The 288,358-nt window shown below is 37.3% G+C and overlaps 2 protein-coding genes across 10 annotated transcripts; both read left to right on the top strand.

The window, feature by feature from the left end:
- The first annotated feature begins 97,868 nt into the window (after positions 1-97,868).
- Positions 97,869-111,812, top strand: LOC117993200 (transmembrane protease serine 9-like). The gene is made up of 10 exons (XM_034980952.2): positions 97,869-97,971; positions 98,874-99,237; positions 99,760-100,015; positions 101,559-101,708; positions 102,547-102,696; positions 107,020-107,045; positions 107,938-108,054; positions 108,594-108,831; positions 109,258-109,401; positions 111,660-111,812. The coding sequence occupies exons 1-10, from the start codon at positions 97,881-97,883 to the stop codon at positions 111,810-111,812; spliced, it is 1,689 nt and encodes a 562-aa protein (XP_034836843.2). The 5' UTR covers positions 97,869-97,880.
- A 7,090-nt stretch (positions 111,813-118,902) lies between these two features.
- On the top strand, positions 118,903-287,775 carry dati (datilografo). Of its 9 annotated transcripts, none has more exons than XM_069506543.1 (10): positions 118,903-120,300; positions 184,435-185,010; positions 187,357-187,422; positions 189,753-189,851; positions 192,886-192,954; positions 233,730-233,961; positions 275,809-275,993; positions 277,352-277,517; positions 278,589-278,810; positions 279,588-287,775. In XM_069506543.1, exons 2-10 carry the CDS (start codon positions 184,498-184,500, stop codon positions 280,553-280,555), a joined length of 2,520 nt encoding a protein of 839 aa, XP_069362644.1. In that variant the 5' UTR covers positions 118,903-120,300; positions 184,435-184,497; the 3' UTR covers positions 280,556-287,775. The 9 variants fall into 9 exon arrangements, with proteins under 9 accessions (XP_069362644.1, XP_069362642.1, XP_034836718.1 ...); XM_069506541.1 differs by lacking the exon at positions 118,903-120,300 and adding an exon at positions 136,497-137,068; XM_034980827.2 differs by lacking the exon at positions 118,903-120,300 and adding an exon at positions 136,498-137,153.
- Positions 287,776-288,358: the final 583 nt, after the last annotated feature.

Genomic DNA, 288,358 nt, shown 5'->3' with positions numbered 1-288,358 from the left:
ATGCTTGTAGTGCAAAATTAAAAAAAAAAAAGTAAATGCTGAATCCTGTCTGTCTGCTAGCTTATCACGGCCCATTTCTTAATCCCGCGACACAAATTTCAACCCCTATTGAGGGGGTAACGCTTAGGGGTTGTATTTTCAAAATCCTTTCTTAGCGGATGTCTACGACATAAGCGATATCTGCAACTGCATGCCAAATTTCAGATTGGTTCGATGGGTTGATCATGATGATGATAGGAAAAATATATACGAAAAAACAGTGAAATATGTGACTGGACGGGTATGAACGAAGGATGGGGTATGAAATAAAACTAGGTATAGTACATACCTACACAGCTTTTTTCAAGATAATTTATTAATTTAATCTTAAACAGCTACAGTAATTACGTATTTTTAGCTTCTTTCTTGGTTTAACGACATATTTATTTAAATCTAAATATATAAAAGGAAAAGGTGACTGACTGACTGACTGACTGATCTATCAACGCATAGCTCAAACTACTGGACGGATCGGGCTGAAATTTGGCATGCAGATAGCTATTATGATTTAGGCATCCGCTAAGAAAGGGTTTTTGATAATTCAACCCCTAAGTGGGTTAAATGGGGGGTTGAAATTCATGTAGTCCACGCGGACGAAGTCGCGAGCATAAGCTAGTGTATAATATAACGGGTACATACCACGATTAATAACAAGAAAGAGGGTATAGTTCGCTACTGCCCTTGACAGCTCGAACTTCATCTCTCGCAGCACCGCAGTCCCGTCGTGACCACGACCCGTACAATTGGGCTGAAATATCGACAAATAAAAACAAAAATTATTCGTGATATGCACCTACCCGTTATTATACATTAAAATAAAGTAATTAGGTAGGTAGGTACTGTATTTATTTAGTCTTAAACAAGTTGCTCAAGAATTCATTACTCTCGCTAAGTTCAGGTGGCTAGGCGCGGCGAGGTGCGGCCATAAATCGTTCTGCTCCAAACGAGAAAACGTAATGAAACGGCTTGCATTTTCTCCTCCGCATCCGTCAGCTGGCGCGGCGGGGAAACGGGTGCAACTGAGTTTCCATTTGAACTTCACTTATAGGCATCAGGTATATATTTGCGGTCTTTTTTCAGGTCTAAGCTTAGGCAGCTGAAGCTTACCTAGACCTAAGTACCTTGAGTGGTTAAATACACTGCTTTATTTTTTCGATGACATGTTAGCCCTTGTCTGCGATATCACCTAGTGATGCAGTCTGAGATGGAAGAGAGCTATTCTTTAAGAAATAAGTAATAGATATGCAAGTAGCAATTTTACAACATTTTGATGAACAAGTAGATACATTTTAAAAGAAAAATTAATTTTACTTTCCATTTTCTATGAAAAAACCGGCTAAGTGCGAGTCAGACTCGCGCACCGAGGGTTCCGTAGTCATATTTTTTCGACATTTTGCACGATAAATCAAAAAGCATTTTGCATAAAATGATTCTAAAATCTATTTTAGAATTTTAATTTTTTTTTGTGATGTACCTAACCATAAATTCCCTATTTTCGTATATTTTTCTTTACTTGTGCTATAAGACCTTACTATATTTTATGATTCTAGGTCAATGGGAAGTACCCTATAGGTTTTCTTTACAGACACGACGGATGGACAGACGGACAGAACGGACAGACAGATAGATAACAAAGTTATCCTATAGGTACGGAAACCTAAAAATATACAAGTAGGTACTTAGGTACTTACATGATCTCGTCATCGGGTGATACGGTCTACATCTTTGAGTAGGTAGGGTAATATCACTTGCCATCAGGTGATATCTTATTCAAACGCGACCATCGAAAAGGGTGAATATTTATTATACCTATTTATTATACCTACCTATAAACATTCTTAAAATTGTTTTTTTATTCATTAATTCTATTTCTCACGTTGACCGGTGTCCGGTTTGGTCGCATCAACCCCATCCACAAAGAAACCAGTTTGTTATTCCTTCAAAGAGTTCATTTTATATCTCAAAAAACCTGTTTCGATTCCCACACTGGACATCGGTCTCTAATGCCGTCTTCATTTTTCAGTTGCCTTTTGAAGGGTTAGGAAAGAAATTTCTGACCACAGTAGTTTTAGAAATAAGGACCTACTGAGTGTGACGTGTTTTTATTGTGAAGTAATTTTCTGTATTAGGTATTTTGAGGTACCTAAAAGAGCTTTAGATACCTAGTGCTTAAAAGTAGGTGAACTAAAAGTGTACCTGTTTCGATAAAAATGCAGTTTTTGAATCTGTGGGCTTTAGAAGATTTTAGCGATTTTTTGGAGATTCCGCTTTGCAAAACAGTTTTTGCTGTTTGTAATCCACGTCATAATGGTAAGCTTCTTACTAAGTTCTTCTATTTCCTTGCTTAGTTTTTGCTCTCCCTTTTCATATTATTTATAATTATTCAGTCATATTATACCTAGTTTTAATTACAATTAAGTCATCTACAGTTAAATTGCTGGTGGATAAGATCGAAGCATGTCCACAGAGAATAAAATCACTGTAAATAAATTTATGGTTTCGGTAGGTAGGTACACAAATTAAAATAAGTATCTTATATCTACCTGTCTGCAAATTTCTAGAAATTTCTCGATAATTTCAGGTGAAACCTTTTGCTGTAAGCTTGTAGCTAGAAAACAAATTACAAATCATCTCCCCGCGAAGACGCTCCAAGCCAAATGACTCCGTTACAGCTAAATTGCTCGTAGATTGCCGTCTAGCAAAATTTCCGTTGGATTTAAATTCGCACAAGCTGTTGTTTCCCCCCGCTTAATGAAATTGTATCGATTTAATTGTGGCCGGGAATCGATTTCTACTCGATTGGAATCGATATTGATGTATTTGATTAAGAAGGGTTGGAAATAGCCTCAGAGCTAACAATTTCTTCGTGTCTAGGACTCTACTTAGTTAAGAGATTGGTACAAATTGCAAAAATTTGTATGAAACATAAGAATTTTTCTACTAACTAGGTAGGTACCTATTATTAGCTACTAGATGATGCCCGCGACTTCGATACCTCCTTTTTTAAATCCCGCAGGAATTTGACTTTAACAATTAAGTAAATAGGGCGATTTAATATTTTCATTTAATTAATAATTACCTATTTTAGTGATTTTATTTTAGGCAGTAAATTCGTGAGGAAAACTGCATGCCTGACTGAGTTCTCAATAATGTTCTTAAAAGGTGTGTGAAGTCTGCCAATCCGCACTTGGTCAGCATACTACGTAGAGTGAAACTGCGTGTAAACTTATAGTCAGTCCGCTTCCCCTGTGGAGGAGACCCGTGCTCAGTAGTGTACCTTGGAATGGGATAAGATGACGACATGTACATACCTACCTATTCTTGTACAATACTTATTTTCTTTTAGTGACCAGTAAAATGTAGATACTTATTTGAGAAAGGTTGATCGTTTCCTAGTACAGTATACCTACGCGGCGAAAAATAATGTACATCGACCATTAGATGGAGATAGCGGATTTGTAGAGCATTGTCTCTGTCGTTGAGACATTCCTCTGTCGATAGCTTAACAAAGTATGGTATGGTATACCGAAAGGTAATCACATCTTTATAACCAAACAGAAACGAAATTAATAACAAATTCTCACCTGACATTTCAATTAAATGTAAAACCCCCACCATTAGGGCGTGTACACAATAACGGAACATTAGGGCGGGTATACATCAACGTCAGAACAGTCTTACGTATTTCTTCGGGGTCATTAGCAGAACGACTTCCATTCCGAGGCCCATTTAGATAAAATGTCGGAGATTTCGACGAAGATTCCCTAACTCCCCTTTCACCCCCTTTTCTTACTCCGTTCACCCCCCCTCGTAAGCCCGCGAGTAATGAGTCGCGAAGATTTTAGGGTGCAAATGTTTATATAGGGTGCGAATTTAAACCATTGGTTCTTTGAACTTAGGTTGTGTTATAAGTTTCGCTAATTGATTGATCTCGTTGTATAAATATGTGAAAAGTCATACTTCTACTCATTCTACTAGGAGGTTGACGACTTTAAGAGCTCGCGCACCACGGTCTGGTGAGTTGCGGTGCGTTTTAAAATGCGCAAAGAATTTTAACCTATCAAAATCCGGTGCGGAATTAATTCTGCAGTGCGCGCACTTCTATGTATGTACTTAGTTCTATAGTTCACAATTTTGCGAGAAAAAAACGTACGGAATTTTTCCGTGGCGCGCGCTACCTCTTACTGCACTTTCGTCGTCATTACTGAGATCTGTGAGACATCGACTGCTGGACCTAGGTCTCTATTAGGAACTTTCACACGTTGCAGTCTTGCACTGTCGCCTTCCAGCGGCTCCCTACGACACGCTTGATGTTTTCTGTCCACCTATACTTACTGGTGGGGATCTGCTAACGCTGCATTTTCCGATTGAAAAGGTTTAAGGTACTTAATCAGATTTTTTAGAAAGAGCAACCGCTGAGGTACCTATCTACCTACTTGATGGTTTTTCTTAGTAGAAAGGCTATAATTCAGGGCTATTCCGGACTCCGGAGAATTATTTATGTGCCACTACACGCATGCGTTTTGCACATACATATAAGCGTAGGTACTTTCTCTTCACTTTTTAAAATACGAACGTATCCTAGGTGGAGTATCTGGAGTCTTTGATTATTCTATCTGAGTATTTTTTTAATTTAATTTGAAACACTCTGTATATACAGTGTTCATTGTTGCACCCCCGCTAGAATTCGTTTGCTTATCTTTACTCTTTGCCTCGCGAGAGGACGTCTTTGACTTTTATAATGCATAACTTGGATGGGGAGGTCTGGCAGAATCAGCAGGCAGGTATACCTAGATACTTAGAGTCTTAGATCTGTTTTCATCTATTTTCTTCATCTACTTATTGTTTTATGTTATTTACTTAGTACCTACCCCTTTAGTAAGTTATGTACCTGCTGGGACTTACCACTGCACCATCAGGGAGGTATATTAAAATTGTTCACTCAATCTGATGAAAAAAGCCTAATATAAAATAAATGACTACCTACTTTGTCTCCCTACTAAAATTGCTGTACCCCAACGGGTTTCCAATATTGTTATTATAAGTATAGGTAACAATAATTGTTTAATGACTTAAGTATTATTAGTATTTGAATGCATTGAATAAATAAATGATAAATGATAAAAGAATTAATAAATACGACCAAGAAATACCTAATTAAACTGCTAGTGTAGATACTTAAGTACACACACATAAATCACCAAATAACGTATTTTATCATTTAAACGTACAAAACTAAATAAGGATACGAAACGAGCGTATCCAAAAACTGTACTCTTTTCAATACTTAATACACCCCCCACCCTTGCCTTGGGGCAATTCTTCAAAGGGTGAAAAAACCCCAAAGGGGGCGCGCCTAACCCCACCGCCCGCCTTAAAGTAATTCTTAGGGTGAAAAAAGGGGTGGGTACTTAGCAACGAATAGAATGGTGGTACGTTTTTGCATTTGGAGATTCAGTGTTTTATTTTATATCATTTTGTTGGCAACACCACTAATGCTAGGTTTAAATCTATGAGGGATTATTATTTTGTATTTCCATTATAACTAGCGTTGATTTATTAAGTTTGTATTGGTGTTTTTTATATTAATTCGGGTAGGAAGTAGATAATTTCGGTGTTATGTACCTACGTGCGTATGGGTTTTATTTTATGTGTGTAGTTTTTCAACGTAGATAGGTACCTACTCCATAATTAAAAATTTCTGTGACATGGGCGTAATGTTTTGTTTAGAAATAGTTTAATTTTTAATAGTTACCTAGGCAGGTAGGTATGTTATTTTTTTATATTAATATTGCCTGTAACATAATAAATTCCTACTTTAAGTAAAAGCATCTTTAAAGTTACGCCTAGAAGTGCCTTTTTTGAATTCAAAATATTTATTAAGTATCTACTTAACTACCCATTTTTTAGACCTTTTTTTATAAGTAGCTTAGTCATGTTTGAATTTTATTAGGTAATTTTTGCTAATTACAATACCTACTTAGGTACTTAATTATTTTTATTCAAAAGATCTCTTAAGATCTTTAAGATAATAAAAGGTCAGTACACACGCTAGCTGCATTATAAGCTGGGCTAGTTTATAATGCAGCTAGCTAGCATGCAGAAATATAAATATTTCTTTGAATCTAGGCATAACTATCTAATGTTTTCCGTAAACGTTCCAAGAATTTCCACCATACAGTAACTTGGAAAATACTATGCTAAGAAAACCCAACAATATTACAGAAACTTGAACCATAAGCAATATAGAGGCGAATCTAAAACTCCCCCACTAAAAAACTTTCTCATCCCCACACTAAAACGCACACAGATAAAAATCTCGCCACCCCACAACGTACACAGACAAAAAACGTTAACTAGTTAACCCATAGACGTGTAGAACGGTTCGTGCGATATGTATTCAAAGATTCATATTTAGACAGAGCGAGACAACGTTAGGTAAGTGCCTTTTATAGTCACAAAAATAAGAAAGTTTAGGAATCCGTATCGGTAGCTATTTTTAACCGACTTCCAAAAAGGAGTTGGTTCTCGACTCGGCCCGTTTTTTGATTTACTTAGTGCTTATGATGCGGGAGTAAAATATGCAGTCTTTAGACAAGCGCGTTTTGAAATACTTAGAAAATGTTTTAAACACAACATCACGTCTTGTTTAAAGTAAAATTATTCTTTGATAAAAAGTCGCTATTGGTCCTGTATAGTGATAGGATAGCTATAATATAAAAATATAATAAAAACATAGTAATTAGATAAGGCTAGCTTTAAGTTTTATTGTATTAAAAAAAAAAAAAAAAAAAACGAAAAAAAAAAAAAAAAAAAAAAATAAAAATGAATCACTACATGTGTTGGTCATCGCAAATCTCGAGAACAGCTGAACCGATTTCGCTTATTCTTTTTATAATATTCCTTGAAGTACGATGGTGGTTCTTACGGAGAGAAAAATTTTTAAAATTTGAATTGACTGTTAGGCGGAACTAAGTTCGCCTGCGCAGCTAGTAATAAATAATAATAACTATGTATAAGATATTGTTGTTTACTATTTTAGGAAAAAAGATTTATCAAAGTTCTAGTCAATGTTTGGTATATCTATCTACGTGTGTGTTATCTCAAAATATGCATATACACAATCTGTTCAATTTGGGTGAGGATCTTTTAAGCACCAAGGACTCATTTGCACAAGGCCACTTAAATTGATTTAGTTAATTTTTTAATGCTGTAATTTTGCAGCCGCGTTATGGCCTTGCCAAAAAATGAGAGGGCCTATCTTTAAAGCAATCTCTGAAAATCTTTGGAACATTGATGTAGAGACGAATAATGTTTTTTGTATTCTGCTACTTAGGTTCTATTACCTACGTGACGTGTAGTCAGGGGTAGACATCGCGTAGACCACGCTACGCGTCTATGAGGTAGCCTCCCCTCAGGCGGGGGGCCCTCATATCCTTGCAGAAATTTTGTTTACTTCTCTCTCGCAAGGAACCGGCAGTCCGGGAGCGGGAATAGGAACTGCGCGGGGATTGGTTTTGCGTTCCAAGTTTAAATCCGCTCGCTTCGTTTTTTGTCTGTGGTTCTGTTAAATGAGTTTTTATTTTGCGGCCAGTATTTTAGTCACTATAAAGGATTTGAAATTGGAAACTATATTTGTTGAATAATTTGGAGTTGGAAAATGGATTTAGATTATAATACAAGGAATAATGAATCTTTTGCTATGTTATTTTTTCATCTTATTAATTAAATATTTTATTTTGAAATGATAATATTTTACAAGCATTTTCCTTACGATGGTGGTTCCTTGCGTTCCACTTCACTTGTTTTTTTTAGCTGTAAACTTTGAGAGATTTTAATTATTAGTTTATAGTAATTCGATGGCTGTAAATGGGGTTTTATATTGCTGGTCGAATATTTTTTCAATATTATAGTTTACTTTCCCTGTTTCTTTTTAAATCTAGCCATTTTATGGGAAGGTATGTATGTACAGACTACATAGGTACGTATTTTAAAAATTTCACGCAATTTTTGTTAAATTTCTAGTTCTAGTAACAACCCAAGCAACCATGGTGAAGGAAAACATCGTGTGAGTAAACCTGCTTGCCTGAGATACGGAGTAATAAGAGCTCTCCATAATATTCTCAACTCAAAGGCATGGTCTATAGATACCTACCTTACCAGCGTGGTGGACCTAGCCTAAGCCCTTTTCATTCTGAGAGGATTTTGATACCCACCCGTAACTACCTATCTATTATGATTTTGATATGGTTCTGAACCCGTGCTCAGTAGTGGGGCGGCAACAGTTGCAGATGAGGATGAATTTTTTTTGCTATATCTATCTAGAGCAAGTCTCTAAATAGGTAGGTATATCTACCTACCAAGAGCAATATGAAAACTCGTGCCTCGAATGCTAGAACGCGTTCAATCCAAAACTTAAATTTAAACGTGGAGTTGTTCCAAGTTCGAAATTTGAAAATTGGAGCGACTTGGCGGGAATTAAACACAATATGGCGGCGCGTTCAAGTTTTGCATTAGCCAACGAATGCAGCACATTTTAAACGCGAAACGTATGCATTTTGCTAGTAAAAGATGAGTGGATACCTACCTAATTCTTTATGTCTAACTAGGTAGGTACCTACCTACTTAGCTTTTGCCCGCGACTTCATCGGAATCATCTAGTCATATTATCATCGTCATCACCATGATCAACCATCGCTGACTCACTACTGAGCACGGGTTTTGGTCATAGTCCACCACGCTGGTGAAATACGGATTGGCAGACTTCACACGCCTTTGAGAGCTGAGACAATATGGAGACATCTTGCAATGCTCAAGCATACAGGTTGTCTCATGATGTTTCCCTTCATACCTTTATCATCATCATCATGATCAACCCATCGCCGGCTCGCTACATAGCACGGTTCTCCTCTCAGATTGAGAAGATTTTTGGCCATATAGTCTACCACGCTGGCCATGTGCGGATTGGTAGATTTCACACACCTTTAAATAAATAAATAAATAAATAAATAAATAATAAATTTATTCATAAGAATGCAGGTGACATAACATGGTTATAAAATTAGTTGGCGAGCCTTATGCATTCTACCTTAGAATATTGGTGTATGAATACTTTAAGAACATTATGGAGAACTCTCAGGCATGCAGGTTTCCTCGCGATGTTTTCCTTCACCGTTAAAGCAAGTGATATTTAATTACTTAAAACGCACATAACTCCGAAAAGTTAGAGGTGCGTGCCCGGGACTGAACCCCCGAACTCCGATTAGAAGGCGGACGTCCTAACCACTATGCTATCATCTTAACTCTCACTGTTATAGTAAGTTATAGGTACCCATTTAATTGCTTAAAGTCAAAGTCAAAGTTAAATGATTTATTCAAAATAGGTAATAAATTACTCTTTTTGATAGTCAGATGTTGGATTTGTAAGATATTATAGTGGTGATAATTATTACGCAAACTTAAAACTAAAGCTACGAAGGTTCTAAACGCGCCCAGGTCTGAGAAGAGCCCACAACAAACTCAGCCGGGTATTCTTTTTAGTATCACCACTTTACAAAATTATTGAAACTTATTAGAACTAGCACATAGCTAAGCAACTCATTCCCAAGCTTGCTTATCATTTAAACGCTTAAACGCACATACCTTAACTCCAAAACGTTAGAGGTGCGTGCCCAGAGTCGTATACCGGTCCGCCCGAATAAGAGGCCAGCCTCTTAACCACTAGGCTATCACCGCGTCTCATCTAGTCTCTTATAATGCATTAAACAAGCATCTAACAGCCTATCACACCCCTTTTCCTCTCATGTCTCAAGACTCTCAACTTAATTTAAATAACAATATTTCAAAGAGTCAAATTAAGCACACAGCAGCTGCGCCTACAAAATTTTCATGTCTCAACTTTACCTGTAATTACAAAATATATTCCGAACTTGTAACTGGATTTAAATAGTAACGTTACTGACTAGGGATGGACGGGTGTCGATGTTTAAAGAAAACGTATCGATATGTCACACAGATACAGGGTGTAACCAGAACGCTGACAAAAACGAAGACAGGTGATAGTACTGATGATTACTGATATGATACCATAAGAAACCCGCGAAAAAATATATTAAAAAATCCTATTATTTTGCAAAAGTTTACGATATTTCAAATAAAGCATCTGACTGACGCCAGATGTCAACGAATATCACTCGTAATCAATGCCGCGTCGTAAGTGGACAATTGACCCGAGTTTTGCACGCTATACAGTGCGGGTTTGAAAAATACTAAATCACTAAAACTACAAAATGAGGCAAATCACAAATGGTTATTGGTAGTGGATTGTGTTTAGGTAGTATAACAATAACGCTAAGTTTTTCTAGCGTTCTGGTTACAGCCTGTATAGTACTTTAAAAATTTCCGACTATAAGGCGGACGTCCTAACCACTAGGCCATCACAGCTTAATAGCTAGGTACGTCTTTATAAATTTAATTCTTAGAATCCGTAGCCTGAGTTGGTTCTCTCTCTGGTAACAAACGTCAGAATCAGAATGAAATGTCAGAATTCCATGGAATTTAAAAACAGACTAGTATAAACGAAAATACTTAATTTCGCCCTAAGTATTCAAGCAGGCGGCACCAAATGGGCAGGCGCGCTAAATTATTCCACCTCCGGACTGCGATATCAGCTGACTTCCTGCAATCTCTTGAGGTTTCCTGCCGCGCGCCAAGACGGGGATTTATGTAACGTTTTCTTACAGAACGTCTTCTAATGCAAGTTGTATTTTAAAAGATACATTTTACAAAGTCCAGAGAAACTATATTTTGTAAACGTCATATAGTATAAATATTTTGGGGACAAATAAATTTCTAATCTATCTACCTATCTAAAATGCTAAACTGACTTACTGAAAGTGGATCCAAAATCTTGAGGTTTGGCAGATAGGCTTTCTCTAAAGACAAAATTGAATACGCATCTTCGAGGCAAGCGCGCTACAACCTAAACTCATCACTTCGATATCAGCTGACTTCCTGCAATCTCTTGAGGTTTCCTGCCGCGCCAATACGGGGATTTATGTTACGTTTTCTTACAGAACGTCTTCTAAGGCGAGTTATATTTTAAAAGATACATTTTACAAAGCCACCATAGTCAACCACGCTGGCCATATTGTGAGGATTGGTAGACTTCACACACCTTTGAGAACATTATGGAGAACTCTCAGGCATGAAGGTTTCCTCACGATGTTTTCGTTCACCGTTAAATCAAGTGATATTTAATTATTCAAAACGCACTCCGAAAAGTAAGAGGAGCCCGGGATCGAACCCCCGACCTCCGATTAGAAGGCGGACGTCGTAACCGCTAGGCTATCACAGCTTCTAAAAAGGACATACCTATAGTAATAATAAAATAGTGGAGGTACATCACTACTCTCGTACAAAGAGACAGTAAGAAATTATGTATTCCCCTTCAGCGTAGTTTGAGCAAGTTTATTGAATTTGTTCGGAGGTGTTCGCACTGCAGCACTTTTGTACGTACACGTGAGACGAATGTCACTTGACTCATTACGCCTTACTTTGTTTATGGGGGTAAGATACCGCCATCTTGGATTTAGTGAAGGTGATAGGTAAACAAAAAGCCGGTCAAGTGCGATTTAGACTCGCGCACTGAGGGTTTCTTACTTAGAAACTTGTAAATATGTAGTTCATTCATGACGGTAATCGCAAAAACCCTGATTTTGTGATGTAACCACAAATTTACAGTTTTAGAATTTTTCCCTTTAATTATGCTATAAGACAATGCTACGTGCCAAATTTCATGATTTTAGGTCAACGAAAAGTACGTTATTACAGACAGACAACGTATTAGTGATCCTATAAGGGCAAGGCTTCCTTTTTTCTCTGCATATACGGAATCCTAAAAGCGTGAGAAGTCGTTCAGCACCTTTGGACTTCGACTATTGGGTTTTCGTACCAAGTAAATGCACTGTCTATTGCCACTTCAGCTTAGCAACTCGTTGAGCTAATGTCGATTACTCTGGTTGTTCTACGGAGCTCCTTATTTCTGATTTAAGCACGAAGAGAAACTCCAAGAATGTAGCCCTCTCCATCGTCCGCTGAGTGACTCTTTAACTTTTTTACGAGGCCTATAGTTAGCGACCATGTCACGGATCTATATGTCATCAATGGCAAAAAGCATTGTTCGAAGACTTTGGTCTTCCACTGAAACTTTCCAAACGCTGCCCAGTCAAGCTGGTCTTTAGTGGCATTCACAAAACTACGTAATTTATTCAAACAAATCCGTCCCACTAACCTAGCCAGATAAGAAACCCTTTTGTTACTCCCGAATCTTAAACAATGTTATGTAAGCGTATATAATAAATGCTCGGAGAAAATTCAACGACAAAGCAAATTGCTTTCCGTCCTGTATCGCCGGATTTATGGCCTCCCCCCGAGGAAACAGAGATATAAGGGAAACTATAGAAATTAGCGAATTAATATCGCGCAATTATGTTGTCTTTGTTACAGTTTGTTGCTTGCTGGTGCGTAGTGGGGGCAATATGGGGCACATTACGAAACTTTGTTGCGATCTGCGATGCGAGTTCGCAACGCGTTAAACCGTGCTGCAAGATTTTACGCCACAACGCGTCTTGCACCTCGAATGAATCGTGTCCTCAACCCTAACGATGTGAATTTCGTCGCCAGTTTTTGTCGACTGTGTGATACTGAGATTCAGGATTTTCATATTACTTCAGGGTTCCCGGTACAATATTTTTGAAACGACTTACTATTTTTTACAATAAATTTTCACTTTATTTAATTTCGAACTTAATTTACAGATCTAAATCCTTTTCCGCAGGGATCATTATGAAAGGCATAGCAATAGATTTAGATCTGCCAATTTAGTTTAGTTAAGAGATTAGGTACCTAGATTAGCCACATTTTAATTTAGTTTAAATCTATTTGTTAAAAGAGAAAGTTACTGACTAACATACTAATATACAGGCATAGCCACAAACTTGATGAACGAGATTTTAACTGTAGGTTGACTCTAAAGCGTAGAGGCGTACAGCGAACGCGTACAGCGAACGCGTACAGCGAACGCGTACAGCGAACGCGTACAGCGAACGCGTACAGCGAAAGCGTGGAGCGGAAGCTTAAATCGTAAGCGTAGAGCATAAGGTAGGTATCCCGATTTGCAGCAATTCCCGTGTGAAGCTTCAGCTTATGCTAACGAAAACTCCGCTTTTTCTTCTCATTTTAATTATTTGGTTTATTAATTCAATTTCAATTATTTCCATTGATAATAAAATTAAATTAATAAAATTTTTCCTGACATAAAATATCTCTGACCCGGTAGGTTATCCCGTTAACGCAATTTATGACCTTTCGAAAGAAACCGTTAACGATAACAGAGACTTATCGTGCGGTTAGCAGGGCCGGATTCTGTAAATTATAGTTATGGAATTTTCTAAATAATGTTGTACCTATGTTCATTCGATATCTTCGCTTTACTTTTATAGTATACTGATTTTTCAAAAAGCTGTCGCTTCCGCAACAAGTAGGTAGTAGGTACAAATTACTAAATTGACGTACGTATACCTATACCTAACCCCTCGGCCACACACTGCCCGTGTGGCATTGGAAGTAGCGAGGAGGAGGCAGAGACGTAGTGTGGCAGCGTTACTTGCGTTCATGCCCGAACGAGGAACATGGCGTGCAGTATGCGAGTAACGCAGCCACACTACGTCTATGCCTTCTTTCCTTGCTACTTCCCATGCCAAACGGGCAGGCCGGGGGGTAACAACTAACCAACGTGACGGGTGTTTTCTTTCAGACACGGAATTTATGTTCAGGCATCTGCTGTCATATTATTTTAATTACCAGACTGCGGCGAAGCCCAAAGGAGGGTTATATTTTACAGTTTTTATACAATGTACGGCAAAGCGTTAAGTTATAATGTAATGAGTATATTTTAGTTTCTTACTACTTTATTTATGATTGTAAATTATTATTATTATCAATCTAAGCAGAGTAGGTACTTTATCTTCTTTCTTTTTCCAGTTGCATTTATATGATTTTTGCTCCGTAGAACCTGAAAACAACAAAGTAAATTAATAGCATAATATAGAGTCCGTCCCTGTCGGGCACTGTTCGAAAATATAAATTGAGATTCATATATTTAGTATGGGTCTAAAAGTGCTTTGAAAAGTAGTTGGAAGGGTCTAATTCCTTTAGTTTTACTGCCTTTTTGGGGGGGTTTTTAGTTCAGTTGCGACCCCGCTGTTTTATAAAGGGTCGATGTTTGGATAGGCCGACCTTTTTTAGCCGTTCGGGACGGAATAGTTTTAGTTTTGGATGTAAAATTTTGGCGAATTACATTTCGAAAGTTCTTTCGGTGCCTTTGTTTTTCGGATTCGGGATTTGGCGTTTCATGAAATTATATAATATACTTATCACTGCTCTTTTAATAGCTTTATTTTGTGTATTTACGTAGTAATTATTTTGCATGGAATTGCGTATACCTACCTAGTTCTTGGACCGATGACCTGAAGAAGGTGATGAGGAGCGGATGTATGAGGAAGGCGGAGGACCGTGTGTGGTGGCGCGCATTTGGAAAGGCCTATGTCCAGCAGTGGACGCAAACACGGATGGAGGGATTGGATACCTAGTTCTCCTTGTACAAATAATTTTAATTATGATTATTTTTGTGGATACGACGTCTAATTTGCTATTTTAAACAATTCCAATTTTTAATTTGATAGAGTATACTTTTCCTTAGCTCTAGATCTTCCAATATGGCTTGATTTTCTAAAAAACCTTTCTTAATACAACCGTTTGACTTAAAGTGAACATTTTCAAATCCTTTCTTAGTTCAGCTAAAAGGAAATAGTTCCTTCAAACTCTATCTTCAACGAGTTAAACTTTGTGTTGTCTGGCAGTCCAACATAAAATTAGGTAAGTTTAAATACTTGGTACATTATTGTACATTACTTCCTACTTTTTATATACGACTAGCTGACCCGCCCCGGTTTCCCTCGGCTACAATTTTTGTATATCCTTTCTTTCTTAAAGTTTTCTCTTTTGAATTAGATATTTGATTTGAGTTAGATACAAAATTTCAAGTTTTAACGGTACCTACTTGAAGTACTAGTCTTTCTGTTTATTATTTATGTATATATCTTTATGTACATATATATATGTAGGTATTTAGACTAGCTGAACCACCCCGGCTTCGCCCGAAAAGGGTTTCTTAGTGGGGGATCTTATAGAGAAAACCTACTATGCAAAGGTAGGCTCCTACATACGGGCTCACCTAGTTTAGGGGTCAGGATTCCATAAAAGTTATTTGTAACAAATTTTGATCAATAAATATTCATTTCATTTCCTTTTCAAGTTGCTAGACCCAGCAGTTCGAGCCATAGTACTTTGATGGTATGTTTGTCAATTAGTTACCCACGCAACCGACCCTTTCTATAGAAGCATCATCATCATTATCAACCGATCGACGTCCACTGCTGGACAAAGCAAAGAACTAAGTAAGAATATGTATAGGTATGCAGACTAAAAATCCTTCTTATTCGTAAAATACTAACGAGGATAATATACCTCTAAGAATGCAAAATTAATTCCCTTTCCCCAAAAATGAAGTTGAAAAATTGATTAAAGCTCGCGCCGACCGCATGCCGTGCTAGAGAGTTAGTTCTACACGGAAACGTCAAAGTTTCGCGAGGGGTGGGCGTAGGGGTAGCTTAGGGGTAGGGGTCGGGGGTAAGGGGTAAAAAGGGGGCAAAAATGAGCGCTCCGAAGACGGATCGGGGAAGTTTAAAATTAGACTCACTCGCCCGCCTGTTCTTTTACACTAAATAGACAATGTTTTGTAAGGGGTGTTGGAGGAAAATTGCTTGAGGGTAGTTTAATATCTTTAGGTATTACATTATGTGTGTTAGCTTCTTCGTTATTAGTTAATTTACAAGCGTTAAACTTATGTGTAATGTGTGTGTGTTAGTTATTTTTGACAGGCTCTAATTATTGTTTCAGGAAATAATACTTCTAGGAAATAATATCCACTTACCACTGAAAATTTTGTTAGATATCACTATCATATTTAAAAAAAACCGGCCAAGTGCGAGTCAGGCTCGCGCAATGAGGGCTCCGTACTACAGTCGTATTTTTTTGACATTTTGCACGATAATTCAAAAACTATGATGCATAAAAATAAATAAAAATCTGTTTTAGAATGTACAGGTGAAGACCTTTCATATGATACCCCACTTGATATATTCACTCACTTCGAAAGTTGAAAATACTAATCATTAGTTCATGATCACAATTTAATTTTTTTTTTTGTGATCTAACCCTAAATTCACGGTTTTCAGATTTTTCCCCAAATGTCAGCTATAATATCTAACTACCTGCCAAATTTCATGATACTCGGTCAACGGGAAGTACCCTCTAGGTTTCTTGACAGACAGATGGACAGACAGACAGACAACAAAGTGATCCTATAAGGGTTCCGTTTTTCCTTTTGAGGTACGGAACCCTAAAAATAGGAAAAATACACACAACACAAAGTAAACATATAAAAAAAACATACAAGGATCTTAATCTAATTATTATTATTATTATTATTTATTTATTATTTAATTACACATACACATACACTAATTAAACTACGAGTACAAACTAACATAAACATACTTACAAAAATTGTTAAAATTATAAATTTTAAAAAGCAAAATTATAAATTTTCACAAAAGTGCAAGATCTGACCCATGAGGTCAGCCCATTTGTCAGCAAATAGCTGTAGCATACAAAGGCGGCCTTATCGCTAAAGTAATCTCTTCCAGGCAACCTTGGACCATTTAAATATTATGTATTTGACGAAAGGAATCACGAAAGCACGGCTTAAATCTTTTATAACGAGCAAAATCTTTAGCATAACTACATTGAAATAAAATATGTAAGTCGGTAACTATTTTTGTAGAAAGTCAGTGTGCACAGTCCTTGCTAGTCTCGGGAGCGCAAGTTCTCGAAACAAAGGAAGGTAATTGAAAATTCTATCAAAACTTGAACGAGTCTCGAAGCTTCTTTGACAATAACTTGGGCAACTCGTTTGGCGGCAGATGGCGAATTACGTGTACTTACCTACACTGTGAATATATTTATGCTTAACTAGCTGATACCCGCGGCTTCACCCGCGTGGATTTAGGTTTTTAAAAACCCCGTGGGAACTCTTTGATTTTCCGGGACAAAAAGTAGCCTATCCGTAGTAGCCTCTCCCCGAGATGCAAGATATCTCAGTACCAAATTTCGTACAAACATTTATATGCATGATTCTTAAAAAATCCCGTGGGATCACCACGATTTATGATTCAATTACTCAAACTTCAGTCTAGTGCTAACGTTAATAAAATGGCGGCCATGCGCATTAGCATTTTGCGGGACTTATAACGTCTCTATACCAGAGGTAGAACTTTTCAGTTTGTATTCAGGAAAATAGTTAATGCAACTGTTATTCTTTAATTTATATGAAATGACATCGGGCTTACCGATAAGCCCCTTGGCGGAACCGGAAGTTTTAAATTGAAACGGATTAGTATTTTTACTTTAGCCGAATTTCGGTTGTAGGTATTCTGTTTGGCTAAGAATTGATGAATAAATGAATGAAATTGTACACCAAAATGAGCTTTATTGTACACCAAAAGAGAAATGTGCAAAATAAAATAAATTTAAAATAAAATAGGGAGGTATAGTTCCCGGCAGTCAAATAGTTGCGTCTGACTTACGATGCGAGTGCGAGTTCGTGCAGGTATTGTTCCACGCACTGTGTACTGTGTACTGTGTACAGCTGTAGCACTCACACTAATGCAGATGGCAAATGCGGAGCACAGTGCGCCGCGTGGCCTGGTGTGCTCCGCTCCCCCGTACGTAACGCTACACTGTCACCTAAAAAATGATATTGTTACGCGTCTCGGATAACTTCAAGAACGACTATTTTATTGGCGCGGATAATACAATTGAATTATCGAATTGAAGCGCGATCTCTACCAGAGAGGTTTATTCGTAATGCGCTCCAAACAAACGTATTTTGGACTCTCATTTGAATAACCAATCAAACTCAATGATAATTTGTAGATTATATCTATTTACCTAGGTATAAGGTTTCCAGATTTGGAAATTTCTGTAGTCCAATCGAGGACGTAGTCGCGGGCATAAGCTAGTCCTTATTACCTATACTTTATTATAAATGCGAAAGTGTGTTTGTTTGTTGGTTTGTCCTTCAATCACGTCGCAACGGTGCAACGGATTGACGTGATTTTTTATATGGTTATAGATAAAGACATCGAGAGTGACATAGGCTACTTTTATCTCGGAAAATCAAAGAGTTCCCACGGGGTTTTTAAAAACCAAAACCCTTATTATAAATGCGAAAGTGTGTTTGTTTGTTGGTTAGTTGGTTTGTTGGTTTGTCCTTTAATCACGTCCCAACGGTGCAGCGGATTGACGCGATTTTTGCATAGATAGGTATAGACCTGGAAAGTGACATAGGCTGCTTTTTATCCCGGAAAATCAAATAGTTCCATCGGGATTTTTAAAAACCAAATTCCACGCGTCGAAGTCGCCGGCATCAGCTTTAGTCCTTACTATCCTTACTTCCTTACTAATATTATAAATGCGAAAGTGTGTCTATCTGTCTGTCTGTCTATCTGTCTGTCTGTCTGCTAGCTTTTTACGGCTCAACCGTTCAACCGATTTTAACGAAATTTGGTACAGAGCCTTACAGAGGTAGCTTGCAACCCGGCGAAGGACATAGGCTAGTTTTTATCCCGGAAAATTTAAGAGTTCCCACAGGATTTTTAAAAACTAAAATCCACGCGTACGAAGTCACGGGCATCAGCTAGTGTTATATAAAGTTACAAAGCTTCAACAGATTTCAATTTGGTCTCTAATTGAATTTCGCAAACTTGTATTACGCGTCGACAAGACGACTTCGGGTAATTCACTTTCTATTACTTTTCTTGTAACACAAACTCTATTTTGCAATTAAATATTCTTTAGCAAGTCATGTTTTACCTATTAATTAGTTTATATAATAAAAAGTTATTTTAATTAGTTTTAATTTTTATAGTCTGCCAATCCGCATTGGGCCAGCGTGGCAGACTATGGTCTTCTAACCCTTCTCACTCTGAGAGGAGACCCGTGGTGAGCCGGAGTGAAAGGGCTAGAACCCAGAGCCAGTTGAAAAAATACGTATACAGTGCGATAAGCCTTTCTTGGCACTTGAATGACATTGACAGGGGGGGTGCTGTTGGAGAACAAGACCTTAGAATATTCAAACAAGAATAAAGCGGACACTTGACGGCAACGTTAATTCCGATTTTCGCCACGCGTCAAGATAGCCTTGTCGCACTGTAATAGTACCTACCTAGGTACATTTAAGCAATCCCTACCTCTCCTCAACGCAAAGATACAAAATCACAAATCACCGTCGCAACGCTAAACACCCCAAATAATAATCCTCACGACACAGCAGTAAAACTCCGACTTTGCATCCGTACCTCCGCATAACTTTTCACCCCACGAAGACGGAAAATTTACATAAATTTACAAATTTCCCAGCGAAATAAGGCACGGCATAGTTCGCGGGTCGCCCCCCCTAGTTGGGGAGGGGGGCCGTTTTTCATGTTTAATTTTAACTTTGTATTAATATTTCTAGTCTTTTGGGGGAGAGTTTTATGCTGGCAACCTTTGGTTTTCGTACAGCTATGACGCTGGGGAAACGTTTTAGTTTTGTATAATTAGTTTTCGAGTTGACGCCCGCTTGTAAAAATTAATGAGCGCTCTACGTTTCGGCCGGTTCGTTTTTGCTGTTGGGACTGTTCCATTTTTGAATTCGTACGTTTCGTGAATGTTTTAATAATGTTTAAATCAGTCATTTTCTTTTGCAGCGGCTCTGGACTCTAGCCTTTTTTAATCCCGTCTGTGGCTCTTCCATTCTAAGTAAGTAGGTTGTAAGTGACACTATGGCGAAGTGCAATGTGCTGGTTTATCTACTAAAAGCCATAAAGCAAAATAATTGATTTAACATTACTGTTTTATCAACCCTAAATTAGTAATAATTCATAACTAATAAAGTATTCGTATTTACTAATAAACTAATAAAGTACCTAATTTGAAGTCGCTTAAAATAACATTTTAACCGACTTTAAAAAAGGAGGAGGTTTTAAATATTATAATGTAGCTTTTTCAGTTCCAAGCTTGGTATAATCCCGTGGGAACAAACCTTTTTCAGTAAGCAATTACAGATAAAAACTGAATTAGTATGCAAATGTCGTTTCTTGCGGTTGCGATTCGTAATATTAAAACAAATACCTCAATATCAGGCTCTGAGGCTAAGCCGTGCCGTAAAACAAGGAGTGGAATATTAAAACGGTAGAACGCCATTAAAATGCGTAATTGCTGGATTAGACCGCCCAAGATTCCTACTGAAACTAGCACAGATTAAATAGGTACGTTTCGTGTTGCAGAGTTGGCACCGTTTGATGTTATTTTTTAAAATTGTAGTATGGATAGTATAAAAGGTTGTAAAATTTATTATTTTATTGTAAGAATTAGCTGTTGTTTTTAAAGGATTTTGCTATATGGAAAAATTCGTAGGGATGGATCGAGAAAAAGTTACTACAGATTCAAACGTACGTAGGTACCTAGGCGAAACCTAGGCATTATTAATATTATGTACTAGTTTCAGTTTCACTAAGGCGTTTCAAGCTTTTTTCACTTTTAATTGTAAGTAGACACAATAATTAGCCATACAAAAAATCTGATCTACGACTCGATTACTCGTTTACAAATATTAGATAAATATTAATCCAGTAGATAACCGTTGCCTAATTACCTAGAAAAAAAACTTAAAAAATAGCAATGGCAAAAAAGAAAACAACTTAACTCTATGGCTCGTCCAAGATGGCGTATTGCTAATTTGAACCCCGCTACGCTGCTACGTGTTTTCCCACAGATGTTTTCCATACATCACGAGCAAGTCTCAAGATTATGCGATTTATAGAGATAGGCTTTTTCATTCACATATAGCACGGTCTGCGAAATAATTATTTCGGATTTAAAATAATGCTGATGGATTATATTAATATACACTATGATTTTACATAGCTTTTCGTAAGCTTTTTCGTATTTAGAATTATACGTTTTATACCTTCGAATTAGGTTCTGCGTGCTTTTCTGAATTTAAATGGTTTGTTCTATTTAATTCGGTTGGCCTAATTTTAATTTGGAACGCTAGATTTTCTTTTGAATCAACAACCTTACATAAACTTTTTAATAGAAAGTATATTTTAACAACCATCTTCCTTTTATATTTTGACCATTATTCTAATAAGTAAGTAGTTAAAATTATAAGGAGTTCGTGGTAGTTTGTAACAAAATTTAATATGTAGGTATTCGTATAAGTCCCGCAAATTGCTATTGCGCTTGAACCATATCTCCTTAACATCGAAATGAGCCGAAATAAAAATATACCATCAGCTCGACACTTCAGTCTAGTGCTGACGTCACTAAAATGGTGGCCACGCGCATTAGCAATTTGTGCGACTAAAACTTTTTTTTCATCGTGAACTCATCGCCTGCCCATTACTGAGCACAAGTTTCCGTACTCTACTGTAGTTCACAAACCTCTGAGAACATTATGGAGAACTCTATGGTATGCAGGTTTCCTCACGAAATTTTCGTTTGCCGTAAAAGCAAGCGATACTTAAGCTTGAGTGATACTTAAAAAAGCTGTGATAGCCTTGTGGTTAAGACGCTTGCTTTCTAGTCAGGGTGTCCGGGATTCGATCCCAGGCAAGCACCCCTAATTTTTCCGAGTTACGGGAGATTCTGATATAAGTAGTCATAAATAATAATATGCTTATATCTACATACAATTTTTAAACATTGTGAGGAAACCTGCATGCCACAATGTTCTCAGGGGTGTACGAAGTCTGTCAATCTGCACTTGACTAGCGTGGTGGAAACCATTCTGGGAGGAGACCCGTGCTCAGTAGTGAGCCGGCGATATAATGACATACAATCTAAATATATAAAAGGAAGAGATGACTGACTGACTGACTGACTGATCTATCAACGCACAGCTCAAACTACTGGATGGATCGGGCATAAATTTGGCATGCAGACAGCTAAGTATTATGATATAGGCATCCGCTAAGAAACGATTTTTGAAAATTCAACCCCTGAGAGGGTGAAATAGGGGTTTGAAATTTGTGTAGTCCACGCGGACGAAGTCCAGTCCGAGCATAAGCTAGTTTTAATAATAAATCAAAAATTCATAATCATCAGCATATTTCTCCCGACCGAAATGAAGGTTCATTATTCCCAAACGAAATTTTATAAAAGCAATAAAAAAGTTAGACAGACACAGCTACACGATGTTGAAACAAGATAATAAAGCTCCATAATGAATAAAACCCTCGTATCTCTCTAATTTGAAAAAGAAAAAACGTATTAAAACATTCATAAAACGGGGCAGAGAAAGTTTTTGCCTCCACCGAGCGCACCCCCGCTGTACATCTATAAATCTATATGACGTCATTAAGAAAGCTGAATAGCACCGTCTTATCTATATCCGTCCCTTTCTCGCGCACACTTTTTTCTGTTGGGGAGAAAAGAGAGTCGACGTCTTAAGAAGGAAAAGAGTGATAGTACATCTCGCTCGCCGCCTTACAATGGTGAAAAGATGGTAGAAAATTAAATAATACTTACTTTGTCGTTTATTGAAATTGCGTGGGTGGAAAGGTGGGCTGTGAAAATTTTCGGGGGGGGTAAAAAGGTATTGATTTTAGTGAGATTAGACGATGTTTTGCTCTTATTTTGTGGTAATGTTTTTGGTGTTGAGCGTCTGAAGAAATTGTATTGTACTTACCTTCTCTTGTCGACTGTTAGATTATGGTTGGTAAAGTTTGTTGTTAATCAGATTTAACTAAAGGCAGCTTCGTATATTATATTAGGTAGGTACAGGACAAAAAAGTACAAAAGTATTTAAATTTGTTGTGTCTAGTCTAACTGGTAATGTGTGGCACAGCTTTAAAACATAAATGTTTCCTTTTCTTTCTTTCTATCTTAGTCTAAAATATACGCCGCAATTCGTCATCATTCCTTATACGCATGGCTAGGGTCTGGAATACTCTTCCTAGATCAATGTTTCCTGTCAATTATAATCCGGGTATCTTTAAAACAAGAGTGAATAGGCACCTTCTAGGCAAACGCATCCCATCTTAGGCCACATCATCACTTCCCATCAGGTGTGACCGTGGTCAAGCATGCGCCTATAATGAATTTAAAAAAATTTAGGTAAACGAAAATAACTATCTGTTAATAAGTAATGACGGTCTCAAGTGGAAACACGCCAGTTAATATTGAATCCACTATACCTACACTTATACACCTTCCTTCTTAATTTTAATTGTAGCCCATAAACTTACAAAAGCAAGACAAAATAAACTATTCCCAAAACATAATAAGGACAAAACTTATCTATGCCCCTAAGTTGCCAAAAACTACCAAATCTTACCCAATAGAGACTCGCGACACAAACCTCACACCACGTGGGTGCCTTATCTATGCCGTTATCATTCTTCGGCGGAATAAAATTGGCAATACAAAAGCGGGGGGCCAAGTTACCCCCTGACAAAGGCCGGGCAAATAAGCCATTAAAAGCGTTGCGACGGTACTGAGCTATAAAATCTCTGCTTCTTGCCCCCTATACCCCCTAGGGGGTGCAACCCGCCCCCTGCCTTCGGTTCGCGATAAACTGCTTTTATATGCCGTTCGTACTATAATTAAAATGGCTTGACGTTTTCTAGTGTGCACTATAAAAGACCTAAGACGGGCGTTCGAAATTTAATTTTGCAATTTTAATTAGCCCGCGCATGTAAGGCCTCATTTACACTTTGTGAAGTGTAAATGAGGTGCAATACGGAATTTGCCCATATCAAAAATAAATTAGGGTCTTCCAAAATACGTAAAATCCACGTCCTTTTTTAGTTTTAAGTGTTTATAATTTTTTTTTAAGTATCCACTTTACTAGATTCCAAAGTATTTTTGTATAAAAAGAATACTAGCAGGCAATGTATCTACTTTCAAATTTATTTTTTTATTAGAATAAGATAAAGGTACCTACTTACAAACAAGATCATATTTTTTTATAATTAATGAAAAAAAGAGAGAATTTTCTTGTAAAAGAGTTTAGAGATTGTTTTCATTTAAAAAACTACTTAGATTAAAAAAAGAATAATCGATAATTCGAAATTCAAAATGGAACCGGTTTTCGAAATTTTGAATCCGACTACTTAGTTTAAAACTTGGCAGTTAACAACCACGTGTCCGAAAAGGGTTGAAACTAGATTCCTTTGATTACATATTATTTCAAAACTGGATTTCATTCGAACTGGATTTCCAAAATGTATCTTACTTGATTAACAGGATTTTATATTGAATACGTGAATATTACTTTATTGTACGAAATTACAAACTGGAAATCCTACTATTTTGAGCTTTGACTAGCTGCCCTGACGAACTTCGTTCCTCCTAACAGTCGATTTAAATTTTTTAAATTTTTCTCTCCGTAAGAACCATCCTAGGTACTTCAAGGAATATTATAAAAAAAGAATTAGCGAAATCGGTTCAGCTGTTCTCGAGATTCGCGATGAGCAACACATTTAGTGATTTATTTTTATATTATAGAGATATCTACCTATCTACTGTATTTAGATAAGTAATTCAAAAATTAATTATTATTTAATAGCTGATGGCCACGACTTTGTCCGCGTGGATTTTTGTTTTCAAAATTCCCTGGGAACTTTTTGATTTTCCGGGATAAAAAGTAGCTTATGTGTTAATCCAGGGTATAATCTATCTACATTCTGAATTTCAGCCAAATCCGTCGTGTACTTAGTTTTTGCGTGAAAGATTAACAAACCTACAAACTTTCCCCTTTATAATATTAGTGTGTTTTATAGGTAATAGGTAATATGGTAGGTAGGTTTGTAGTATGTTTTGTTTTAGATGGCCTAGGGGTTAAGAATCCAGTTTCCTAGTCGAGGGGGTCCAGGGTTCATGCACCCCTCTAACTTTTCGGAGTTTGCTTTATAAACAAATAGGTATGACGACCATGACGTTTGAACTTTGAAACGCGTAGTTTTTTTTTTTAAAGAATATTAGCCATGTTAAATGACTAATATTCCCCTCTCCTCTCCAACTAAGCGTAAGGCTTGTGCTAGGAGTAGGTACGACAATAGTGCAACGGGCGGGGTTTGAACCGTCGACCTTTTCGGTTTGTCAGTCCACTCCTTTACCGGTTGAGCTATTGAGGCTCTCATAAATCTCTCATAATCTCTCTCGTAGTAAAAAAGGTAGGTATATTTTCCGGGCATACACCTCCAACATAGTATAAACGATGTATTTTATTGTTAAAGTGGTGCGCGTTAATTAAAGTGATGATCAAAGAAGAACGCCGAGCGAGCTATTGTACCGACTTCCTGTTACCACTCGCGAGAAGAACGGCCAAGCTGCTATTTCTATGTTATAAACGTGAAAATATGTCTGTCTGTCTGTGATTGTTACATCGATATAAATGACAAGATATGGTCAAGCGAACAAAATTTTTTACGGTTTAGAAACCAAAATAAATCAGCGCCACCTCTTAGATACTAATGAACGATCCAGACGTCACTGAGGTTGTATTGGTGCTTATGCCATTTCCAGTCGGTGCCATTTTGTTTGTTCAATAACCTTGTCCATACGAAGTAATATATAAGTCAATGGTTTGTTATCTTTTTCATCCTACGGCCCATCTGTTTACCCGATTTTGATGAAATTCGGTACAGAGATAGCTTGCATTTCGAAGAGGAACTTATAGGCAATTTTATCCCGGAAAATCAAAGAGTTACTGCATAGATTTCGGTTTTTAAAAATCAAGGGCATCATCTAGTTAATACTTAATTAGTCGCGTCCCATCCTTCGCCTCGTCTACTGTGCCCTCTGCAAGTCAGAGGGACACGCGGACTTATTCTCCCCTGTCTTCTTCGGCGGAGCGGGTGGGCGTCAGGGTCCAGCTCTGGTTCCCGCTCCGTACCATAGGTAGATTACAAAAATAGTGGGCGAATAAAATACCACGTACGCCCCTATCCAACCGCCCTGTGCAAGCGAGCGCCATCTTGAAGGAAAACACAAAGATGCTGAATGGAGAAATTTTCTTGTGTAATTTTCACGCTCACCCCCTCTCTTCCGTGCCTTTGGGTAATTTGTAAGATCCAGACTATGTAGAACTATATAATATACGCATTTACAAGTAGCAATGTGTCAACTTATACTGGTATTAAAAGTGAGTTAAAATTACGTTGTTTTGTTATATTGTAGATGTAGATAGACACCTACATCAAAATTCTTGGGTTGCTTAAATTACTATTACCTATGGGGTAGTTAGGTAAGTATTAATGATGAAGAACATAATATTATCTATCTACTTCAAAGGTGGTTGAAATACTCCTTAAAAATTGCCCGCTACAATACTAAAAAAATCTTGTTAAAACATTCAACTAAGTTATGTTTAAAAATAAATTAAGAAATTGGTTAATTAGTAAGGCCTTTTATAATATTAATGAGTATTTTTATGAAAATTATTGATGTAAGTGTAGTATGTAAGTACCTAGGTAGTGTTTTTTAGTTTAGTAAACAAAATAGTTAAAAATTGTAATATTTAAAAAATTTTGTATGTAACCAGTATTGCACGCCACAAAGTGGCAAACTGTTAGAACTTTATAACAAGTATAACACCTAATGTACCTACACAGTTAATGCAATAAAATTTATTCTATTCTATTCTATTCTAAGTATATTTTTCTTGTGAGATATATTATTACTCGCCAATAATTGTGGGCTAATTTGTGGAAACTAGACAGTTGAAGTTGCATTTGTTGATGTATTATAATACGCGACAGGTCGAGATGGCAATCGGGGTATGAGGCGGGGGGAGAGCTGTACACCCGCACGGCACCCGCGCTGTCCTGCACCGGGTTAGCGCGGGGGCTGTACGGGTGTGCGGGCTCTTTATAATATAGCCTTGGAAGATTAGGTATATTAATGAATTCAATGAACTTACTAGAGTCTGTAACTTATGTTTCTTCAACGCGCTGCTGAAGGAGTCCCCTCGCTGTGACATATTTGCTGACAAATGGGCTGACCTCATGGGTCAGATCTTGCACTTTTGTGAAAATTTATAATTTTGCTTTTTAAAATTTATAATTTTAACAATTTTTGTAAGTATGTTTATGTTAGTTTGTACTCGTATTTTAATTAGTGTAATTGGCTTTATGGCCGTTCTAATTAAAATTAATAAATAAATAATAATAATAATATAATAATAGGTATAGAATTAGTACCTACGTTCTTAGAGAGAAATACACTTGCTATAATAACGTATCTACTTTATTGTTAACTAGATGATACCCGCGACTTCTTCCGCGTGGAATTATTAAAAAATAAATAAAGGGAACTCTTTGACTTTTCGGGATAAAAAGTAGCCTACGTCCTTCCCCGGAATGCAAGCTATCGCTGTACCAAATTGGTTGAACGAATGGGCCGTGAAAGGCTAGCAGACAGACAGACAGACAGATGGACAGACGGACAGACAGACACACTTTCGCATTTATAATATTAAGTATGGAATAGTATGGATATAGGCGATTAATTTATCTAACATTATACTGACAGGTCACATTGGGAAGTGGACGGAAGATTGTGTGTAGAGGAAGCCTCCATGAAAAACTATGTCCATTATAATAATTATGTCCAGCGGTGGACGCAAATATGTCAATGTTCGATAACTTCGACCTTTTTTTATTTTTTACTAGCTTATGCTCGCGACTTCGTCCGCGTGGACTACAAAATTTCAAAACCCTATTTCACCCCCTTAGGAGTTGAATTTTCAAAAATCCTTTCTTAGCGGATGCCTACGTCATAATAGGTATCTGCATGCCAAATTTCAGCCCGATCCGTCCAGTAGTTTGAGCTGTGCGTTGATAGATCAGTCAGTCAGTCAGTCAGTCATTCAGTCAGTCAGTCAGTCAGTCACCTTTTCCTTTTATATATATAGATTTATTTATTTATTCAGATACAGGTTAGCCCTTGACTGCAATCTCACCTGGTGGTAAGTGACGATGCAGTCTAAGATGGTAGCGGGCTAACCTGGAACGGGTATGGCAGTTTTTAATAAGCCCATGCCCCTTTGGTTTCTACACGGCATCGTACCGGAACGCTAAATCGCTTCTCAAACCCAAGACCTCTTCGCAAACTGCCTATATTTAAATACGTGTACATAGATTCCTGAATTCTTAAAGCTCTCATTGCATAGTTCAGAGGAGTTAACAAGAAAATTAAGTTATTAAAATTTAATATTTATAATTCACTCTGTATGTAATGTAACATAGCTCCCTATACCTACTGTATAACCGCCGCGGGCGCGAGTCCTACAAGAAAATTAGTTATTAAAATTTCACTGACGCTCCGAAATTTATCTCAGACGCGGTGTACTTCGACTGAATCGTCTTGAGACTTGTTATGTAATTTATTGCCGTCAATTAGTTTCATTGTCTTAATGTTTGACATATTATTTTTGGCGAGTGAACAGCATAAACAGTTTGAGCCTCAATAGCTCAACCGGTATAGGAGTGGACTGAAAACCGAAAGGTCGACAGTTCAAACCCCGCCCGTTGCACTATTGTCGTACCTGCTCCTAGTACAAGCCTGACGCTTAATTGGAAAGGAAAGGGGAATATTAGTCATTTAACATGGCTAATATTCTTTAAAAAAAAATAAAAAAAAATAAACAGTATAAAGAGCGTGGATTTTCAAAAATCCCGTGGGAACTCTTTGATTTTCCGGGATAAAAAGTAGCATATGTCGCTCTCCAGGTCTTTGATTTGACAAGGTTTGATTTGACAGTTGACTATACTCATGCAAAAAATCACATCAATCCGGTGCTCCGTTAATTGCGACGTGATTGAAGGACAAACCAAGCAACAAACCAACAAACGAACAAACAAACACACTTTCGAATTTATAATAAGGGTACTGATTACTTATACTTTTTCGTTCCTACAGTTAACTTATATTATAATGAAACATGCGGCTAAAATATTCATGTGAACCAAAACTTGTTTTTCCAGAATTGTCCGTCGTGCATCGGACGTCTTGTGAGGGAACGAGTTTGACCGTGACAATTGCAATGGGGGTGAAGACGTTACCGGACAGCGGTCAGCGTGGGAAAGGGGTGGCCTGGACAAGGGACATGTTTCATTCTTCATTGTTGATGAACTGTTAATTCCGATATTAGATACTAGACGATGCCCGCGAATTCGTCTGAGTGGATTTACGTTTATTAAAAATCCCGTTGGAACTCTTTAATTTCTTAGGATAGAAAGTTACCTATGTCTGAGCCTGGGATGTCAGCTAACTCTGTACCAAATTTCATCAAAATCGGTTAAACTGTTGGGCCGTGAAAAGCTAGCAGACAGACAGACAGCCAGATACACTTTTGCATTTTTAATATTAGTATGGACTAGCTTATTCCCGCGACTTCGTCCGCGTGGACTACACAAATTTCAAACCCTATTTTACCTCCTTAGGGGTTGAAATTTCAAAAATACTTTCTTAGCAGATGCCTACGTTATAATAGCTATCTACATGCCAAATTTCAGCCCGATCCGTCTAGTAGTTTGAGCTATGCGTTGACAGATTATTAAGTCAGTAAGTCACCTTTTACTTTTATATATTTAGATACCTACATAAAAGATACATATTTTGCCAAGTATCAATTCCGATGGCCGTGGTAGTGAGTGAAGACGCGGTTAAAGTTTTCCGTGCTACTTTCGCGGCTCTGCAGAAAGTTGGGCTGGGCTCATTACGGCGTGCCGGCGAGACGCGCACTGAGCCGAATAAACGCTACTTGTGTGTTTAGCGGTGAGCTTATCCTCAGAGAGTTCCTTAATTATATACCTATCACAAGACGAAACGAAGGTACGAAAATTTAAGAAACAAGGTCAGGCTTGAAGCTCATGCGATGCCCGATGATAAAAACATAATTGGGATAATATGACATGAAGGAAGGTTCAATTGAAAGCATAGCATGCTCAAACTGCTATTGATCCTCCCCTTGAACAGACATTGGCGTCAATTCTCATGTCTTTCTCTAAACTAAATCTAGAGTATCTGCATCTTTTTCTTTCCAATATTGATAAAAATGAGCGAAAGGTGATCTAAATTTTAGTGCTACTCTACGAAAAACACTATGCTCAAGACTGGCACCTAAAGTCACGAGGTTTGTCAATTGTAAATTAAATTAAGTTTGTATATTCTTTTGTTATTACATTGGTAAGAAAAAGATGCAAATAGTCTAAAATTTAGTTGCGATCAGAATCAATTTCAATTTATTTTCTTACTAGGTATCGAGTTTACAAAGTAAAAGCGTTTTAGAAGAGTGTTTTCGCTTCAGTGTGAGCCTACTTTATGATCTCCCGCCTTCAAACCCTGGGGCGTTTATATAATATCTAGCAGATAAGTTCCCGAGTTATGTACGTGTGTATTGACAGCACTAATATTTATTACAGGCTTTTGTTATCTCCGATATGGATACTCGCAGTATCAAGTTACGTAGGTACCTACATGTTGGCTAACAACAAATTTTGAATAGGTTTATGGTAGGTATTTTCATGGATAATTTCATGAAATTTCTATTTTTAGACTAAATAAATCTGGGTAGAAACTAGAATAGTTTAGTTAGTTAGTAATTAACGGGACATATCGAAGATACGTTGTAACAATATCTTTAGGATTTAGCAGGGAGCCGCTAGATTCAGACGGTGCAAGAACGTGTCGTGTGCAAGTCTATCGGTTGATGATGGTGATGATGAATACATTTAGAGAATACAAGTTCAGGTATACTTATTTAAATTTAAAAAAACTTTTCTTAATTCCAAAGAACCGTTAATCAATTGTCCTGTAAACTCAGTGCTTCAAATTTTAAATTATTATATTATTAAATTTTCAGAGTTTGCCTTCTTAGGTCATAAAAACCGCACAGAAACTCCTACTTATTATTAATTTTATTCTCATTTTCAATAGCAATAGACATTATTCGCGTTTAAGGTGACGCAGTACGCTGGACCGAAATTGGCAGCGCACGGATAACCTGTTTGCTTTTAATTTGATACTGTATGAGAAAGGTGAGAGGCACGATGATTTTTACCGAAATCAAGCGCGCGAAAAGGGTTTAGGAAAAGTATTTTTCAGAAAAAACTACTGAATTTATGTTTGCAAAGTATAGTTATTTCAACTAATGAATAAATAAACTACGTCTAGTGTTAAATTCTTTTAAAATTTTTATACCCATAATCTTATTTATTTACGCCCCAAGTTGTCATAAATTTAGTGTTAAAATAGGAATCTTTTGAGGCTCGTAACTTTAAAATAAATTCTTTTTTTCAATGTTTTATATATCAATAAACCTAGATAATGACGAGATAAATCGATATAATACTTAGTTTTGAGCGTACAGTATCAAATAATTTAGTAATTACCCTCCTACGTTTGTATGGAAAAAGCACCGTCCTGAGCCCTCTTCGAATTTAAAAAAAACATCCACCCGAGACAGAGCGAATCAAGATTAAACCGAAAAATAAAAAAGTCTAATTACTTTTCACTCAATACCCACCTTCTGAAATTATCCCTTTCTTTAACCCCAGTCGATCCTTCAACCTTAGCGGTGTGAGTGTAAGAGACGTGACACTAAGAACGTGGGGGTTTTTTGCTTAGCAGGCCTCCTTCGTCGTCGTTAATTACGCGCGTTACGTTCTTCACATACAGGAAGTTCTAATTTAGTATTTTATATATTAATTCTCCCCCTTTCTCTACCTACTCCAGTTGATTCTTCAGTCAATATCTCAGTGGTGTGCGTGTTAGCGACGTGACACTAAGAACGTGGGGGTTTTTTGCTTAGCAGGCCTCCTTCGTCGTCGTTAATTACGCGCGTTACGTTCTTCACATACAGGATGTTCTAATTTAGTATTTTATATATTGATTCTCCCCCTTTCTCTACCTACTCCAGTTGATTCTTCAGTCAATATCTCAGTGGTGTGCGTGTTAGCGACGTGACACTAAGAACGTGGGGGTTTTTTGCTTAGCAGGCCTCCTTCGTCGTCGTTAATTACGCGCGTTACGTTCTTCACATACAGGATGTTCTAATTTAGTATTTTATATATTAATTCTCCCCCTTTCTCTACCTACTCCAGTTGATTCTTCAACCCATATCTGGTGTGCGTATTAGCGACGTGACACTAAGAACGTATGGGTTTTTGCTTAGTTATAGGCCTCCTTCGTCGTCGTTAATTTTATTACGCGCGTTACGTTTAGAAACGTTACGTTTAGCTTTCGCATTGAATTTTTAATTATCTCCCTTTCTTCACATTTCAGCGTATCGGAGGTATGATATGTGATAGGTATATACAGAATGTTCTAATTTAGTATTTTTAACTCTCCCCCTTTCTACGGTCTTTCATAAAAGCATTACACCTAAACTTTACTCATACATTTATTTCTTTAAATAACGTAAGACGCGTCGCGCGTTGAGGCGGCGTCGGCGAAACTTCGAGATAAAGTTATGATTGCAGACAGAACTGCATGTATATTTAGTTAGATCGTAATTAAAGTTTGTATGTCTGTTGGAAGCGTGTTTGCTCAGCTATGATTATTTTTTAGGGATGACAAAGTTTCTTCTACTAGACACTGGAAAAATAGCAAGTCATCATCATCTAAATATATAAAAGGAAAAGGTGACTGACTGACTGATCTATCAACGCACAACTCTAACTACTGGACGGATTGGGCTGAAATTTTGCATGCAGATAGCTATAATGACGTAGGCAACTGCTAAGAAAGGATTTTTAAAAATTCAACCCCTAAGGAGGTGAAATACGGGTTTGAAATTTGTGTAGTCCACGCGGACGAAGTCGCGAGCATAAGCTAGTCAACCGATAAACGTCTACTGCTGGACATAGGTCTCTTGCAGAGACTTCCACACGCTACGATCTTGCACCGTCTGAATCCAGCGGCTCCCTGCGTCTGATGTCGTCCGTCCACCTAGTTGGAGATCTTCCAACGCTGCGGCTTCCGGTACAAGGCCGCCATTCCAGCACCTTAGGACTCCAACATCTATCAGTTTCCAAACTATGTGCTCTGCCCATTGCCACTTCAGCTTCGCAATCCGTTGAGCTATGTCTCCTACGGATCTCCTAGCGGAAATAGCAAGTAAGATTCCCAAATTAGTTAGGTACGTCTAAATGACTAGATAAATTAACAAGAATGCTGCATCTTGGCACTGATGTTGACGAAAGGTAGGTCACATCTAAGCTTACATTCTAGGGAAGGACATAATATGCTACTTTTTGTCCCGGAAAATTAATGAGCTCCCAAGATGTTTTAAAGGCTCATCCGTTTAAACGATTTTGACGAAATTTTGTAAAGAGATTCGTTTATTCGATTCGTTTTTTTTTTAAGTTATTAAATTAATGCATAATAAATTTTGTATTATTCTGTTAAGAAATTCTCAGTAAGTACTAGCTCGGAGTTAGGGAGTTGGCGGTGTGTCAACTGACGGGCTATGAGACTGAGGGAAAAGAGAGTGTACCTGTGTTTGCGCACACACATCCTGGGCATTATGATGTCTTATCTACCGGGCAGTTGACTAATCTCTATGGAGATTGGCCGCCCTGGCCGAAATTCGGTACAGAGGACATCATAATTATAAGTTTGGAAAGAACGGATATGAAGTTTTGGGAACACCCTGTATAGGGGAAGTTCGTCAAAGAAAACGTAGGCCGGGTCGGCGTGCAATTTATCACGGCCAACGTATATTAATGCGGGAAACGGGGCGTTGGGGGTGCAACCACGCCTTCCTCTAACTACATTGATTTTTTCCCCTATTTTCTTTAAAAAGTTTCTTCTGATTTCTTTAAGAAGTTCCCTCTTGCGTCGTTTCTTCATTAGATACTGGGAATTGTAGCTTCTATGCATATTATCTATCATCATCATATAATCAACCCATAAGTATTTAACATTAGTGTTATTCTGATATGATTTTATTAAATTAACTAACTTATGCTCGCGACTTCGTCCGCGTAGATTACACACATTTCAAACCCCTATTTCACCGCCTTAGGGGTTGAATTTTCAAAAACCCTTTCTTATCGGACGTCATAATAGCTATATGCATGCCAAATTTCAGCCCGATCCATCCAGTTGTTTGAGCTGTGCATTGATAGATCAGTCAGTCTCACCTTTTCCTTTTCTATACCTACTTAGATTATTTGGTTGACAACAAGTTTGTAAAACTGCCTAAACTCACATTACATGAGATAGATATTTAGATAAAAGCTATGATAATACATGGTCTTTATCATCTCCTTTAGCAAAACTCTTATAAGTGCGAATAATTGGAGCCAAAAGGGGGTAAAGAAAGGGGGGGTTCGTAGAGCCTTAATGCCGGCAGACATTAATCATCCTTTCATAAAGAGTGGGGTTCCGTAGATAAATAAGTGTAGTATGTGTTTTCTTAGGGTACCCTTCTTGAGATGTTGAGGGATTTGGGTGGATAAGACTATTTTTTTTACCTTGTCCTTTTTACGATAAAATAGAAATATTTTTTACTAGCTGATGGCCGCGACTTCGTACGCGTCGATTTAGGTTTTTAAAATCCAGTGGGAACACTTTGATTTTCCGGGATAAAAAGTAAGTAGCCTAGTATGTTTAGGTCTTTATCTATACCCATGCAAAAAATCACGTCAATCCGTTGCACCGTTGCGACGTGATTGAAGGACAAACAAACAAACCAACAAACCAATAAACCAACAAACAAACAACACTTTCGCATTTATAATAAGGGTACTGATAAACATACCTACATGCATACATATTATCTACGTACATAAATAGTAATAACATTTTATTTTTTTATAATTCAGATACAAGTTAGCCCTTGACTGCAATCTCACCTGATGGTAAGTGATGATGCAGTCTAAGATGATAGCGGGCTAACCTGGAAGAGGTATGGCAGTTTTTATTAAACCCATACCCCTTTGGTTTCTACACGGCATCGTACCGGAACACTAAATCGCTTGGCGGCACGGCTTTGCCGGTAGGGTGGTAACTAGCCACGGCCGAAGCCTCCCACCAGACAACATATTATTATTATTTTTATTTTATAAATGCGAAGGTGTATTTTTTTGTTGGTTTGTCCTTCAATTACTCTGAAACAGAGCAACGGATCGGTGTGATATTTTGCATGGGTAGGTATAGTTATGGGTAAGTAGCCTGGAGTGTGACATAGACTACTTTTATTCCGGAAAATTGAAGAGTTTCCACAGGATTAAAAAAACCTATATCCACGCGGGTGAAGTCTTGGGCATCAGCTAGTTCACAATATTAAGTAGTGACTATAGTGAGGCTCAAAAGTAGGGTCATATCCACAGTTTCCAACCCCCATTTCTTGAGCGTTCCGAGCGCTGCCACATAATTATTCATCTTAAATTGCACGCATGTGTACGTGTGCACATACACACACAGTTGTCTGTGTGTGCGTCTCAAATTACGCCCGCTTTGTAAGAAATTTCCTCGTACGGAAAATTTATAAATTTATTAAGATTTCCCTCGCTGAGTTATGGAATTTAATTACCGCGGGTTGATGTGTATGTACATAGTGGCCATTATACATACTACACACTATATAGGTATATACTTGTAACAAGTTTAAGGGTATACAAATTATGTACAACAGTTTCAGATTTCTGATGTTCGTTTAGGCGTGATTTCATGTTGAGATGGGAAACATTAGGCAAGTAGGTAAATAGATATAGGTAGGATTCAAAAAGATTTTTTTTTTTAATTATTCAGACACAAGTTAGCCCTTGACTGCAATCTCACCTGGTGGTAAGTGATGATGCAGTCTAAGATGATAGCGGGCTAACCTGGAAGGGGTAATGTTTTTATTAAATCGCTTGGCGGCACGGCTTTGCCGGTAGGGGGGTAACTAGCCACGGCCGAAGCCTCCCACCAGACCAGACCAGAAATTTAGAAATTATTAAATTCCAAACCCCTGCCAGGAATCGAACCCGGGACCTCCCACTATTAAGACCACAGCGCTCACCACTGCGCCAGGGAGGTCGTCAAGATAAAGCAAAGTTGGTGTTCATAGATCAATTCTTAAGCTAAATGAAGCAAAAAACATCATCATGAGCAACCCATCGCTTGCTAACTACAGAGAACGGGTCTCCTCTCAGAGTGAGAAGGGTTTTGGCCATAGTCTACCACGCTGGTCACGTGCGGTTTGAGAACATTATGGAGAACTCTCAGGGCATGCAGGTTTCCTCGCGATGTTTTCCTTCACCGTTAAAGAAAGTGATCTTTAATTACTTAAAACGCACATAACTTCGGAAAGTTTGAGATGCGTGCCCGGAATCAAACTCTGACCTCCGATCAGCAAAGCTGAAGGGCAATGGGCAGGGCACATAGTGGGGAAACACGATAGCCATTGAGGTCCGAAGGTGCTAGACCTCGTACCGGTAAGCGCAGCGTTGGAAGATCCCCAAGTAGGTGGACAGACGACATTAACCGAGACGCAGGGAGCCGCTGGATTCTGGCTGCGCAAGACCGTGGCGTGTGGAAGTCCCTACAAGTGACCTATATACCTTTACAGAGCCTCAATAGCTCAACCGGTAAAGGAGTGGACTGAAAACCGAAAGGTCGACGGTTCAAACCCCGCCCGTTGCACTATTGTCGTACCTACTCCTAGCACAAGCTTGACGCTTAGTTGGAGAGGAAAGGGGAATATTAGTCATTTAACATGGCTAATATTCTTTAAAAAAAAAATATATCCAGCTGTGGACGTCTATTGGTTGATAATGATAAAGGGTGATAGGTACTTAGTTAGGTAGTAGGTATACGTATATACTTATTTTGAGTTGTAATAGCTAAATTACGGCTATTCTTTATTTTATTTATCAACTATTACAATGAACCAAGACAACGGGATGTCTTATTTAAATATTATGTTAATACAACGTTTGCTCGCCCCCAGCCTCCCCCCCACTCCCGGGCCGAGCGGGAGCATTTTAATTAAATCTCCACCGAAAAGGCGTCTTGGAATTTTCTTTGTTTTGCAGGTAAATTTGGTAAATTCGGTGAATTTTAGGGGTAGATAGAGCCCCCTTTGAAATGGTGTACGTTGTTTTGTAAAGAGATATCTCGCTTTAATGTATGGTTAAGGCGAAATTCAGACTGATGTGTTTTCTTGTAGGAACATTATATTTACACTAGCTGACCCGCTCCGGCTTCGCTCGGATCGAATTTAGAAAATCGATGTCGGGGTTGCATTTTCAAAATTCGTGAAAAACGTATTTCTTCATTTGTGACCGAATTCCAAATAACAATTTTCATGCAAATAACTTGAAAAATGCCGGACTTTCATACAAATTTCATTCTCCTATTTAACCCACTTAGGGATGGAATTTCTAAAAACCCTCAAAATTTCATGTCTCTAGGACCAGCGGTTTAGGCTGTGCGTTGATACCTATATAAGTCAGTGAGTAAGTGAGTCAGTGAGTCAGTCAGTCAGTCAGTCAGGACTTTGAATTTTATATGTAAAGATTTTACACATAAAAAGCGGCATTTTCTATCGGGAGTTCAGAGGATACGATCCCGGGCATGCACCTCTAATTTTTCCGGGTTATCTTATCATCATCAACATTATCAACCCATCGCCGGCTCACTACAGAGCCCGGGTCTCCTCGGAGAGTGAGAAGGGCTTTTGGCCATAGTTAACACACGGGCGACGTGTGGATTGGCTGGGAACCTGCATGCTTGAAAATTCTCCATAATGTTCTTAAGGGTGTGATGAAACCTAACCAAAAGAGACCCCGGTAGTTAGCCGGCGATGGGTTGTTTATGAAAGCGATGTAAAATTAAAACGTTACATTCATTTGTAAAAAAGATAATAAAGCTTGTAAGTATAAAAAATACTGATTTTACTTACTTAAACCTCCTCGAATAAAAATACAAGCGCAACAAGTACAAGGCAGGATAAAAAATGGGAACTCAGCAAAAAAAAACGTTGTTTTCGGTGTAAAAATAAAAACAATCAGCTGATCTCCCTGGTCTGCGGTCGCCCCGGACGAGCGTTAAATTAACCGCTGGTTAACAGTAATCACTGCTCCCGGGACACTGAAAAAAATATACGAACGCTACGTCTACGTAGAGATGGACTATTTTTAGTGTTCCGTACCTCAAAAGGAAAATCGGAACCCATAGAGGACCACTTTGTTGTCTGTCTGTCTGTCAAGAAACCTATAGGGTACTTCCCGTTGACCTAGAATCATGAAATTAGGCAGGAAGGTAGGTCTTATAACAGACATGAGGGGAAAAATCTAGAAAGCGTGAATTTGTGGTTACATCACAAGAAAAAAAATTAAAATGCGTTCATAAACAAATATTGCTATTTTTAACTGCTGTGATGATGCAGTGTAAGATGGAAGCGGGCTAACCATGGAAGGGGTATGGCAGTTTTTAATAGGTAAACCCATCCCCCTTTGATTTCTGCCCGTAGGTAAATAAAACAAAATAAATACTCCATACAAAATGAGAACTTACTCGCCTTTTTAACTCTATGTGTCAACTGTGATGTCAAAAGTACGGTTCACCTTTATAATAAGGACTGAAATCTGGAGTCAATGCCGTGTCGTAGGCAGGTCATTGACCCAAGTTTTGCACGCTATACCTACATTGCGGGGTTGAAAAATACTAAATCACTTAAACTACAAATTGACGCAAATGGCTATTGGTATTGGATTGTGTTTAGGTAGTATAACAATAACGCTTAGTTTTTGCTAGCGTTCTGGTTACACCCTGTATACAGTACGCGGCAGAAAATAATGTACATCGGCCTTTAGAATGACATTTCAGCTTTGTAGAGCGTTCGTTGTCTCTGTCACTCATACATAGGTATGACGTTTCGTCGGTCTCAACAATAGAGACAATGCTCTACAGATCCCCTATCTTCTTCTAAAGGTCGATGTACATTATTTTCTGCCGCATACTGTACTTATTATCACCGAGGAGTAGTTAAATAGTCTCTGCTTATAATGGAAATCACTCACGATAGTTTAAAAAAAATTAGTCCATTTCCACGACAATGTATCTAACTGGCGATTCTTACAATAAATCACCGCTAGCTTTAAAAAACGGATTTTCCAGCGCCCCCTAGGTAATGAAGACTCCTGCACTGGACTGGAGGGGAGTTTTTACACGATACCTTCATTCTCTACCCTCAGGAATTGTTTATGTTAATCAGTTTAATCCTGAAATCATACCTCATAAAAGTATGATAAAAATGTTTTATACTGTTGTAAAAATATGATAAATACTATAAGCTAGAAATATAGACATATTTTAAATTTTCAAGTAAATTACCATAGTAGGTAATTTACTTGATACCATATGAACTGCTTACCTACATATTATTTTGTTTATTAGTTTAGAGTTTATTTATGTACTTTTATTTTTTTAATTTATTAACTTATTTAAGTAGTAAAATTACCTGACACTTTATTCGCATGCGGTGATTACCTTTAATTAGCTCGTCATTTTATCTAAGAACTTTTGTATTTTTAATTTTGTGTTTGATGTAGATGATTAGCTGTTTGTTGGTGATCCTAATAAATGAAAAAAAAAAAAAAATCGTATTATTAAATAAATAAATAAAATCCTACGTCAATTTTCGGGACGCAACCTACCTTTACCAAATTTCATCAAAGTCGGTTAATTTCATCAAATCGATTGAACTGTTGGGCCGTGAAAAGCTAGCAGACAGACGTCTGTCTGTCTAGACACAATTTCGCATTTATAATATAAGTATGGGAAGGCCTACGTCCAGCAGTGGACACAAACAGCACACGATCCTCCGCCGCCTTCCTCATCCACCCACTTCCCGCTACCTTCTTAAGGTCGTCAGTCCAGCGGGTTGGAGGTCGTAACCCACTGCGCTTGCTGATACGCAGTCTCCAACACATAGTATTAAGATCAATTGAATTCATAGGTAATTAAAATTCTAACGACGACGCCTTGGGTTTTCTCGATCGACGGAATTGCACCGTGCAAGCCTCAAGGCAAGACCAGGACCTTTTTTTCCAGACGTTTCTTTACAGGTAAGCCTGACTACCTGGACTCTTTTATTTTTGGCCTGTATGTAATTTTGAAAATGTAATGTAATTTTCCAACTTGAATTAACAAATTTAATTGCCCTACTCGACAATAGATGGCGCTGCTTTTGCATTATTAAAGTTAAGTAAGTAATTTTGTTTTATAATAATTTAGAACGTTATTTTTTATTTTTTTTACTTGATTTCAACCAAATAAAAATTGTACATTTTTCCGCTTCACATCCTGAAACTCTCTTGAGTTTATGTAGATGTTGCACATTCTTCTTATAGATAGATACTGAACTAATCTAGATAATAAAAGGTATATAAATCAAAACTGAAAAAGAAATCTTTCACTTAATCTTTTTATCGAACTAAAGTAATTTTAACGCCTTTAACTTCAAAACTAAAAAAAACATTACACTATTCTTAGATAGATGTCACAACTACACTAAATAGTTCATAATAAAACCGACAGAGGCGCTGTACTCGGGAATCGACTTAAATGAGAAAATGCCGTCTATTCAAGTTTCTGACCCAAATTCAATATTCATTCTCCATTTAGACACAAAAACAAAATGGAAAAAACCCACCCTCCAACCCATCTCACTTACAAGCCAATGAAGCGAGCAAATAAGCGAAAAATCCGCTTGACTGTGGAAAAAGAGATAAATTGAAAAAGCGGGAAAAGGAAAAAAGCGGCAAAAAATGCGTCACTCAGTGATGTTCAGCCGCGCGGCGCGTAATTGCAAAAGGTCGGGAAAAAATTACGACAGGAACGAATACATGTAAACAAAAATGGTTCTGTGTGCCTAGCTATCTTTTATTTAGTTGATAATATCGTGTAGCTTAATGGATTTGATACATTGAATTTCTAACTAGAATTAGATAAAAGGAAAGTCTTATAGAGGTAGATTTTTGATATTTATTGTACTTAATTAAAATGCGCGTCGCTTCAACACACTTTTTGTTGATTGTAGTATTAAAAAAATATATATTAGTTGTTTCGATTTGATAAAGTTTACAATCGCTTAAATTAGGAACTTGTTGGACTAATTATTCTTATTGGAACTTATGCTTAATACTAGTTGCCGCGTTTCGGATTTGCTTAGGTAGAATTTTTTTAAATCCTTTCTAAACGGAGGTCTACGTAAGAAAATCTACATGGAGTGTTTCCTATTTTTTAATGGTAAATAGCTAGGTACAGTGCGCGGCAGAAAATAATGTAAATCGGCCATTAGAATGACATTTCGGCTTTGTAGAGCATGGTCTCTGTGAGTCATACCTATAGGTATGACGTTTTGTCGGTTTCAACGACGGAGACAATGCTCTACAAATCCGCTATCTCCTTCTAAAGATCGATGTACATTATTTTCTGCCGCGTACTGTGCAGTGATTAGGTATGTCAATCAGTCATCCCTTTTAATAATAATATTGTTGTGTGGCAGCTGCGAAGTTTTCCTAATAGGTGCCAGCCAAGTAACGGTAGAGGTTGCACCTCTACAATACTATGCGATTATATTTTACCTTCTAGATATATATAATAAGATTTGATCATTTTTACATACGATTTGAGTTAATTTTTTTGTAAACTATGTACATACCTACCTACTTACATAAAAACTATTAAAAGTAGTATATCTAATTGCTCTTTAGAGTTTCAATTGACTCCATGATAGCAACCTGATACTTATTTATAGGCAAAAAAAATATTTTCATAACAATATTTAACCGAACCCTAAAAATAAAAACGTTTCACAAGGGGGAAATGAAAACGGCATTGATATTGAAAGCCTTTTTAAAAAACCTGGTAGAGCGACAGCCGCGATCGGTCCCACATTCGATTCTGTTTGCATGTCAAACAGAAGCGTGTATTGTCTTTTTTCCAGCTTTAAAAATACGGAGAGCGTAAAAAATACGATACTTTTTCAAGGTTCCGTACCCATATGGTGTCAACGGGACACTTTTTTAATATTAGGTATATATCGGCAACCGCCGAGTTTCTTGCTGGTTCTTCTCGGTAGGAAAGGCATTCCGAACCAGTGGTAGATGCATCCGACTATTCGTAAGTACTTGTAAAAGTTTATTCGAACAAAAAAGATTTTTATTTATTTATTTATTTATTTATTCAGACTGGCTTATGCTCGCGACTTCGTTCGCGTTGTCGTTTATTTGATTGCGATTTCATTTTTACGAGTTTTCAAACACTGTGGCTAGCAGTACAAAATCTTTAAAAATAAATAAATCGATTACTTACTGCCTTTTCCGCGGGGAGCATTATAAAAAGGACAGCAACTCATTTAGATTTTAGTTTAGGTATAGGAAGGAAGTTGTCAAAGAGCAATGGAACGAAGTATATTTACTGAAAATAAAAAGGACACTTACTTAGTACTTACATAAAATTCGCCACTCAGTCATTAGGAAACAAATCCAAGTGATTGATGCACTTTCCTATAGGCACAATTAAATCGAAATGGAAATGGGCCGGCCATGTTGCTAGACTCACGGACAATCGGTGGACAGTGAGAATAACGAGCTGGTCAGGACCAAAAGGCACACGTGGTAGAGGAAGGCTACATTATCGTTGGGACGACGACATCAAGTGGCGGGACCAAACTGGATGCTCAAAGCCAAAGACAGGGGGTAAGGTGGGTTTCTCTGGAGGAGGCCTTGACCTGAAAAGGGTTCTTCATAAGAATAAGTAATCGTAGGTACTAAATTTAAATTATTATTTTATAGTAACGTCTAGTATATTAAGTTTTATTTAATAATAAGAGAAGAAATAAAAGGCTTTTTTATTTTTATTTATTGTAGGAGGAAGGACCGTGTTTGCTGGACTCTTGGAGGGCCCTATACCTGAGGCACTAATAGTTAGGCTCAGCCATAGTACTTACAGTCACAAAAGAAACTCAACCTGGAAGATGCAAGCTACCAAATAGCCATAGACATCGTACCTACCGTAATGCTAAATACTCAAATTGTGAATTAAAATAAAATAACCCTTCTTTGAACTTCGCCACAGTCTGGTAAAAAGTTTAAAGTGGCTAGTTAGTCTACTGCACAATAGATGGCAGTGTTATAGACAAACAATTTATAAAGCAGTTATAATAATATTATTAAACATAAACATAAATATATCCAAACTAAAACATTAAACAGAGAAGTTTTAGTTGCTTATTTGTAATAATTGATAAACTCAAAAACTACTGCACTGATTTTAAAAATTCTTTCATCTATAAAAAGCTACATTTTCAGCGAGTACCTAACCGTAACATTTAATTTAGAATAATATTCTTAGGAGATAAGATATAACAAAATTAAAATACTGGTGACGGACGGCAGGACTTGTGACTTGTGGACTAGCGGCGCGGCGGGTCGCTAGCTAAATTCTAGTACGTGCTCATGACCTAGACGACGCTGCTTATATTTTGTTCCGCGCTATTGTTTAGTGTGATTGAGAGATATATCAATATTGCACAACTAACTGGCAACAGTGTCTATTGCATCACTAGCATTTTAGATTTTGGTGTGATGAACCTTTACGCGACATTACGTGAGGGTCACGCAAAGTAAAAACTACTAAAGCACCGTATTCACCATCCATCTTGCTGTACGTCCCGCCAAGGCCATTCACGATGCACGATGCAAAAATACCGTGAATAGGCTTGACGTACAGCGATGATTATTATTAATTGTTTGCTGGATGTGCACGATGGATTTTGCATCCAGCGAGCGCCCGCGTCGTGCAGATGGACAGTGAATAGCGCGGACGTACAGCAGAGTCGTCCTGGGTCGTGCATGCTTGATCGTGAATAGACTTGCTGTACAGCAGATTTTACCATTTAGAGGTTGTTTCGTACGTGAGTGCTCGTCAGTCTCTTTCTCTCTCCGGCTTGATGCGCGCGCACGATGGTCTGTATGCTACATCCAGCACCGCGGCCTTGAGCTGACGTACAGCAAGATGGATGGTGAATACAGCGCTTAACTAACAATAATATTTATTATTCAGATTCAGATATTTACCCGCATGTCGTGTGACCACGACTGTAGTCACGTAGTGCATAATATAGAATTTGACTGTAGACTTAGAGAGAGCCTGCGAGGGCCAGACCATAGATAATAATTATACATAATAATATTATACCAATAACGGGTAGGTACTGTTTTTATATTTTTATAAAAGCTGAAAGTTTATCTGCGTTTTGTGCCCAACAGAAAGAAACGATCCGCGGCTATGAAGTTTGGATCATGGTGGCTTTGGCAGATAACAAAAACGTGTAAAAATCTTACGTCAAAGTATGAAGTCTAATTTTTTTTGTATTTTCTTCAGAATAGTATTAGAAATCACGTCATCCAGATTCCAGACACCGTGACAGTCCCTTGCCAGACACCCTTAAAGTTTAAGTTGAAATCAATCACTCAATTATTATTAATCAAATCGTAAGTTTTAGTAAACCAAATAAATTGTTTGAAATGCTACCGTATGCTACTTACTACTAGATGGCAGCAGTGATGAAATTTATTTGAACTGAACTGCAAAAGAGCAGTTATAAAAATTCGGTATGCAAGTTTCATAATCATAGTGAAACTACATACAGTGGTGTTTTTGCAAAAAATATGACATATCATATTATGTTATATCAATAACTAGCTGTCCTGGCAAACTTCGTTCCGCTCAACAGTCGATTCAAATTTTTTAAATTTTTCTTTCCGTAAGAACCATCCTCGTACTTCAAGGAATATCTATAAAGTATTATAAAAAGAGAATTAGCGAAAGCGGTTCAGCTGTTCTCGAGATTTGCGATGACCAACACATTTCGTCGTCTTATGTCGTACGTAACTGTCGTTTTTTTACACTTTTATTACCTGTTATCTGCCAAAGCCACCATCATCCAAAATTCATAGCCGCGGATCGTTTCTCCCTGTGTTGGGCACAACACGCAGAGAAACTTTCAGCTTTTATAAAAATATAACAACAGTAGTATATACTGTACCTAAATGACACTAACGAGTAGTGATTCATTTTTAGGGTTCCGTACCTCCAAAGGAAAAACGGAACCCTTATAGGATCACTTTGTTGTCTGTCTGTCTGTCTGTCTGTCTGTTAGTGTCAAGAAACCTACAGGGTACTTCCCGTTGACCTAGAATCATGAAATTTGGCAGGTAGGTAGATCTTATAGCTGAGCTGACATTTGGGGAAAAATCTGAAAACCGTGAATTTAGGGTAAGATCACACAAAAAAATTAAATTGTGGTCATGTACCTACTAATAATTAGTATTTTCAACTTTTGAAGTGAGTGACTATATCAAGTGGGATATCATATGAAAGGTCTTCACCTGTACATTCTAAAACAGATTTTTATTTATTTTAATGCATCATAGTTTTTGAAGTAAGTATCGCGCAAAATGTCGAAAAAATACGACTGTAGTACGGAACCCTCATTGCGCGAGCCTGACTCGCACTTGGCCGGTTTTTATATTAAACATAGAAGATATGAGTATGAGTTGCCAGGAAGAAATCACTAAGTCGTTAGTGATAAGGTCGCCCTTTGTTTTAAGTGTAACATGATTCTTACTCTGTAATTTTGTTAACATTAAAGTTGTTTTTAAATTTAAATTAAATGTCTACCTACCTTACCTACATACCTTTCAATGAATAATATCATGATCACAGAATGATGCCCGCCTTGGTTGACCTTTAGTGTCAGTCGGATGTTTCATTTGTAATAGGTAGATACCTACATTGCGAAGTTATAAAATACACGTTTTTTTTTAATTTTTTCGCTTTTTTTTTTGTGGTATGTCATCAGTAATATTCAGTAGGTAGATACTGTTACTATCAGGATTGAAAATCTTTTAGGACGCCACCCATTAGGCACCTTTTTAGAGGTAGGTACGTACAGATTTTTAGGAGATTATTTATTTCATCATCATCATGATCAACCCATCACCGGCTCACTACAGAGCACGGGTCTCCTCTCAGAGTGAGAAGGGTTTTGGTCTACCACGCTGGCCATGTGCGGTTTGGTAGACTTCACACACCTTTGAGAACATTATGGAGAACTCTCAGGCATGCAGGTTTCCTCGTGATGTTTTCCTTCACCGTTAAAGAAAGGATATTTAATTAATTAAAACGCTCATAGCTCCGAAAAGTTAGAGGTGCAAATCAAATTATTTATATTGAAAAGAACTTCCATCTTCCTGACCAGCGGGACGTAACTAATACTACCAAAATGAACGGACCCGACTTCCATTTTAATACACCTGAGTTTTACCAAAAAAAAAATAGGTACCTACATTTTCCCGGGCCCGCCCGCCTGGAAAATGGAATGTCCGAAAAATAATTAGGACTCGGACGAGACGATACTTTTACATTAATATTAAAAACTTTAATGAAAAAAATATAAAAGGATCCCTTGGATTTTATCCTTTTTTCCATTAGGATTGGTAGCGGGAGGCGTGGAGTCGACATGAGTTATACATTTTTTGGATTTATTTTTTCTCACCTTTTAATCATGCATTAGGTAGGAACCTACTAGTAAAACACCAAAAGTATTATAAAACTCAAGATAGGTAAAGCACATACAATTGTATTTTAAAAAGTGAAGACAAATTCGTATACGCTTGTGTGTGTGACACACAATTCTACACGTAGCGTCACATACAGTGCGACAAGGCTATCTTGGCGCGTGGCGAAAATTGAAACTAACGTTGCCGTCAAGTGTCCCCTTTGCTCTTGTTTGAATATTTTAAGCCTTTGTCCCCCTGTCAATGTCATTCAAGTGCCAAGAGAGCCATGTCGCACTGTACTACCTACGTAGGTATTGGTGCGGGGTTTACGCACCTTTTGACACCTTCGAAGTTCAAACGTGCTGAATAATATGGCGGCCCGTTACCAAGGTTGCTAAACGCTAGCTAGAGTTATGCTGAAAGTTTGATCAAAATCGATAGCAAAAAGCAAAATTTTTAAAGTTGTTATTATTTAAAAATAAAACTATTCAAGACTAAAGTAAACATTTACAACGTTAAAAATAAGAGAAAACTTTTATTTTATTAAGACATACCTAAAGTAAAAAGTTATGGAACAAGTTTCAGCAGAAGTTTCTGCTAAAATAAGAAATATTTTGTTTAGACCTCACTTTAAGTTCGTCAAACTTTGAAAGACGGTGAAAACTTGACTAAGTACTAAGACCTATGTGTGTTTAAGTTATGACTCCTATCTTATACTTATACTTACCTACAAGGTTTTTTACAAATTTAATTACTTGACCTGCATTTTTATTACCTAATTAGAATTACAGATTATTTCTTATAAGAATAAGAAATTATTTCTTTTTTTAGCGTTAGGGCATACTCCGACAAAAAGATTTAGCCATCTTATACCTATATGGGTATATTTTTAAAATTATTTCAAGTTTATTAAGTATCTATTATGGCAGTTTCATTTTAAACCCATTCCTCTGATCACTTTCTACACGGCATCGTATCGGAACGTTAAATCGCTTGGCGGAATGGCTTTGCCGGTAAGGTGGAAACTAGCCACGGCCGTAACCTCCCACCAGACCAGACAAGAGACCCGGGAATTGAAACCAGAACCTCCCACTTATAAGACCATAGTGCTTACCACTGCGATACGGAGATCGCCATATTGAAGTGAATTCGGCGTCGAGTGTGTACCACTACCTACCTAATGTGCAAAGACCTTTAATAGCTTGATGGCAAGTCTTTGCCGATAGGGTACCTAGTAGCTAGCCGCAGCCACAAGCCTCCCACCAGACCAAACCAGAGACAATCCATTTCTAAATTACCGTTGCCGTGAATCGAATCCAAGCCCTCCCAATTAGAATGATGACTTTGTCAAAGATAAATTAGGAATTTATTTCTTAGGAATTACCTACTAAATAGAGGGTCTTCCGAAATTCGTTAAATCCACGTCCGCTGTTAGTTTTAGGTTTCTTAACCATTTTAAAAATTACATAAAATGTGTATGACGTCACTACTGTGAATTTCATACAAGCTCCCATAAGCGAGCGTTTTGACGGTTGATAAAAAGACGCTGATTTGACTAGTAGTTATCATCCCTATTATAAGACTACAGCGTTTACCACTGCGCCACTGAAGTTTTGAAAATCGTAGGTACCTAATAAAAAAAAATCAAATTCATATAATATCAGGAAGTTTATACAATAATTCCACTCCAAGGTTTCTATAACGTATGGTAATGTTTGAGTACAGTCGGTGTCGGATATCGCTACAATCCACATTAAAAGATATTATGCTTATCACTTGGACATATTACTATTTAAATATGAATACAGAGTTTTTACTGTTTAGTCCAGTCCGTCTGTCTGTTCGTCAGAACCATTAAAAAATACGCAGTAAGCGTTGTAAAGCCGAAATTTAGCACAGTTGTGGATTTTTTTAAGGCTATCTTAGCCTTAAACAAAGGCTAAGATAGCCTTTTAATGAGGCGCATATTAAAATGTTGTACAAAAAAATTCAGATTAGGTAGGTACCTCTTGAACATGAAAAGTGAAAATGGAAAAAAAATTTGGGTTACCCCTCGAGTAATACTTCATTCGCCGATTTTGATGAATGAGGTGTTAATTGATTCGCTGTTATGGTCTGGGTGACATAGGCTACATTTTAAATGAACAAAATCAATATGGCGGATGTTGCACCCAAAAAGTGGGTGTCTCAAAAAAAGTGGATGTGTCAAAACTCAAAATGAAAGAAGAGAAAACTTTGAGTTCATAAATAAGTATATAATAAAAAATTTACTATAATATTTCAGCGTTTATTAAGATCGTAGTCGGGTTTGATTTTTCAACTTTATTAAAATACAATTTTAAGAGCATTGCCTGTCTGGAGTTTCATTCTTCAAAGAAATTTTCTTTGGTACGAAAATTATCGAGCTGACTGTACTTTCGGGGTTTTCTTTTCACAAAAATAAATATCATAATCCCTCCGAGTAGGTAGAATCCTCTCGGCCAATTACAAGAGGGCCTTCGAAGAGGGTAAGCATTTCTACGTTATGGTATACCCTCTTTAACCGATTTCAAAGATGGTGGATGAGCTACGAGGAAAAACAAGCTTCATCATCATCATCATCATTATCATTATCATTATCAACCAATAGACGTCCACATACAGGTCTCTTGGGTCTCTTGTAGGGTCTTCCACACGCCACGGTCTTGCACCGCCGCTATCCAGTGGCTCCCTGTGACTCATTCGATCTCGTCTGTTCACCTAATAGGGGTCTTCCAACGCTGCACTTTCCGGTGCGAGGTCGCCATTCTAGCACCTTGGGACCTCCAACGTCTATCGGTTTTCGAAGTATGTGTCCTTGTCGATTGCGACTTCTTCGCAACCCGTTGAGCTATGTTGGTTATTCTGGTTCTCCTTGACTGTAAAAAGTCAACGAAGTAGGAATTAAACCTAGAGGTTACAATTTGTTTGTCTTTTTTTTTAATTTATTCCGATACAAGTTAGCCCTTGACTGCAATCTCTTTTGGTGGTAAGTAATGATACAGTTTAAGATGGAAGCGAGCTAACCTGGAAGGAGTATGGCAGTTTTTACTAAACCCATACACCTTTGGTTTCTACACGGCATCGTACTGGAACGCTAAATCGCTTGGTGGCACGGCCTTGCCGGTAGAGTGGTAACTAGCCACGGCCAAAGCCTTCCACAAGACCAGACCAGAAATTTAGAAATTATAAAATTCCAAACCCATGCCGGGAATCGAGCCCGGGACCTCCCACTAATAAGACTTATACAGCGCTTACCACTACAACAATAAGGAGGTTGTCGAAATGTAAATTGCTAAGAAAACTATGTACCTAATAATACTTTTGACTTTTCTAAGACCTAGGACAAACCCTCGATGAAAATGATAAATTGGGTGAACAACCCTTAGCCTTTCACGCATATTTTCATTTTCATATAAGGCATAAAAGTAGGTACACAAAAATAAACTTTTACGTCAGCTTTTTCCCCGCGTTAATTCACAAAAGCTCTTTACCTAATATCAAGCACGGGAAAAAAAAACCCCGACCCAAAATTATCTGCAAAATTCACTTACTGAAGAACAAAAACTGGCAACAATACCTCTCCCTTATACAGGGGAGAAAAATGCTCTTAGCACCCCTCCAGGGGTGGGGGAAACCCACCCCTATCTCGGGTTAATTTTTGCAAGGGTAACTTCTTTTACCTGCGAGTTCTTTTGAAGGTAGATCGTAAAAATTATGCGCTTGAATTAGCCTAATTGGTTATTAAAATTTTCTTGGAAAATTTTCTATAATTAAGTAGGAATTTAAGGGATTAAATTTTCGTGTTATTGTAGGTTGTATTCTTTGTAAAATTTGTTTACGTTTGATAGGAAGAGAAGCTCTTGACGACCTCCCTGGCGCAGTGGTAAGCGCTTTTGTCTTATTAGTGGTAGGTTCCGGGTTCGATTCCCGGCAGTAGTTTAGAATTTCATAATTACTAAATTTATGGCCTGGTCTGTGGCTTTGGCCGTGGCTAGTTATCACCCTACCAGCAAAGTCGTGCCGCCAAGCGATTTAGCGTTCCGGTACGATGCTGTGTAGAAACCAAAGGGGTGTGGGTTTAATAAAAACTTCTACCACTTCCAGGTAAGCGCGCTTCCATCATCACTTACTACCAGGTGAATGTGCAGTCAAGGGCTAACTTGTATCTTAAAAAAAAAGCTCTATAGCAAAAATGATTCAATCTAGGAAGGAATAAATTTCATCGGGCTGATGTTTGAAACCTGCATGCCTGAGAGTTCTCTGTATTTTTTCAAAAGGTGTGTGAAGTCTGCCAATATCTGCACTTGCGGTCAGCGCTGTGGACAGAGACTAAATCCTTTTCTTGCTGAGATTACAGATACCCCTGCTCTGTATTGGGCTCATAAGTGAAAGATGCGTACCATGGGATCGAATCCCAGACTGCCTGAATAGGATGCCTAACTCCTAGCGACTGAGATACCAGCTCTACCAAATCAACATCCATCATCATCATTGACTTATCGCCGGCTCACTACTGAGCACGGGTCTCCTCTCAGAATGAGGAGGGTAAGCCCATACCACGCTGGCCAAGTGCGGATTGGCAGACTTCACACACCGTCGAGAACATTATGGAGAACTCTCAGGTATGCAGGTTTTCTCACAATGTTTTCTTCACCGTTAAAGCAAGCTTAAAACACACATAGCTCCGAAAAATTGGCATGAGCTCGGACACGGGGCTTGAACCCTGGAAACCTCGTATAGGACGGCGATGCCTTAACTACTAGGCTATCTCTGCATGCCATATCTACTTATACGCGAAAAGCGCAGCGCTATGGAAGACCCCACTAGGTGGACAGACGACATCAAACGAATCGCAGGGACCCGCTGGGTTTATAGGCGGTGCAAGATTGTGGCGTGTGTCTGTGGAAGTCCCTACAAGAGACCTATGTCCAGCAGTGAACTTGATAGTGACAGCCCTACCAAACAGTACCTAAACAGTACCTACAAGGTACTATTTTATAACGCTTCATTTAGTGAAATATAAAAAAAACTCCATTATCTAAGGCTATAAAACAAAGATGGCGTCGTATAATTCACGGCGGGGTTGATACGAAGAAGGATATAATATTTTTGTGATAAGGCAAATTTATAGAAACGATTCTTCGGTGCCCCAGGCTCGCGCCGTCTGTCCCCGCCTTCAGGGGCTAAGCTGGTATGGAGAGAGGTTTTATTAAGATTTGTATTAAGGTTTTAACTAAGAATACACAGTACAGTACAGTTTTATTAAGATACACTTTAGGCAGCTTTCTGATTAGTTGGTTGTAAGTTGGTACTAAGAGGTTGCCAAGAGTAGGTAAGTTATTATTTAGTTCTTACTAGTTACTTACTAGTATCTAAATAGGATAGGTATAAAAAGAAAAGGTGGCTAACTGACTGATCTATCAACGCACAACTCAAACTACTGGACGGATGGGGCTGGGCATGCAGATAGCTATTATGACGTAGACATCCGCTAAGTAAGGATTTTTGAAAATTCAACCCCTAAGGGGGTAAAATACGGGTTCGAAATTTGTGTAGTCCACATGGACGAAGTCGCAGGGATAAGTTAGTCTAATATAATATGTATTCAACTCGGCTGGGTAGCGTCCAGGAAGCTTCGAGATGTCTTCTTGTCCAATATTCCTCAGTGCTTGTAGACCAAAGTCTTCCAACAGTGCGTGTTGCCAGTGATGACATATGGATCCCAGACATGGTCGCTAACTATAGGGTCCATAAGAAAGCTTAGATTCACTCAGCGGACGATGGAGAGAGCTATGTTTTTCTCTCTACGTGATCAAATCAGAAATGAGGAGATCCGCAGGAGAACTAGAGTGACCGACATAGCTCAACGCGTTGCGAAGCTGAAGTGGCAAAGGGCAGGGCACATGGTTCGGAAAACCGATAGACGTTTTGCTTCCAAGCCCCAAGGTGTTGGAATGGTGACCTCCCACCGGAAGGCACAGCGTTGGAAGACCCCCCCACTAGGTGGATGGACGATATCAGACGAGTCGCAGGGAGCCGCTAGATTCAGGCAGCGCAAGACCGAGCTGTGTGGAAGGCCCTACAAGAGACCTATGCCCAGCAGTGGACGCTTATCTGTGAGGATGATGGTGATGAAGATGATCTAAGATATTTAATAGTGAGTATATATAATGAAAGTCGATCGTCGTAAGGGCTCTTCATGCGTTAGCAATATAAACTTAATAAAGTTGAGAAAAAATATAATAACGATATCCATTCCACAGTTGTCTACCTCTTCCCATCCCTTTGTCTTACCGCGCGCACTCAGTATTTTTTCCCCATTACATTTTCATTTTATTTCATATTTCTCCTTTACGGGATGGGGGAGGGATAATAAAATTTTTCCCTCCCCCATCGCCTTTTATTTATAGGGACGGTTAAGGCGGAATATGTTCCCGTGCATTTAGTAATGAGCCAAATTATTAGGGTTGTTTTTCGAGATTGTCCTGGGTTTTTAGGGTTCCGTAGGCATAATCTAAGAGCCTTTATAGTTTCGTCACGATTTTCTGCTGCATTATTATTTAGTAACCTACACGTTGTGGTGACCTCCCTGACCTCCTTGGCGCAGTGGTGAGCATTATGGTCTTATTAGTGGGAGGTCCCACGTTCGATTCCCGGCAGGCGAGATTTGGGTTTTTATAATTTCTAAATTTTCTCTGGTTTGGTCTGGTGGGAGGCTTCGGCAGTGGATAGTTACCAGTTACCACCCTACCGGCAAATTAGTGCCGCCAAGCGATTTAGTGTTCCGGCACGATGCCGTGTAGAAACCAAAGGGGTATGGGTTTAATAAAAACTACCATACCCCTTCCAGGTTAGCCCGATTCCATCTTAGACTACATTGGACTATGCGTGGATTTAGGTCTTTTAAAATCCCGTGCGAACTCTTTCATTTTCCGGGATCAAAATCGGGACAAAATAATCGGGAAAATACCAATTTCCGGTACTTTTGTCTGTCTATTTTGTATCACCTCTATCTAATGATGTCGGCTATTAAAAATGTAGCCTATGTCCTTCCCCGGGATGCAAGCTATCTCTGTACCAAATTTCATCAAAATCGGTTGAACGGTTGGTCCGTGAAAAGCTAACAGACAGACAGACAGTCACACTTTCGCATTCATAATATTAGTTTGGATAGGTACCTACTATTATAGGTACACTTTTTGATAGACAGTTGTTGGATTTGTAAGACGATTACAGTGATGGTAAATAATTACGTAAACTTCAAACTAAAGCTACGAGAGTTCTAAATCCTTACTAACGGAACCCTACTTTACGAAAGACCTGACGCGCGCTTAACAGATTGTATTTTTACTTTTTTCCGGTATTCCGCCACTGTTTGTCGGAGATAAGTGTCAGTATAATTATTGTGAGTGAAATTTGTTAGTACCTACCCCGTCGGGGACGTTTTGATTTGGTTTATGAATTGTTTTGCATTTTACACGCTTTTTTTTATAGCGTACACGTTACACGTTATTTTTTTAGGTATCTAGCTTAGAAGTTAGGTAAAGTCCGATATTATATTTGGTAAAACATCATTTACGTTTCATCCACATACGACGATTTTGATACTTACATACCTAAGTACTATATTTATTTATTTTTATTGTTCATGCACCGAAATTGATAATACCAAAATTTTATAGATACATTTATCAGCCTGTGTTTGTCTATAAGTGTCGTAGTTTGTGTTAAATTAATGTATTGAGTGTTCCTAATAAAAAAAAAATAAAAAAATGTAGTTAGATACATACCTACTATAGCTATGGAGATAGCTAGGTTTTGAAAAATTCCGTAGGAACACTTTGATTTTCCGGGATTTTAAGTAGCCTACGTCATTATTCAGGTCTTTCTATTCATACTTACAAAAAAATTACGCTGATCCGTGCAGTGTGCTTGAAGGACAAACCAATAAACCAACAACAACTCAACAAACAAACACACTTTCGCATTAATAATAAGGGCAGTAGTGGGATAAGAGGAAGGAACAATAAAAGCTTCCGCCGAAAAGTTTTAAACTTATTACCTAACCCAAACTTAGGTCTAGGTACCTACCTAAGCACTCCTATCCAATACGAGTAAAACATAAGCGCTACTAAATCTAAATACTTAATATAAAAGGAAAAGGTGACTGACTGACTGACTGATCTATCAACGCACAGCTCAAACTACTGGACGGATCAGGCTGCAATTTAGCATTCAGATACCTAGCTGTTATGACGTAGGCATCCGCTAAGAAAAGATTTTTGAAAATTCAATTTCCCCTTTATTCACAAGGTGAAATAGGGGTATGAAATTGGTGTAGTTTTGTATGCGTGGACAAAGTCGCGAGCATAAGCTAGTAGGTACTTATAATAATAAAAAATAATAAAAACTTATAATAATATAGGTATAATAATAAATACTTATAATATAATGTAAAATAATATTATATAATGTAAAATAATAAATACTTATAATAATAAAAAGCCACTTGAGGAGTAATTATAAATTAACCCTCAAATGCCATACCGAAGCCATTCAAAATACTAAGCCAAAACCGACCCTCCGACATTTTTTCTTGCGGTTACACAGGCGCGATCTCGCACACAAACAAGATTTTTCCTCCATCGCCTCTGTATGAATCAGCACGGTCGTACCCACGAGGCACACAGACTAACGCCCGCCTTAATGTGAGTACTAGCCGCTCCTTCCATTGGACACCGCGCTATTTCTTTATTGATCCATATTTCTTCTTCTTTAGACTGCCCGGGGGGCGAGCCTCCCCACGGGGGGGTGTTTTTCTACAGTTTTAACGAAGGACTCAAATTTGCGAAGGAGTTTTCGTTTCGTGGGGGGGAAGAAACGTTATTAATGGTTTTTAAGCTGTGTAATTTTCGACGTAATGCCGGGTGTCGGGTTTTTTGTTTTCGTTTCTTTGTTTTAGGTGTACGACGTGAAATTAGACGGTTTTGTTTTTCGCGTTTATTTTGAGATAAATATTCTTGAAGGCTTATTGTTATTACAGGCTGCCTATCTTATCTTCTAAAATAGGCTTTGAATAAATCTGCATTTTTCTAAACTCTCTTGCCCTTAGGACACGAGTATAAAAAATCAATAACGGAAAGTTAAATTTTGTATTATTTCTTGACTCTCTTATTCTTACACAAGTATGTAGAAAATGGTATTAGGTATTGGTTACAATTATAATTTTTATGAACTCGTACTTAATCTATAATGTGTAGGTATATGATGTAAAAAAATTAAAACTCTAATAACTAACACCACACTCTTAAAAATATTAAAATAAATAATGCATTTCAAGATTACTTTAGGATCAAAACGGGTTTGTTAAACTACACTGCACTCGGTACGTCCAGTCACGTAAACAAACAAAAAACCTCGGGCAAATACCTAAACATGCCAAGCGTGAGAATCTGTAAACGGTCTTAAGAACATAACATAAAATATTATCTACACTTAAGTATTCACTTTTTATAGTATACCTAGGTACTTACGTTGATTTGTAAACGTGACGTGTTATTTCATTGACTAGCGACTGCCCATGGCTTCTCTCGACGAAAATATAAATCCTCTATCGACGGAATTTCGATTGAATTTCAAAATCCTGCCCTATTCATTGTCTACATTATAAAGGGAATCTCTGTGCAAAATGTCGGCTTTCTAGGTCCAAAGGTAAGGGTATGGTCTTTGGGCTGTGCGCTGATGAGTCTGTTAGTAAGCCAGAACTTTTTATATTAAGTAGGTACTTACCTACCTATGCTTACTTACCTATTTAGTATTAGGTACGACTTACGAGTAGGTATGACTTATCTAAAGGCATTGCCTTCAGTAGAAGAATAGTACGCTACAGGTCGAAATGGCAATCGGGGAGGCAACGCCCCGCACACTCGCACAGCCCCCGCACTGAACCGGTGCGGGCGAGCGCGGTGAGGAGTGGGTGTGATGGGCCTCCCCCGCCTCATATACCCCGATTGCAATCTCAACCTGTCGCGAACAAAATTAATGCAATCTCCAATAGCCAGCCTTGGCTGCAATCTGACCGGCTGCCAAGTTATGATGCTGCCTCAGATGGAGCGCGCTTGCCTATATTCACTCTTGAAGGTCTTCTTCCTGCATCGCTCCCTCAATGTTGAGGATTGTGGCTCCCCTTAGATACAATTTTTGCTACGATGTTTTTCCATTTCCCTCTGTTTCTTGCCGCGCGGATTGCATCACCCTTAAAGGTACAAAAACTGATGCTGCAGGGTGTTTCATTTTTTTTTTTTTTTTTTTTTATTAGGAACACATACAATACATCAATTTAACACAAACTACGACACTTATATAAAAACACAGGCTGATAAATGTACCTAAGTATCTATAAAATGTGTACACAGTATTTGCAAAATATCTTGACAAATAAAAAAGAACTTAACTAAACAAATAACTAAGTTACTTAGGAGATGAACCCATCGTAAAATGATAAGAGCTTTTTTTGAATGTAGTAGCTAAGTCATGAAATATGTCGATGCCAGGTATCTTTTTTGATATTTCGTTAAATTTTGCACATAATAGGTATACCTACCTACGCATAATAGGGGCTTGATTTCCGAGATGTGATAAGGATATTCGATTGAGAAGGTTACATTTAACTTCAAAGCACAAGTCAAGTATTTCGCGCCTATTTCGAAGAGATGTCATTTTAAACTCAGCCAGTCGCTGATTATATGGCTGTCCGTGTGAGATGCCACTGACGTTCATATCCTAGCGGTTCGAATTAAAAACGAGGAGGCAAATCGCTTAGTACATTTCATTGTAGGTACGCTTTCATTGTAGATTCGCGAATAAAGAGATACGGTTATGTTTAAGCCAACAACCGTACTGTGACAATCTACTACCAAAACAAAGCCAAGTAGTTTAGATAAAAGCAAATAAAACTTAACAAGTGCACAAAACGCGGGATCTTGCCAAGCCCGCAGCCGCCACGAGGCAAAAATAAATGCATTTAAGAGATAATCCGCCAAGCTGGCAAAAAACATAAATTTTGGCAACATGTCATAGAAGCGGGGATAATAATGTGACCCACCTACTGTAGTTTAGGGTTGGGTGTTTAGTGTCTACTAGTTTACGCTCGCGACTTCGTCCGCGTCGACTACCTACATAAATTTCAAACACCCATTTAACCCACTTAGGAGTGGAAAAATCCTTTCTTAGCGGGTACCTACTCTTTACAAAGAACACACCCTCCAAATTTCATATCTCTAAGACCAGCGGTGTAGGCTGTGCGTTAATATATACTTAAGTCAGTCAGTCAGTCATTCAGTCAGTCAGTCAGAAACGCGTTAGAGAAACTTTTCTTAACTGTCATACATGGATATTCATTATCATTAGCAAACCATCGCTGGCTCAATACTGAACACGGGTCTCCTCTCAGAATGAGAAAGGTTTGGCCATAACATTTGTCTTATCTGTGGCCATAATCTACCACGTTGGCCAAGTGCGGATTGGTCGACTTCACACACTTTTGTGAACATTATGGAATTCTCAGGCATGGCTTCCTCGTGATGGTTTACTTCACCGTTAGGTAAAGCAAGTGATACCTACTTAATTGCTTAAAATGCACACAACTCCGAAAAGTTAGAGGTGTCCGGAATCGAATCCCAGACCCCCGACTAAGAGGCTATCACCACTTTCAACCATACCTACTATAAGTACATACCTACCTACCTAAGTATGTAAGTACGCACCATCTTTCATAACCAAAGCCCCGCTACTTTTATTCCAGAAAGAAAATGCCTGTTTTCTCGGATGACGTCACATTGCGCCTCTTGCCTCATCATAAATAACCGTCCAACTCACCAAGACCCGTCAACCCCTTTCTCCGTTCAAAAAACTCCATAAGAAAACGACCGATCATGAAAATGTTGGGGTCTTGTAGCGCTGGGCGGCTAATGTTTTGTTTTGCTCGGCGTAAATGATGCAAAAAGCCTTAAGAAATTATAGCGGCTATAAGATATAAAAGGGCATTGTTGGTGAAAGATGGATACCTACCTATGTATCTATATAGCTAAGAGTTATGGCACCATCTCAACATCTTATTGTCTGAAATTTTTCTTACGTAAATAAATAAAAACTTTTTGTTATTCATCCTTTCACGGGATCAAGGGATTTAAAAAACCGAAATCTGATTTTTATAGACTCATGGGCATAATTTTGTAGGTAATATTTGACATCCGCTATGAAAGGATTTTTGAAAATTCAATTCCTAAAGGGGTAAAATAGGGGTTTGAAATTCATGCAGTACCCGTAGTAGGTACAAGATTTTACGTCTCACCAAACCAAACCAAATTCGAGAGTCGAAATACTTCCGCGTTACAGTAAAATGGACCTAAACAGCCTTGAATTGAAGTCAAATATTCAATGTCACTGATTTTAATTTCGCAATGTTTCCGCTTGGAGCGCTGGCTGTAGAAGTGTAGACAAACTTGAGCTTTAAACAAGGCTTTTAAGATCCAGTTTACTGTAACGCGGAAGTATTTCGACTCTCGAATTTGGTTTGGTTTGGTGAGACGTAAAATTTTGTACTACGGGTACAGTTAACGCACGCGGACAAAGTCGCGGGCATTAGCCGCCCGCCCTCCCGGCTCCCACTGCTAAACATGCAGGGAAAACCAGCCACAAAGCAAGCAATACGCACCACCACCACGCAGCACCATACAAATCCCAAAACACACTCGACGCACGTTTCGCCCCGACACCGGAGCACCCTCAGATGTAGACCTTACAATCCACAATTGCAAAGTTATTTTGGATAACAGTACTAACGTATTTGGGACTTTGTAGTTGCCACCATTATATATTCATGTATCAGAGTTCCGTGCTAAACTAAAGTGGCTGCCAGTATCAGTATATCGGCGGAGGGAGATGCACGCTTTGTCGCTCCTATATCGTATTCTGTACTACCCTCAAACACCATCATACTTAAAAGAACGGTTTTCCTATCTTGGTGAGAACCATCAGTTCTCCCTCCGCTCCAGCACCGACAATAAGCTTATGACTCCACACAGCTGCACGGTATACCTACTTACTATGGTAACTCTTTCACCACTAACAGTGTCAAGCTCTGGAATTCTCTCCCAGCTGAAATACGTCAGGCGAAATCCTTAAACACCTTCAAAAATCGTTTGAAGAACTATTATTTATCTATGTAAACACAATTATGTAGTATATTATAGAGATATGTATATGTGTATTATTAGAATGTACTGTGTATGTAGTCTAATTTATAATAATAACTAGGGTCATTTTCGGTTGCCGCACCAGCCCGTGCTTTCGTGATTCCTTTCGTCAAAGGTTGCCTGGAAGAGGTCGCTTTAGCGATAAGGCCGCCTTTGCATGCTACATCTATTAGAATAAGATCCTGTATTGTGTTTTTTCAATGTTTACTTTGTGTTGTGTGCAATAAAGTGTCAATAAATAAATAAATAAATATTCTGTGCTACCACACAATAAACATTAATTTGGGTGAACGCGGATCACAGTCAACTTAAATTCGTAAAACTACTTTGAACCACGAAGACTTAGGGCCGGTTGTTTCAAACCATTGGTCTTCGTAAGATACGTTCGTTAAAATTTAACAGACGTAGACGAATTTTAACATCTGTTAATTTAAGAGCGTTGCTTCATTGTACAAAAAACTGTTCGTCATTGTTATTCTGGTTACGAAACTAACCCTAAAAATTAACTTACTTTTCCGTATCCTTTTTTATTTCATTTTATATTAAATTATATAGTTATTGATATTGCTACTTCGCATTTTAAACACTTTTTCTTTTTTTTAAATTCTCTTTCATCTTCAAAAAAACTATCATTAAAAGCATTGAATTCAATTGATTCCATTATAATTTGTAAATAAAATATTCCGTTTGTAAGAAGTGTGAAGTTACGAACTGATTTGACGATCACCAATGGTGTCAGCACTAGTTAACGTAAACGTAACTTTTTAACGAACGTTAGCGCTAATAGATGCCGAATCAACGCTTTTTCTTTTCTTACGTTCGTTAGCGCCATATTTAAAGGTTACGTGTCCGTCAAAATTTGTTGAAACAACCGGCCCTAAGCGTACAGGGACGGACTTACTTTTATCGTATAACTAGCTGATGCCCGCGACTTCGTCCGCGTGGATTTACGTTTTTCAAAATCCCGCGGGAACTCTTTGATTTTCCGGGATAAAAAGTAACCTATGTGTTAATCCAGGGTATAATCTATCTCCATTCCAAATTTCAGCTAAATCCGTCCAGTAGTTTTTGCGTGAAGGAGTAACAAACATGGACACACACACACACATACAAACTTTCGCCTTTATAATATTAAGTGTGATAGGTACCTAGGCTATCATTAGTACTGACTGACTGATCTATCAACGCACAGGTCGAAATCGCATCGGGCTGAAATTTGGTACCTATGCTGGTAGCTATTATGACGTAGACATCCGCTAAGAAAGGATTTTTGAAAAATCAAACAGGGGTTTGAAAGTTGTCTGTTGCTAGTTAAACCTATTATAATAGAGGAAAAGCTGACTGAGTAAGTAGTATGTATATAAAAGGAAAAAGCTGACTAACTGACTGCAGACTGATCAATCAACGCACAGCTCCAGCAACTCCTGGACGGATCGGGCTGAAATTTCGCATGCAGATAACTATTATGACGTAGACAGACGCTAAGAAAGGATTTTTGAACATTCAACCCACAGATGAGTGAATAATCCCTAATCTGTGATTCAACCCCTACTCTAGGGGGGTATAACGGGGTTTGAAATTTGTGTAGTCCACGCCACAGATTAGAGATATTATTCACTCATCTGTGGTCCACGCGGACAAAGTCGGGGGCATGAGCTAGTCTTAATATAAATACCTACCTAATGGTTACGTAAATATACATATTTAGAAATATAAATAAATTATTCCGCCCGCGCCCGAGTCCGCGCCTCGGAAAGTCCGTGGCTGGGGGGTGGGGTGGGTAGGGGGGCGTCCAACACAGAGCTTCGTTTTTACGTTCCGCGCTGAGCAGGGCTCGCGAACCTTTCCTTACGTTGAGATCTATAGAACGTGCTTTGACTTTGCTCAGACAAGTTTCAGTTAAGTAAAACGAGATGGATTTTTATTTTTTTATAGACCTAATGAAAAGTGAACATTTTACACCACACTTTAAGACCAAAGCACTAGATAAAAACTGGGACTAGTGTCAATTTGCAGCCCAAATAAACCGTAGTCTGTGCTACGGCTGACTAAGATCAGAAGATTTATGTCAATGTTGTCTCGTTTTATTCTACACTAGCTTATGCTCGCGACTTCGTTCGCGTGGACTACAAAATTTCAAATCCCTATTTCACCCCCTTAGGAGTTGAATTTTCAAAAATCTTTTCTTAGCGGATGCCTACGTCATAATAGCTATCTGCATGCCAAATTTCAGCCCGATCCGTCCAGTAGTTTGAGCTGTGCGTTGATAGATCAGTCAGTCAGTCAGTCAGTCAGTCAGTCAGTCACCTTTTCCTTTTATATATATAGAAGATTAGGTACCGCCCGAACCGAGTTAGCGCCTCAGAATGTCTCAAAAATACAATCCTACTGTCAAAAAGAGTATTCAATTCTTAGTTTTGCGTTCAGTTTTCAAACTGGCCATTCAAATACCAAATATGAGCGCATTGAAATAGTTTGTGAAGAGATTCAGGTCAGACATTAAATGCGGATGGCTGAAACTCTACCAGTCCTCTACAAAATAAGTTCATAATCATGATCAAACCATCGCCAGCTCACTACTGAACCGGGTCTCCTCTCAGAACGGGAAGGGTTTGGCCATAGTTCAGCACGCTGACCAGGTGCGGATTGGCAGACTTCCCACATCTTTGAGAAAATTATGGAGAACTCTCAGGCATGCAGGTTTCCTCACAAGGTTTTCCTCCACCGTTATAGCAAGTGATATAATATAATACCTAATTATTTATAGCATGTGATATTCAAAGTTCATGTATAAGTATATAAATTTTAGTAATTACTAAGTAGGTACTTACTTCAAAAACTTTTTTAGAAAAAAATATATTTGAAAACGCCCCAAATGTTCTCAACCTCTGTCCAAGAAGGTGTGAGCGGCGCGTTGCCTCAAGAATGCTACAATTTTCCCGAGTTTTCCATTTCTCAGTCCCCTCGTCCCCCCCTCCCCCCTCCAGCCTCTCATCCCACTTGTGGAGAAAAAAGGAATGGTCTCCGTTGCTATGCGACGCGGCTATAGGTGTTTTGTTACTTTGCTTCGTTTATGAACTTGTAGTTTTGATTGAGAAATATCGGGTTTCTTTTCTGTTTGTTAGACGATTACGTTGGGACAACTTCATTTATTTGCCTGTTGAAATTATTTATTTACTAGCTGATGCCCGCGCCTTCGTACGCGTGGATTTAGGTTTTTCAAAATCACGTGGGAACTCTTTGATTTCCCGGGATAAAAAGTAGCATATGTCACTCTCCAGGTCTTTAACTATACCCATGCAAAATATCACGTCGATCCGTTGCTCCGTTGCGACGTGATTGAAGGACAAACCAAGAAACCAACAAACAAACACACTTTCACATTTTATAATACCTATGGGTACTGTTACCACAAACATTGTATTTACCAGAAACATTGTTAGTACGGTGTATAGCACAGGTAATATTCAATATCCAATATGTTTCCTCATTCGACATGAACATACCTAATATATTAAGAGTTGTCTACATGATCATTCATTCATTGTTCCACTACCAACAGACTTATTTTTTATTCTCGTTTTAGAGTTCCGTAGGTAGGTAGGTACCTCAAAAGCAAAAAATTAACCCTTATAGGATCACTTCGTTGTCTGTCTGTCTGTCGTGTCTGCCAAGACCCTTCAAGGAAATCAAAACCTATGGGGTACCTATGTACCTACTTCCCGTTGACCTAGAATCATGAAATTTGGTAGGTAGCAATGTCTTATAGCCCAAGTAAAGGAAAAACCCAAAAACCGTGAATTTGTGGTTACATCACAATAAAAACGAGTCGATCAAATAATAGGTAGGTAGGTCGATATGTTTACTAAAGATATTAGCTCTTAGTTAAAATATGTTTAGGTAGGTATGCTAGACTGGAATCGCTTATCGAATCTTAAGTCTGAGTTAGATAAGTAGGTAGATTCCTAATATTTACGTATTAAAAAATACCTTCTAAACATAACCATTATAAGTACGTGGGGTCTTAATGTGTTTGAATGGCGACCTCTCACCGGAAATAAGGCAGCGGTGTACGATCTCGAGCGAAGGCGCTGTATAAGTACATGTACCCAGCACTAGACCGCCTCCTGTTGCAATTAGTATAACAACCCCTTACACGAGATCTCGTCCAGCCGTGGACATCAATCATTGAGACGAAGAAAAAATATATCAAAGAAAACATACAGGAAAGGGAACAAAATTGTATGTTTATAATTAAATTTTCATTTCCAGAAATAAATTAAAGTACGCCCAAAGACGGTCCGCTTCTTAATTCACATTTTCTTGCTAAACAAATCTTTTACTTGGGAAGAAATATAAAAAAACTTTGGAAAGGACTTATATCCTACTTTTGAATAACAAACAAAAATCTACCTTAACTTATCCGTTTTAAATCGAAATTCCAATGTGTCTACTTTTCTCCCATTAAAGCATATTAACGTACAATATCATAAGATCTTATACACAACAAAGGATTTTCAACTTTAAAGGTAAAGTTTAAGGTTGGTTTTTCAGTGATGTTTTGTTGGATTTACGCTAAGTTTTGCTTATTGCAGTTATATACAGGCTGTTCCAGGAGTGTTGGTGAGCGCCCCCCCACTTCTTTGAGTCGTTAATTTACATTTTAAATTGCACTTACATAGCTGAGGCGACTTGCCTGTTTTGTAGCGTCCGTGAGTTTGGAACAACCTGTATATAGCTAGAATTGTATGGGCTTTAAGAATCGAAGTTTAAAATTAGTTCGTTCTCCTTGGGAGTGTTGCTTTGTGAAAATTTAACTTCTGTATTCATGCATAGGTAAGTATAGTCCGCGACAGGTTGAGGTGGCAATCGGGGTATGAGGTGGAGGGGCGCAACGCACACCTACTCGTCACCCACGCTCGCCCGCACCTAGTTAGTACGAGGGCTGTGCGGGGCGTTCCTTCCCGAATTGCCATCTCGACCTGCTGCGTACTATACCTACTTACAGAATGAATGAATGAATGAATATTTATTTATTACTAAATTTTTGTACATTTCACTTAAATGGAGTCCTGGCTCCTAAAGTAGGAGATCCCGTATCTTAGGAGCCAGTGCCTTCCCATACATATTGGTTGAACTTATAAAAATTAATTAATAACAAATACAAATATCGTGTGTGTGTATGTGTGAGTGTGTGTGTGTGTGTGTGTGTGTGTGTGAATGTATGAATGTGTGAGTTGCTATGTGTGTCTGTTTTAATGTCAAATGATATTTTGTGCAATGTACCTACCTATGTTTTCAATAGTTTTTCTGTTTCCTTGCTTGTTTACAGAGATAGCTTTGTTAACTGGGAAAGGACATACTTACCTAGTCTACTTTCGGCCTTTTACAGTACGCGGCCGAAAGTAATGAACTTCGGCCTTTAGAATGACATTTCATTTTTGTAGAGCGTTGTCTCTGTCACTCATACCCATGTGACGCTTTGTCGGTTTCAACGACCGAGACAGTGCTCTACAAATCTGCTGTCTCCTTCTAAAAGATCGATTTTCATCACTTTTAGCCGCGTAGGTACTGCAGTTTGATTGGGATTTTTTAAACCCGTCTCTTTAACTCATATCGACGAAATTTGATACAGGTACTTATCTCGCTGCACGTAGGATACTTTTTAACCCGGAAAATCAAAGAATTCCCACAGATTTTTTAACAACCTAAACCCACGCGGGCGAAGTCGCGACATTATCAAGTCTCATACATATATAAAAATGAATCGCTAAATGTGTTGCTGATCGCAAATCTCGAGAACAGCTGAACCGATTTCAATAACTCTTTTTTTATAATACTAGCTTATGCTCGCGACTTCGTCCGCGTGGACTACACAAATTTCAAACCCCTATTTCACCCTCTTTGGGGTTGAATTTTCAAAAATCCTTTCTTAGCGGATGCCTACGTCATAATAGCTATCTGCATGCCAAATTTCAGCCCGATCCGTCCAGTAGTTTGAGGTGTGCGTTGATAGATCAGTCAGTCAGTCAGTCAGTCAGTCAGTCAGTCAGTCATTCAGTCAGTCAGTCGTCTTTTCCTTTTATATATTTAGATTCCTTGAAGTACGAGGATGGTTCTTACGAGGAGAAAACATTTAAAAAAGGCGGTACGAAGTTCGCCGGGGCAGCTAGTTATTAATAAATCTAACATCTTGTAAATAAAAAAAACACCCTAAACAGGTGGTTTCCTCATCAAGCTGCCAATAAAATGTTTAAAAATGTCAAAATTGAGCAAAAAACACAAATCGATTCTTTTCACTTTCTTATAAATCAATGACTTCCGACCCTTGTTCAAATATTTATATAGTAGTCAATACAATATCGATATCGTGAAATCGATACAAAAATCGAAAGTGATTGAAAAAATGGATCCGGCATCACGGACAAACAAAACTAGGTCTTAAACTTTTGATACAAGGATAACTTTTGAGAAAACCCCTGAAATTAGAGTATTATTGAAAAAAAATATCATGTGATGTGTTGTTTAAGAAAAATAGCACTTATGCGATTTTTTTAGAGCCCATAATAAATCAATGCCCTCAATGGTATGTCACACCATTTGTTTAAAACCACAATAGATTTCTATTTGTTTTTTTTTGTCTTATTGTAAAGAATTTAACTTTGAAATGGGGTGAAAAAGCATATTTTTTTCTTAGAATAAAGGAAGCTCTTTAAATTTCAATAAGTCGGTTCCGTGCCGATAACTTATATTTCGACACCTCACACTAATAATGGTCATAGAGTATAAATAGGTAATATTGAAACAGAAATAACGGGATGTACAGTCAGCAACAAAGCTAGGTATGCACCTGTCCATAGTCGCTTGTACTGGTGGGTGCAAAACTAGCTTTGTTGTTGACAACCTACCTATTATGAAAATAAATAAGAATACTTACTTATCAAGAATATCACGCAAACCATTGCAACTAACCAATGTGAACAGACAAAACGCTGGCTGAGGCTGCTGTACGCCGATGAATTATAGGTATTTAAAATTTTCGTTGCTTGTTCTCTATAACATACCTACCTTTTATTCATTGCTGTCATCAAAGGTTCATGATCCTGTTCCATTTATCATAATATTATAAAGATAAGGGATTTCTTGGTATAATTACCTATGTTGATTGATTTTATTTTACGATGGTTTTGATTGATTCAACCGACCATTTCTTTTAGTTAATATTTTTTTTACGTAATATACTTAACCTAATTACTTACAAGATGATACCAGTGACTTCATTCAGGTGGATTTAGGTTTAAAACTCTCGTCATGAGACCTCTTCGATTTCCCGAATTAAAAAGTCTAGCCGATGACACTCTCCAAGTCTTACATCGATCCATTAGGTAGGTACTCTGTTGACTGTTGTAGCGTGCTGCGTGATTGAAGGATAATAGTAGGATAGAAACATACCTAAGGCCCAGTCTCCACCTGAGCGGAGCGGAGAGGAAAAGTGTACAGTTAACCAATCCGATTTTCAAAAGATGACGTGATAATTTTTCACGTCATCTGTTTTGAATCTGATTGGGCGATTCAACGCATCTCCTCTCCTCTCCGTTTAGGTGGAGACTGGGCCTTAAGCTTTTTATTCGTTATTTCCTGGCTTGCTATAAAACATTGTAAACATTCCAATAATTACGTTTCAATTAGGTGTAGGTTCTGCATGAATGTCATAATCTTTGTCCACAATGTGTCGCAGGTATGCTAAGTATTGACGGTTCACGCCCACCTGCTGTTTATGATGCATTTTTTATTGCTGTTGTGATTGTCCCTTTGTGATACGGATTTGTGGCAATCGATTTATCAAATCGATACGGCATTAGACATTAGTGACTAGACCAACGCGGCATACATCATCATCATTAACAGATAGACGTCCACTGCTGGACATAGGTCTCTTGTAGGGACTTCCACACGCCGCGGTCTTGTGGTCTGATGTCGTCCGTCCATCTAGTGGGGTGTCTTCCAACGCTGCGTCTTCCGGTGCGAGGTCGCCATTCCAGCACCTTGAGATCCCAACGTCTATCGGTTTTACGAACTATGTGCCCTGCCCACTTCAGTTTCGCAACCCGTTGAGCTATGTCGATGTCGGTTACTCTAGTTCTCCTACGGATCACCTCATTTCTGATTTGATCACGTAGAGAAACTCCAAGCATAGCTCTCTCCATCGCCCGCTGTGTGACTCTGAGCTTTCTTATTATCATATTGGTACTGGCAATTATTCTATTGAACTTTGATTGTATTTTATGTATCCTGGAAAATTTTATAAGAACAATTAACAATGATGTCTATAAAATAAACTAAAAGATATCTATAAAATAATAAAAAACATAAAGAAGGTGTAAAGAACATTTAAGTAGTTAAATAGTTCATTATTAATTAAAACTAAAATAAATTAAAAAAAACCTCATCGAGACCACCACCGCAGCGAGGCATTGTTATTTATACCTAAGATGCTGGCATGCATTGCCCATTGCCCCTTTAGAATAGAATATTCTATAATTGAAACTAACATAAAATACTATGTAAACACCTAGTGTGGCTTCTAGATAAATCAATTAGCAACGACCAATTAAAGCAATTCACAAATCACACATCAAGGGGAAAACAAGTAAGCAAAATGTAAATGTGTGCTTTCGCAAATATTCCGGTTGTTTTGCAAACAATTTGTAAGGCAAATTTTTAGTGTGTCGGCGCGCGGATTTCCTTCGCGAGCTAACTATTCCTCCCCGGATAACCGGTGTAAATCTTACATTAGAACTGCCGGGTACAGCTACAGGGGAAATTGACTCGCTTATTGTAACTGAAGAGGATCTGGCAAATATCCCCAATATAGCCTCAATCAGTGGCGTGCACAGGGTTTGAATCCAGGGTATGCATTAGTTAGGTAGGAACCTGTTTTACTGGCAGGTCATAATGAAAAATATTATGCATTGAGCTATTACAACTGGGGGTAAGCAGTGCATTAACGCCTTTATGACCTGCACGCCACTGGCCTCAATAGCTCAACGGTTAAAGGTGCGGACTGAAATCCGAAAGGTAGCCGGTTCAAACCCTACCCGTTGCACTATAATTGCACCGATGTGATACACACTCTTTTTCTCTTCGTTCTCAAAATAATCTACGCCTGAAAATTCCTACACACTCCTCTTCTTATTATGCTAAATCATTTACTGTTACCGCTATACTGCTATGGAATTCTCTCCCCTTGGATATCAAACAGTCTCAATCACTATCTATTTTTAAAACAAAATTGAAGCTATTTTATTTATCCTCCATTTGATGTGTTTATTTATTTTTACTTTTATTCCACTTATCTGTCGTCTATTCCTCTCTTATTTACTGTTGTATTTTCATTTATATATATATACATTACATACGTATATTATGTGTAGTTACTTTATTTAATTAGTACACCCCTTCCGCTTTCTTTAATTTTTATAATATCCTCTACCCTAAGGTTGCCTGGAAGAGATCGCTATTTTAGCGATAAGGCCGCCTATTGTACATGCTGTATTTGTTATATGTCTATTGTTTTTGTTTTGGTGTACAATAAAGCATATTTTACTTTACTTACTTTTACTTTATAATTGTCGTACCTGCTCCTAGCACAAGCTTCACACTTAATTGGAGAGGAAAAGGGAATGTTAGTCAAGGGCCGTGGCTAATATTCTTATTAAAAAAATACAACTACAATTTCTGTATTTACGCCACAAATACATGAAATAAATTTTAACAGTAGGACCAAAAAATGATTGTAGTCTTGTCGTGTGTTTTCGTACTCTTGTCGTTGTCTTGTCGTATTCTTGTCGTAGTTTTGTCGTATTCTTGTCGTAGTCTTGTTGTATTCTTGTCGTAATCTTGTCGTGGTCTTGTCGTAGTCCTGTCACTGTCTCGTCGTATTCTTGTCGTACTCTTGTCGTATTCTTGTCATAGTCTTGGCGTTGTCTTGTTGTACTCTAATTGTAGTCTTGTAGTTGTCTTATCATAGTCTTACAGTACTGTTGTCATACTCTTGTCGTTGTGTAAGAAATAACAAAAAAGTTGATAAAGACCAATTTCCACAGCGCCTGTGTCGCATATCTGGGGAAGGCGGCAATAGCTCGCCGGTATAGTCGCGAATTGTTCCGCAGTACCACACACTCGCCCGTCACATGCCGCCACGAGCCTCGTGAGTCACCACGCATTTTTGTCACTTTCCTTGTAACTTTTCACACTATTTACCAACTTGTGGCAAGAGCTGTCACTGTTATCTAATGGATAAAGTTTACTTTCACAAATTATGAACTAACTCTGCTCGATAGATTCTTTCAATTACGCTGGCCATACATGATCAAGTTTACCGTCAAGTTAGCAGCGGACTTGAAGGATACCTATACATCGTAAAGCAGAGTGAACTATAGTGACGGAACTCTCAGTTTGATCCTGAATCAACGGTATGTCAAAATATTAGGCTATGGCTGATATCAAATAAAAGAAAAATAGTAAAGAAAAGTAAATTAGGGACAATACGTAGAGAAACTTTCAGCTTTTATAAAATAACGAAGATCTCTCTTTCTCTCTATAAATGTCGTGAACTGTAAAGTTTTTTTTTATAGTCATACGCCGTCCCGTTTTTAAGGACCGCAGCGCATTGGCGGTTCCTCTGGCGCTGCAAATATTTATGGGCAGCGGTAATAACTTAACATCAGTTATTTAAGTTAGTTAGGGCACATACATAGTTCGTACAACCGATAGACGTTGGGGTCCCAAGGTGCTGGAATGGCGACCTCGCACTGGAAGACGCGGCGTTGGAAGACCCCCCACTAGGTGGACGGACGACATCAGACGAGTCGCAGGGAGCCGCTGGATCCAGGCGGCGCAAGACCGTGGCGTGTGGAAGTCCCTACAAGAGACCTATGTCCAGCAGTGGACGTCTATTGGTTGATGACGATGATGATGATGAGTTATTTAAAAAAATAGTTTACAGGATGGCGGCGCCAAGTCAAAACTCGATTTGATCGTGCAACGATAGTGTAATATCTTAAGTGCAAAACTAAATCCCCGCGGACATAGTCGCGGGCAACAGCTACTTAGTGAGTACCCTTATTATAAATGCGAAAGTATGTTTGTTTGTTGGTTTGTCCTTCAATCATGTCGCAACGGTGCAACGGATTGACGTGATTTTTACATGGGTATAGATAAAGACCTGGAGAGTGCCATAGGCTAATTTTTATCCCGGAAAATCAAAGAGTTCCCACGGGAATTTTAAAAAACCTAATTCCACGTGAACGAAATCGCGGGCATCAGCTAGTTGTTAATAAAATTTAACAAATCGTGCCGATACATTGATAACACTTTTTAACCCGGCAGCTTATACGGTACGCGGACATCTGCTCAAGGACCTTTCGACCCCAACACCGACAATAGCGTAAGAAAGGGTCAACAATGCCCAACTGGCCAAAACCGGACCCTGTTCCGGTCCCAACCGGTTTGGTCTAACGCAGACACCATGATACGAGCGTATTTTCGGACTTCCGGGTACCTAACTCTGAAAAAAAAGATTTTTTAAATATTATCATGAAGTGACTAAGACAACAGTACTTTACTATTATTACAATCTAGCCTGAAATAAAAGATAAATTAAATTTTAATTAAGTATACATTGGATATCACTAAATACAAAAAAAATATATAAAAACTTATCACTAAAAATTTCATATTTACAAAAAATATACCTTACGCCGTCCAAATTAAATTTTAAATTCGTTCTTCATGTTTCACCGAAAGCCTGAATATGAAGTTTCATGACTATAACCTGAAAAAAGACAGACTTTCATTTACAAATTTCAAACCATTATATTTTTACTCCTTTAGGCCTTCAAGTCTCAAAAATCCTTACTTAGCGTTAGCTATCCGTATACCAAGGACTAAGCAGATAGATCAGTCAGGCAGTCACCTTTTCTTTTATATATTTGAAAAAACCTTCATGCTAAATCTTAAGTTTCTAGGCCAAGTTACTTAAGCCACACTAACGTTGATAATATATCAGTCAGTTTAGTCTTTTATATATTACAATGATATTTATTGGGACATGGAAATTTTGTTTTATGGATTTTATGAGCAACATTTAGTTACTGTCGAAAATAAACTGTCGATACATTACAATTACTTATAAGGACAATGATAACCAGCTCTTCCAACAGAAAATGTAAATATATAAAAAGAAAAGGTGACTGACTGATTGACTGACAGACTGATCTGTCAATGCACAGCTCAAACTACTGGACGGATCGGGCTGAAATTTGGCATGCAGATAGCTTTTATGACGTAGGCATCCGCTAAGAAAGAATTTTTAAAAATTCAACCTCCAAGGGGGTGAAATAGGGGTTCTAAATTTGTGTAGTCCACGCGGACGAAGTCGCGAGCATAAGCTAGTAATTTTATAATTTTTGCGCCAGAAGACATATTTTTATCAACCACCCCGTAAAACTTATGGTCACCCTAAGCTGACCATAGTAACTAAATTGCATTCAACTCTGTCTATCGTTTATTATTAAAAAAAAAAACAAACAAAAGAGCAGGACATATGGACATCGGTCTAAAGGTATTATTTGTTTTTTATTCGCAGTCACGTTTATACATTTTGGTTGTAAACTAAAGGACATGTGGCGCGAAAGGGTTCGACAAAAACTAAATTGTCTATTGATAGTCATTCGGAAACGGTTCATTGGTTCTTTGTTAATAAAGATGGTTACTAGATATTCCTTTAAATACCGTAGTTTACATTTAAAATATCAGTTTTAGAGTTCCGTACCTCAATAGGAAAAAACCGGCCAAGTGCGAGTCAGGCTCGCGCAACGAGGGTTCCGTACTACGGTCGTATTTTTTCGACATTTTGCACGATAATTCAAAAACTATGATGCATAAAAATAAATAAAAATCTGTTTTAGAATGCACAGGTGAAGACCTTTCATAGATACTCCACTTGATATAGTTATCTTACTTCGAAAATTGAAAATATCTACTAATTATTAGTTCATGACCACAATTTAATTTTTTTTTTGTGTGATTGAACCTCAAATTCACGGTTTTAAGATTTTTCCCCGAATGTCAGCTATAAGACCTACCTACCTTCCAAATTTCATGATTCTAGGTCAACGGAAAATACCCTGTAGGTTTATTGACAGACCGATAGACATACAGACAGACAACAAAGTGATCCTATAAGGGTTCCGTTTTTCCTTTTGAGGTACGGACCCCTAAAAAGGAGTCCCTATACTATACTTTGTTGTTATCACAACCGAGTCAACCGGGTAGGTAGGTACTTCTCGTTGACCTAGAATCGCAGGTAGCAATGTCTTAAATAGCACAAGTAGGTAAAGGGAATAATCCGAAAACCGTGAATTTCTGGTTACATCACAAAATAAATTAAAAAGTGATGATTTATATACCTAGTAATTAGATAAGTCTAGCTTTAAGTTTTATTGTAATATTTTCATTAAAAAAACCGATTGTTTTTCAAAGTGTAGGTGCAAAATATACCTAACCACCAGCTGTTATGAAATAGATTTCTCGCATTAGGTAGGTAGTTAGGTAGATACATATTATTAATTCTTAAATTTACTAAAGTTGGTCCTTGTTACATAAAATATTACTTATAAGAAATGAACACGCGAAATATCGATAAAATTCAATCGAAAGATGGCGGTTTTTAACGATTCCTTATTCAAGCTCGATTCATGGTAACCTGGTACCATCAGATAAAGTAACCATTACTTATTTGAATTTTAGTATGGAATTATTTTTACTTTGTTTATTTTACCAGAGATAGTTACTTTTTACTCTTTTTTTCCGGAAAATCAAAAAGTTCCCACACATTTTTGAAAGATTTAAATCCATGCGAAAGAAGTCGCAGGTGTCAATCGTGGTTATATGTACGAGTAGGTATTATGTTAGGTATGATAAAAAGAAAAAGATCACGGCACACCATCATCTCCATGATCAACCCTGTTGCCAGCCCACTACGCCATAGTCTGCCACGCTGGCCCAGTACGGATTGGCAGACTTATTTACCTTACTTGACCCTTAGCAATGAAGTATACGACGCAACGTATAGACGGAAGAGTAGGAAATGTTCAATGATATTTTTCATTGAATTCCTATTAAGTATTTTAAATTACGCAAACCCGTATCGTTTACCATGGTAATGACAGACTGAGCGGAGGGCGTGTCTTGTAAATTATTTGTAATGGCCTTTTTCAAATTACACACCGTTTCCACGTCGTTTTATTGCACTAATACAATATCAGTATCCATGCGACTTTGAAATTGCTACTTTTATTTTAAAATGTGAAAATATTACAATAAAACTTAAAGCTAGCCTTATCTAGGTACTTAATACAAATCATGCCCGCGTTTGGAACCCTCGTAGCTTTAGTTTTAAGTTTACGTAATTAATTATCGCCATTACATCAGTTTTGTTAGCTTACAAATTCAATAATTTGACAATCAAAAAATATACATTGGTACCTATTTTGAATCAATGGCTTTAACTTTGACGATATTTGGTACCCAGATACACAGAAAGCTTGCATCGCATTGATGGACAGTTTTTATTCCGGAAAATCAAAAATTCCTACAGGATTTATAAAAAACTAAATAAAGGCACAGCACAGTTAAAACGTGAGCGAGCATAATTGTTTTGTCACCAAACCAGTTATAAAAGTAGCAGCTGCATTAAAATCCGTACAAAAGATTAAAAAGGTAAGAAAGGGTCAGTAAAACCAGATTGACCGGTCGGTCCTATTCAAGAAATAGACAATACGGCGCCAAAACTGACCCCTGGGGGACACCGGTCACTTTCGCGCGTTTTGTCCAAAACCGGTATCAAATCAAAAGGGTTATAAGTTTTGGATATTATTAAAAATGTGTTTCTCTAACGGTCTATCAAATTGTGTGGTCAGTTTTCAATTTACCTTTGGTGGTGACCGGTGTGGTAGGCAGTGTCGAAAGCATTAGTTAACTCGTGAAAGTTTTATTGTCTAAGTATACCAGCAAGTATGTTTACAACGTAAGAATATTGATTGAGAGTTGATCTGCTTCTCATTCCTCATCCCTTCTCATTCTGAGAGGAGACCTGTTCTCAAAAGTAAGCTGCCGATGGGTTGATGACGATGGAGATGAAGAATATTGAAGGTAATTACCATGATTAATTTTTAATTTAATTAGTTCGAGGATATTACTAAACTCGGTTCCAAGTTAAACAGACTTATATTTTTGAACTTGAAATAGATTTTGCAAAATAATTAAAAGTAGACATAAAAATATAAGAGGAAGCTGACATAGAAAAAGTTGCCAAGTCAACATAGAAAAAGTATGAAAAGAAAACTGCACAGAGGTTCTCTTCGTAATGTAGATAGACAAGGAATCCCTACGGGATAGGGAATAAAAATAAATGTGTACCTAATTTAATAAAGCTTTGCGTTTACATACTCACAGACCAGGTTTTTCGAGTTGTGCCACACAATATGATACCTGCCTCGGCCACAGTTCACGACAGAAAAGGAACTTGTAACAAAACATCGAGGCTTAATTTATATTTGAAGCTAGGTTTGTAACGATATTTTTCTTTGATTCACTCACCCATAGCTGACAGATCATCGATTTAGGATCAAACCGAGAGTTCCTTCACTCTAGTTCACTCTGCCTCGGCGCTTCTGTCATTTATTATTGATGTGTGAGTTGTGTGACACTGCAGTTGTCGACAAAAGTTCTTTGTTTCTTTATTTACACAGTCTTTTTCTAGATCTGCCACCCTAATACAAGTAGGTACTTATCAGTACCCATATTATAAACGAGAAAGTGTGTTTGTTTGTTGGTTTATTGGTTTGTTGGTTTCTTGTTTTGTTGGTTTGTTGGTTTGTCCTACAATCACGTCGCAACGGAGCAACGGATCGACGTGATTTTTGCATGGATATGGTTAAAAGCCATGGAGAGTGACATAGGCTACTTTTATCCTGGAAAATCAGGAGTTGGAGTTCCCACGGGATTTTTAAGAAACCTAATTTCACGCGGATGAAGTCGCGGGCATCAGCTAGTACATATTTTAGTAATGTGTAAAACTACGGGTAGGTACGATAATTTATAGCAATTTGTTACTATTTCGAGTCAGTATAATTGATAAATCGTGGTGACGAAGGAACTCCTACTATGTCGTTAAACCACGAAATAAGTCTGATATCATTAGGTAAGTACCTATACTTTAGGTCTAACAAGCCCACTTCCCACGCTGAAAAAGGAAAGGATCAGGGAGAAAAATCTCCATACCCCAGCGTCCGTGTCGCAAAAAAATTGTCCTACAATTATCACCTCCCCGTTTTTCCTCGGCAAATAGAATTAGGCGTGAATTAAATTATCCTGGGAATTAACATGGATAATAGCCGGGGTCTCTTCGCTTTTTCCTTATTTTTCCCGCCTTTTTAACCGTTTTTTCTGCTGACACGTCCCTCGTCGGTGACGTGGGAAATCCACCCGCCAATTTTAAAGGACAAATGTTGTGTTTGTTCCCGTTTTAATGGAAGTTTTTATTTCTTCTCTCTCGATACGGGACATTTTGTTTAAATTTTTCATGCTGCATTTTGTCGTGTTTGTGATTTTTTGTTATCGTGACCTCGTTTGTTTTGATTTGGCTTTTTGAACCGACATCCTTTATTGGCGTAAAGGACTATGGGATTTTTCGTATGGTTATGTTTGTACCTATCCTTTTTATTTGTGATCTGTCGTATGTTCCTGTCTAATTCTCATTTTTACCTACCTTTGTGCGTTTTAAGTAATTAAATAATATCACTGAACGATGAAAGAAATCATCTTGACGAAACTTTCAAGCTCTCACAGTACCTAGCATACCTGAAAGTTCATCATAATATTCTCAAAGGTGTGACAAGCCTGCCAATCTGTACGTAACTAGCTCGGTTGACCATGGCCTAACTCTTCTAATCAGCAGTGGTTCAACGATGTGTTGAGACGGGGTAGGTCGTATATTTACTTCAAGAAATGTGTTAGAAAAAATTTGAGTAAAATATTGAGAGTGGTGCCGTATGTAGGTACTAAAATATACCTAACTATGCCATTAAGAATATTAAGTTTATGCTCCTCAGAAGTACAATAACAGTTCGAGAGCTATATTCATTTGGTAATCATTAAGTAGCTAGCATATATTTTACCTCAAGAAATGTGTTAGAAAAAATTTAGTAAAATTTTGAGAGTGGTACAGTATCTATGTACCAAAATATAACTATGGCCTATGCCATTAAGAATATTAAGTTGATGCTCCTCAGAAGTACAATAACAGTTCGAGAGATATATTCATTTGGTGATTATAAGCTATAGGTAATATCTGCAAGAAATTTGTTAGAAAAAATTTGAGTAAAATATTGAGAGTGGTACAGTATGTACTAAAATATAACTATGCCATTAAGAATATTAAGTTCATGCTCAGAAGCATCTGAGGAGCAGCAACACTTCGAGAGCTATATTCATTTGGTAATTATAAGCTATATACTCTTAAACGATCTAAGGTTAACGATCACATTGATATAGTTGCCAACATTATTATGGAAGAGACACGAAATTTTGAAATAAACATTGTGGGTTTACGAGTGAAAGAAAACTGCTGACTAAAACCTTCGTATTTATTTTCAATACCAAAAGTTATAGGTATATTATTCAACTTTACTGAAAATTGTAGAATTCAAGGTAAAGTAAAATATTATAATATGAGTAAAAATTAATTTACTAACTTCTGTTAAAATAAACGAACAAAAACATCAAAAATGCTTCCCAAATATTAAATTATTTTGATAGTTAAATCACATACCTAAGCTTATGACATAATAAGTAAGTAGGTACATTATATCAATTTCCAAGTATGCTCATAAGTCATTATAACTTTTGAAATCTTCATTATTATGACCATGGTGGTCAAACTTACCTAAATAAAGTACAAATTACGTAATCCAAACCGAATATATACAAGAACATTTCATGTTTCTGCAGCGCAGAAATATGGAAATGCCCCCAAAAGATGCATTAGCTCTTTGAATACCGATGCTTGTATTTCTTTCCTTTTTGAGCTTTATATATTTTAAGCCAGCCTTTAGGTCACAAAGTTTTTTGTATAAAAATGAGGCTTATGTTTGATGCAACAAAGGAACCAAAAGCTATCAAAAATTGCTATCTGTTAGATTTTCACAAAATTTTCGCATGCCATTTCCAGAAAAGCAATAGGACAACAAAACATTCATTTGATGCAAGGGCTAAGAAAAGGGGACCTATAAAATGTCGAAAGAAGGCGAATTTCCCCAAGGGTGCGCCACCCCCTTAATTATATCTTTAAATTTCTAAGTGCATTTTTAGAAAGGAGGGGTTTTATATAAAATGGCGTACATTTTGGGGTGCGAGGGTGATTTTGGGGATCGAAATTAATAATGGATTTTCTAAGTTTTGGTGAATTTGCTTTATAGGCTTTAATTACTTTTTGATGAGTTTTTTAATTAAGCAAGTATGCAAGAAATTATAACTTCCTTGTTTATAAAGAAATATGAAAAATAATTGAATCATGTAGATAAGAAATGAATGATGTATAGGCATACCTAATGAAGGGTAGTCTATTAAAAAAAGACTGATAAAAAATAGATGTTTTTAAAATATACCTAAGACTTTTTATTTTGCCAGTAAATATTATGAATCCGACTCCTAGAAATTGTATACCTAATGAGGGACAGGTGAAGAGTGAAAACTTTCGATAGATTTAGAAAGTTTAAAATATTTTCACACATTTATTATTTAAGTTGTTTAAGAAACCACAAAATCAATTTCAAACTTATCACATACAACAAGATAAAAACAAAAGGAAACAGAATCTTCTGACATTAATCAAAACGAAAGTACATTAAAAGCGTAGAAAGCGAAAAGCGGACCACCCTCATCTTAGCAATTTAAAACAGGGGATGCACATTTATTTCTTCTTTTCACCCTCCAAGGCGTCAATTTAAATCTGACCTACCCTTCTCACAAATTACCTTATAGTTAGCGATATATAAGATAAATAAGAAGGGAGCCAGGGGTCTACCTTGAGTGGTGCCCGCTTAGGGAAGCATCCCCTAAAAAAGCCCCTTCTTAAATCGAGGGTGGTACGTCACGGTAGGATTGTTTCTTATTATTATTACTTTTTGTATTGGATTGTAGGAATTTTAACCGATTTAAAAAAACGTTTTTAAATCTATTTTAAATTTTGGATGGATGGATCTTCCAATATGACTTATAAAGATTTTTATAATTTAAAGCTAATAACCTACATGTCGATTTTCACGTCTCTTACTTCAAAAACATAGGACTTTCATACAACCTTCGACCCCCTCCTTTCACCACCTTCAAATTTTAAGTTTGCATTATAGTCAGTCAGTCAGTCAGTGAGTGAGTGAGTGTATTTCCCTTTTATACCTATATTATATTATATAGAAGACTAAGAGTGCGAGCAAGATTAATCACTAAGTAAGTATCTCTCATTTCTGAAAAATTTAAAAACTTAAAAAAAATTACTCTCCAAAGTCTCAATGAAAATATTACTTTTAACAGTTTTCACGATCAAAATTAATTTTGATTTTGGCTTCCATTCAAAATAATGTCAAAGTTTAAATGTAAAGTAAAAATCTAATAATACCTATATTATATTCTTTTACCTATTTCACACATGCCATGGTAAATTTTTAACAAGTAGGTAATTAATATAAAATCAAAAAATCCTGAAATGAAAATAAATAATAGCATGTAAATAGGCACACTTTCTACTAAGACTTCATTCAAAAACACATGTCTTGAACCCGTGTCATTCAAAAAAATCAATGAAAATATTACCTAATCCTTTAAAATTAAGGCTCTTTTTATTCGGTCATATTAAAATGACTTAGTTTAAAATGCATAATAAGTATACTTATACATCAAATAATTTGGCAATATTTTCTAGTCGAGTCACAACAAAAATAGACCTAATTCCAAATTCAAACGAAAATTTCAGAACGCAAGCCGCCATTATACGCCCGCGGAATTCGAATGACGAATTGCGGGAGGTTTTTCTTGTTTTAAAACCATCGCAACATTTGCCGTTCTGAAACAAATTTTCTTGTAAAAATAACCCTTATAACTTGGGAATAGAGTGAATGGTGTAGCTCCGAGGCGGCAAATATTGTTGGAAGATATCTCCCCGCTGTCTGTAGCATGGATTTATCGTCTTGCAAGGGGGACAGAGTAAAAATAAGAAAGGGATGTTTTTCCTGGGGGACGCAGGGTGGTTATTCAATTAAGGCGGGTGGCACGGGCGATTAATTATGCTTTCGAAATTATGGCTGTAAAAAAAGATGGAATCATCTTTTAACGGCGTGGCGGTAAAACTGAGTAAGTATTCGTTTTGAAATTGGAATTTAATATTTTTTTATGAGCTGATAACATACCGAAGTTTTTAATTTAAATCCATACTATTTTCCATACTAATCAATACTTATAATAAATATTATTATAAATGCGAAAAATCTGAAAAACGTGAATTTGTGGTTACATCACAAGAAAAAAATTAAAATGTGTTCATTAACAAAAAATATTGCTATTTTCAACTATCAAAGTAAGATTACTATACCAAGTGGGAAAGGGCTTTACTTCTACTTGTACATTCTAAAACAAGTTTTCATTTATTTTTAGGTATTTTAGTTTTTGATTTATCGTGCAAAAGGTCGATAAAATACGATTGTAGTACGATACCCTCAGTGCGCGAGTCTGACTCGCACTTGGCCGGTTTTTTTTAGTAAACAAATTAAGTAAACATTGGAGTAATAATTACCTAAGTAGGTACCCATATCTCAATGACCTTATTTTCAGGCCCTTTACATGAATCAAAGCGTACGTTGACCTACTCATCGCATATGTGAAGGTTAAACACATGTGTTCAGACGATTAACGACTCTATTGAATTACAATACAGTTTATTTCACATGAGAGATGGTAATTATTATCGTAGCTCTAATAAAGTTTGGCTAAGTTTTCTTGTTAAATTGTTTACTTTCTCAATTTGTTTCGATTGGGTATATACCTACCTACTTAATTGGCGATACAAATCTATTTTTGATTAAAATTATTTCTAAAAGTACCTACCTACTAGCTAATCGTAAGATACTTTGTGCTCTTCAACTTTCGAGTGGAAGTTTTGAAAATCGACGGAGGCGTGTAATTCACGAAAAATCCTGAAACACATATTATCCTAGTACGCGATAGGTCGAGATGGCAATCGGGGTATGAGGAACGGTTATGCCCCGCACACGCGCACGTCCCCCGGTGCGGGCTGTGTGGATGTGCGGGGCGTCTTCACCCTGATTGCCATTTCGACCTGTCGTGTACTATAGGGAAATTTTCATTTTGACCTAAAGCCCCAATAGCTAACAATTTTCATGCATACCTACTAATATTGTAAAAAAGTCTGATCAACTAAAGAATTATTTTTAAATTTTAACTAAGTAGGTATTTAAGTAAAATCCATGCTAAAACTATTATTAATGCGAAAGTGTGTCTGTCTATCTGCTAGCTTTCACGGCCTATCTGTTTAACCGTTTTTAACGAAATTTGGTGTAGGTAAGTACCTATCTACTAGGTAGAAATACGAAAAGCTTGCCTCCCTAGGAACAGCTACTTTTTGTCAAATCCAAGAGTTCCTAAAGGATTCTTAAAGAACCTAAATCCGGACGAAGCAGACACCATATCGTCATCGTCGTTAGCCTATACACGCAGGACATAGGTCTTTTGTTGGGATTTCCACACGCCACGGTCTACCAACACTGCGCCTTCCGGTACGAGGTCGCCATTCCAGAACCTTGGCCCCAGATAGCTCTATGGTTTACCTACATGAAAATAAATCATATTACGCGAAAAATCCGCAACCCCGAACTTCTAAAACTCAAAGCGAAAAAAAATCCTAACCCTCCGACCAATTAAAATTCGCATTGAACGTCCTACCCCCACCTTGAAGGTGCAGACTTTTATTCTGCCCGGTCCACCCCATTTTAAAAGGAGCCATCTTGGGACGCGGCCCAGGGGCCAGGGGGACGGGTGGGGGGTGGACCACTTTTCTCTCCAAGTGTTGTTTTAATTCCGCCAAATATCTTTTCGCGAATACCTCGGTGGAACTTTAAATATAATTTCCTCTTATATTGTGATCACAAGCTTCTTTTCATTTTCATTTATTTTCTTAGTTTGGTAGGTCATATTTTGTTGCTCTATTTTTTTACGATATTGTATATAGGTAGTTAGTTTAGTATAAAATTTTATAGTAATCGAGAATCTGATTCTGATTTTCAGAATGTGTTAACCAGTGCCTAAAAATGCAGGCGAAAATATTAAGACGAACGCTCAGTCCTGATTCCAAATTATTATATTCAGATCAATTTGAAAAAATCAAAATGGTAGATACATATCTACCTACCTATCTACTTTAAAATTTCATGCAATTCTGAGCATTTTGGTTTTAGAAATGAATACCTATGAACTCCACCAGAAGTTAGGTACTCGTACCTTACGCCTTTCTTTTTTGATAGGTTAGGTAAATCAATAAAGAAAGAAGTAAGGGCTAGCGAAAAGTAACTAAAGGACGGCTTCTGGTTCTGACAAATCCGAACCCACTGTAGGTAACTCACAGGCTTTAAATTGAGGACTGCCCGACACGCTTAAAAAGAAAACGCATAGGTAGATAGTTTTCTTTTGGTTACAATAAAATTGTTGGAATTGAAAAACAAACACAAACGTACCCAACACTTACAAATAGGTACTAAACTTTTGGTAATTGTAAGGTTTCAGTAATCAATGAATCCAAGGGAAGGCTGCGGTGCCCGTAACACAGGTTTCCAATGCACTCCATAAGGTTTATTGTATCTGCTTTTTTTGTGCACTTAGGTTTAAGGAGTTTTTGAACCGTGCAACATTTTATTGGTTCAATAAATAAATTTATTATAAAAAAAATAGTTAAGTACTAATACAGCAACACTTTTGAAATTTTTAATAAAATTAATTTTTGTCACGACTTTTTCTCTTTTGTTGCTTTTTGTTTTTTGTTGATGTCTTTTTCCTCCGTGAATATTAAAATGTTAAAATCTGCACGTATACAAAATTCCAAAAGGCAAGTTCATTAAGGCGCGTCTCACGGCTCCGAAGCTCGTAGATTTAGAATGAAGCCGACATTTGCATGGAAATTAAAATTTACCTGACCCCGTCCTGATAGTGGACTTTAATCCTTTCTTTACTTTTACTCCGTCAAACTATTTTAAATATTAATTAAAACTATTTAATTCTTACTTATTTTGGTTACAGACACATAGGTAGTTAGGTAGACTTTCGTATATCATCATCATCATCAACAACCGATAGACGTCCACTGCTGCACATAGGTCTCTTGTAGAGACTTCTACACGCCACGGTCTTGCGCCGCCTGAATCCTGCGACTCGTCTGATGTCGTCCGTCCACCTAGTGGGGGGTCTTCCAACACTGCGTCTTCCGGTGTGAGGTCGCCATTCCAGCACCTTTGGACTCCAACGTCTATCGGTTTTACGAACTAAGTAGGTATGGCGCATACTTAGTTCGTAAAATCGAATAGGGGTTTGAAATTTGTGTAGTCCACACGGACGAAGTTGCGAGCATAAGCTAGTTTTTCTAATGTTTGTATCCCTTTTTTGTTTCAGATCACTCAAAGCACCATTTGCATCGAGATCTGCACTGCTATCATTGCGCGTGAATCTTCAGTTCGTAGAAGTGAAAAGGCTCCAAATACTCTACTATCACTTTAAGTTTCTTCTTTGTAACAAAGTACCTATTAAGTAGAGTAATATTTTCAGTGTTTGTTTTTTTTACTCCCTATTATGCAACTCTTAAAAGATCTAAGGTAACATTTTATATTGTTCAAACCGGCCAAGTGCGAGTCAGACCAGTGGTATTTTTTCAACATTTTGCATGATTAATCAAAAACTATTATACCTACATAAAAATAAATATAAATTTGTTTCAGAATGTAAAGGTAAAGCCCTTTCATATGACACCCCACTGGTACAGAAATCTTTCTTTGAAAGTTGTAAATACCAATTAGTTGTTAATGAACGTATTTTAATTTTTTTTTGTGATGCAACCACAAGGTTTTCGGATTTTTTCCTTTACGTGTGCTGTAAGACCTACGTACCTGCCAAATTTCATGATTCTACAGACACAACAGACAGACAGACTGCCAGACAGACAGACAACGGAGACAGACTATTATGACGTAGAGTTTCTTAGCGGAACTCATAATAGCTATCTGCATGCCCAGCCCGATCCGTCCAGTGCGTTCATAGATCAGTCAGTCAGCTTTTTAAAAATAAGCTTGTTTAGATTAATATTAATCTAATTTCTCTTTCACTTCCAAACAAATTTTTCTTGTCATGATCTTACCTTAATGTTGGCAACATTTTAGTCGGAAAAGTGAAAACCCCCTAAATAAGAAGTGAAAATACTGTCTAACTTATTAACACTGTTCAAAATGTGTTAATAAATGCAATAAATTAACTAGAGCTAAAACATTTGTTTTAAAAGCATAATAATTTATGATATGAGGGTGAGTTGAAAATTGATTTGTACGTGGCGCACGATTGAAGTGATTTGAACGATCGGCTGCAGAACCGACGACGTATGAGTGTCTACCAGTGCTACATATACTTACTTGCGGTACCTACCTATTCTAAAAGTTTGGAGTTTGATCCTGACTGTGGTAAATAAATCAAATAGTGAACAAATAATATCGACCGATCAGTATTGCATACGAACAAAAACAATAGTACTGCCGCGTGCCAATAGAGGGCGACTCGCGAAATTCTTTGCACGTTCTCACGTTCACTATCATAGAATACCGCAAGCAAATAATAAGTAAATAACTGTTTTGAACTGTGGCTCTTGTTGACTGTGGAATTTAGACGAAACTTAGTTTTTAAATAAGTTTAAGTATTAATATTATTAATAATTATAATAAATAATTAGTAAATAACTGTTTGAACTTTGACGCTTGTTGACTGTAGAATTTAGATTCAAACTTAGTTTTTTAAATAAGTTTAAGTATTATTATTATTAATAATTATAATTAAATTTAATTATAATAAATAATTAGTAAATACTGTGGAATTTAGACGTTAAACTTAGTTTTTAAATAAGTTTAAGTATTATTGTTATTATTATATATATATACATATATATATTTTATTTCTATTTTTTTTGACTTAGGCAGACTATACACTGCCTAATTTACATAGTAAACCTACTTTTAGTTAGTTTTAAGGAAATTGGACGTAACTATAACTTTTAAATAAGATTAAGTACCTACCTATATTATTTTTATTTTTAATTTTTACTGACAGCTGGAGGCCTTTTACACCTCCAACTTCTTTAAATCAGGCTAAGGTTAAAACAAAACTCTTTCCAATGGCACCAACAACATCAAGTGCAAACAAACCTGCTAATACAGGGAGCATCACTGTAAAACACAGTGACTCAGACTCTAAAAAGAAGCCCCCAACTAAGCCTCCGTCAACCGAAATGCCCTTCTTGGCAAAGTCGGCCACGGAAGGCCCCCTGGAAGAGCTGGTGAACACCGCGAACCGGCTCTTCCAGGAGGCAAAGCTCCAACTGGAGCAGTCCGGAAATATGAAATCCACAATAAAAGAGACAGTAATAGAGTGCCTCTCGAGCCTCTACACGATTGCGTTGCGGCTCAACGGAGGGACACCGCCTCCCGCCACCCGGACTGTAACAGCAACGGCGGCCGACTTTGCAAGGGAGGTCATGGAGGAGCTACAGCAACAGCGGGAACTGGTGGTCGCGGCCAGGGCTGACATCGGGGCCGTCAGGGATCATGTGCGGAAAATCGATGACAACATCGAAAAGATGAACACGGTCACTGAAGGTATTACGTATGCGGCGATGGCGGCGACCGCCAGGCCCGCTGGTGCTACCTCCCAGCCTCGGCCTGTCCACTCGATCGTTGTGTCCTCCGTTGACACCCACGACACAAGTGAAGATGTTTTAAATAAAATTAGGACAGCCGTGAATGCGAAGACATCCGGCGTGCGAGTGGACAGGCTTAGAAAAGCAAGGGATCAAAAAGTAGTGTTGGGCTGCCAATCGCGAGAGGAGCTCGCCAAAGTGGCAGAGAAGCTCAAGTCTGGCAGCCCTACACTCCTTACGCAGGAGGTGGAAAACAGGGACCCGCTTATAATACTACTGAATGTCCTCAAAATCAATACGGATGAAGACATCCTGGGCGCCCTTAAGCTACAAAATGAAAACGTACTGGGGGTGATACCTGATCACGACTACAGGGTAAGCGTGAAATACCGAAGAAGGGCCAGGAATCCGCTCGAGAACCATGTGGTCTTGCAGGTGTCACCGCCAGTATGGCAGCGAGTCACAACCGTGGGAAAGGTCCACATAGATCTACAGCGGGTGGTGGCTAAAGATCAGTCCCCACTGGTTACCTGCTCCAGGTGTCTGGGCTACGGGCACGGTCGTAGGACCTGCGAGGCGTCCGTAGACACTTGCAGCCACTGCGCGGGTCCGCACCTGCGTAGTGAGTGCCCAGCGTGGAAGGCTGGAGATCGACCCACGTGTTGCAACTGCCAGAGCAGCCGACTAGATCGGACAGACCACAATAGTTTTGACGAGAGTTGTCCGATCCGGAAAAAGTGGGATGCACTGGCAAGAGCGAGAGTGGCATACTGCTAAAGGCTCCTCAAACAAACCTATAGATGCTTTTGAAATACTCCAAGCCAACCTCCAGAGGAAACAGCTAGCCTTTAAAGAAATGACCCTGGAGGCACAAAAGGGTGGGTTTAGTCTTGCCCTCGTTCAAGAACCTTATGTGGGGGCAAAGGGTGAAATCGCGCTAAGTAGTGGCTTTAGAGTAGTTCAGCGATCGCAAAACCGGACAAAGCCAGTAAAGGCGGCAATAGTAGTCTTCAATAATGAAATGCAGATCGTTGAATGCCCTACAGCCACTACCGAGAATATTGCTGTAGCGATTCTCAAAACGGATGCATGGGAAATTGGAGTCGTCTCCGTGTACTTCGAGGACAGCCTCCCCTTGGACCCATATTTGACACAACTCAAAAAGATAGTAGAAAATTTTGAAACAAAATATATTTTAATAGGGGGGGATTTTAACTCATGGAGTCCATGGTGGGGCAGTGACTCAGAGAACCATCGAGGTAGAGAAGTACTCGGAGCTTTCGCGGAGATGAATCTGAACGTGTTGAACGAGGGCAGGACTCCCACCTTTTATACAATAAGAAATGGCAAGGAATTCAAAAGCAATGTGGACATCACCGTATGTAGCCAGGAACTCTTAGGGCTAATTGAGGGGTGGAGGGTTGACGAAGGTATTACTAGCTCGGACCATAATGCAATCGTATTCACAATAAAATTAAATAAGTCTAAACTAAAGAGGCAACTAAAAACTACCCGGCTATACAACACAAAGAAAGCGAAATGGAACTTATTTAGGCAAGAGTTTAGAAAAGAATTAGAAAAGAATAATGTAGGCGTAGAAGAAATAGAAAAAATACGAACAGAGATACAATTAGAGGAAATAGTAACCAAATATACAAACAGCATAATCGAAGCATGTAAACTTGCAATACCTACCATTAAAAGGAAAACTAAAATAAACTTACCTTGGTGGACACCAGAGCTAGAAAACCTGAAAAAAGAAATGATGACGAAGAAGCGTAGAATTAAATGCGCCGCCCCAAGCAGGAAACAGCACGTCATCGACGAGTATTTGCAAATAAAAGAAACATATACAATAGAAGCAGACACAGCGCGAATTAATAGTTGGAAAGAGTTTTGCAGTGCCCAGGACCGTGAGAGTGTATGGGATGGCATCTACAGGGTTATAAGATGTACGGCCAGAAAATCGGAAGATCAACCTCTCGTAAAGGAAGGAACCGTTTTAAGTCCAATTGAATCCACCAGGTTCCTAGCTAGTACTTTCTTTCCCCAGGATGTGGAATCTGACGATAATTCCAATCACAGGAAAATGCGTGAAAGGGCTAGAAGCATAATAGAACCAACGGAAAATGAAATACAGGATCCTCCCTTTACGAGACAGGAACTAAAGTATGTGATCTCAACTTTTAACCCTAAAAAAGCACCGGGAAGCGATGGTCTCACAGCTGACATTTGCGCGGAGGCCATAAGTGCCGACGCAAGTATATACTTGGCTATTGTCAATAGGTGCCTCGAAATATCATTTTTTCCGGTACTCTGGAAACAGGCAACGGTAATAGTTCTAAGGAAGCCCGGTAAATCCGACTATAGTCAAGTAAAATCGTATAGACCCATAGGACTGTTGCCGGTGCTCGGAAAGGTATTGGAGAAGATGATCGTGAGGAGAATTCGATGGCACTTGTTGCCAAAGGCTAATCCGAGGCAGTATGGCTTTGTACCGCAGCGCGGTACCGAGGACTCCCTCTGTGACTTGGTGCAACATATACGGAACAATCTTGATAATAAGCTTATCAATGTAGTCGTATCACTAGACATAGAGGGAGCCTTCGACAGCGCGTGGTGGCCCGCGGTGAGATGTCGCTTACTGGACGAAAAATGCCCCCTGAATCTCAGGCAAATTGTAAATAGTTATTTGAATGATAGAGAAGTCAGAGTTCGCTATGCAGATAATGAATGCACCGTTTCAACAACGAAAGGGTGCATCCAGGGCTCAATAGCGGGGCCCACCTTCTGGAACATCCTGCTGGATCCCCTCCTAGATACAATAGAAAAGGCCAAGGTACATTGTCAGGCGTTCGCCGACGACATCGTCCTGGTGTTCTCCGGCGGATCAGCCGCAGAGATAGAAGAAGAAGCGAACCGGGTGCTGAGCCTTGTGTATGAGTGGGGTGTAGCGCACAAATTGAAGTTTGCACCACATAAAACAAGCGCAATGGTGATAACCAAAAAACTCAAATACGACACCCCACGCATACACATGGGTGGCACCCTGGTTCAGCTAGTCGAAGAAATTAAGATTTTAGGCCTAATACTTGATAGTAAATTAACTTTTAATAATCATATAAAATACATTTGTAAAAAAGCATTGAATATTTATAAACCACTTGCACGATCAGCTAAAATTAACTGGGGACTGTCCGCGGAGGTCATTAGGACGATGTACGTCGCTGTAATAGAGCCTATAATACTTTACGCGTCTAATGTCTGGGCTCCTGCTGCCAATAAAATAACGGTTCAAAAATATCTGAACACCGTACAGCGAGGCTTTGCACAAAAAATGTGCAAGGCCTACCGTACGGTGTCCCTTAACGCGGCGATAGTCTTAACCGGGACTATACCACTCGACTTGAGAGCTCTAGAGACGAAAGAGCTGTACGAAGCTAAAAGAGGAAAGCCGCAAAGTATTATCGGAGACAGAGAGGTGGAAACCAAAGTGTGTTTCTTGGAAGCAGTACATCCAGCCAGAGAGGCAATCGAGGATTTCGTCTGCCTCGAGGACTTGAGTGCCGAAACTATCGGGGAGAACAGCATAAACGGGCTGAGTATATTCACGGATGGAAGCAAAATAGATGGAAAAGTTGGTGCAGCGCTATCATGCTGGGAAGATGGTAATGAGATACGGAGTAGTAAATTTCTCTTGGAACGCTACTGCTCCGTATTTCAAGCCGAACTCTACGCACTGTACAAAGCTACCGAGTACGTCCTAAAAAGCAACAAACCATCCGTGAACATACTCAGTGACTCAAGGTCAGCCTTAGAGTGCATTAAGAATCCGGGCACGTTTCACCCTTTGGCATTCAAAATTAGAAAAAATTTGACTTTATTAAGAGAAAAGGGAAACACGATTAGGCTCTTTTGGATAAGGGCACATGTCGGAGTTGAGGGCAATGAAAGAGCTGACGCCCTCGCTAAGGAGGCAGCCAGAAAAAAGAAAACTGCCCCCAACTACGACCAGTGTCCCTTGTCATTCATAAAACAGTCCATCAGACAAACAACTATAGAGACTTGGAACAAAAGATACCAAAATGGTGAAACGGCGGCCTTGACTAGGCTGTTCTTCCCGGACGTTTATGGCGCATTCAAAGTTGTCAGAAAGACTAAGTTAACACCGATTCACGTTCAAGTGCTGACGGGACATGGAGGCTTTGGGCAGTATTTAAAAAGATTCAAGTGCAAGGATGATTCAGCTTGCGACTGCGACCCAGCAAACGAGGAATCGGTGTTACACTTACTCTTAGACTGTCCCATATATGGGAAGGAACGTTTTGAACTGGAACAAAAGACAGAAGTGCAAATAAGGAAAGAAACGCTGGAAGTACTGCTAAGAGACAAAAAGTGCCAAAAAGCATTTTTAGAATACTGCACCAAAATAGCGAAATGTACTATAAAGAAAAATAAAACTAAGTAAAACTGTAAATATTTTAATATATATTATACTTGTAAATATAGATCTATAGTTGTATGCTTATTATAAGAATAAATGTATATACTTTGATAAAAATTTATAGGTATAATATAGTTAATATAGAAAAACAAACTGTAAATAAATAATGTAAGAGAATAACAAAATGTAATACCCAAAAAAGAACTCTGACACAAATCGGAGGATTTCCGATGATTTTTAAATAAAAAAAAAAAAAAAAAAAAATTTTAGTCGAATCATTCAAGTCATCCGTCTGTAACGTTCGTATCTAAAAGTAAATTTTTGCTACCTGCCTCCCCGAGATAAGTGTAATAAAAGTTTCCCTAATGTGAAAACTTGCTAATGCTATCGGCATACGTGATCTCGCCTTTTCGGGCTGGAGTGTTCCAACCAATGTTTTTCGACTTTGGACGACAAAAACTGTAATTGTCTCGAAAGTCGAAATGGAATGAATTTAAAGTGCTACTATTTGTGTAAGCATTTAAACGAGAGATGGACTATTTTACAGGTAACATGTGAAAAGCCTTTGCATTTGATAAATGCCTTACCTTACTTAATGGAAAATCATGAAGCAAAATCTTACAAAGATCGAAAATTACAAAATTATCATTGCGTCTTTCGACAACAAAAGTTCAGACTAATAAATTGAGTTACTTTCTTTTTTAAATAAAAAAATAGTGAGGAAACGATCTGGCGGGTCCGCTGATGTTAAGTGATTACCGCCGCCTATGAATATTTGTAGCACTAGAGGAACCGCCAATGCGTTGCCGGTCTTTCGGGAATTTGTTGGTCCGCCTCTTGGATAACCCCATGTTGTAACCGAAGATGTAGATGTGCATGTAGATTTGCGAAGATTATAATCTTCGCGAATCTTTCGCATTTAAGTATAGCATAAAGTAAATGAATTATCTCTCTCTCAAAGAATTTTCAAACATCCTTTATTAGCGAATGTCCACGCCATCATAGCTATCTGAATGCCAAATTTCAGCCCGATCCAACGAAGTAGTTTGGCTTGTACGTTGGTAGATCAGTCAGTCAGTCATTCAGTCAGCTTTTCCTTTTAAATATTTAGAAGTACTATAGATAGAAAGATAGGTAAGTATAAGTACATGTGCCAAGTTTTCCACATTTTCGATAACCAATAGTAGCGCCGAGGCAGCGACCCGTGTTCGAGGAATTCTTTAAGACATTATCCGTGGAGTTATTATCGACTTTCAGCTTTCGCAGCGTTCTGCAGATTCGTTCCACATGATTCTTTGTTACGACTTACAATTACAATTTTTATTGTCCTCGTATATTTAACGTTTAATGGAGTTTAATGAAGATTTTTTTATTTTTTTTAATAAAAATACAGATAACAGTAAAAAGTAAAGGAAATCTAATCCATACTAATATTATAAATGCGAAAGTGTGTCTGTCTGTCTGTCTGCTAGCTTTTCACGGCCCAACAGTTTAACCGATTTTGATGAAATTTGGTACAGAGTTAGCTTAGCTTATATCCCGGGGAAGGAAAAGTACACAGGCTACTTTTTATCCCTAAAATTAAAGAGTTCCCACGTTTTTATAAAACCTAAATCCACGCGAACGAAGTCGCGGACATGATTTACTTACCTAGTATGAAAATATATTTAAACTAAATAATCTCAAAAAACCTCACAAACATGTACTTAGGTAGGTACCTACTTAAGTATTTACTAAGAGCATGTTTTTGAATATCGACATTATAACATTTTAAAACCTAAGTATGAAGTATCTAGGTATACCAAAATTGATAAATTAGATAGACACCTACTTACTGGAGCAGACGAGTAAATGGATAAGTAAATAGATCTAGGTGTAATAATCAACGTATAGAAACTTAGAAAGTACTAGCTGATTCCTGCGACTTCGTCCGCGTGGATTTACGTTTTTTAAAATCCCGCGGGAACTCTTTGATTTTTCGAGATTGTTGTCGTTGCTTGGTACCTACAATATGAATTCACTATGAACACTTCCTGAATCTTGATAACTCAGGCGGGCAGTAACCCTGCAGCATCAGGATTAAGGAGTTGAACCCAGAATTTTTTATGTGACCACGACGTAAACTTTATTTGTTGATTTAAAAAAAATGCAAATCGGTCCAGAAACCTCGAAAAAATCGATGTGGAAAAAGAACCACCTCCTTTTTGACAGTCGGTTAAAAACCGATGACCTTGAAATATTTACGGAACAATCTTTAAAATATCCCCTTTCTAACAAAAAAAGAATGAATGAAATCGGACTACGCGTTAATGAATTACAACTCAGTATACATTTTAACTTTCGTCCCCTCTCCTACGGGAACCATGCTGAATTTCGGGATAAAAAGTATCCTATATTCTTCCTCATAGTATGACCTCAAATCGTACCAAGTTTCATTGGAATCCATTCAGTAGTTTCAGCGTGATGCGCGGCCGTGATACAGACAGACAGACAGACAGACAAAAATGAAAAAAAATACAGTTTTGGGTTCAGTATCGATTATAGAGTGCCCTCGAAAAAATATTTTCAAAATATCTTCAATGTACAGAATTTGACCTGTTACAGTTTTATTATAGAAGAAAAGATTAGATTTATAAAAAGATTACAAAAAAAATCATAAAATCAAGAAAAAATTACACAACAAAGAGACCAGGTAGAAAATTCTAACAAATGCTATTGCCAAAGAATATTTGCAACAAATGCTATTGCCAAATGCTTTGGCAATAGCATTTGTTGAAATTTTCTACCTGGTCTCTTTGTTGTGTAATTTTTTCTTGATTTTATGGTTTTTTTTGTAATCTTTTTGTACCAATGGATAGCCAACAAAATGTAGATGTTTTTAAAGTGCCATAGTAATTTTTACAGAAAATTTGCAAGTTATTCAAAGTATTAAATTTAAAAATCGAAAAATTTTACAGTTTTTGGGCTGTAATTTTAAAATTCTTGAAGATTTTTCTTGTTTTATAACTGTTTATTATTAACAAGGATATGCACTAGCAAGAAATAAAAAAATCTGATGAAATACATTGTTTCTTTTTTTTACTAATTTTTAAAGTGGCAAACACCCCTTTACCTAAAAAAAAATAAAAAAATGAATAACTCGAAAACGACACACTTTCGCATAAGCACTTTAGGGGTCGTTTGATAGCTAATGTCCTGTACTATAACCCCCTAACGGGATCGTGTCCTCTTTTCCTGTAACCCTGTATTGATTGATGATTGATGATAGAAATAAATTAGAACAAAGACAGTAGTTGACTACGGGCGAGTCGAGTACTTATGTGATAGACGATAAGTATCTAGTGCCTATAAAAATGGACGTAGGAATATTATATTATAAAAAAGTATCTTTATCAAAATTGGCAATAGATAGATACTGGGGCTGATTTTCTTGGACACAATCTCTAAACTAAACTAAATTAACAGGTCTAAATCTAATGCCATCCTTTCGCGCGAGCAGCATTATGAAAGGGATAGCAATAGATTTAGGCGTGTTATTTTAGTTTAGTTTAGAGTTTGTGTACAATGGAATTAGCCACAATACCTACCTACTGGAGCAGAAAAGTAGGTAAATAGATGAAACTAGGATTTTTTTTAAATATAAGTGTACTTATAGAAGTTAAAGTAAACTCAATCAGAACAAAGGCCGAAGTCGATTACGGATGGGTTTACGGGGCCTATAAGAAAAGGACGTACCTACGTACATTACATTTACTAAAATGGCAATAGATAGATGATACTTACTTACTTACTGGAGTAAATAGATAGGTACTAGGTGTTTATAAATGTATAGGAGGTATAGAAACACAATCAGAACAAATGACCGAAGCTAAGCGACTACGGACGGGTTTACGACAATGCCTATAAGAAAACGGGCGTCGCGTTATAAAATTTGCATTCGGCTGGCGGCGGAGTGCAAGCGGGGGGCGGTTGCTCACTATGGAGAGAGGCTATAGAATACCCATGTTATAGGGGACACTTATTAATCGCGTTAGGGGAGAGCAAAAAGGTAGGCCAAAAGTACTTACTTACATACTCTTTTTCAGCTTTTGAAATATATTGGACTAGCAACCCGCCCCGGCTTCGCACGGGTAGCTTATTATAATTTCGTAGGAAACTCTAATCCATACTAATTTTAGGTATAAATGCGAAAGTGTGTCTGTCTGTCTGTCTGCTAGCTTTTCACGGCTTTAACCGATTTTGACGAAATTTGGTACAGAGGTAGCTTGCAACCCGGGGAGGGACATAGGCTACTTTTTATCCCGGAAAATTTAAGAGTTCCCACAGGATTTTTAAAAACCTAAATCCACGCGTACGAAGTCGTTGGCATCAGATAGTTTTTTTTAAAGTAAAATACAGCCTATGTCGCTCAGGAATAATGTAGCTTTCTACTGGTGAAATAATTTTCAAAATAGCCCAACGTACCTATAGCATGCGATGTGCCCGCCCGCATCGGTGTTACGAACTATGTGCCCTTTTGCCACTACAGCTTTGCAACCCGTTGAGCTATGTTGGTTACTCTAGTTCTCCTACGGATCTCCTCATTTTTGATCACGTAGAGAAACTCCAAGCATAGCTCTCTCCATCGCCCGCTGAGTGACAATGAGCTTTCTTATGAGGCCCATAGTTAGCGACTAAGTCGCGGATATGTCATCACTGGCAACACTGGTCCCAAGGTGCTGGAATGGCGACCTCGCACCGGAAGACGCAGCGTTGGAAGACACCCCACTAGGTGGACGGACGACATCAGACGAGTCACAGGGTGCCGCTGGATTCAGGGGATATCTACTCGTATGGCGCAATTGTGGAAGTCCCTACAAGAGACCTACGTCCAGCAGTGGACGTTTATCTATTGATGATGATGATGATGATAATGATGATGATGATGATGACACTCAACCAACGTAGGGGAAGGTTGCGATCTTTGCACTAATAAATAAAAAAAGCACGTATCATTTTCGAGACTTCTCAAGGTTCTGAAATATTTGTCTACTGTTATAATTAGGTATAGTCCATCTCCATAACGGCGTACCTAAGGAGGGGGTGTCCGACCTCTCGGAGGCGAAAGGGGGGTAAACAGGAAAAAGGAGGGTAGGAAAATTTCCATTTTCTTACGTCTTTCCAGAGCCCGCTCTGCAGCAGTTTTTGATTAACGGACGGCAAGGGCGAAATTTCATTATATATTCATCCCCCCCCCGGCTTATTTACTTGGGGGGGTATTGTTCGAAATATCGACGGAGATTCTTTTGTTTGAGATGTTTAAGATAACTCTGGGAGATGGCGACTTGCTCGGTTGCTTATTGTATTTTGGGAATATATATTTTGTAAGAAGGTTTCGTTAACGATTTATATTTCGTTAGGTTTTGTTCGTTGGTTCACAAAGGAACAAGACTTAAACTTTTGTGCATACATTTGGCACGGATCAATGAAATGAAATATCAGTGGCTCTAGTATTACTGAAAGTAATGTTCATCGACCTTTAGAAGGAGATAGCCGATTTGTAGAGCGTTGTCTCTGTCGTTGAAACCGACAAAACGTCATTTATGTAGGTATGTGTGACAGAGACAACGCTCTACAAAGCCGAAATGTCATTCTAAAGGCCGATGTACATTACTTTCTGCCGCGTACTGTACCTATAGGTACCTATAGCTATGTACCTACCTTGTACCTGTACCTATTAGGTATAGCTAGGTACCTATATTTAATTTTATATGTATGGAAGAGAAAAGTCATTAGTTAACATCTCTTAATACCTAGGTACTTATCTCCATAATCATCATCATAATCAACCGATGGACGTCCACTGCTGGGCATAGGTCTTCCACTTGTAGATAGGGTCTTCCACATGCTACGGCATAGCGCGGTGTGCGGCCTAATCCAGCGGCTCCTTGCGACTCGTTGAGTATCGAGAATTCGGGAAAGAATTAGTATGAATGAATAGAATCTATACCTAGATACTAATAAATAAAATTGAAGTGTCTGTCTGTAATTTCGAAATAAGTACCTCATATTAAGCTCATAATATGGTTATTTGAACTGTACCATAACTGAATCACAGGTTATTAAAATTTTAGTCTGTCTGTCTGTCTGTCTGTGTGTTTGAACGCGCTAATCTTCGGAACGGCTGAACCTAGTTTGACGGGACTTTCACAGACAAGTAGAGGATTAACCAGGGAGTAACATAGGCTACTTTTTAACCGACTTTCAAAAAAGGAGATGTGTTTTTCTACCTATACCTATACACCAAAATCTCCGAGATTACTGAACCCTCGAAAAAATCGATGTACATACATAAAGAAAACGGACCAAGTTGAGAACCACCTCCTTTCTGGAAGTCGGTGAAATAATAAAAAAACTGCATGATCACAGTCATGGCACGACAATACGGAACTAGGAATCAATTAGCTCCACACTAGTTGACGTTCGTCAGCCAACCTTTTGTTTTGCGTACCTACTGATGAAATAACAGTACCTACTTACTATCGAATACCCTTGCGCAAACATATTCTCTCAACAGAAGCAAGTGGAATCAATCAAGGATGCAAACTTACCTAGAATTTACAAAATTCAGTCTTGGAAAAGTTTCGTGTTCAAAGTTGCGTGCTATTCGACACAAGATGGCAGCACCAATTGTTGAAAATTGTTATTTATGCCGTAAAATTAGTAATTTAAATTTTAAGTAATAGGTAGGTACCTTTTTAAAAATTATTTAAAGATTATTTTTATCAAAATTTGACTTACATAATACCTAGTTTTTTTTTTCCTATTAAAGCATTCATATAAAAAAATGTCAATAGATGGCGCAGTCTAAGTCTTACGAGTTTTCCTAATTGCTGAAGAGATGTCACTATTATTCTAAGATTAAATTCGTGATATTCAAATAAAAATCAAATATAAAGCCATTGATAATAATCAAAACTAACAATTTAATAGAGAAAGTATTTAAAGATTCGAATTAATTTTATTTAAAGTTAGAGTATGCACAACCTTACAACCTTACTCTTACCTATACCACAGTTTTACGATATAGGTCGTAAAATCGTACCTCTACGTACTTAATTCTAAAAAAACACGAACTTACACGAGTGACCAACAATTAATATCAAGTTCTTACTGCGCATGCAAAAAGTTAGCAGTTACAAATTAATAATTTCACGGCGAGTTATTCTAACAACATTGATTATTCTTGGCAATTTCTTTCTAACGTTATGTCTCCTCGTGGCAGCACTATTTTAGTAATGCTTAGATCGATTTGTTTATATTTTGTATTCCACAATATAGCGCCTGTTAATTTAAAGAGTAAAGTACCTATTTTATTTTTATTTCCAAGTATTTCTGACGAAAGTGTGATATTTTTTTTATTCTAAGTAAAACTAAAGTCTGAGCATGACTTTATAAAATAGTGTCAAGCTTACGGTGGATTTATGTTAGACGATGCGACAAAGAATTCAACCTCAAGAGTACGCATATACAAGGTTTTGCATGAAAACAAAATCGTAAAATGTTGGCGGGTGACAGGGGAGAATGCTTTGTTGTGATTGGTGGACTCAAAAGTTACGTAATCAAGACAATGTGCGGAATGAGGGTACTGAAAGAGCGTGGGCCGACTTTTATGCTAAGCAACTGCCTAAGATTGGCGATCGGGGGTGTCCGGCTATTAGGCGTCTATACGTGGTGGTCTGTTGACGATGCACAGGTGCTAGAATGGAAACCTTGCACCGAAAAGCACAGCGTTGGAAGATCCCCGCTAGGTGGACAGACGGCGCTAAAGGAGTCGCATGGAGCCGCTGGATTCAGGCGGCGAGATTGTGGCGCGTGGAAGTCTCTACAAGAGACCTAACTATAAACCTACTTAGACACCATCACGTCGATTTGTTGCTCCGTTGCGACGCGATTGAAAGTCAAACCAACAAACAAACATACTTACGCATTTTTTTAAAAAGAATATTAGCCATGTTAGTCATGACTAATATTCCCCTTTCCCCTCGACAATAGTACAATGGATGGGACTTGAACCGCCGACCTTTCGGATAGTCCACTCCTTAACCATTGAGCTAATGAGGCTATTTACAATGTGGGTAGTGATTTGCCAGCGCAGCCCATCTCGCCATTCTTGCGAACATGTAAATGCACCTTTAGCCAACTATAAGTCAAAATAATAGTCCCTTTTTCCTTTCAACAAATTTTCAACCTTTTTTCAGAATATGACGTCATTGTCATACCCATATACAACGTACCACACAGTCATAACGATCCAAAGATACAAGCACGGCCAAGGCTAAACAAATTCAGAAGTAATAATGATCTCTTCAGGTTAGACATAAGCCATTATGATGAAGCCACAGAAATGATAGACATAGACAACTTTGATTATAACAACGACCGTGATAGTGAGGAAAATCAGATGTTAACCATAGATCAACATCTAGCGAGATATGGAGAGGACAGGATAGTCGGTGGCGTCGAGGTTGATATTAATTTGTATCCTTACCATGTTGCTTATGGGACCAACTGTGGTGGTGCTATCATTGATAAGAAATGGGTGCTCACGGCTGGGCATTGTGGGTAAGCTTTGAGAAACCTTTTTTTTAATTTAGATACAAGTTAGCCCTTGACTGCAATCTCACCTGGTGGTAAGTGATGGCTAACCCATGCCCCTTTTGGTTTGTACAAGGCATCGTACCGGAACGCTAAATCGCTTGGCGGCATGGCTTTGCCGGTAGGATGGTAACTAGCCATGGCCGAAGCCTCCCACCAGACCAGGCAAGAGAAATTATAAAATTCCAAACCCTGCCAGGAATCGAATCCGGGACCTCCTGCTTATAAAACCACATTGGTGCACACTGCATCAAGGAGGTTTTATTATTATTATTATTCAGGTACAAGTTAGACCTTGACTGCAATCTCACCTGGTGCTAAGTGATGATGATGCAGTTTAAGATGAAAGCGGGCTAACCTGGAAGGGGTATGGCAGTTTTTTTATTATTAAACCCATCACCCCTTTAGTTTCTAGTTTCTACACGACATCGTATCGTATAATCGAGGTTGTATAAAAAAGGCGGTCGTCAAATCCACTTGATTTTTTAGTAAGAAGACATACATAAGAGTTGGTTCCAAATATTTGAACCAAGGCAAAAAAATCGTTGTAAGGAGGAGTTTCATCCATCCTTTGTGGACAGCCAAGAACAAGGCCCATCCATTCGACTACGACTACCAACTTCTTGAACTGGACGAAGATTTGAAGTTCGATGAGAACGTCCAACCTGTGAAACTAGCTCATATGGAAGATATGGTGGTTGGTAAAGTCGTCACTGTTACTGGCTGGGGAAATACGAAAGAGAACGTAAGTGGAAAACTATGATACAGTACGGGACCGAAAGTAATGTACATCGACCTTTAGAAGGCGATAAGTAGCAATTTTGTAGAGCACCGTCTCTGTCATTGAGACCGATAAAACGTCACAGAGACAACGCTCTACAAAGCCGAAATGTCATTCTGAAAGCCGATCTACATTACTTTCGGCTGCGTACTGTACGGTCATTGTCAAACAATAGACGACAGCTGCACATAGGTCTCTTGTAGGGACTTCCATAACCACATGGTTTCGACTCGGTGGGTTTCGCGCTACCTGGATCCAGCGGCTCCCTGCGACTCATTTCATGTTGTCTTGACATCTATCTAGTGGAAGGTCTACCAACGCTGTGCTTTAAAGCATTCCAGCATGTTGGGACCTCAATGTCTATTGGTTTTGCGAATCATGTGACACACATTGACTTCACAACACGTTGGGCTATGTCAATTTTGGTTCTCATACGAGTCACAGGGATCTCCCAATTTTACGTAGGCACTTAAGTACAGTCTTACAGTACCCGGCAGGAAATATTGTAGATATATTATATTAATTAGGTATAATTAGCGCTATAATATATTTTTATTTTCTGTGTAGTTCGCCGCTGAAATTAGCTAAGTACTGTGACCGAAACGGTTTTGTTACCTTTCACTATCTTATTTTAAAGCGATACGTGTTAAAATAAGAAGTACCTAGCCTACCTAGTGGCTACATAACTATTAATGAAAGTATATTTGATAAATAATTATCATCGCGTTCATACAATGTATATTTTGCCATTACGAATGGAAAAGACTTAAAATTCGTTAATTAAGTTATGTTAATTGTATGAAAATTGAAAACAATTGGCGATTTTTGTTGCAGTCAATTAAAATTCTGTATTCAATAGTAAACGTACCCTGTGTAGAACCCATTTTGAGAACTCACTCACCATTTTTGTTCGGAAAAAATGGCCAGTGAGTTCTCAAGATGCAACGGTACGACAATAGTAATGTACCTACAATAGTAAAACCTTTCGGAATTCAGTCCACTTACTAAACGTTGAGCTATTGAGGCTCATTGTTCCGTTGCAAAACGTAATTTTTTTTTAAAGAATATTAGCCATTTTAAATGACTAATATTCCCCTTTCCTCTCCAACTAAGCCTCAAGCTTGTGCTAGGAGTAGGTACGACAATAGTGCAACGGGCGGGGTTTGAACCGTCGACCTTTCGGTTTTCAGTCCACTCCTCTACCCGTTGAGCTATTGAGGCTTAATTAATTGAAGGACAAACCAAGTAACAATGATAATCGTATTGTTTTAACGTAAGGATTTAAGTGGTGCTGGAATGGCGACCTCGCACCGGAAGACGCAGCGTTGGAAGACCCCCCCACTAGGTGGACGGACGACATCAGACGAGTCGCAGGGAGCCGCCGGATCCAGGCGGCGTAAGACCGTGGCATGTGGAACTCCCTACAAGAGACCTATGTCCAGCAGTGGACGTTTATCGGTTGATGATGATGATGATGAAGGGTTTAATGCAAGCTAATTATCTTCAGGGTCCATATTCTAACGTCCTGCGAGCGGTCCGTGTGCCAATCATTTCGAAAGAAAATTGCCAGCAAGTCCCGTTCCCTTACTTCAGAGGAGCGCTGACTCCCAGGATGTTTTGCGCTGGCTTCGTCGAGGGGAAGAAGGATGCTTGTCAGGTGAAAACAGATAGTATTCGTCTCGTCTGGTGGGAGGCCTCGGCAAAGCCGTGCCGCCAAGCAATTTAGCGTTCCGGTACGATGCCGTGTAGAAACCAAAGGTGTATGGGTTTAATAAAAACTGCCATACTCCTTCCAGGTTAGCCCGCTCTTACCTTAGACTGCATCGTCACTTACCATCAGGTGAGATTGCAGTCAAGGGCTAACTTGTATCTGAATAAAAAAATATTAAAAATTTTTGGAATAGGGTTAGTTTATGAGGCTATTATTAGGTCCTTACAGATGAAATTGCTGTTTTGTAAGGAAGGAACATAAAGTCGTTTTTTTTAATATAATATACTAGCTTATGCTCGCAACTTCGTCCGCGTGGACTATACAAATTTCAAACCCCTATTTCACCCCCTTAGGGGTTGAATTTTCTAAAAACCCTTTCTTAACTGATGCCTACGTCGTAATAGCTATCTACGTGCCAAATTTCAGCCCGATCCGTCCTGTAGTTAAAGCTGTGCGTTGATAGATCAGTCAGTCAGTCAGTCAGTCAGTCAGTCAGTCAGTCAGTCACCTTTTCCTTTTATATATTTAGATAATACTAGCTTATACCCCCGACCTCATCCGCGTGAAGTACACAAATTTCGAACCCCTATTTCACCCCCTTAAGGGTTGAATTTTCGAAAATACTTTCTTGGCGGATGCCTACGTTATAATAGATATCTGCATGCCAAATTTCAGCCCGATCCGTCCATTAGTTTGAGCTGTGCGTTGATAGGTCAGTCAGGTCAATCAGTCAATCAGTCACCTTTTCCTTTTATATATTTAGATTTTTTGTTGCTACTTACAGGGTGACTCAGGCGGTCCAGCAGTGGCCTACGATAGACTGCTGGGCATGGTATCGTTTGGCTACGGCTGCGCGACGCCTGGCTCCTACGGCGTCTACAGCAAAGTGGCCAAAGTCAGGTCTTGGATAGAGGAAGTGACTAACCTAACGTTAGACTAACTTGGAAATTAAAATATTTTTTTTTCGATTGTATTTATTTTACTATCATATTTTTTTTTTTAATTATAGACTACCGCTTGGCTGCAATCAGACCTAATGATGCAGCCTAAGATGGAACGCGTTTGCCTAGAAGACTCCTATTCACTCTCAACTTGAAGGTACCCATATTATAATCGGACGGGAAAACTGATGCTGGAACAGTGTTCCAAATCATAGTTCACGGTTCGGATTAGAAATGAGGAGGCAAATCGCTTCGTACGTACCTATCCGTAGAATTTCGACTACGTACGGGTGCAGACCTTGGCGATGCCTTGTGGCAATTCAGAGCAAATAGCGCAAGTGTCATTATGGAGAACTCTCAGTTATGCAGGTTTCCTCACGATGTTTTCCTTCACCGTTAAAGCAAGTGATATTTTAATTACTTAAAAACGCACATAACTCCGAAAAGTTATAGAGGTGCGTGCCATGGATCAATCCGATTAGGAGGCGGATGAACTAACCATTAGGCTATCACATGTACTTAATGGAATAAAAAAGATTTCCAAATAGAAGCAAAAACTAACACCCTAGGCCATTGACTTATATATTACTTCGTATGGGTATTACCTTTTATAATAAAATCCCGCAAACTATTTTGGACTTACCTTTGCACAAGTTTAAAAAATCTATTAAAAATATGCTCCTGAAAAAAGCATATTACACAATTGAAGATTATCTAAATGATAAAAGAGCGTGGATTTGACCTGCAGCTAGTTCCAGCAACGCACAAGACTACAAATACTATTTTATACATGGCATAATCTTGTACCTATATCAAATATTTGTAAAGAGCAACCGCCGAGTTTCTTGCTGGTTCTTCTCGGTAGGAAAGGCATTCCGAACCAGTGGTAGATGCATCCGACTATTCGTAAGTGCTTGCAAAAGTTTATACGAATAAAAAAGATTTTTATTTTTATTTTTATTTTTTTATGGACACGGACACTGGACAGGGTTATTGAACAAACAAAATGGCACCAACTCATTGGTGCTTATGCACCAATGCAACCTCAGTGACGTCTGGATTTCAAACGGGTTGTTCATTAGTATCTAAGAGGTGGCGTTGATTTATTTGGTTTGTAAACCGTGAAAAATTTTGTTCGCTTCATATCTTGTCATTTACTTGTATATCGATGCCCTAGGCTCTGAATACCAAACTCGCACAAACCAAAGTCAACAAAATTCAAGATATCCAATGAACCAAAAGCTTAATTTGCTTTAATCCTTTTAAAAGCTTAATTTGCTTTGCAATTGTGCATTGTAAGGTCTACATCTCCTGAGGATGCTCCGGTGTCGGGGCGAAACGTGCGTCGATTGTGTTTGGGATTTGTGTGGCGCTGCGTGGTGGTGGTGCGTATTGCTTGCCTGGTGGCTGCTTCTTCCTGCATGTTTAGCAGTGGGAGGGCGGGCGGTGCATTTCGCATGCTGCATGTTGCACCATACAGATTCGACCTGTTTCAGCGGATTACAGCAAATTAAGCTTTTGGTTCATTGTATATCATGGACTTCCGCAAAGTAACGCCTGCTTCTATACAACATATACAAAATTCAAGAGTTACGTAATCTTGCCGGAAGTCACGGGCAAAATTCCACCGCATTTGACACAAATGGGGATCCAATCCAGGGCCCCCAGTGTACCGGACACTAGAGATGGTCAATATTGCTACTTTTAAAGCATTTTCATTTGGTAAAATTGTTATTTTTCTTCACAGTGATTTCACAGGTGATTTTTAACTTAAAGTGATTTTAAATCAAATCAAATCATTTTTTTTTATTGCGAATGTGGGTAAACAATGCAGATGTTACAAAAACAATAAAGGTAGAGCCAAAATCGGCCTATTAGCATGCAATTTTTATTAATTTTCACACTTATTATCGTTTGCTACATTAATTTAACTAGCAGCTATGATCAAGATCAATAACGCTAATATTTCACAGGTGGTTTTTCACGGAAAGTGAATTTTTGCATTTAAAATAGTTTCCTATATTAATTTGACTTGATATTTTTCTCTTTCTAACGTGAACCGATGCAAGTTTTCTCGCTTGCACACTTTTTAGTGCCTTACGTTGGGTGGAATAACTATATCCACGCGCGAAATTAAAAAATGAAGTGGTATTAAATAAAATGATTTTCAAACTGTAAGATTTTATTTATTGCTTGTTCTCAGCCTACTTGAAGACCTACATCTATATATTATATATAAAAGGAAAAGGTGACTGACTAACTGACTGACTGATCAACGCACAGCTCAAACTACTGGACGGATCACGCTAAAATTCGGCATGCAGATAGCTATTATAACGTAGGCGTCCGCTAAGAAAGGATTCTTCAAAATGCAACCCCTAAAGGGGTAAAATAGGGGTTTGAAGTTTGTGTGAAAGTCTGTCAGTTTTGAAATTTGCAATTAACAGTATGACATATTTTATTAAGCTCATATTATGTTAAAATCTCGTAGTTAAAAATCAACCCGGGTGTAAAACAGGGGTTTAAAACTTGTGTAGTCCACGCGGACGAAGTCGCGGACATAAGCTAGTTAACTATACCTAATCTATTTCTCCTTGACTGACTTGACTAAGGTAAACAAGTAACTTCTCGCGGAAATGCGTAAGAGACGCGCTGTAACGTGGCCCATAGGTACAACCTTGTTACCGCGAATTGACAATGAAATCATGATGCGAGTGAAAACCCTAACTCCAGAAGTTCTAAAGCGCAGCGCTGGGCAAATCACGTCACTTACGGGTCTCTCCGCGAAGGTTTCTGCGATTTGTTTATCTTTTAATTCAGCTAATGAAAACTAAAGTAGCTGTACCGAATACTTAATAAGCTTATAGGTTAGCCGTTAGATGTTAATAATTATAGTAGACGCAATTGTATTGTAAAACTATATTAGTATTTAAAGTTTTAAGGCTACAATTTGTACGCCTTACATAGGCATGAAATAGTGTGACATAAAAATTGTACCAATACCGTACCTACATAGTACATACATAAATATTTCAACAAATAAATTGTCTTTCATTTTTAGGGTTCCGTACCTCAAAAGGAAAAACGGAACCCTTATAGAATCACTTTGTTGTCTATCTGTCTGTCTGTCTGTCTGTCCGTCTGTCTGTCAAGAAACCTACGGGGTACTTCCCGTTGACCTAGAATCATGAAATTTGGTAGGTAGGTAGATCTTATAGCTGACATTTGAGAAAAAATCTGAAAACCGTGAATTTAGGATTAGATCACACAAAAAAAATTAAATTGTGGTCATGAACTAATAATTAGTATTTTCAACTTTCGAAGTGAGTGACTATATCAAGTGGGGTATCATATGAAAGGTCTTCAGCTGTAAATTCTAAAACAGATTTTTATTTATTTTTATGCATCATAGTTTTTGAATTATCGTGCAAAATGTCGAAAAAATACGACTGTAGTACGGAACCCTCATTGCGCGAGCCTGACTCGCACTTGGCCGGTTTTTTGATTTGATTTTAATATTATGAAAATACTTTTGAGGTGATTTTTCATACGCTTGTGAAAATGTGGTCCACCTCTACAGGCCAGCCTGCCTTATTAATGAAGTAAAATCGGTAATGATCGTGTTTGGCAAATTTCCAAATTCTAAACATCACACGCGGATGCTGCTATCTAATTCATTAACTAATAACATATTTTAATATGGGCAACCATTTTGATATCGAGTTTTGGTTTTAAAACCGTAACCACTAGCTTGATCACTGCTTTTTTGATCAGGTATATTCAGGTTTGTAACCAGAACGCTAGCAAAAACGAAGACAGGTGATACTACTGATGATTACTGATAATAAAAAACGCGAAAAAAAAGACCTATATCTTGTAAAAGTTCACGATATATTGCAAATGAAACATCTGACTGACCCTAGAGCTCAACGAACGTTGCGTAAGTAGGCCATTCGGAGTCAATCCCACGTCGTAGGTGGGGCATTGACCCGAGTTTTGCACGCTATATATTGCGGGGTGGTAAAATACTAAATCACTAAAACTACAAAATGAGGCAAATGGTTACTGGTATTGGATTGTGTTTAGGTAGGTAGGTATACAATAACGCTAAGTTTTTGCAAGTGTTCTGGTTACATCCTGTATATAGGCATGCAATATACTGTATGTAAATAAATAAGTAGGATTTTTTCTGATAAAATTTCTATTGTTTGGTTTAGCTAATAGTTAGGTAGGTAGGTACATAAAGCGTGTTTGTCCAATTATAATAAACACAACATGCGTGAAATTCACTGATGATGTTAATATTGTTGTTGCTTGTTATCGACTTCATCACTGTGATTGGGTTAGTTGTTTTTTTTCAATTCAATACTTTTTTTTTTCATTTGCAATCTTTATAAAAAGCTCACTAATTGGCTGATCTATCAATGCACAGCTCAAACTACTGGACAGGCTGAAATTTGGCATGCAGATAGCTACTTATGACGTAGACATCCGCAAAGAAAGGATTTTTTGAAAATTCAAACCCTAAAGGCTTAAAATAGGGGTTTGAAATTTGTGTAGTCCACGCGGACGAAGAGGCAATGGCCAGCGCACATAGTTCAAAATTAATTGAGAATTATCGATTGATAGGCGTTGGGGTCTCAAGGTGCTGAAATGGTGACCTAGCACCGGAAAGAGCAGCTTTAAAACACATTATCATCAACTAATAGACGTCCACTGCTGGACATAGGTCTCTTGTAGGGACCACACGCCACGGTCTTGCGCCGCCTGGATCCAGCGGCTCCCTGCGACTGGTCTGATGTCGTCCGTCCACCTAGTGGGGAGTCTTCCAACGCTGCGTCTTCCGGTGCGAGGTCGCCATTCCAGCACCTTGGGACCCCAACGTCTATCGTTTGTACGAAGTATGTGCCCTGCCCATTGCCACTTCAGCTTCGCAACCCGTTGAGCTATGTCGGTTACTCTAGTTCTCCTACGGATCTCCTCATTCCTGATTTGATCACGTAGAACATTACGTACGTACGTGGGCGGATGTTTCAACGTAGAGCGTTGGAACACCCTCCACTAATACCTATAAGTAATTGTACAAACTACATCGAACGAGTCACAGGGAGCCGCTAGATTCAGATGGCGTAAGCGGCAAGACCGTGGCATGTGGAAGTCCCTACAAGAGACCTATCTACAGCGCAGTGGAGGTCTACCAGTTGTTGATGATGATGATTTTTATGGTTTTGTAGGATTCTCGGAGGTTATGACATAGACATCCAAGCGGCTCCGTATCAAGTCAACTATGGTGACATCTGTGGTGGTGTGATCATTCATAAGAAATGGGTTTTAACCGTAGCGCATTGCGGGTAAAATTTTCACGATAAGTTTCTGCTGAAAATTCATACTTTCATACTAATATTATAAATGCGAAAGTGTGTCTATCTGTCTGTCTGTCTGTTTGTCTGTCTGCGAGCTTTTCATTGCTCATCCAATTTACAAAATTTGGTACAGAGTAAGCTTTCAAGAGTTCAAGAGTTTCAAAGAGTTCCCGCGGGATTTTTAAAAAACGAATATTATCCACACGGATGACGTCGCGGCCATCATCTGCTTTGGTAATTATCTATCTAAATATATAAAAGGAAAATGTGACTGACTGACTGACTGACTGACTGACTGACTGACTGACTGACTGACTGACTGACTGATCTATCAACGTACAGCTCAAACTACTGGACGGATCGGGCTGAAATTTTGCATGCAGATAGCTATTATGACGTAGGCATCCGCTAAGAAAGGATTTTTGAAAATTCAACCCCTAAGGGGGTAAAATAGGGGTATGAAATTTGTGTAGTCCACGCGGACGAAGTCGCGAGCATAAGCTAGTTTCATAATAAAATAATTTTAGTTCTGAATACTTCATCCGTGTTGGAAGCAAATATCGCCTCAAATCTTCTAAAGTTGAAGTAAGAAATCATTTCATACATCCCCTGTACAAAAGGAACCACTCGTTCGACTATGACGTGCAACTGTTGGAGTTGTACAGGGCACTGCGTTTTGGAGAAACGGTGAAGAATATCGAACTAAGTAATGGAGAAATTGGAGAATTTATTTATGTTTCCGGTTGGGGATATTCGAGGGAAAAGGTAGGATTTGTGTATTACTTTCTTACATCTGCTGTACAAAAGGAACCACTCGTTCGACTACGACGAGTTGTACAGGGCACTGAGTTTTGGAGAAACGGTGAAGGGTGTCGAACTAAGTGATGGAGAAATTGGAGAATTTATTTACGTAGCCGTTTTGGGATATTCAAGGTATGATTGGTGTATTTAGTTAGTAGGTACCTACACAACTTTTACTAGGTGACTCTTGAAAGTTTATTTTTTTTAATTTCGCTTGACTGCACTCAGACCTGGTGGCAAGTGATGATCACAGAGTACTTTGTAAATATATGTGATGATGCAGCTTTAAGATAGAGCGCGCTTGCCTTATTCACTCTTGACTTGAAGGTATATAATTGGAGGGGAAACGGATGCGTTCCAAATCATTTCTTGTAATAAGCTAAATTTTAGGGTGACTACAGGAATATACTACAGCAAGTAAAAATGGATCTAGTGCCAAAAGAAAAATGTCAAAAGGTCCAAAATATGTGGTACAATCACACATTAACTTCGAGAATGTTCTGCGCTGGAGATAGTATGGCAGATGCTTGTCAGGTAATTTTATGTATAGTACGCGACAGGTCAAGATGGCAATCGGGGAGGGAACGCCCCGCATACCCGCACAGCCCCCGCGGTAACACGGTGCAGGCGAGTCCGAGTGACGTGCGGGTGTGCGAGGCATTCTCAAACGTGTGTGAACTCTCAGGCATCCAGGTTTTCTCGCGAAGTTTTACTTCACAGCAAGTATTATTATCTATTAATAACTAGCTTATGCTCGCAACTTCATCCGCGTGGAGTACAAAAATTTCAAACCTTAAATTAAATTTAAAATTAAATTTTCATAAATCCTTTCTTAGCGGATGCCTACGTCACAATAGTATAAATATATAAAATATTTTATTTTATTTTATTTTTATTTTAATAGCTATCTGCATGCCAAATTTCAGTCCGATCCGTCCAGTGGTTTGAGCGGTGCGTTGATAGATCAGTCAGTCAGTCACATTTTCCTTTTATATATTACTAGATGATGCCCGCGACTTCGTCCACGTGGATTTAGGTTTTTAAAAATCCCATGGGAACTCTTTGATTTTCCGGGATAAAAAGTAGCCTATGTCCTTTCCCAGGATCCAAGCTATCTCTGTACCAAATTTCGTCAAAATCGGTTGAGCGGATGGGCAGTAAAAGGCTAGCAGACAGACAGACACACTTTCGCATTTATAATATTATAGTGTGGATTATGTAGATTGTTTAAAACGTACATAACATAAGTTAGAGGTGCGTACCCGGGATCGAACCCCTGACCTCCCAAATAGGAGACGGATGTCTTAACCACTAGGCTATCACGGAGTTGGAAATAGAAACACAAAGGTTTTCCACGGGGCGACGAAGTCACGAGCTGAAAGAGACTTATGGAAAACATTTTACTAGTATTTTCCAGGGACAAACAATTTAAATTATTACTATTTGTATTGTCAGTTTAATTGATCAGGCTCGAGCGTGCAGTGATCTATTGACACCTAATAAATCTAGGTCCCAAACTCGATACAATACCCGAAGTGTTCACAATCAAGCCGAGTGATAAAATCGATTTTCATGCATTGTGCCTAGGTACTGCTCTTCGATAACGATGTAATGTAATATAGCAATACCTTATGCCCACGACTTCGTCCACGTGGACTACACTTTCAACCCCCTTTTTAGGGGTTGAATTTTCGAAAATCCTTTCTTAGCGGATGTCTACGTCATAACAGCTGTCTGCATGCCTTTCAGCCCGATCCGTTCAGTAGTTTGAGCTTTGCGTTGGCAGATCAGTCAGTCAATCAGTCAGTCAGCTTTTCTTCTAGATTAGCAGCTGTACTCCCAGATGTTCAATTTCGGGTGACGAGGTCCTACGTTCGATTGCCGCGGAGTAGGTACCATAAATTGGTATTGGATTTTTTGCCAAGAAATTCTTAACTAGTCCGGAATTAAGACGTTGGCGGTGTTTCACCCCTAGGAGTGCACAAAAGGCCGTTATCCGTTCTCCGGTCATATTTGATTGCCGTCCAATTCGACTAATGAGAGTACTTAAATTGTGCTATTCAAAAAATTAGTAAAGAGCAGTTACGCACGGTCGATAGTTGTTCGGTAACTCAGTCGACAGAATCTGTTATTTATATGTAGTAAATTAAAACTACCTGACTATTCATAAGCACTTGTAAAAAGTTCACTTGAATAAAACATATTCTATTCTATTCTATTCTATGGGAGTTGCCGTACCGATGGGCACGGAGTTGCGGCGACTTCGTGCGCATAGACACGGCAACTTCCATATAAATTACGTCAACTGAGTTGCCGGGCAACTATCGACCGTGCTTAGTGGCTCTAAGAGTCGAAAAAAATATGAAATCTTTTAAGGCCCAACAATTTCCACATGGGATAAAAAGTTGCCTATGTCACTTTCCGGGACGCGAGCTACCTCTGTACCAAATTTTTTACAAAACGGTTAAACGGATGGGCTTTTAAGAATCCCGTGGGAACTCTTTAATTTTCTGGGATAAAAAGTAGCCCATGTCCATCCCCGGGATGTAAGCTAGCTCTGTACGAAATTTTATCAAAAATAAAGAAACGGGCCGACTTGAGAACCACCTCCGTTTTCGGAAGTCGGTTAAAAATCGGTTAAACTGCTGGGCCTTGAAAAGCTAGCAGACAGACAGCCACACTTTCCCATTTATAAATTAGTGATATGGATTTTTAGAAACTGTTTAGGATAATTTAAGATCTTAAAAAAAAAGTACCAGGCACCCATACAGATTAGATAGGTATCTTGGCAGGGCGACAGTGGAGGAGCGGCGATGTCCTACAACCGTCTGGTCGGCGTCTCTTCCTTTGGTTTCGGTTGTGGTCGCGACGTCCCTGGCGTCTACATCAATGTGTCCAGCCCTAATATTAGACTATGGATCAGACGGTACACTGGTGTTCAATAAAAAATAAAAATCTAAAAAATCAAGAGTCTTTTTATTTTATACTTTACGGATGCTTTTTTATTATTATCATCATGATCAAGTCAACACATGTCCAGCTCACTACAGAGCACGGGTCTCCTCTCAGAATGAGAAGGGTTTTGGCCATAGTCCATTTGGCCTACCACGCCGCTGCATGGCCAAATGCGGATTTTTAGACTTCACACAGATGAAGCTATTAATGCTATTATTATTAACTAGCTTATGCTCGCGACTTCGTCCGCGTGGACTACAAAATTTCAAAACCCTATTTCACCCCCTTAGAAGTTGAATTTTCAAAAATCCTTTCTTAGCGGATCCCTACGTCATAATAGCTATCTGCATGCCAAATTTCAGCCCGATCCGTCCAGTAGTTTGAGCTGTGCGTTGATAGATCAGTCAGTCAGTCACCTTTCCCTTTTATATATATAGATAAATGTGTCGTATTTTTTTTTAAAGATTTATCTTGACAATTACTAAAGACAAAAAAGTAGCTAAGTTCGTCCTTGGAATTCAAACTGTAGGTATCTGTATTAAACTTCGTCAAAAACGGTTCAACAAATGGGCCGTAATAAGCTAGCTCCAAGGTGCTAGAATGGCGACCTCGCACCGGAAAGCGCAGCGTTGGAAGACCCCCCACTAGGCGGACAAACGACATCAAACGAGTCGCATTCATTTTTCCATATTCAAATCTAATTTCCTCGTTTTCAATTCGCCCGTCTACAAAACGGTAAATGCATTTCAAAATAAAAATCCACGCGAAAAATGCACCAATTTGTCTGCGAAAAGCAATAAAATGTTACAATTCATCCGTACCGACACGGCCATTAAAATCGGCGTATCAGCAGAAATTTCCAAGCGAAAAATCTCTGAAAAACATTTCCCATTTTCCCCGAAAACCCACCCCCTGTGCACCAGGACCTACATAAACACGCTATATATAATGTTAATGTAATTATCTGACTTCAATTTTGTATAAATACGTTTTTGTGTGCGTTTTAAACCTTCCTATGTGTTCGTGAATTCCTAGTAGGTACAGATACGTACATGCGTGCGGGTTGCATTCGTATGGGTTTATTTTATCTACGCTGTTTGCCGTATATTGATGCTGGGGGTGACCTCCCGACCCCCTACACCCCCCGGGGGGAGTCATGATGACGATGACGGGTCTGCGCAAGTGCTAGAGCGAGACGGAACTAAAAACTATCTAGGCTGCCTATAGGACCGTCATTTCACCCTGCGTTGTGTATAGCCACTACTAGCTTCAACTACTTACTGAGAGCTGATGACGACTTTTTCCTGCTCCGCGATTTGCTTATTTTTTAAGCAAACTAAGGAAAAACCTTGTGGTTAGCCTAGTGGTTACGAGGTCCGCCTTCTAATCGGAGGTAGAAGGTTCGATCTCGGGAGTTTCCGAGTTGTGTGCGTTTTAAGTAATTAAATTTCACTTGCATTAACGGTGAAGGAAAACATCGTGAGGAAACCTGTATGCCTGAGAGTTCTTCATAATGTTCTCAAAGGTGAGTGAATCCGCACATGGCCAGCGTGGTAGACTATGGCCAAACCCTTCTCACTCTGAGAGGAGACCCGTGGTCTGTAGTGACCGGGGATTGGTTGATCATGATGATGATGAAGGAAAACAACAAGCATATCGTAACTCGTACCTATAAGTAATAGATATTCTACAGCGCCTGCAATGTTCATGCACGACGCATCTTGTATTGAACATTGCTATTGCAAAGTACCTACGTACCACCGAGTTTCATGTTATCCGAGGAGCAAAATAACTTTGCTCTAATCTGCAAAAACCCATTGCTCTAGTCTAAATCTAGGCACATCGATTTTTTTTACACGTCAGGCTGGAGAAGCACGAAACGCACCACCATCACAAAACCACAAAAATTAAAAAAAAAACAAAAGTAGATAATCTGCCCCCCGATTGTGTAAGAATAACCATTTTATGGCTATCGCAATCGTCAAGAAATTCTGCCCTTTGATTGGTTGATTCGCTGGTTACATTTTGTCACAGCTAACTACGAATTTTTGTCTGCCACTTGTTGAGTTTTTAATATTTGTATTTTTAATCGACGCCAGGTCCATTCTTTTAGTAAACGGGTTGTAAGTAAGTACAGTACACGGCATATTTAGATAATAATAATATATGCAAGGACACAATATGGCTTTCCTCTTCTTAGTTTGGACGCGTTCGGCGTTACCTACTGCTTTGTCGATACCAGACATTGAGATGCGATCTAAGTTCTTAATTTCACGTAGGTATCACACTACGATGAATAAACAGTTCGAATACTTTGTCCACAAGCTCTTAGCTTACACCCATTTTTCGTTGATACCGCGTTTTATTGATATATGAGCGGACGCTCGTTGGAAGTAAATTATTAACATTTTTCCGGCCGTATCCCCGCGCCGTCAAAAGCGCACAGGCTTAATGAAAATGGCGGCATAAAGCCTAATATTAAAAACTACTTTTCATCATAAAGGTTGGCACTTACCAATTATTTATCGCCCGGATATGGTCGCGAGGAATTTTTAATTGTTATACCTAACATCCGTCCCTTTGTTGTGGATTTTGGCTTGTCTATAAAAGATAAAGGTAATAAGTTAAAAAAGTGATCCTATAAGGGTTCCGTTTTTCCTTTTGAACCCTTAAAACTATAACAGACAATAAATAATAGTAAAACAAAATAAATCCAAGACATTATACTTAGATATTATTAGCTCTGCCCACTATTTCGTCCGCGTGGTTAGGTTTTTAAAAATCCCGTGTGACATCTTTAATTTTCCGGGATAAAAAGTAGCCTATGTCACTCTCCAGGTCCATAACTATTAGGTGTATTATTATGTAAAAAATCACGTCGATGCGTTGCTCCGCTGCGATGTGATTGAAAGATAAACGAATAAACCAACAAACAAACACACTTTCCACCCATCGCCGTTCCACTGCTGAGCACGGGTCTCCTACCATCTACCATCCTGGCCAAGTGTGGATTGGCAGACTACACACTCCTTTGAGAACATTATGGAAATTCTTAGGCATGCATCCTCACGATATTTTCTTTCACCGTTACGGAAAGTGATATAATAATAGTAGATAAATAAATAAATAAATAAAATCAATATTATTAAAATTATTCTCGTTAATAATTAATTCTAGCCCCATAAACTACAGCTATACAAAAAATCACGTCATTTTTTTACTACAGTTCAAGATCCTATTGCTTAAAGCGCACATAACTCCGAAAAGTTAGAGGTCCGGAATCGAACCTTCAAAAATGTGATGTACAGAAACTACTATACTTATCTATCTCTATATATAAAAATGAATCGCTAAATGTGTTGCTGATCGCAAATCTCGAGAACAGCTGAACTGATTTCGCTAATTCTTTTTTTACTTATAATAATCCTAGAAGTACGAGAATGGTTTTTACGGAGAGAAAAATTTAAAGAAATCCTGAAAAAGAATCGACTGTTAGGCGGTACGAAGTTCGCCGGGGCAGCTAGTATCATGATAAATATGCGAGCTGTAGATCTATGTGGTAAATGATTGCGTACAATAAATTGTCAATTTTGTACTCGTATTTAACATAATAATTGTAGGCATTACAGAAAACGCCTGCCTACGTGCAATCGGCGAAAGATAATCTTGCTGTGATTTATTCGCGCTTTTTGAGTTTTATTTAGTTTTAAATGTTTTTAAAACGTCATTTTAATGTGATTACGTTAATGAGGAATTAAACCTTACCTACCCGTATATAAATACCTAGCCGATTAACATGCTGGATTATTTATTACTGGACAACGCTTGGCATGCCCCATCTTGGTAAACTGAGCACATCACTGCAGTGGATGTCTATCGGTTGTTGTTGATGATGATGATGATAGTAACTAATGCTTATATACAGTGTGTGCACCTGATTTGGGAGCATTTAATTACTTAAAAGTCTTAACATCACGGACCGGTGCGGGTGCACACCGAGCGATTAACAGCGTCATAGAGAAATGTTAACACCCTGTAATCCCGAATCACCCGTCACTGTACAAATGAATGTGCCCACATGATATTTTAATACGAACAAAGCATTATAAATCAGCCAATTTTTGTATGAATATCAATTAAGTATCTAGATAGAAATATATTCAAAGGGTGTCGATCCCGGGCACGCACTTCGTACTTTAGTCACTTACTATATTTTTACAATTTTTATAGTGTTTTACCTACACTTCAAGGAAATCTAAATATATAAAAGGAAAAGTTGACTGACTGACTGACTGATCTATCAACGCACAGCTCAAACTACTGGACGGATCGGGCTGAAATTTGGCATGCAGATAGCTATTATGACGTAGGCATCCGCTAAGAAAGGTTTTTTGAATATTCAACCAATAATGGGGTGAAATAGGGGGTTGAAATTTTTATAGTCCACGCGGACGAAGTCGCGAGCATAAGCTAGTTTCTAAATTATTTTGAATAAGTACATACCTACCTTTCAAAAATTGCGGACCGGCAGGAATCAAACCCGCGTGTCTTGGGATCGCGCCCGAAGCTCCGACCACTAAGCTACGGTACGCTTCAGGGTACCGTAGCTTAGGGTGAGATCTATAGAGCGCACTTTGACTTAGTTAGACTAAAGACAGAGTTAAAACGAGACAGAGCTACATCTCTCGCATAAATCTGTCTCGTTTTAACTCAAACTTATGTCTGAGCAAAGTCAAAGTGCGCTCTATAGATTTCAGCTTTAGTGTGTCGGGATATGTATTTAAAATTATTTAGTCACTTAGTTACTAAAAGTACCTTTTGGGATTTATCCAAGTTGGTAGGTAGGTACCTAACTGGATGGATTAAGATTATCATCATCATCATCATCATGATCAACTTACTGCCGGCTTACTACAGAGCACAGGTCTCCTCTCAGAGAAGGGGAATGAGAAGCTGTGATACCCTAGTGGCCTATATTATTATAATAAATAAAACCGGCCAAGTGCGAGCAGGCTCGCGCAATGAGGGTTCCGTACTACAGTCGTATTTTTTCGACGATCACGATAGTTCAAAAACTATGATGCATAAAAATAAATAAAAATCTGTTTTAGAATTTACAGGTGAAGACCTTTCATATGATACCCCACTTGATATAGTCACTCACTTCGAAAGTTGAAAATACTAATTATTAGTTCATGACCACAATTTAATTTTTTTTGTGTGATCTAACCCTAAATTCACGGTTTTCAGATTTTTCCCCAAATGTCAACTATAAGATCTAGGTACCTACCTGCCAAATTTCATGATTCTAGGTCAACGGGAAGTACCCTGTAGGTTTCTTGACAGACAGACGGACAGACGGACAGACAGACAGACAGACAGACAGACAGACAACAAAGTGATCCTATTCGGGTTCCATTTTTCCTTTTGAGGTACGGAACCCTCTAGCTGAGAATCGAATTCTTGGCTCTTGGCATCAATAGGTACATTTTTGAACCATTTCAATGCAAAATCATCATTGATGAAGAGCTTACGTAAAACAGCTCAATAGTTACACAGAATTGAGCTCTATAACTTCCAATTACGATCTATTGGCGGATTCGGCGACTCATCAACCCATAGATATATAAGTGCTATATCAGTGACAGAGAGGACAAATTATAATTTTTAAAAAGTCCCAATTGCCTTCTTTTTTCAATATCATTTAACAACACTAAGCTGATTCATAGCTCCATGTTTCCAGTCATGTAACTGCCCTCGTGAGCAACCTAGGTCTCCTAAACGGTTCTTATTTTTTTGATTAATTATAAGTTTAATGTGATTCTTGGGGAACCCTACTTTATCATAAACTAATGAACCTTTGAATAGCTGCTGATTACTTTTTAAGAACAACATTTATGTAATACTTACTATATACTATATAGTAGGTACAATATTATGATTAATGTCCTGCTTTTCTCTCATGCTGAGTTTGAGCTTGTGCTAGTAACGGGTTTGACAAAAATGAGCCGCGGACTTTTAAATATTCCTCTTCCTGACCATTATTGAAACTTCATAAATGTTGAATAAACAACTGCTGAATAGATAAAATACAATTTCCTTGAAAATATCATTCTGTGCCATTCTAGGCTTTGAAAGATCACACATAGGTAATTATTATCCCAAAAGTGTACCGGTTTCCCTTTATTAATAAAATGCTATCCTTTATAGAAAACTCAGGTGTTAAAGAATTTGCGTGGCCCTAAAGTCCTAACCACAACGTTAGAAGGATTTGAAATGGTGTTGCTGATATGAAAATTAATCATATAGCCGCTCTGTGTTTCAGGTCAATCTCCTCAAATCAAATGAGTACACTACTGTTGGGCTAGGTTAGTTATAAACCATGCACACAATGCACACCGTACAACCAAAGTGTAGATTTTGGAAAATAGCCTCTAAGCAAATGTAGAGAAGTCACAAATTGTCTCTAAAACCAGCGCTAAACTTCTCGCTGGCGCAGCAGTTAGAAATCACCAGGAAAGTGCCAATTCGAATCCTCATTAGAATAGCGTGACTGAAGTAGGGGGTAGTAATGAGTAAAATTAAGTAGGTACCTACCCATTGCGTTAATAAGGCAGGTAAATCTTTATAGGTGGCACCGTAACATTAACTTATAGCAATTTCGATAAAATGGCCGCCTTTATATTATATAATTCGAAGCCCGCCTGGCCATTTTGTATATAATCTTTATGTACACAAAATTCGCGGTATTGATCGCGTGTTGATAACGCCTCAGTTGATATTAATAACAAGCAAATAGTTTATTCTAAACGTCCGCGCAAAATGCACACATAGATGTAGGCTGTAATTTGTAAATTGAATTCCTCGGGCGGTTCTGTAGAGCCCACGCCCGTATATATATGTGAAGTTTTATAATAAACACACAAAATCATTATTTGATGATTCCGAGGTGGACGCGCGAAACCGGGATGGGGCGCCCCCGGGGGGTCAGGTGTCCCCCATCCTCCTCCCGGGGTCGTTGCAGCAGCGATGCAACCTGCCAACATCAGTGTAGCCAGCGAGGCTGATGACGACGCGTGCTTACCACCTACGCAACGCGCAACGACTCAACGCACCAAAAAAAACCTCAAAAAAATTATCAAAAAAATTCAAACGGCCTAAAAACGAAGAAAAAAAATCGAAAATTTAAAATATACCAATCTTTTGGTTTTAACAAAAATTTCGAAAATATTACGCGCATGCGTTAGAGTCATCGCTGCCGCCCGCTGACACATTCAAGAGATAGTTTTATGCAATAGACAATATTCAGTTTTTTCACATAATCATCCTAGATTTTAAGTGATCGATTAACCAATAGTATTCAGCAACACTTGAACTTTTCGCAACAGATCGGAACACCGGTTTAATTTTCTGTAAACTGTAAAATTAGTGTTAAGGCAACTGAGAGGCAGTTCGGCTCGGATTCGTCGTGCTAGGGCTAATGTAACATCGAAACATCTACGACCATCCGGGAGGAACAGCCGAAAACAAACATAAGAAGAAGAAGGAGGAGAAGATCCATGGGAAGGCCACGCAGTAGACAGTGGCACTACAGATGGAAAAACAACTAAGTTAAATGCGCAAGAAGCTGAAGATATCCAAGATTTTATAGCAAAAGGAAATTTAGGATAAACAAATAACAGCCACCGCCATTTGACGATAAAGAAACACGTTTTTTCGCAATAGAACAAGTTTTACGTTTATATCAACCGTTATTACAAGGAAACAATAGAAAAGAGAATTTAAGAATTTAAGTTTTTTGAGTACATTTAAACAACACTGGTTATTTTTGGAACTTTTCGATTGAGTTATATTGAGTTTTATAAGCAGACTCTCCATATATATATATATAGTGAAAGTAATCTAGTGACTCTGGACTTAAACATAAGGCTAAGTGATATTTGAGACTTTTGGCAAATACATTTTGGAAAAGTTTCGACCAATTTCATCTACCGCTCCAGATTATAAGGGAGGTGAAAACAAACAAGCAAAAAAAAACAAAAAACTCGTGCCTTAAATTGGCCTTAAATTAATAGTAAAAAAGGTAAGATAAAATTACGCCAAAAACGTTACAAAAAATCTAAATTTATCAAGTTTACCTACCTGTTGAAATGACTTCTAGATTTCTTTAATAGTACAAAATTAAAAGTAAATTAAAGTTAAGACTTAGTTAAATGTTTTGTTATTTCTATACCTGTAATGTTTTATATGAATATGTATAAAATTTAACGGGCTTAAAAATAAGCAAGGACTATACAATAAACACAGATACTAAATAAGAAAACAATACAAGAGAAGAGAACTTAGAACTCTGAATATCATATAAAAAGGATAGAGGAGAAAATCGACAAATCACAGAATTTGATTTCGAAATCGAATAACAGAACAGACAACCCTTAAATCCAGCAAGACATCAAGCTTCATAAGATTTTACTAAAGGTAAGTACCAAAAATGCATAATTTCAGTCTATAGAGTAAGTAGTATAACGCAAGAGTCCCCACTCTTGCGTTACTCTTGGCATCATAAAATGTTGAATGATGGCATAACAGATTCAAACGTGCTTGATACTACTTACGCTATGGACAAAATTTGCTGTAAAACTTAATTTTCTAAGTCTAAATTATACGTTTTCAGCGTATGCGGCTTAATTTTTATATGTTCGTCCATGTTTGTTACTGCGATCTCCATTTTTAAGCCTCCCATAAATGTTCGGTTCACCATCGTCGCCGAATTGGCTATCTCGCTCGCTCTCATGTGATTCTACTTAAGCGTCACTAACAATTTATTCGTCACGTACATTAAAGAATACATTTACATCGAAATCTTTTTCAGCATCAAATTCATCTTTCACGGAAATCTCACTAGTAAGATCATTAAAAAATGCGTTTTTGTCATCGTTGATAATATGTTTTTATGATCAGCAAAATTTTTAAGGCGTGTCCCAAAGACCGGCGTGTAACGAACGTCGTGAAATTTGTTTTCAAAATAGTGTCTAGCTTTACGTTAGGTGGCACCTCATGCGTATCCGATGCCAAGAATGGCATAGAAACATTCGCCTCTAACTTTCGTTTTCGTCAAGTCAAGTTCAGGTTTTGCCGATGACTCGGGCGGGGTGCACTGCGCATGCCCAAGTCATCGCAGTCATTGCCCAGCCAAATTATTGATTGCGGGTAGTCGGAAAACTGCGGGAGGAAGGGGGAGCGTCATTTACCAATGTGATAGTTTTCACAACGCTCAATTATGTAGGATGGGGGTGGTGGGGGAAAAAATGTATATATCAATATGGCGGATTTCGGCGGATTTTGTATTAAATTCTATCGGCCCCGCCTTCGTGCTCGGAATTTATGGACGAGCTTTAGTGGAACATTGATGGGTTTTCATTAAAACGGTTTTAAATTTTATATGTACGGACATGTACGCGTAGCTTTCCAATTTTAAGCGGACGCTGTAATTGGTTATGCATTAAAATCATTATTTATTTTAATAATGTCTCGCTTATGCATACAACTGTCTACGGCTACTTTATAATCACACACCGCGTCGTTTGCTGGAGTCATTTTGTAATGACTACTACATAAGAAGGGGAATAAAAATTTTCTTTTTTCTTTCTTATAGGTACAGACACGTTGATTTAAAGTAGTATTTTCAAACTTTTCTGGTCTTGAAGAAGGTTGAATTTTAATCGCATTAGCGTTATTGGTTTGACCTTTGGATTTTCGTCTGCTTCTTAACGTTTGAGATGAAACTTCACATTAATTTCATAAAATTATATTATTTTGATAATACCTCGATAATGCATAAGATCTTCTACGGCTACTTTATTAAGGCGCATCGTTTGCTTGGCATTAAAAGAACTGATGAATAATCTTATCTTATGAGTCTTTTTATAATGATCATCTCAAGTAGAAATAGCAGAGGCATCCGCTACTTAGCAAGGAAATGACAAGTTTCAATCAACTAGCTACTTATTATGTTTCTCAACTGAACTGAAGAAATCTTTAAAAAATTCTTTGCGTCTTAAAACAGAACAGCATGAATACCATTATTTACTTAAGGAATAAATATTTTGTAATAAATATTTTGTAAAGCGTTTTTATGTTTTATTAAACTGTACCTCTATAAGAATCTTGTTAGAGGTAGATATTTACCTATGTTGACAACTTAAAAAAAAATTAGCACTTTTTTGCAGTTAGCAGGAGTTAAAACACTTGAATTTATTTCATCATCATCATCATCATCATCACATCGTCTTCCCAGCTCTCACTACTTAGTATCGGTCTACTCTTAGAATGAAGGTTTAGAAGGCTTAGTCCAGCAAGCTGGCCAAGTGCGGATTGATGAGATTCACATATCTTTGAGAACATAACGGGGAAACCTCAGGCATGCAGGTCTCCTCACGATGTTTTACTTCACCGTTAAATCAAGTAATTGATTAAAACGCACATAACTTCAAAAGTTAGAGATACGTGCCCGGAATCGAACCCTGATTTCCAGAATAGGAGGCCGACGTGTCGTTACCACTTTACATAATTACTAGATTATGCCCGCGACTTTGTCCGCGTGGATTTCAAAAATTTCAAACCCTATTTTACCTTCTTAGGGGTTAAATTTTCATAAACACTTCCTTAACGGATGTCTATGGCATAATAGGTAGTTATCTGCATGGCAAATTTCCGTCCAGTAGTTTGAGCTGTACGTTGATTAATCAGTCAGTCACACCTTTTCCTTTTGTACCGATACTAGCTGATCCCCGCGGCTTCGCCCGCGTGGATGTAGGTTTTTAAAAATCCCGTGGGAACTTTTGATTTTCCAGGACAAAAGTAACCTATCTGTAATAGCCCGTCCCCCGTGATGCAAGATATCTCAGTACCAAATTTCGTAAAAACGTTTAAACGCATGATTCTTTAAAAATCCCCATGGTATTACCACTATTTAAGAATGCAATTCCTTACAGCATCAAGGCTGAGGATTTGGGTCCTCGAGTTTAAAAAGGCTTTACTTGGTAGGTACAGCTACAACCTACCTCCAATATCATCGTACTCCGTACTGCGACATAATCGCGTTGCATGCACGGACTGCCGCGGCCGTCTCCATTATTTTAAATTCGTGATATCTCCTAAGATATTATTCTAAATGAAATGATACAAAGAGCAATTTTGGTCTAAATTAAACACTTGAGATGATTTAGATAGAGATTTACGGCGGTTACGCACTCATCCGATCCGAGTCCGTGAAAATACGTTCATTTTTGTTTTGTATGGTAGCTTAAATTACATAAATATGTCGTACATATTTTTATATCCGTATTTTCACGGATTCGGATCGGATGAGTGCGTGATCGCTGTTAATCATCAATCTATGTTGTAAACTTTACACCTACACATGACATTATAAAATGTAAAGGCTATGCAGCAATATATTGGCACAATACTTAGCCAGCTTAGCACCCTAGGTGTTGTGATAGGGTATTAATACACCCACAGCTAGCACCCTGATCTATAGCTAATATTCATATAAATATGTATATAGAATGGTACGTAATAGGTTGTCTCTACCCGCTTCCAACCTACATGATTGGAAGGTTATTACTATAACTATAGTCCTAGATTTTCTTGCGGGAATTCTTTGATTTTTAATACCCACTTATAAAATATATTATATTCTATTCTATACGAAATTATAAATTTTCCAGGAGTCTGATACATCTTTCAGAGTTGATGCAATGTAAAACGTATGTATTTGAACCCGGAACCCCTCGCAGTCACAAAGCCACCGTGAAACCAAGGCGCACGATCGCATCTCTCGATCATTACAAATGCGCAAAACACGATGCGCGCGGCGTAATGTAATAAGACGCATTTTTCTCAAACAAAAACATATGTACTTAATGGTATTAGAAAACTGACGCTATGCCAGTTCAGGGAAGTGACCGATGGGAACTGTGCTCTACCTTATTATTTATTTATCCATATTAATATTATAGCTAATATAAGCTGTGATAATCTAGTTGTTAGGACGTCCGCCCTCTAATCGGAGGTCGGGGGTTTGTTCTCGGGCACGCACCTCTAACTTTTCAGAGTTATGTGCGTTTTCAATAATTAAATATCACTTGCTTTAACGGTGAAGGAAAACACCGTGAGGAAACCTGCATGCCTGAGAGTGTTCCATAATCTTCTCAAAGGTGTGTGAAGTCTCCCATTCCACACTTGGCCAGCATGGTAGACTATGGCCAAAACCCTTCTCGCTCTGAGAGGAGAGCCGTGCTCTGAAGTGAGCCGGCAAGGGGTTGACTATGAAAGAATGAATGATGTACTACATAGAAAAAAATTGTTAACCCGGGTGGCAATGGACAAGGCACATAGTCCAAAAAACGACAAACGGGAAGAACGTTGGGATTTCAGCGTGCTTGAATGCCAACTCCGCATTGCACATCGCAGCGCTGGGAGATCTTCACTGGACACAAAAGGCACATGATCCTATTCTGCAGTGATCAACGCAAGATACCGATGTCCAATAGTGGACGTGGTAGATGATATTTTGTCCGAAACGATTGACGGTTCTTCTTCTTCTTCTTCGCTCTGGGCTGGTTTCCGCACTTAAACGTTTTCGTCTGTTGTGCGTGCATTGCCCCTCCCCGCTGAAATCTTCACTCCAGTCATCCAAGCTCGCTCCAGAAGCCGAGTAGACCGTCCAAGTCGCTAAGAGACGACGGTTTACGACGATAGAAAAAGCAGAAAGAAAGAAAAACGTTTATTTCTTAAATTGTGCCAGACATTACATAATAAATAAAATAAATAAAATCTTTTTATTAAAAGCATCTATGGCTCAATTTGTTAGTAGACAGATTTACTTAAAAACTAATGTTAGTAACTAATAATACAATTGTGGGAAAAAGACAGTTTTTAATTTTAATTTTATTATTTACATTTACAAATGTGGCCTCACCAACACTTGAACAAAGTGTTCAAGCATTGGTGAGTCCATTTTGCTCGCAAACATGCTCAGGATGCAGTTGGTACTTGAGCGCAGCCTTGTCAGCAGTGATGATGACTTCTTCCGCATTACTGCAAAGAAGTCATCAGTCTGTTCATCTGCGAACATTCCAGACGCTGAACAGAACCGCGGCAAGCCCAACAACATCCTGAACCCATTGTTATACTGCACCCTTAAGGTGTCTATGGCCTTTTTCGAATAGTTGACCCACAGGCTACCCGAGTAGAAGTTTTGGCAGTAAGCCTTGAAGAGCGTTATTTTTGCCTCTTTACTACATCGGGTGAACCTGCGGGCCAGCATATTACACCTGACTGCCAGGGCCCTTCTCTCCCTCTCGATGTCGACATGATCTTTAAGGTCCTCCGTAACATAGTGACCCAGGTATTTAAATTGTTGCACACGTGTGAGTATAGCGCCGTTCAGCATAATTTTTGGCTCATATGTCACCTGCTTACGAGGAGCCTTAAAGATCATGTACTGACTTTTGGTCACGTTGTACATCAGACCATGTCTAGTAGCATATTCCTGGCAGGTTAGAAGTAACTCCCTGATTGAACCAGCCGTGGGACCCAACAACACCATGTCATCGGCATAGCTTAGGTTGTTCACGCTAATGCCGTCTATCCAACAACCAACTGGCTTGCTGCTGAGCTCCACGATTAGCTCGTTCACATACAGATTGAAGAGCTTCGGCGAGGTCAACCCCCCCTGCCTCACCCCGCACTCCAACCCGTATGAATCCGAGAGCTCCCTCCCCCACCTGACATTATTTACCTGATTTGCATACCAGAACTGCATAACATTAAGCAACTCCTGTTGCACCCCTGCTTCCTCCATCTTTCTCCAAAGTATATCATAAGAAACTAAATCAAAAGCTTTGGAGAGATCGAGGAAACAGGCGTACACAGGTGTCTTTCTCCTTGTATAATATTGTACAGTCTCTTTTAAGGCTAATATTGCGGTCTCAGTCGATAATCCAGGTCGAAAGCCGAACTGAGCATCGTAAAAAACGAGTGTTTCGCTCAGCTTTCTATCAAACAGACTGTCCAGAACCTTAGCTATAATAGTAGCAAGTGATATGGGCCTATAATTGGACTTATCAGAAAGATCTCCAGTTTTATTTTTTGCGATAGGGACCACTATAGTTCTCATCATGTCACCCGGTAGATACGTGTGACTCACGCAGAGTGAATAGAACATTGCTAGTACCCTGGGTAAGTGAAAACCTGCGTACTTCAAATGTTCGATGCTCAGGCTGTCGTGCCCAGGCGACTTTCCTCGGGTCATTTTTTGAATAGCCTCTGATACTTCCTTGGTAGAAAAACGCAGTAATTCCTTGTCACGATTTATCTGAGCATCGAACACTTGAGTCGACGGCCCCAGCGGTGACGATACCCTAAAGTGGTCCCTGAACAGATTTGCTATTTCTTTCTGCGTGCTACACCCGGCGACACTCACTGGAAGGCTTGGTCGAACACTCAGATTGTTTGTTGACTTCCAAAATCTGGAAAAATCTCTAGCCGATCTGTGCGAAGCAATTATGTCCATCTTTATTTGGTCCTGATGATTTTGACACCATCTTAACCGACTTCTAAATATTTTACGGCTGTCACACATCTCGTCCCAGACCCTTCCCGACTTCGGTTTGTTATATAACAACCATGTTTGGTATTTCGACCGAGCCTCACAGTGCGCGGCCCGTATGTGCTTGTTCCATCCAACTATCGGGCCCTTTTTGCTACACTTATTTCCCCTGTAAGTTTCAGTCGCAGCGTCAGAAAATACGTTCACTATTTCTTTGTACATATTCTCTAGTCCTTGTCTGTGTTTAGGATCCGCACATATTTTACCTCCACACGACACAAACATCTCAGGGAAACAAATAGTTCTAAGTTTGCTATTGCAATAGTCATGATACCACCTAACCTGTTCATCTGATCTATGACCCCATGTGATTTTATTATTTAAGTCATCTCCAGAATATATTTTCGGCACGATTAAACTCATATCACACTCTAATAACAGCGGGAAGTGGTCCGACCAATAGGTATCATGACGTACGCTAACATTTAAAACAGTCTGCCAGGCTGATCGCGTCACTACACAGTGGTCCAACCATCTTAGACTACCATTCATATCACTTATGTAGGTAAATGTATTTGAGTTCACTCCCAGCTTTTCTACATCCGCACATAACCATGACTGGTCGGTACAAAAATCGCAAAGCTCGTTCCAGAATGGCTGATGGGGGTGGGAATTAAAGTCACCTAACATATAGACACATTCCACCGCATTGTTTTCGATTATTGCCTTAATAATATATCTAAGAGTTGGTTATCCCGGCGCTTACTCCACTTGAGCATTAAAGCCAACATGACTCAAGAAGAATGCCATGTGTGGCACAACTCGAAAGAAGGTTCCACCTCAGCATAATGCTATATGCCTTGATTCACAAGAGTATACATCGTTATGTATCAAGGCATACAGTATACAAAAGTAGAGCCAACCCTGTCTTTCAGTTGAAAGGAGAGACAATCGACGATAGAAAGTAGAGCCAACTCCCTGCATTGGCATATCGTGGCTGACACTAGGTTTTTACCATGCATTCTTCGCGGCCGCGAACAGCGCATTCCGAGACGCAAAACAAGTAAATGCGACCCACGCGGCGCACTAACGATACATCCACCACGGATATTGTGTAAATCTCATTTTTGCATAATACCCGAGGAAACCTTTGTCTCTAAGATATTTAAGTATGTTATGGTTTTTAAAAATCCCGTGCGAATTCTTTGATTTGACTGGCAAGTGCGGTGCTCCATGGCAAAATTTTGAATATCTTTTGTTTGCGTCCTTGTAGAAAATCGAGAGTAATATAGCGTTCATTAGCGTTCCGTCTGACGCACAACATACCCAGCCCAGAGCGAAGAATAAGATAGCGTTCATTGATTCGTTAAAACTAATAATATAAAATACCTAGGAAAATGATTTGTGTAGGGATGTTTCAGCAGTGGCACATAGCCCAGCCATAGCCCGGCAAAGTTATACCGTCAAGCAATTTCCGTTTGTCGTGTAGAATCCAATTATAATCATGAAGTAGATATCCTATACCTAACTATACGTTTACAAGATTAGCACGTTCTATCTCAGAAATCAGAATACGTCCCCTCATCATTTACATCTCCTGATAGTAAGTGATAATGTGGCTTAGAAAATGTCAAGTCACTCTTGAACTAAAGGTACCGAAATTATTATCGTCGCCTCGCTAGCTGAAATTAAAGACTGATTTAGCTTTCATCTATAGTACCTACGCGACAGGTCGACATGGCGATCGGGGTGGGAACCTCCAGCACACCTGCGCTAGCCCGGTGCGGGCGAGTGCGGGTGAGGTGGGTGTGTGCGTCCCCCCGCCTCGTACCCCGATTGCCATCTTGAACTGTCGCGTACTCTAGGTGTGGTCCACTTTTTACATTTTTTCTGTTGATTTTTTTCTTTCTAGTGAGAGGCTTCGGTCGTCGCTAGTTAGCACCCTACCGGCAAAGACGTACCTACCTACCACTAAGCGATTTAGCGTTCCGTTACAGATGCCACGTTGAAACCATTAAACTGCCATACTCGTTCCAAATAGCCCAATAATAAGCAGTGATAGCCTAGTGGTTAAGACGTCGCGACTCGCGTCGGCCTCCTAGTCCAAGGTCCAAGGTTAGATCCCGGGCACCCACTTAAGTTTAACTTCGAAGAAAAAGTAGAAGTGGGTGGGAAATATCACTTGCTTTGGCCTTTGACGGTGAAGGAAAACATCGTGAGGAAACCTGCATACCCGAAAGTTTTCCAAACTGTTCTCAAAGGTGTCTGAAAGAAGGTGAAGTCAATCGACACTTGGCCAGCGTGGCGCACTATGACATTTAAGCCTGTGGCGGTTGCCACAATAGAACCTAGATGGCGCTGTTCAATCGATGACATAGTCCCGAACAAATGTACCGCCGACAGTACTCGCACTAACAGAGTGTTCTGCAATCTGGACTATATATAGAAGTTTCAAGATACAACCGTCGGCCCAACTGGCGCTACCGAGCACAACCAACCGCTCGGTGGGAGATCTCCCCTTTGGTACGGTCGAGCCTGCACACCGCTCCCGTACATTGGTGACCCCGACGTGATCAAGAATGGTCGCACACCTCAACAACCGACGTGATCAAGAATGGTCGCACATCTCAACAACCGACGTGATCAAGAATGGTCGCACACCTCAACAGCTGACGGTGATACAAGAGTAATCGCACACTACAACAGCCGAAGTCATCGAAGACCAACCGCACACAACCGCACTGCGCACATAACGTGATCAAGGGTGATCGCATACACCGCAACATCTTTGGATCACACACCGCAAGCCCGACGTCTCCTCTAACTCCAAGTCTACAGCAACAGCAATCACATCGACGCCTGTAAGACGGATGTAGCACAGCCTCGGGGCCCAATGGCCCTGCACTCCATCACCAGCTACAAGCGTCCTGGTCCACCGCTTCTCTGGATGGTTAGCAGCCATTGCCCTTCACACGCCTTCACGCTACAACGCCACCTCTCTTCACTGCTTCACACTACGCGTTCATCTCGGAGGAGAGTGATGTGGCGGTTGCCACAATAGAACCTAGATGGCGCTGTTCAATCGATGACATAGTCCCGAACAAATGTACCGCCGACAGTACTCGCACTAACAGAGTGTTCTGCAATCTGGACTATATATAGAAGTTTCAAGATACAACCGTCGGCCCAGCTGGCGCTACCGAGCACAACCAACCGCTCGGTGGGAGATCTCCCCTTTGGTACGGTCGAGCCTGCACACCGCTCCCGTACAAGCCCTTCAGGCCTCATGAGTGTGCCGGCAGTAGGTTGATCATGATGATGAATAATTATTTTATTATTGAACTAGATGATGCAAACGCAACTTCGTCTGATTGGATTTAGGTTTTCAAAAATCCCGCGGGAACTTTTTAATTTTCCGGGATTAAAAGACTTAGCCCGGGATGCATCGGTATCTCTGTACCAAATTTCGTCAAAATCGGTTGAATTGAAAGACCGTAAAAGGCTAGCAGACAGACAGACAGACAGACTTTCGCATTTATAATATTAGAATGGATGGATTTTTATTAATTATTTAATTTTGACTTTAACTTTGATGAATAATTATTTTATTATAGAATAATAGACAGGTACAAGTAGTTTTATTTCTAAGTAACATAATAGTAATTAATTCCATCGCGGCTCGCTAGGATCGCCGGCATTCCTCTATCTTACCACATTAGCCGTTAGTTGCCGTGCGTGCGGTACCGTCCCAGACAAACTTACCTAAGTCAAAATATAGCTATTTAGAGCAAAGCGGTACTTCGCGCCCGAGCATAGGCTCCTACTCTATAAGGCGCAAGTCCGCCCTCACATGGAGTACTGCTCCCACCTGTGGGCTGGAGCACCCCAGTACCAACTCCTTCCATTTGATCGGATCCAAAGGCGGGCTGTTCGACTTGTGGACGATCCCAAACTAACCGGCTCGTTGGAAAGCCTGGAGCACCGCAGAGACGTTAGCTCTCTATGCGTGTTCTATCGCCTGTATAATGGGGAGTGCGCTGAAGAGCTTTTTGACCTCATTCCACCCTCTTTTTTCTACAACCGCACCGCGCGCCACCGTAAGGAATTTCACCCTCACCATCTGGGTGTCTGGTGCACTTCGACCGTCCGCTGCGCCAGATCCTTCTTTCCACACACGTGTGGAACCAACTCCCATCGGCGGTGTTCCCACTAGATTATAACATGGGGTTATTCAAGGGGCGGACCAACAAATTCCTAAAAGGCCGGCAACGCATCGGCGGCTCCTCTGGTGCTGCAAATGTTCATGGGCGGCGGTAATCACTTAACATCAGGTGACCCGCCTGCTCGTTTTCTCGCTATATCTATTAAAAAAAAATAGTATATTTGTAAAATCTATACTAGTATTATAAATGTGAAAGTGTGTCTACTTACTAGCGACGTCGTCCGCGTGGACTGCAGAAATTTCATTTTCAATTTCATTCCTTAAGGGTCGAATTTTCAAAAATATTTTCTTAGCGAATGTTTACGTCATAATAGCTATCTGCATGCCAAATTTCAGCCCGATCCGTCCAGTAGTTCGAGCTGTAATTGATAGATCAGTCAGTCAATCAGCTTTTCTTTCTATATATACCTACATAAATTTCGTCAAAATCAGTTGAACGAATAGACCGTGAAAAGTTAGTACACAGACACACTTTCGCATTTATAATGAAAATATTAGTATCGATTATGGACTGTGAAATGTCTGAAATACTTATTTCTTTTATAAACTTTATAGCATTTTATGGTATGTAATTTCAAATTTTCCAAGCCGTAATAAATCGGTATTCATGACTTACGCCGCTTTGCCTCGGGGCGCTTACGAGTGACCCCGACCACCATCTAAACAACTCGACACTCGATTTTATTGGCAAATGTGATATAATGAATTTCATGTCCATTTTACTTTTACTATTTATTTGTAAATCCTAATAGAAGTTTGGATGTTGTATTCATATCCATACTTCTCTACTAATATCAAAAATATGTTTGACAGTTATCTTTTTAGTGTTCCGTACCTCAAAAGGAAAAAAGGAACCCTTGTAGGATCACTCTGTTGTCTGTCTGTCCGTCGTGTCTGCCAAGAAAACCTATAGGGTACTTCCCGTTGACCTAGAACCATTAAATGTGGCAGGTATAGGTAGATCTTATATCAAAAGTAAAGGAATAAATCTCAAAACTATGTGATTTATGATTACATCACAGGAAAAAAAATTAAAATGTGTCCATGAACAAATATTAGTATTTTTAATTTTTAAAGTTAGATAATTAGGTATACCAAGTGGGGTATCATATGAAAGGGCTTTCTTTACCTGTATATTCTAAAACAGATTTTTATTTATTTTTATGCATAATAATTTTTGGTTTATCGTGCAAAATGACTGTAATACGGAACCTCTTTGCGCAAGTCTGACTCGCACTCGACTGGTTTATTTTATAGCTGCTGGTCGTTTTGCCGTTGTTTGGTTTTAGCTTTTCAATTTGTAGACAAAAAATTTAAGTAAAGACCAAGATAAATCAAATACTTAGTTTCTCAATAAAAACCATACTTAGTCATTGGGGCTAATTCTCTTGTACACAATCTCTAAACTAAACTAAATTAACAGTTCCAAATCTAGTGCTACCCCTTTCCGCAAGCAACATTACGACAGGGATAGCAATAGATTTAGACGTGTCTGTGACGTGTTTAAATAATTGTATGACATGTAATGGTGTTAATGATATTTGGTATATTTCTTGTTAACCACTAGGTAAGATTGCATATAGGCAATTTATTATAAATTATAAGTTTATTATAAACTTTGCAATAATTCAATTTAAAATTGAATTTAACTTAACTAATAGATTTGACTGCATCCTCACGAATAAGTAGATTTATTATATCCTCTCAGTTCTATTATTCGGATATATTTTTATTTCGATGAGAGAAAGCTCTTGACGGTGATCTCACCTGGTGGTAAATGATGATTATAGTAGTTAAAAAAAATGGTAGGTACCCCGAAATGGTGTGAATACGCATAGCTGAATGCTATTTTGCCAGTAGGTATGGTAGTAACACCACAGCTTAATTCTTCCACCATCATTTCTTCCGTCATCAGACCAGACTAGACATACCTAATTTCCAAATTTACCTTGCCGGGAATCGAATCCAGATACTCCCACTTATAAGACTAAGCGCTCGCCACTGCCTAAAAGAGGTTGTACAATACGCGGCAGAAAATAATGTACATCGATCTTCAGAAAAGGATAGTAGATTTGTAGAGCATTGTCTCTGTCGTTGAGACCGACAAAACGTCATATAGGTATGAGTGACAGAGACAAAGCTCTACAAAGCCGAAATGTAAAGGCCGATGTACATTATTTTTGAAAAAGAGAGGCACAGTTTTGAATGTGGAAAATGTCTATTTAATTTTACGCCTAATCTCAAATACTTAACTAAGTGCGTATAAAACCCGAGTGATTAGAAAGTAAGTAGGTATTTAATGAAACTTTCGCTATTAATTGATAGGCTCGAGTGAAACATGGTTATAGAATAACTGTCCAACCTACTCACTTCTAATTATATTTATAAAGACTAAGACACAAAACAAAATAAAAAATAGACCATTTAGAAGAATATTTGCAAAATCATATTAATTGCGATACTTTTTTTTATTTTTTTTATTTCTTTATTTGATTAGGGGCTTTTATATTTATATACATGTCAGCCCCATTATAATCTAATACATACAATCAAAACAAGAATCTTAACCTAACAACATAACACCAATACCTACTAAAAAAAAAAGTAAAAGGAAAAACAAAATAACGATACTTTTGTGCCATGTCACAGAACGATCGCAAATTATGTAGGAATTAAATTGACTTATTATTTTGTGATTTAGTAAATGAAAGAGACTTTAGATTAAAAATAAACTTGGAGTGTATTCACATTGAAAATACAATTTTTTCAAGATGACACTTGACACAATACATTGACATTGACAGATCCACAATATACAATAGTCTTTTTATAATCACTTGTCGTAGACAAGGTGCGTTCACTTTAGGCTCTGGCTTCCATCAAATAAAATAGAATATTCTCAGAAATACCTGATTACTTGACTACGGTATTAAAAATTGTACATAATTATAGATTCAAAACTAAAAGTCTAAAAAGTAAAGGACGAAGACCTATATTAATATGGATACCTAATATACCTATGGCGATCGCATAAACTTAAACTTTGAACTGTACAAGGAAGGAATATCATCATCAACTTGTAAAAACCTAAATTGACGGCCCGTAAGTAAGTAATAGGCTACTTGACTCATATCTAATTTCGTCCAATAAATGATTATTTATTATAGTATTTTGCTTAAGACAACGAAATATATCAATAACAATAATTAAAAACGCAGGATGGATATATAAATCCAATTTAAAAAAATACAGTTTTTATTTTTATTTGAAACGCAGAAAACGCTGTCAGCCATGATGTGACATCATTAAAAATATGTAAACAAAGAAATGTCATCCCTATGTCACGCGGGGACTAACGTAGTATCCATATATATAAAATTTAAAGTCCTGACAACTTATATATCAACGCACAGCCTAAACATCTAAACAGCTGGTCTAGATACATGAAATTTGGTGGGTGTGTTCTTTGTAGGTAAAGAGAATGTATCCACTAGGAAAGGATTTTTTGAAAATCCACCCCTGAGTGAGTTAAATGGGGGTTTGAAATTTATGAAGTCCACGCGGGCGAAGTCACGAGCATAAGCTTGTTTTTATATATTTCTAAAAACTCATAGTAAACGTAAAAAATTATCGTTTTGTCTTTATAAATTGAATAAGTTATTAAGTAAGACTTACAACAAAGTGATCTTTGCAAAAATAAATTTGGGTTGAAGTCGTTAGTCATAAATAGGATCCCTTTAAGCAAGTCTTCGCGTGTTACGTATATTTTTTTCACTGGGCACTCTAATCCACAACAGCTTTCCTGTGGTCTTTATCGATGCGTTTTTTAGATTCTCAGATGCCATACAATAACGATAATTACCTACTATATTTTTCATGTAAACTAGTATAGAAGTCATGTTTATTAAACTTTGGGAGGTTATGCTGTTGTTTACAAATGCATGACGTCAGAGCACAGATAATCTATCGGCCAAACATGGCCGACAGTGTTTTCACCTGTCTAAGAAAAATATATTTTTAAATTAAAGTTTTATGGTTTTTAGGGCGCAAAAAAATATAGTGTTAATTTTTTTGATCTAATAGGACCAATATTAACCATTTAAGACCTACTTAAAAAAAGTGTCAACTAGCCTATTACAGCGGACGAAGATGTTTAATTTTTGCTCTTTGCCTTTCCAGAAAAAAAAAACAAGGAAATCCTAAGCAAAGACGCTTACATAAAATAAATATTGCACACATCAAAATTGAGTACAAGGACTTACATAACATTACGAAACCAGTAACTGAACGTGAATTGAACACTATTAAAAATAATAGACAATATTCGAAATAAGAACTAACAAGAATAAAGTACAGACAAAATAAATTCTAAACCACCACAGGAACTCCTTTCACAATCCTATCCTAATAATAATTATACCGCTATACAGCGAAGATTTCTACCAGTTGCGTCCTAGAAACCTACGCCTACAGACAAGCCAAGCATTTCTTTCTATACGTAATGCTATAGCTAAAATTCATAGTGAAATAAGTATAAGAACTAGCTTCTAAAAAACTTGTTAGGCATCTGAACTTAACCCCACTAATAACACCGCACGAAAATAATTCTTAGCGACTTCGAATTATAGTCGTTTTTAGGTTGGTTTTTATAACACGGTTAGGATGTTCTTCCACTTTAGGAACGAATGCGGCAGTACAGGCCAATGCACGGTGCATACAACTAATAGTGTTGCGTCTTGCATCGGAATAGAATAGTGATGTACATCTATTTCAACGTTAGATTTTTTGTGTATGAACCTTAGAAGCTATGTTAGGTATATCATAACATATTGCATGCTAATAGGCAGAATTTGGCTGTACCTCTTTGTTTTTGTAACATCTCCACTGTTTACCCAGATTCGCAATAAAGAAATTTGTATTTGTATTTGATTTTTCGCGGATCTTAGGCCAGTTGAGCTGTAAGTATTTTGTAAAGATTGTGCTGTTTTGATAGATGAAACATCAAGACATCTTCAGATTTTATGTTTCTATCGATTTATATTCACCTACGTATTTCTTTATTCAAATACAACATGTCTTAGGAATTAATTCTTTCATTTCTGATGGGTTTAATTTCAAAGTTTTGGTAGAGTCATTTTCAACTTTCGTTTATACATTATTTTTCTTCTAAAAGTTTATGTTTATATGCTATCAGTATTTGTACTGTAGGTTTTGAAAAGTAGGTTGAAAAGTATATCCATCCGATTTATTTTTAATGTCAATTATATTTTTTAACTAAGTAGATACATTTAAAATTGTGTTCGTTTTTTTTGTGTATTATTTAGGAATCAGTTTTTGTAGTTAGTTTAATTTCCTAAAATGTAAAAACATTTCAATTAATGCGAATTTGAGCTTGTATCTTCAAGGCAAGCTTTATTCGTTGCAGACTACAAAATTTCTTCTCTATACTCTTACCATGCAGTACCTATAAAGAACATTTCCCAAAAGATCTAATTTTCAATCAAAACTAAAATGTTCACTAAATCTATTCTAAAAACTAAGCTTAGTGCGCGCGCGCTGCCCTCTTGCCTGTAAGCGTTCGATATAGGCTAAAACATATTATTATATGCAAGACGTTTCTTGTACTACGCCAAATCTAGGGTTGGACAATATACCTGGTTTTATTTATCTATTTTCTAAAATAATTTTGAATAATTGCACTTTTTTATAAATTATTTGTTTTTATTTTAGGTACAAATATTGACGTCATTATTATGACTTGTTCTAAATAACAATGAATCAGTTTTATTTTTATTTACTTTTCTGTGTAAGATGTGGAAGAAAAAAAATAGGCCAAAGACAAGAGCTTAATGAGAGACCACAAAGCCTTAGATTAACATAAAACGGTTAGAACAAGTTGGTATCGATGCTAAAAATAACACTAAGTCGATCGCTAAACCATCATGACGTATGCAAAGCCGATGCAAGGAAGTGGGGCTCTAGTCCTAGCACAGCCCTACGCCCCGCAGGCAAATATGAACGAATGTAAGTTGACTTAGAATAAGTATGTTCAGCAATCGAGACTCGGCCAGTGTTAGATCATAATGTGTTGAAAGTGCTTGCGCGCAACACTACAGCTAACAATGAAAACGCACCGGCGATTTTCGAAAATTTCATACTGAAATTCCAAAGTGAAATAGAGAACGCGCCGACCATCTCCGAAATACCCCGTTCGATGTTCGAAATGTGATCACAGATTGTAAATTTAAAAGTGAACTGACGTGGCTTAGGCGGGAAATGAAAAAATTTAAAGAAATTTTCATTGTATACCAAACCGTGAAATTAGAAAAATGTAATAGGTTATAAAAAAAAGTGTTTAGCGATAAAAAGATTGGCGCATAAATGCGGACATGCTATTTCTTGATAAGGTTTGTTGCGAAAAAAACACAGACTATAAAGTTTATTGTTATGTGAGCTATTTGGACTTTTTTTAACGTGTTGGACAGGATTAAGGTCAGTTGAGTGTTTTATAATGTCTACTCGTACATCTTTATTGTACTTTTTTACTTCATAACTAGGTACTTTACAGTGGTAATGCTTTACAGTTTTAGAAGTTGATTTATTCTAAAGTTTAAATGCAAAAAATATTATGGTTTTCTAACTCTACTTATTAATAGATTATTGTAGTTTCTTACTTAGCTAAAGTAAGGAGGTTTAAAAGAAGGTTTACATGAAAGTTTAAAAAGTTCGTGTATCAAGCAATTTGATACCATATTTTTACCATTCACTTAATTCTTAGTCTTAATATTTTCGCAAAACCTCTTTTCATTGGGGATAAGATACGGCGTATAAGAATTTCATAATTTTTAAAGAGTAGGTAAGTAGCTGTAGGAAACATTTTTACTACGGTCTGGTAATTTTTTCTAATGAAACTCTATACTTCCTTTGGTAACTAGATTCTTTTACAAGTTACCTTTTGATAATAGTAGGTATGTAGAATGATAATAGTTTAAAAAATATTCGAACTTTTCACTTTATCAGTCACTTCCGAGTTACATTTTTTTTCCTTCTTTCCAAAACTTTAGATTTACTTATCGCAACATAAAGCGCATGAATGTTAAATTATTTTAAGCTGATTTTTAAATATACAATGTGGCTAAGCTGAGAGGTTCTTTCTAGCCACGTCTACTTGATTATATTGGCGGGAAGTTTTATTAATCGGTAATGCCGTGATTCTCTAAGCATTCTGTCATTTCAGAACTAGACCGTATTCAATTTACTTATAACTAGGTTAGCTAAGATACTAAAAGCTTACTTATTAAATAACACTTAAATCTACTTCATTATCGTTTTTATAGTTTTTTTAAAATCCTTGTTATACCTAAATTTGAATATAGGAATGTTTTTTATAGAAGAAAGCGTCGTCACTTGCTTTAATTACAGGATAAGACCTCTTAATAAAAGACTAGCTTTCTGGTTATAATATAAACCTGTGACCTATAGAAATATATTTGGACAAAATTTATGGATAGAATGCCTTTTATTTTAATTTACGCAGTTATTTATATAAATGATCCGTTAGGTTCTTGATTGGTTCAATTCATGGACGAAATTAATAATAACAGTATCTTTAAGTAATCCATCGATAATTTACTTAGCAGCATTTATTTATTTATTTTTATTTTTCATGTACCAGAATTATTGTAGTCACAAAGTAATAGGTAATAAATTAAGTTACTTACATTGAAAACGCTTATCTCTAAACAGAGATTTCTTCCAGCTTCCCATTCAATGTTGTGAGTAAGGATTATTAAGAAGTGAAATACCCTAGGTCTTACGGTACTAGAATAATTAATATAAACACTAGCTGATGCCCACGACTTCGTCCGCGTGGAATTAGGTTTTTAAAAATCCCGTGGGAACTCTTTGATTTTCCGGGATAAAAGTAGCCTATGTCACTCTCCAGGTCTTTATCTGTACCCATGCAAAAAATCACGTCTATCCGTTGCACCGTTGCGACGAGATTGAAGGACAAACCAACAAACAAACACACACAATTTATAATAAGGGTAAGTACCTACTGATTGTTATTTGTCGAAAGATACCATAAAATTTTTGCCAAATAACTAGCTTTTATCGACAGATTACAGATAGGATTGATCATTGGCCTAACGTTAGGCAAATAAAGATTTAGGTAGGTAGATAGGTACGTGAGTAGAGAAGCTTTAAGTACTAGCAACTTTTGCTTAGATTCCTGAAAATGTATTTAAGCGTTTGTTTAATTCACTTAGAAATGTGTTGTTCATGACAATAATGATATTTCAAGACAAGTCCAATGAGTCCAAACACGACGGAGATATTTTGAGAAGTAGAGGAGTTCTTATAGCCACCTCCCGGTTATATCATGAGACTACCTTCATGGTATTACATTATTGCATTTGTCATCGAAATTACGTAGGTATGTGTTCCAAATTTCTACTAAATCGGCTGGGGAGAACTGATCTAAAATTCAGTTGCAAGATTTGACCATTTACTAACACGGTATATTAAATAAAAGCTTGTATAATAAATGATACAAATCAATTTAATATCGATTGGGTTGATCCAGATCCAGATATTACCAAAAAGACAAAGTTCAAATGCATCACTCGAATCTAGGACTTATTTTAATTGTAATACGCTGCGACAGTAAATGATCTCAATTAGTCCATAACTAAGCTTTGTGAACGATAAGAAAAATATTATGTCGAGAAGGAGAAAAAGAAAAGTTCTGTCTTTCTCCTCTCTTTTCACAGTGAAAAGAGAAATATAAGGTACCTAGTCTATGATTCTTGAGTTTAAATCTAATTTTTCGGTGCTGTACCTACCTAAGCAATTAAGTAAATATTACTTGTTTTAATGGTAAAGGAAAATATCGCGTGGATACCTGACTGCCTGAGTATTTTCATCACCATCATCATCGATCGATAGACGTCCACTGCTGGACATTGGTCTCTTATAGCGACTTTCACACGCCACGGTCTTGCTCCGCCTGATTCCAGCGGCTCCCTGCGACTCGTAATGGCGTAGGCACTCAATTTGATTTGTTAAATGAAGTGAAAATAGGTAGGTACCTACACTTTATTTTACAACTCGGTAAAAAAAGATAGAAATGAGAAAATTGTATAAGCCTATTAGCAGCCTTATTACTAAGAAATAATCTCTTCCAGAAAACCTAGAAAAAATAGATTTGTTCAAGTTTTTACCGGCTTTTCGGATCAACCAATAGCTCGCCGAGATAAATAAATACTTGCCTATCGAGTTTTCCAGCGAATCGTACATCATGTACATAATTATTTATATATATTTAAGAATATAAAAGGCTTGGCGCCTGGTTACGCAATACCATTTTAAAGGCAATATGTTGTTTCGTGGACGAACGGTGCATGTGTTATGAAGGTGTTGACTGTTTCCATTGTCATTGAAATATCGTGACGACGATCGTGTCGTCATGTGTCGATAAGTATCGTGACGGATTTATATTTAAAAATTATATAAAAACTGTCTATGGTTGTTATTCGTGTTGTAGTGATTATTATTGTTTGTTTCGCTGTATTGTTAAAATGAAAAAATAAATATTTTTATATTTGTGTCTGAGAAAATAATGAATTCATCATTGAACGCTACTAACTTTTGGTTGCGAGTTGGCATCATTATCAAGAAGGTACATACAAAAAATACCTACCTAGGTATATCAAAATTTTCAAATTTTTCAGTATCTTTAATTGGCACGGGTCAGGAAAGGTTTATTTAACTATTTAGTAAATATATTCCCATAGAAGAAGTTGCTGTATAGTTATATTATCTTTTATTATTAAACAATTTATAGATATTTCCACCGTGTTTATCAGGTAGGCATAGTGTACGCAGTTGCTTGTTTGTTTCGTGAAATCTAAATATTTACTTAAAAGGTAAAGGTGACTGACTGACTGACTATCGCATCTATCAACGCATAGCTCAAACTACTGGACGGACTGGGCTGAAATTTGGCATGCAAATAGCTATTATGGCGTAGACATCCGCTAAGAAAGAGTTTTTAAAACTAAAGGGGTTAAAATTAAATATTAAAACACAATTTATTTACAACTTCTTTCATTAATACATGAGATTTTAAACTGTATATTTTATTTTTAGCTTAAAACGATTTTATTAATGATCAATGGAAACAGTTGTGAGCGTATTGCCTAGCTTAGCTTACACGCAAATTTACATACATTTTAATAAACTCAGTCGCGGACTTAAGTGGAAAAATGTTGTAATTCTGACGAGAATCGAACTGACTTTTCTTACGATAACCAAGAGATTTATTATTATTTAAATGGTAGAGCGGCTGCGCATACATTTTCATACCTCAAGGTTTTCTAGCCTTATAAAGGGATGTCTCAGTATAAGAACCACCACCACCTACAACTTTGTATTGCAAATTCAGCAAGTAACAATCAGAAAGTGTATTTTATTACAATTCCCAATCTAAATAAATGATTTAAGTTTGAGTTTGAACTTGAATTAATAATCACTGGTATTAAAAGCCGGTGATTTTTGGCAGTTTTTTTATAGAAACATAGCATCTACGAAAATGATGCGTTTGAGCATAAGTAGATAGAGGAAAAAAATGTTCTTGCTTGAGCTATGTACAGAAATCTAGAACATACTATAAATATCACCGATGTTTGTTAAAAATTAAGTCAAAAATACGCGTCCATTTAAACCTACGACTAAGTATTTTGGAAAACACCTAATATCTAGTAGGTACTAGCAGTGGCGTGCACAGGGTTTCAACCTAGGGTAAGCATTAGTTAGCTAACTACCTATTGAATGACAGGTCATCATGAAAAATGAGCACATAGCCTTTTCAACTAGGTAAGCAGTGCTTTTATGCCTCTATGGCCTGCACGCCACTGGGTACTAGGTGTTTTTCAAAATAGTCGTATGGATTTTATATACCGTGCGTATATGTATGTATTTACTTTTACAGTTTTGTCCTATCTGTTACTCATACATACAACATTAAATCTCACAGTACAGTTAGTACTAATCTAGTTTAGCTAAGTAGATATACCTTCTCGATGTAATTGCTAGCCACTATTCAATAAAATAATGATACCTTTCATATCTATAATAATTAACAGGATTAGAAAATTGTACATTGTATCAATCTGTCTCTGACACTTGAACGAGTGAATTATTAAATTATAATGGAATCGTACTGGTACGCTAAAGGTCATCATAGATAAGGGGTTTTTCCTTTAACTTTAAAAACCTCAGTTAAGACATTTTCTTAGCAATAATATAAAGTTCCAATCTTGCAGTGGTTCGAATAAACAGCCATCTTTAAACTTTGTAAAATCATCTACCATTCAACTTGAGAGAGATCAGAGAGTTATAAAACTTCCAATTAACTATGTAATTTGGTTTTAATTTAATTTGTAACGATGGGGCTGGCATATAAGTATAGATCATCTGTAAAAGCCCCTTACAAAATATTATCTAAATATATAAAAGGAAAAGGTGACTGACTGACTGACTGACTGACTGCTCTATCAACGCACAGCTCAAACTACTTACTGGACGGATGGAGTTGAAATTTGGCATGCAGATAGCTATTATGACGTAGGCATCCGCTAAGACAGGATTTTTAAAAATTCATGCCCTAAGGGGGTGAAATAGGGGTTTGAAATTTGTGTAGTCCACGCGGACGAAGTCGCAGGCATTAGCTAGTGTCAGATAAAAAATAAAAATAAAAACTTTGAGAGAGATCAGAGAGATCAAATAGGTACAACAAACGAATATCAAAAAGAGTAATTTATTACCAACTTATTTTGAATAAATTATTTTAATTTTGAATTGAATTTACCTCCTATACCTACCTACTAGGCATTCAACTTTGAGAGAGATCAAAAAGATAAACTACCATTCAACTTTGAATATAAATTTGTATATTCTATTCTCTAATTATTATTATTTATTTATTATTTAATTAGAACGGCCATAAAGACCAATTAATACTTAGCTATCTGCATGCCAAATTTCAGACCAATCCGTCCAGTAGTTTACACCATGTAGTTTATCATAATATATTGCCACCATGTGTACCTATTATGATACCTCGAATAAACATTATTCAATTCTTCTATTCTATTCTAGTTTAAGCTGTGCGTTAATAGCCCATCAGTCAGTCAGTCAGCTTTTTATTATATATCTATTTAGAATTTCGATTTTTATCAATAGGTAGATACAAGTAAGGGCGCGCAATTTTACTTTAGATCATCTCTAACAGTAAGAAGGTATCCGCAATACTGGGCCGTATGCTAAGTCGCTCGTTACATTTAACAGATAAACGATCGGTAGATTTCCTAAGAGCGTTTTAATTGGATGAATAATTCTGTTAGACGGTGCCTATGTTACCTATCGCAGTTGTTTGTAGTAAATGTGGAGATTTTTTTATCTGTGCCATTTAGAGAGGTAGGACCTATTTTAAGCATTATTACTACTGGTATTTTCCTAGTCGATACCTTGTTTTGAGCGTGTTTTAAATACCCCTTCCATTCCACCTACTTACCGCGTGACATCAGTTATTATCAATTACCTTATTTGACGACCTCCCTGGCGCAGTCGTGAGTGCTGTGGTCTTTTTAGTGGGAGGTCCCGGGTTCGATTCCTGGCAGGGGTCTGGAATTTTATAATTTCTAAATTTCTGGTCTGGTCTGGTGGGAGGCTTCGGCCGTGGCTAGTTACCACCCTACCGGCAAAGCCGTGCCGCCAAGCGATTTAGCGTTCCGGTACGATGCCATGTAGAAACCAAAGGGGTACGGGTTTAATAAAAACTGCCATATTCCTTCCAGGTTAGCCCGCTATCATCTTAGACTGCATCATCACTTACCATCTGGTGAGATTGCAGTCAAGTCAACTTGTATCTGAATTTAAAAAAAACCTAATTAATGAATAGGCAAAAACCTATAACAAGTCTATTTAGTATACCTATAGATATTAAAATATCATGGTAAACGTACAAACACACAAACCTTCCTTATTCATTGTACGGAACTCTCTCTCTCTCTCTTTTAATTTAAAAGATTAGGTAGGTACAGTACGCGGCCAAAAGTGATGAACATCGATCTTTAGAAGGAGACAGCAGATTTGTAGAGCACTGTCTCGGTCGTTGAGACCGACAAAGCGTCATATGGGTATGAGTGACAGAGACAATGCTCTACAAAGATGAAATGTCATTCTAAAGGCCGATGTTCATCACTTTCGGCCTCGTAGTGTAGATAAAGATAAGTAGGTACCTACAACTTAATATGTTGGTAGGTAAGTACCTACTTACTTAGATTTACTTTACGGTTGAAATTATCTGATTATTCATCACCATCATGATATTTAATTACTTAAAACGCACATATCTCCGAAAAGTTAGAGGTGCGTGCGGGGATCGATCCCCCGACCTCCGATTAGAAGGCGGACGTCCTAACCTAGAGGTGAGGGTCTAATCTGATGATTAAAAATACGTAATTTTCGATCAATGTTCTAACTTTCTAAGAAACAAAAATCTGTACATAAGTCAGTTTCTAGGACAAAGAACTAGTGCCTTGAATAGCTTACCTATAGGTAGGTACCTAGTTACAGAACAGCGTCGTGGATGCTATTGTCACCTTTTTCCTGCAAACGGCTTTTATAATCCAAACAAGCCATTGTTCTACGGTAGTGTTGACACATTTTGATGGAAGTCTAGAAAATTGGTAGGTACTTTACTGCAGCTAGTTAGGCTACTAGATATGTGGTGGACCTGTGCTTTTAACTATTCCACGTTTAGATGAATAGGTACCTTTTTCGTCGAATAAGTAGGTACCTAGTACAATTATAGGCTAACTAGGCAATACCACAAAATTTAATATAATAGTACTAACGTAGCAATACCTTGTCTTCTTTCTTAATGCGTCTTCGTCCGCATAACCTATGTCTGTCTCCGTAATACAAACTATGTATCTAAACGGATGGGAGGTGAAAAGATAACAGACAGAGAGACTGACAGAAACACTTGCATATTTTCATACGTAGGAAGCAAGGAGTACTTACCTACGTCTTTAAAAAGAAATATAAATAGCGAGCAAACAAGCAGGCGCCTCACTTGATGTTAATTGTTAAGTAAAATTTAATACCGCCGCCCATGAACATTTGCAGCACCAGAGGGGCCGACAATAAAATAAAATAAAATAAAAATCTTTTTTATTCGAATAAACTTTTACAAGTACTTTCGAATAGTCGGATGCATCTACCACTGGTTCGGAATGCCTTGCGCCAAACCCTAAGTATGAGATTTTACTTCTCACCAATTTTGATCTAAGTACCTATTAGACTCATTCGAGAGTCGAGACAAAATAACGTCAAAGTAAAATGGACCTAAAGATTTTTAATTTAAAGTCAAAAATTCAGTACCATTGATTATAATTTCACACCGTTTCCACTTGGAGCGCTGGCTGTACAAACTTGAGCATTAAAACAAGGCGTTTAGGGGTCATTTTACTTTAACGCTAAAGTGTATCGACTCTCAAATACTATCAACGTTGGTGAGAAGTAAAATCTACTACTAAGCGTACAGACCGTTGAATAGACCAACGCGCGGTGCGAAGACTGCGAGCCGCACGGGCTGCGACATTACCTTTACCATAGAGCTCTCCAGTAATTTATACTCTTGTTCTTCTAAAATCTTGTTGGCGTTTGTTGGCGTTTTTTCGAGTTTGTGCCCCGACAATTTTCATCCGCAAACCGGTGCAGTAGGGTTGATTATAACTAGGTGCCTATACCTACTAATTATAAAAAACCGGCCAAGTGCGAGTCAGGTTCGCCCAATGAGGGTTCCGTACTACAGTCGTATTTTTTCGACATTTTGCAGGATAATTCAAAAACTATGATACATAAAAATAAATAAAAATCTGTTTTAGAATGCACAGGTGAAGACCTTTCATATGATACCCCACTTGATATAGTTATCTTACTTAGAAAAATTGAAAATACTAATTATTAGTTCATGACCACAATTTAATTTTTTTTTGTGTGAGTGATGTAAGCCTAATCTCACGGTTTTCAGATTTTTCCCCAAATGTCAGCTATAAGATCTACCTACCTACCAAATTTTATGATTCTAGGTCAACGGGAAGTACCCTGTAGGTTTCTTGACAGACAGACGGACAGACAGACAGACAGACACACAGACAGAGAACAAAGTGATCCTGTAAGGGTTCCGTTTTTCCTTTTGAGGTACAGAACCCTAAAAATGCTTAAAATCTAAAAAAATCTGGATACCGGAAATATCCAAGACATAGAAGATAGGCACAGAATAGATATATAATATAGGGATAGGTATGATTGAAGTTATTGCAATGAAGTGAACGCCTCCTACCGTAAAAGCTGTCCTAGAAACCCAAAAATAGATAAATCAGCCTTCCTCCAAAAGATTGAAAGTTTGTTTTCCCTGCATCAATACAAATGCAGTTTAGTTTACGAGTGTTAGTTTTTCGCGCGATGAACGCTGTACCAGTGCTGGCGGCCGTGCCAAAAACACAAAGGAGTGTACGTGGAACGAATGGGCTTGATCCTTGAAGTGATTTAAGACCAACTTTCTTTACTTTTCTTTTACTAAAAAAACCGGTCAAGTGCGAGTCGGACTCGTACACGAAGGGTTCCGCACCATCGTACAAGAAATCACAGTTTTTAATTTTTTTTGTGATGTTACCACATTCATGGTTTTCGGAGTTTTTCCTTTACTTGTGCTCTATGACATCGCTACTTGCCGAATTCATGTTCTAGAATCTAGAACACGAATTCGGCAAGTAACCTATAGGGTCCTACGGTACCTATAGATCAATGGGTGGGACCCTAGGTATAGGTTTTGATTCCCGAGTCTTAGCAGACACGACAAACAGACAGACAGACAACGAATAAGGGTTCCTTTTTTCTGTGGAAATAAAGAACACTAGCGAAGGTGGAATATGAGTAAGCATCTTAATCCTCAACGAAATACATAATAAGCTTTACAAAAAGCACTACTTAGTAACTAAAAAGTAGTCACTATTGAGTCTTTTCATTCACTTCGATGGGCAGTCTTGTAGACCAAAATGTGCCTTTACCACACATCACACCTCCGAAAAATAAGAGGTGCGTGCTGAGAATCACACCTCGGATTATCAGAATAAAAATCTTGACCACAAGGCTATCACCGCTATATTAAGAACTAGCTTTTGCTCGCAATTTCATCCGCGTGGACTACACAAACTTCAAACCCCTATTTCACCCCCAAAAATCCATTCTTAGCAGATGCCTACAATACGTTATAATAGCTATCTGCATGCCAAATTTCAGCCCGATCCATCCAGTAGCTTGAGCTGGGCGTTGATAGATCAGTCAGTCAATCAGTCAGTCATCTTTTCATTATTTTTATATACCGAATTATTTAGATTAAGACCTATAAAATACTGCTAAGAGGTTTTACGTTCTGCTACCATGCCGTGTAAGAAACTAATAAAAGATAATGGATCTGTAGGTAGGTATTCTGTATAACATTCTTACCGGATTTCAGGTTAGCGAGCGAATGTTAAATTGTAATCACTATGATAATACTAAAGTACCTACTATTATTATTAACGATATGGTAGGTATAATTTCAAAGTTAATTAGGGAAAGTAAGTCAGACCCCACCTGATGTCTAAAGGGTAATGCAGTTAACCTTTTTCTAAAAAGTAGCAAACCCCAAAGATTATTTCGTGATTTATCGCCAAACAACATTGGAATATAGAAAAACTGATATTTCGAAAAAAGTTTGCTACAAAATGTGATACAAGTAAATAAAGTAATAACTTGGTCCTACATAGAATTTTAAAAACTCCAATTTTTGGAAATTCAAAAGTATTTGGTGATAACTCAAAAATGAATTTTAGCTAACAGTCATTTTTAGTTAAAAAAAAGCGAAATTAAATTTATTAGGTAAAGAGACAGACAAAACTGGCAAAGAGAAAGATAAAGTTATTTCCTAAATACGTTATCTACGGATAAAACTATCCTTATATTATAACTATTTGCTTATTCACATTTTGTTATAAGGATAGCTGTTTATGTCTCGAAAAATCAAAGGTTTCCCAAGTGATTTCAAAAATTAAAATCGGCGTGAACTAAGCCCTGGATATACTAATTGTTTTATATACGAGTAATAATTTTATGCTTGCGGTAAGTTTAGAAATAAATAAATGAAATAAAAAATGTGGGAAGTGGCAAAGGAAATGACGTTCATGACTTAAAGGCTTAACTGGGCGCAGTTATACATAAAACATGAAAGCTTTAACAGTATCAGGTCCCGCTTTAAATACAAAACGAATTCCTCTTACGGTCACAGTCACGGTTGTATGGGGAAATCTTAATAACCCCATTGCGAGAAGATATTTACCTAAAACGTATTATTTAAGCATTATATTTAAATTATTTGTATTATATAGTATATGTTCAAAGACAAGTTGATTAACATAAAATTTACAAGGTCTGATTTTCTAAATCCAGAAAAGATCCAAAGAAGATAATTTATCTTTGGGTCCCATCCCGCGTTCTGGTCATTTTATTCTTTCAGCAAAGGTCGCTTGGAAGAGATTGCTTTAGCAATAAGGCCGCGCCTTCTTGTATAGTATTTTTTGTAGCTTATATTGTTTCTCTGTATGTATATATTTGTGTGTGCAATAAAGTATTCTAATAATAATAATAAAGCTTACCTACTGTCAAATTTGTTATTTTAAACGATTTCAAATTTAAAAACCAGTCCGGTGCGAGTCAGACTCAAATAAGAAGTGTTCCATATAATTTTTTTTGTGATGTACCTAACCACAAATTCACGGGTATCGGATGTTTTCATTTAAGTATTTTTATCAAAAGACATTGTTACATCCCAAATTTTATAATTCTAGTTCAACGGAATTACTCTAGAAATTTAGATTCCTTTGACGGGTCTTGACGGACACGACTGTGCCAGAAAAGTCTTCACTCCTCATATTAAGTATATTCCGTACTTAAAATCGGATATTAATTTACGCTTTACAAAAAGCTTTAACTAATAATGGTTAAAAAAATTAAAGATAAAAGTATCAAGTCAGATCGCATCTTGTATGAAAGGCATAAAAACTCAGTACCACAAAAATAGATGTTCGAAAAATGAACATAACATATTTAAACCGAGTGCCGCCAATCCGCGTTCTACTTTCGCTGTGTGAGTGACGTCAGCATTTTTATTTGTGACTGTGTGTGTGTGGTGTTAGAAATTTTCGGCTGCCATTGGCTTGTTATGTTTGATCTAGAGAAGGTAGGTGTAGGCTAAAATGATAACGTGATAATTTTTTCTAATGTTGTTGTTGTAACGTAATACATATTTGCTTTACATACCTACTTAATAGGTACTTTGGAGGTTTGTTGGCTAATGTGCGTTGAAATTTTTATTGAAGACTAGCTTATGCTCGCAACTTCGTCTGCGTGGACTACACAAATTTCAAACCCCTATTTCACCCCCTTAGGGGTTGAATTTTCAAAAACCCTTAGCGGATGCCTTCGTCATAATAGCTATCTGCATGCCAAATTTCAGCCCGATCCGTCCAGAAGTTTGAGCTGTGCGTTGATAGATCAGTCAGTCAGTCACCTTTCCCTTTTATAAATTTAGATAAATGGTATAGCGCCAGCTACTTATGTAGTACCTACCTACTTACTTATTATTTTAGATTTATAGAGTAAGTACATGTAGGTATAATAAATGCATAATGCATTATCATGCTCACAGCTTGTTTGTTGGTGAAGCAAATGAAATCAAAACACTGTGACAGCCGACCCTATGCCATCCCGCCCCACCTTCCCCTAAAACACTATACATAATATAGGTACCTACAGCCACCAAATTACCTATGTACATTGTACCTAATAGAAAATTGTTGCGACTATAATTATCCGGGGTTCGTCGGAAAAAGAAAACAATGATCAAACTAAAACCAGAAAAGAGAAAAATGATCCATACTAAGTAATCTGTCTGTGGTTCAGGGGTCCTTGCTGAAAATCAGCGCTGTATGTTCATAATGCTGAGCTGGGACCTTTGTTCGGGTTACTGCCCATAGACTTAAAAAAATTTCGCTACGCTAAGCCTATGGTTGTGCAAGCGCGGATCCACCGTTGTGGGCACGATGGGCATGCCCACAACCCCAATTGACTTGTGACGTCACACTTTCACGGCCATTGGTTTTGTGCAATGCCTTAATAAAATAAAAACAACTCTCCCTGTCAGCGTATAGGTACCACGGAGAGATCTTTTTCTACTCTTCGCAGAGTAAAATCTTTGATGCAAGCCTCAATGGCAAAAGATTATCCGGGCTAGCTCTCCTAAATATAAAATAAAATAAAATAAAAATCTTTTTTATTCGAATAAACTTTTACAAGTAGGTACTTACGAATAGTCTGATGCATCTACCACGGGTTCGGTTATACACAAAGATGTGAACCTGGATAATATGTAGGAATGCACAATATATTGATCATGAACGAATTCATACTCTGACTCCGGTGTCTGACTCGCACTTGGCTGATTTTCGGGTGGCTGTGCCCACAATGTTTTTTGAGGGCTGGATCCGCGCTTGGGTTGTGCCACACAATATGACATAAGTAGTTTATTCCGGCGCTTCTTTTGCTTTAGGCATGTTGGCTTTAATGCTCAAGTGGAGGAAGCGCCGGGGTAACCAACTATTAGTTTAAGAGCCTCAATAGCTCAACCGGTAAAGGAGTGGACTGAAAACCGAAAGGTCGATGGTTCAAACCCCGCCCGTTGCACTATTGTCGTACCTACTCCTAGCACAAGCCTGACGCTTAGTTGGAGAGGAAAGGGGAATATTTGTCATTTAACATGACTAATATTCTTTTAAAAAACAAAAAAAAAAAACAAAAAAAGATGTGATACTTAGGTAGGTATGTGGACTGTGGTACAATTTAAGAAATAAAACTTTTTCTTTCTTTTCATTTTTACTACCTAAGTAGGTAAGTAGGTACTTTTTGTTCCGGAAAATCAAATAGTTCCCATAGGTTTTTTTAAAACCCAAACCCACTTGGAAAGTACAACTAAAGTCGAAAGGTCGCCGGTTCAAACCCCACCCGTTGTACCTACTATTGTTGTACCTACCTACTTCTAGCACTAGCTAGGCTTAGCTGGAAGGGAAAGGGGTAGGTATATTAGTTTTATTAAGTATACTTGATGAACATGGCTTTTAAGTATTCTTTAAAAAAAAGTCGTAGGCAGTCCAATAGAAAATTCCAAATCCAAGTCAAACACCCCTCCTAGCTTCAGCGCAGTCGAGCAAATCAATTTCAAAGATGCATTTCAAGAGCAAGAGAGCATCGGAATCTCGTGCGTTATTTTTGCCGCTCAACCTTGAATTTTACTGGGTATTTTTGTATTGTACTCATGCACTTGGCTGCAATATGGTTTTTGATTATAAAAATACCGCCGGAAAGATCGGCCGGCAGCTGTGATGTGACGCGAAACATTTCGGGTTAGAATTGAAATTGGGTCAATTTTTTTCTTGTAAAATACTTAGATTTGTGCTAGACAACAGTTATGCCTGAGAAACAGAGCAATGATGAGGTCTAGAAGATGCCTATTCACTCTTGCGTGGAAGACACTCAAAAAAATAAATAAATATCAATAACTAGACTAGGAAACCAAGTTCATACAGAAATTGCTTGTGAACCCCAATATTATTATGTATAGACTAGATGACGCCCGCGACTTCGTCCGCGTGGATTAAGGTTTTAAAAAACCCATTTTCTTTCCGGGATAAAAAGTAGCCTATGTCCTTTCTCGGGATGCAAGCTGTCTCTGTACCAAATTTTGTCAAAATTAGTTGAACGAATGGGCCGTGAAAGGCTAGCAGACAGACAGACAGGCAGACACATTTTTGCATTTATAATATTAAGTATGGATGGATGTTGACAAAGATCAAGTCAAGTAGGTACAAGATTTTACTATTATGTATTCTGAGCTATTACTAGTATTTTCAAAATGAGTACAAGCTCTATAGGTAGGTAGGCACCAGCGTTGCCAGACGTCCCGATTTTGGCGGGACATCCCGATTTTTCAAGTCAAAATCAAATGTCCCGCGTAGGACAGGCTCCAGTCCCGCTTTTCGGGGATGCTCGACCGTGCGTGCAGCGTGCTGAGGAAACGCGAGCGGGTGGCACAGACAAGCCCGATAAGAAAAAAAATCTGTAAGATGTCTTATTGTCTTTAAGAATATATCTTTAGGAGTATTATTTTCTTGTTGGGAAGTGTGGAGTGGCCGCGCTATATATTGTCACGTAAACGTCATTTGAATTCAAATAAAAAGATAAATATTTAAAAAGTTCTGATTAGGTATATGCGTTTTTTTAACATGTCCCGCTTTCGACGAAAGAATCCCGCTTTTTTCACTCAAAAAGTTCCAAAATCCCGACTTGGCAATTAAAAAAACTGGCAACGCTGGTAGGCACCTACCTATAGAGCTTGTACTTGCCGATTGAGAACGGTGATAGACCAGTCACTAGTCAGTCACATTGATTTATGAACAAAGTTAGAATTGAATATTGTATCTATGTGATAAAAAATAAATACTTGGCACCCTACACGAAGCAAAGATGCCAAAGTTCATTTTTGAAAAATGTTTCAGCTTGTCTTTATTCCTACGATATAATTCAGTTTTATTGGCGTTTCACCAGAAGTTTTCTGATGTTTCAAGTTGTAAGTTTTTTTTAGGGTTCCGTACCTACCTCAAAAGGAAAAAGGAACCCTTAGGATCACTTTGTCAAGAAAACCTAAAGGGTACTTCCCGTTGACCTGGAATCATGTTTGGTAGGTAGGTAGGTCTTATACACACAAGTAATGGAATAAATCCGAAAACCGTGAATTTGTGCTTGCATCAAAGAAAGGACTTTTGAAAGTTCAACCCCTAAAGTGGTAAAACAGGGGTATAAAATTTGTGTACTTAGTCTACGCGGACGAAGTCACGGGCATAAGCTAGTCCAGATATAAAAATGTCGCCGATCTTGTTGGATTTTTTTTGTTGGCTTTTGACACACGTCAGTGTGTCAAAAACCGGCCAAGTGCGAGTCAGGCTCGCGCACCGAGAGTTCCGTTCTACAGTCGTATTTGATCGTCATTTTGCAAGATAAATCAAAAACTGCTATGCATAAAAATAAAAATAAATCGGTTTTAGAATGTACAGGTAAAGTCCCTTCATATGATATCCCACTTGGTAAGGTGTTCTTACCACATTTTTTTACTCTACAAGTTGAAAATACCTACTAACTATTTGTTCAAAACACTTTTAAATTTTTTTTGTGATGTGACCACAAATTCACGGTTTCATATTTTTCCCCTAATATCTGCTATAAGAGCTATCTACCTGCCAAATTTCATGATTCTAGGTCAACGGGAAGTACCCTGTAGGTTTCTTGGCAGACAGACAGACAAACAGACAACAAAGTGATCCTATAAGGGTTCCGTTTTTCCTTTTGAGGTACGGAACCCTAAAAATACAAAATACCTTGTAGAGGTTATAACAGAAACTAAGAAAAGATCAAGGGCTAAAACATCACCTTTAAAGATTGTAAAATACACATTCAATTTAGACATTACAATATTTAATTATCTGTGAGATTTAAATAAACAACACAAATCAACGTTTTACTACACAGTATTATCGGACTAGATAATTAATTCAATTTTATTACTATACGTAAACCGCCATGTTTTTCTATTACCTCCATAAATATTTTCTAGCCGCAAACCAAACCACGCCTAGGCGAATAAATAAAATTCGAAAATAGAACTCGCTTCCTGCGATTCGGTTCTAAAATTAAATTTAAAAATGGCGGCGTTTCATCCGGGCGGCCGCAAAATTGTGCATAAAACTGCAACGCGCATTGCCGATCTAAACATCAAAAATAGAATTCACTAGCGCTGAGCGCGGTACACACGTGCGAAAGAAAAAAAAGTTGTTACCATAGACAACTTTTTCAACCTTTTTGGTAACTTGAAAAGAATCATTATCATGAACATCATCAGCCCATTGCACGAGTCACGGCACGGGAGCACGGGTCTCCTCTCAGAATGTTAAGGTTTTGGTTATAGTCCACCACGCTGGGCAAGTGAGGATTGCCAGACTTCACACACCTTTGAGAATATTAAGTAATCAGAATTCTCAGGCATGCATGTTTCATCACGATCTTTTCCTACAACACTCAATTTTTCAATTAATTGCTTGAAACGCACATAAATCCGAAAAGTTAGAGGTGTGCGCCCGGAATCGAATCCTTGAATAGGAGGTCGACGTCTTAACCACTAGGCTAATACTGCTCTAAATTGAAAAGAAAAATTATCGCTATAATCATCAACAAGCGTTTATCTAAAACGACTAACGATCTTACAAAAATACCTACGCGCTTTGCATACGATTTGGGTGATCTTCGTTTAGTTTGATCAATGAACTCAGTTGCTGATGAGAATAATATGATGATGACAGCAGTGACTAACTGAATAAAGACAAAAACACACCTGTGTATGGTGGCTATTCTGAAAAAAAAATGCTTTCGGAAAGAATTTGTGACAAATTTGACCCCATCCAAAATTTCGATTTTTCAGTAAGTAGTACCTACTTACTGAAATTGTATTTTCAATTTTCATAGTTAGATAACTAGGGTACCAAATGAGGTAGGTATCATATGAAAGGGTTTTACCTGTATATTTTAAAACAGATTTTAATTTATTTTTATGCATAATAGTTTTTGATTTATCGTGCAATATGTTGAAAAAATACGACTGTACTTAATACGGAAACATCGGCTGTAAATACGTCTACGTCAAAATACGTCTGTAGTACGGAGCCCTCGGTGCGCGAGTCTGACTCGAACTTGGACGGTTTTTTCAGAATAATGATGATGCAGTCTAAGATGGAGCATGCCTGCCTAGAAGATACCTATTCACTCTTCTCTTGAAGGTCCCAATATTGTAGCTGGCAAGGAAAACGGAAATCGGAAGAGCTGTATAGAAGCAGGCGTTACTTTGCGGAAGTCCATGATATACAATGAACCAAAAGCTTAATTTGCTGTAATCCGCTGAAACAGGTCGAATCTGTATGGTGCAACATGCAACAATTGCAATTGTGCATTGTAAGGTCTACATCTCCTGAGGATGCTCCGGTGTCGGGGCGAAACGTGCGTCGAGTGTGTTTGGGATTTGTGTGGTGCTGCGTGGTGGTGGTGCGTATTGCTTGCCTGGTGGCTGCTTCTTCCTGCATGGTTAGCAGTGGGAGGGCGGGCGGTGCATTTCGCATGCTGCATGTTGCACCATACATATTCGACCTGTTTCAGCGGATTACAGCAAATTATGCTTTTGGTTCATTGTAAATCGGAAGAGCATTCCATATTATTCTACCAGTATTGAACGAGAGGAAACAGAAACGAGGAAGCAAATCGCATCGTTCAGGCGTTACATAACGCGTCGCGAGTGAGTTCTAGACCTAGGAACACCAGATTGCCTTCTTTCAGCCAGTACAAACAAACAGACCGATAGTACCCAGCTCTTTCAAGCATCATATATTTTACCGCAGTGTTTTACTTCAATGTTTAAAGAACGCCTACACACGGGAAAATTGGATGCACCAAACTACTTTTTACTACTATTTTGGTCTGGATTTTAGGCATAAATACATGCATATTCGCGCCGCATGGTTCTAAGCTTATTTTGACGACCTCTCTGGTGCAGTGGTGAGCACTGTGACCTTATATTATGTGGTTCCAGGTTCAATTCCTGGTTGGGACAATGAAAAACCTAGCTCAATTTTGAGGACTAATCACGAATTCCGTAACATTCTTTGTGAAACGAAGGTCTTTGTAAATCCGATTTTCTTCCTCGATTTTTCTTTGCTGATCAAACTAAAATTTAATATTGAATAGGTAATTTTGATATTTTTGTTAATTTTACTAAAAAATTGAATAGAACTTCGTTGTCGAATTTTCTTTGATTGCTAACTATGTATGAACTGAAAATCAAAATTGAATAATTTGGCAAATTTTATTAGTAGATACCTATAAGAACAGATTTTATACAAAGGCCTAATTGGCCTAAAAGCATATTTTTTCTTTTCGAAATCTCACGTTTTACGTCCATATTAATCCATACCTACCTGATAAAATACTACCTACCTACTTCATACCTAAATACGAAAGTGAAAATAGCTATCTCGGTACAAAATTTCGTCTAAATCGGTTAAACGGATTGGCTGTGAAAAGCTAGCAGACAAACAGCGAAACACACTTTCGCATTTATAATATCAAGTATTGATATGGATTTCTGCCATGTCCGGATTGGTCTACCAATCCGCACATGGCCAGCGTGGTAGACTATGGCCAAAACCCTTCTCACGCTGAGAGGAGACCCGTGCTCTGTAGTGAGCCGGCGATTGGTTGATTATGATGATGATGATATGCATTTGGAATAGTTAGGTTAATTAAATAAATAATGGGCAAGCTCCTAGTTGCGTAAACCTGTTATAAAAAAGTACCACCCAAGTGCGTGCCTAATTCAAACGAGCAGGACACTCTAGTTAGCCTTTTCCGAGATAACAATGTATAGATGGGCCCTAAATCTGGATTTATCTAAACAAAATGGCGTCTAACGCCTAATAATGCCATTGTCTCGAACTGGTAGAATTTCGGTTGCGAAAACTGCGCCCGCGCACGTTGACTCACTCCAAGCAATGTTCAGAGGGGGGGTAGGTATACGTAGAAGAAATTGTAATTAAATTTAAATCCTATTTGGTGGGCCATAAAGATGTTTTTACAATGTTAATGGTGTTGAAGGCTGCAATGTTAGGTTTTACGAAATCTTAACATGAGTTTTCGTTTTAAAACCGTGAATTGGTCTAAGATATTCTATGTGAGAGGAATATTTTAAGGATTTCAGCTCGGTACTGGTCTAATGGCATCCCATTCTAATTAGATTGCATAAGTTGTTAGCTTTAAGTTAGTTTCGTAGCTGTTTCTAAGTGAATATTGAATTTCATTTAGCATCTAGCGTACAACCAAGAGTATAATATTAGGTAATAGGTAATGTTAGGTATGGTGAGCACTAAGCTGTGACTAAGTCGGCGTCTTCATTTATTTACAACTAGCTTATACTCGCGACTTCGTCCGCGTGGACTACACAAATTTCAAACCCCTATTTCACCCCCTTAGGGATTGACTTTTTAAAAATCCTTTCTTAGCGAATGCGTTGCCGGTCTTTCAGGATTTTGTTAATCCACCCCTTGAATAACACCATGTTGTAATCTAATGGGAATACCGCCGAAGGGAGTTGATTCCACAGTTTGCACGTGCGTGGAAAAAAGGATCTGGCACAACGGGTGGTCGAAGTGCACCAGACACCCAGGTGGTGAGGGTGGAATTGTTTGCGGTGGCGTGCGGTGCGGTTGTAGAAAAAGGAGGGTGGAATGAGATCAAACAACTCTTCAGAGCACTCCCCAATCCCCATTATAGAGGCGATAGAACACGCAAAGAGAGCTTAGGTCTTTGCGGTGTTCCAAGCATGGCAGATAATTGGTTAAAGTCTTTTCATGCCGAGAGGAGACCTGTGTTCAGAAGTTGCCCGGTGATGGGTTGATGATGGTGATGAATTCCCATGTTGTCTGCCTAAGACCCTTTGAAGATAATTAATTAGGTACTAGTATTATTATCATTACACTAAAGATTGTTATCAGTTAGGGTTAATGACCGGAACCTAGAGCTTTAATTACGTGCTCTTCGAGGCATGTAAAGATGATAAATAAATAGAATTAGTACTTATCTAGTAGGTATCTCGTAGTTATGTGCTATAAAACCATCGAAGTACCTATAGGCAGTGGCGTGCACAGTGTTTGAAGCCAGGGTAAGCATGTTAGGTAGGAACCTATTTACTGGCAGGTCATAATGAAAAATACGCATTGAGCCATTACAAGTGGGGTAAGCAGTGCATTTATGCCTCTATGACCTGCACGCCACTGCCTATAGGTGTACCTAAATATTTTTTTATAGTACGTCTAGCCTTACAGGATTATTCCTGATAGGTACCCAAGTACGCTAGTGTAACAACGTCTTAATTAATAGTGCTTAATATGTTAACCACTAACTAGTGGTTAAGACAGTTGTCTACTTCTGAAAAATATCTAAGTACCTTTTTTTTTAATTTTGTTCAGATACAAGTTATTGTTAAGTGGAGTAAGGTATAGTTAAGTGGATACAAGTTAGCCCTTGACTGCAATCTCACTTGGTGGTAAGTGACGATGCAGTCTAAGATAGAAGCGGGCTAAACTGGAAGGAGTGTGGCAGTTTTAATGAACCCTTTGGTTTCTACACGGCATCGTACCGGAACGCTAAATCGCTTGGCGGCACGGGTTTGCCGGTAGAGTGGTAACTAGCCACGGCCGAAGCCTCCCACTCACACCAGACCAGAAATATAGAAATTATAAAATTCCAAATCCCTGCCAGGAATCGAACCCGGGACCTCACACTAATAAGACCACAGCGCTTACCACTGCGCCAGGGAGGTCGTTGATTTAATATTTAAGTACTTAGGTACCTACATATACCTACTTATTCAAATGTGTACGATAAATGCAAAATTTTAATTGGCATTGTGTTAGTAATATTGCATTAGAACTTAGAGTACCTAGGTAATGTGATACGTAGAGAAAAAACAGGTTAGGCAAGGCTGGACTGACTTGGTCCAATGTTATTATATTTCTTTTACAAAAAAAGTACACCCATTTTGTACTCTATGTTAGAAAGCATAAGATTCATATTGTGTTAAACCTTATTGGTTGGTATTTATTTTATTTGAATGGTAGGTTATGACGTCGGTTGCATTGTATGTATAAGAGTGATGGAACGACGTGGATCTTTATGGGACCGTAGGTTCGATTCTAGGGTTGGACACGTAATGAAAATAACATGTCTAACCAAAAAATATTATAAATGCGAAAGTGTGTCTGTCTGCTAGCTTTTCACGGCTCAACCGTTCAACCGATTTTGACGAAATTTGGTACAGAGACAGCTTGCATCCCGGGGAAGGACATAGGCTACTTTTTATCCCTGAAAATTGAAGAGTTCCCACAGGATTTTTAAAAACCTAAATCCACGCCGACGAAGTCGCGGGCATCATCTACTTATAGTCAACGATATTTTTCTATTTCTAAGACGAAGGAGTTCACTTTTTACAAGTTCAATACAGTGAAAAGCTAACATTATAAAACGATGGTATGAAATCGCAATTATGCAACTGTTATAGAGCATTATCCGTCGTGTCTGTCCATTTATAAGATAAACTCAAGAAGCACTCGACCAATTTTACTGAACGCTCGCCCGATTGCGTAATATAGGATTATTGCAGTTTGAGTTTCTTGTACAATTTAATCGAACTTTTATATCATACTCATACTGAACGATGCCCGCGACTTCGTCCGCGTGGATTTAAGCCTGTGTAGTATGTACCTACTTAAGGTACAGTCGCCAAATATCGTCCCCTTTTTGTAAAAAAAGAATTTAAAAAAATATATCACGAGTAAAGTAATAAATAAAACGTCATAGTTTAGGTAGGACATTCCTTTATATTATTGGATAATCAAAAACCCGTTACCTTTGTTACAATTTTCACAAAAAGAGCTTTGGCAAAAAAGTAGAAATTCTCAAAATATTTTTCTGGGCACCTAATTACGTCCCGGGGACGATATTAGGATCACAATAATTAGCATGTAAACTTAAATTGTATTTTTAACAATAGTTATTAGTAATCATAATTATATCATCTTATCAGACTTTTATTAATCATTAGTATAGTTTAAATAATATCTGTCCCGGCTTTACTCACGTGTCCAGTCGACGTTAGCCCGACTAGTTTCGAACCCATACGGGGTCCTTTTTCAAGGGAGTCCGTTCGCGCACTCCCTTCTATGGGTATGGGTTCAAAACTAGTCGGGCTAACGTCGACTGGACACGTGAGTAAAGCCGGGACAGATATTATTTAGAATGGAAATCACTCGCGGTAAGTAGTTTAAACGCTAAAATAGTATAGTTTATGTAATTTTAATTCTAAAAATAAATTGCATAGATAAAATTAGGATAAAATAAGTATGCCTTTTCTAACAGTAGTTTTCTCAATTTTCTCTTAAATAAAGGAAGTTCTCGCGTCTCAATTATATATTTGGGCAAGTGATTATACAAGAAATTTAATAAACCTACTCACGATTATAACATGTTACATACTTACGTGATTCTTCGCGTTATACTTATACCTACTGTAGATTATTTCTTTTAAGTAATTAGTTAATAGGTATCTTCGTTGCAGCTAGGCACCGAGGACAAACCTCTGTGGTTTTTTCGGTGTTTTTAGTTTAAGCTTTTATTTGTATGTATTTTTATTTGATAATAAATAAAAAATAAAAAAGACCGTACCGTAACAATTTACCGTGGTGCGGGCTAGCTCTTTCGCGGTAGGTAGTTAAAAAGTCTAGAAGGATCTAATTAGTCATGGTAAGATAGTAAGGAAGTACTAGGCCGGTACGCAGTTTGCTTCGCTCGTAAAAACCTCGTATAGACAGATATAATGATCGATCGTCTTTAATGTATATAGGTATCTAGCTAACCAGCTGACCCAGCTTCGTCATCATCATCAACCCATCACCGGCTCATTATTGAGGACAAATATCCTCTCAGAAAGAAAGGAGTTTGGTACCATAGTCAAGTGCAGATTGGTAGACTAGCCCCGGCTTCGTTCGAGGTGGTTTTTTGTAAATAGGCGAGGCAGTGGCGGATTTGTCCTTATGCCCTGGCCTAGGGCGGCTAGATATTAGGTGTGGCCAAACGTGGCAAAAATTCACTGATGTCATGATAAAAGTTATAATATAAAAAATAAAATAAGGCATAAAATATAAAAAATAAGGAAAGGCATTCCGAACCAGTGGTAGATGAATCCGACTATTCGTAAGTACTTGTAAAAGTTTATACGAATAAAAAAGATTTTCATTTTATTTTATTTTAATTTTATAATACGGTATTTGACAGCTAGTCAAATCAGTAGCTTTTTATCAAACGTCCAGCTTTTTATCGCTTAGTATGCGAGATTCTATGGAATACCGGTGTGTGACGTCACAATCATTTGACACCTTTTTTAGTTTAATCGATGATTTAAAATGGTTATTACACTTAAAACCAACAAAGGACGTGGATTTTACGTATTTTGGAAGACTCTCTATTAAATAATCACTGAGAAATAATTTATTTTTGATGTACTAGTCAAATACCCAATTATGATAAAGTCTATAATTATAATATAATTATGATGAGTGCTGAGAAAGGGGCGGCTGGTACCTACTTAAGTATTACATGGCCTTGGGCCTAGGGCGGCCAAGACTACAAATCCGCCATGGGGCGAGGGGGTGGAATTCCCAAAAATTTCCAAACACCTATAATTTTATCTTGTAAACCCAAAAATTTATTTTCGTCAATAGAAATTGAAAAATATTGATGTCTCAAGCCAAACCAACGTTTGGAGCGCACTACGACAGCCGTTTTATATTTTTTACTAGCTTATTCCCGCGACTACGTCCGCGTGGACTACACAAATTTCAAACCCCTATTTTGCCCCTTTAGGGGTTAAATTACCGAAAATCCTTTCTCTATCCTAAAAGCTATCTGCATGCCAAATTTCAGACTGATCTATCCAGTAGTTTGGGCTGTGCGTTGATAGATCAGTCAGTTACTCAGCTTTTCCTTTTATTTATTTATTTTTATTATTCATGTACCAAAATTGTAGTTACAAAGTAATAATAAATTAAATTACATTGGAAATGCTTATCTCTAAACAGAGATAGGTATACGGATTTTGTTGTATTAATTTTCTCAGGAAAACTAATATACCTAAAATGATTTTGTAATTATTTGCCTACACTTAAATCACTTTACGATGAAACTTTTATTTTTATGGGCATACTTTACTCTATTTTATAACTATAATTCTACGTAAACTAATACTAATAAAACTAAGTTTAAGTATTTTATAAGTAAGCTGCTTATTGAGACGAATCTAATTTCAGTTAAATGTTAATTAGGAAAGCAATTATGCCTCTTTTATTTAATTGCAAAAAACGTTTAAAAGTCATTTAAAAATCAATTCTTTTTTACCATTTACTGACCTTTCTGAATCTTGGGAAATGCCTAGTAATAAATACAATAAGTGAATTGTTAAAATATTCTAGCTATTATTCTAATTTCTAAGGTTTGATGGGTATTATTATAAGTATTAATTTCTTATTATGATCTATACTTATGGTTTTTTTATGTCTTACTTCTATTTTTTATAATAGGTAGTTATATTATTTTGTGAAAAATAAAACATGTCTTTGTCCCTGAACCGATTTTGACGTAATTTGGAAAAAAGATAGCTTGAAACCTGGAGACGGATATAAAATGCTGTTTATTCCAGAAAATCAGAGTTCTCAGGAGATAATCAGAATTTATGGAAATTATTAGCTAGTAGGTAAAAATAAAATAGTATCTAAGTAAGTATAAATATCACATCATTATATCAAAGTTCTAAATATTTTTAGAAACTAGAAAAATGGAAGAATAGAGTATGTAAAGTTACTATAAATTTCGACAAAAATATACCTAGGCAATTGGTACATTGACTAGTAAACCTATTATTAAAAATTCAAACCAACCACTTCATACTTGCATACGAAACAGGAAGAAATTTCCCGCGACGCCAGCGCTCCAAGCGGCAACGCACGGAAATAACAGACGAGCAACTCTTTCGCGCTTTCTTTTGCTCCCTCTCGCTCACCCTAGTACAACTTGTACCCATTTTTGGCGCTAGAAAGGGATGGCGAGTAAAAAAATGGCCGAACATGTGCGCACGGGCTGTTTTCGTCTTATTTTTCGCTGGTCATTCGCCTCGGGTGTATTCGCGTTCGTTCGAGCTTTTTTTCATTTGCAACCATAGACATAGGATGCATTAGAAGTGCGGATTGCTGGTACTTCATGTCCTGAAAACTAATATGAAAAAAGTTTAAGTACCTATAGATACATATTTTAAAACTAGCTTATGCTCGCGACTTCATCCGCGTGGACTACACAAAAAATTAAGTTTTTAAAAATCCCGTGGGAACTTTTGATTTTCCCGGACAAAAAGTAGGCTATCTATAGTAGCCCGGAAATATAAGGATGCCAAATGACCAAATTTTGTACACACATGTAAACGCATGATTCTTAAAAAATCCTGTGGGATCACCACGATTTAGGAATGCAATTCAAAATGCAATGCAAAAAGTCTTTACTTGGGAAATATCTCCAATATCAGTTTATAACCGACAGTTTCTAAATCCCATCAGTCTTGGTGGTCAGGTCCCCTGCAGCATCAGGATTGAGGAGTTGGAATCGAATTTTTTCATGGGACAATGTCACAAAGTTTTCTATCGATTAAAAAAAATACGCAAATCCATTCAGAAATCTCGGAGATTTCGGTGTATAGGTAGATAAACACAACTTCCCCTTTTTTCAAAGTTTTTATTTTTTTATTTTTATTTATTCAGATACAAGTTAGCCCTTGACTGCAATCTCACCTGATGGTAAGTGATGATGCAGTCTAAGATGATAGCGGGCTAACCTGGAAGGGGTATGGCAGTTTTTATTAAACCCATACCCCTTTGGTTTCTACACGGCATCGTACCGGAACGCTAAATCGCTTGGCGGTACGGCTTTGCCGGTAGGGTGGTAACTAGCCACGGCCGAAGCCTCCCACCAGACCAGACCAGAAATTTAGAAATTATAAAATTCCAAACCCCTGCCAGGAATTGAACCCAGGACCTCCCACTAATAAGACCACAAATTTGTCAAAAAGTATTTGTCAAAGTTGTCACAAGTTGGTCAAAAAGTAGCCTGTTACTGTTACTCCTTGGTTAATCTTCTACTTGTCTGTGAAAGCCCCATCAAAATAGGTCCAGCCGTTCCGAAGATTAGCCAAACATACAGACAAAGGCATGCAGACAGCTATTATGACATACGCATCCGCTAAGAAAGGAATTTTGAAAATTCAACGCCTAAGGGGGTGAAATAGGGGTTTGAATTATGTGTAGTCCACGCGGACGAAGTCGCGAGCATAAGCTAGTGTAAAATAATATAAGGTGAAGGGTCTAATAAGTGTCACGGTCTATGTTAGCAAACTATATTATTTTTTTTTCTCGGCGCGTCCGTTCTCCGTTGGGCTAGGTCGCGTGGGACGGTGATTTATTTTTCTGCCCGCAATCTCTTAGGAGGTTTTCTAATGCCGGCTTTTATTTTATGGAGCACTCTCGTAATGGCCATTTTGATGCAACATAGTTGAAGATTATACCGAGTCCTGGAATTGAAATGAAGATAGATTTTGAGTTAGTACTTAGCTCACGAATTTATAGTAAGTCTACGATAGAATACCTAATAATGACATCCGCGTGGATTTGGGTTTTAAAAATCCCGTGGGCACTCTTTGATTTTCTGGTATTTTTATTTCTTATTAAAAAAGTAGCCTATATCGCTCTCCGGATCTTTAGCTATCTATATTTACCTACCCATGCAAAAAATCACGCTGATCTCATCAGAATATGTTACTCCGATGCAATGTGATTGAAGGACAAATCAATAAACACACAAATGTTCGCATTTATAATAATGGGTAGTGAGTAGATGATGCCCGTGTACCAAAGCTCCAGGTTTTTAAGTCCCGGGAAACTCTGGGATAAAAAGTCGCCTTTATTCATGTCCGGGTTGCCATCTGTGTACCAAATTTCGTCAAAATAACAAACAGACACAATTTCATATTTTTAATATTAGTTTGGATGTTAAATATAACCGCGATAGCCCAGTTGCTAAGACATCCACGTTCTATTCGAGAGATCGCGGGTTCGATCCCGGGCACCTCTAACTTTAAGCAATTAAAAATCACTTACTTAAGTACTTTAATGGTGATGGAAAACATCTCACGATGTTACGCTGGCCAAGTGCGGATTGGAAAACTCCCACACCTTTGAGAACATTAGGTATGGAGAACTGTCAGGCTTGCAGGTTTTCCTTCACCGTTAAAGTAAGTGGTATAATTTAACTCCGAAAAGTTAGAGGTGCGTGCCCAGCATCAAACCACGGTTCCTCTGAATAAGAGACCAAATTATAAACCACTAGGCTACCACCGTTTTTCAATAATAAGCCCATCACAGTAATAATTATCTTTATCTACTTAAATATATAAAATGAAAAGATGACTGACTGACTGACCGACTGATTGATCTATCAACGCACAGCTCAATCTGCTGGACGGATCGGGCTGAAATTTGACGTGCAAACCTATACCTAGGTATTATGGTAGGCATCCGCTAAGAGAGGATTTTTGAAAATTCAACCCCTAAGGGGGTGAAATAGGGGTTTGAAATTTGTGTAGTCCACGCGGACAAAGACGCGAGCATAAGCTACTTCAATAATAAGATAAGATAAAATTTTATTTAGCTAAATATATTATTATAATAGCAAGCGTAGTGTGGGACGCCCTCCAGCACGATGGACCGACGATATAAAGAGGCTGGTGGGAAGTCGCTGGATGAGGAAGGCTGAGGACCGGGTGTGGTGGCGCTCTTTAGGGAAGGCCTATGTCCAACAGTGGACGTCCACAGGCTGATGATGATGATGATGATGAAATATATAATAGGTAGACGCTGTACCTAATTATTATTACTAAACTAATTATCTTGTTTAAATAGTTTAAACTCAAAACGTCAATTCAATACCAAATACGCTAAAAGAGGTGCTGTCAAAGTAACAAGAATTGATTTAGGCTAGGACCCGCAGCATTCCTAATTCGTTAATCACTGGTTAACGCAATTAGGACTCGGACAGGTTTTATTGGTAACTAGCTGATTCCTGCGACTTCGTCCGCGTTGATTTACGTTTTTTTAATCCCGCGGGAACTCTTTGATTTTTCGGGATTGTTGTCGTTGCTTGGTACCTACAATATGAATTCACTATGAACACTTCCTGAATCTTGATAACCCAGGCGGGCAGTAACCCTGCAGCATCAGGATTAAGAAGCTGAATCCAGAATTTTTTATGTGACCACGACGTAAACTTTTTTGTTGATTTAAAAAAATATATTTGCAAATCGGTCCAGAAACCTCGAAAAAATCGATGTAGAAAAAAGAACCACCTCCTTTTTGACAGTCGGTTAAAAACCGATGACGTTGAAATATTTACGGAACTTTAAAATATCCCCTTTCTAACAAAAAAAGAATGAATGAAACCGGACTACGCGTTAATGAATTACAACTCAGTATACATTTTAACTTTCGTCCCCTCTCCTACGGGAACCATGCTGAATTTCGGGATAAAAAGTATCCTACCTCAAATCGTACCAAGTTTCATTGGAATCCATTCAGTAGTTTCAGCGTGATGCGCGGCCGTGATACAGACAGACAGACAGACAGACACACAGACAGACAGACAGACAAAAATGAAAAAAATTACAGTTTTGGGTTCAGTATCGATTATAGAGTGCCCTCGAAAAAATATTTTCAAAATATCTTCAATGTACAGAATTTGACCTGTTACAGTTTTATTATAAGTATATATATATATATATTGATTGATTTGCATGTTGACTGTATTGTATACGACAATAGGTCGCGTCGAACACTTTGGCAGTCTTTGTTACTAAATCAGATACATATAAGTAGGTATATCCATACTCATCATCATGATCAACCCATCACCGGCTCACTACAGAGCACGGGTCTCCTCTCAGAGTGAGAAGGGTTTTGGCCATAGTCTACCACGCCATATTGTGCCGGTTGGTAGACTTCACACACCTTTGAGAACATTATGGAGAACTCTCAGGCATGCAGGTTTACAACGTTTTCCTTTACTGTTAAAGTAAGTGATATTTAACATATAGGTAGATACCTATCCGAAAAGTTAGAGGTGCTTGCCCGGGATCAAACCAGCGACCCCCCAATAGAAGGCGAACGTTTAAACCACTAAGCTACCATGGACGAAATAAATAGAGATATACAAATCTGCGTGTTCTTTTGAAGTAGTCAAAAAAGAGGAGGTAATTTTATTAGCAGTGGATGTAGGTATCTATCCTCTATCTAATGCAAAAAGGGCTCTCCGTTAGTTCCGATAGCTACTCCAATTACCGGCAGAGGTCGCTAACGGCAAGAAGATATATCTTTTTACGGCGCGCGCGCACGATTAGAAAATTCCATTATTAATTGACTGTGGTAATTAAGCCGATTTTGTTGCAACTTCCGCGTGATAAAGCTTTTAAAGTAATTTTATAGGAGGCATGTGAGATTACGTATCGTTCGTATATTAGGCAACAGGTTGAGATGGCAACCGGGTTGGGGACGCCCCGCACAGCCGCAATGCCCCCGCGCTAACCAGGTGCGGGCGAGCGCGGGTGACGTGCGGATGTGCTGTATGAACGGCATTCCGAACCAGTGGTAAATTAAACTAGATGACGATTCAAAAGCACTTGTAAAAGTTTACTTGAATAAAAATATATTCTATTCTATTCTATTCATGCCTGACAGTTCTCCATTATGTTCTCAAAGATGTGGGAAGTCTGCCAATACACACTAGGCCAGTGTGGTGGACGATGGCCAAATCCTTCCGTTTCTGAGAGGAGACCCGTGCTCAGTAGCGGGCCATCGGTGGTTTGATGATGATAATGATGATGATGATACATAGGAGAGAGATTTATTTTTATTTTTATTTATACTTTATTGCACACAACACAAAGTAAACATTGAAAAAACATACAAGGATCTTAATCTTATAGCTGTAGCATTCAAAGGCGGCCTTATCGCTAAAGCGATCTCTTCCAGGCAACCTTTGACGAAAGGAATCACGAAAGCACGGGTTGGTGCGGCGGAGGTTATACTTAGTAGGACAAAATTTACAATTATGTTTCGGTAAAAGTCAGTTTTTTGAAAAATTACTGCGTTTCAAAAATGATAAAATAACCTTCATATAAAAACCCCCCTTTTTTTCGTGAGGAAAATCCATCATGGATAGCACCGGCTACGGAGGAGCACATTGGTTATGTCGGACTCCTACCGACTAAAAACCTTACGAACATACCTAACCTAACACTCCTTCGCGTTGCGCAATCGTCTAACAAGGGGTCATGACAAAATGTACCTAACGCTCAGAAATATACCTAAAACTGTAATCGTTTCACACTTATTTACCCAAAATCTAAGTATATCTAAGTATACTCAAGAAGATATTTAATTATTCAAACACCTACCTTATTTACCTATTTTCCATTGTTATAATTCACAATTAAAACTACTTTGAAATTAACTCACATAAAGTTATCTAGCACAGACTATAAAGAAATAGTATAATCTAATTTCAGTCGAAAAGCTACATTTCAATTTGGTCAGGTTATAGCTTATACCATCTAGACCAAAGTATCTACGCACCTAGATACGAGTTATCTAGACCCTCACAAAGACACCCTGTGTTGTACACATGCAGCATAATACTATGTCGGGAATGATAACAGTATAGCAAATAATAAATAAGTACTTGTCGGTCATAAGGTTTATTTATAAGATGTGTCGTATTCATAGACGATGCCACTAGTTTTGAATTGAAACTTTTTTGACTCGAATTGAGAGATTGTTTGAGAGTAGGTAACCCAAACCTATTTTTCGGACGAATGTAACTAGGTATCATACGTCACTTCCCTCGATAATAGTCACCAAACAGATCAGCTGTTCATCGATGCGGGAAAGTAGATAGTGCCATAGATACTTTAAAGATTCTTTTTTAATTTTCTACTATTCGAACTCTATTTTGTACTTTACCTTTTTATAATAATTACGAAAGAATAAACTATTGTTAACATATTTTCAAAAAAAATATGTAATCGCTTCTTTTTCTTTTGTAGAATTACGTAGACCATTAGTTTTTGTTTATGTTTTAGGTAGATAAAATTATATTCAGCCATTCCCTATTTTTCCAGTTCTATTATGTTAAATACTGGTATTTTCTAAAAAAAATCTTAAAAGAGGACAATAATTGTCTTCTTATGTTATATAATTACTAGCTTACGCTCGCAACTTCGTCCGCGTGGACTACACAAATTTCAAACACCTATTTCACCGCCTTAGGGGTGAATTTCCAAAAATCCTTTCTTAGCGGATGCCTTCGTTATAAAAGCTATCTGCATGCCGAATTGCAGCCATATACGTCCAGTAGTTTGAGTTGTGCGTTGATAGATCAGTCAAACAGTTAGTCAGTCAGCTTTTCCTTTTATATATAGGTATATCGATTATTGGCTTACCACAAAAACTTTGGCACTATTTAAACAGACATTAAACGTGTTTTTATAACTATATATGACTGCATGATTGACTGCAATCACAATAAACAGGAGATGCAGATACAGCCTAAGTTGGAGCGCGCGCGCCCAGAAAGTGCCATCGTTTAGCCCATACATGCCCATGCATGTGTTTTGTGGTGAGATCATTATCTTATTAGAATCTGAAAATCTCAAGTCATAAATATTGTTAGCTCACACTATAGATGCGCGTTGCAAGCTTTTTTCTGCACGCCCGGGCGGGGTTATCGCGGAAAAGTTGAGAATTTTTCAAAATTTTATCTACGTACGTAGGAGAGCTGATAACACGCTCACATATGCAACTAGTGATGTGCTTATAATGCAATTCTGCTACGAAGACGTCGACTATGCAACGACTATAGTCGAGAAATCCAATTGATATTCTTATCAGATTTTTAAGTTTTAAAAACACTAAACAGAAACACAGAACAGAACTAACTTTTAAGATTACATCAAGTAAAGGTTACATCTTTATCATATTATTGCTCTCGATTTTTATTAATATTAATAATTAATATCCCTAACTGTTTAAATGTTTACTTACTTCCGAAAAAAAAATATTATTTTGATAACTTGTGAATTTTTTTGCGTTGCATGAAGAGATTTTTGTTTTATAACCTAAACGTTGTAGGCAAAATGCCTTTCTTCAAGTTATAAAACTGTTTGCGAGATTACAAATCCTTTACTCTTAGCAGATATGTTAAACGTTATATTGAAATAGCTTTGACAAAAGTTAAAATCTTTTATTTATTTATTCCATTACAAGTTAGGTAGGGCAGTTTTATTAAACCTATTCCCCTTCTTTCATCTGTAAAGAAAAATATAATCTTATTTACATACGTTTCGACTGTTTTATAGACAAATGCCAAAATATTTTATGCTAGTCTAATTTCTGACTTCAGATATTTATGCAAATTATACTTTCCCCACCCTATTAACCAATAAAGTAGTCCAAGAAGTTAACAGCTCTACATTTCTTGAAGACATAAGTACAAAATTGTTTTAAATTAAATTGGGATTTATTTCGATTATCATTAAGTTTATAATCGAGATGTTTGATAAGTGTTTTTTGGATATTTCGTGTCGTTCAAAAGTGTATTTTTTCGTTAGAAAAAAGATAATGAGCTCTGTGTTTTAAATGGAAATTTTATAAGTCGTCGCGTTGTCGGTCGGTTGCTTTTTCACGTTTAAGGTAATTTTCCATTACGTAACACTTTTTTTATTTTTTAAATATTTTCGGGATTTTACTGGAAATAGACAGTTTAATACTATACGAACCGTTTAGAAACACTAAATTAATATGGGAAAAAGTTGGATTTTTTAACATATTTTCTTGTAAGTAGTTAAGTGTTTTATCTAAAGTGATATTTTATTTTCTATGATAGGTGGTGCGTAAATACTTAATAAGTTTATCTTTTCGTGTTCTCATTTTGTTATCAAATTCTTATTGGGAAGTTATTGATATGTGGCAATTAATTTTTGCTATTTTGTAATAGATGTCGCTAAATTTTAGTTGTCGTGGTCATAGTTTTAGAAAGTATATTTTCTTAGAAGGAAAGTTTAATAGGCCGTTGTTCATTATATCTACCTATAAAAAATATTATCGTGGTTATAAAGTGTCATTATTTATTTTATGTTAAAATTTTATATTGCTTACAATTATGTGTATCAATTTACTCCATTATATTGTTATATCGTAACTTTTTAACGATCAAACCAATTTATATAAATAAGGTGTGAATTACTACAATACCTAGATTTTATGGCATGCGGAAATTTATAAAGTTGGAAAATATGTTTACGAGCTTTCTAGGATAATTGGATAAGTAGGTATGCCTCCCTACTTACTCTGGGCTTTCTTTTAAGTTGTTTATTTTTTCAACATTCATTATTATCTGTGTGGGTAAGGTATATCTTTTATCTTTTCATGGCTCATCTTGATGGATTTTGACGAAATTTGGTACCTAGATAATGAGATTGTTTGCATCACGGAGATGGATATATAGGCTATATTTTATTCCGGAACATCAAAGATGTCCTAAAGGGTTTTAAGCCAGAGTGAATCAGCCAGTTTTAACCTTAGTACCTACTTACCTACTTTATTCAAATTTTAAAAAGCTAGCGACAAGATTTGGTATTTACATTATTCAATCTTGATGAGTCAAAATAGGACTTATCAAAGTTGGAAAATATCTGAAATAAGTAGGTATATACATAAATTGTCATTTCATTCATTTTTTCTTCAAATAATTCACCAGTCTTCTTAACGCAATACGTTTTCGTTGTAAAACATCGAATTAAAAGCCCACATAAATTATAGCATGAAATTATGCAGCGTTAACAGCGTCTAAAAGGTTATAATCTTAAATAATTTGTCGGCTGAACGGCTCGCTCCACCATAATTGTCGCAAAAAATGCACCCCACGGGTGAATGCAAGAAAAAAGTTACTCAATGGACGCAAGGGCAAAAATTAAAAAAAAAGAGAAAAAAAGTTGGGCGGCACGCGCACCACCAATTAAGTCGTTCTTTTTTCAAACGATGTCGAACACAGTTTTTTTTATTGGCTCCAAATACAGGGGGTGGTCTTTTTTCTTTTCTCCCTTTCGTGGACTCTAAAATGTGTCAGATTAAATGTTTTTTTTCGACGATTGAAAGCGGTTTGTATTGACACGCAGTGTTTAGACAGGGTGCGTTTTTTGCTCTACTTTTTTAAAATGTGAACGTAAATTAGTACTTTGCTACTGTTTAACGGTCGATTTGAATGGGGTGGTTTTTCACACTTTTTTTCTATATCCGCTTTTTTATAAATTGGTTAGTTATTTTTAAATAAACGACATTTGTATCTTTAACGTTACCTACTACCTACATATCCAAAGTCAAAAAATTCTGAATTCTTAAAATAAAAATAGTTTTTCTTCTTTTTCTGTCCGCAGCAATATTTTTTTAATATCAAAATTACCTGCAATAAAATTATTTTTGCAAATAAAAAACCTGAAGTCGAAAGCATAGGTGGTGAAGAGTTCTTTTATTTTCCGGGACAAAAAGTAGCCAATGTCCATCCCCGGGATGCAAGATATCTCTATACCATTAGCTAACAAACAGAAATACCTACGCATTTATAATACATATCTATGATCATCATCATCATCATGAATAGCCTGTGGATGTCCACTGTTGGAAATATGCCTTCGCTTAAGAGCACCACCACACCGTTTATTACATTTTTTACATATAACTTACATATATTTATTAGGTACTAGCTTATGTTCGCGACTTCGTCCGCGTGGACTACACCAATTTCAAACCCCTATTTCACCACCTTAGGGGTTGAATTTTCAAAAATTCTTTCTTGGCGGATGCCTACGTCATAATAGCTATCTGCATGCCAAATTTCAGCCCGATCCGTCCAGTAGTTTGAGCTGTGCGTTGATAGATCAGTCAGTCAGTCAGTCATCTTTTCCTTTTATATATTTAGATTTAATATCAGTTGCTTTTAAAATGGAATTCTAATTTCCTGGCAATAGGTAGATGTTTTTTGTTTATGGTCAGAATTGACACCCAGTGTTTAGAGAGGGTGCGTTTTTTCCTGTTTGATAAATACTTGGCCACCGTTTTACGATTGGGTTGGAGGGAGCTTTTTTACGTTCACGTTTTTTCTACTGTTTTTGTTTTTTGTCCAGTTTTTTTATGAGGAAATCCATACGTTTGAGTGTATTTAAAGCTTATCAAGCACTGCAATTAAACGCACGCGTTTAATCGTAGGTATAAAACCGTAAAAAAAATGTAACACATTTCTTTCAAAATGTGTTCATGAACAAATATTATTAGGTATTTTCAACTTTTAAAGTATAAGATTAATATACCAAGTGGGGTATCATATGAAAGGGCTTTACTTGTACATTCTAAAACAGATTTTTATTTATTTTTAGGTATAATAGTTTTTGATTTATCGTCCAAAATGTCGATCAAATACGATTGTAGTACGGAACCCTCAGTGCGCGAGTCTGACCCGCACTTGGCCGGTTTTTTAACATGACCAGACTATATAGGTAGTACTAGTACCTACCTATAGACTTTATAGTATTGCAAAGGTCAATAAGGACCCATTTATTATTTAAGAACTAATTGAAAGAGTCGTAACGTAATATTATAAATTCTGTTTCGTAGTTATCGATCCTTACGCAGACAGACATACAGCTTTGTTTCAACGGCGGGTATCACTTGTCACGGAATAGTACCATCAATAACGTTTTACGTTTGCTGGCTAAGAAAGCATGGAAAGCGTTTTCATTTTAATTACTTAGTACCCGGGAGGTAATATTGCACATCGAACTTAAGAAAGAGATCTCGGCTTCGTAGAGCATCGTCTCTGTCACTCATACTTAGTGAAGTTTTGTCGGTCTCAGCCATTGATGTTGGAAATATATTATTCTAGGGTCTCAGCGACAGACAGCTGTCTACGAAACCATTATTTCTTTCTAACGCCGCCGGCTCCACACAGTCGTCCAACAACCAACGAACGTCAATAGTGTGGAGCCGATCAAAACATAAATCTCCACACATACCTACCTACCTAAGTTCCAGCCACATTCACTATGGAGGACGTTGAAGTGATAGGTGCTTCTGCTGAGATATGTTGTGGCCGTATGGTAATAATTAAATGCGGCAACGGTGAAAGATGTTTATTGAGAGCCGGCTTATGATCTACTCTCGCTTATGGACTAACAATACTAATAAAGAAATCTTACATACTATTGTCTTAATCGTATTGCTTAACTACCTAACCTACATAATTTTGCATCACCTCTCTTTCAATCCGATGTGCAGGCAACCTAATTCGATATATTGAGGAGTTGCATTTTTATGTTACTTAAACTGACAATTCGTACATATTACAACTCCCCTGAAAATGTATGCGGTTACCCCTCCCCTTAAAAGAAAAAAATGTTAGACGCTACATCGAATCAGAAGAAAAGATGATGACAATCACAAAAATAAAATCGAATGCTAAATAAAATTAAAATTATGTAAGGAAACATTTTTTTTATCGTTACTTCCTGTGCTCAAGTGCAATTTATCTTATCTCTTACTTCGTATGGGCATACTTTCAACCTTACTTATAACTAGAAAAATCGTAATCTATTAAGTGCAGTCAAGGATTTAACTTCGATCGATTTCACTAATCGACTTAGTTGTCTCAAAAGATTCTTTGACCTATCAAATCGTCGTCATCATAAGTATACAGCTGTCGTATAGCATCGTCGTAAGACGGTAAATATAAGGTTTCTATTCTATAACCCATAATAATACCTATTATTGAGTAAACATCTCAGGTATTTATATTTCCTGGACAGTCAAAATAAACCTCTCCTAGTCTTCATCTACCTTTCAAGTTACTTCTTCACATAATACAAATAAATAAACAAATAAACAAACGCGGCGCGTACTCTCCTAATTAATATTTAACATAACATGCTTGCGAGCATTTTTCATAACACTTATAATCTTCATCAAACTTATTTCTTTCACTAACATTCAACTTTTCATAAAAATTCTAGGTCTTTCACTAACACCAGCGCGGTAGATAATGATCAAGAGTCTAGACAAATATATAGTTGAATGAGGAGGTACTAAATATGCGCTAAATATCGCGTTCGAACAAATAAATAACAATCATCTTCCTACGTCAGTATGTCTCAATCCCAAAATAAATAATTGTATATTTTATACCTAGCACTTCTACAGCCGAAGGGTGATCAAGCCTTTGGTTTGCAGAGTCCTAATTTGTCAAAGCCGGGTATAGTCTTATATCGTCAAAACTTGCACGAAACTAGACGAAAAACGTCTGTAGGGGAAAAAATTCTCCTTATTTCATATTAATTTCCTTGTATTTGCAAATTGCATCTCTAGCAAAACCATTGTCTCGTATAACAATATCAAATGTTCGGGTACGCGTGTGTCGTTGACCACGCGATGGCACCGTTATAATTCTCTGAATTATTATATTTCGATTTTAACACCGAATACTTACGAAAGAAGTAAGTACCTACTTATTCATTTATTAATTATCTATTATTATTTTAAACTATCCTACACACTATATAACCTAACTTATGAGTAGATAGTGGAGCAAGTATTATTTATTATTTAAAAAAATTACCAATATTCTCCTATCCTATACGTACAAAATTAAATTATCTACCCAAAAAAAAAATTACAATACCTACACATTCTACCTATTTGCCCATTACGAGAGATAAATTGCACTTACTTTAACTGTTAGCGACACATTTTATTAATCAATTTCGTGACCGCCGTGTAGTCGCCGTCGTCGTCAGGACTGGTTTTGGTCATCAGGTCCGGAGGTCTGGAGCCTGCGCCTCTTCTTTACTGCATCTTAGTGGGCCGGGCTAACCCTGGACTCCTCGAACTGGGCCGGGAATACCCTGGACACCTCCTAGTTGTGGCCGGGATAACCCTGGGCGCACGATGATGCTGGGCCGATCAATGAAGCTTGAGATTGTCTTCTGTTCATAAGCGATTCATTTTTGAACTTATTTCTTGATGTTAGTGTTTTTTGATTTTTAATACAGGACGTGGAATTATTTTCTTCTTTTTGTTCTAGTTCTGTTGAGTCTTGAATCTTGATATTCTTTTAAAAATTTTGTAGTCTTCTTCTTGATCGGTGCCCAGCCGGTGCACGCACTTAGATTAGGCATGCACCGACTGGCAAGGGTCGCCATGAGATATGTTGTGGCCGTATGGTAATAATTAAATGCGGCAACGGTGAAAGATGTTTATTGAGAGCCGGCTTATGATCTACTCTCGCTTATGGACTAACAATACTAATAAAGAAATCTTACATACTATTGTCTTAATCGTATTGCTTAACTACCTAACCTACATAATTTTGCATCACCTCTCTTTCAATCCGATGTGCAGGCAACCTAATTCGATATATTGAGGAGTTGCATTTTTATGTTACTTAAACTGACAATTCGTACATATTACACTGCGCTATCCCTTATGGGCGCATATAATTGTTTTCTACAAGTTTATCATCATCATCATCAGTTGATATACGTCCACAGCTGGTCACAGATCTCTTGTATAACTCCAGTTCAAACCACTGGATGGATTGGGCTGAAATTTGACATGCGGGCGGATAGATAGCTAGTATGACAGACATCCGTTAAGCAAGGGGTTTTGGAAATTCATCCCTAAGGGTGTAAAATATGGGTTTGAAATTTGTGTAGTCCACACTCCACGCGATCCAGAAGCTGAACTATCAATAATCAGATTTTTTTGTGTTGTACACACATAAATTATAGATATTAAGATAAAGAAGCCATCTCCATACAACACAGCATTAACCCTTCACTACTCACGAAAAATCATTAAAAATAGGTCGCGGTGCGTGAGCGTAGTCCTTTGCGTCATTAACCCTCTCCGTAATAACTTTTGTATCGTTTCCCTGCAAGCGGTAAATTACTAGGCATAAAGCTAGTGTTGTTTCCCATGGCTTGGCCCGTAATAGGATTTTTTTAATCCATACTAATATTATAAATGCGAAAGTGTGTCTGTCTGTCTGCTAGCTTTTCACGGCTCAACCGTTCAACCGATTTTGACGAAATTTGGTACAGAGATAGCTTAGGTACATCCTGGGGAAGGATAGGTATAGGCTACTTTTTATCCCGGAAAATTGATGAGTTCCCACGTGGACGAAGTCGCGGGCATCAGCTAGTTATCTATAACTTTGAGTCCGCCTCAGTTTGAAACGACATATAGGTCCCGCAAATTGCTAATGTGTGTAGCCGCCATTTTAGTGACGTCAGCACTAGAATGAAGTTTCGAGCTGATGGTATATTTTTATTACGGCTGACGTCAAAATGACGTCATTTCGATGTTAATGAGACTTGGTTCCAGGGCAATAGCAATTAGCGGGACTTATACTTACCTATGTATTTTTACGGTGACAACTAATACGTCTTACTCACAACCTTGAATGGGAAGCTGGAAGAAATCTCTGTTAAGAGATAAGCATTTCCAATGTTACTGTAGCATTAGGACTCCCCTGTAAGGACAGTTATGGTATAATAATAAATAATAATAATAATAACTTAATTTATTACTACTATCTAACTACAATTCGGTACATGAAAACTTTCGGTACTTACCCTGAAGTGCCAAGTTTCTAGTCTCAAGTAATCCGTGTTTTGCCTGTATCGCGCACTCGACCGTGTCGCTTACTTTGCGATAATTTTATTTCTACCCACTTTGTTTTGTATAAAATCGCAGTGGATGTGTGGAAAAGATACCTACTGTTTATTTGTTAAATTTCTCATGTAAGTGAATTTAATTCTTAGTGAGAATAAAGTTCTTCTTTAACCGTAAAATAAATAAATAGTAAGTACTACATGATTTTTGTCAAACGCACGCCTATCTTGCAATAATAAAAGCTATTCTAGGAACCCTGAACAAAAGTAACTTAAGCACGTACCTAAGTATTATAAAATCAGTTCCTCATAAAAAACTCACTTTGTACGATGACCCTTTAGCAATATGCAAATTAGATCTCAAATAATAATGATACAAGGGTGCTAATTTTTTCTGTTTTTACCTTTTGTCAAATGTAAGAACCGGTTCGAACCGGTGTTTGAAAGGGATTCTCTTTGTTGCGTATGAGAAACTAAGATTGTAAGATAAAAGATGTTTTGTTCATTTGAATTTTGATATGTGTTTTGTTGCTCGTTACGTGAGAAAATAGATAAGTTGGCTCGTTACCGAGATCACTGATTAAAGAGTTATACAACGATCATTTACTTTAACTGATAAATTTTTCTCTTACCTATAGGTATATTATCTTACCGCCGCTAAGATTTGGGACACCCTTCCAGCATCAGTTTTCTCCTCCAAATATAATATGGGTACCTTCAAGTCAAGAGTGAATAGGCATTTTCTAGGCAAGCGCGCTCCATCTTAGCCTGCATCATCACTTGCCATCAGTGTAAAAAATAAAAAAATCTTGGACATTTTATTCACATTATTTTATACATTTACACCCTATAGGAAAAAAAATTATATTTACAAAAAATATCATCATCATCATCATGATCAACCCATCACCGGCTCAATACAAAGCACGGGTCTCCTCTCAGAGTGAGAAAGATTTTGGCCATAGTCTACCACGCTGGCCATGTGCGGATTGGTAGACTTCACACACCTTTGAGAACATTATGAAGAACTCTCAGGCATGCAGGTTTCCTCACGATGTTTTCCTTCACCGTTAAAGCAAGTGATATGTAATTTTATTTATTTTATTATAAAGGCACACAAAACAGGTTTCAGCTATAAATGGTCCAAATAAAAATAAAAAACAATAGATTAAATCTAAGCGGTAACCCTAAATATGTGTAACAACAATTCTTAAATAAATATATGCACTAACTAACTGATAAGATACAATTTATAAAAACACAGAAAAAAGAAATACAAGAAAATCAATTAAAACGCACATAACTCCGAAAAGTTAGAGGTGCGTGCCCGGGATCGAACCCCCGACCTCCGATTAGAAGGCGGACGTTCTAACCACTAGGCTATCACAGCTTTTTTTTACACATATACCTACCATCAGCTCGAAACTACAGTCTAGTGCTGACGTCACTAAAATGGCGGCCACACGCATTAGTAATTTGCGGGATTTATATATATATATTTAAAAAAGAATATTAGCCATGTTAAATGACTAATATTCCCCTTTCCTCTCCAACTAAGCGTCAGGCTTGTGCTAGGAGTAGGTACGACAATAGTGCAACGGGCAGGGTTTGAACCGTCGGGCGTCGACCTTTCGGTTTTCAGTCCACTCCTTTAACGGTTGAGCTATTGGGGCTCTCCATGCACCTATACCTACATTTATTTACCTATATTGACGCTCTGATATAAGCAACACAGGATACCAATAAATGAAATATAAAAGTGTAACAATGAGCCTCAACAGCTGTTTCGTGTCCGAGCGACTCGTTCCGGAATGGACGCATTTAGGTTAGTTAGAATATTTACTCTTTGATTTCACGGGATAAAAAGTGGCCTATGACACTCTCCAGGTATCTATACCCATGCAAAAAATCACGTCAATCCGTTGCACCGTTGCGTTTCGTGAGTATTGAAGGACAAACTAACAAACCAATAAACCAACAAACAAACACATTTTTGCATTTATAAGAAGGTTACTGACTAGCTTAGGTATACCCGTCACTTCGTCCGCATGGACCACTCAAATTTCAAAACCCTATTTCACCCCCTTAGGGGTTGAATTTTCAAAAATGGCTACGTCATAATAGCTATCTGCATGCCAAATTTCAGTCCGATCCGTCCAGTAAGTAGTTTGAGCTGTGCGTTGACAGATCAGTCAGTCAATCAGTCACCTTTTCCTTTTATATAAGTATTTAGACTAGCGACCTACCCTGACTTCGCACGGGTATTACAATTTTTGTAGGGATCTCTAACTTTGTTGATAATAAAATATAGCCTATGTCACTCAGGATCAAAAGTCACATGCACCATAGACATGAAGACATAGCTTAAAGCTAGGAGCTTAAAAAAACCGGTCAAGTGCGAGTCAGGCTCGCGCAACGAGGGTTCCGTACTACAGTCGTATTTTTTCGACATTTTGCACGATAATTCAAAAACTATGACGCATAAAAATAAATAAAAATCTGTTTTAGAATATACAGGTGAAGACCTTTCATATTATACCCCACTTAGTATAGTCACTCACTTCGAAAGTTGAAAATACTAATTATTAGTTCATGACCACAATTTAATTTTTTTTGTGTGATCTAACCCTAAATACACGGTTTTCAGATTTTTTCCCAAATGTCAGCTATAAGATCTACCTACCTGCCAAATTTCATGATTCTAGGTCAACGGGAAGTACCCTGTAGGTTTCTCGACAGACAGACAGACAGACAGACAACAAAGAGATCCTATAAGGGTTCCGTTTTCACTTTTGAGGTACGGAACCCCAAAAATGACGTAATATTGATGAAACTTAGGTATATTATGAAAAATTTAAGCAACCAAAATATTTATAAGTTTTTACTACCATTGTAGCAAAGCCCCTAAACTGCGTAGGGTCATTGTAACAAGTAAGTTTATTTGACCGGATATTGCCTTTACGATATCGTTTGTGTTTTATAACGATTTTTGATCACTAAATAATTTAAGAATTACCGTCTGATATTTTGTTTTACCTTCAAACCTTTTCAAGTAAAGAAGGTGTTCAAATCAAATCAAATGGTTTATTCAAAATAGGTAATAAATTCCATTGTTTGAAAGTCGGTTGTTGCATTTGTAAGATGATAGGTATAGTGGTGATAATTTTTGCGTGAACTTAAAAACTAAAGCTACGAGGGTTCGTATCATTAAATAGCTACATTGACACAAACCATGAGGGAAAGGGTGAGCTTTTTGTTAAAACCTCGTATACATGGTTAAAACTTATATTTTATTTAACCAAATAACTATAAAGATATACCTATCTATTATAAATCTTTGGTGTAGAATTAACTACATAACTTCGTTATTTTTTACGGAGCCCTAAAAATCAGTAGTAGGGAAAAAGTTGTTTAAAAAAATACCGTTTTGGCTTGAACCTATTTCAGACATCAACCCTAAGGTTCATTACAAAGAAGGGGTGTTTAAATCTCAAGGCTTAGATACGAACCACGTTATTTTAACGGAGCGTGGGGTTGTTGAAAAGGTTCAATCTAAAAAAAAAATCGCGTTTTTTATGGTATCGACGTATCAGTAATCAGCTTACTATCACCTGTCTTCGTTTTTGATAGCGTTCTGGTTACACCCCGTATATAAAAGGAAAAGCTGACTGACTGACTGCCGACTCATCTATCAACGCACAGCTCAAACCACTGGACAGATCGGCCTGTACTTTGGCATGCAGATAACTATTATGACGTAGACATCTGTTAAGTAAATATTTTTGAAAATTCAAGCCCTAACCGGCCTGTATACCTATAGAAATAGATTAAATTGTGTAACGCAGATAGCATCTACTTATTCGGTTACAAAATTAGATCTTTGCGGATACTAGGATGAGGGCGTGCAAAAAGCGTGCTAGTGCTAACCGACCGTGACGAAAAAAAGACTAGCCACTCCCAGTATTGTAACCCCGCCCGTCATTATTGTAGCTAGCATTGTCTGTCTGTGTGCACATGCACAACGTCTTGTTAATGACTTAGGTATTTCTTTGCCATTATGCGTTACTAATCAAATTTATTTAAAAGTCTTATAGGTTCTCTATACTTACATCGTAGGTATATAAACTAGGACGCAGCTAGGTAGGTATAAAAAAACCGGCCAAGTGCGAGTCAGGCTCGCGCAATGAGGGTTCCGTACTACAGTCGTATTTTTTTGACATTTTGCACGATAATTCAAAAACTATGATGCATAAAAATAAATAAAAATCTGTTTTAGAATGTACAGGTGAAGACCTTTCATATGATACCCCACTTGATATAGTCACTCACTTCGAAAGTTGAAAATACTAATTACTAGTTCATGACCACAATTTAATTTTTTTTGTGTGATCTAACCCTAAATTCAATGTTTTCAGATTTTTCCCCAAATGTCAGCTATAAGATCTACCTACCTGCCAAATTTCATGATTCTAGGTCAACGGGAAGTACGCTGTAGGTTTCTTGACAGACAGACGGACAGACAGACAACAAAGTGATCGTATAAGGGTTCCGTTTTTCCTTTTGAGGTACGGAACCCTAAAAACGCCGATAACTTAGTGGTTAAATCAGCTTCCTAGTCGGGGGTCTACGATTCTATCCCCGGTACGCACCTCTAAACTTTTTGGAATTATTTTTAAGCAATTAAATACCTACATAGGGTATTACTTACCTACTTATACCTACTTGCTTTAACGATCATAAGGAAACCTGCTTGCTTAAAAGCTCTTGAAGCTTGAAACTTGGTAATTAATATCAACCTTAGTACTTAAGTACAATAATTAGGATATGTAGTAAGTAGGTACTTACCTAACCCTCTCCAAGATAGGTAAGTACATGTTAGGTATTTAAAGATTTTTTTACGAGACATTTCACCGCAATTAATAGCCACATCTGGTGACAGAAGGGCTGGCTCATTTTTTGCGTAACGCTGGCTGTCCAGCGCAGAAATCCAGCCAGTATTCTTGGCACCATTCCATGCGGGCATGATTTGTATAGTAATTAGATAAAGCTAGCTTTAAGTGTTATTGTAATACCTATACTAGCTGATGCTCTCGACTTCGTAGGTAGGTAGGTACGCGTGAATTTAGGTTTAAAAAATACCGTGGGAGTTCTATGATTTTCCGGGATAAAAAGTAGCCTATGTCCCTTTCCAGGTCTTAAACTATACATACCCATGCAAAAAATCACGTCGATCCGTTGCTCCGTTGCGACGTGATTAAAGGACAAACCAACAAACCAAAACACACTTTCACATTTATAATAGGGGTAGCGATTTTCATTTAAAAAAAAGGTAGGTGAAAACATGAATAGGTACAATTATTTTGTACAGACAAACGACTTTGATTCAGACAACCATTGAAAACAGAGTTAAATGGTTTGAGTCTTGGCACTACCAATTCTATAGACAAACCATTTCGCTGTTCATACCTACCTATAAAATCTAAAAATAGTTTATCGTATACAAACCCATGTTAGTATGTCTACTTACTTCCTAATGATGTAATTTTATTAAGCTTGGTTAAAGCTTACGATAGGTAGGTATGTTCAAAATTCTAATTTATAGAATAACCTAGCTTTTTAGTCTTCGATATTAAATAGGTATCTTATTTTAGAGATCTACCTAACAAGACGGGTTTGCGTCAGTTTTTAATATTTACCTAATCTATCTGTAATGTGGAGATAGATTACTAAGCAACGTTCTTATAATGTACGGTGTTTTTGATAATTAGGTGAAAACATTACTAAGTAACTTATCTGTAGATTACAGATAAGTAGATTGAATATTGAAAACGGACGTGTAGCTAGCTTAGTAGTATATCTAAATTCAGTCAGGCTGTTCTAGATTAGACTTGCATTATTATATTCATACTTTTATCAGTACCTAATAGATTATGTTTTCATTGAACATAGTAAAGATACAAACAGTACTGGTTCATAGTAAGAAATTTTCTAAGAGCAAAGATCGTAGACTCTCGTAGCACTCTACTGGCTACGCCATCTGTCGCGGGGTAGCGCTAGGAAAAGCTTTGCTACGACAACCTTGAGAAGGGGTTCTAAGAAAATGAAACATGCCCAAGATATGAACCTAAGATTTATTTGTGACTAATTTTAAAAACAGACGGGTGCTATAGAAAAATAGCAGTCGTATGCGTACCTGAAAAAGAAAATTGATGTTTTAGTAATTTTTCATAACATTTTCATCCGTTTTTTGTTACTTTTTAAGTATGTAGGTATCAATTAAATGGGTGTAATCTCAGAACAAACTCCCAAGTTTAGGTAAAACAAGGAAAAAACGCGGTAATAAAAGGCCGTTGGCTAAAACCCCATAAGCTAAGCTCCGCCTGAATATGGAAAAAAAATTCAATAGTACAGTAGGCGGAACGGAAAGAATTACTTAAAAACTCGCCGTGAGACGGCGCTATACACATGTTCACGAGAGCGAGCGAGACGGGGCAATAAGAAAAAAAATCCGAAAGAACCCATTCTTTTCTATTTCCTCCCTCACTAATAAGCGGCTTAGAAAAAAATCGTGAGCGATACCCATCCTTTTCTAACATAAGGGTGGAAAGCGGCCGGGGTCGGGTGAGCGAGAGGGGCGACGCTTGGCGCCCTTTTTAATAGTTCTTATTTCGGCCGTGGTCCGCTCGGAGCTCGCCGGCCAGGACGTCGCGGCGGCCGCACGTGCTCGGCCGGACCGTCTTTTCCTTGACCGGACACATTTTTCCGCGGAAAAAAACGCGGGGCGCGTGCGCCCGGCCTCGGTGGGGATGTTCTTCTTGGCGTCTAAGGCGGCGGGGGCGGCGCCGCGTCTTGCTAGTTGGAGCGGCGTCTTCGCGAGGCGCGCGCGTCCGCCCCACCCCGCAAGAAAGCGTCGCGGCGCTCAAGTTTTCCACCAAGAAGTTAGTCGTCGCCCGCCCGCGCCTCAAGGAGGTCTCGCTTCCGCTCCTTCCGGCTCCTCGTAACCCCGGCGCGAACTCGCTCTGAACCCTCGTCCGTTCGCAGGTCCGTCGTGCGCCGCATGAGCCCGACGACATCCTCGTGACCATTCGCCCGAAGCTGGAATTAATGTTGAAGTACTTCAATGAGAACATATCCCTAGCGCTCCAGGAGAGGTACAGGGACCTCCATGAGTATCGGAAGGCGGAAGTAGAGGACTCACCGCGGGAGGCCAAAGTACCGAAAATAGCTGAGGAGGGCGAGACGGTCGGCGGCGAGGGCGCGTTCGAGCCGAGCGCCGCGCCGCCGTTCCCGCGCCTCCTGGAGCCGCCCAAGGAGGAGGACAGCTTCGTGGCCAGCTGGCTGCACAACTCCTTCAAGATGACGGCGGCGGACGGCAGCGAGGCGGCCGCGGGCGGCAGCGCGCTGGACCTGCGTGCCGCCCCGCTGTCGCTGCACATCCCCGCCATCCAGAACGAGGCCCAGCGCTTCAAGATGGAGTTCTGGAACCGCAGCCGGCCGGCCTCTCCAGTGCAAGAGCCCCCGGAGCACAGCCAGGCTGGGCTTGCGCCGCCCACGCCACAGCCGCCCGTCACCCCGGACCACAAGATCATGGCTGAGAAACTTGTCAGTGAAATTCAGGTGAGTGGTGTAGACTATAGAGTTGTGAACAGTTTGTATCTTGATAGCACTTCTGTATTCCGAGACAGCAAAATAAAAACAAAGTTTTTTAAAGTTAAAAAAATACAAATTTTTTAATGCGTAATTTTTTTCCGTTTAAAGTTTCCGTTAAAGTTCAGTTGATAAATTCAAGTTATTTTTAAAGAAAAAGTGTCCGAAACTTTCCGCCGGCAGTTACAATTACTTAGTGGCGTCAGGAAAATATTATGTGAGCGTCTAAATAATTTTTTTTAAATGCCTGGCAGTATGTTAAATTGAGAAGAATTTAGAGAAGTTAATTACCTACCTTTTTTGAGGATTGAGGAACCTTTATTTTTCGTTCGAGTTTTCTTTACCGTCACGTTCAAAATTTTCTGAGATGCACAATATTTAGACAGATCTATAGAGTGAAGTTTGACTTTGCTTAGCTTAGATTAGATTTAAAAAAGCACAATTTTTATTTTTGAAAAATATAAACACGTTACGTGTACCTTCCCCAAAACATGTCGATAGACTGACCTCACAGCGAGGTCTCACAAAACTCGTTCCAAATTTGAATGATCCCTTACTTCCTTGAAAAAAAGATACAAGAAGCAAACGCAACATATTGTAAAGCTTTTGTTAGCCAAGAAAGGGTTAAGGGCCGTCAAACTTATTATTAAATCGTTTTTGTCCTTATGTCGCATCCGGTCTTACAAAGGATATGTAAATTAATGTAATCACTGATAATTCTATTATTTCTGTATTGGTGTGATCAACTTGTCAATACTTGGGACCCATTTTTTTTATTCTCCATAATGCATGTTATCCGTTTCTACGAATATTTGTTTAGAGCATATGGCGTATGTTATGAAGGTTTTATTGATGTGTCGTCGACCGTTGCGTAATATTTGTTTACTCTGCAATTTAAAAAAAAAGTAATTTGAAAATCGAAGCGTAATGAATGCTAACTGCGGTGCATGTGTTCTTAAATTAAAATTTGTAAATGGAAGACAAAAGAATATTACTTTTTAAATTAGTTTCGGATTCGCTTACCTTGCATTTGTCTGTTTCCCACGGCACGGATTAGGGGCTCTTTGTGATTTTATTTTTTTAATTTTTTCCATCGCTTTGTTTCACGAAAGGGGTGTTGACAGTTATTTGTTGCTGCGAATCTGTTCCCATTTCATTTTTTTTTTGTTTTAAACATTGTTTGAATTTGGAACCGGTTTTCGATACGTTCGAATTTCGTATTCATCGAGTTTTTTTTTTTGAGAATAGAGATTTAACGGTTCGACGCGTTGCTCTTTTGTGGTTTAATTTTTTTAATCAACGGTTAATTAAAACTTGTTTTATTAATATTTTATGGATGTCGGGTTCTCGAGTGAAGTGGTTGCTATCAAAATACAAATTATTTATGCAAGGATTACTTATTTAATATTATATTAATTTACAGAAGTTAATGAAATAAGAGATTTCAGACTGAGTTTTCTGGTTCAGTACCCGAAGGGTGAGAATGGGACCCTATTACTAAGTCTCCGGTGTCCGTCCGTCCGTCTGTCTGTCAGCGGGCTGTATCTCGTCAGTTATTAGGTAGAGAATTGTAATTTTTACAGAATGTGTAAGTATTTCTAGTGCAGCTATACCTAACAACAAATACTTATTAAAATTTCTGAAATAACCGCCATGATAAAAAAGCGTTATTTCTTGTACGATGGTACGGAACTCTTCGTGTGTGAGTTCGACTCGCACTTGACCGATTTTTCAAATTCTTTTTAACATGTTCTAGGAATGAACAAGGGTCTGCTTATTATTCCAAACACGTTTCACATTTTCAGTTAGTTGGGATCAGAAACAAAATCATAAAGTTCTAGGTGCTTAGTAGAAATCTTTATAATAGATATCAGTTGGTTTAGTGGTAGCATGTATGACTGTAGATGACGAGGTCCTGGGTTCAATTCCCGGGTTGGGCCAAAAATACTTAGGTATTGGATTTTCCTGTTAAGACATTCTTAGTAGATAGGTACCTACCAGAGTTCGGAAGTTGGCGGTGTTTCCCCGTGCCCTGGAAAGAACGTAAAGCCGGTCGGTCCTGCACCTGATCTCTCTTCGGTCATGTCGGATTTCCGTCCCGTCATGAGAGTGAAGAAATAGAGTGTGCATTTATGTTTGCGCGTGCACGCCTTGTGCACTATACCTAATATCTCCCGCGCAGTTGGCAAATCTCTATGGAGATTGGCCACCATGGCCGAAATTAGGTCGGGTAGCCAATGTTGATCATTGCCGAAAAAAATTAACCATCTATCTCTTTCTTTCACGCCCCGTTCGTGGTACGTTGAAATGGAACAGCAACAGCAGCAGTCACCTTCCGCGGACTCTACCATGAGCGAGCGGTCCCTTGTTCCATTCGTGCTGGTAATTCTACTTTCTTTACTATTAATAGTTTCATATATACTAATTATTATTTTTATTCTACTAAAAGGCCTGTATCACAACCTCCAGATAAACTTTATCTAACGGATAAATTTGATGTTATGACAGTTTTTATATTGGGAATCTGACAAAATCTCATTTCGTTAGATAGAGATTATCTGGGAATTGTGAAACAGGCCCTAATAATAATTTAATTAGAAATGGTAAAATCAGTGGGACATTCTAATTACTTACTACCTTGTATACCTAATAGGTAGGTAGGTACCTAATTTAGTGGATTTTTTTCCAATGTTCCTTTAATTTTGCCGGTAGTTTTATGATACAGTAGATGTTTTTAACGAAGACACATTCCTTTACTAGTAAAGAAACTGGTTTTATTATAAAATATAAGAGCTAGCGCGCACCACCTCCACACAGATGCGGTGCGTTTTGAAAACCGCAAATTTGAATTTTAATCTATCAAAATCCGTGCGCGCACTTCTATAAGTTCTATAGTTCACAGATTTTGCGGAAAAAGCGTACGGAAATTTTCCGTGGTGCGCGCTAGCTCTCATTGTATATTAGAATAAGAATAATTAAGAATAAGAATAAGAATAATTTATTTTGAATTTAGAATTTAGACACAAGAAACGAGTTTCCTACCCTCTGCACTAGGAAAACCCTGTATTGCAGAAGACAGTTACCAGTTTTCTAAAACTAAGGACTTATTATAATATAAGAAGCCTATCTATATTTAATTATAGATAGGTATAAGAAACTACAAGCTTAATTCGCTATAGGTAGGGACCTACCTACCTAATCGGCCATAAAAGACACATATGTTTGATACAACGTGCAGCATGCGATATGCACCACCCGCTATCCCACTACTAAAGAAGCAGGAAAATCAAGCAATAGCAGTGGCGTGCAGCTCATAGAAGCATAAACGCACTGCTTACCCTCATTGTAAGAAATCAATGCTTACTTTTTCATTATAACCTGCCGTAAAACAAGTTTATACCTAAATGCATACCCTGGCTTAAAATCCTGTGCACGCCACTGAGCAATAGGTACTACACACTACAAGGTACAAGAAGATTTGTGTGGTGTTGTGTGTTGTGTATTGCTTGCTTTTCCTGCTTCTTTAATCTTTAGTACTTAGTGGGAGTGTGGGCGCTAGGTACATATCGCCTTTTGCAGACTACCTACCTATACCAAATTGTAGTTCCTTATATTATAACATGCAGTTCCGCTAAGTAACGCTTGCTTCTATATCCATTAAGTATACCTACTTAACCATTCGATTAAGCTTATTTCAACTTACGGGATATAAATTATATTACATACCTACTAGCTGATGCCCGCGACTTCGTTCGCGTGGAATTAGGTTTTTTAAAAATCCCGTGGGAAATCTTTGATTTTCCGGGATAAAAGGCTATGTCACTCTTCAGATCTTTATCTATGTACACATGCAAAAAATCACGTCAATCCGTTGCACCGTTGCGACGTGATTGAAGGTCAACCCAATAAACCAACAAACCAACAAACAAACACACTTTCGCATTTATAATAAGGGTAGGTACTGATAATCCAGTTAATATTGGCGTTCGCAACATTCGTACCAATTTTTAGGTACGAATGTTGGGAACGCCAATATTGACCCTATAATTTATATGCCGTAGTGTGAATTAAGCTTACGTAAATCAGATTAATTTAGAATTTAAGCTCAAAATAATTCTGCGGGAAAAATAGGTCCTTTGTAAAGATCTTCGTCTCGATAACTTCTATTCTTACCTATGTCTTGATAACTTCTATATGGAAGCGCGCGCACTGCGGAATTAATTCCGCATCGGATTTTGATACATTTAAATTCAGATTTTTATTCACGGATTTTAAAACGCATCGCAACACACCGCACCGCGGTGTGCGCTAGCTCTAAGTCCTCATTGGCTAATACCTACTCTACTCCTTAAAAAAAAGTCAAAATTCGGTTCACCTTTAAATTAACCACTAAAATTTTACACAAATCTTTGACATGACAGTTGATCCGTAAACCGAATATGGCGAGTGAGTTCTCAAATTTTACGCACCTACCTGTAGGAATATGTCCCGCAAATTGCTAATGCGCGTGGCCGCCTTTAGTGACGTTAGCACTAGGTAGACTGAAGTTTCGAGCTAATGGTATATTTTTATTTCGGCTGACGTCAAAATGACGTCATTTCGATGTTAATGAGACATGGTTCCAGCGCAATAGCAATTTGCGGGGCTTATACTATGAATAAATATCTTTAAAAAGATGAAAAATCACTAAGCTTTCCACTTTTCCCATGCAGCCACCACAGCACTCGCCGTCAGGGGAGGCCCCGGTCGGCGACCGCAACTCCATGTTGCCCTTCGCATTGGTAAATTTCCTGAATAGCCTCAATATCGATGTAATTATTTTCTCTTTCTTTCTTCTCTTGTCTTGTCTTTCTGCGGGAAGGAAGAGAAGATCTTTCTTCCCGATTGACGTCTGCTTTACGGAAACTAATTCGAAGTTCTGTCTATAAATGTATCTACTTACATGAAAATACTATTTATGCGTAAATCATGTATAACATTTTAATATGGTGGAAAATACTTCCCCATCATCATCATGAGCAACCCATCATCGGCTCACTAAAGAGCACCAGTCTTCTCTCAGAGTGAGAAGAGAAAATAGCTATTTATCATACGCCATCATTGTAAATCCATTAAATTATTAATTTAAACTATTTTTGTATCACTAAACTATATATTTAAACTAATTATTATTAGTAATTTTCCCGGGATAAAACGATTTACTCAATTTTTTAAGGAAGCGTAGGTACATGTAGGTATGTGGTACAATTAGAAACATCTCCTTTAATAATTTAACCAAATACCTGATAATAGTAAATTTTTCATTTTTGTCAACTACGTACGGTAGATACGTGTACAGTAGGTACCTATAGTATCGCATTGACCAGTTATTTTCAAGAGTAATAATTAAAATAATTAATTAGTATGAATAAAATAATGAATAAGTTATTTACCAGATTTTTTTTGCATTAAAGCGCATTATGATTTCAATAAACAATCCATTTAAAACACAAATTCAAATGCAATGGATATTATGCACTTAAAAATCGATAACATAAGGTCGTAAGGTAATGATAGCCTAGTTAACCTACGGACTCAGAAGCCTAAAGTCTAGACCAGATAAAACTTAACTAATAACAGGAATCCGGGTTCGATACCGGCGAAATATTTTCCTTTCCTGGTGTTGTTTCCAAAGTGCTTGGCTAATATTAAGCTTAACCCGTTAACCTAGGTTAAGTTAAGCATTAGCTAAGCTTACAGGTTAGCATCATTCTTTGCTCGTAAATTAAAACGATGATAAATCCATAAAAACGCGCCATTTCGATCGCGCGTCAAAACAATATTCTATGGAAAGACCCTTATAGGATCTAAGTAGGTAGGTGATGCACGTAATGCCCATTAACTTGTAATATAAAGAATCAATTTGCATTTTATGTAATAAAAACTACTATAATAATACCTATTGTTTTTAAATGTGCATTTGTAGTTAAATGAGTCACGTGTCTCTGCGTTTAAGGAAAATAAAAAACACGTGATCAGATAATATTTGTTTTTTTTAATAAATAAAAATCTACATTTTAGATCTGCTCAAACTAATAAAAAAATATAATCGATAAACTTGTAAGCTCGTTCGTTTAACAGATTATGTCGTTGCGTTTCTTAGACCGATATAGACTATTTTTATCCCGGAAAATAAAAAGAATTCCCACGGGATTTTCACTAACTTAAATTCAAAAGGCCTAAGTTGGTATCATTATAGTCACTAGTGATGACATAAAACTTAAAACAACCTCTGACTCCGTAGTAGATAATAGTAGTAAATACGAATTGGGTATTTAAAATGTAATTTAAAAAAATGATATTTTTTTTAAATACTAGAAATAATTTGGATGTTTTATGTAAAGATTTTAAAATCAGGTGTTTTATAAGTAACGACAGAATACGAAAATATTAAAATTCACCTATTGATAAAAACATCGTGAGGAAACCTGCATGCCTGAGAGTTCTCAATAATGTTCTCAAAGGTGTGTGAAGTCTACAAATCCGCACATGGCCAGCGTGGTAGACTATGGCCAAAACTCTTCTCACTCTGAAAGGAGACCCGTGCTCTGTGGTGAGCCGGCGATGGGTTGAACATGATGATGATGATGATGAATGATAAAAACAAAAGTAAAAAATTCTAATGAGGTTTTTTAGAATTCAAATTAGTTTCCGTAACCTTTCTTTGCTTAGCAGTTGGCTTTATCTTATGAAAGTTCAGCAAGCTTATCTACTTTTTATTTAAATATTTAGAACGCAATAAATTAAAAAAATGAAGCCTGCTGTTACATTAGGAATGAAATTATGCTTCTTCAAAATCATTATTAATTTAATGTTAAGTTTAAGACATTTATTGATTAATTTTGGTCAAACTAACAAAACAAACAAAGGCTAAAATAAATATAATAAGGAAATATTTCACTGTTATAATGTTACTGGACATGCTGAGTATTCGATTATAGCGTCTTTCCATACTATCGTTTCACATCTCACTAGATTCTCATACTGCCGTCCTATACCTAATCTAAAAAAAATTTTTTTGAACTATCGTTAAAAAGTGGGAATTTTCAAAAAGTAATGTTTCGTTCAGAAACTGCATTTTTATAAACTCGTCATGTTTTAGTCATGAGTCCTAGACTATTTTTTGCAGTTAACAGCTTTTTAGATATAAGATGACAGTACCATAGTTACATTTACCTATTAATTTTGAATCCTTGCCATAGTAAGTACTAATTGCTTATGGTTTTTGAATAAAAATAAGTTTTTTTTAAATATTGACTAGATAATATCATTTTCAATAGCGCAATAGACAACGCGGATTCAAATCTTTTCGTATAGGGTTTTAAAGATATTTTTTTAAATTGTGAAAGAATTTCTTCCATTAGAGCATTGATCCCACAGTCAACGATGAAGAATTCTGCGTTCTACGTTCACTATAATCTACGACTTAGATCTCACACTCAAAATTAATTGCCCACGACGATTATATAATTACTTAGGGTTAAAAGTCAAAATGCAAAACCGGAACGCAAAATTCTAAACTCATACCTCTAGACTAATTTAAAAGTATACGATTTGTAGATATTATACTTACACTTAGGTACTAATAAAAAAAATCCCAGCTGAGTTTTTTGTAGGCTTGAGCTCAGACCGGGGCGTGTTTGGAACCCTCGTAGCTTTAGTTTTAAGTTTATGAAATTAAATATCACCATTATTACATCATAATGTTACAAATTCAACAATGACAATCAAACAGTGTGCAATAAGTACCCAATTTGAGTAAATTATTTGACTTTGACTATATATTTTGTGCTTTATTTCTCACAGCAACAAGCGCGGTCGGGGCAGAGCATCAGCGAGCGAACGTTGGAAGAATGCTGGTCGACACTTCAGCGAGTGAGTTGGCACCTGTTTCAATGCGTATTGTTATCTTCCAAGAGTAGGGGCTACGCGGCGGTGGCTCTGTTATTGACGTGTTCGATTTAAAATTCAAACGATTTTTTTATATTTAATATTTAATTTATTTCCTTCGGGATAGGCATAGACCATTAAAAATCGTATGTTGATAAATTAGGTTTTTATAGTGTCACTACTAATTAAGTTTTGAGTTTTTTTTGTAGAGACTCGGTTATTTTTAAACGATAGATTACAACATATTTTTAGATTTGTCACATAAAAATTTGCAGTTTTTAATTATTAGAATTGGCTCCTTTTATTAATTCATGAATAGGTTCTTTAATAGTTTACAAATAGGTACTTAGATGTCTTAAGGGAGTTTAGATTTTTTAACGATATGTACCATTTCCACGTAGATATATATATACCTACCTAATATTATAATATTTTTTCAGGTAGGTATTTTATGATCACAAATCAACACAACATATGGTAATTTATTAAGGTTCTTAGTATAAACTAGTTTAATTTTTTTAAGGTTTTTAAAGCGTTCACTTACCTATTATAATTAAGTTAGGTAAATAAAGACACGTCTAGACATAGCCGTCAAAACGTAGCTCCTATTTAAGGGGTATTGGTTTTATAGCCAATTACTCATAACATAGTATTTAGTTTTAAGTTTGTTTAGGGTTTTTCAACAATTTACATAATATATAGGACAATATAGGTACAAGAAATTAACTACCATTTTTTGCCAGAAAATATGCCTATAGGAATTATTGCACTCGGTTTTAAAAACAAAACATAAAAAACAAAATAGATGTTTTAAGTTAACTTTTCCCAGAAAATATACGGAACTTTTTAACTATAAAAATATTATATTTGCCACGAAAAAGGTTTATTTCAATTTCAGGTAGGTATTGTAATTAGGAATAGTCATTATAATTAGGAATAGGTACTAATAAAGGCTAAAGTAAAATATTGTAACTAACACATTTATGGACCGTAATATTGTCTGAAATAAAAGCTTTATTTATTATTAAAACTATTTTGTATAATCATAATCTATTCGGTTTCTGTTCTATTCGGTTTTAAAAACGAAACAGATTAAAATAATAGAAGGATAGGTTTTTTATCGTGCAAAGATCTTATCCGCGAAACCTAGCCGTGGGTGGCAGGGGAAACGATTTTTTCTCCACAGGAACTATAAAATATCTAGCTCAATCTATGTTGAATATTCATTAGTATAGCCAACATTTTCGCATAGGATCGATCAAGATAAAAAATAAACTGGACACGATAAAACGCCTTGGGCGTGTTAACAATTTATTTTAATCGAGATTCGCGCGCGATTTCGTTTCTTTTTTAGGGTTCCGCACTTGAAATTCAGATAAAATGCTTATTTTGATTTCAGTCACCCATCTTGTTAACTGCTTGGATCCATATTGCAATAGATTATAACAAGCCTATATCACCCTCTACAGTGTCAATCCAGATTCTAAATCACGATCATTGATCAAAAGATCACGGCTGATCTAAGATATACTGCGTAAGAAACTGATTGACAAATTTCTTACCCAATCTATGATCTTTTTGTTTTCATTATTGCTATAAAAAGGACGAACAACATTTTTTTAAACTAAAGACTCAAATTTTATATTTTTTTTTAGTGCTACTCTACGAAAAACATTATACTCTAGCTAGACTAGCACCTAAAGTCACGAGGTTTGACCGTTTTAAATTTAATTAAGTTTATCTGTTCTTTTCTTATTAAATTGGTGACAAAAAGATCTGAATACTCTTAAATTTAATTGTGATCAGAATAAATACGAATCACTAGCGTCCGTATGTCTGATCAAACAATAGTCTTCATTATAATACAGAACCCTTATCCGTGAAACCAACTCGCTCTTGGCCGTTTTTTTGCGCACTCGCATCGGAGGCAGCGCCATCTGCGTAAAAGGTGGGTTGTATGTCCGTATGATCCAGGAAGTTCTTGTACTTACGCAACATCTGTATTTCACTGAGTTATTGCCGTGCAAATAAAAAAAACAATCGAAATTCGAACTTGCATAGTGCAACGATATAAAGTGAGATTATTTTATTATTCCGAACAAAATTGAATACTTATGTTAATTTTATGATATTCATGTAGGTATATTAAGAATTGCACAAGTTGTCTTTTTAACCGACTTTAAGTTTACTTAACGCAAATAGTCTTCATAGATAGTCTACAAAAAATAAATATTAATCAATAGCTATCTGGTAAATAGCATCCATAAAAGACTTTTTTATTTATAATTATAAACTTGTAAACAATATAATTATTAAGTTATCATTGTACCTTGTACATTACATGAAATAAACCCTAGATATGCGGTAAATGGAAATAATTTTGCGGGAAAAATTAGAATCTTTTTCAACGTAGCTTTAGTTTTAAGTTTGCGTAATAATTATCACCACTATATCTTACAAATCTAACACCATACCAGACCATCAATAAGAGTAATTTATTACCTATTTTGAATAAATCATTTGACTTTGACTTTGACTAACGTAAAGAAAGTAATATCATTTGAGTATAATTTTTTGCCAAATACAACGTCTATTGCATAGGTAAGATATTTATTGGTTTGGACTTTGAACGCAGCTTTTGTTATTGCTAATGACGGTATCAAGTGGAAACACGTCAGCTAATATTGAATGCACTATACTTATTGTGCTTACCTACTAAGAAATTGCCTGATAAAAGAAACTCGGGTCAAATGCAACTCTACAGATATACTTACTTATCTATTATAAAAACGCTCAAATAAACAACAGAAAACAACTATCATGTATATAAATGGCTACATGCATTTAGCGTTGTGTTACATGCAAAAAGCACAGGTGAAAAAAACAAAGTCCGCCCTCGACTCGAGTCGGACGCGAAACGGAAAAGCGTACAAAATAAAAACTTCTTTGTACAGCAGCGTCTTTGTACAGCGCACTTGATATTTTGGTGGAGCGGAACGAATATGCAATGTATGGAAGCGACTTTATTCTAAACTAGCGACCCGCCCCGGCTTTACACGGGGTGCAATGTAGATACTAAAGTTGTCACTGTGGTTATTTTGTGATATTTCAAAACAATAAGACAGCATTTTCGATAAAAGCTCAGTCAGCTTGATTTCTTCCGAAATCTTGAACAATTATCGTCATTTTTCAAGAAATTAGCACAAAACAATATTAAACTATACCTATAAACCTTCCTCTTGAATCACTCTATCTATTGGTGAAAACCACATTAAAATCCGATGCGTAGTTTAACTACGCGTTCATACATACAGACAGCGGGAAGCGACTTCATTTTAAACTATGTAAGTAGAGATTTTCCATTTTTAAACTGATTTTTTAGGGTTCCGTACCTCAAATGGAAAAATGGAATAGGATCACTTTGTTGTCTGTCTGTCTGTAAGTCTGTCAAGAAACCTACAGGGTACTTCCCGTTGACCTAGAATCATGAAATTTGGCAGGTAGGTAGGTCTTATAGCAGACATTCGGGGAAAAATCTGAAAACCGTGAATTTGTGGTTAAGTCACACAAAAACAATTAAGTTCTGGTGCGTACTTTACATAAGTTTTTATCGTGTCTTTTACCACGTTACTTACTATATTTATCTTGTTGTTTTGAATGAAGTTGGTAACGAGATTTCCGAATGAAAATATTTTGGCGATAAAGCAGCTCCATTCCAATTCTGTCCCATAACAAAAGCACTTGATATGCGTTGTCGAAAAAAATACACATTTGCATGTCAATCCGCAATGAATTTATTGTTATTGCCGCAAGATTTATTCGCGGGCGGCTTTCCGAAAAAATCTTAAGAAAATGACCGCGTTCCGAATTTGAAATTCAAATTGCGATTGTTTTTCTGCTGGAAATTGAGACGATTTTGACGTCCGGCTTTCAGTCCGCGACATGTGTTTTAGGTTAGGCTTTTTTGATTCATTTTTACATCCCGGGGCCGAAGATGTTTGTACAATGTTAGAGTGGCTATCGGGAATTTGTACCAATATTTGATATTTTCAACTCCAATAATAGTAGCCAGCAGTAATAGCAGTAATAACGTTGACGTACCTCTAACTTTTCAGAGTAATGAAAGGGAGTTGAAATAAAAATTAATTAAAAATAAAAATATTTTATTTATTACCTAAACAAAATAATATAACAAAATAAGTAAAAATGAATATCACTTGCTCTAACAGTGAAGGAGAACATTGTGACGAAACCTGCATGCGTGAACGTTCTCCATAATGTTCTCAAAGTTGTGTAAAGTCTGCCAATCCACGCTTTACCAGCATGTCCAAAGCCTTCTAATTCTGAGAGGATAGCCGTGTTCAATAGTGAACCTGCGGTGGGTGATCATGATGATCATGATGAGCTCTTCAGTCGCATCTGTCATCTCATACAAAAATGATATATTATCGTCAAGCAATCGGTGTTGTTGGATGAAATTAAAATATAGTCGTTGTATCGTGGTCTCAATCGATAGACGTACATTGCTGGACATAGTTCTCTTGTAAGGACTTCCACAATATGTTGCGGTCTTATACCTCTTGTATCCAGTGGCTCCCTGTGACTCATTTGACCTCTTTTGTCTATTTAGTGAGCCATCTATCAACGCTGTGCTTTCCGGAACGAGGTCTCCGACCCAGCACATTGCGTCCTATTAACTTTAGCAATAGGCGAGTCTTGCCCGAGAATCGACAAAAATAGCCAAAGGGCCTCTTATAGTCCCATAATTTTGTGATGTTGTCCTTTCGATTACTAATATAAAGTTTAAATATCTTCGCATTGTCCGTATCAGAATGTATCTTTAAACACATTTTTGAATCGCGTTAGTAAATCAATTCGGTGTTTTACTTTTTGCGGCTGGCACTTTGATGTTCGAATTTTAAAATGCATTGTTGAAAGATTTTTAATGATGTACTGGTTAGGATGTGCATGTAAAGTTAGCCTGTTAGGCTGTTTGGGATAGTTTATCAAAGATAAACCTTCATGTTTAGTTTATTTTTATAGTCACTAGTAGAAAAATGTCACATGACATAGTTTATTCCGGCGCTTCTTCTGCTTGAGGCATGTTGACTTTAATGCTCAAGTGGTGGAAGCGCCGGGATAACCAACTCTTAGATCTGATGTGTGGCACAATTTATAAAATACCTAATTACGTTTTTCTTTCAAAAAATAACAATAATTTGTCATAAAAGGATTTTTTTAATATAAAAATTTTGGTTCCGTTTGCCGTAGAGACCCCGGGGCCATGGAGTCTTAGTGCTATTTTTTTACGAGACCTTTCACAGCGATTAATAGCCTAATCTGATGACAGAAGGGCTGGCTATTTTTTTTGCGCAACGGATCAGCCTAGCTGTTCAGCGCGGAAATGCAGCTAGTATTCTTGGCACCGTAAACCGGTAAACAAAACAATGAAATAATGAAAGAAAAAATCAGAAAACAAACTTTTTAATTTAGATTCTTTATTTGTCGATTCCTTTTATCATCGCTTAAAATTAAAATTATAAGGTAAACATTAAAATTTAAAAAAAAAATGGAGTAAGAGTTAGAAACGTTAATGAAATTGTATTTTTAAGCGGGTTCCGCTATAACATCTTGTAACAAGAAGCCGGGAGGGTCGGTAATTATGAAAAGTGTCCGGGGGAGGAAAAATCGTCGCAAAGACGTTTAAAAAACTGCTCTAACGACCGAACGGCTTTTAAACTTAATAGGGGTATCTTGGTCACTCGCTCCATACAAACGTACACACGACGTGTCGTCCGCGACAGGTCGAGATGGCATTCGGGGAGGGAACGCCCCGCACTAGGTGTGCTAGCCCCCGGGCTAACCCGGTGCAGGCGAGCGCGGGTGACGTGCGAGTGTGCGGGGCGTCCCCCCGCTTCATACCTGTCGCGGATTGCCATCTCGACCTGTCGCGGACTAAATTCTTGAGACCGTGTAACTCTGAGACTGAATGTTTTAACGGAAATCTGGAAAACCACAGACATAGATATTTTAGCGTTTAAACTATAGTGAGTGATTTTCATTATCAATATATGATCCCTAGCTGTACTCATGTGGCATCGGGTTAGCGTGCAGGCTGTGCGGATGTGCGGGATGCTCCCTCCCGGATTGCCATCTCTACCTGTCGCATACTATATCTACATACAAACCTTTTAATCTGTGTAACTTTAAAACTAGTTATTTTTACGGAAATCTAGCAAACCACAGACATAATATATAGATACCAGTTTCTATAACATCTCTACAAAATCTCATCTAGTTTGATTGGTTAATATTCAAATGAGAACCAAACTACGTATGTATGGAGCGAGTGACGAAGAGACTGCCGCACGTTAATAGGTTTTGAAAGATTCTCTGTAACCACTTTTTTATATGAAACTGGTAGAATATTATAGATGACTTTTTCCCTCGTCGCGTCGGAACGCGTAATAGACTTATAGATATGGAATTTTAATGATAATAAATTCTTGTAATGTTAGTTTTTATAGGCTTTAAGTATTTTATTTTTATAAATATTTAACCAACGATCACTATATACTACTTAGTACTTACAATATTTACTTGACACTGAAAAGTATCTATATTGCACTGTCATCAAAGCCTATTTTTTTATTTTTTAAACTTCCGACCGTCGTTATATAACAGTAGGTATAAATAACAGATCGCGAACAAAATGACATGGTTTTTTATAATCAGAACAAAAAAAATGAATTCTAAAATAAAACTTAACTCCTACACAAAAGTCTAAATTTGACTAATTTGAAAACTATTATTGTTGGGCCATTTTTGAGCAGTTATTACAAATCCTGTAGCTCAAACTCAACTCATAAGTATTCGACGGAAAACTTGATTGAAACTTGAAATTTTGACCGCACTAATAGAGTTTTCAGTTTATCTTACTCCTTAACCTTAGCTTTATTTTGTACATTTGTAACACCGTTCCATAGAGTTTTCTCTTCTCAGTTTATCTTTTTTCTCGCGGCTCATAACTCACGCGGAGGAAAACGTTTTTTGGGACACAAACTTGGGAATTTATTTCGCAATTAGCGGTGAGACACTCTTCTTAACTTGCTCGAGACATTATTAGAAAACTTTGTTATTGCTCGTAAAAAATCTGGTCCTTTTTTCGCGGCCACCTGCTCAGCAGGGAGTTTTTGAACCTGGCAACAAAAATTATTCTCTACTAGATGATGCCCGCAACTTCGTTCGCGTGGAAAAATCCCGAGGAAGCTCTTTGATTTTCCGGGGTAAAAAGTAGCCTAAGTTCCCGGGATACAAGCTATCTCTTATCCAAATTTTATCGATTGGCAGATTTTTTAGGACCTTATGGAGAACTCTTAGCAGCAGGTTTTCTCACGATGTTTTTCTTCACCGTTGAAGCTAGTGTAGTGATGTTTAATTGTTTAAAACGCAACGTACTCAAAAAATCGTCCCGAATATAAGGCCGACGTCTTAGACAACAACTTTACTTTTTTTTACTTAGTTTTTCCGATAGCAGCGCCCTAAAAGTCTCCTCCGTGTTATCATTATACCAATTTCAACCGTATTATAAAGGCAATAAAGCTGTTTCGGTTGTTATAAAAAAGACTAACTCACACTCCGCTCCGTAGATCAGCGTCGCACTTTGTAGTAGGGTAAGTCCTTCCGTGTGTGTGGGACGCCCTCCAGCACGATGGACCAACGTTATAAAGAGGCTGGCGGGAAGTGGCTGGATGAGGAAGGCTGAGGACCGGGTGTGGTGGCGCTCTTTAGGGAAGGCCTATGTCTAACAGTGGACGTCCACAGGCTGATGATGATGATGATGATGATGAAGTCCTTCCATAGAGAAATGGAAAATGGCAACATGACAATCGTTTAAGGTGAAATTTTAACAAACACTGCAAATTGGCAGAAACATCAACTCCCAGCAGACGAATTAAGAGAAAAACTCGACAAAAATTAGATTTACTTAAACGCGGATGAAAAAGTTTTGGTACTTTTTTTTAGCTTTACGCACACTACAAAGTACCTAAGTCATTTATTCAAATTCAAATCAATAATTTATTCAAAATAGGTAATAAATTACTTTTTTTGATGGTCGATTGTTAAATTTGTAAGATAATATAGTGGTGATAATTACTACACGAACTTAAAACTAAAGCTACAGTACGCGGCCGAAAGTGATGAACATCGACCTTTAGAATGACATTTCAGGTTTGTAGAACGTTGTCTCTGTCACCCACACACCCAACCCACATGACGTTTTGTCGGTCTCAACGACAGTGCTCGACAAATATGCTATCTCCTTCTAAAGATCGATGTTCATCACTTTTGGCCGCGTACTGTACGAGGATTCCAAACGCGCCCAGGTCTGAAAGAGCCCACAACAAACTCAGCCGGGTATTGTTCAAAATAGGTACCTACCATTGTAAGTACACTTTTTGATTGTCAGTTGTTAAATATACCTAACATATTCTTTTACTAGATCTGTGTGTGCTATTTTAGGATTCCGTAGTAAAACGACGAACCCTTATAGATTCGTCCAGTCCATCTGTCCTTCTGTTTGTGTGTCACAGACATTTATAAACCTATCTTAACTATAAAGCCTACACTTACATCTATTAACGCTATACAGAAGCATATTATTTAAATTTGAAAACATAAATGGGCTGGTTACCTTTTTAACATGAAAAACGCTAGTCTGCAAAACGTTAAAACTTGAGAATTTGTATGTAGCACCTAGTTACCTAGGTTTTTCTACAACGTAGACCCACGCAAAAAAGATTTTAGAAATTCCAACGGGATTTTTAAAAATCTGAATCCACGTGAACAAAGTCACAGGTATTAGGCTGTAGCACTATAAACGGAAGTGTTCACTCTATTTAAATCTCACTTATTAAGTATCAAGACGTCTCAAACGCTGTATACAGTAGCTAATGGCCCATAGTCGGTAAAAAAGCGACGACGAAAGATAAAAATTAGCCGAAATTAAAAGAGGCTAACGAACGCCATTCTCTTTCATGCCTGCTCTCTGCCTAATTCTTGCCTTCTCCATCTATTTCATGCCTTATTTTCCGAGCAAAAATATGAATTTCGTACACTAAATAACAATTCGGTGTAAATTGAAGTAGATTTTGAGAGTCCGATTCGTTTTTTAGTACGGGTGATTTTGAATTAAACTACTTAGATATAATTAGTATTTTAAAATAATAATAACTAACTAAGATGAAGACGTACGAGTATAAGTCCTGCAAATTGCTATTGCGCTGGAACCATGTCTAATTAACATCGAAATGACGTCATTTTGACGTCAGCCGAAATAAAAATATAAGTACTTACCATCAGCTCGAAACTTCAGTCTAGTGCTGACGTCACTAAAATGGCGGTCACGCGCATTAGCAATTCGCGGGACGTTACATACCTACCTATTTGTGGACAGATCCGAAACATCGTAGTTTCGAATTTCACCCAAATTACTGAACAATCAAGGGGAATGGACTGTAAGTACCAGAGTAGTAAATATGTACATAGGTATGACATAATATAGAGATAATTTAGGCCATAGTCCAGTACGCTGGCCAAATGCGGATTGGCAAATTTGACATACTTTGCGAAGACTTCTCAGGCATCCTCTCGATAACAAGCAAGTGATACCTATTTAATAGCTTAAGACGCAATTTTTAATGCATTAAAAATGTATCTCTCAAGAAATAACACTTTTTAATTCATCAAATAAGTACTTTTCTGATTAGGAACAACAAATTAGCAGGTAGGTACAAAATTAGCATAACAAATTATTGTTTAATATTTTTCCATTACGGTAACTCATTTTTTTTAATTCACTGCGACGACATCGCAATTAACCGTACCAAGGTACCGTGTAACGATTTAATAACGTATTGTAAACGCGTAATGATGTCTCATTGGTTACATAAAAATTACCCAGCGGCCAGGTCTTAGCGCTTAGCACTTAGAGCTCAACCGAGCGGAAAAATTCTAGAATTAGTCTGCCTAATGACACGTTGTAATAATGTATAGATGGTGATTTTAACTTAGTTGTCTATTGTGCGTGGTTTATTGCGATATGGTAGAGTTCATAAAATAAAATAAATACCTAAGTACTATTTGATTTTAAAATGTATGAATTCATCCCCTTCAGGAAAGGCAAAGGTCGTAGACCATACTGCCTGGTAAGTCGTTGGTAAAAAAAGAATTAATTACAATAGAACTTTCTAAACTATTATTATTTCTATTCTATAAGTGACAAATGTTATTTACAAGATATAAAAAGTTTTATATGAAAAAAATTGGCAGTCAGTGGGGACAGCCGAAAGAAGTGAAAACTACAAAATAACTGTGGTTTTTTTGGATTTTCAGATTAATTTTAGTAAGTGTCAAAAATTAAAATTCCAAAATTTGTAAATTAAAACCATTAATGTTAGTTTACTTTTTAAATCAATCGGCACTCCGAATTCCAATACATCGTTAAAAAATATTTTTTTTAAATAAAAATGCAATTTTTTGTGTGAATTAGTACATAGTTCTGTACTTTGAAGGATTTTTAATACGGCAGTGATTAAAAAAAACAAACGAATTGGAACCTCTTGTTTGGCTATCGTGACATCGGTAGGTAGGTACTTTTATCTCAAGTCGTGAATCCATGGGAATTTTAAAAATGTTTTAATACCATCTTTCCTTTATTTTTATGACGACTGTTCACAAAAATATAAGTATTTTGAACAACTAAAAAATGACACATTATATTTATTATTAGCTTATGCTCGCGACTTCGTGCGCGTAGACTACACAAATTTCAAACCCCTATTTCACCCCCTTAGGGGTTGAATTTTCAAAAATACTTTCTTAGCGGATGCCTACGTCGTAATAGCTATCTGCATGCCAAATTTCAGCCCGATCCATCCAGTAGTTTGAGCTGTGCATTGATAGATCAGTCAGTCAGTCATTCAGTCAAGTCAGTCAGTCAGTCACCTTTTCCGATTAAAAAAAACATCTTATTTATTTTAAAAAATATAATTTTATACCAGCCTTGTGAATTTTTTTAACTTGTTATCAAGACCACCTAGAAGACGCTCCGTAAAAAATGTCAAGAGAACTCGACGTATAAGGAGAGTTATAAAAACAGTCGGGAAAAAACGCGGCAACGGAGAGCCCAGTGAAAAACTGCAGCTATCGCCCTCTCACTCGCACGTGCTGTGCACATCGATGCGATAGTTTTGATAGTTTCGCGATGCATTTTGTCATTCAACAAAATGAAATTGTTTGACGAAAACCCTTTGATTAATATGGATAGATATTTCAGATCAGTTAATAGAATCATGAACTCATAATATAAAGTTCATCATAATAATAGAGATAGGTCATGTTTTAAATAATTTCAATAATGTTTGATGTTTTTGCGGCCTAAAAATCAACATCCTTTATTAAAATTAAATTTTTATCTTACTCTATATTTTACAAGTAAGGCGATATAAACTTGTCTTTGCACTTTAAAAAAAATCAGATATTTTATAGAATATGTACTAGCTTTTTTCCGCGACATTATTCGTGTCAAATGTCGAATTAGGTTTCTTAAAGGTCCCGTAAATTTACAAAATCTAATTTTAATATGCAAGCTTCTAGACTCAGTTCATTGAACTGTACTTAGATATGATGTCATTTCTAGCGTTTAAAATAACTGTCATCTCTCCTTTTATTATAAAAAAGCTTGTATTTATCGAAAAGATTTTTTGCAAAAAAAGCTGTATTAAAAACTATTTGTTAACTAGCTGATGCCCGCGACTTCGTCCGCGTGGATTTACGTTTTTCAAGATCCCGCGGGAACTCTTTGATTTTCCGGAATAACTCTTTCGCCTTTATAATATTAGTCGGGATATTCACTTATGTCATTTCTAAAGGTGCTAGAAATACTAATCTACAAAATGATTACGGAACAAAAGTCTCAAAACCAATCGCTCCACTACACTCGAGTTTCGAACTAAGGAACCGCGTGGATATAGCCGACTATAATAAAAAACTTAGCGAGTACCTACACATAAGTGCATTACGATGCCATACTTCTACAACTACAACTATAGTACTTATAAACAGAACGCCTACGGGCCACAGACCGTGTGCAATGCATTTTTTGCCGCATTTGAAAAATACATTTTGTCGATAACAGACATATTAAACGTTTTGCAAAAGTTATATCATTGTCTATGATAAGGTGTTTTATAATAGGTCGACGACGCGACACGTCGCGTTCGAAAGTTTTTAAATTCCGAACTTTTTTCTAAGTGATACGAAGTGTTGTGATTCGTTTTTTTTACGAGTGACATGTATGACTGTGATCGAGGTTTTTTTGTGATTCGTCGATGCAGGTAAACTAGTTTATTTACTTATCTATTATTTAACTAATCTTATCTATGTGATACAAAGCTATTACTTATACTTAATTTTTTTTTTAATTGTTCTTTGAGGCAAAGGTCTGCTCACTTTTTGTAGTTAAGTTTTAATGAGTTATGTTTAGAAAAGAAAATATTCTTGCAAACTCGTCGTGTAGAATCTCAGCATGCGGTTAGGGAAAGTAACCTAGCGCACTCGTAAAAGTTCACTGCGCTTAATGTCAAATTGTGAACTTTATATTTTCATCTTTTACTACCTAAATCCCGCGGCTTCGTCCGCGTAAATTTAGCTTTGATTTGCGTAAAAAATCCGGGATCCGGACAAGAAGTGTTCTATGTCCGTCGTTTATACCAAACTTCATGAAAATTCATTTTATAGATACATTTATCAGCCTGTTTGTTTATAAGTGTCGTAGTTTGTGTTAAATTAATGTATTGTGTGTGTTCCTAATAAATAAAATAAAATAAATAAATAAAATAAAATTGGTTTAACGTATTATGAGCTGTGAAAAGCTAGCAGACACACAAACACATTTACAACATTAGTACTATGGATTTAGTAACATGCGAGTAACATTAAGGTGCCTACTCACTTCTTCATAGTTTTTGTTTCGGTAAGTAGGTAAATGAAAAATATCCTCGTGTTAAAAAGCTCCAGGTATATTCAACCCATTAGGTATGTGGATTTGACCTGCAGCTCGTTCCAGCAACGCACAAGACTGCAAATACTATTTTATACATGGCATAATCTTGTACCTATATCAAATATTTGAAAAGAGCAACCGCCGAGTTTCTTGCTTGTTCTTCTCGGTAGGAAAGACATTCCGAACCAGTGGTAGATGCATCCGACTATGCGAAAGTACTTGTAAAAGTTAATTTGAATAAAAAAGATTTTTATTTATTTATTACTGAGCCGGGTCTCCTCTCAGAATGAGAAGGACTTAATAGGCCATAGTCTGCCACGCTGGCCCAACGCGGATTGGCAGACTTTTTGGCGTGGGCAAATACTTAATGCACACGTGGAATGGTGCTAAGAATACTGGCTGCATTTCCGCGCTGGACGGCCAGGCTGATCGGTTGGGCAAAGAATGAACCAGTCCTTCTGTCAACAGATGAGGCTATTAATCGCGGTGAAATGTCTCGTAATTTTTTTAGCACTAAGGGTAATTTTTTACCTACTTACCTAATATTTTCTTGCGGCACTTCATCTACAATACTAAAACTGCAGGTCAGCCCATGGGTAGTGTAATCCATACTAATATTATAAATGCGAAAGTGTGTCTGTCTGTCTGTCTGCTAGCCTTTCACGGCCCATCCGTTCAACCAATTTTGACGAAATTTGGTACCGCGATAGCTTGCATCCCGGGCCGGGGAAGGACTAGGTACTTTTTATCCCGAAAAGTCAAAGAGATCCTACGGAATTTTTAAAAACCTAAATCCACGCGGACGAAGTCGTGGGCATCACCTAGTTCATAATATATTTTTCATGAAAGTATTCAATGAGCTTTTTAGGGTTCCGCTCAAAAGGAAAACGGAACTCTTATAGGATCACTTTGTTGTCTGTCTGTCTGTCGGTCGGTCTGTCAAGAAACCTATACATGGTATACTACTTCCCGTTGACCTAGAATCATGAAATTTGGCAGGTAGGTAGTTCTTAGAGCAGACATTGGGGAAAAAATCTGAAAACCGTGAATTTGTGGTTACGTCGCACAAAAAAATTAAATATGTCATGGACTAATAATTAGTGTTTTCAATTTTCAAGTAAGATAATTATGTCAAGTGGAGTATCATATGAAAAGTCTTGTTTTTTTTTATGCATAATTGTTTTTGAATTATCATGCAAAATGACGAAAAAATACGACTGTAGTATGGAACCCTCATTGCGCGAGCCTGACTCGCAGGTGGCCGGATTTTTTCTTCGTCAAGATGTTCGTCAACACGTTACTAATGACTCTATCGCCGCCGCAGGAATGTTGATACTATCGCGACGCCAGCAAGGAAATCTGCGATTAATTGTCTTGATTTCCACAAAAAATCTTCTCCTACTTATTTATTACTAGATGATGCCCGCGACTCGGTCTGCGTGGATTTAGATTTTTTAATAATCCCGCGAGAACTCTTTGATTTTCCGGCATAAAAAAAATCGTTAAGTACAATTTCAATTCCCGGGACGCAAGCTACCTCTGATAGCCTAGTGATAGCCTAGTGGTTAGGATGTCAGCCTTCTAATCGAAGGTCGGGGTTCGATCCTGGGCACGCACCTCTAGCTTTCGGAGTTATGTGCGTTTTAATTAATTAAATATCACTTGCTTTAACGGTGAAGGAAAACATCGTGAGGAAACTTGCATGCCTGAGAGTTCTCCATAGTGTTCTCAAAGGTGTGCGAAGTCTACCAATCCGCACATGGTCAGCGTGGTAGACTATGGGCGAAACCTTTCTCACTCTGAGAGAAGACCCGTGCTCTATAGTGAGCCGGCGATGGATTGATCATGATGAAGCTACCTCTGCACCTTTCATATAAATCGGTTAAACTGATGGGCATTTAATAATTCCGTGGGAACTCTTTGATTGCCCGGTATATACCTAAATAGTCTATGTCCGTCCCCGGGATGTAAGCTAACTCCGTACCAAATTTCATCAAAATCGGTTAAACTATAGAACCCTGAAAAGCTAGTTGATATATAGACAGAAGGCAGACAGACACACTTGTTTAAATACTTATAGGTGTTGAGGCCTTCAGGTAGGTTTCTGACATAGTAGGTACAATAATATTAGTAGCGCTCGAAAGGCATTGTAATTTGCAATGCATGCCGCGCATTAGCTAGTTTTTGTAAATCAACTAACATAGAACTGTTTTTTTTAATTCAGATACAAGTTAGCCCTTTACTGCAATCTCACCTGATGGTAAGTGACGATGCTGTCAAAGGTGGGAGCGGGCTAACCTGGAAGGAGTATGGCAGTTTTTATTAAACCCATACACCTTTGGTATAAGAATAAAGTCAAAACAGGAAAATAACTATTAACCTAAACTAAACCACAAACAAAACATTTGATTTCCGAAAAAAAATCTTACGTGGCACCGGAAGGTCACAATTTATATAAACATACAGATAGGTACATAGTTTTATTGAATACGGCTTCTTCTCAGTAAAAACATGCTGGTTTAGGTATTTATTTTTATTTATTTTATTTTATTTTATTTTTATTTTTCATGTACCAAAATTGTAGTTACAAACTAATAATAAATTAAGTTACATTGGAAATACTTATCTCTAAACAGAGATTTCTTCCAGCTTCCCATGGGCAAAAACCGTAAAATCATTACTGACTTATGATGGGCTTATTATGATTAAAAATATATATAACTACATGAAGCCCGCGACTTCGTCCGCGTGTTCCGCGTCCGCCACCGGGTTTGACAGCTCTAAATTAAATTTTAAACTGTCAATCTGTATCTGTCCTTTTCATAGTACATTAGTAAGAAGAGGATGCAAATACTCTAAATTTTAGGTGTGCTCAGAATCAGCACCATTGTTTGGTAAATTTTATTTTTATAAAATACCTATATTAGGGGCCCTTTGATGGCTAGCATCCAGAAATAGTATTTTTTCTGAACAATCGAGTATAAAACATAATATCAAAAGACACGCAGCCGTTACCTACATTTATTTATAACACTCCTTATTGCACAGTCGGTCCGTATGGGTAAAAATAAACTTCTTTTGTCCATCCTTTAGTCCACACGTCAAGGTTCAGTTCAGGATTGTAGCAAAAAATATCGCTGAGTTATATTTTAGTGTGACCAGCTATAGAAATTGCAATTCGGGACACAAAATGATGATACTAATTTCTGTATTTTAAACTAAAGTATGAACGAGCTGACCCCTGAAATATTACTGGTCTGACTTTCTAATTAATTTTCTTCCTAAATCTATGAATTACTAACATAAAATATAAAACTAACCGGAAATGATATTTGATAGCATTTATTCTTTTGCTTTCATACCCCTCTACAATATTGAGAGATGCCTAAATCCTGTGCATTGCAAATATTACATTGTTATTAAATTATAACCATTATCTAAATATATAAAAGGAAAAGGTGACTGACTGACTGACTGACTGGCTGACTGACTGACTGACTGACTGACTGACTGATCTATCAACGCACAGCTCAAACTGTGGAACTGGACGGATCGGGCTTAAATTTGGCAAGCAGATAGCTATTACGACGTAGGCATCCGCTAAGAAAGGATTTTTGAAAATTCAACCCCTTAGGGTGTAAAATAGGGGTTTAAAATTTTTGTAGTACACGCGAACGAAGTCGCGGGCATAAGCTAGTAAAAAATAAATTGGATAAGTTTTCATCCATTATACATTAATTTTGTATTTTTCCTATTATTACAAAAAAATGTAGCAAAATTTGTCGGGACAGTCCGACAATGCTGAAGACGGTTGGTCAACATGAGTTATATTAAAGTACTTTTTAACGATACTGTCACTACAATAAGTTATCGCTTGTGCAAAACATCGATAACAGTTTTTTAAACAAAGATAAGTACCTACTTTTACGAATGTGTCTTATGGTATGATTAAAGATATTGATTTAGATGAAGAGGGGAAAGAATCGAAGGAGAATTTTGAGTGTGACCATGAAATATTGGCAGCGCTTATCAGACGGAAATAAATAGATAGTGAGACTGTAAGAATATCTTTTAAAAGTCCTACTTTGCCTCCGTACGTATATGGGTTTGGTTGCAGATTTGAAGTAAAACCATTTATGTTTCCTGTAACTCAATACGCGAAATTCTGGTAGTTTGGTCATCAAACCCGCCTCTGTCCGATGAAGAAAATTGTATGTCCAAAATGCTGTTCAAATCATGAAAACTGTGAAACAACAGAATATAGATGCGTTAATTGTAAAAATAACCACATGGCAAATGACAAGACATGTTCAATATTCCTAAAGGAAAAAATTATAAGGAGAATAATGCTTTTTGGAGAATTGTATTTACCGTAGAACTCTCGAGATGCACCGGAATAGCAAGAATAGAAATGAAGAATATGACAAGAGTGAAAGTGAATGTGAAAGTAATGATCAAAATGATCATACAATGAGAGGCACAGATTTCGAGAAAAGGACTTATCGAGATATTTTGTTGACCAAGGCAACAGTAGGTACATGCAGAAAAGTCTGATACAGATGACAATATAAATATTGAAGAAGATTCTGTTACTAATACAATAAAATCTAAAAATGAAAGAAGAAAAAGAAACAGTCAACGACAAGAATTTTCAATGAAGATTGGTTTGATCTTGTGAACACAGTTCACAAGATAATAAAGAACATAATGCAAGCAAAATACAGAGAATGAAGCATCAAAAGAACATAATAAGATAAATGAAGGTAAAATTACTCTGGCATTTTTTTAAAGAAAATGAAAGAAATTATTATTTCAAACAGGAAATTAGAAGAAAAGATGGTAGCAGTTGCAGAGATTATTTTTGAAAGTATTCACAAGTTTATTTTTACATATTTCGGAAAGATAGATTTTTCAACAACATCGTAAGGAAACTTGCATGCTTGAGAGTTCTCCAAAATGTTCTCAAAGATGTGTGAAGTCTGCCAATCCACACTGGCTCAGCGTGATAACCCATTGCCAAAACCGTTTTCATTCTGAGGTGAGATCCGTGATTGATTGATAATAATGATGATGATGAAGGCAGATTATAATTGATATTTTTTTTAAATAGATATAGCGAGCAAACGAGCAGGCGGATCACCAGGTGTTAAGTGATTACCGCCGCCCATGAACATTTGCAGCACCAGAGGAACCGCCGATGCGTTGCCGGCCTTTTAGGGATTTGTTGGTCCGCCCCTTGAATAACCCCATGTTGTAATCGAATGGGAACACCGCCGATGGGAGTTGGTTCCACAGTTTGTACGTGCGTGGAAAGAAGGATCTGGCGCAGCGGACGGTCGAAGTGCACCAGACACCCAGGTGGTGAGGGTCAAATTCCTTACGGTGGCGCGCGGTGCGGTGTTATGATTAAAAAGAACCAATAAGTCATGAACCCTATTAAAAAAGAAAAAAAATCGCTCCAAATAACCAACAAAGCTCACCGCAAATGACCAAGAGTTCAAAGCCACTCGATAAAGCGTGAAAAAAAAGAAAAAACGCATGACGTAACGGCCTCGTCACACAGACGTTGTCGTAGGTCAAGATGCACACACACACACGCTGAAGTGCGAGTGCAACGCTCGCGTACGGTATCGCTTCAGCGACATTGATATACATAATTCGCGATATTACCTATTAAGTATACTTGCAAAATAGTGCCCAATTTTTTTTAGTATTAGTTGTTTGAATCCCCTTCGAGACGGGCAAAGATCATAGACCATACAGCCTACCAATTTATCTTTCAATTTTCTAAAATAAAATAATGATTTAAGATCTAATGCGGAAGTTCTAGGGAAACTAGATTCCAAAATAATTAAAAATTAAAAAAAACATTAACACAAAGTCAAATAATTTATTCAAAATAGGTAAAAAATTACACTTTTTGATGGTCGGTTGTTGCATTTGTAAGATGATAGGTATAGTGGTGATAATTATAAAGCTCTTGAAGTTTCATTTTTTTTTCAAATTTTTCTTTTTGTACGTAACGCACCAAGTAACAAAATGGGTCCTATCTACAATCCGGCATGATTATAACTAAGCTATGCAAATTGCAATTAGTTTAATTTAGGAAATAAAACAAGTACCTAATTAAAATCGTATTTATCATTAATTATACTTTTATCTGTTAGATTTTTTTTTAAACAATGAAACTTGCATCTCTATAACGTTGGTCAAGAAATAATATATCTACAAGAAAACTGTGTCACTTTTTATAATGATTTCAAAGCAAATGTGTTTTTTCCATAAGTTTAATAATATCAATGGTTCAGTAAATATAATTTTTGCCTATAGATATGTAATTTGAACCACGGTATGTTTGAACTTTGGTTTCCTTTCTCTTTCTAAATAGAGCATCGTTTTGCCTGCTCGGGATATAAATGTGCATTTTATTTCTCTATAAGGCTAAAGACACATGTGGCCGAAATTCGCCGCGCGCTATTCCCGTGAATTAACGATGCAGTCTAAGATGGAAGCGGGCTAACATGGAAGGGGTTGCCTCTAATCGATTTTTATGCGGCATCATACGGGAACTCTAAATTGCCGAAACTAGACCAAAAGACATTAAATTTCTACATCGCTACTGCTGGAAATCGAACCCAGCTAGGACCTTTCATTTATACTACAGACCAGAAACATGCTTGTCGGTACAGATATATCACTCTAACATTGGTACTAATTCTGAGCACAACTAATTGCATATATAATTCTGAGCATTCGCATACTCTTCTTACTAATATATTATGAAAAGGACAGACACAGTTTGACAGTTTTAAGTTTAATTTAGAGCTGTCAATCCACGTGACTTTAGCTGCCAGTCGCGAGCGTATCGTTTAAATTTGTGGTGTGCACTAAAATTCAGTCTTTAAATGTAAAATTCATGTTCCGTCCTTTTTGAGCATTATTAAAAAGAAAAGAATGCAGAAACTCTAAATTTAGTTTGAGGAAAAACAACAGAATCAGCGCCAATATTTAATTATATTAGAGCGCAATAACGCGCGCTTTTTCTTGCTCTCGGAGAATAACTAACTGTGTCTCCACCCTAAAAACTTGAGTAAATGTTGGCCTGAAAAAGTTGAGTAAGCCCATTTTCAGTTGTAAACAAGTTTGTTGGTTACTCAAATTAATGTTTACTAAGTCATTCATAAAGCATTTGTACAATTTGATTGTTATTACCTAGTTAAATTAATTAATTCGACGCAATAATATCCAATTTCTTCGCATAAGTGATTCAGACCTTGTTTATTTTAAAACCTTTGTTGTGCAAAAGAACATTCATGAAAATTTTACTCATCCTACTAAAACACTAAACGGAACTGAAAAACAAAAAAAGCTGTGATAGCCTAGCGGTTAGGACGTCCGCCTTCTAATCGAAGGTCGGGGGTTCGATCCCGTGCACGCACTTTTCGGAACAACAACGCAACAACTTTTCGGAATGATGTGCGTTTTAAGTAATTAAATATCACTTGCTTTAATGGTGAAGGAAAACATTGTGAGGAAACCTGCATGCCTGAGAGTTCTTCATAATGTTCTCAAAGGCACCAAAGGTGTGTGAAGTGTGTGAAATCCTTCTCACTCTGAGAGGAGACCCGTGCTCTGTAGTGAGCTGGCAATGGGTTGATCATGATGATGATGAAACGAAAGCTAACCTAACCCAAGCATTTTGCGCAAGCTAAAACGCATAAAGCAAAAAATAGCCTTTCGTAAAAGCCGTGCCTAAAAAGAGAAACAATATTTCTTCCGTTTGTCTAAACTCGTTCGGCGGCCGGCGCACGCGTCGATTGCGCGTGTGTGCGTTCGCTTGTATGTATGGGTGTGTGCGTCTGTGTGAGTGATGCGTATCTCTTGTCTTAGGTTAGGGAGGTGAGCGACCTCTCTTTTGCAGACTCCCATTTATTTTTATTATGCCAGCACGTGGTTTCGCGCGCTTTTATTCCGACGTCTTTCTTCCTTGCATTATGGGTAGGTACCTATTTAAGATTTTTTATAAAAAACTATGAAATAAATGAATACTTTATTTTGTTTTTCGTTTTTTAAAACGTCTGACAAAAAAACAATTGAAAAAATTATCATTTTATACCTATTTATCAAAAAAAAATACAGAAAAAATGTGCCCTACACGTAGCAATAAAAATACAGAATAACATAAGTTTAAGTTTCTTTTCTATTTTTATAATGTAGAGCAATATGGCAACAATTTTATTTACCAAAGAAAGAAATTAAAAATAGGAGTTAATTTTTCTTTTGTTTCGTCTGAAAAAGGTATGTTTTGAAACGAGGTTATTCACTTCAATGCGTATATAATTTTAAACCTCTGACGCAAAGCCCTTTCTTTTTTGCTTCGTATGTAGGTATGTAACTGTAGTATATTAGTAAAGCATTGAATCATTCAATCATTTTGCCATACCTACCTATAATAGGTAGGTTTAGTACTTAATGTGTAGTTAGGTACTAAGACATAGTTGCATAAAATTTTGTTGATTATGACGCGAATTGTTCTAATTATAAATTAATATATAATAATAAATTGATATTATTTTTAACATGTCAGCGCCCGCGGCTTTGCTCTCGTGGTAAAACCTAAAAATCCGCCCTTGTCTTAATTATAAAGGGAACCTCTGTGAAAAATTTCAGCTTTCTAGGTCCAAGGGTTTGAGCTGGACGTTGATGAGTCTGTCAATGAGTGAGTCAGGACTTGTATGAGATGCATTGAGATGAGGTAGGTATTTTTTAATTGTATAATTTGCGAAAGTAGCCTACAATAAAACATAAATTAATGATGACTCTATTTTGGTACCATTCGTTTATTCTAGTAGGTATCGTATGCACACACACATCTAAGATTTAAATACAAATACAATAGGTACGTACCGTACATATTTTTAGGATATTTTAATTGAAATTTACACACAATCCAATATTGTTTTTAAAGGAAATAAGATTTAAAAGGCAATTGTACTGTAATCCATGTAAAGTTCCATTTACACTTGTTCGAATTTCGAAAAACGATCACTGTAAAACGCCGGGTCACAAGGAGTAAAAAGCATGTAAAAAATAGTCAAACAACATCGATTAGGTAATTATTTTATTAGTGATAGTCATTTTTTTTGTAATTTTCTTTAATAACGTCATTTATTTTGGCTGCTAAGTTCGCTAAACTACTTATTAGTGGATTCAAGGAAGCTGTTCAACAGCCAATCTTCGGAAGTCCTTAGAAACAGCTCCGATTTTGATATTTTTAAAATTTTTGTTTTTTATATATTATTTAAAATTAAAATCAGAAACCGGCGAAATATTTTATATTATTTTTTAACTTTTGATATTTTTTGAACCATATGTATGATATTTACACATGACGTCCAGTAAAACGTTACGGTCTCTTAGAAGTTGAGGAGGTCAAATGCTATCAAACGACTTCTAAACACCTACCTTAGCCGTACCGTATTTACCGTGTTACGTCATAACCCTGCTTTAAGCATTTTAAGAAACTTAAGTAGTTTTACTATTCATTCCTTCTTCATTTCATACAGTCATTTCCTCTTCATCAAGTTGAAGTATTTGAAATGACATATCAGGCGGTAAAATACGTTAGTAGTTCGAAAGTGTAAAGGGTCCCTAATCGAAGTAAAAATGTAAGTCTTTGATCGTGACCTGCGATCACATGCATACTGTATGAACGCTCGTTTTAAAGTACAATCGGGTGTTTGGAAAAAGAGTTGACCACACTGTGCATCGAAAGAGAGATTTGGGTGATTTACGTTTCTCTACGTGTTTGACTTTTTGAAGTTTTACTCGAATATTTTTTTCTATACAAAGGGTAACAAGCTGTGATAGCCTAGTGTTTAGGACGTTCACCTTCTAATCCCGGGCACGTACCTCTAACTTTTTGGAGTTATGTGCGTTTTGATTAATTAAATATTTACTCGAATATTTACTCGAATATTTTTTTCTATACAAAGGGTAACACTGTGATAGCCTAGTGTTTAGGACATTCACCTTCTAATCCCGGGCACGTACCTCTAACTTTTTGGAGTTATGTGCGTTTTGATTAATTAAATATCACTTCCTTTAACGGTGAAGGAAAACATCGTGAGGAAACCTGCATGCCTGAGAGTTCTCCATAATGTTCTCAAAGTTGTGTGAAGTCTGCCAATCCGCACATGGCCAGCGTGGTAGACTATGGCCAAAACCCTTCTAATTCTGAGTGGAAACCCGTGCTCTGTAGTGAGCCGGTGATGGGTTGATCATGACATACAAAGGTTATATTATCATATTGGTGCCATGTAAGTTTAGTGTAGATTTAATCAAAAGTTTCGGAAATAGAGGATGGAACTCTTCAACGGGTGACAGCAAATCGATCGCGATCAGTATAATAGCTTGGTAAAAAGTAGACTCTCTTAACCATAATACATAGCATATAGCATACAATCCATTTTGATTTCTTCCATATTACTGACTAACGTGTTTGATTCCGGAAAAAAATTGGGCAATTCAATACGGGTTTCATTAGTATTCAGAACATTTCAATAAGAATCACTACCAGGGAGTTCCCACGGGATTTTAAAAAACTAAATCCACGCATACGAAGTCGCGGGTATTCAGCTAGTATATTATACTAGCTGACCCGCCCCCGTTTCACTAGGGTAGAATTTAGAAAATCGAGGTGGGGGTTGAATTTCCAAAAATCCTGAAACACGTATTTCTTCATTTGTGGCCAAAAACCCAAATACCAATTTTCATGCAAATAACTTGAAAAATGACGGACTTTCATACAAACTTTCATCCCCTATTTAACCCACTTAGGGGTGGAATTTCGAAAAATCCTTTCTGAGTGGATACCTACTCTTTACAAAGAATAGACTCCAAATTTCATGTCTCTAGGACCAGCGGTTTAAGCTGTTCGTTGATATATGTATATGTCAGTTAGTCAGTCAGTCAGGACTTTGAATTTTATATATAGATACAGATTATTGTAACTTTTAAGATAACTTTCTATCAGGAAGACCTCGCAGGAGGCCTTCACCCTTCACCGCAATAAAAAAATGTCGTCCATCTTTAATAGGTTCATAAATTATATTTTTAATGCACAATAAAGAAGCACTGTCCAGCTCTATCTTAGGTCTTACCGCGAAGGGCTAACGTACCTTCAGGGCTACCAGCTGATAACAAACAAAGATATCACCACAAGTAGGTAACCTACGAGACAAGCGCTAGAGTTCATTGACATTTGCACACTATAAAATACGTAGGTACCTACATTTTTAGGGTTCCGTACCTCAAAAGGAAGAAAGGAATCCTTATAGGATCACTTTATTGTCTGTCCGTCCGTCTGTCCGTGAAACCTATAGGGTAGGTACTTCCCGTTGACACATGAGATTTCGGATGTATTCGTAGAACAGATAGAAAAGTGAAATCTTTAAAATGAATTATAAAATTCATTATATTTATTTTATAAACGGAAATTAACATTTTCCGATTGCTTAGTGCTGATAATATCTTGTTTATACATTTTTGGATTTTTTCTCGCGTGGTGTAAAATACTTACCGTATATGAAATATTATCAAGCTTCTTGTTAAAAACTAGTTAAAACCTAATTTTCCATAATTCTCCATAGTATTTAAAAATCCTTGCTTGATTTTTGTACCTACACGTTATTTTGCTTTTAGTAATTACTAGCTTATGCTCGCGACTTCGTCCGCGTGGACTACAAAATTTCAAAACCCTATTTCACCCCCTTAGGAGTTGAATTTTCAAAAATCCTTTCTTAGCGGATGCCTAGCTGTTCATAATAGCTATCTGCATGCCAAATTTCAGCCCGATCCGTCCAGTAGTTTGAGCTGTGCGTTGATAGATCAGTCAGTCAGTCAGTCAGTCATTCAGTCAGTCAGTCAGTCAATCAGTCACCTTTTCCTTTTATATATATAGATTTGCTATTGCTATATATTACACACTAGCGACCTGCCCCGGCTTCGCATGGGTGCAACGTAGATACTAATGTGGGGTCATCGAGGTGTCATTGCCTCGGAAACTCTCAAATGAGAGGATTTTTTCCCGACCTAATTCACATTATTTCAATTTCTCTAGGGATCTTTAATTTTTTGAGAATTAAACTATAGCTATAAACCTTCCTCTTGAATCACTCTATCTATTGGTGAAAACCGCATTAAAATCCGTTGCGTAGTTTAAAAGATCTACGCGTTCATATGTACAGACAAACATACAGACGCGGGAAGCGACTTTATTTTATACTATGTAGAGATAGTGAGATTACTTAGAGCTTACATTGCAGTATGGACGGTTGACTTTACCTTACCTTCTACCTACGTACCTATTACATAATAAGTCAATAATAAAAAAATTGTGTAAGGCTCCAAGGATAGTAAAGGAATAAAAATTCTAAACGCATCCCATTTCTCTGATAAACACTGTTAGATATTGCATCATCGTCCGTAGTGATGTAAATCAAACATTACACGCTTATACAATCCTAATTCTCATGGTCGTAAAGAATAAAATCCTTTGAAGCTATTTCAATAAAATGCAATTTACAGCGTTCGTACGCGGATATTGCGAATTCTTTCTCTATAGATAAATGTCGCAAGCAATTATAGGCTTAGTTCAAAAGGGATAGATAACAGTTTGGCATGAAATAAATATGCAGGTTGGATAGCGTATTGCAATTGATGTATTTTTATTGTGTTAGCTTGTTAGAAAGTAGTGTGACCACAATGTTAACATAGAAAGAGAAATGAACTTTTTAGTACTTCTGTTATATATTCTCACACGTACATTAATAAGATTAGCATCCCGCCCCGGATTCGCACGGATAGCTTCATAGAATTTTCGTAGGGATCTCTAATTTATTTGAACTAAAATATAGCCTACTAGGTGATATCCGTGACTTCATCCGCGTGAGTTTCAGTTTTTATAAATCCCGTGGTAACTCTATGATGTTCCGGGATAAAAATTAGCCTATGTCCTTTCTCGGGATGCAAACTATCTCTGTAGGTACCAAATTTTGTCAAAATCGGTTAAACGTATGGGCCATGAAAAGCTAGCAGACAGACAGACAAACAGACGGACAGGCAGACAGACACACTTTCGCATTTATCATATTATTATGGTGGATGTCACTCACTTCTGATGCCCGCAAATTCGTCCGCGTGGATTTAGGTTTATAAAAAACCCGTGGGAACTCGTTGATTTTCCGGGATAAAAAGTTGCCTATGTCCTTCCCAGGGATATAAGCAGCTAACTCTTGAGAGGTGAAAAGCTAGCAGACAGACACACTTTCGCATTTATAATATTAGTGGGGATATAAATAAAGAAAAACCGGCCAAGTGCGAGTCAGACTTGCGCACCGAGGGTTCCGTACTACAGTCGTATTTTTTCGACATTTTGCACGATAATTCAAAAATTAGAAACTGTTTTAGAATGCACAGGTAAAGCCATTTTATATGATACCTCACTTTATATAAGTATATTTCGAACATTGAAAACACTAATTATTAGTTCATGACCACAATTTTTTTTTTGTGTGATGTTACTCTAAATTTACGATTCTCAGATTTTTCCCCTTATGTCTGCTAAAAGGCCTACCTACCTGCCAAATTTCATGATTCTAGGTCAACGGGAAGTAGGTACCCTGTAGGTTTCTTGACAGACAGACAACAAAGTGGTCCTATAAGGGTTCCGTTTTTCCTTTTGAGGTACGGAACCCTAAAAATCCTTAATGATATCTACAACGTGGTCACTCTATTACACACAGTAGTGTGCGTGGTCTTACGACACACTCGGCGCATGTGTGGGCTATCGCGAAAGAAATGAGGTTATCTGAATGCGTTGTCAGTGTTTGTATAAAGTGATACGTTTATACGGCAGGAAAGCTCCATATCCTTACTCTCAGATGTTATCTATCTAGTTAGATTTTAGACTAAATAATATAAAAATCGGCCAAGTGCGAGTCAGACTCGCGCACCGAGGGTTCTGTACTACATACAGTCATATTTCTTCGACATTTTGCACGATAAATCAAAAACTATTTAGCATAAAAATAAATAAAAATCTGTTTTAGAATATACAGGTAAAGCTTTTTCATAATAATATGATATCCCACTTGGTATAGTAATCTTACTTTAAACGTTGAAAATACTAATTATTTGTTCATGAATACATTTTTTTTGTGATGTAACCACAAATTCACTATTTTCGGATTTTACCTTTTACGTCTTTTCTAAGACTTGTTTAAAACGTATGATACCGTAGCCGCCATGTTAATTCCGACGGTGCAATGAAGTCACATGGATTGAAGTTGTAAATTAAATTACTAAGAAACCATCGTTCCTTACCAATCCGTGTGACGTAATGACAGCTCATTAACCTAAAAAGATGGCGGGTTGCGTTTTCGCAGCGAAATTTGAAAAAATGTAAATGCATTTTTATTGCACTTATCGATTGAATAGGTACATTTTTGTGGTTTTTTTGGTAGTTTATTATCACTTTAGAATCAAATTAAGACACTTTAAAAAAAGGGTAAGCTACCCTATTGCTTAAAACGCACATAACTCCGAAAAGTTAAGGGTGTGTGCCCAGGATCGAACCCCTGAATTCCCGAATAGGAGGCTGACGTATTAACCACTAGGCTATCAGCGAAGATAATAATCATCATCATTATGATCAACCCATCGCCGGCTCACTAAAGAGTACCTACGGGTCTTCTCTCAGAGTGAGAACGGTTTTGGCCATATAGTCTACCACGCTGGCCATGTGCGGACTGGTAGACCTTCACACACCTTTGATAACATTATGGAGAACTCTCAGGCATGCAGGTTTCCTCACGATGTTATCCTTCACCGTAAAAGAAAGTGATATTTAATTAATTAAAACGCACATAACTCCGAAAAGTTAGAGGTGCGTGCCCGGGATCGATCCCCCGACCTCCGATTAGAAGGCAGACGTACTAACTTTGTTTAAATAAACTTACAAAAAATTTACAAAAAATGTATTCGATCGATAAGCGCAATAAAATGCATTTAAATTTTGCATTTCGAATTGTCTATTGCTTAAAACGCACATAACTCCGAAAAGTGAGCGATGCGTGCCCGACATCGAACCCTTGACTTCCCGAATAGGAGGCTGACGTATTAACCACTCTGCTATCAGCGAAGATAATAATATTATTAGTATCAAAATAAAAACACACACCAGTAAAATGGCTCGCACAATCACACAGTAAATAACTACAGAGCCACACACATGCGCACTGCCCCGTTTGTTGACATAGGTCAGTGTCGGCAGTTTATTGTACTTTTTATTTCTACTATAATGTAAGTACCTACATCGTATTTATTACACGTAATTCAATGCTGTAATTTAAGTTATTACGTAGTAGATACTAATTATAATTTATGTGGTAGGTACCTACTGTTAGAGTTTTAGGTTTGTTGATTTTGTTTTTATGTCTTTTGATGAAACTTATTGATGAAAATCACACCAATAGAAGGCCCGCAAATTGCTAATGCTCGTGGTCGCCATTTTAGTGACGTCATCACTAGACTGAAGTTTCGAGCTGATGGTATATTTTTATTTCGGCTGACGTCAAAATGTCGTAATTTCGATTTAATGAAACATGGTTCCAGCCCAATAGCAATTTGCGGGACTTATAACAAAAAGTATCTATACCTTACCTACCTGATTAGTATAAGTCCCGTAAATTGCAGAACTCCGACTGACTGACTGACTGACTGGCTGATCTATCAGCAGACAGCTCAAACTACTGGACGGATTGGACTGAAATTTGGAATGCAGATAGCTATTATGACGTAGGCATTCGCTAAGAAAGGATATTTGAAAATTCGACCCCTAAGGGGGTGAAATAGGGGTTTGAAATTTGTGTAGCCCACGCGGACGAAGTCGCGAGCATAAGCTAGTATCCTGTAGTTTAGCAATAATTATTTTTTATAGCTCACGAGCTGTTTATTTTCACGCATCTTTATCATTTAGATATTCATCTGTTGTATATAACGTAACTGAATCGTAATACTTACCTACCTACGTACCGCTTGAAAATATGCTTATCTAATTATACTTATGAATATTAAAACGAAAGTGTATCTGTTTGTTCGTTAACCATAAGCTAGTTCTAAATATTTGAAATCAATAAAGTACCTACCTATATTTCTATGATATTTAAAACCATATTGTCAAAAGCATTTATTGCTAACTAGCTTATGCTCGCGACTTCGTCCGCGTGGACTACTCAAATTTCAAACCCCTATTTTACCCCCTTAGGGGTTGAATTTTCAAAAATGCTTTCTTAGCGGATGTCTACGTCACAATAGCTATTTTCATTCCAAATTTCAGCCCGATCCGTCCAGTAGTTTGAGCTGTGCCTTGATAGATCAGTCAGTCAGTTAGTCGGTCAGTCAGTCATTCAGTCACCTTTTCCTTTTATATATTTAGATTCTACGCTGACTTCGATGAGTCACATCTAGGTAACATACTTAAAACGCATAACAGCAAAGCAGTACTGAACCATTTCGAGTTAAAGTATACGTAACATAAGAACGCATACAACACGAAAACACCTTTAAACCATTCAACAGTCAATACTCAATGGTATTGACCAATTAAAAAAAGATAACGTTGCGACCCGTGGTATAATTCTTTTAAATACCACTAATATCGTTATCGAACAACGTTACAACTCAAATTACTGCTTAATCAAACTTGAACTTTACCAACCTAAAAATAGGGTTAAAATTAGATTGTAAATGGAAACGCGTGTGTGCAAAGTTAGTACTACAATAGGGCAGTAGGAAGTACACAATCACGTGGGCGTAGAATCGAGATTGTGTTATCTTAACAGGCATCTGACCAGACTGAGTCTGTCTCTTTCGCACGTCATAGCCTACATTCCAGAAATCGGGACGAATTTATCTAGTCTCAGTAACCACAGAGATCTTAGCCTATTCAGAAAGTTTTTATTAACGCCTATCAGCACTGAACCAGTGTGGCAGACTATATGGCTTAAATCCTTCTGAGAACCGTGCTCAGTAGTTGGCCTGCGATGGGCTGAAGATGATAATATCTCAAATCAAATCAAACGTTTTATTCAAAATAGGTAATAAATTACACTTTTTGATGGTCGGTTGTTGCATTGGTAAGATACATCACAATATTATGCAGGTTGTGATAATTTTTACGCGAACTTAAAACTAAAGCTACGAGGGTTCTAAACGCGCCCAGGTCTGGTTTTCCTTAAATACAGATCGTTAAAATCTAGCAAGGATATCCATATTTGGTCTCCAATTTTATTAAATGCCATTTTAAAATTATTAAAAAATGTAACTAAATCTAACTAACCACATAATTCTCCATAATGTTCTGAAAGGTGTGTAGTGGCAGACAATGGCCAAAACGCTTCTCACTCTGAGAGGAGAGCCGTCCTCTGTAGTGAACCGGCGATGGGTTGATCATGATGATGATGATGATGAACCACAACAGAACAATAGTTTTCGAGATAAGGAGTTTTTGCAAATGGAAGAAATGTCGAAAAAATACGACTGTATAGTACGGAACCCTCGTTGCGCGAGCCTGACTCGCATTTTTTTCCTTTTGAGATGCGGAACCCTAAAAGTAACCACAGATACTCTTTACACTTTCTTAAGGCCCAAGGCTGGATTAATAAAGACAGTGATATGAATGAGTAATGCTCGCCTTGAATCGATAAATACTTTGTTCAAAAATGCATTTTTCCAACAACACTGCGCGCCTCGTCGTTATGACATCATTAAAACTTTATTTTTGTTGAGATCGCTTCATTTCTTGTGAAATGTTGTGAAATACTGCAGAAAAACAGTGAACAAGGTTGTAAGTCGTAACCTCACCTAAGTATTTAAGATTGTAGAAAAACGGAAAAATCATTGTTATCATAGGTGTAATTTTTTTTTTTTAAAGAATATTAGCCATGTTAAATGACTAATATTCCCCTTTCCTCTCCAATTAAGCGTCAGGCTTGTGCTAGGAGTAGGTACGACAATAGTGCAACCGGCGGCGTTTGAACCGTCGACCTTTCGGTTTTCAGTCCACTCCTATACCGGTTGAGCTATTGAGGCTCTAATTTGAGATGAACGATAGAAGCATAGAATTATTAAGTACCTACTAGTACAGACCAGTACACGACAGGTTGAAATGGCAATCAGGGTGTGAGGCACACCCGCACATAACGTTTCGTCGGAATCTTTTTTAGTTTACGTAACCATACTAGCGTAATATTTGATATATCGTCGGTTCAGGATCAAACCGAGAGTTCCCTCACTCTAGTTCACTCTGTTTATACTGAAGGTACCTAAAAGTTAAAACAATCTAAAAAGCTCTCTTCGCAACCGCAAACGATAAACATCGCATTAAAAAAAGTGTTACGTTTATAAATAAAATAAAAATAAGACATTAAACAAAAAGAACTGAGTCAAGTTCAGAAAAATGCGCTCAGTGTCAGCGGCACAGGCCGGCGCTAAAAATATATTGTGACTTATAAAAGCACACATCCACGATGCGCTTGCAAGGGTTAAGAAGTATCGTAGGTCATGTTTTTTATCATCATTTTCATCAAAATCGTCATGATCATCAACCCCTACGCGTTTTCTCTCAAAAGCAGAAGGGGTTGGCCATGGTGTATACTACGCTAGCCAAATGCGGATTGGCAGGCTTCACACAACTCTTCTCTCAGTCGCATCCGATACCCGAGATCCTGGGACGCCTTATTCCTGACGCGGACTGCGCCGCTGTGGTTTTCAGTGGGTATCCTGAGCAGTGCCAGCGAGTCCCACATACCCGCTTTTGTGGCGGGATGCACTAGTGTATTTTCCCCAGCGAGACCAAAAAAAAACTTCATACGGAATCGAACACGTAACCTCCCATTAATAAGACCACAGCGCTTACCACTGCGCGAGGGAGGTCGTGAAATCATGATTTAGAAAATGTATCATTCAATTCTCGACATGAAAGCACCGGTGTGGCGTGCTGTCAACAGAGCCGCCGCAGAAACAGGTGTCAAAGTTACAATTAACAAGTTATCACTTCCCGTTAAGCCCTGTAATTTGATCGCTAAACGGCCCGCTTACAAAAAAAGAGGGAAAACGTGACATTTGTAATTTTAAACTCTGGTATATTCGAACGATTTTCTACCAATTGTAGTGTTAAGTTGTGAAATGGATAGAGTTCGTAGAACTCTAATTTAGAATAGAAATATAATTAAGTTTTTCGTTCCAATAATTTTTACAAGTGCTTTCGAATCGTGAAGTGACTTTATATGAATTTAATTGACCTATCTAATTGAACCTACCCCACCCACAGGAACCACAAAGGTCATCTAAATATTGTCATGAAAATCATGGAATCGGTTTTAATAACCTAAGTTTTTCTTGCGGTTGTGCCTACATTGAAAACACTAATAATGGTGTTAAAAATATTTTTAAATTAACCACAAGGAAAAAAATAAATTTATTTATTTCAAAGAAATATAAAAGTTACAGCATTGGCTACTTGTTCAATTTTTTGTGTGTAATTTTCAACTTGTGTAAAAAACTACTAACATATTATACTAATCTTGGTATTTTCAACTTATCACCTAAAGAAACCTATATAATATTTTAAGAGAAATTCCAGGATAATACGTTGTACGTAGGTATATATTATGTGACTTCGATAATATTTTTTATTATTATTCAGATACAAGATAGCCCTTTACTGCAAATCACCTGGTGGTAAGTGATGATGCAATCTAAGATGGATGCTGGCTAACCTGGGAGGAGCATGGCAATTTTTATTAAACCCATTCTAAAACAGATTTTATTTATTTTTATGCATCATACATAGTTTTCTAATTATCCTGCAAAATGTCGCAAAAATACGACTGCTCTACGAAACCCTCGGTGCGCGAGCCTGACTCGCACTTGGCCGGTTTTTTCTTTCTTTCTTTTCAAACTGGATCTTAACTGACTGAGATCGCAGTCAAAGGCTAACTTCTCATCGAAAAAGTTACAAAAATCTTCCCAACAGCTGCTCTATCATTTACGTAAATCTCTTTAACTTATATTAATTAAATAATGGTATTAAATAATAATACAACAGCTGTTATTGAGAGCATTTATGATTCATTTTTGTGGTAATGTAAACAAACGATAGAATTCTAAATTAATTAGTTATCATGACTTCAGTACAGGCTACTCGCTTGCTAATGCATGGTAAATCTAAAGCTGGACGCCTGGCGCCGATTATGTTGTCTAACTAAACAAAATTTAGAGTATCTGCATCTTTTTTTTCAATATTGCTAAAAATGGACAGAACATGAATTTTACATTTGAAGACTCTAAATTTTACTGCACGCTACAAATTTAAACAATAGGCTCGCGACTGGCAGCTAAAGTCACATATCATTAGAGACCTCAAAATTAACGGGGCGTTCTCCATTTGCGTCAATACTAAAATTAAAATAAATTCGTAACGCGTGGACCTAAAAATTTGAAATTAATATAATATGGTATTTGTCATTATATCCTCTAGAATCGAGGCCGATGAAAACATGATTGGACAAACTTTTCTCGATAGAAAAAAATTCAGAAGTTTGGTCTAAAACCATAGACTTTTGAATTTTTCTCTCAAATGATAAAGCTCTCAAAGACGTAACTTTCATCATCAAAACTTTCAAACTGTGTCTGTCCTTTTCATATTAGGTACATTTTTAAGAGGAGGATGCGAAAACTCAAAAATGTAGGTGTGCTCAGAATCAGTACCAAACTACGGTGCAGCTACTGTACTTAGTAATTGACGCTTAAATAAAAGTGTCATTTCGCCAAAATTAATCGACTACCGAATCGCCTAAAAGCTTCCAGTAAAAAAATGTCATTAAAAACGTGCTCTTCAAAAGGGTTGAAGTCATTTTTCTTAATAGAGCCTTGATGCTCGTCCGCCGGAACAATTTAGGGAAAAATTATGTCCCGTGCATTTTTCATAGCGTTTTTTATGTCTTAAATTTTTTACGGCGCTAATTACTACCCTAGGGGCTTGTACGGACACGTCCGAAAATGATACCCATCCTTTTTGATTGCGGGATTTTAAAATGATTCAGTTTTGAGTGGTATTTTGTCAGTTTTTTGAAATTAGTTTGTAAAGTAATTACCGGCAGATTTGGCTAAAATATGAAGTCATGAACAGTACAAACAACAATTTGAAAAAATGTTCCATGCATTTTTCGTGTCTTCTATTCTTCATCACTGCTTATACCTAACTACTTTTTCTACGTGGTTGTTTTGGTTTCTACGGACATGTCCGAAAATGATGTCCCATCCTTTTTGATAGGGATTCCGCTTTGAGGTAATTGGTATTGATATAAGAAAACGTTTTGTATGAGATTTTTTTTTTATCCTTAAACTCGTTGGAAAAACATTACCGACAGATTTTTAACGAATCAAAACGAGGACTTTCAAACTTTGAACATAACAACTTGAAGAAAAATAAACACTTGACAAATCGATTGGTTCATTATGAAAATGTTGTCGTACTTTTTCCATCCAAAAAAAAGCACGACACAATTTAGCTAAATTAGGTAGGTAAAAATCGTATGAATAAATCACCTGAATAATTGTGAATCGAACCCAGGCCCAGGGGCTCTAGCTGGGCCACGGAGGTCAATCTTGCAGATAATGTGCTAGTAGGCGATAAAGCTGATAGGCCACATTACATAAATCCTACAATACCTATCTCATTTCTTCCTGGAAACCTTAGACCCCATCACAGTGTATCAAAAGCATAAATTCTTTGCAATTTCTTCGTTGCGTGATCAAAACGTCTAGTTCTACTTTCTAACACGCGTGAAAGGGCTACACTGCCGTGCAAGAAAATCGTACATCTTTCAAATTCATTTGTCCATACTAATATTATAAATGCGTAAGTGTGTCTGTCTGTCAGTCTGCTAGCCTTACACAGATAGCTTGCATCACGAGGAAGGACACAGGCTTCTTTTTATACCGGAAAATCAAAGAGTTCCCATAGGATTCTTAAAAACCTAAATCCACGCGGACGAAGTCTATCTAGTTTCTCATATCATTTTACAAACCTATGCCTGCCCAACATGACTGCCCAAAAAAAGGAGTGTAATGTTTTAGGGTTTATGTAGGTAGTATGTGCATGTGTATTTTTTTTATTGTTCTGCTAGTAAGAGGCCAGGATTGACATGCATAAGTAAGACATGTTAAAAGACAAGTCTCTAATACATTAGTTTTTATTTTTGTGGGAAGGTTACCTTCAAAAATGTGTAATGTGTGTCAGTTTCTTTAATTCTACCATTATTTCCATATGCCTGAACGGATTAGACTATATGGGTATCTTTAGAATCCTAACATGATCCCGAGTGGCAAATTTTCTGAAAAAAAAATCAATATGGCGGCTGTATGGCTCCATTTTGCAAATCAAAATTTTACTTTTTAGCATGAATTCCTATAGAAAATTATAAATCTTATCTGCTTTAGTTTGTTTTTTGGAAGGCTAGTGATTTTTTATATTTTTTAACCATCGTTTGTTTGTAGAGGTTTTAAATCAAAGAACTATTGTATATTATTATTAGTGTTTAAAATACAAAAGATATTTTTTCGAAAATAGATAGAATTCCGTAGTTTTAACAGAAATATTTATTACACTAGGTACATCAGACTTCATTTTAAAATTTTCACGATTTAAGTAAACTTTTTGAGGTCGAAAATGGTTACATAAATACAAATAAATCGCCTTTTTCCTGTTGTCTTATTAAAAATAAATGTGTTTATTACAGGAAGTGATAACTTCTGTATTCTATAATATGTTTTAAAAATGTTTTATATAAAATCGTAATAATATATTAAACGTTTATGGTTTTCCTCAAGCTATATACGAAACAAAACATATATTTTATTATATTTAGAGACATCCTTAAAGTATGCACGCATTTTTTTGTAAAGAAATGCCTCGTGATCTGTGGGACTTCAGTAAATATAAAGATGCTTCGTTTTTATCGCAGGTGATATTTTTTGTTTCTTATTTATTTATAACTAATTTTTGCTTTTTTATCTATAACAAGCACTAACTGAAACTCCTAAAAGCTAAAAAGAACATCATGACTAACAAATTGTTTTTTTTAAATGAAATAATCTAACCTTCTTCCGTGTAGATTTTTGTCTAGGTCTATAAATAATGTATTCGTAAAAAAAAATCACGTCGATAGGTACTTACGTTACTCTATTGCGGCGTGATTTTTAAACGGCAAATTACGAACAACTAATTTTTTTTAAATAATAATGGTGAGCAAACGAGCAGGCCGGTCACCTGATGGTTGCCGGCCTTTAGCAAGTCTGCTTTAGTAGCTGTTTTAAAGATTTTTTATTTTAATAAACTTTTACAAGTGTATTTTAATCGTTAAGTGAATCTAGCACTACCTAGACTGAGAAGAAAGAAGCAGCGCCCCGATTGTGTAAAAAACGTATTCATCCAATATTATTTAATAGGTAAAAACTTACCACAGATTGGAAATGCTGCTGTGAATAACAGAATAGGTAACATATTACGGGATTGAGGTGAAGTTAATTTATCTAATAGCAATAAAGTTTATTCTGCGTTTAGTACCTACATTTCGTTGGCCTACATTGTACGCTTGCGTGTCTAAAGTCGTTTCTTCGAAATCGCATAGAAGTAAGGTTTTCGATAAATATACCTACCCAAGTAAAATATAACTAAGATTATGCTGATTGCGTTATTCCGTAACGACAATAATAATTGTTATTTTATGTTATTAATTTGTAGATACTAGATGCAGCTAATTTTATCTTAGTATTGTATTTGATTGTGGTGATAACGATATTTTACTGTCTTTTGTAAATTTTTTAAATAAGGAATATAGGTAACATTAAAATACAAAAGTACCTATCTTAGAAAAATTACAGGCATCTTTAGTAAACACGGAAAATTCCTAGCACAAACTACCGTAAGATAAATTGAAAAAACAGGACATGCGTAAAAAAATCTTATTTCTCAGAAATTTGACTTGATTATTTGTTTAGGTACTCGGATATCTACATCCTGTATCCAGGATCCTATAATTTACAGTTTCTTCAATCGCGACTTCTTTCCAAGGATTTTGGTTTTTAAAACCCCGTGGAAACCCTTTGATAACTGGGATAAAAGTACTTAACCTCTGTCTCTAGAGTGCCAGCTACACTTTACCCACTTTTTACATCAATAACATAGAATAGACAACATGGTTCGCAAACAGAATAATCAAACATATCAATGCATCTTTAATGAGTGTGTCACTAAAAATGTAAAGCAGGTATAAGTCCCGCAAATTGCTATTGCGCTGGAACCATGTCTCATTAACATCGAAATGACATAATTTTGACGTCAGCCGAAAAAAAAAACCGGCCAAGTGCGAGTCAGGCTCGCGCAATGAGGGTTCCGTACTACAGTCGTATTTTTTCGACATTTTGCACGATAATTCAAAAACTATGATGCATAAAAATAAATAAAAATCCGTTTTAGAATGTACAAGTAAAGACCTTTCATATGATACCCCACTTGATATAGTCACTCACTTCGAAAGTTGAAAATACTAATTATTAGTTCATGACCACAATTTAATTTTTTTTTGTGTGATCTAACCCTAAATTCACGGTTTTCAGATTTTTCCCCAAATGTCAGCTATAAGATCTACCTACCTGCCAAATTTCATGATTCTAGGTCAACGGGAAGTACCCTGTAGGTTTCTTGACAGACAGACGGGCAGACAGACAGACAGACAGACAGACAGACAGACAGACAGACAGACAGACAGACAGTCAGACAGACAGACGGACAACAAAGTGATCCTATGAGGGTTCCGTTTTTCCTTTTGAGGTACGGAACCCTAAAAATACCATCAGCTCGAAACTTCAGTCTAGTGCTGACGTCACTAAAATGGCGGCCACGCGCATTAGCAATTTGCGGAACTTATACATAATATTGGGAGTTTCTTCAAAAATTTTATAATTTTACGCACAGTCAATAACGTAGAATAGACAACACGATTCGCAAACAGAATAATCAAACATATCAATGCATCTTATTAAATCCTAACGGCGTGTCCGACACCGAAACCGCATATCAAATACAAAATATACTTATGCGAGTGGCCGCCATGCGATAAATAATTTTAAGTCCCTATAATTCCGCCTTATCTGACTTACGGCGGGAAAGTAATTTCTTTGCCATGGCAAAATTATAGGAGGCCTCGCGCGAAACTTTACACCCGCGTCTAATGGTGTCTGCACACGGAGGCGCCACAGACGATATGAGTGTGATACGCTCTTTATGATTCAATCACTTTTTGCACACCCTTTTTTGGGTTTCAGCACCAATACGGAACTTATTAGAATTTAGCTGAAGCCCACGACTTAGCCCTGCCCTCCTTAAGCCCGGTGTCGGTTTCTGTAAATCCCGTGGGAATTCTTTGATTTTCCGGGATAAAAGTAGCTCATGTCACTCTCCACTATTCTAACTCTTTCCATGGTTCTTTAACTATTTCCTTGCAAAAAATCACAACGATCCATTGTTGCTCCATTACGACGTGATTGAAGGACGAACCAACAACCAAATACACTTTCACGTGATTATAATATGGGTAGTGATCAGTGGCGTGCACAGTGTTTGAAGCCAGGGTAGGCATTAGTTAGGTAGGAACCTGTTTACTGACAGGTCATAATGAAAAATATGCATTGAGCTATTACAACTGGGGTAAGCAGTGCATTTATGCCTCTATGAACTGCACGCCACTGGTAGTGATGATGAACTGAAATGATGACGGCGTTGATCAATGCTCTAAGGATGATATCTTCAAGAAAGAGGTTTACTAAAAAACCTATGCCTAATAGTCTTCAAAAAAAGGAGTTTACTAAATAAATCTATGCCAAACAGTTTTCAAAAAAGAAGTTTACTAAATAAATCTATGCCAAACAGTTTTCAAAAAAAGAAGTTTACCAAAAAATCTGGGTATCGGAAATAATACTTTTATTTAGTAAATAAGTTCCTGTATTATGTAAATTGTTGAACTCTTACTTTTCTATTTAGTTGGTTAATATTTAGTAATTACTAGCTTACGCTCGCGACTTCGTCCGCGTGGACTACAAAATTTCAAAACCCTGTTTCACCCCCTTAGGAGTTGAATTTTCAAAAATCCTTTCTTAGCGGATGCCTACGTCATAATAGCTATCTGCATGCCAAATTTCAGCTCGATCCATCCAGTAGTTTGAGCTGTGCGTTGATAGATCAGTCAGTCAGTCAGTCAGTCACCTTTTCCTTTTATATATTCAGACTAGCTTATGCTCGCGACTTCGTCCGCGTGGACTACACAAATTTCAAACCAGTATTTCACTCCCTTAAGGGTTGAATTTTCAAAAATCCTTTCTTAGCGGATGCCTACGTCATAATAGCTATCTGCATGCCAAATTTCAGCCCAATCCGTCCAGTAGTTTGAGCTGTGCGTTGATAGATCAGTCAGTCAGTCAGTCACCTTTTCCTTTTATATATTCAGATTTCAAAAATATAAAAATTGATTTTATAAGGTACACCAATTTGGCAGTTGACATACCTACAATGACGGGAACAGACGGTCTACCGACTACCGTATTTCGTATAGATACTAATTACTATTAGGTACATAATAGCATGACATTCAGCAATGAATCCGGAAAAGAGGTTCCGTGGGTCTAGCTATTTAAAAATGCCAAGGGAACTCTTTGATTTTCCAGGATAAATATATCCGTGTACAGAATGCACGCTATCTCTGCACCAAATGATGCCCACGACGTCATCCACGTAGATTAAGATTTTTAAAAATCCCTCTCTCTGAACTTATTTTCCAAGACAAAAAGTAGCCTATGACCATTCCCGAAATGTAAGCCATCTATGTACCAAATTTCGTTAAAATCGGTTTCGTTTAATTCGTCATAAACGGATGGGCCGTGAAAAGCTAGAAGACAAACAGACAGACAGATACACTTTCGCATATATACCTGACTTTTTTAAAGAACTTTTTTACTACTTTTTTTTAGCCATGCTTATCATGGCTGACATTCCCTTTTCCCCTCCAACTATCCTTGTGCTTAGAGGAGCTTACGACAATAGTGCAACGGGTGTGGGGTTTGAACCGCTGACTTTTCGGATTTCAGTCCACTCCTTTAAGCGTTGAGCTATTGAAGAATGAACAAGCGATTTAGTGTTCCAGGACGATACCGCGTAGAAATCAATCAGCACATGGGTTTAATGAAACTGCCATAACCCTTGAAATTTAGCCTGTTTCCATCTTAACTCCCATCGGCGGTGTTCCCACTAGATTATAACATGGGGTTATTCAAGGGGCGGACCAACAAATTCCTAAAAGGCCGGCAACGCATCGGCGGCTCCTCTGGTGCTGCAAATGTTCATGGGCGGCGGTAATCACTTAACATCAGGTGACCCGCCTGCTCGTTTGCTCGCTATATCTATTAAAAAAAAATCTTAGACTGCATCGACTCTTACCACCAGATAAAATCGCAGTCAAGGGCTAACTGGTGTATAAAAAAAGGACAAGAAAATCATCTGTTATTGTTTCAACAGATCTTCATGCACAAAAACGCAATGCAAATGCACGCCCGAGAGCTCCAACGAGGCTTAGGAGGTGAAGTGAAACCGCACCAGTGCCAGCAGTGTCTCAAGTCCTTCAGCTCGAACCACCAGCTGGTGCAGCACATCCGAGTCCACACTGGGGAGAAACCCTACAAGTGCTCATACTGCGACCGACGGTTCAAGCAGCTCAGTCATGTGCAACAACATACGAGGCTGCATACAGGTTAGTTCTTTTTATATCTTTATCGACTACGGCAAACCATTTTACCCGACTACGGCGAAGCCAAAAAGAAGGTTATGATTTGGTGATCTCTGATTTTTTGTTGATTATCTAGGGGGGGGAAGGGGGGGGGGGGATAAAATAAAACCAAATAAAAGAGGTAATATTGTCTAACTACAGTAGATTAGGGTCTATTACAGCAGGTTAGTTATTTTTATATCTTTTTTACCCGACTACGGCAAAGCCAAAAGGCAGGTTATGATTTTAGCAGTCCATGTATGTTATGTAAGTTTGAATTTATGTCTGTTCCACCGCAGCACCTAAAGTTAAACTATACTAACTAACTGAGCCGATTTTGATGAATGAGGTGCCAATGTATTCGTCATTATGGTAAGTACAGGTGACATAGGCTGGGGTTTCTTAATTCGTTTGTTGGGAGGGTTGCTAAAGGTCGCCATTCTAATATCTTGGAACGCCAACGTCTATCGGTTTTCCGAACTATGTGCCCTGCGCATTGCCACTTCAGCTTCGCAACCACTGAGCTATAGGCATGTCGGTTATTCTGGTTCTCTTACGGATCACCCACTTAAGTAATTTTAAGTAAATACCTTAATCTATGTTAATATATACTTCCTTTATAAAGTAATCTCAATAATACCTATATGATTTTAGGCTCATTTCGTAATTTAATGACATTTCATAATACAAATAACGGGTAATTTATGTAACAAAATTTTACGTTTATTCTAAAAATGACATAAAATGGGTTTTCCACATACCGCTAGGCGTTAAGCACATTACTACGTTTACAACAGTAACTATCGTAAAAACTTACGACAAGCGGATACGTAGAAGTGAACTAGGTAGAAGTGAGAGCGTAGTGGTTGAGATATCCGCCGATTCGATTCCGTGCACGCACCTCTAATTTTTCAAAGTTATGTGCGTTTTAAGTTATTAATATCACTTGCTTTAACGGTAAAGGAAAGCATCGTGAGGACACCTGCGGACTTGAGAGTTGTCTGTAATGTTCTCATTCTGAGAGGAGACTCGTGCTCTGAAGTGAGCCGGCCATCTCGACCGACATATACTATAGTCTATACCTACAGTATGTGATGTGTATAGTATGGAGTAGGTATAGGTAAGTATTTTTGCACGCGAAATAGCCCGCGATGCAATCTGTTTTATAATGGCCGCCGAGTTTAAATTTGGAATTCTGGAAGACACATCCCGTATGCCGTGATGTATGCGCTCGCGTTTTATTAAATTTGTTTATTTGCACTGCAATAGCTGTAGAATACGTTTTAACTTGCATTTGCACATTGCGTTCTAGAACGGATTATTTATTTATCATATTGTTGTTCGGATAAACATCATTATTGATGTGAAATAAATGATCAAAGTTCCGTCATTATTCAAAGTGCCAGATAGCTATTAATATGACGTAGGTAAAACGTCCGCTAAAAAAGGGTTATTGAAAATTCTTTAAATTCAACCCCTAAATTTGAATGGTTGGTAGACCAAAATTGGTAGACTTCACACACCTTTGAGATCATTATGAAGAACTCTCAGGCATGCAGGTTTCCTCTCTTCACCGTTAAAGCAAGTGATATTTAATTACTTAAATGTACATAACTCCGAAAAGTTACAGGTCGCTCGGGGGCTCGGAATCGAACCCCCGACCTAGGAGGCGGATGTCTTAACCACTACGATATCACAGCTGCAATCAAAGAGATGATGATGATGATAATTAATTTAAGGTTTTGTATGTTGTGTTCTACAACCAAATTACCACCAAGTAACTTTTATAAGCTGTGATAACCTAAATAAACTGTGATAGTCTAGTTGTTAGGCCGTCCGCGTCCTAATCGGCGGTCGGGGGTTCGATCCCAGGCACGCACCTCAACTTTGCAGAGTTTTGTGCGTAAAAGTGCGCACATAACTCCGAAAAGTTAGAGATCGAACTCCAGACTCCGATTTGAAGGCGGCCGTCCTAAGCACTAGGCTATCACAGCTTCAATCAATGAATGATAATAATTTGGTCTAACAGAAAATATAAAAGAACAGAATAGATTGATATTATTATTTAATACAATGTAAGTAGGCGTATACTACAAACAAAGGCTTCAACTCGTTTTATAAATGGTATCAATGCAAAAAACAGCGTTCCACAATTGAAATACCGCATTTAAAATACCTATAGCCACTCGCATGCAACGACCACCACTTATTCTGCCATATACGAGGCCGCGGCAAAAACAATCCGCTAGAGCAACTTTTATAATTAAAACTACGTTCGTTCCATTGGCCGGAGTTTCCGCGGAAAAAATCACGCTGGCCGTATACGTGAAAAGCGGGAAAAAAAAACTGTCCAATCGTTGCCTCTGGCCGAGCGGTCGACCAATCGCAGAGCTCGATTACGCAACGTACATTCTACGTGGCTTAGAAAAAAATTCACGTGTTTTTCCATTTCTGAACTAGCCAATGGGCGAGCTGATGGGTGATTCGTATGCGCATTATAATTGGATTAGTTTATTTTTTTGTGTCGAACTTTTTCTGTTTTATGTATTTTGTGAGGCCGCATGGTTTTGTTTACAAATAGGTATTCATTGAATAGGTTATTAAATGGTACTTAATAGGAGACTAGGAGGAGGAAGTATTTATTTGTTGAGTATTTTTATGTCCATTGTTTTATTTTTGTATGCGATTGTAAAGAAGTTTTGCAAATATTTTTACTGAGCTAAGTTAATTTAAAAATTATATGGAACTAGATAATGCCCGCGACTTCGTCAGCGTGGATTTAGGTTTTTTAAAAATCCCGTGGAAACTCTTTAATTTTCCGGGATAAATAGTAGCCTATGTCCTTCCCCGGGATCCAAGCTATCTTCATACCAAATTTCGTCAAAATCGGTTGTACGGATAGGCCGTGAAAGGCTAGCAGACAGACAGACAGACAGACACACTTTCGCATTTATAATACTAGCTGCCCCGGCAAACTTCATACCGCCTAACCTAACAGTTGATTCATTGTTTTTTAACTTTTCTCTCCGTAAGAACCTCCCTCGTACTTCAAGGAATATTATAAAAAAAGAATTAGCGAAATCGGATCAGCGGTTCTCGAGATTTGCGATGACCAACAGATTTGGTGATTCATTTTTATATTATAGAGATTAGTATGGAAGTAAGGAGGTTTTGTGTAAGTACTGAGTCTCTACTCATATTATAAATGCGAAAGTATATTTGTTATTAGTTTGTCCTTCAATCACGTCGTAATAGAGTAACGGTGATTTTTTGCACGGGTTAAAGTTAAGGACCTGAAGAGTGACACAGGCAATTTTATCCCGTAAAATCAAAGAGTTCCCACGGGATTTGTAGAAACCTAAATCCACGCGGACGATGTTGAGGGCATCAGCTAGTATAAAATATGTTTGATCTAACTTTTAATGGCCCAAGTTTTGTTACAATGCAAAGAATATACCTAGAGGTATTTTGCTTTGTGACTTTGCAAAAATTTATAATGGCTGGTAATGGAGGTTTTATATCAACGTTTATTAGCTTTATGTTGTGGAATAGAAACCTTAATAACTGCAATAAAAGATCATATAATTTAATAAATTAACATTAGACCTGTACCCGTAGTACAAGATTTTACGTCTCACCAAACCAAACCAAATTCGAGAGTCGAAATACTTCCGCGTTACAGTAAACTGGATCTTAAGTGCCTTGTTTTAAAGCTCAAGTTTGTCTACACTTATACAGCCAGCGCTCCAAGCGGAAACATTGCGAAATTAAAATCAGTGGCATTGAATATTTGATTTCAATTCAAGGCTGTTAAGGTCCATTTTACTGTAACGCGGAAGTATTTCGACTCTCGAATTTGATTTGGTTAGGTGAGACGTAAAATCTTGTACTACGGGTACTGAAGACGTGCACCACTACTCTTCTAAAAATAAAAGGAAAAGGTGACTGCCTGACCGACTGACTGACTGATTTATCAATGCACAGCTCAAACTACTGGACGAATCGGACTGAAATTTAGCATGCAGATAGCTATTATGACGTAAGCATTCGCTAAAAACGGATTTTTGAAAATTCAAACCCTGAGTAGGGGTTTGAAATTTGTGTAGTCTAAGCGGACGAAGTTGCGAGTATAAGCTAGTCTTTTTTATATAATTAGATAACGTGTCGTCTATGTTCCCACGCATTTTTTCCAACAATAGTGCAATAACGGTTGGCACTAGTAGACGTAGTAATTAAATATTTATTCACGGCTGCGATGACTGCCGGCCGGTAGGTGTAATGAGTTTTTTAATTACACTAATCACTATGCAGTGTCCACACGTGACGGACAGGTTGAAGTGTGACTTTGTGACTTAAATAGAGTGTAAAATTGACTTTATGTCAGCGTGAATTGAAAGGGACACAATAAAGTAGGTATAAGTCCCGCAAATTGCTAATGCGTTTGGTCGCCATTTTAGTGAGCACTAGAGTGAAGTTTCGAGTTGATGGTATATTTTTATTTCAGCTGACGTCAAAATGACGTGATTTAGATGTTAATGAGACATGGTTCCAGCGCAATAGCAATTCGCGGGACTTAGTAGGTATGCCATACAAAATGACAGTTATGTTTTGGATGATTCAAAGTGCCCCAGTAGTGTAGAGCTGTTTTTTTTTTAATTTTCATCATTATCATCATGATCATCCCATCGCCAGCTCACTACAGAGCGACCCGTCTCTTTATTCTTTACTAGCTGATGACCGCGCCTTTATACGCGTGAATTTAGGTTTTTAAGAATCCCGTGGGAACTCATTGATTTCCCGGGATAAAAAGTAGCCTATGTCACTTTCCAGGTCTTTAATTATACCCATGCGAAAAATCACGTCGATCCGTTGGTCCGTTGCGACGTGATTGGACAAACCGACAAACCAACAAACAAACAAACCAATAAACCAAGTAACAAACACACTTTCACATTTATAATATGGGTACTGATGCGAAAGTCCATCTGTCTGTCTGCTAGCTTTTCACGGCCCATCTGTTCAACCGATTTTAATGAAATTTGGTACAGAGATAGCTTGCATCCCAAGGAAGGGCATATGCTACTTTTTATCCCGGAAAATCAAAGAGTTCCCACGGGATTTTAAAAATCACATCCACGCGGTCGAAGTCGCGGGCATCATCTAGTAAACTATAAAGTACGCTGGAAAAGGTAGGTTTTATTTATTTATTTTTATTCGTTATAGGCGCACGCTTGACCACGATCACACCTGATGGGAAGTGATGATGTGGCCTAAGATGTAACGCGTTTGCCTAGAAGGTGCCTATTCACTCTTGTTTTAAAGATACCCGGATTATAATTGACAGGTAGGTATAGGTATGTCATACAAAATGATAGTTATGTTTTTGCCGATTCGAAGTGCCCCACGCCACCGTAGAGCTGATTTTCATCATCATCATCGCCGGCTCACTACAGAGCACGGGTCTCCTCTCAGAGTGAGAAGGGTTTTGGCCATGTGCGGATTGGTAGACTTCACACACCTTTGAGAACATTATGGAAAACTCAGGCATGCAGGTTTCCTCACGATGTTTTCATTCACCGTTAAAGCGAGTAATATTTAAGTAATTAGATACTTAAAACGCACATAACTTCGAAAATTTAGAGGTGCATGATCGAACCCCCGACCTCCCGACTAGGAGGCGAACATCATAACCACTAGGCTATCAGAGCATCAATCATTAAATAGATATTGATAGTAAATTAATGTTAATTACTAATGCGTTCTGATAACCAGTTACGTTTTTCAACGAAGGCTCTAGTGGTATAAAGCCCCGTAATTTTCTTTTCATTAAAAGGAAAATGGAAGTTTATGTTCGTCTACATAATTGTCGATAATTTGTACTACAATACTTGTGTGACTGTACATAGTGAATCGTTTTTTAAATACAAAATTACTTACAATTCCATTCCTAATTACTGGGTACGTACCTATGTTATCGATTTCTATTCAATGTTTTAATGTAAAAAACCGGACAAGTGCGAGTCAGCCTCGCGCAATGAGGGTTCCGTACTACAGTCGAAGTTTTCGACATTTTGCACGATAATTCAAAAACTATGATGCATAAAAATAAATAAAAATCTGTTTTAGAATGTACCTACAAGTGAAGACCTTTCATATGATACCCCACTTGATATAGTCACTCACTTCGAAAGTTGAAAATACTACCTAATTATTAGTTCATGACCACAATTTAATTTTTTTTGTGTGATCTAACCCTAAATTCACGGTTTTCAGATTTTTCCCCAAATGTCAGCTATACCTAAGATCTACCTACCTGCCAAATTTCATGATTCTAGGTCAACGGGAAGTACCCTGTAGGTTTCTTGACAGACAGACAGACAGACAGACAGACAGACAGACAGACAGACAGACAGACAGACAACAAAGTGATCCTATAAGGGTTCCGTTTTTCCTTTTGAGGTACGGAACCCTAAAAAATAGGCTATTTCACCCTATGTAAATAAATATACATATTACTGACAGTGACGTGCATTGTATGGTGGCCGGCTATAATAAGCGGTGATAGCCTAATGGTTAGGACGTCAGCCTTCTTTTCGAGAGGTACGGGGTTCGATTCTGGGCAAGCACCTCTAACTTTTAGGAGGTGTGTGCGTTTTAAATTAAAATCATCGTGAGCAATCATACATGCCTGAGAGTTCTCAATAACATTCTCAAAGGTGTGTGAAGTCTGCCTTCTCTAAGCTCTTCTCTTCAGAAAGGAGACCCGTGTTCAGTACCTAGTGGACCAGCGATGCGTTGATCATGATGATGATGATGATAAATGGTTTTTTTTAGCCGGGGCTTTATCAAAATGGGTTCTTGAAAAAAACTTAGACAAAATAGCGTTCTTGAAAAAACGTAAACAAAATAGCGGGATTAAACTAGTCTACAGACAAAATGTATAAGGACAATTTCTCCTTGACGGGTCAAGATAAAAAAACTCAGGTGAACCGGCAAGTTCCTTTGAGATCTTACGCTTGGAGGCGCGAAAACTCGATATTAACGAAGACCGCCCAAGGTGGGGAAGGACAAGCGCGAGTTGGGAAAATATACTTTGGATTTTCTTTTTCCTTTTCTCTTTGTTAATTTTTGAAGTGAAAACTTATTTAAGCGCATGGGGTGATTTTGGAATGGGTAAAAACTTACGTGCGTCACCGACATGCTAGTCGGCAATTAGTATACTAGTGTGAGTGATTTAAAAAAAAAGGCCAAGTGCGAGTCAGACTCGCGCACTGAGGGTTCCGTAATACAATCGTATTTTATCGTCATTTTTCATGATAAATCAAAAACTATTAGGTATACCTAAAAATAAATAAAAATCTGTTTTAGAATGTACAAGTGAAGCCCTTTCATATGATACCCCACTTGATATAGGTAGTTATCTTACTTCGAAAATTGAAAATACTAATTATTAGTTTATGACCACAATTTAATTTTTTTTGTGTGATGTGACCACAAATTCACGGTTTTCAGATTTTTCCCCTAAAGACAGCTATAAGACCCACCTACCTGCCAAATTTCATGATTCTAGGTCAACGGGAAGTACCCTGTAGGTTTCTTGACAGACAGACAGACAGACAGACAGACAGACAGACAGACAGACAGACAGACAGACAACAAAGTGATCCTATAAGGGTTCCGTTTTTCCTTTTGAGGTACGGAACCCTAAAAAAATCTTGTTGTAGAAGCCAACTTTTTTTATCTAGGTGAATTTTCAGTTTGCTTTATGTTTATAACAGGACCTAAGGGTGAGTATTTTTTTATTCAGGTACAAGTTAGCCCTTGACTGTAATCTCACCTGGTGGTAAGTGATGATGCAGTTTAAGATAGAAGCAGGCTAACCTGGAAGGAGTATAGCAGTTTTATTAAACCCACGCCCCTTTGTTTTCTACACGTCATCGTATCGGGACGCTAAATTGCTTGGCGGCACGGCTTTGCCGGTAAGGTGGTAACTAGCCACGGCCGAAGCCTCCCACCAGACCAGGCCAGAAAATTAGAAATTATAAAATTCCAAACCTCTGTCGAGAGACCTTCCACTAATAAGACAACAGCGCTTACCACTGCGCCAGGGAGGTCGTCAAAATAGATATTAAATGCCCAGCATGCATCAAAAGATACCTACAAGAAATCCCTTTGCCTAAATTTCTCAAAAAAATATTATCACGGTTTTTAAGTTATGCCTAGGGAACCCTAAAAGCAAGAAGCAGCCAACAAAGACTCGCTGTCCGAGTGGAAAGTAGGTATTTCACTAATTTTCAGAGTTTCATCCCTTTTGCGAGTGTTGGGAAGTTTTTTTATTAACATTTTCTGATATCACTTTTGATTCTTTTGCGAGGTGGATTTTATAAAGGAAAGTTTTATTCTAACGTTGGAAAGTCAACCTTTGTCTGCTTATACAAAGATAATTTATTATAGTAGGTCTTTTATAGTTTACAACAACAATCTTTAAAATCAAGCCCCTTTTGACATAGCTTGTGAGCGCTGTAGTCTTTTATTATGTGGGAGTTCCCGGGTTCGATTCTCGGTAGAAGCAATTATGGAATTCATAGTCAAAAGACAGGGAAAGTTTACAAAGGAAAGTTTAATTCTAATGTTGGAAAGTCAACCTTTGTCTTCTTGTACAAAGATATTTTATTATTGTAGGTCTTTTACAGTTTACATTTTACAACAACGATCTTTAAAATCAAGCTCCGATTTCGAATTTAATAATTTCCAAATTTCTTCGGTCGGTCGTACCGGAATGATAAATCGCTTGGCGATGCCGTGTAGAAACCAAAGGGGTATGGGTTTTAATAAAAACTGCTATACCCCTTCCAGGTTAGCCCGCATCCATATTAGATTGCATCATCACTTACCACCAGGTGCAATTGTAGTCAAGGGCTAACTTGTATCTGAATAAAAATAAAAAAAACCAAAGAGGTGTGTATGGGTTTAATAAAAACTGCTATACCCCTTCCAGGTTAGCCCGCATCCATGTTAGATTGCATCATCACTTACCACCATGTGAGATTGCAGTCAAGGGCTAACTTTTTTTTTTTTTTTTATTTTTTATTCAGATACAAGTTAGCCCTTGACTGCAATCTCACCTGGTGGTAAGTGATGATGCAGTCTAAGATGATAGCGGGCTAACCTGGAAGGGGTATGGCAGTTTTTAATAAACCCATGCCCCTTTGGTTTCTACACAGCAACGTACCGGAACGCTAAATCGCTTGGCGGCACGGCTTTGCCGGTAGGGTGGTAACCAGCCACGGCCGAAGCCTCCCACCAGACCAAAAGACTTGTAACTGAATAAAAAAAATGAAAAAAACACAGGCTACTTTTTCCAAAATCTATGGTTCCCACGGCGTTTTTAAACATAATATGTTTTATATCCACGCCGTCGCGTCGATGTCGTGGGCATCATCTAGTGTATTATTAATTACCCGAACGAAGTCGCGGTAAAAAACTAATAGGTAGATTATACCTAGAATGTGGAACTTTTAGTTAAGTACAGTCAAATTGCTGTAATATTTACACAGTCATTGGAAACTTCGCTGCGCATTTAGGGGTGTATAGTGTCAACTATCAATTATATAGGGGTGATCTCCATTGCGGGGAAAATCAATACAATCATTGCGCTGTGATGATGTCGCCTCGCGCCTTTTACAACTTTACACTCTATTCTTTAGCCATGAAGTTCATTTTCGCGTGCATCATTTTGCCGCGATGATTTTGGCTCATACATTCAAACAATTTTACACTGTGTTTTTATTGCCACAAAGTCCGTTTTCGCTGCAGTTGCCTTGTAACTATGTGCGTTTACATATATGTAGGTTTGGATGTAGGTATGTGTGGGTACTTAGTACTTTGTGGAGATTCGTGAATACTGTATATCTCTTTTATGTTAAACTATAGTTGGTATCTATTGTTTTCATGGAAATTTGGTTTTCATACAATTAAATGGGAATAGAGGATGGTATCAGGTATATAGGTATCAAAGTACCTATAGTACGTGACAGGTTAAGATGGCAATCGGGATATGAGGCGGGGGGACGCCCCGCACACGAGCACGTCCACACCAGGTTAGTACGGCGGGGGCTGTGCGGATGTACGGGTTGTTCCCTCCCCGATTGACCTGATGCCTTCTATAGGTAGGTACCAGTTCGGTGTACGTACTACTTGTCTGACAAGTAAAGTGTTCTGTGTCAAAATTTAAAGTGATCCGATGATGATGAAATACAATAAAAGTCCTGACTCAAAGACTGACTGACTAATTCATTAACGCCGAACGCAAAGAGCATGGGCCTTTGACGTAGAAAGCTGAAACTTTGCACTAAGATTCCCTTTATAATGTAAACAAGGCATACGACCAAATCTTTTGAAATTCCCACGGGATAGGAAATAAAGAGTATTTAAGTATATTTGCACCGGAGCTCGGAGCGGTTGTGCCTAGTGGTTGAGTTCGGGGTACGGGGTTTGATTCTGGGCACGCACCTCTATGGGTTTTCAGAGTTATGGGCTTTATAAGTCCCTACCTAGGTACCTACTAAGTTGATTTTACGGTGAAGGAAAAAAATGTTAGGAAACTTGCATGTCTGAAAGTTCTTCATTGTGTTCTCAGAAGTTTGTGAAGTCTAGAAGTTTTGAGCACACTTGGCCAGTGTGGTGGTATAGTAGTGAGCTGGCGATGGGTTGATCAAGATGATGACAATAATTCAATTTAAAAAATATGAATAATTTTAGCATGTTTTCACACCTAAGTAAACATAGATTGCGTAGTAAAATTAATATGAAAGTCCGCGTCGCCATCTTGTTAGCCCAGTGGCGCACACCACCAATTTAATGGACAAAAATGTTCATATAACTCGCAGTCATATTCCGCGGTACGCTGCGCGCTGAAACTCTTGTAATATTTCACTAAATATTAAAATGAAGATAGAAATCCCCTCGCAAAATATTCTGTGTGTGGAAACCGCATTTTGCGGCCACCGGCTAATGCATTTCCTTTAAATTAAACTAAGCTATATCGAATTGCAGAATAGATGATAATGGCGCCCACGGTCTATGTTCGATTTTGTTGTAGGCTAATTAGATCGGATTTAGGGTGAGTTGGATGTTATTAATTTATTTTTATGTAAAACGCCGGGTACCAATTTCACAAAGGCATTTTACTGTGCATACTGCATACCTGTAGTTAGGTACTAGGCATTTTGTGTTTAGTTGATTACATTGTTTAGGTATTTCAGCTATGAAAATTACAGGTACAGTATGTCTATGCACCTTAATAGGCGCATCAAAAAGATCATCAACAATTAATATATTTATAAAATTCAAATTGCTGACTGACTGACTGAAAATAAAAGAATAGATGCTTTCGATATTCTGGTTCAACAAGTTCTTCTCGAAAAAACACAAACTAAAATAGAAAAATCTCTTTTTTATCGCCGACTTTATTGAGGTACTTAACTTATCGATACTAAAAATTATTACAAATGCAATAGTGTCACTGCCTATTTGTCTCTCTGTTACTTTTCACGGCTCATCCGTTAAACCCATTTTGACGAAATCAGGCACAAAGAAAAATTGCATCTCGGACACGGACATAGGCTACTTTTTATCCCGGAAAACTTAAGAAATCTTAGGGAAATTGTGGTAATCCTAAACCCACGCGGACGAATTCGCAGGCATCGTCTGGTACAAAATATTGTAGGCAATAAAAATACGTCTGTTTCGGCCATATTTTTCCCCATTTACCTAACATCATGTTAATCTCTCCGAGTCTCAAGAATGAGGGGATGCTGAATCTGGACCCGCCGGGAATTGTGGTAACTTGAGCACGTAATCCATCTTATCATTTACGGAAAAATTTTAATGGAAATTTTTGTCCGGGAGAAAAGAAATCCGGCCCACTGGGAATTGTAGGCAATGCTGTTGTAAATGTGCTTTGCGATTTTCTTCGAAATTCCATTTACTTTTTTTTATTTAGTAGATAGGTAGTAGGTATATTGTAAGAAATAGAAATTTCGTGGTAAGTGATAATTTAATAATTAATTGATTGAATCTTTATTTATATCCAACTAGCTGCCCCGGCGAACTTCGTACCGCCTTAACAGTCGATTCTTTTTCAGGCATTTTTTTAAAATTCTCTCTGTAAGAACCATCCTCGTATTTCAAGGAATATTATGAAAAAAGAATTAGCGAAATCAGATCAGCTGTTCTCGAGATTTGCGATCAGCAACACATTCAGCGATTCATTTTTATATAAGTAATATAGAGAAGATATCCATACTCTTAATAGGTATAGGAAAAGGTGACTGACTGACTGAGATTGACTGACTGATCTATCAAGTCAGGTTGAAACTTGGCATGCAGATAGCTATTATGACGTAGACGTAGATTTTTCAAAATTCAACCCCTAAGAGGATAAAACAGGGGTTCGAAATTTGTATAGTGCACGCGGACGAAGTCGCGGACATAAGCTAGTCTAAATATATAAAAGGTAAAGGTGACTGACTGACTGATCTATATCAACGCACAGCTCAAACTAATGAACTATCGGGCTGAAATTTGGCATGCAGATAGCTATTATGACGTAGGCATCCGCTAAGAAAGGATTTTTGAAAATTCAACCCCTAAGGGGGTAAAATAGGGGTTTGAAATTTGTGCAGTACACGTGGACGAAGTCGCGAGTATAAGCTAGTATAAAACAAAATACTGAAATATTGGTAGACAAATTTAAAACGTAATGTAACTGTAAAATAAGTTTGGTTTTTCGACTGTAAAAGTTGGTGGAAGGGAAAATTTTCAATTGTTGCAGAGTTGAACGCATTCCCACGTGCATAGTACGTACCTACGTACTGACTGACAAAAACTAAGTTGAAATCTCCATGTTTTTATCTAACTTTTAATTTAAATTTGATTTAAAATTTCATAATTCGCTTACAACATTTTATCTAGCGGTTTACTACGGGATAGATATTAGGGCCTTAACACACGGCAACATTTTCATGGGTAGCTTAAAGTATGATCCAAACCTACGCGGCTAAAGCGACTACGAAGCCACGCGACCTCTAGATACAGACTCGCATGCCGCGTGCATGACGCGCAGGTGTGGCCGTAGGTTAAGGTGGACTTTCGAGTCAAACGTATGTGGCGTCACGCCAGTGGCGTCGCGTCAGGACGCCATAATATTTTAGTGGATACTGCAAAAAGCAAACTGAAGGAACCTCATTGCGGATAGGCACACTCTACACACCTTTGAGAAAGTTATGGAGAACAAGTGATACGATTATTACCTATTATAATTTATAATCACATAGGTTATTCTGATATTGGTAAAGATATTAAACCATCGAAATTGAAAATGATAAAACAAAACGTTGCTGTCAATAAAAAATATCGTATCTCGAATAACTTACTTACATTCTAAACAAAATTCAGACTAAATATTCAAATTACTTATCTACTTTTCAATAAAGGTAGAATTCAATTGAATGGAAAGGTTTTCCCAATGTAAATAAAAACAAATGGAGAAGACGTAATTTCCATGATTGGTCCGGAGTCCCTTTTGGTTATCTTTTTTTGTTTGTTTCATTTTTTGTTCTTTTGCGTCTTTATTCCACCCTCTAGGAAAGAGGGCAGGTTGTACTGCGACCGCTTAGTCTTGATACTTTTGATGCTGACATTAATTTTGTTGAAAAAACTTAACGTGAATCAAAATGAGTGAAGTTGACTATTTTCTTTGCTGAAAAATTCCTTGATTGGTAATACTATTATTGTTTATTCGATAATGTTTAAAAAGTGTAGCGAAACCAAAAAAATATTTACTAAACTTTATACTAGGACACGTTTCTTGGTAAATGGTAGAAACCATTGTCACAAAAGAAACTTAGCATACGAACGACCTATCAACTAATAAGAGATAATCGCGAATTACTTACACCAAAACACCGTTTATGTCATCACTTTACATGTACTGCAATAAAAACATGAATTTGGATAAAGTAAGTAGAAGTCTGTCGTCGTCATGGCCTGATTACCTAATGACGTCAAATATAAATAGATAAATTCCTTTCCAAAAAAAAGCTAAATATTAACATTCCTAATTTAAATTACACAGTGCATAGTAGGTGACTGACTGTGGGTTTTGTGACACTGAATGTAACAAAAATAATGTCTTAATATGCAATCTATAAGATTAATCATAATTTTGAGCAACATTTCTGTGGGCCAAAATCTGCATGCAAACTTTTCTAGTAGGTATTGGAATTTATTCGCAAGTATCAAGGCATCACGTGCACACTACAAAGAAGCCTATTTGCAGAAGGCGAGATGGAAAAAAGGTTGTTTCGCGTGATCGGTTTTTATTTGATTTGAACTGTTTGCGTACAAATTAGCGAGCAGCTCGGCGAGAGCGTTTTTACGAGTGTGTCTCTGCTTTATTTCCTTTGACTACCTTTGTGGTCTCCAACGATCAGGTTTTTGCTCTTTAAAAAAAAAATTATTGCCGGCCACCATAAAGTGCACGGTAGGACTGTTCTGTAATATGTATAATTATTTACATAGGGTGAAATAGCTTAATTTTTTTTATTCAAATACAAGTTAGCCCTTGACTGCAATCTCACCTGGAGGTAAGTGACGATGCAGTCTAAGATTTAAGCGGGCTAACCTGGAAGGAGTATGGCAGTTTTTATTGAACCCATACACCTTCGGTTTCTACACGGCATCGTACCGGAACGCTAAATCGCTTGGCGGCACAGCTTTGCCGGTAGGGTGGTAACTAGCCACGGCCGAAGCCTCCCACCGTACCGGACCAGAAATTTAGAACCCGGGACCTCTGACTAATCAGACCAACAGCGCTTTACCACTGCGCCAGGTCACGCGGCTTGTATGCCTCTATGACCTGCAAGCCATTGCTGCAGACGTACATACCTACATACCTACCACTTCTTATCCCGGAAAATCAAAGAGTTCCAACGGGTTTTTAAAAAACTCTTGTCAATAATTAATATTCGATTTATTTTCGAATAATGTGAATTTTTAATTTTTTTTATAAACAAACATCTGGCATTTACCTTTCAAAGTATAGCAACAAGTATTAAAATAAAAAATACCGAAATATACATTTATTTTATTTTACAATCAAATCAAAACTCAAAAGTTGATATAAAATTGTAATATAAACGAAGTCTTTAACCCTTGCTTTTTTAGAAAAGTAGCCGCCGCTTACCGTCGAGTTATCTTTTAATTAACTTTGAGTGTTTTTCTTGTAAAAATTCGCCAAGAAATTTTCTTACCGGTAGAAACTGTGATAGCCTAGTAGTTAGGATGCCCGCCTCCTTATTGCAGGTCGGGGATTCAATCCCGGACACGAATTTTTTAGACTTATTTGCGTTTTAAGTAATTAAATATCTCTTGCTTCATCTATGAAGGGAAACCTCATGAGGAAACCTGCATACCTATCTAATTCAGAGTATTCTGTATAATATTCACTTACCACCACGTGAGATTGCAGGCAAGGGCTAACTTGTATCTGAATTTAAAAAAATACAGGGTTAAATAAAAAATATCAGAAAGATCTCGGCACGTAATTGTTTTTATTAAAACTAACAACTAAGTTACTAGCTGATGCCCGCGACTTCATCCGCGTGGAATTAGGCTTTTAAAAATCCTGTGGGAACTCTTTGATTTTCCGGGATAAAAAGTAGTCTATGTCAAACTCCAAGTCTTTATCTATACCCATGCAAAAAATCACGTCAATCCGTTGCGATGTGATTAAAGGACAAACCAACAAACCAATAAACCAACAAACAAACACATTTTCGCATTTATAATAAGGGTACTGATAATATGTCACTAAGTAAGTATTTTGAGAAATTCTAGAATACCTAAATCCACGCAGATGAAAACGCGGGCAAAACCTTGTATAATAGGTATAGATAGGTAGGTATACTCATTAGGTTTACACTCACACATTTCCCTCTAAATTCACCCTAAACTCTCAAACATCTTCATATATACACCTAATACCTAGGTACCTATAATTAAAGGGAAGAAATTGAAGTGAAGTGCTCTCAAATGTTAGAATAGTAATGGGAAAGAAATCACGTCCCTCCCCTGCCCCCCGGGCCCCCACTCCCGGGCCCCGGGCCGCAGATGTCGCGAGATTTTTGCCCCAAAATGAGCTTTTGCCTAATTTATTTTTTGCCGCCTTCTTTTCCCCGAGTAAATATTGACATGATGTCCCATTGGAATAGACAAGACATTCCCGGTTTCCTTTTACAATTTTCAATTTGGTTTTTTTATTTAAAAGAACGAAATCAGTAGGCTGACTAATCTTTTCACCACGACGGCGACGGCTACCTCTAAGACCGAGCTATCGCGGTTGCGGCTTTTTGGGCTCCCATGTTTGAGGTGACCGTCGAAACGAGATGAAGAAGATTTAAAATTAAGTATAGGTATGTAATATTTGTTTTAACCATAGAAATCATTTGTAACGGCAATATTATTTTAAATGATGATTTATCATTTATGATGATTTATAATGCTCGCGACTTCGTCCGCGTGGACTACACAAACTTTAAACCCCTATTTCACCCGCTTAGGGGTTGAATTTTCGAAAATCCTTTCTTACCGGATGCCTAAGCTACGTCATAATAGCTATCTGCATGCCAAATTTCAATCCGATCCGTCCAGTGGCTCTACCGCGGTTGTTTGACAGCTACAATGTCACGATCGCAATCATCTCTGATTGGTTAATGCTCGCTCACTATTGGCCACAATGCATTGTTGCAACAAGAATCGCACAAATTCAGCCAATCAGAGCAATTGAGATTATAATAATGATTGATGCAGGTTTTAAACAATCGCCCTACAGCTGTAGTTTGAGCTGTGCGTTGATAGATCAGTCAGTCAGTCAGTCAGTCACCTTTTCCTATTATAAATTTAGATAATGAGTAAGAAATCACAAAAAGAAAAGGTAGGAAAAAATAATAAAGTCCTATCCACACTAACCGAATTCTGACAAGACGGAGACGTATCTGAGAGTTTTTTCGCCGGAACCGGACGTTCGGCTCGGTGATTAGGAAATTATATTGGGGAGTGGAATTCCTTCTTTTCTCTTTCCAAGGTGTCGGGGGCGATTGGTTATTAAATCGGACTTACCCTCTTTTTAATTGTCCTCGATTTTTTTTTAATTGCGACGTTTTTCGTCACAAATTTTTCATGTAAAACTTTTTAGGTGCTACTTTAGAGATTGCTTGAGACTGAGAGTGACTCACATTTTTTTGTAGAGAGAAGTTACGTTCATGTCACTTAAACCGAAAATGGTCGCCAAATAGATCAGCTGTTTTGAAGTTGCCATCTTTTTATCAAGTACATAATGCTACAGATTAACACCTTTACGTTTGTTTATATATTAATTATGACTATAACATTATGATATGGATATAAAAGTTTTGCCAAAATAAATTCGCTCGATTATAGGTAGTTTTACGTACACATCACATGCAATAATTATTTTGTTATGTAATTTAAGTACCTACTTTCGCTTCTGAATTTATTTTAATTTTAGTCTTTGTTACGTCACTCAATGGAAGTCAATAGCCTGGAAGAGATATTATCATGAAAGATGTAGTAGGTAGAAGTATATAGCACTATATGTATGGATCAATCAGCCTGTTTGCGTCCACTGCTGGACATAGGCCTTCCCAAGAGCGCGCCACCACACACGTTCCTCCCGCCTTCCACCCACTTCCCGCTACCTTCTTCAGCGTCCAGCGGGTTGGGGATCGTCCCACACTGCGCTTGCAGATCCGCGGTCTCCACTCCAGATCACACATCCAATAGGAACACCAAACTAAAAGTGATGTCAAGGGCAATAAAAAAGTTTCAACAAAAAAAATGTGGAATCGCCTATTAGGTATGCTTTGCCAGTTGTGAATGTACCTAATAGGTACCTACTTTCTAGATTAATGAATTAATTTAATTACCTATGTAGATAAATATTATATTTCTATGCAGATTTAACCCTGCAGTAGGCGAGTTCTCTTTCTTGCAAAGCAAGCACCACAATGCGTAAAGGCGGTTATAAATCCCGCAAATTGCTAATGCGCGTGGCTGCTATTTTAGTGATGTCAGCACTAGACTGAAGTTTCGAGCTGATGGTATATTTTTATTTCGGCTGGCGTCAAAATGACGCCATTTCGATGTTAATGAGACATGGTTCCAGCGCAATAGCAATTTGCGGGACTTATAACAACATTCCGTCACAAAACTCAAAACATAAGACAATACAAAACAGTTGCAACTATTAATTCCATATTCAAATTAAAACAATGCGACTAAAACAAAACAATGAAACAGAAAAAAGAAAACAAACGAACCGCGAACAAAAACTGAAACAATTTAATCAGAGCGAAAAAGAACAAAAACAATACAAAGAAGTCGCGATGCGTCAAAAAGAAAAGAAAACCAGTCGGCGTCGTCTCCGTTTATTACGACATTACAAAGAATATAATTAATTGGCTATATTAATTATTTAGTTCTTTGTTTTTTTTTGTGTTTTATTATTTTAATCCGTGATGAACGGAAAGGGTTGTATTATTAAATGCCATATGCTTTTTAGGGTTGAGTAATTTGTACTTAATTGTTTTAATGAGTTCATAGATTAGTAGGTAGGTACGATTATTAGTAGATTAGTAGTATTAGTAGGTAGTGATGTTTGTAAGTGAAAATTTTGCATCTTCATCACATCCCGACCACCGGTCCACCACCGAGCTCATCTCAGAATGAGAAGAGGTTAGGTCATAGTCCACCACGCTGACCAAATAGGAACGGCAATACGACCATATTGGCAATCTTCACGCACTGAGAATTTTTAAGAAACTTTTGTATAGGACACATACTTCGAAAAACTTATATACGTTGGGGTCCGAAGGTGCTGGTATGACGTCCTCGCACCGGAAAGTGCAGCGCTGGCAGACCCCACATTAGGTGGGCAGACGACATTAAACGAGTCGCAAGGAGCCACTGGATTCAAGGGCGGCGTATGGAAGTCTTTATAAGGGACCTAACTGCTAGAATATGGAACGTCCTTCCAGCATCAGTTTTCCCTTCCAATTTTAATATCGATACCTTCATGTCAGGAGTGCATAGGCGTCTTCTAGGCAAGCGCGCTCCATCTTAGGCTGCAGCAGGTCTGATTGCAGCCAAGCGCTAGTTTATATATTTAAAAAAAACCGGCCAAGTGCGAGTCAGGCTCGCTCAACGAGGGTTCCGTACTACAGTGGTATTTTTTTGACATTTTGCACGATAATTCAAAAACTATGGTGCATAGAAATAAATAAAAATCTGTTTTAGAATGGACAGGTCAAGCCCTTTCATTTGATACCCCACTTGATACAGTTATCTTACTTCAAATATTGAAAATACTAATTATTAGTTCATGACCACAATTTAATTTTTTTTGTGTGATGTAACCACAAATTCACGTTTTTCCCCGAATGTCTGCTACAAGACCTAAATACCTGATAAATTTCATGATTCTAGGTCAACGAGAAGTACCCTGTAGGTTTCTTGACAGACCGACAGACAAACAGACAGACAGACAACAAAGTTATCCTATAAGGGTTTCGTTTTTCTTTTTGATATACGGAACCCTAAAAAAGAACATCGTTTAAGACATATCATACAGTCATACAATTGTATAACAGTAATATATAAGTACAAACCATTTAAATGTCTCTTTTTTCCTCTCACCAGCGTGTAGCGAATCGCTTACGTGCATTCTATGGCACAAAGATTGCCGATTTTACATTTCAATTAACGAGGCATAATGAAATGACGCGCGAAACAATATTGCCACAGAAAAACAGGTTTCCTGCTTATGAAATATGCAATACTCTTTGTCTCTAGGGACCGTATTAGAAATTAGAATGCAATGTTTTTTCAATAGTTTTGAAATTCTGTTATTATTATTGGTATTTAATAGTAGTCGTTTTAACTTTTAATGTGTAGGTAAAATTGTTTACTGTCCCAAATAAATTAAAAATAAAAATAAATAAAATTTAAACGTTTACTGTTACAAAATATCATAGAATTGGCCATACCTACTTACCTAGATTAAAAATTAATATGCCTGTACTTTAAACGAGCAATACTTATATTATAAATGCAAAAGTGTGTCTGTCTGTCTGCTAGCTTTTCACGGCCCATCCGTTTAACTGATTTTGACGAAATTTGGTAAAGAGATAGCTTACATCCCGGGGAAGGACATAGGCTATATTTATCCCGGAAAATCGAAGAGTTCCCACGGGATTGTTATAAACCGAAACTTACGCGGATGAAGAGGCGGGCATCACCTAGTCTCTTATAAATAACAAAAATCGAAAGAGTGTGTGCATTCTGAATTTTCTGCAAAATTTGCAACGTTTGAAAAGTAGGTACAGTTCCTGCAATTCACGAAGGCTAGTGAACTTTACTTGTGGTAACGTCGTTTACATGGTCATTGCGTAAGTGTGCGTGCATGTCGGACCATTCCACGGAACAGAAAATCTGTTCCGTGGAGCAATCAGTCGCGAGCAAGCGTTGTCAAACGCACACATATTTAATGTACCACGTATACCGCTACGACTTAAAGACAAGCATGAGTCAGTGGCCTTCGTGAAATGCAAGAACTATACCTAAGTAGGACATCAAAGTGAAATCCGTCAAAATTTTTGTTTTTGAAATCACTTGATCAACCCAACGTATCCTTTACAAAATCCCGGCATCAGTAACAGATGGCCGGGATCGCTACGCTCAATAAAAGTCGATCAAATGCGAGTCGGACTCGCACACGAAGGGTTCTGTACCATCGTACAAGAAACAGCAGTTTTTAATTTTCATATCGGTCATTTTGAAATTCTTGTTATTTATTGTTGTAGCGGCAATAGAAATACACATTCTGTGAAAATTTCAACTCTCTACCTATTACGGTTCATGAGATACAGCCCGCTGATAGACAGACGAACGGACAGACGGACAGCGGAGTCTTAGGCTGAGATCTATAGAGCGTACTTTTACTTTGCTCAGACTTAAGTTTCATTTAAAACGAGACAGATTTATGCCAGTGATATAACGCTGTCTCGTTCTACAAGGGTTTTTAGTCTAAGCAAAGGCAAAGTGGAGATCTATATAGAGCTTACTTTGACTTTGCTCAGACTTAAGATACTGTTAAAAGGATACAGCGTTAAATCGCTTGCATCAATCTATCTTGTTTTAACTGAAACTTAAGTATGAGCAAAGTCAAGATACGCTCTATAGATCTCAGCCTTAGTAATAGAGTCCCGTTGGCACCCTTCGGGTACGGAACCCTAAAAGTCGTGCTTTTAATGGAATCACCAAAAAACCGGAACTGACCCATCAATATCGGTGTAGTGATTTTTTACCGGATTTTCGGGAACATCTGAACGTAACAGGTGCATTGCGTGGGATGCTTTGAATAATACTTTCGAAAAAAAGTACAAAAAGCTCCTTATACTTGCAAGAGTCAATAACCTACGGACCTAAAGCTACATACTAACAGCTTTCAGCTTTTTTGTACTCGTCAACATCATCAACCGATAGACGTCCACTGCTGGACATAGGTATCTTAACACGTGACACGTAGACTATTAAATAATAATTTCAGGTAGTTGTAAAAATAAAATGAGAACAGCTTCTAAATTAAAAATTTAAATAAAATAGAACATTGTCATAGACAAAAACAAAAATTTTATCCGACGTATAAAACCACAGATATGTCCAGATATGCAACTAGCGTGGCCCCCTCAGTCCCTCTCGCTCAAGCAGATGTACTTACTTGTGAAATGTCATTCCTTCTACACTTCACGTTGTTTGCCAAAATCTCACGTAGGTACAAATACAATTTTTTCAAACAAAAAAAAGTGGCCACGGTGATAAGGACAAAACATAATCATTTTGTCACGTTCTAACAAGAGCTTAAATGCATTTAGCTATCTCGCTCTAACAGTAGGTAAGTGTCGCAATAGGGCTACTTCTAATAGTCCTTGTTCTGAGTATAAAACAGTATAAAAAAATAATTGTGAACTGACGCGAACATGCAAACTCCTTTTGAAATTCCTTTTGTTTTTTTCCTAACTTCGTACTTAAGCGTCTTCATTCTTAAGACTAAAGCCGTTTCTTTAATTAGCAACAAAGAATGGGATTGCGTGTCGCTTTTACTTTTTAATTTAATTACCGTTTTTGAAAAGACAATGGAAATAATATGTTCGGCCATTAAGAATTTGTTATGACATGCAAATTTTTCTGTTCTTTTGTTTTGTTTGAAATGGGAGTTTATTTATTGGAATAGACAAAAAAGTTTATTTCAAGTTTTATTTGCACCTGGCGTATATTTTGATATCGTATATCATGTACAAATATAATATTACTATGTAGTCTGGGTCCATAACCAGTAACCTATATACATACTTCCGCTAAATTATTTCAATTATTTTTTTTAGTGAGACATTTAAACTCTAGGATAAAAATATTAGGTACATTCTAATATCCTACTTCTTACTAAGTAATATACTATTATTATATAAATGAAAAAGTGTGTTTGTTGGTTTGTTTGTTTGTGGGTTGGTCCTTCAATCACGCTACAACAGGGCACCGTGATTTTTTTGCATTATTTTTTTGATATTTTTGATATTCATGATTTTTTGATATTCAAGATTTTGAGAGCGACTCAGACATAGGCTACTTTTTACCCTATCCTATCCTTGTAATTTTTAAAAACCTAAACATAAAGTTCCCGCAACTGTAGATCATCTAGTCACACTAATATAATCAGGTATTTGACAATTAGTCAAATCAGTATCTTTTTATCAAACGTCAACAAAACACACGCTTAGTATTCGAGCTTCTAAGTACGAAATACTGGCATGTGATATCACAATGATTTGACGTGTTTTTTTAGGTTAGTCAATAATTTAAAATGGTTATTACACTAAATAAGGACGTGGATTTTACGTATTTTGAAAGGCCCTCTATTTAATAATCACTGAGAAATAATTTATTTTTGACCTAGGCAAATACTGTGTTATATAAACGAAAGTTACGTGTTTGTTTGTTACTCTGTCACACAAAAACTACTTAACGGATTTGGCTGAAAATGGAAATGGCGATAGTTTATATCACGGCCTCAAACATAGGCTACTTTTTATCCCGAAAAATCAAAGATTAGATAGAATCCTGCGTGATTAAAAAAACTTATATCCACGCGGACGAAGTTGCAGCCATTATCAAGTTTGGAACATAAAGCACAAAATAATAAATTCCTATATGAACAGATAGGCTAGTAAATCGCAGGGTCCGTGGCAGCGCCTATTTTTGAAAACCAGTTCCGCAGTATCGCACGGCCGTATACCGTTAGCTCGCATGTAAGTACTGATGCTGTAATAACGTAATAGTTCACTTTGCGCACCGCTCGCTTGACGTATAATAATTGCTTCAACGATATTCTAATACCTTCAGGGCAGTGTAAGCCATGTCAATCCTTTGTAGACGTTATTCAGACCATAACATCGTGCGTGTACACTTATATACTTAGCTACTTTATTCTTAAGGAAAAAAGGTAGGTATTTACTACAAGGTAGGTTATGTATTAAGGTAAGTTATTAGGATCTAACCTTGGGTTGCATGATTTAATCCATACCTATCTATATTCATATTATAAAAGCGCACGTTTATCTCTCTGTTTGTCCTGATAGCTTGCATCCCAGGAAAGACGTAGGGTATGTTTTTATTTATTATATTTCGGAAAATCCAACAGTTCTCATGAGTTTTTTATAAATCTAAATCTACGTGAGGCTGACATACATAAATGTAAATGCCTGTTAATAAAAGATTAAAAAAATAAATTTAAAAAAATCTACGTGAATGAAGTCGCGGTAAAAAATAACTCAGCTTATGTCACTTTTCAGGACTTTGGCTATATCAGTAGTCAGTACTAAGAATCACGTCGTTCCGTTTCTCCATTATAGCGTGATTGAAGGACAAACAGTAAACCAACAAACAAACACCTTTCGCATTAATAATATGGGTAAGCCACATGCAAGATCGAGTAGTAAAACTTAAACCATGCAAATATTGTATTACAACTAGGTACTTTATATCTTTCAAATATATTTTGAAGCATTGCGTGCGGGCCTTTTTGACCTTTGTATCGCGGAAGGGTTAAGTGGTTTATCGTCTACACTCGCCCGATAGCCGGGCACACCTTAATTAAAACTGTGATTTGTATCAAATAACTAGTATTGCTGAATTATTGAAGTGATAAAAGTGGTAGTTATGCTTTAACTGAAAGTAATTGCAAATATTGCTAGCTTTTTCCGCCGACTTCGTTCTACGTGGTTGTAGATTTTTATTTTTTATATTTTTTATTCATTATAGGTAAACGCTTGACCACAATCACACCTGATGGAAAGTGATGATGTGGCCTAAGATGGGACGCGTTTACCTAGAAGATGCCTATTCACTCTTGTTTTAAAGATTCCGTTCAAATATCTGAAAATACTCTCTTATTAGGTACTAGCTTATGGCCGCGACTTCATCCGCGTGGACGAAACAAATTTCTAACCCCCTTAGGGATTGAATTTTCAAAAATCCTCTCTAAGCGGATGCCTACGTCATAATAGCTATAAAAATCCCTTGAAAGCTTTTTAATTTTCCGAAATAAAAGGTAACTATGCCACTTTCCAGGTCTTTAACTATATCCATGCAAAAGATATCCTATCGATCCGTTGCTCTGTTGAAAGAAAGAAGAAAGAAAAACATTTATTTCTTAAATTGCGTTATTTCTTAATTTCCGTTGCGGCGTGATTGAAGGACAAACCAACAAACAAGCACACTTTGACATTTATAAAATGGATAGTTAATATCTTTAATATCTTGTTAAAGATATTAACTATCCATTTTATAAATGTATGTACTGCATATCATTTTGTGATATTAGTACCTTTATACCTTTTTATTTCCAAAACAATTATAACAAGTTACGAAAGAATCTCCCCCACCCCTCCAACAGACGCTTCTTCGCTCTAACAACCAAAAAAGCTCCCAAGTTTTTTCACTTTTCACTTAATTTAAACTCAAAAGATACTCGAGTTAATTGCTCTTCGCCTTTCACCGATAAATCGAACCAGGAGCAATTTTCCCAATTTTCCTCCAATTTTTTGGCATTCTTCGCGGCCCATTGTGAGCAAAGAATCGGTGATTAAAATTCAATTTTGGAACAATCGGACGGGATAAGACGCGGTGCATTCTAATTGGATGAATAATTATGGTGGTGATTATTCTACGGGATCAATTGGGCGGCGATTTATTTTTTATGTTGTTGACGTTTTGGTTTTTTGTATTTCGGTACCTAACTCCTGAATATTGAAACACTTCTTATTAAGACGCTACTGAATACTGAATAATACTACCTCAAAAGGAAAAACGGAACCCTTATAGGATCACTTTGTTGTTTGTCTGTTTGTCTGTCAAGAAACCTTCCCGTTGACTTAGAATCATGAAATTGGGCAGGTAGGTAGATCTTATAGCAGAAATAAGGGGAAAAATCTGAAAAACGTGAATTTAGGCTAACATCACACAAAAAAAATTGTTGTCATGAAATAATATATTAACTATTAATTAGTATTTTCAATTTTCGAAGTAAGATAACTATATCAAGTGGGATATCATAGGGGCTTTACATGTGCATTCTAAAACTTATTTTTATGCATCAAAATATAAAAAACAAAGATTTATAGCGTCAATGATTTGCACCATATGCATACCAATCAATCAAATTATACACGTTCATGTTTGGTCAAAAAACATAACCCTTCCGCTCTTCGTACTAACAATGGGCCTTAGATACCCCATACCTTATACCTGTGAAATAATAGCTTCGCACTATATTAGCATAATAATTTTTCTTGCATTCTAGGGTTTCTGGCAGAAATCTCTTGAATAGATTTAAGTAATTGTTTGGGTTTTTAATGTTTGTTTTAGTTTTTGGTACAAAAAAAGATTTATAGCGTCAATGATTCGCACCATATGCATACCAATCAATCAAATTATACACGTTCATGTTTGGTCAAAAAACATAACCCTTCTACTCTTCACACTAACAATGGGTCTTAGATACCCCGTTCCTTATACCTGTGAAATAATAGCTTCGCACTATATTAGCATAATAATTTTCTTGCATTCTAGGGTTTCTGGCAGAAATCTCTTGAATAGATTTAAGTAATTGTTTGGGTTTTTAATGTTTGTTTTAGTTTTTGGTACAAAAAAAGATTTATCGCGTCAAGGATTCGCATCATATGCATACCAATCAATCAAATTATACACGTTCACGGTTTGGTCAAAAAACATAACCCTTCCGCTCTTCGTACTAACAATGGGTCTTAGATACCCCGTTCCTCATACCTGTGAAATAATAGCTTCGCACTATATTAGCACAATAATTTTCCTTACATTCTAGGGTTTCTTGTAGAAATCTAATTGTTTTTAATGTTTGTTCAAGTTTTTGGCACAAAATAAAAGATTTATAGCGTCAATGATTTGCACCATATGCATACCAATCAATCAAATTATACACGTTCATGTTTGGTCAAAAAACATAACCCTTCTACTCTTCACACTAACAATGGGTCTTAGATACCCCGTTCCTTATACCTGTGAAATAATAGCTTCGCACTATATTAGCATAATAATGCGCCTGGGACTATTATTTTCGGCATATTGGCTAACAAATGCTTGGACAGCTGCAGGCCATTTTTTCTGGGGTCATTGTCCACCGGAATTTGTGCGGTGATGCGTTCAAAGGTCACCCTTTTGGTCGATTTTGTATGGATCCCTGGCGAAAACAATAGATACAAAATTTGGCTGTGCTCTTGTTGATAATAACGACTGACGCTTGTGTCTTTTTGTGTGTACTTCAAGCAAAATTTCTTTCTAGACCCAGTAGTTAAGATGTCAACTAGACAGTGGCATGCCAGTCAGTCAGTTTATCATTAAAAAGATCGGTTAGATACTAGACACTTTTAAAAATTATGCATTATAGGTGCTTGTTATATGAAATAATATCTAATAATGTTATATCTTGTGATATGAAAAGCTTTTATACCTATGCCTAAATAAGTGAGTAGGTAATGTTAATTATTATTAACAACAGTTAATTACACTTAATATGATTTGAAAAAAACAACGACTGAGTTTCTTGCCGACTTTTCCCAGTATAATCGGCTTTCTGAATAGATGGTAGAGAGAGTGTCACTGCCGACTACACTAACTAGTGGTACTAAGACAATTAGTTAAGTTGTCCTTATTCATGTCCTTCCAATGTTTGGACGAATTCACGGGCATCATCTAGTTACTAATAATAATAAGATTATTTTTAAATAATATTAGGTATTACAAAATAATAATCACCCAAATCCGAATGTCATAGGAAATTTAAATCCAAATTGGCACACCGGACCCTTCGGTAAGGGCCGTACAAAAAACTACAACAGGTAATCAAAGGGTTAACGAATAATAGTTTACGGATAGACAAAAAACGAAGGGTTCATTTGAAATTGTAGATTTATATTTGATGTATTGTGTTACAATTTTTTCTAGACTTCCTAACGGTCAATTTTTAGTACGGTTTTAATTATAACTTTCGTATTACATTTTATAACTTTTGGGAGCATAAAGGGGAATGAGAACTTGTGGTATTGCCTTGAGTCATCCATGTTCTCAGTGATAAAAAACTGTGTAGGTATTAGTAATCACTACCCCTATTATAAATGCTAAAGTGTGTTTGTTTGTTGGTTTGTTAGTTTGTCCTTCAATCACGTCGCAATGGAGCAACGGATCGACGTGATTTTTCCATGGGTTTTTATCCCGGAAAATCAAAGAGTTCCCACGAGATTTTATAAACCTAAATCCACGCGTACGAAATCGCAGGCATCAGCTAGTTGTTCTATACTAGACGATGCTCGCAACTTGATGAGAAACATCCGCTAAGAAAGGATTTAAAAAAATTTAACCCATAAAATAGGGATTTGAAATTTGTGTAGTCCATGCGGACGAAGTCGCAGAAATAAGTTGTATAAGTCTCACAATATAAATCTCTAAATCTCGAATAAACTTCATTTTCAAATGCAGTCTAATATAAATAACCCGTCTGCAACTTAACCTTTATTCTTTGGTACCGTTTTACACAAAGTTAAATTTTTAAATCGCTTGAAGATTCAAAATGTCTGTCGAGTTGAGTTGAGACTGCATTGGACGATGAATAAAAATTATTGTCGGAGCAGGGCTGCTAGCCTTCTCTAGCTAGAGACCAGTTCACACCCTGAGACAGGGCTGTGCCAAACTTAACAAATAATTTTATTTATTGAACTAAGATTCTCAACTTTACCGCTTTTTAATTAAACGCTATTACAGGATCACGAATGATATAAAATGTTAACTTCTACATGTGTTCTTTTGTACCCTCGAAACTCTCAAAATAAAATTATAGATTTTGACAAGTGCAGTGTCGATATTTTACCACGAACAAAAAAAATTTTGATTTTGCACGTGGGTTTTCTTTTAACGTAGACCCCCACTAAGATTGTATGAACTTTAAGATTTATAAAAGAATCTAAGTAAATTCACGTGGAAGAAGTCGTGGAGTTATCAGCTAGTAGATATATTATACAAACTTTAATTGTATTCGTTCAAAACAAAATTTCGAAACAACCGTGGAAAAAATTCATCAAGAATAAAACTACAACATTAAGATAACAGCTAAGTGGAAAAGTCGTTAGCGGCAGCCCTGAAACAGAAGCGCTTTCCTCGAACTTAAGGCAAACTTGCCAAGTATAGTTTTGTTCTTTTTGCATTTTTCTCTACAAAACGGTTATTTTTTTCTTTCTGTTATTTTTGTTCGCTCTCGCCCGGTTGAATCTTTTTACTTCTCGAAACGTGTACCCTTTTCAGAGCCGGCTATCTTTCTTGAGTTGACTGTTTGAAACATAGAACGAATGGAGTGTAATTATTTCTTAAGGTTTTATAATTAGATTAGTTTTTAGTCTTCTAGAGGCTTTAAAAGTAGTTTATTGACGACTAGATGTCTTGAACAAAGGTTTCTTGCAATAAGGTATCTTCTATACAGAACGCAGTCTTGTGTCGCTATTTGAAAGTAGTAGAACTTAGGCGTTGATGTAGCGACAACTTGTTACTAATACCACTTAAAATTTTTATTTTTCGCATCGTTATTCTATAGTGTACAGTATGGTAAATTAATAGGTACCTTCTATAGGTACCTATTTCAAACAATTTCTGTGAAGTTAAAATTAGCACTGGACATGAAATTGTAAGTAAAAATGAGTTTCAGCCTGCAAACATTTTTGTTCGGAATGTCTCTTCTTGTACTCTTACATAGGACTACATAGAGGTTATTGGAATTCCTATTCTGTCGTGACTTATGATTGAGATAGAAATCTTTAGGCCTTTATGGAAATAAACTCTTTTAATAAAATTACTGATTGCTTTTTAAATGGTGAGAGGTACTTACTTTAAAGGAAAAACTTTTAAACGAACAAATTATATTTTTTTTTGTTTCAGCTAAATATTTTTTTATTCATACAATTTTTCGTGCGTCTCCATAGTTGTACCTGTTCCTTGAAAACTCCTTAAGTTTTTATTTGACCACTGAAGCATTCGCGAGATAGCGCCGCGGTGAAAATTAAAAAAAGCTCCGGGAAAAAGTATAAGGAATCCAGCCGGGATAGAACTTCGCGTGGGAAGGGGGCAAAGTTTTATTGCGTTTGCAAACTTTGCAATTCTTTCAACAGTTCTGTGGGATTTACCATCATACTTTGCATTATCTATTTAATTTTCACTGTCTTCGAGACTTAGGCCCACTTGCCGTTTATGGTGAAGAAAACATCGTAAGGAAACCTGCATGCCTGAGAGTTCTCCATAATGTTGTCAAATGATGCCAAATTGCGTTTGACCAGCGTGGTGGACTATCTTTATGAGAGGAAACCTATTCTTGGTAGTGGGCCAGCAAGGGGTTAAATAAATAAATAAAAATATTTTTCACTAGCTTATGCTGGCAACTTCGTCCGCGTGGACTACACAAATTTGAAACCCCTATTTTTCAAAAATCCTTTCTTAGCGGATGTGTACCTCATAATAGCTATCTGCATGCTAAATTTCAGCCCGATCTGTCCAGTAGTTTGAGCTGTGCGTTGATAGATCAGTCAGTTAGTCACCTTTTCGTTTTATATATTTAGATGCCCACATAAGACCTATTTGTAGTCTATATAACAACATTGTAAGCTGTGATAGCTTAGTGGTTAGGACGTCCGCCTTCGAATCGGAGGTCGGGGGTTCGATCCCGGGAACGCACCTCTAACTTTTCGGAGTTATTTGCTTTAACGCTGAAGGAAAATATCGTGAGGAAAATGCCTGAGAGTTCTCCATAATGTTCTCAAAGGTGTGTGAAGTCTACCAATCCGCACATGGCCAGCGTGGTAGACTATGGCCAAAACCCTTCTCACTCTGAGAGGAGACCCGCGCTCTGTAGTGAGCCGGTGATGGGTTGATCATGATGATGATGATGAACAACATTGAAGTAGAAGTGTAAGAACCCTGTATGAATTTAGCTATAAGAATCACTACCGTTGATGCTAAGTGTTTTGAGGTTAGATATTCAAAGATTTTTTTGTACTGCTCATTCAACTTTAGTGCAAGACGACCTTACTTACGGTCCGACAAAATGGCGATTAAATAATTTTGTATTGAAACAAAATGGCTGCACGATATGCATATCGACGAAAACGCCAATACGGGGCACATTTCGCCGACGCAGGTGGAATACTATTATATTTTTTTCATGCCCGTTACCCACCCCAAATAGTGGAGGGTGTGGGGTGAAATGGGACGGGATATAGTTGGGGTTAGTGCGTGACCCCACCCTGTCTCCCCCGCCTCCCCAAGCGGGTGTACGGGGGAATGCACTCACCGTGTGTGCACGCAAATTCATGCCCAATAATTTAAATTTCCGATAGGTACCTACCAATGATTAATACAAAATTAATGTTATGTAGTTACCAGCACGCTTGATATATTATGTAAGGTTGGGAATATATTATAATATAGAGTATCATTTTGGTCAGGTTTCCAGGATTAATTTATGGAATATTTTATTATTGTTATACCATTAATGATAGTCTTTGTACTTTGTGTGGTTAATGATTATGCGCTAAATAGAGATCTGATTTTGGTTTTGATACGCTAATCTACATTCTACAAGGTAGATATATTATTATAGTACTTTATTTGTAGTAGGGTACCTAGGTAAACTAGCTTATGCCCGCGACTTCGTCTGCGTGCTACACGAATGTAAAATTCCTATTTTACCCCCTTAGAGGTAGAATTTTTAAAAAATCATTTCTTAGTGGATATTTACGTTATAATAGCTAAGTATCTGCATGTCAAATTTTAACCTGATCCATCCAGTAATTTGAGCTTTGCGTTGATAGATCAGTCAGTCAGTCAGTGACCTTTTTCCTTTTATACAACTAAGTAGGTATAATTTAGACTACCTGACTAGGAATACCTAGCTAATATCGGCGACTTTGTTCGAATGAAAAATGCGGGAACTCTTTGATTGTCCGGGATAGAAAAAATATGTATTAAGTCAGGGTATAAGCCATGTAAACAGTCTGGGTGTCCTGTAATAATGAACTGACTACCAGGGTAGCAAACAATGATGAGTCAATTAAAAAAATAGAACAAAGATAGGGAAAAACTATCAACTGATTCACCTAAAATGAATACCTACACGCAAGAATTACTCGTATACAAGTCGAAATGGCGCAGAAGATGCGTTCCAAATTCAAAAATAAATTCGCCACGCATCTCGCGCCGTCGGCTTCGCTGTTTTAAAATCGACGCGGAATTTATGCGTTCGGCATTTAAAATTATAACATTTTATCGTAAAAAAAACTTTTTTTATATGACCTAGTGGTAGAGACGTCATCCTATTTAAAGGTCCGTAGCTCGATCTCCCGTAAACATCTCCAACAGTTATAAAACTAACCATCTAATCTATAACCGTCACACAGTTATGGAATGAACCTTTCATCTTTTAGGCGTTATTTAAGTATTTTTTTTTACTATAAACAAAAACTATTATAGTGTGATGACTTTTTAAATGTCAAATTTTAAATAATGCATAAAAATAGATATTTGAATTATTAATAACTTTTACATGATGACATAACAATATTTTAAGAAGGTGAAATGAGATGCTGGGTTCAATTAATTTTATTTTGCACGCCATGCTTGGCAGGATATGTGATTACCTAATTTTTAAGACCCCATGTAAATAATATACATGTAGCTACCATATATCTGAGCAAAATAAATAATGATTATGATTATTATTAAGATTAAACTAATATCACTAGCCCTTAATGGTGATGGAGAAGATCGTGAGGTAACAAACCTGCATGCCCGAGAGTTCACCATAAAGATTACGTAAATCGATGATTTCTAGAGGTGAAGACGTCAACCTCCTATTCGGTAGGAGCGGGTTCGATTCCGAGCACGCATCTCTAACTTTTATGTGCGTTTTAAGAAATAAAATATAGCTTGCTTTAACGATGAAAACGGTAAAGGAAAACATCGTGAGGATTAAACGTGCATGCCTGGAGAGTTTTTCATAATTTTGTCAATGTGTGTAGTGTGCTAATTAATCCGCATTGGCCAGCGTAGTAGACCGTGGCTTAAGTCCTTTTCAATCTGAGGAGAGACTTATCAATAATGGGCCGTTGATGGGTTGATTATGATGTTGATAGATTTATTTAGGGTTAGGTTGTAAAATTCGAAAAAAAAAACTTTTTTTAGGCACAGATTATGCAACTAAAGAGGTTCTTGTTTAAGAATGCAATACCTACGCAGTCGGAAGGCGGGCCTTGTATCGCACAGCGTTTGTATGCAAATCTAGTGCGTAGGCTCAGGCTGGGGCTGGGAGAGCCTAGATTGCAATATCTAGACACTGTTCCTTGAAAGTAATTACCATTTCGTTTTGTTTATTTATACGGACATTTCGTTTGGATTTAGACGTTTATCTTTCTTACACAATATAATATTTATTTTTGTTTTTTGTTGTTGTCATATATTCTAAACTAGCTTATGCCCGCGACTTCGTCCGCGTGGACTTCACAAATTTCAAACCCCTATTTCACCCCTTAGGGGTAGAATTTTCAAAAATACTTTCTTATAGCGGAGCTATCTGTATGCCAAATTTCGTCCGATCCGTCCAATAGTTTGAGCTGTGCGTTGATAGATCAGTCAGTCAGTCAGTCACCTTTTCCTTTTATATATTTAGATTGTTAAATTTACATTTTATTAAAATAAAATGTTATAAACAAAACAATTAGCACAAGGATTTATTTTACATAATTATAAACAACTAGCTGATGCCCGCGATTTCGTACGCGTGGATTTAGATTTTTAAAAATCCCGTGGGAACTTTTTGATTTCCCGGGATAAAAAATAGCCTATGTCACTCTCCAGGTCTTTATCTATACCCATGCAAAAAATCACGTCAATCCGTTGCACCGTTGCGACGTGATTGAAGGACAAACCAAGAAACCAACAAACAAACATACTTTCGCATTTATAGTAAGGGTAACTTCTTATTATTAAATTTACATTTTATTAAAATAAAATGTTATAAACAAAACAATTAGCACAAAACGGCCAAGGATTTATTTTACGAAATTGTAACCAATAAATATTATTACAATCTAAACAAGATACCATCCTTTGCGAGCATCGTTCAAACTGTGCTAAGGCGAACGCCTTTCCCTTTGCATTTATTCATAGTGAAATAACAAAAATATCCATAGACAACCACCGCCAGCCACGCTTGACCTTCCCCACTCCCTTCTACTCTCTAGGACAAGGGTTCTCAAAAAAATCTGTATATTTATGAGCATTTCATCATCATAATCAACCCATCGCTGGCGGGTCTCCTCTCAGAATGAGAAGGGTTTAGTGCGGATTGGGAGACTTCACAGACATTTGAGAACATTATGGAGAACTCTCAGGCATGCAGGTTTCCTCGCCATATTTTCCTTCGCCATTAAAGCAACTGATTTTTTTAATTGTTTAAAGCGCACCAAACTCCGAAAAGTTAGAGGTCCGTGCCTGAGATCGATCTCCCGACCTCTGTAATAGGTCGCACACGTTTTTATTAAACACTAGCTTTTGCCCACGATTTCGTTCGTGGGACGTAATAATATAATTTATGATGCCCGCGACTTCGTCCGCGTGGAATTAGGTTTTTAAAAATCTCGTGGGAACTCTTTGATTTTCCTGGATAAAAGTAGCCTATGTCACTCTCCAGGTCTTTATCTATATCCATGCAAAAAATCACGTCGATCCGTTGCACCGTTGCGACGTGATTGAAGGATAAGCCAACAAACCAACAAACAAACAACAAGCACACAAATCTTTCCTCTTTATAATATTAAGTAGTTATAGACTAGGCTAGATCACAACTTTTTTACTAAATATAAATAAGAAGTTCATAATGTAATGTAAGAAGTTTGAGTTAGGTAAATACAAAAAAAAACAGTTTTTCAAAAAAAAATCGGAAAGGATCGTATTAATTTGATTTGCTATTGACCACTTGAGAACCCTCGATCCAAGGTATGAACTATTAGGTACTTTACTAAGTAAAATAAGAGTTCTTCGTAAACTGGTCGCATGTACGCGTAGGTTGTATAGGTTGAAAAATGGCGGGCCAGCTACAATAGTATGGGGAACGCTGAACCCGGAAGATATATGCGCTTTGGATCTAATCTGTAGGACTAGTTTTTAGATAATCTGTACTTACCTACGCCTAGAACACCACAATGCAAGTTAGAAAATGTTTGTAGCGTTCTTTTTAGGGTTACGTGAATCAAAAGTAAAACAGGAACACTTATAGGATAACTTCGTTGTCTCTCTGTCTGGAGAAGACCCCTCAAGGGAATCCAAACCTATAGGCTACTTCCTCTTGACCTAGAATCATGAAATTTGGCAGATTGCTATGTCTTAGGTATATATATATATACCTTCGGTATATTGGTACTTGTGATATATCACAAGAGAAAAATCGTTGAGACCGACAAAACGTCACTTTGGTATGAGTGACAGAGACAACGCTCTACGAAGCCGAAACCTCATTCTAAAGGTCGATGTCGATCTATATTTCCTGTCGGTTACTGTAACAGTGTGACTCGGGAATCGATAAAAAAAATCCCCATCGAGTCACATCCACAATAAAGTGTGACTCTTTGGGGATTCTAATGGACAAAATGGTTGCAACTGTACTACCAGTATGACTAGCGGTATTTTTTTACATTTAATCCTAAAAACCAGTAATCCTAATAAAACATATCTTTTATGCCTTTATAATAATTAATTTTGAACAATGAAAACATTGAACATTGACCTTTAGAAAGACCTTTAGATGGTCAACTATACTACCAGTATGACTAGTGGTATTTTTTTTACATTTAATCCTAAAAACCAGTAACCTAATAAAACATATCTTTTATGCCTTTATAATAATTAATTTTGAACAATGAAAACATTGAACATTGACCTTTAGAAAGACCTTTAGATGGTTTCGTAGAGCGTTGTCACTATCGTTGAAAACGTCACATACCTAGGTATGAGTGACAGAGACAACGCTCTACCAAGCCGAAACCTCTTTCTAAAGGTCGATGTACAATATTTCCTGCGAGTTACTGTAACAGTGTGACTCTTTAGGAATCGATCGATTTTTCGCCATGGAGTCACACACACAATAAAGTGTGACTCTTTGGGAATTCTAACGGACAAAAAGGTTGCAACTATTGTACCTACTAGTAGCGGTATTTTTTGACTTTCAATCCTAAAAACCAGTAATCCTAGTAAAACTTCTCTTTTCCATACCTCTATAAATTTAAAGCAACCTAACGGTTCAGGTATAATATGGCCATGAACTTTTATTGATAGTAAATTTTACAAGGCAACTTTATTAGTCCAATAGATAAAACTGATATATTGGCTAATTTTATACTTAAAAGGAGGGCTAGTAAATAACCGGTAGGCACTCTTTGGTAAATTCTAGTTCTAAAATTGTTATAGCAAATTTTATTTATTTGGATTTAAAAAGGGTAAGACAATTCTATTAACTTAAATCTGAATTAATAATAAAACGCAAATTATTTAGACTTTTGAATCCTGGTAGTAAATGATGATGCAGTCTAAGATGGGAGCGGGCTAACCTGGAAGGGGTATGGCAGTTTTTATTAAACCCATGCCCCTTTGGTTTCTACACGCCATCGTACTAAAACGCTAAATTGCCTTACTTGTGTTTTTCTTGTATCTTTGTTTTTAATCCATACTTACTTACTGACTAATATTATAAATGCAAAAGCGTGTCTGTCTGTCTGCTAGCCTTTCACAGCCCATCCGTTCAACCGATTTTGACGAAATTTGGTACAGAGATAGCTTGCATCCCGAGGAAGGCCCTAAATCCACGCGGGCGAAGTCGCGGGCATCAGCTAGTTTAGTTTTAAGTACCTAAAAATTGATAGGATTCTGCTTTTTAATGGCCCATTCAATAAAACAATTTTGACGAAAGATACAGAGATAGCTTGAAAGCGGACTGACATCCGGACATCCCCGAAAATCAAAGATGTCCCGCGGAATTAAACTCAAACTCAAATTATTTATTCAGAATAGGTTAATTTTACGCTTTGTGATTGTCAAATTTTTTTATTTGTAAGATGATATAGTTGTGCTGATAATTAATACGTACTTAAAACTAAAGCTACGAGGGTTCCAAACGCGCCCAGGTCTGAGAAGAGCCCACAACAAACTCAGCCGGGTATTCTTTTTACTGCCACCACTTTACAAAATCCCTCTGTTAAGCAACTCATTCCCAAGCTTTCTTATTATTCAAATAATCCTTAACATTGTAATAGGATTTTTCAATAAGTTTACGTTTTATGAAAACTTTGAACTTGTTGAGAGACATCTCCAATATGTCTTTTGAAATTTTTATAAATCCTAAATCCACGCGGACGCTCTCGTTGACATCATCTAGTAGGTAGGTCTTCATGATAAATCCATCACCGGCTTACTACAGAGCACGGGTCTCCTCTCCCGTTTTGGCCATAGTCTACCGCGCTGGCCATGTGCGGATTGGTAGACTTCACACACCTTTGAGAACATTATGGATAACTCTCAGGCATGCAGGTTTCCTCACGATGTTTTCCTTCACCGTTAAAGCAAGTGATATTTAATTAATTAAAACGCACTTAGACTCCGAAATGTTAGAGGTGCGAACCCTCGACCTCCTATTAGAAGGCAGACATCCTAACCACTAGGCTATCACGGCTTTTTACAGCAGTAGGTAGGTTCGTAATAAAAACATGAATAGATACTCGTAGAGTCATACCCCATTATTCTAGTACAAGATATCAAGGCAATATTCAATACACGCAAAACGCCCAATAAAGTATGAACTATAGAAATCGTTCCGTTACTGGGTAGGTACATGATTTATACTTACATCTATGTCATATTCATATATCGTGTCGAGGCATCTAGGAAATAATTCTACAATATCTTTCTTAAATGTATGTGTGTACGCATTCTTCACAAACATGCAAAAAGCACGCACACTCACAAATCCCAGTGCAGAAAAGATCCTGTACGTATACAGTATATCTAAGTGCTGTAGGGTTACCGACCTTTAAAAAAAAAAACAACTAAAATGGCTCTATTCTATCATAATCTAAATATATGAAACGAACAGGTGACTGACTGATTGACTGACTGACTGATCTATCAACGCACAGCTCAAACTACTGGACGGATTGGGCTGAAATTTGGCATGCAGATAGCTATTATGACGTAGGCATCCGGTAAGAAACGATTTTTGAAAATTCAACCCCTAAGGGGGTGAAATAGGGGTTTGAAATTTGTGTAGTCCACGCGGACGAAGTCGCGAGCATAAGTTAGTCATAAATATTTTTAATATAATTTAATTTTCTTATAAGAAATCAGTCCTTGCATTTTACTATCCATACTTCCATAGTAATATTTTAAATGCGAAAGTGTGTCTGTCCGACTTTCTGTCTGTCTGTCTGCTAGCATTTTTATTGCCCAACAGTTTAACTGATTTTAATGAATTTGATACAGAGTTAGCTTATATCCCGAAGAAGGACATAATTATGCTACTTTTTATCCCGGAAAATCAAAGAGTTCCCACGGAACTTTTAAAAAAGCTAAGTAGTATCATCTAGTTTCTTATAAGCTATACACTTAGTATCATAAGAAAATGTTTTACTTTTGTAATAAAGTGAAAAGATAGACGTAAAATATTATTTTACCTTCTGTGAAAGCGATAAAAATAACAAATAAATAGCGCTTTCTAAAAGTTCAATATTTTCCGCCGCGTACTGTAGGTACCATTAGGTGAGATCATACCAACAATGTAATGAAATAAAAAAATAGTAGGTAGGTACCAACTTTTTTTTTTTTTTCAAAATAAAAAATAAGTTTCATTTTTGCTCGTAGCGTAGTTTTTTTTTGTGAATTGTTTAGGACAGAAAGTTTTCTCTTTCGAAAAAAGAAAGAGGCAACCCTAACGCTGTGTGTTAGTGTGCGTGCGTGCGTTGACCTCCGCATTTGCTTGCAGTACAGGCTAAAAGTATGCGTCGGTTTTATTATGTACTTATTTTAAAAATGAACGCGGTCAACTTGGGTTAGGTCGCGGTTGAACTCCGGTTTCGGGTTATTCGGTGAACGACCGGGTTTGGGGGCGTTGGCCAATGTGCCAACAGTCAATGGGATCGATTACGCAACATTGGCCATACGGGTTTGCCAATATATTTGACCACTCATGCCTCGTACAAGTATTTCACTTGTAATCACTAATCTTGGTCCCATAGTTTGATGACCTCTTTAGCACAGTAGTATGACTGTGGCTTTATAGGAAAGTGGGAGTTTCTGGCTTCGATTCCCAGATAAGTCAATTTGAGAATTAAGAAAGTTAACTGTTTGGATGTTTGTCACTGCTTTACGCCACAATGTCGGAAACTTGAAAAAGGAAATACTTAATATCAGTAACTACCTATGGATAACAAATAAACTATTAATAAACTTAAATCTAAAAAAAACAACATTAAATTAAAGCTTGATTTAACATAACAATAAATAAATATATTTAAAAAAAAGTCTTATCCCGGAAAATCAAAGAGTTCCTACGGGATTTTTAAGCAACTAAATTCAAATTGAAGAAGTTTCTGGAATCATCTATTTGGTACAGAGATAAGGATAGGTGTTATAGGGGTAGTCTACTTATATCTCGAAAAATTAAAGAGTTCCCACGGAATTTATAAAACACCGAAACGTACGCGGATGAAGTCACGCGTATCATCGAGTCATCATCATCATCATCATCCTCAACCGATAGACGTGCACTGCTGGACATAGGTCTCTTGTAGGGACTTCCATGCGCCACGGTCTTGCGCCGCCTGAATCCAGCGGCTCCCTGCGACTCGTCTGATATCATCCGTCCACCTATCAGTAGGTACCTACCCTTATTATAAATGCGAAAGTGTGTTTGTTTGTTGGTTTGTCCTTCAATCACGTCGCAACGGAGCAACGGATCTAGTGGGGTGTCTTCCAACGCTGCGTCTTCCGGTGCGAGGTTGTCATTCCATCATCGAGTAGGTAGATACCTAGTAACATTAAGTTTAAGGAAAACATTCCTCTATCAAACTAGAAAATACCTACCTACTTTCTCTTTCCGGGAAAAATATAAAAGTAATAAATTAATATACCACCAGTAACTTGGATACCAGATACTAAAAAGCGTTCTAGGAAATAGCCTATTTAAAAACCTAGGCTGACTAGATGCTGTTTACAATATTAAGGTGAGCGCAAACTACGACGGGTCGTTATTCGTTACGTAACCTATTTTAATATTTAAATCCAAACTAATATTAAGAACTAGCGACCCGTCCCGGCTTCGCATGGGTGGCAATGTAGATACTTATGTAGTGTCACTTCCATACTCTATATATATAAAAGGAAAAGGTGACTGACTGACTGATCTATCAACGCACAGCTCAAACTACTGGACGGATCGGGCTGAAATTCGGCATGCAGATAGTTATTATGACGTAGGCATCCGCTAAGAAAGGATTTTTGAAAATTCAACTCCTAAGGGGGTGAAATAGGGGTTTGAAATTTTGTAGTCCACGCGGACGAAGTCGCGAGCATAAGCTAGTAATATTATAAATGCGACCACCGCCACCTCCGTCTCGTTTTGTTGCGCGGAATATTTGTTAATTTTCGATGGACGCTTGATTTCTTCCGACATTTTGTTGAAATATCGTCATATTTCAACAAATTAACACAAACCGATATTAAATAATACAATATAAACGTTCCTCTTGAATCACTCTATCTATTGGTGAAAGCCGCATTAAAATCCGTAGCGTAGTTTAAAAGATCTACGCGTTCATACATACAGACAGCGGGAAGCGACTTTATTTTATACTATGTAGAGATAATTAATGTGATAGTGGGGCCGATTCTCTTGTACACAATATCTTAACTAAACTAAATTAACAGGTCTAAATCTAGTGCTATCCTTTTCCGCAAGCAACATTATGAAAGGGATAGCAATAGATTAGGCGTGGCATTTTAGTTTAGTTTAGAGATTGTGTACAACGGAATTAGCCACAGTGTGTCTGTTTGTCTATCTGCTAGATTTTCATGACCCATCCGTTTAACCGATTTTGAAAAAAATTAGTACAAAGATAGCATCCCATCCCAGGGACGGACGCAACTTTTATCCCACAAAATCAAAGAGTTCCCACGGGATTTTTAAAAACCTAAATCCGCGCGGACGAAGTCGCGGGCATCCTCTAGTAGATAATTTATTATGTTACGTTCATATCACATGACGTGTAAAATGTATGCTAAATACAAAACGCGCAAGAGTGGGTATAAGAGATACCACTCTACAAATATGACCCAAATGCTAGACTCACTTTTGATACGTCTGTTACGTGTATTTCTTTCTATGGTATATTTATTATTAGGGTTCCGTACCTCAAAAGGAAAAACGAAACCCTTATAGGATCAATATGTTTTCTGTTTTTCTGTCTGTCTGTCTGTTTGTCTGTATTTCTGTCTGTCTGTCTGTCGGTCTGTCAAGAAACCTACAGGGTACTTCCCGTTGACTTAGTTAATCGCGCAGCTGTTGCTCGATTGCGGTAGGATGACAGCTACAATGTCGCGATCGCAATCACCTCTGATTGGTTGACGCTCGCTCACTATTGGCTACAATGCATTGTTGCAACTAGGGTTGCCAGGTCGCCAAACCTAATAGCCGGCCAGACAGATAGAGTGTCTGGTTTTATCCGGACGCCTGGCAACCCTAGTTGCAACAAGAATGCCATAAATTCCGCCAATCACAAAAATTGCGATAGTAATGATGATTGATGAAAGTTTTACGAAATCGACCTACAGGTTCCTTTTCAGTTTTCTCCTCCACTTTTAATATGGATACCTTTAAGTCAAGAGTGAATAGGCATCTTCTAGACAAGCCTGCTCCATCTTAGGCTGCATCATCACTTGCTAGCAGGTTCGATTGCAGCCAAGCGCTAGTCTAATAAATTAAAAAGAGTACTAAAAATGCATTGTTATAACTAGAAATTGTCTTTCCAGGAGAACGTCCATACAAATGCCATCTACCAGAGTGTGGCAGAGCGTTCATACAACTGTCCAACCTGCAGCAGCACCTTCGCAACCATGATGCTCAAGTGGAGAGAGCCAAGAACAGGCCCTTTCACTGTAACATATGTGGCAAAGGGTTTGCCACTGAGAGTAGCTTACGAACACATACCGCCAAGGTCAGTATTGAATACTTCTTGAATACAAACTATAACTGATTGTCTGCTGGCTTAACATAGACGAGTTTTTCTGGTGGGAGGCTAAAGCCGTGGCTAGTTATTACCCTACCAGCAAAGCCGTGTCGCCAAGCGTTTATCGTTCCGATACGATGCCGCGTAGAAACCAAAGGGGCATGGGCTTAATAAAAACTACTATACCCCTTCCAGGTTAGCCCGCTACCATCTTAGACATGCATCATCACTTACCACCAGGTGAGATTGCAGTAGTTCAGCAGTGAAATATTACAAACATGTTCGAAATAAAGATGATAAATTGTATGAAATCTAGAACATAATGTGTTTTCCTGGAAGATTGCTATTCAATCTTAATTTTGAATTGGAGATGCTGTCATCTCAACATACCTACAAGAACAAGATTGCATCAAAAAATTTGAGCAGTATAAGTAATGTTTATGTCAAAATAGATTGAAGAAGATAGAACTTATTATTATATTACGCATAAATAATAATTTTGAATGCAATACGTATGATTGTAAATCCTCAGATTTTTGAAATCATTGTTAAATCAATAGGTAAAATAATTATTATTAATCAAAACTAAGAATTAAAAATATGACTAGGTAATATATTATTATCTTAATCTATTAAAAAAAGCCAACTCTTTTAAAATAATTTGAGTGACCTATTTTTCAAACCAAATAAAAAACAATAGAAACATTGATTAAAAAGTAGGCCAACATTGATAAACGACTGTAAAATGTTAGAAAAAAATGATATGAAAATATTACAATCATATTCGTAATCACTGAAACGAAATAAAAACCAAACAAAAGCATCCATTTTACCTACCATGAAATTTTACATGTTGCGCATTTTACACCATATTAAGACATTTTATTTGTGTAATTTTATTTTCTTTTTCCTTTCAATTTAAAGTATGGTGTTTGCAATATTTTATTACTTCAATCTTCATAATATAAATTGGTAATAGAAACAATATTCTTCCTAATAGGCATACCTAATGCTCTATTACAAATGCCCTACCCCATACCTAATAGTTGTGTGCAAAAAATATTATCATTATTTTTACAGTACTATGCCGTATCATTAAAATTGGAATTATTTTCTTTTTACTTTATATTTTTATTAATAGTAGGTAATTTGAATACGGTTATCATAATATATATCATTCTTTCTTTTACTGAAATTTTTGAGTTCAAAATCGAAATTCCCTTTGGCTGTTATTTATGATTTGGAAACTGTATTTTTATTTTCAAAATTCCCTTTCGATGTAAGTTGTTTGTTTTTATTCGATGACGCTAATATTTGCACTATGCCCGCATCGCTCCGGTGGACAGGAGCTTCAGCTGCACCTTGGTGTTTTGCAGCAACACGCGGCCCTCATGATAGGGGGCGCCACTGCCACCCCTTGCCCAATATGCCACAAGGTCGTTTTCGGTGGCGAAGCCCTCGTAGAACATATGAAGAACACGCATAAGGATCCCAATGCGTCCGGCGTTGCGAGTAAGTGTTCCGACTTTTGGATGATCGGTTATTGCGTCGTCTACTCAAGTCATTTCATCTGTTTCTCCTTTAAACAGATGAAGTATCTTTACATTGTTGCTCTCATCAAGGTTTATATTAATAAGTTATTTTTAAGCTATCTCTTTTGTTGATTATTAGTCTCTTTTTAGATATACTTTACTGAAATGAAATTCAATGAAAGAGATATTTTAACAGAAGAGATATTTTAGTTCGTAAGATTCGTCGCTGGAAGTTTATAGCCTTTAAAATATCTTTAGTAGAAGGAAAACATTTGCCAATTTCTGGTTTGAAAAGCTTCCAGTCGGCTCAAAGCCATCAGGGGTGTTGGTTTTATATTGGTAAAACCAAAAAGGTATCGTTTCCATAAGCTAAGCGGTAACTATAGTGAAAGGCACGCCATCTTTAGTATCGTCTGTTATTGTTTCTGCTTTATTGGAAGGGTAGACTGTTTTGCAAACATTTCTTGCTTCAAACGATTCTTCGGATGGTGTGCAAACTTTATTATCATAACATGTTTTGTTTATATATCTTATACAGCTTTGTTTTCGATGTTTTCAACAGCCATCGTTTTAATACCATCAATTTAATTTGTTTTTGTTTATTCTACCTTTCTATCACTTTCGTTTTTAATCATTTGACTGATTGCAATCATTCTGTTCACAAGCTGTTATGGCTAAATATTATATTTAGTTTGACTCAAAATTATACTACTTACTTTTTATATTACTTATTCGGTACTTATGTAGTCATACTTTTCATTTATATTAAGTTCAATATATTTTTAATTTACGTTTTAACATTAATTATAAGCAAACGGTGACTTTTACTAAAATCCAGTCCCCTAATGAAAATATTTTATTGAATTAAAAAACATATCTCTTTTTAGGTTTAGGGAGATTCGTTATCTGTCTGAAAACCTAAATTTGCATATTCGAAAATTAGTAAAAGTCACAGTCTTCAACACTGCACTAACATGGAAACTAACCGGTATTTTTTTCTTTCTCCCCCCTCTAACCCACTAACCCGCCCATTCCCTGGTGATGATGGTAGGTCCCCCCGCCACATCACCATACCCGGCGCAAGCTAAACCTGTTGATCCTTATATAGCGAAGCGGCGGACGGCCAACCATCCGTGTCCGGTTTGTGGAAAGCATTATGTCAACGAAGGTTCCCTGAGGAAGCACCTGGCCTGCCATCCTGAGACCCAGCTTACGAGTGGTCTTCGAATGTGGCCGTGTTCTGTCTGCCAAGCTGTGTTTACACATGAAAGTGGTAGGTGTTTTGTAGTCAATAACTTTTTGTATCCGAAGAGTCCGGGATGTTACTGGAGGGGCTTGAAAAACTACAAAAAGAAAAAGAACAATTTTATTTCAAAAACTATATGTACCTATTGATCAACAAAACTACACTTTTGCATGATAAACTAAGTGAAAATAAAAACAATGAAAAGTTAAAACATACTACAGGGCCCGGCAGGAAATATTGCACACCGAACTTTAGAAGAGATTTCGGCTTCATAGAGAGACAACGCTCTACAAAATCTCTTTCTAAAGTTTGATGTGCAATATTTTTGCCGGTACACTGTAGTCCGATACATGCTGTATTGTCTTTTCACTCCTACTTGGGGTACCTATGGTTTCTATAAATTTTGATATGTGTATCCCATTTAGGCTCCTTTAATCTGTCTTTCAAATATGCTATTTTACACCAAGCGAGAAAAAATCTAAAAATGTATAAACGAGATAGAATTAGCAATAAGCAATCGAAAAATGTTTAAGTTCAGTTTATAAGATTATATATCTAATGAATTTTATAATTCGAGTTAAAGATCTCTTTTATCTGTTGTACAAGTATCCGAAATCCATGTGACGTTATCACATGTCAGGAACCTAAAAAAATGGCGGGTAGCGTTTTCGCGGCGGGAGTTCCACACGCCACGGTATTGCACCGCCAGAATCCAGCGGCTCCCTGCGACTCACCTGATGTCGTCCATCCACCTAGTGGGGAGTAATTTAAATGTATAGTAATAAAATATTTGATGCATTACAGGTCTCCTGTCCCACATGGAGCATATGAGAATGGAACCAAAACACCAGTTCGCTGCTCAATACGTTCTCTCCCGAGCAGCCGCGGAGAGACGAGAAAGAGATATCCTAGCCGCCGTATCAGCATCCGCTGGAGGATCTGGCCTTCTTAACTTAGCTCCTCCCTCACCAGCCCACTCAGACTCATCCTCCAATGGCCGCCTTTCATCATCAGCGGGCTCCGAAGCAGGTGCAGCTGTAAACAAACTCTCAGACTTACTCCGATCAGCGAACAACGGTCACCAAGCGTATGGGGATGAAAGAGTCGCAGCCATCGCAGCCGCCGCAGCGAACATGATGGCTCAACCAGGCGAAGGAGCGAACGCTGTCCAAGTCGCTGCAGCGAATCTAGTTACTGCCATGCGTCAACAGTTAGCGAGGGAACCGCCTGCCCAACCTCCTCCAGAAACCCCTCCAGCTCCAACCGAAGCAGCACTCAGAATCCAGCAAGCGGAAGCGTTGCTACGAAGTCAGGCTGAGGCGTTGAGATTAGCAGTCTCTCAAGCGGCAGCTGCACATAGCAATGAAAGTCCGAGCCCCTTGAGACATAATGGAGGATTTCCGCCAGCGAACGATGCGAGTGGACAACTATCTCCAGAATTGGTAGAGGCGTTTAGAATGGCTCAGGAGCAACGGTTGGAACAAGCGTTGAGGTTGCACGATCCGCGAATGCTCGGGTTCAATTTGCCATCGCCGGTTCAGCAAGCGGCGCAACAGGCTGTTGCTGTTCAAGCGGCGCAAGCTGCTCAAGCGGCGCAAGCGCAAGCTCACGCCGCTCAGGCTGCTCAAGCCGCTCAAGCTGCTCAGGCGGCTCAGCAAGTAGTTCAACAGCAGCAACAGATGCATCAAGCTGCTCAAGCAGCGCAAGCCGCTCAGGCCGCTCAACAAGCGGCCCAGCAAGCAGTTCACCTCCAGCAGAACCCTCAGCCATGAAAATTCACCTATTACTAATCCGACGCGATTTCGGCTCTTAGCTTTTAATATAATAAAAATTCAATTATCAAACCGATTTTCAGTTCTTTGCCACTTTCGAAACGTGGAAAAATAATTCATTATTTTCAACGGAGCGTGAAATGAAATCGCCTCAGATTAGTGATTGAGTTCGTTTTTCTTACAACAGCCATGTTTTTTCAAAGGAAACATTTCTTTTTTTTACGTTCACGTTACGGCCGAATAAATATTATAAAAAAACTTAGATAGAACTAACTGTTGTAAATAGAAACGTTTAGTTGAAAAAACAAATTTCTCTGTAAATATAATAAAAGTACCTTTAAAAAAATAGTTGAATGAACAAATTGGAACAGAAACTCGCCCGAACAAATAATTAGATGTAGATAGGGTTGCCAACCGTCTTGTTTTTGTGGACGAGTCCTAGTTTTGAGGCTGTAGGTACTCGGTAGATTTTGAGAAGTCATTTTGCTACCCTCAAAAATTGTACACTTCTATTTATAATTTCATTTAGTACCCACTTCGTTCATTCGTTTAAAATATGATTAGAAAATCAGGTTACTTAGAAACTACGCTCTGAAAAGTAAAAGAATTTGTGGTTGAAATACTCAGATTATATAGAAAATAGAAATACTTACTAACTATTTTATATAAAAAAATGGTTTACGTCCTACATTAAAAAAAATTATTGCACTACCCACCTTCATGCCCCGTTCAAAAAACTCGGACATGGCAACCCTAGACGTAGAGGATATTAATTAATAATAATCTGTGCAATCTTCAATAAATATTTGTTTGGTTGTTTGAGTGGTTTATTATTATGAATAAAATATTTATTTTTTATTAGCTTTATCACAGAACAATGTATTTTTTAGCTTAGTACAAACTTTTGGATGTGCCAAACGGTTTTAAGCACGTTTTTTCGCATTTAGCGAACCTTTGCAATACTTAGTCGCATTAAGTTTCCAATTTAATTTTATTCTTTAGATAAATTCTATATTAATAAGCTATGTCGCGGTGGTGAACTAGAAAAATAAATTTGAAAGATAATGATTATTTAATGTTATTAATTTAATGTTAAAATAAATTATTTGTTAAATTTTATTCTTGAGAATGAAACAAATAATTTATATATAGAATTAGCTGCCGTGACGATTTTATGTTAAAAAGAATTTATTTTATCTATTTTTTGCGCAATAACACGTCTCATGCTAGTCAAGTTTTGAACGCACAAATGTTCTATTTTATGTTCATCTTCCAAATTGATTTTATTTTACCTTATTTTATTTTCCATATTATAATATTATCTGAATATTTTTTTATTCTTGGCTTATAATTTTATTTTTAATGCCATATTAGTAATAGTTATTGTAAATAAGTAGACGCGTTAGACAATGTTGATGCTTCTGTTTTATTTTAATGTAGCAATATTATTTTATTATTATTAATATACGAATATTATTTTTGACGGAAAAATCAAATTATTTACACTGCGATTTTTTTGTATAGTTGTAAATAAATATTATGTCGAATTATGTTTTTTTTTCAGAAGACTGCAATTGTTTTTCTTTTTTTCTTTAAGTACGTGATTGTTGATTACGATCATGGTATATATTATAAAAATAGCGATTATTCACTGAACCGACGAACGCGCGAGCCGTCGGCCGACGAATACCGATAAGGACCGTCGAATACCAAGATCGATTTCGACGAATACAGTCTTGAATGTACGATTAACACGAGACATTCTTTTTTAAACACGGACTTTGACATAGCCCAAATACAATTCATATTTATTTTCATTTCTTGAATACATTTAATAATAATAATCAAACAATAGCCCGAATAATAATCATTTTACAATGAACAAAGTATTACGCTTTTGCCAACAGCGTAATAATGGTATACAGTTGCCCAAACAGTAGTTTTATAGTTCAAAAAAATTGCGAAATCGCTCCACTTTCTTCCAAATAAAAAAATGAGTAAATAAATTGGAACGATTTTGGAATTTCCATAAGAATGTCAAGTGTTGCCGAATATTAATTCTTTTAATATTATCATCTTGTATTATAATTAAGTATCGATTTGTGCGTATAAATACGTCTGAACAGGACTTTGAGCTCACGAAAACGTTTTTGTAGACAAATGCGTCTGTACGCATATTCGTACACCGACAAATACGTCCGTAGATGAATATGTACGTACAAATCGAGTTATACTATAATCGTAACATAGGTAAAGTATTGTAAGCTGATTTTAATGTACGTAATGATTTCATTCTTGAATTAATATTGGTATCTCATCAGCAACCAGAACTCATGTCGAGTTGCTGTAAAGAGGTGTCAATGTAAATAGAAAAAAAATCACATGCAATAGCCCAAAACTCGTTTTTATGTTTACGTCGTGACATTTTGTTTATGAAAGTGAATATTTTTGACATTATTTTTAATGTTACAAGTATTTTATTTATGAAATACAAAACTTTTCGGCAATTTTATTCTTATGATTTGGTGTGGAATGGACAGTTCTTCGTGCACGGTTACCCGATGATGATTAAGTTTTCTAGGAAACGTGAGAAAAAATCACCCATTTGGACGCAAAACAAACTTTTCGACTGAATATATTATTATATTATACACATACACTCAAAAATGACGAAAATTCGAACTATCGCAATAAAAATTAAGTGGACGGATCGCTATTTATGTAAAAAGAAAAATCCTCAATAAATTTTAATAATATATAAATAAATTAAATATAACAACAGAAAAAGTTCCTATGAATATTGTATAAATTGTATTGTTTTAAATTTAGGTCGTAGTAGATGGAAAAATTTATGGTCGTTTTGGTATTTTTAAAGTTATAAATAATCCATCGTGTTTAAGGAACTGACTCGTTAGTGACGAGTTGTACAAAAGATAAAAAAGCACGGATCATGTATCCTAAATCTAGATTTTTAGAGCAAGAGTTACGTTTCCAAGAAAGTGTTCATGTCTACGGGCCGGTCCAGATGCTAGTAGCGGTCGCGTTACAATCCGGGTACTCTATAAATTGTTCTTATTAAGTTAATAATTATAAAACATTTCTCACAACTATACCCCCCCGAAAAGTGTAAATTGAAAGAGAAGGGGGAATATTTGGTCAATTAATATTAATTGTTTCATAATAATCAAAATCTATTACAGGGTTGAAGCAATGCTTTTGAAATAAGACATTTGATGGCTAATGCAATAATCAAAATACACAGAGGCTGAAACTATGAAAGCAATAAAAAAAATCAATGTTACTATAGTAACCAAATCTAATACAACTATTTGTTTAGAACGTACCCAGATTGTCCAGATCGAATCTAGAGCCTGAATCGTCCCTTGTTCGTCTACATTTTTGCCTCACACAAACTATTTGTAAAAAAACAAGTATTTTCGAGATAATAAAATTTTAAATATAAGATAAGAATTTTTTGAAAACTGACAAAATGTTAATATTAGGAATTTCAGTGTGTTAACAAAAATGTAGACGAAAATGTATTTTCTGTGATCATCGAAATGGAATAGTTAATAAAAAAAACAGGTCGAGTCTGAGAGTTGTCAGAGGTTATTTTTAAGTTTTGGAGGTTAAATTTTTGTAATGTTAAAAGGAAAATAAGAAAAGAAAATTTTTTCTACATTTATTTTACGATAAAAATTCCATAGTTAAGCTGTGTACATTTAATATTAATAATAAAGCCTAATTAACAGTAAAACTGGCGTAAGGCCGCTTACAAACGTGGTTAAGGAAAAATATAATTGACTTTTTCTATAACAATTAAATTTTTCCTTGCCATTTTAGTATCAATAGTACTGGATTCTGTTTATGTCACAATACTATACGGAAAACCGTTGTTTGATACGATTTTTCGATTTTCGAAATGCGCTGTTGGTGTGTTTCTATGGATGAATGGATATGACACTATGAAATAATGTGTTGTAGTTTAATTGGCATTTAATGTTTACTATTTAATGATTGTTTTACAAATTTTGTTACTAGGAATATAAGTTGACAACCATTGAAAAATAAATAACAACCACTGATGTCATATTAATAATTCATTTTCACAATAGTCAATAGTGAGGGAAATTGCAATTGGTTTAAGATAACCCAATAAATTGCCATAATAATATTTGTGATACCTAACATATCTTCGTACCTAAAAGATTTAATTTATAGGTATTTCCTTAAATTTAATCATAAAAATACTTATTTCGTTACTATGCTATAAAAAAATGAATTGGAAATTAGTCGACAAATATCGCTGGAAAATTACAGCTAACTATCACTTTAAAATAAAATTAAAATTCGAGGCCACATAGTATGAATTTATCACTTAAACCAAATCTTAACCCTAACTTATTTTATAATACAAAAAATAAATTAAAAAATCTCTCATTATTGCCAATCAGTATGACACAAATTACAAACTTCTCGTTTTGTTCAATGAAAAAATATTGCATCAAAAAGTGTTTTTTCATGAAACAAAATCGTAGAAAACACGGGGTTCTACGAATATTTTTGTCAAAGGGATTCGTTGAGTTTTGTGGAAATAGTATATTATATGCATCGACAATTTGACAATAAAATATGGCGTTTTGATTTGACAGATTATATTCGTAGTATATCTCCATGATCTCGCGTTTTCAACTTGCGATTACATTACATTTTTTATTTCAAGTTAAATCGCATTACGCAGTCTGCATGTTAAATAAAATTTTCGGCAGTGTTAAGTTTTTGTAAATTCTAACAATTAATTCAACACTGCAAAAAAATTGCGTGCAGGCTGCCTAACGTAACTTGTTAAGTTTTTAACAATGAATTGCTGTTGATTTGAATTACTCATCCTTATTAAATGTTACAAAGTTATTATTTCCGCGCTTCATCGTTTCTGTTGACATTATCGCCTTGTTTAAATAATATTTAGCCAAATATACATTTATTAACCGTAATATAAGAATAGACAGGATAGCCAGGTTTTCAATTCATAACTCACATAGTAGTAATTTCATATATCTTATATTGTAAGTTAGTATAATTAATGTAATGTAATTCAGGACTCCTTTATAAAATTACAAGGAGAAATAAAAAGAGGTGTATTTTTTTATAATCGGGTCCGTGAGTAATGTGTATTAAGCATATATTTCAAGATTCTCAACTGCTTAGTCCACATTATTAACAATGTAGTGAACAACGAACAAAAACACATAAATACAAAAAAAAATTACGTGTACTTAAACGTACTTAAATGTTATAGATAATGGATCTCTCTATATTGGTGTTTAAAGGATACTTTTTCAACATGTTAGGTGTCATATCCATTTTGAAATAAAAACCTTTTTTGAACTAAAAAAATTATAATAAATAAAATATATAAATATATAAAAAATAAAATTCAACATTGAATTTTATAAGAGTTGAGCTCACAAAACAGGAAAGTAACTTACTAATAATTTGTTAATAAAATACCAATTTTATCACAAAAGCATTAGGTAAATTATATAACGATTTTAAGCATGTGCATAAGCATTAGTGGTATAAAAAATAATAGTACCTACCAACCACAAATTTGGAAAACAACTATTTTCAGAAATATTATGGTAGAAACTTACGTCGCATAAAGTTTCGATATTTTTATATAGAATAGACATTTTATTTGCATTAAGCTAAGTTATGATCAGCAGAATTTATCTACGTTTCACTTGATTAAATTATCTCTGCATTTACCTACTTATCCATCAATCTCTCACACTCAATAAAATTGTATTCCAAAATTTTGAAACTTGCTTGGTTTACACAGTTCTGGATAAAATTATCGAAATTTTAAACAAAACAGTATTACAAACGAATGAAATAACAATACATGAATGCAAAAATTAACCAACAGCGCATTACATTTTGTCTACGTAAAGCCTAGCCTCAATAATGTCACATGGGCATTTATACGTTGTTGTTCAAAAGCACAGTCCCCTACAAAAGTTTTTACATCGAGCATAATAGATATAGCGAAAAATAATATACTTTTACAACATTTTCTAATATACTGTGCTTATTTATACACAAAAAATGCATTATATTTATCCTCAATCGGTGAATTCTAGTCTTATTTTTTTACGAAATTTGTAATCCTTTATACCTTAATGTCGTGTTTCAAAAAATGATGAAAATGGAAAATAATTGTATTGAATCTATTTGGAAAGTGCGAAAATATACGAACGTACGAACACTTTTTGGACAAAAAATTGTATATTAAATGTTGTGGAAACGCATTGATTGTAAATTAAAATTCAGAATTAAGTACCTAACTATATTTCGGCGTATAAAATTGTAAAATTCAAATGTTTAGGTTGTAGACTAAAAATTTACGGTTAGGTAGAAGTCAAAGTTCATGTTTGGCATTGTATTTAACAGTTATTTAATAAAATTTAACAAAATGGATGTAAATAAACTTTTAGGCATGTGATGTGATGGTATCATATTGTACCTAATCGATGTTTTAGGTAACCTATGTCATACAATACGTACCTAAGTCATGAGACAAATACTAAAAAAAATTAGATGATTCCATAATATTATCACGACAGGTCGGTCTACTATGTTTTAATTTCGTATTTTTGTATAGCGTTATTTAACCATAGCAGTGATATAAATGTCCCATTTGATGGGGCGCTTCATTCTAACGAACATGTCTGCATCCAAAGCGAATTGGTACGATTGACAAGCGTGCGGACAAAAATGTTCGTTGGAACATGTTGTTATTATGAAGCGCCCCATCTAGTAGAACATTTATATCGCTGAACCATAGTTATGTTAAATTAAATGTAATTTTTCATAGTTGCGTTAAACTTTTTGCGATGCCATGTTTTTTAATTATTTTAGTGTAAGCCGCAATGTGTTTATTAAATATTATTATATTTTTATAGAGGTTATTTTTTGTATTCGACTCGTAGTCAATCATACGAATAGGTATGTATTTAATAGTTAAGTTTTAGTGTTGAATTATGTTACGCAATATTTTTAATTTACTATTAACTGAACAAAAAATTAACCCATTAATTTTATGTTAAAATTAATTTTAACAACGGAAAATGCTTACTGTGTCATTAAAATGAGAATAGTAACTATTATTGCCGAATCGGTTAGCTATAATTATTTTAAAAAATAAAAAGGACGATTCATATCAGTGTTTTTCTTTTTGTCCCTTTGTGTGTGTCGGTACAGGGATAAAAATTAATAAGTCCCACGAACCCAAGAAAGACTTATTGGATTTTAGCAGTATACCTACGACCTCGAGAAGGGCTGCAGGCAGTCTGCAAAATTGTAGTTTAGGTTTATGCAGTTTTGCAGTTGACAAAACTGCATCGTAACTGCCGAATGACTGCCTAGATCGTAAGCAGTCGATATAAAGATCTGATTGCACTAAAACTACTTTCAAATTGGAATTTTGCAGTCGACAAAATCCAATATTATTGCCCAAAGAAATTTTATGAACTGCATGAAAATTTACAAATTAATAAAGTATGGAAACTATCCTGCCAACGCTAATAAAAAATAATCTTACTTAATAATTTATTTACTTAAATTATTAAGTCAATATTCAATTTCAAACAAGAATTCAATTATTAAATTGAAATCTTATTTGAAATTGAATATACTAACGCCATCTCTTGACAAGTAGACAGAGCTCTACAATTAATTTATTTTCCATGAGATAAAAGATAAAATATTTTTTAAAAAGATTTGCGAAGGTACCTAAAAAAA

This window comes from Maniola hyperantus, chromosome 23 (genome assembly GCF_902806685.2).
Source record: "Maniola hyperantus chromosome 23, iAphHyp1.2, whole genome shotgun sequence".
NCBI lineage: Eukaryota > Metazoa > Arthropoda > Insecta > Lepidoptera > Nymphalidae > Maniola > Maniola hyperantus.
Note: the sequence above shows the minus strand (reverse complement) of the source record. Positions and strands in the feature narration are given on the sequence as shown.

Bases quoted from the DNA above. Each gene is read 5' to 3' on its own strand.
- LOC117993200 (XM_034980952.2), top strand. From the start codon at position 97,881: ATGTCTCCTCGTGGCAGCACTATTTTAGTAATGCTTAGATCGATTTGT. The intron at 101,709-102,546 runs GTGAAAACAGAT...TGCTACTTACAG, and splicing joins GGAAGAAGGATGCTTGTCAG to GGTGACTCAGGCGGTCCAGC. The intron at 102,697-107,019 runs GACTAACTTGGA...TTGTTGTTGCTT, and splicing joins AAGTGACTAACCTAACGTTA to GTTATCGACTTCATCACTGT.
- dati (XM_069506537.1), top strand. From the start codon at position 184,200: ATGTTCTTCTTGGCGTCTAAGGCGGCGGGGGCGGCGCCGCGTCTTGCT. The intron at 184,332-184,434 runs GTTAGTCGTCGC...GTCCGTTCGCAG, and splicing joins CTCAAGTTTTCCACCAAGAA to GTCCGTCGTGCGCCGCATGA. The intron at 185,011-187,356 runs GTGAGTGGTGTA...GAAATGGAACAG, and splicing joins AACTTGTCAGTGAAATTCAG to CAACAGCAGCAGTCACCTTC.